This window comes from Phalacrocorax carbo, chromosome Z (genome assembly GCF_963921805.1).
Source record: "Phalacrocorax carbo chromosome Z, bPhaCar2.1, whole genome shotgun sequence".
In the NCBI taxonomy this organism is placed as follows: domain Eukaryota; kingdom Metazoa; phylum Chordata; class Aves; order Suliformes; family Phalacrocoracidae; genus Phalacrocorax; species Phalacrocorax carbo.
In genome coordinates this window covers 56230409-56474367 of record NC_087548.1, presented here as the reverse complement: position 1 = coordinate 56474367, position 243959 = coordinate 56230409, and the positions used below count along the sequence as shown (strand labels likewise).

The following is a 243959-nucleotide window of genomic DNA, read 5'->3' as shown; positions in this document are numbered from 1 at the left end:
ATCACCATGCAGCCACTCACTCACTCCCCCCACCACTCTGGGATGGGGGAGAGAATCAGAAGAGCAAAAGGAAAAAAAAAAAAACAAACCAAAACTTGTGGGTTGAGATAAGAACAGTTTAATAATTAAAATAAAATAATAACTATAATAATTATTATTATGATAATAAAAATTATGATAATATAATAAAAAGGAAAAGGGAAAAAGGGAAAAAAAGATAAACAGAAACTATACAACCGCTCACCACCCACCAACCGACGCTGCCCGTCCCCGAGCCGCGATTGCTGCCCCCTCCCCCAGCCAGCTCCCCCAGTTAACATACTGGGCATGACGTTACATGCTATGGAATATCCCTTTGGCCAGTTTGAATCTGCTCTCTTGGCTGTGCCCCCTCCCCTCCCCGCTTCTTGTGCCCCTGGCAGAGCATGGGAAGCTAGAAAAGGCCTTGACTAGTAAAAAGCACTAACTAGCAACAACCGAAACATCGGTGTGTTATCAACATTGTTTTCATACTAAGTCCAAAGCACAGCACTATGCCAGCTGCAGTGAAGAAAATTAACTCTATCCCAGCTAAAACCATGACACTGTGCATTGCTGATTTTTCTGAGCTGATCCAAAGTCACTCAAAGGGAACTGAAAGAAGTCTTATCAAGAATGAATGTTTAAGTTGCTGCAGCCAAGATATGTGTCAATGTAATCTCTAACCACTAAATCTGCTTGAGTGAGGTATGAGTAGAGTTTTTAATATGCACTGCATGTCACTTAGATTCCTGTAGTCTGGTAAACTGCTCCAAAAGTATCTCAAAGTATTTATTTTCTGCTGTTACTTTGAGTGGAATTTGGTCAACTGAATGAGGAAAAGTTTAGAGGGAATGTCATGGCATTGGGAGGTTTTATGATGCTGTGAATTGATTTGAACAACATAGAATGAAGAAGAAAATGTTCCAAACTGAAAGACTGTGATTTAGCTTAGCCGATGAAAGTTGCCTTTCTTTATAAAAAGACAAATATCTTCATTTTATACTCTATTTTCAAGAGAAATTGATGTTCTCTCTTTTATAATTGTCAATAATGCATTTTTTCAGCAGATAGAAATTTTTATTGAGTTAGATGACAAAATGAAAAATATATGTTTTGGTCAGTAGACCCTGGCTAGACATCAGGTATCACCAAGCCGCTCTATCACTCCCCTCCTCAGAAGGACAGGGCAGGGGGAGAAAATAAGATGGAAAAAAAGCCCCTTATGGGTCAGATAAAGGCAGTTCAATAAAAGCAAATGCAAAGGCCATGTGTGGAAGCAAAAGCAAAACAAAGATTTTATTCTCTACTTCCCATCAGCAGATGATGTCCATCTACTCCCTGGGAAGCAGGGTTTCAGTATGCTTACTTGTTGCTCTGGAAGTCAAACATCATAAATAACAAATGCCCCACCTTCCTCCTCCTCTTAGTTTTTACTGCTGTGTGGGCATCATATGGTATGGAATCTCCCTTTTGTCAGTTTGGGCCAGCTGTCCTGGCTATATCAGGATCTCAGGATCTTGCCCACCCCCAGCCGATTGCTGACGGGGGCAAATGTTGGACAGGCAGCCTTGATGCTGTGCGAGCACTGCTCAGCAGTAGCCAAAACACTGGTGTATCAACACCTTTCTAGGTACCAATACAAAGCATAGCATTATAAGGGCTCCTATGGGAAAAATTAACTTCATCTCAGCCAGACCCAATATATATGTATTGCAGCAGATCATATAACTTCACAGTTGTGGTGAGATGAAATACAGAACTTGTTACATCAACAACACTTATATTAGATGGCTTTCTTCTTTTTTGTTGTTTTGGGGAGAATGAAACCTGAAACTTACTCTAGCAGTTACTCTGTAGTGCTGTGATTGGAAGGAATGCATAATTTGTATTTCCAGATCTTCCCATATATACCACCAGAATAATGTCTCAGCAGTCTGGAATCATTATTTTAGAGCTCTCCAGTATCTCTATCAGGTCAGAATCCCATTCTATAGCCCATTTTATGTGTATGGAAATGAGACATCAAAAGTGTAAGTCTTGTCCCGCTATTACACAATCAGGATGTGTCAGACTTCTGATGAACTGAAACTCTTGACTTCCAGAATCTTGTTTTAATTGCAGTATCTTTTGTTCAGTTTTTTGTTCTTCTTTCACATAGTCAGATGTGATTTAAAAAAGCAAATTAATTTCTTTAGCTCTAACACACAACAAAAAAGCAAAAAACGCAAACATCTATTTTTGTCCCAGTTCAGTGTGTAACAGCTGTCAATGAAGCTGTCTCTTCCTATAAGCTGTATTAGTGTGTAAAATTCCAGGAGAATATCAAGCCCCTTAAATATGTTTTCAATTTTTATCCAAATGGAATTGTTCTGTGAATTCATTGTATAAAATATTCCAGTAAAACATAGGAATCATTCTTTAGACAGTGACCCATGCTTGGAAATCTTGTACTAGCAAGTAAGTCAGAAATGGAACAATTTATTCTATGTAATGAGAGGAAGTAGCTACTTGGTCATAGTGACACCTATAGCAAAACTAGAGTAGTTAGAAGTTTTAAAGCTTGATTTGGTTCTTTCACATCTACATTACGTGTTATAAATCCATCGTTTATTTTAGAAGGAAAAATTTCATAGTAACAATGCCAGATTATTATGGGAGTACTTTACCTGCATTAATTAAGGTTAGTCTGTTTTATATAGATAAATTCAGATTGATTGGTGTTCCAGTGTGTTATAACTATATATCATGTAATTTACCACACTGGATTAGGCAGCAACAGTGAGAAGATAATTTTTAAAACCCCAGTGTAGAAATGTACAAGGTAAGATAAAAAGAAGCCTGTAACACTCTTGTATAATACTGTGTTCTCCTTGGTGGTCAGAAGATGAGGACATGTAAGCCCAGATTTGTTGCCTTTATGGATTTACTCATATACTGATAAACTCAGATCCAGGTACAAAATAAAGGGCATTGGAATTCACTGTTAGTTAAACAGAGATCCCCAGATCTATGACATAAGTCTATAATGCATTTTTATGCTATAAACATAAATACTGTAAACATAAATACTATAGCTGCAAGTGTGTAAAGCATAATACATCAACACAGCTGAACTGATATGAAATCTGTCTGCTGATTGAGTTTCATTATGTTAGAGACAGTCATGAAGAGTAGTTTAGATATGCATGCAACTGACTGTAACTCTGATTTTCATGCAAATACAGTCAGCTGTCATTACATGTACGTAGATGTCTGCTTTTGTCAGCTCTGTGTGCCTCAATCTCTGAGCCTGTAATCATGGAGATCCACTGGCACTTAGAAAAAAAAAAAAACAGATTTCATTACAGAATCTCACTCACATCCTCTACAGCAGTGAACTGCTGGAAGCCTGTGGACTCTGTTGTAGCTCCATGAGCAATTGTCCATTGCAAATACTAAAGACCAGTTCTAAAAAAATTTCTACAGAGAAGTTCAATGCACTGGGAAAGGCAGCAGTTTTCAGAAACTTCAGTGTCATTTCAGCTAAAATGTCAATTTGTAAATTAGAATTCATTTGTCTCAGTGTAGTTTTAATGCACAATAAATATTATTTAATTTTAGAAAAGCACTGTATTTTATGGGTTTTCTGCCTTTTTCTTACTGCAGGGATAAAAGCTTAGTAAAAGGGACAAGTGGGAAGTTGGACATCTTTCTTTAAAAAAATAAGTCAATATAGCAAATTCATCAGGAAGACCACAGATGAAAAAACTCCTTTCAGGAGGCATGGGTAATTAAAATACAGAGTTGTGCTATAAACTTTGGTGTTCAAGCCTGATCTGCAGTGCTGTCATCTTTAAAACTTGATCAAAGATTCTACTTGCCACAAAGAACAGGAGAAAAGTAAGCATACTTAAAGTGGTGTAGAAGCTTTAGCAAGGTAAATAGGAAACTAGAAACTGAATTCAGCTGAACTTTCAGTCCCAGGAGGAATCAGAGTAAACATAAGCTTCAGTAACATTCTCTTTGACATGCAAACTAAATATCTTAATTATTGGGACTATTTTGGCATAGAACACCACAGATATATAGCTCTCATTTAAATAATTTAGTGGAATATCATAATGCTTATTTTAGTAGACTACTACATGTTCTACTTCAGTTAGAACATGCTGAATACTTTTCAAAAAATTATTTACTAATATTTGGCCAAAAAAATTGTTGGTGTGAATTTTGCCAGAGGCTGCCAGGATTGTGTTATTTGAAGATGCTTGGTTTTTTATTCCAGCATCCACCAACACTGTATTTCTCAGCAACTACTGTAAATGGAACCCAAGATCAAGAGCAAAAGTCCAGTTTTAAATGAAGCCAAAAATACCCCGGGTTCATCACTGAATCAAGTATAGCCTAGACATTTCAGATAGCAGGTTTGCGAAGTGTCCACTGTGCTTTGAAAATCAGAACCTAACAAACAATGCCATATATGCTTCTCTTCTTTTCATTGGCTTTTGTCAAATCTACAGGTGTTGCTATTCATTGTAAGTCCAAAGCCACTAGTATTACAAGAAGATATTCATTAACATTTATCTGAAAAACATGACTGACAAAGTGAACTTCCATGATTATGGAGTTAGTAGGAAATCTTATTCCTGGTGGTAGGGAACACTACTCACAACAGACCTTTCTTGGCATAACCACAATACCAATAGTAAGCCATACTCAAAAAAAAGCTCGGGGTCCATGCCAGTTTTGGCTGGGATAGAGTTGATCATAGTAGCTAGTATGGGGCGATGTTTTGGATCTGTGCTGAAGTCAGTGCTGGTAATACAGGGATGTTTTAGTTATTGCTAGCCGTGCTACCACAGAGTTAAGGCCTTTTCTGCTTCTCACACCACCCCAACAGTGAGAAGGCTGGGGGTACACAAACAGTTGGGAAGGACAGGGCCAGGACAGCTGACCCCAGCTGACCAAAGGGATATTCCATACCATATGACGTCATGCTTAGCATATAAAGCTGGGGGAAGAAGAAGGAAGGGGGGGACACACTCAGAGTTATGGTGTTTGTCTTCCCAAGTAACCGTTACACTTGATGGAGCCCTGCTTTCCTGGAGATGGCTGAACACCTGCCTGCCCATGGGAAGCAGTGAGTGAATTCCTTGTTTTGCCTTGCTTGCTTGTGCAACTTTTGCTTTACCTATTAAACTCTCTTTATCTCAACCCATAAGTCTTCTAACTTCTACTCTTTCGGTTCTCTACCCCATTCCACTGGGGGAGCAAGCTGCTGTGCAGTGCTTAATTGCTGGCTAGCATTAAACCATGATAGGGTGAAGGACTCAGTTTACATGTGCTGATATCACTATCACTGAATTGAAATTAAATTAGTGTTCAATATTCCTCTGGGCTACTTTTTGCTAGTAAATACGAGGATAAGAAACATGAGCAGAAGTGTTCTGTTAACAAATCTCAAAAGCCTTCTACCTTACCAAGGTTTTTCATGACCAGCCAGCACAGCTCAGAAGATTTTTAGGAGCCGGTGATTTGGAGATAATTTTTTTATGCAACAGATACCCATAAAGTGCTATCGCATGCAAAATTGGATGCGTGTATCTAGCAGGCATTTGGGAGTTGAATTGCAGTGTGTTGGGCTGTATTTATTGTTTCATTAATGTCAGTGTTGACTACGGCCTCAATCCTGCTTACACCGTCTTTAAAGAATGTCCATTAGACAAGGATGAATTATCCTCACCATCACTGAATGTAATAGCAAAAGTCACCTATTCATTTTCACTGAAACAGCAGAGTAGAGTGGTTGCAAGCACTAATTACCTGCAAGCTAAAAGTTAGCTCTACTGAAATTGAGAACAGCATTTTTCCTGGTTTCTTACTGAGAACTTTCCTTCCCCCCACATCTCCCATTACACATATGTGATCTCAGATCTGCCGTTAGCCATTTCAACTACAATTGCACTGCACTGTGATTAAATGCACAGCTTTGAAAAAGCCTGGCTGCTGCTTTTAACCAGAATTGTGTAGGAGTAAGTTTTAGAAAAGCACAGCAAACACCGGTTTCAGAATCAAATCATTTGAGTTGAATCAACAGGCGAACAAGGCAAATGTGACAGGACAGACAGTTTGGCTTTACCACTGCTGCAGTGGAAGGCCTTGCTTTTAAACAACAGGGATGGTGGTGCAAATTGAGTGGAAGCAAGTTCTGTTTACAGAGTATGTGCTATCATTTCAGATTTAATTGAAAAGTCTTGATGGCTGGAAGGTTATTTGATTAACAATAAGGTAATTGTTCCCACACACAGAGACAGAACTTTACAGCTGAATTCTAAACATTTGGAGAACCTGAACTTTTAGAAATTAAAGAGAACATTCTTGGAATACCTCTTTCAGCCTATTCCTCTACGCTAATAGTATCTAGATACTGTGCTACAACTACCTCATTAGATACACTGGCTCACCGGAGACTGAAGTCTCAGCATTGGCATCTTATGAGACCAGAGCTGTCTGCAGAGGACCGCCACCTCCTGATAATGTGCCGTCACATGCAAAAATTGTGAATTCCTTGTGAAGACAGTTGTATTTTGTGTAGGATTGAACACTGGGGCTCACTGTCAGTAGGAACTGTGATTTAGCAGGTGGCAAAGCACCTAAAAATTTCTGCTGTTCTCTTCATCTACCTATCAAACTCCTACAGTGCTGCTGCCTTATCACCTAAGCAGTGTTTTAGATTATGCGATTTTTCCATCTACCTTTCTGTATTGTTACTTTGAAGGTTTGTTTGCGTTTTTAAAAAAGATACCATGCCATAGTCAAAACACCCATATTTTTGTGTTTCTTATGTAATCAGGACTGCTTCAGTCACACATAAGCCACTACACTAATACCAGTAGGAACCATATCCCCTATAGAAGTTGTAATAAACTTTTATTTTCTTCAGTCAGATTAACCAAATCCCAAATAGGTGTAAATCTTCCACCTGATGATCTCACAGGAGTGTTTCAGATTACACTGGCAGGTCTAGGACAGCAGTGAAAACTGGAACTTTTATTGGGCCAGATGCCAAGATACCACTTTTATTCACTCAGGATTCTTTTCCTTTGATTGCACATAATAATTTTCCTCTTATTTGTTTTTAGCATGCTGACCTTGTATTTCTATAACATGAGTTTCAGGTTTCAGGGAGACTCCAGTTGCAAGAGACCTAAAATAAAAGCTTCATCCAAGTACTTTTGAAATATCTTTAAAAGTTTCTATTGCCTTCAGTTATCAGTGTTACAGACACTAACTTTTTCCAAGGCTCTGGGTCACAACTACTTAAATGCAAGCTCAAATTTAGCTCCATGGGGCACAGAGGTCAGCTCCAGTTCATTAATAACCAGTCTGGGTTCACAGAACTTTTAATGCATACAAATGAGGAAACACCCTAGCACTACATTTCATCAGAATACATGTCTCTTTGGGTTTTTTAAGTTAAGCAGAGCAAACTATAAAGTAGGAGGAATGCTGTATCATCAGAAGAAATGATCTTTAGGCAACTACTACGAAAACTAACACGCAACCTCCACCTTGCCCTCACACCTCTGCAAAGAATGATAAAATTTATTACCCTTGTACAGCATTCAGACACCCCTACGCTTAGAAACACAGTGCCTTGAGAAAGTACAGGAATTATCTAGCTGGATGAGAGTAAAACAGGTCTATGTCTTTGCTAGATTCACACTTGTGTTCAGCCATAATCAGTAGTCTCAGGTTTGCAACTTACCACTTTCTCCCAAGACACTGCTATTGTTAGAAAACTTTTCCAGTGAGTTGTCAGTACTTTTCCAACTGGGAATGGGGCATTTAGCAGTCATTTCAAGTTTCATTAGGAAGTGACTGACACACATGTATTATTTTTTTGTTTTAGTGATGTAAAATGCAATGCAACAATGCCTTAGAGTAGGGAAAGCACACATGCTCTTTCATTTCTGGACAATAGCTGTCTCTGGTCCACTGTGTCTGTACAATGAAAAGTCATGTGATGCTGGACTTCAGCATAAGTTCTGTGATTTAGATTAACTCATTTTAATTTTCTTTCCTATGTCATATTATGCAGCCAGTATAATCAGCTGTAAAACAGACAGTATAGGTGCAAATCCATGCACATGTGTCTTTACTAAAGAAAGAACATATATGTATTCGTCTGGATGAGATTCAGAATAAAATTATGACATGGACAATAAAATATTCCCCAAACCACTGGAGGACAAATGGTAGAATTCCATTAAATGCAAAGCAGGGAAGAAAATCAAATTAGTTATGTTATTATAGTTGACTCAATACTTCTATCAACTATTTTCATTTACATGGCCCTCTGTTTTCCCAGAGGGCAGCTATGAGAGACAGTTTCAGGAAGTACAGTTATTTGCGTGATTAGCATTTTCACATGTCTTGTAGCAATAGCATCTTAATGTCTTCATCACAGACTATATTCAAAAAGAGCTATCCTCTGGACCTCACAGGCTATGACCCATGTGCAACATTGTTAGGGCAATAAGAAAGGTTTGAAGGTTTGCATGCCTTTTGAATGAAGACACCATGCCATAGCCCAAAGACCTAAACTTTTGTTTTACTTATCATGACTAGACATTTATGGTATTATCTGAGCAGATGTGTAAAAAAACTGCTGCATTTATGTGACTACAAATTTATGCAAGTACCTGCAACTTTCTGTAACCTAATTACGTACTACAGAGTTCTTGCCTCCAGAAGCAAAGATACATATATAATACATTTTGAAGTAGAGATTTCATAATAGGAAAACCAGAATCCTGTCTGTTACAAAGGCACACTTTGCTCAGGCTTGACTGATGACAGGTTCAAATTCTAAGAAGAAATATTCCCACAAACCTTTTCCCTCATGGGGGAAAGTTGGTGCAGCAGGAATGGGACACTGAAAGATATTTTCTGATGCGTCTGTCGCTATGGATTAGCCCACACCACAACAGGTAAAAGACAGTGCTGGAAAGACTATCCACTGTCATGGATCACAATCCATGGAAGCAAATGGAATGTTCCTACCTGAAGAATTAATTGCTGTCCATTTTATGAGAAATAGGGCACTGCCTATGTTAGGAATAAATCTACCAATACCAGCATTTTCAGGAGAATGATTTCAAGAGACAGAAAAGCTTGTCTTCTATATTTTCTGTGCTAGTCCCCCTTTACTCTGAAAAAGATAGGTTCTTTAAGCTAGGAAGGTCTGTTTCTTGGGGTTTCTCCTACGTCATAATTCTATACTCTAAACGAGCAGCAACTGTCAGGGCTGTGATTCATTACAGTTTCCTCAGGACAAAGCACAGCTGCAAAAAACCTGAATTCAGAGATCTGACAAAACTGGACCACTGGCAGAACGATCTGTTGAGAAGGGTCTCAAAACTCCAGGTAAAACACCCTGAATGATCTAGAGTGTCTACCTGGACTTCTCCAAGGCCTTTGATATGGTCCCCCATAGTCTCCTCCTGGAGAAATTAATCCGGTATGGCCTAGACAAGTGGTCTGTGCAGTGGGTGGGGAACTGGCTGACAGGCTGCACCCAAAAGGTGGTGGTAAATAGCTCCTTTCCAAGTGGCAACCTGTCACAGGTGGGGTCCCCCAGAGATCAATATTGGGCCCAATGTTATTCAACATCTTTATAAGTGATCTGGATACCAGCATCAAGTGTAGCCTGATGAAGTTTGCAGATGACACCAAATTGAGTGGGGAAGTAGACATTCCAGAAGGGAGAGCTGCTCTGCAGGGAGATCTGGATAGGCTGGAAGAGTGGGCCAGCAAGAACCTTATGAAGTTCAACAAGGACAACTGTAAGGTCTTGCACCTGGGAAAACATAATCCAGGAGTTCAGCACAGACTGGGATCCACCTGGCTGGAGAGCAGCTCTGTGGAAAGGGTCCTGGGGGTCCTGGTGGACAGGAAGCTCAACATGAGCGAACAGTGTGCTGCTGCGGCCAAGAGGGCCAACAGGATGTTGGGTTGCATCAAAAAGGGCATTGCCAGCAGATATAAAGAAGTCATTATCCCACTCAGCACTTGTCAGGCCACACCTGGAGTCCTGTGTACAGTTCTGGTCCCCCCTATACAAAAAGGATGTGGACAGGCTGGGAGGAGTCCAGAGAAGGGCCACCAAGATGACCAAAGGACTGGGAAGCCTGCCATATGAGGATAGGCTGGGAGAATTAGGTTAGTTCAGCCTTGAGAAAAGGAGGTTTAGAGGGGATCTCGTTACAATGTACCAGTACTTAAGGGGTAGCTACATAGAAGATGGAGACTCCCTTTTTACATGGAGTCACATGGAGAGGACAAAGGGGAATGGACACAAGTTGCTCTTGGGGAGATTCCAATTGGACATGAGAGGAATGTTTTTCACAGTGAGGACAGTCAACCATTGGAATAATCTCCCCAGGGAGGTGGTTGACTCGGCCATGTTGGACAACTTCAAGAGTCATCTGGACAGGGCGCTGGGCCATTTTGTCTAGACTGTGCATTTCCTAGAAAGATTGGAGTAGATGATCCCTGAGGTCCCTTCCAACCTGTGATTCTATGTGATTTGGTGTGATTTGTGAACACAAGTGACGGAAGAGTTTAAATTACAGCACGAGCCTTGGGTGAATGCTCTCACGGAATCACAGACTGGCTGAGGTTGGAAGGAACCTCTGGAGGTCACCTAGTCCCACACCCCTGCTCAAGCAGGGCCACCTAGAGCTGGGTGCCCAGGACCGTGTCCAGATGGCTTTTGAAGATCTCCAAGGAGAAAGACTGCACCACCTCTCTGGGCAACCTGTGCCAGTGCTCCATCACCCTCACCGTAAACAAGCACTTCCTGATGTTCAGATGGAAGCTGCTGTGTTTCAGGCTGTGCCCCTTGACTCTTGTCCTGTCATTGGGAACCACTGAAGAGCAGCTGGCGCCACCTTCTTCACACCCTCCCTTGAGATACTTGGACACATTGATAAGATCCCCTGAGTCTTCTCCTCTCCAGGCTGAACAGCCCTGTCTCTCTCAGCCTTTCCTCCCTTGAGAAATACCACAGTCCCTTAATCACCTTAGTGGCCCTTTGCTGGACTCTCTTCAGTATGTACATATCTCCCTTGGACTGGGGGGCCAGAACTGGACCCAGCACTCCAGATGTGACCTCACCCGAGTGCTGAGTAGAGAGGAAGGATCCCCTCCCTTGACTTGCTGGCAGCGCTCCTCCTAATGCAGCCCAAAATATTTTTTTTGCAGCAAAGACACAATGCCGTTTCAACTTGGTGTCCACCCGGACTCCAGGTCCTTTTCCACAAAGCTGATTTTGTGCTCGTCAGCCCAGCATGTACTGGTGCATAGGGCTGTTCCTTCCCAGGTCTTTGCGCTTCCATTTGGTTGACCTTTGCGAGGTTCCTGTCAGCCCATTTCTCCAGCCCGTTGAGGTCACTCTGGATGGCAGCACAAGCCTTTGGCATGTAAGCCACTCCTCCTGGATTTGTATCATCTGCAAATTTGCTGAGGGTACGTTCTGCCCCATCATCCAGATCGTTGATGAAGATGACCACAACAGCAGTGATTCTGGAACCCTTACTGACCCCAGGACCACAACTATGGTTACTGGTCTCCAACTGTACTTCGTGCCAGTGATCACCACCCTCTGTACCTGGCCAGTTTTCAGTCCACCTCACTGTTCATCTAGCCAATACTTCATCAGCTTCAGGTGAGGACCTGTTGGGAGACAGTGTCAAAAGCCTTACTGAAACCAGGGTAGACAATATTCCCTGAATCTACCAAGCCAGTCATTTCATTGTAGAAGGTTATCAGGTTGGCCCGATACGTCCTCTGATGTATCAGTGGTGTACCTGGTCCCATGGGATCTGATGAGATGCATCCCTGAGGGTCCTGAGGGAATAGCAGATGTAGTTGCTGCGCCACTGTCCATCATATTTGAAAAGTGACAGCAGTCAGGTGAAGTCCCCATTAAACTGAGAAGAGGGGGGAAACACACCTGCTTTCAAAATGGGTAAAAAGGAGAACCGTGGGAATTACTGACCAGTCAGCCTCACCTCCATGCCTAGTAAGGTCATGGAACAGATCCTCCAGGAAGCTATGTCAAAACATATGCAAGGCATGGGGGAGATCAGAGACAGCCAGCATGGCTTCACCAAGGGCAAATCGTGATTGACTCATCTGGTGGCCTTCTACGATGGCGTGGCTGCATTGGTGGACAAGGGAAGAGCAATTCAAGGAATAAGGGATTGGCTGAATGGCCGCATCCAAAGGGTTGCTGTCAATGGCTCAAGGCCCAAAAGGAGCGGTGTCCCTCAGGGGTCTGTATTAGGACTGGTACTGTCCACTGTTTTTATCAATGACACAGACAGTGGGATTAAGTGCAACCTCAGCAAGCCTGCGGATGACACCAAGCTGAGTGGTGCAGTTGACAAGGCTTGCGGGAAGGGATGCCACCCAGACGGATGCTGTCAGGCTTGAGAAGTGGGCCCATGTGACCCTCCTGAACTTCAACAAAGCCAAGTGCAAGTCCTGCACCCGTGTCAGAGCAATCGCCGGTGTCGGTACAGGCTGGAAATGAATGGATTAAGAGCAGCCCTGCAGAGGAGGACTTGAGGATGCCAGTGGATGAAAAACTAGATATGAGCCAGAAAGCCAATCATATCCTGGGCTGCGTAAAAAGAAGCGTGGCAGGCAGGTCAAGGGAGATGAGTCTCCTCCTCTACTTCACTCTTGTGAGACCCCGTCTGGAGTACAGCATCCAGTTCTGCAGTTCCCAGCACAAGAAAGAGACAGACCTGTTCAAGTGGGACCAGAGGAGGGCCCTGAAAATGATCTCCCGTGAAGAAGGCTGCGAGTGTTGGGGTTGTTCAGCCTGGAGGAGAGAAGGCTCTGGGGTGACTTTTCAATTCTTAAAGGGGGTTTATAAGACAGCCAGGCAGAGGTCACAGGCACCCTCTCGGGGCTGCTTATATACAGCTTCCTGCAGTCTGTGCTGGCCACAGGGACCACTGGCACCGCCTCACTCTCACCCGCGTCTCTTGCAAGACCAGTCACCCGCCGGCCAGTCCCTCCACACACACGGTCCGGGGCTGTCAGGAGCCCAGAAAGCCCCGCAGATCCTTGGAGATCTCACAAGCCTTGTGCTCTTCGAGGCATGTGGCAACACCTACTACTGCCGCTGCTGCTGCCACTGCTGCTAGCATTGGCTTTCCGTGGTTTGAACTGGCCATGGGAGCTGTTGATCCTTTAAACTCTTTAGAGCAGATCTACTTCAGGCTTGACCTCCAAGTGGATCTCAACAATGAATTAGTTGCAGCATGGTGTTCTGGGTGACGGGATGGCAAAAGGTCAGTGCAAGCAGGAATATCAGTGTCAGATGTTCAGGCACAGGTGATTGGCGCACCCTTTATAAGGTGCTGATTTATCAAAATACCATGTGGAAGAAAGGGATGAACTTTTCTAATCTGAGATGGGAGAAGCAAAGATAGACAAATACTTTTGAGAAGCAGATGTAGACATCTAGGGAGACAGCCAGTTCCTACTGTCTGAACAGCTTATATAATTCACATGAAAAGCCTTCTTAAACAAACAAGCAAACAAGCAAACAAACAAACAGAAAGCGCTAGTGCTGATTTTTCATTTTTAACCTCTTCAGGTCAAGAGCAAGCTCTTTCCACGGTGCACCTTACAAGGTTTCCTGCTCCCAAACATTTAGATCGATATGTACCTGTTCTGCTGGAGAAGTACTGTGCAGCATAACCAGAGCAGCATGTTACACAGAACTTCAGGTAGCTGTTTCACAACAGACAGTAGTCAGAGGGACACCTACTGTCCACGGCAGAGAAACTCGCCACCCCACTGCGTAGCTAAGTTTGCTGTGATAACGTTACTGCACCACAGAATCATAGAATCATAGAATGGTTTAGGTTGGAAGGGACCTTTAGGGGTCATCTATTCCAACCCCCCTGCAGTGAGCAGGGACATCTTCAGCTAGATCACGTTGCTCAGAGCCCCGTGCAACCTGACCTTGAACGTTTCCAGGTATGGGGTACCTACCACCTCTCTGGGCAACCTGTGCCGGGGTTTCACCACCCTCACAGTAAAAAATTTTTTTCCTTATACCCAGTCTGAATCTACCCTCCTTTAGTTTAAAACCATTACCCCTTGTCCTGTCACAACAGGCCTTGCTAAGGAGAGTGCCCCCACCTTTCCTATGGTCCCCCTTTAAATACTGGAGGGCCGCAATAAGGTCTCCCCAAAGCCTTCTCTTCTCCAGGCTGAGCAACCCCAACTCTCTCAGCCTGTCCTTGTAGGAGAGGTGCTCCAGCCCTCGGATCATTTTTGTGGCCCTCCTCTGGACCCGCTCCAACAGCTCCATGTCCTTCCTGTGCTGAGGGCTCCAGAGCTGGACGCAGCACTGCAGGTGGGGTCTCACCAGAGCGGAGTAGAGGGACAGAATCACCTCCCGCTACCTGCTGGCCACGCTTCTTCAGATGCAGCCCAGGACACGCTTGGCTTTCTGGGCTGCAAGTGCACATTGCCGCCTCATGTCCAGCTTTTCAACCACCAGTATCCCCAAGTCCTTCTCTGCAGGGCTGCTCTCAATCTCTTCATCCTCCAGTCTGACAACCTTCTGGCGTGTCAACTGCACCGCTCAACTTGGTGTCACCTGCAAACTTGCTGAGGGTGCACTCGATCCCACTGCCTACGTCATTGATGAAGACATTGAATAGTACCAGTCCCTGACTAAAAGGAGTCTTTGTGTAATCAGTGAGGCTTTCTGTTAGAGTGATGTCTCCTTCAGGAGGGCAGTGGAGGGAAGGCTCCCCTGGAGGCAGTTCGAACACCAGGTTGTGCTGCTTTCAAGCCGGCTCACAGTCCAGCATGTCTTAAGTGATTGCCCTAACCGCTTGTTACTGGGCCAAAGTAAGGACAGGAAGAGTTTCCTCTTTCCTCCACGTCTGAAATAAAATCTGCTTCTGAAAGATTAGTCATGTGGGTCTACCTCCAGAGGAGACGTGGCCCTGATTCCAGGTACACAATGGAACCTCTCTGCATTTCTCCCTCTCCCCTTCAGCAGGTTCAACAAGTTGTCTTAGGCCCAGAGAAGAGGAAGATCTAAGGGACAGTGAGTCTTAACCTGTCTTGAGCTCTGGGCAGCTGCTCACGCAGATTACTGGCTTCTGGCCACTCCCTGCTGTCAGGCAGCAACAAGAATGAGACTTACCCAAAAGGGGCAGAAGCCTGGAGCTGAGGGTGACAGCAAGGCAGATGAGGGGCAGTGTCCTCATTGACAAGAAGTCATCGGTGGACAAGTGGAGGTCAAGTCAGCAAGTGAGGATCAGGTCTGGAGGCACTAACCGGGGTCAGACACACTCCAGTGATGATGAGCAAGCCAGCATGATGAGGCAAGTCCAAGGTCAACCCAGAAAACCAAACCAGCAGTTCAGGGTCCATGTCAGAGTCAGGGAGGTATGAAGCCAGGCACAGACATCGTGGCAACACAGCTGCACTCGTGCGTTCACACACAGCAGTCAAGACTAAATCAGATCTGCCTGCGTCCCATGGCCAGGAGTGTGACTGAAAAATGAGGGGATAGGGCTAGGGGAAGGATTTGCCTGTGACGCAGGACCTGGAGGTTGTGGAGGGCTCTGAGTTTGGCTTACACTTGTACGACCATGTCAGAGTGCATCCGCACTGGTGTAAAACTGCCTTCCTCCTCCCGAGTCCTGGTGCACCTCTGAAATCATAGGCCCCTCCTGGTGGTCGGTGGGGCTCCTTGGGTACCCCACTTTTTCTTCTGCTTCTTTCAGCTACTCCCTCGTGAACGGCTACCACAGCTAGCACGAAGACAAAGATTTCTGAGTGGCACAGAGGAGTATATGCCCGCACAAGGCTCATTCTCATCCTCCTTTTGTCTCTTGATGAGAATTTTGCCATCTGCGATCAGTGCCGTTTTCCCCAAGGCCTTGCAGAGACGGACCTCTCTCCTGTACACTGACTGCAGCATGTGCTGTTAAGACACGCAGGCTGGGATCTTGATTAAGCCATTTCTTTCATCAGAAAGCATTTATGGGCTGTGGTTTTTCCACAAATAAAATGACCTCCCCTGGAGGCTGTGGCTCCAGCATAAGACTGAAAGTGTCTTCTAACGTTCTGCCTTAAAGGCCACCTTACACTGTAAAGTGGAAATGGTCAGAATTGCACAATGCAGCCAGGGTGCGCCGTTCGTTGCCTTTGTCCATGAACTCTTGGACTGCTGTGTCTTTCCTCCCTTTGGCTTTACAAGCTCAGGCACAGAAGCCAGCATGTGACTGAGGTGTCATATCTGGGGGTAGACACACAGCTCCCCTCCTGCGGCCACTGAGCTTGTCTTGCAATGTTGCGGGGCTATCTGTTGGTCACAGTAGTCCAGACTACTTCCATCGGTAATCTCCAGCTCTACCGTTACTTGCAAGGCTACACAAGGGACTCCCTGGGTTTGATATAGAATTTGATAATTGCGCATTTTGGCTGCGCAGGCATTTTTGACAGGGGTTCGTTTCTCCATAAAATCCATAAACTTCAGATGAACTCCTCACAGTGGAAACATCCCTCAGGAGCCTGAGCTGTGTTTGGCTGGCCTTCCTTTTGTTTGGTGGGGTTGGGCTGTCCCTTGTAAGCTTTTCACTGCTGTTCCCATTGCTATTGCTCGTGCTGCTCCTGTGGGACGTGTCAAGTTCAGCTTTACCAGCGATTGTCTTTGAAGCCTATTGCTGTGACTGCAAATAAACCACTTTGGCCCCAGCATAGCCTTCAGAGCAGTCCTAGGAGAGGAATAGCCTGTAATGTACTATGTGTAAACTTTTCTTGACAAAGGGAGGGGGGAGGGTCTCTTTGGCGGGCAGGGAAGGAGGGTAGGGCGAGGTCCATAGTTGCTCAGTTCATCTGCAAGAAAACAGTGTTCAGTGCTGCTGATTTTAAAAAAACGGACTAGTGTCTTGGAACACACCCGTTCTAAAGGAAACCTTTAGTGGAGATGAGGCCTCTGAAGATCTGTTCTCTGTGACTTGGCCTTATTTTCTTCCCATGCCAAGTGGCCGGCGAACTTCCGTCAAACAGCCTAACGCAACTACTTCACTAGAGGTCTGTGAACACAGCAAAGCTACTGCAGTACATTTAGAAATGTGACGTAACGATAATTCAGAAATTCAGAATGGTGTTCTTACATACCTGTGGAAGGAAAAAGACCAGCTGGACCAAAAAAAGTGCTATACAATGAAACTAGAAGACCCTCTGTTGTGAACCCACCGCGTATTACAGTCTGGCACTGCAAACCTCCTTTCAGCACACTGGGCATCAGAGAAAGAGAAACTTTTTCAAAATCATTTGCAGCTGAAAAATTAATCGAGGAGAGTTAAGCTAAGCACTGTCTGGCCGTTTGTCTGCTAGCTAAACTGACCTATGTCTTTCTGCCCAATAGCTCAGAACCATGAATTTGAATCAATAGTCAGATCTTGCAGGAAGTCAGCTGAGAAACGTTTTGTTTTACCGTTGTCTTAGCACTGCCAAGTCATCAGATTTACTCTCTGATTTGACAATAGTTTAGATATTTACCCGCTTAAACTGGCACTCTTTTCTAGCTCACCCTAGCTGTAGTATGGCTATTTCTGTGTGTCCAGAGCATCGTACCTTTCTAACGTGCTGAAAAACAGGAAATCAATTGTTTCACAGGTTTATCGTGAGGCTGACATAAACCTGCCTCCAGCAAGGAGCTAGCTACACAGAGCAACTTTGTCTCAGACGAGCAAAGTGGGTCTCAGAACCTTGAATGTGACCAAACCCCCATGGCAACACATCTGACTTGGCCGTTTCTGAGCCAGGTACCTTGGCAGACTGGATTAAAGGCGTGGTTACTTGCACCTGCAGCCCTGTACCTTCTCACATCTTTTATGGAAGGAAGGAAGGAAGGAAGAACATTTGCTACCTTTCCTTGAAGCAACCACAATCTTCTCATAAGCAGGCAGGGAGAGAGGGTGCTAGGGAACATGCTTTCCAAGCATGCTTTGCGTGCTGCTTGTGTAATGAACTGTCAAGAACCTGACTGGTTCCACTTTGCAGCATCAGCCTCTAGTGCACGGCAAAAACACATCCTCCCAGCTTACTTTCTTCAGTGTAGCTCATAATATCGCATTATTACACATTATGCATTACATTGCACTTCATTCAGCACGTGACTAAACGAGAAGTGCTTCCAATCAGCAACTCTTCATGAAAAAAGAACACCTGAAATAACAAAATAAAAGGAAAGTGATATATACAGGGTGGGAAACAAGGAAGACAGACATAAGAGCTCACTGCTGCAAAAGAGTTCAGAGGTATTTGTAAATGAACAGTTCCAAACTATTCAAAAATATGTGCTTATTTTTTTATGTTAATGACATATCCATATACACACCTTCTTTATAACTATTTTTTTTGCTAAGATATGCACGCTTTCTCTGTGGAAGGGTTTCATAGGCTTTCAAAAACCGAAGAAACCTCTTTGCTCATTTATTCTGGTCTCCTATACAGCCCAGGCCAGAGAACTCCCCTCAGTAAGCCATCGGCAGCAGGACCTATTGTGTCCTCCTGCTTAAGTGCCATTCTTCACCTCTGTTACATGCGGTTGCATTGGTCCCGCTTCTACACAACTGGTTTCTCACTAAAACCCTATCAAAACTTTCTGCATTTCTGAATGTGAATTTATCACATAGAGACGTGGCAAAAATGTTCAAAGAAAAAAGTAACAGCCGCAGACCTTCATTTACCTGAGGCTTCATTCTGCCACTTCTCACAACAAGTTGGTTGTAATTCAACAAATAGCTCCCCTGGAGTCACTAGAACTGTTGAAAGCAGGGGTTATTAATCCATATGCATATGGCAATACCCAGAGTCTAGCTACTGTTTAAATAGTCTGTGGCTTTTTCGTACCTTGAGGATCTCCTACGTGATGTTTCAGACCTCAGATCTTGAAGAAGGCCAGTCAGAGTCTTGCATAAAACCTGTTATCCGGCAATGGATACACAGCATCATCTAGCCAGGTGCAGACTGTTTGCCATGGTTTACTATTACCCCTGCCAGAGCTTTGAACAACCTAACCTCTTGCTAGGGTACTTACCTGTACTGCAAGAAGCTATGGATTATCTATATGAGCGGTTCAACTTGCGGCCTAAATGGACCGGTAGCCTGTACCTAAATGGAGTGGTTAAGTACAGCCTCAACCTGGAAGGCTGTTGAGACAAAGAAAGGCAATAACTCTGCAACTATGAGATAACACACATGTATTGTTTTAGTCTGAGCTGTGTAGTCCTCTGGATTCCTTGGGACTCCGTGCACGGACATGTGAACCTGCTGAGGTTCAACAAAGCCAAGTGCAAGGCCCTGCACCTGGGCCAGGGCAACCCCCGGTATCACTACAGGCTGGGGGATGAAGAGATTGAGAGCAGCCCCGCAGAGATAAGGGGTAATGGTTTTAAACAAAAGGAGGGTAGATTCAGACTGCATGTAAGGAAGAAACTTTCTTCTCTTCAGAATGTTTTTGCACCTGGGCTTCTCCTTGAGTACAAACCCAGCAGAGGCTCTCCTGCTGTACCCTGGTAGCTAATGAAGAAACAGCAACGCACAGTGAAACGTAAGAAGAAGATTTACCTGTTGAGGCTCCAGGAAGCTCATGCACTAGAGCTATGACTCCAAGGAGCAACAGAGAGAAGTTCCCCAAAATTCAGACTTTGACCACAACATCTCATTTTCACACGAATTGACCCAGAAAGTATTCCATTTTCTAGTCAGATCTGGTTATCTAATTGCAGCCAAATGCAGCACTGACAGCTAACTCGCCTACACAGGAAGCTTGTGTTTTCTCTTGCTCTGAATATATCCGATTGGTCTGCTCACCGCTTGCAGAGGAAGTGTTTATATAGCTTAAGTGAGGGTCATCAGCACTTTTGTCCAAAATACAAAAGGAGAAGAAGGTCCCCTAGCAGTTTTGCATCTTACACTTGCTTGGAAGTAAGTGTGATATTACAGACTCTAGACTGCAGGTAGCAAACGAGACTGAATGAAGCTGATTAGAAACATCTGTTTGCATGCCGATACCTTCTGGCAATGAGCAGGACAGAAGCCGCAAAGGAGGAGCATAGAATTTGGACGGGGTTTGGTAGTTTTTTTGCCTGATTGTGGTACTGGATTTCCTTTTCTGCTTGGATGCTCCCGTTCCTACTTTGAATAAATATTTATAGTTTCTCTCTCGTTACAAGAAAAAAAGCTGGATAGGATGTGGCACATATCCATGATTGTTCATATTGATACTGCGGACAGACCTGCAAGCTGTACAGTCTTTTATGGAAAACAGGAAATACTGTGAGACACTGAGGAATGAGAGACAGATGTTGTTTAAGCCACCTGTACTCTGGCACAAAACATGCAGTGCAGTTCCTATTTTAGCGTGAATACCGTTGAAAAGGATAAGCCAAGTCAATTTTGCAGTACTGCTGTGTTTTGACACAACTGTGCAGAGTGTAAAACATCCAGCAGCGACAACACGCTGGATCACACAACTGTACTCCAGCTTTCCTCAAATGATTACCACTTTACATAGTGTCTCTTAACACATTCATTTTGGAAGAATGGAAGATTGTCTTCTAAAATTTAACTTTCTGTTTCTCCTTCTAGAGCACTGACACACATGCTACATACATTCCAAGTGATTCATTTCACTCCGTCTATGATAATATGTTATTTCCTACTACTTTTGCAAAAAGCTTTTCTTACAATCATCACGATGAGTCAAAGACTGCTGCTGCAGGCAACTTGGAGCAGCAAGCAGCCAGCGCTTTTGTGTTTCGTCCTCTGAATGAAAATGCCACTGCTTTTAAATATCAAACCCCTCATTTTCGCATTCAGAAAGTCCTCAGTGAGGCAAAATCCTAGTCTCAGGTTCTACTGTTGAATGGTGAAAGCTTTCTATTTCAATTTTTTCCCTATCTTTTCCCTAGGGAAGGCAAACTAGGACTTCTACAGTCTTCATCATCTACAGGTTTTTACTTCAAATATGCATACAGAATATTCAATTCTGCAACTGCAATTCAGATTTGATATTCCTAAGATCACTTCCTATATGTGACGGTGTGATTGCTAGCACAACCTGCTCTAGTCAAGAGCTCCTTTACCAGTTGCTGCCACGGGAGCCCGCATGGATCTTCAAGGATCACCTAAGGACTATAGTTGTTATTTCGGTTGTTTATCTATCTATCTATCTATCTATCTATCTATCTATCTATCTATCTATCTATCTATCTATCTATCTATTTATTTATTTATTCATTTATTTATTTATAGTCATTGCAGATGGTGGGAGAGACACTGATTTCTTCAGGACTGCCCGAAAACTGAAGTGGAAAAAGAGTGACCGATTCCTTTGCTCTGCACTTTCTAGTTGTATTACTCCTGCCTGGGGTAGGAATGTCTGGTAGTGGTCACTTTGATCTGGCAGGCTGGAGATTTTGCTCGAAGGTGTGAGACTGATTTAGAAACTTCTTGCATTAAAATCTTGCATAAAAAAAATCTACCTTCATCTGCTCTGCTAGCCTGCTTCTCACTGAGGTTCGTACAAACCCTTTCATGAGCGTAAAGAAGGATGTTTCACATGGCTAAGTCTCAGCCAGTGAGTTTCTTATTACCTTCTTTCTGTATCTATTACAAATCAGCTCGATGCAATACCCATCTACCCCCAAAATATGGACTGCTCAAAACCCCAGCATGACTTGAACTCATGTAACAATCAGGTTCCTCCTGCCGTTTAAAGGTCTTACTTCCACAAGAGACAAAGAAAAGAGTGAGGCTGTGGAGCTCTCTCATGAGAGCAATAGGCTGTTCCTGTTGGCACTGTAATGTGGTTCTGCTATTAGCACAAGCAAAAACATCAGGCTCGGTAGGAGATGGCTGCCTAACCCCCTTGAGGTTCATGAGCCTTCACGAAGTCTTCATGTCTTGACATAGATCTTGTCTGTCTTGACCACTCTCTGTGCATTGCTTTATGTTCTGACTATGCTGTGCGACGGGGCCTGGGATTGCTGGTTCTGTGCCTCTTATCCCCAAAGTGATGTTTAAGCTCCTGTGCTAATTTGAATTGTGCAAGTCTAGAGCTACTGCGAAAACTAACGGTGAAGAGCCTCCCTAAAGGCCTACTCTCTGTCACATTCTGCAGGTCTGTTAGGAAAAGCAGGTTAAGGAGAGCTAGTTTGTGAGTAGAAAATTAACCTTTCCCCTCCTGTCTTTTGGGGTGACAGGAGATAACTGTGATTATTGCCTGAGGAAGAGAAAGTCTTTAGGCCACAAGCAGTCAGACTGAGGGAAACTTGGAGCTTCTCCAAGCAGCTTGTAAACTGCTCTTTCTCCAAGACCAGACCTTTGGCCTAGTAGAGATGGTCTCACTGACACAGCCTGGGGATGCAGGATCTGGTCCCTCCCTGGTGCTAAGCACTCTGTGTTTCCTGCGTGGGGCCGTCTCATACTAGTACTGTAAGGTCACCGTTTTCCTCTCGGACTCATACTGCCATCACATCCCTACCTGCTGTCCTTGTGCATCACCTGCGAGAAAAAGTTCTTAAAGGCAAATATTCCATGGAAAACCTTCTTTTAGCTCATGGTGAGACACTTGTGCCGTGAAAGGGAGTGTGAGATGGGCTACATACCCTGTTGAGCTCATGCTGCTGCAGAGGAGATAGGTTGATTTTTGCTACATCCAGGTGGACACCACGTGCTTTTTTTAATACTGAAACATCTGATGTGTAACTCACGTGGGCATAACAAACACTGTTCTACTCACCGTGTTGAGAGAAACGTGGTCCTTTTAACCAGGTAGTTGAAAGTAACCTGGCTTTGAGACTTTCATCAGACAGAGAAACCCTGTTTCTTCCCTTTGTTTTCCCTTACAAATTGATGGTGTCTACTCCGTAGCTGCTGTGACAGGAGACTTGCAAAAGAGCAACACAGGCACCAGGCCGTGCATGGCTCTGTGACACAAAGTATATTCGCTGCTTGACATTTAATCAAGCAGTTGGCAGCTGCCAGCGTTGCCTCATGGCTGATCACAGTGATTGGACACACTACTGGCAGTAAAAAAGGTTCAGAGGTCTGCATTTCGGGCTGCTATCAACAGTATGACCCAGGACAAACCATGTGTGAAAATCTCTTGTATGTATCGTTTCCAGTTAGTAACTTCCGGAAAAGGAATACGTTATTTCAAGTGTGCAAATTATAGCTAGGAAATTGTGCCTCACCTCCACTACTGCTAATGCATTCTGAATGTAGGAGCCTGTAATTTCCATATATCGGAGCATCGAGCAAATGTCTGTGAGTCAAGAAATGCCTTTAATGATAGACTTTGCAGTAAGGAGCCCAGACCTGGCAGGAGCTCATGGCTCAGGAGGCCTCATTCCTTCTGCTTCAGGCACCACATCAAACTCCTCTCTCCAAAATCCAGCTATGCTTCTCTCTAAAGCCAGACCAGCACCCTGTCTCTATGTCTCCTGTGGGCAGGCACTACTAGAACCTCCCTGCTCCAGTGGTTAGAAATCTTCCTTAATTTCTAGCCTAAACTTCACTCGTGGCAAGACCGTACTCATTTTTTTTACGCCAACGCTGTGCTTTAGCTCAAAAAGTTCCTCACCCATCATGGCATTTTCTAGGCTGATGTTTTTACAGAAAGTAACCAGATACATTCAAGCCTTCTCTTAACTAGGAGAAACAACCAGGCTTTTTCCTCCTTTCTGAAGAACTGCCATTCTGCCCAGAATCCTGACGCCAGCACTGGGCAAAACAGGACGTATTAGAAAGTGTCTAAGACCAGGTCTGCTTCCAGCAGTCTGTGAGTTGAGGTTTCTGAGCCTCATGCGTGCCTTTGAATAGTCTAACTGCTTTTTCCTTCGTCGACTTTGTCTAATCTCATGTGTTAGCATCCATGATACTTTGGGGTCCGTGAGTGGCATGAAGAAACAGCCAAGTCTCCCGTTTTGAACTTGGAATAAGCTGGTGCCGTTCAGCGGGCCACAGTTTTAGCATTCAAAGATACGCTGAAGTATCATATCCTTTTCCTTTTCCCTATAACCATGATGATCCCACCTGTGTAGATTTCTGCTGCATTCCCAGGAGACTCTCAGTTACGTTGCTTCTAGGCTGAAGGCTCCCAGTTTCTGCATGGTGGTTCTGTGAATGGACTGCACACATGCTTTCTCCCTGAAGTCGTTCCCGGTTTATGGCTGAAAGATGGTCTTTCCGAGATGGAGAGACTGGAATACACTGTGTTCTAAAAGAACGCTTGTACAGTGGTGTGAAGGCACTGTCTCCAGCAGCTTCTAGAGCCTGTTCATTTCTTGACCTTTGTTTATAAGGCAGGCTCCTCATCCCCCAGTTACCATCACAGCCTTTATCTGCAGCAGGGCCGGTATGAATTCATCCTCCTGTATCCTGAGAGGAACAGAACTGGAAGCAGATCCGGTGAGCGAGGTGCGGCCCTGATTACCATTGACCCCTTTCCCAGATACTTTAACATACACATTCTACTTCTCCTTTTGCCCGTTCCATAACTGCGTGTCCTTGGTCGATCGTCACCATCGTGGAACGGTAAGTATACTCAACTACTTTTCTTTCTCAGATCGTTCAAGTCCTGGTGCATTTTGCACTTCTCCCTCACTACCACATTCGGCTATGTCTTCAACTGTCCTTTCATGAAAAAACTCTCAAAATGTAGCACACTGTTAAAAACAAATTTCTCTTCTTTCCTCCCTGTCTTGTTTTTCCTATTATTTGGCAGGAGGAGGGGAGGAGGGAGTGTTAGCTGAATTCAGCATGAATTCACAAATAATTACTGTCATCTTGAAAGTAGAGTTTGCCCAATAAAACTTGAATTCAAAGCAAGTAATTGCCCCTTTCTTTTACTAGCGACTGTAAAAATTTCAGTTTGCTTTTGACATAAAAAAAAGGAAAAAATGGTTGGTAAGGTATGGGCTTAGAAATACCCCTTGCAGCCTAACCAAATGCTTCTTCTTATGACATTCCCAAAGTTTCACTGTACGTGTAGGGCTATTTACACTATTTTTGCTCTCCTGAGCAGTGCGTGTATGTAAATCTGCTTTTGTGAAGCAGGTGTGTCTGGAAGCGAGGATCATTACTCAGTTAATGGCATTGTCTTCCATGTTGGAGCTTAACCTGAAATCACCCAGCGTGAAGATACGAATCGTGGATCTGTGTATTTCATGAGATACTTCCTGATTTGAAATCTGCCAGGATGCTGTGTACAAAAATGGCTTTTACAGACAGTAAAGTGCCAAAGAAGTATTTGTGATTTTGGAATGTGATGCAACTCTCCTTTCCCACACCTAAGCCACTTTCTTCTATAATCCATCCCTGCCTGACAAAGCACTTTGCTCTTCCTTATCTCACCCTCACTTTGGTTGACTTCACCTTCTACCCTGCAGCAAAACTTCCTGGCTTTCAGCTCTCCCTTCCTTATTTGACTGTCAGCCCTAGGGCTTCTCCCCTCCTCTTCAAAATGACATCCTCTCTCAAGACTTCATGGGTTTTTATAGAAAAGCACAGGCCAAAGTCCACTCCAGGGCAGTATCAAAAGAGCCCATACATGCCAGATAATTTCAGCTGGACTAGACCAGCCTATGCCAGCTGAAATGGATTGCTGTCTTGATTGATAGCAGAGCAAACAGGAGCTACTGCCTGAAATGTTTCAGGCACTGAATTTGACTATGGACTCAGAGTAGCACCCTGATTCCCATATTCAGACTCGGGAGCTCAGATTTCACACAGACCAAGGCTTAAGACGAGAGAAGAAAAATTCCTACTACCGCGTAAAATAGCAGACATGCACACAGGCAAGCGAAAGGCATGTGTTTGTCTGTGATTATCCCTACTCAGAAAAAAAGACACAGGCAGGTGGAGAACAGGGGAGATTAGGTGTGACCAAAGAGAGAAACTGTGAGCATTTGACAGTGAGGTTCTTTCTAATTGAGGGCCCCACAGTCCACTCCTGCAGTCTGGAACAACTTTGGGAGGGTGGGAAGGACCCCCATGTACAGTATGGGGAGTGATGCCAAGCCATAAAGAAGTTTAAGTCCATCCTGTCTTTTTGCTTGAAAATCATCTCTCCCGCAGATGTCTTTAACGTTTCTGTCAGGAAATTCCTTTTCTCTGAATTTGTACTAGCATAGTTCACTTCTGTATAGGTAAGAAACAGGAAGAAAAAGGGAGCATCTGTGAGGTCTGGGTGAGAGAGGGAGGCCAAAAGGCACAAATAGTCAGCACATGGGGCCTCAAGGGAATCTGCTCTCTCTGCCTGTCTGTGTATCTTCTTTCCCAGCGTTTAGTTGCCTGAGATGTTATGGTCTGACGTATCCATTTGCACCTACACTGTGAAGGATAGATACAATGGATTGTACAATGGATATGCTGCACTTCTCACTGACAGCATCTTCCTTGAAGGGTGGGACAGCTGTCCCAGACAGTCTCTCTCCTATAATGACTGCAGGATTGCCCACACCTCCCAACACCCAAACATAATCACCTCTGTGCGATGATATGCTCTGGAAAATGTAACAGCTAAGACCTTTCTCACCTCTTTGGAAATACCTGTATTGCTTGGGCAGAGCAGGAATGATCTCTAGTGCTTAACTGTGCAAGCAACACCACCTTAACTTGAGATGCTGTAGACTGCCCTAGTTACTTGGTCTTATGCAAACAGAGGTATTCCCTTCCTGGCTGCCAGCTCCTATACCTGTACTGCACCAGACCACTTCATAGGCTGAGCTTGTTAAGCTGTTTTTGTCTTTGCCCTGCTGCGCCAATCTGGTGTTTTTAAAAAACCATTCTTTCGCATTGATTCTTTCCTTCAGCCGCATAAGTTCCCAAATTCAGTCTTTCATGCCATGGCACAAACAACTGTGCACACATCTGAAGCAAGGGGGAGAAAACAGGAGCAGGAACAACACTGAGAAGATTACAAGATTGGAAGCCCTTAAGTAGAAACTGCCATATGATCTCTCTGATACTTGCTCCTTATGCAGTATGCAGTCTAGCAGCAAAACAAAACTCCCCAGGGGATACAGGTCTGTAGCTTTTGACTGATGCATCTGATGGCTGTAGAAGTACAATCGGGGAAGAGAGCCTCAACTAGCAGGAACTTCATTGACCAGCATGACATACCACCTCTTCTGCTTCAGCAGACAAAGCAGGATCAGCTCCAGGAATGAGAATCATTACACAGACTAGGTTTGCAGCCCTGGAAGGTCCCAGCAGCATTTGAAACTGGAAAAGGAGCCACAGGTCTCAGCAGATAGGGCATATTCCAATTTCCCTCCTTGGACAGAGCCTCCAAAAGCCAAACTCTGCTATGTTACTCAGTTTGCTGTCTAGGTGGTGTGCTTCTCTAACTTCTGCATCATTGTTGTGTCTTCAAATGCAACTGCTCAGAGGAGGATGAGAGGAGACCCATGGAAGAAAAGAGACAGACAGACTCTTCTGTCTGTCTACAGACAGTCTGCTTCTGTACAAAGCAGACACAGGATTGTCTCTGCACCTCTCTTGTCTAATCACTGATGGTACTCGGTATCATTCTGCCTCCAGGCCATACGCTAAATCACAGCACAGTATTCATGAGTAGAGTTCCATCCTGCAGGAGCCCTGTGGAGTTAATATTAAACAGTTGCCTGGGGCCTCTGTCCCAGCACACACAGACTGAGCAGGGACTGAAAGTGGGAATCAGCAAAAATCTCTAGCTCAATGCCTATGAAAGGCTGTGAAGGCATATGAAGGCTGCTAGGATCTGTAGTTGGAGAAGCCATGGCAAGACATCACTGTGAAACACTGGCAGAGTCTGAACAGCATATCCACCATTTAAAGCATGCAGAGTGCAAAATCCACCAAGCAGACAGGAGGAAAATATGCCCTTATAGGCATTTATGCTTTCTCCTCTGATCTTTGATTATTTGTCTATACTGTGCAAGTGACGCACAATTGCAAAACCACTGTGAAGCAGAAGAGGCAAGCTGGGGCAAAGGAGTGTGCCACAGGCTTGCTAGAAGAAGGTCCTTTCAAATGAGTGATCTTAAATGAGCTACAGATTAGCTAATCTGAAAGTAGGCTGAAAAACAGAAAGTAGCCTGCTTCTCACCTGGAGGTATTAGTTGTACTGGTTATCTGGTATACTGGTTACTATCCTTATCCATATAAATAAGCTCCACTTTTATTCTTCTTGTAACATGGATGTGGAATGAACAGAATGAGCGTAGGAAAAATTAGTCAAATTCAGTGCCTGAAACATTTCAGGCAGTAGCTCCTGTTTGCTCTGCTATCAATCAAGACAGCAATCCATTTCAGCTGGCATAGGCTGGTCTAGTCCAGCTGAAATTATCTGGCATGTATGGGCTCTTTTGATACTGCCCTGGAGTGGACTTTGGCCTGTGCTTTTCTATAAAAACCCATGAAGTCTTGAGAGAGGATGTCATTTTGAAGAGGAGGGGAGAAGCCCTAGGGCTGACAGTCAAATAAGGAAGGGAGAGCTGAAAGCCAGGAAGTTTTGCTGCAGGGTAGAAGGTGAAGTCAACCAAAGTGAGGGTGAGATAAGGAAGAGCAAAGTGCTTTGTCAGGCAGGGATGGATTATAGAAGAAAGTGGCTTAGGTGTGGGAAAGGAGAGTTGCATCACATTCCAAAATCACAAATACTTCTTTGGCACTTTACTGTCTGTAAAAGCCATTTTTGTACACAGCATCCTGGCAGATTTCAAATCAGGAAGTATCTCATGAAATACACAGATCCACGATTCGTATCTTCACGCTGGGTGATTTCAGGTTAAGCTCCAACATGGAAGACAATGCCATTAACTGAGTAATGATCCTCGCTTCCAGACACACCTGCTTCACAAAAGCAGATTTACATACACGCACTGCTCAGGAGAGCAAAAATAGTGTAAATAGCCCTACACGTACAGTGAAACTTTGGGAATGTCATAAGAAGAAGCATTTGGTTAGGCTGCAAGGGGTATTTCTAAGCCCATACCTTACCAACCATTTTTTCCTTTTTTTTATGTCAAAAGCAAACTGAAATTTTTACAGTCGCTAGTAAAAGAAAGGGGCAATTACTTGCTTTGAATTCAAGTTTTATTGGGCAAACTCTACTTTCAAGATGACAGTAATTATTTGTGAATTCATGCTGAATTCAGCTAACACTCCCTCCTCCCCTCCTCCTGCCAAATAATAGGAAAAACAAGACAGGGAGGAAAGAAGAGAAATTTGTTTTTAACAGTGTGCTACATTTTGAGAGTTTTTTCATGAAAGGACAGTTGAAGACATAGCCGAATGTGGTAGTGAGGGAGAAGTGCAAAATGCACCAGGACTTGAACGATCTGAGAAAGAAAAGTAGTTGAGTATACTTACCGTTCCACGATGGTGACGATCGACCAAGGACACGCAGTTATGGAACGGGCAAAAGGAGAAGTAGAATGTGTATGTTAAAGTATCTGGGAAAGGGGTCAATGGTAATCAGGGCCGCACCTCGCTCACCGGATCTGCTTCCAGTTCTGTTCCTCTCAGGATACAGGAGGATGAATTCATACCGGCCCTGCTGCAGATAAAGGCTGTGATGGTAACTGGGGGATGAGGAGCCTGCCTTATAAACAAAGGTCAAGAAATGAACAGGCTCTAGAAGCTGCTGGAGACAGTGCCTTCACACCACTGTACAAGCGTTCTTTTAGAACACAGTGTATTCCAGTCTCTCCATCTCGGAAAGACCATCTTTCAGCCATAAACCGGGAACGACTTCAGGGAGAAAGCATGTGTGCAGTCCATTCACAGAACCACCATGCAGAAACTGGGAGCCTTCAGCCTAGAAGCAACGTAACTGAGAGTCTCCTGGGAATGCAGCAGAAATCTACACAGGTGGGATCATCATGGTTATAGGGAAAAGGAAAAGGATATGATACTTCAGCGTATCTTTGAATGCTAAAACTGTGGCCCGCTGAACGGCACCAGCTTATTCCAAGTTCAAAACGGGAGACTTGGCTGTTTCTTCATGCCACTCACGGACCCCAAAGTATCATGGATGCTAACACATGAGATTAGACAAAGTCGACGAAGGAAAAAGCAGTTAGACTATTCAAAGGCACGCATGAGGCTCAGAAACCTCAACTCACAGACTGCTGGAAGCAGACCTGGTCTTAGACACTTTCTAATACGTCCTGTTTTGCCCAGTGCTGGCGTCAGGATTCTGGGCAGAATGGCAGTTCTTCAGAAAGGAGGAAAAAGCCTGGTTGTTTCTCCTAGTTAAGAGAAGGCTTGAATGTATCTGGTTACTTTCTGTAAAAACATCAGCCTAGAAAATGCCATGATGGGTGAGGAACTTTTTGAGCTAAAGCACAGCGTTGGCGTAAAAAAAATGAGTACGGTCTTGCCACGAGTGAAGTTTAGGCTAGAAATTAAGGAAGATTTCTAACCACTGGAGCAGGGAGGTTCTAGTAGTGCCTGCCCACAGGAGACATAGAGACAGGGTGCTGGTCTGGCTTTAGAGAGAAGCATAGCTGGATTTTGGAGAGAGGAGTTTGATGTGGTGCCTGAAGCAGAAGGAATGAGGCCTCCTGAGCCATGAGCTCCTGCCAGGTCTGGGCTCCTTACTGCAAAGTCTATCATTAAAGGCATTTCTTGACTCACAGACATTTGCTCGATGCTCCGATATATGGAAATTACAGGCTCCTACATTCAGAATGCATTAGCAGTAGTGGAGGTGAGGCACAATTTCCTAGCTATAATTTGCACACTTGAAATAACGTATTCCTTTTCCGGAAGTTACTAACTGGAAACGATACATACAAGAGATTTTCACACATGGTTTGTCCTGGGTCATACTGTTGATAGCAGCCCGAAATGCAGACCTCTGAACCTTTTTTACTGCCAGTAGTGTGTCCAATCACTGTGATCAGCCATGAGGCAACGCTGGCAGCTGCCAACTGCTTGATTAAATGTCAAGCAGCGAATATACTTTGTGTCACAGAGCCATGCACGGCCTGGTGCCTGTGTTGCTCTTTTGCAAGTCTCCTGTCACAGCAGCTACGGAGTAGACACCATCAATTTGTAAGGGAAAACAAAGGGAAGAAACAGGGTTTCTCTGTCTGATGAAAGTCTCAAAGCCAGGTTACTTTCAACTACCTGGTTAAAAGGACCACGTTTCTCTCAACACGGTGAGTAGAACAGTGTTTGTTATGCCCACGTGAGTTACACATCAGATGTTTCAGTATTAAAAAAAGCACGTGGTGTCCACCTGGATGTAGCAAAAATCAACCTATCTCCTCTGCAGCAGCATGAGCTCAACAGGGTATGTAGCCCATCTCACACTCCCTTTCACAGCACAAGTGTCTCACCATGAGCTAAAAGAAGGTTTTCCATGGAATATTTGCCTTTAAGAACTTTTTCTCGCAGGTGATGCACAAGGACAGCAGGTAGGGATGTGATGGCAGTATGAGTCCGAGAGGAAAACGGTGACCTTACAGTACTAGTATGAGACGGCCCCACGCAGGAAACACAGAGTGCTTAGCACCAGGGAGGGACCAGATCCTGCATCCCCAGGCTGTGTCAGTGAGACCATCTCTACTAGGCCAAAGGTCTGGTCTTGGAGAAAGAGCAGTTTACAAGCTGCTTGGAGAAGCTCCAAGTTTCCCTCAGTCTGACTGCTTGTGGCCTAAAGACTTTCTCTTCCTCAGGCAATAATCACAGTTATCTCCTGTCACCCCAAAAGACAGGAGGGGAAAGGTTAATTTTCTACTCACAAACTAGCTCTCCTTAACCTGCTTTTCCTAACAGACCTGCAGAATGTGACAGAGAGTAGGCCTTTAGGGAGGCTCTTCACCGTTAGTTTTCGCAGTAGCTCTAGACTTGCACAATTCAAATTAGCACAGGAGCTTAAACATCACTTTGGGGATAAGAGGCACAGAACCAGCAATCCCAGGCCCCGTCGCACAGCATAGTCAGAACATAAAGCAATACACAGAGAGTGGTCAAGACAGACAAGATCTATGTCAAGACATGAAGACTTCGTGAAGGCTCATGAACCTCAAGGGGGTTAGGCAGCCATCTCCTACCGAGCCTGATGTTTTTGCTTGTGCTAATAGCAGAACCACATTACAGTGCCAACAGGAACAGCCTATTGCTCTCATGAGAGAGCTCCACAGCCTCACTCTTTTCTTTGTCTCTTGTGGAAGTAAGACCTTTAAACGGCAGGAGGAACCTGATTGTTACATGAGTTCAAGTCATGCTGGGGTTTTGAGCAGTCCATATTTTGGGGGTAGATGGGTATTGCATCGAGCTGATTTGTAATAGATACAGAAAGAAGGTAATAAGAAACTCACTGGCTGAGACTTAGCCATGTGAAACATCCTTCTTTACGCTCATGAAAGGGTTTGTACGAACCTCAGTGAGAAGCAGGCTAGCAGAGCAGATGAAGGTAGATTTTTTTTATGCAAGATTTTAATGCAAGAAGTTTCTAAATCAGTCTCACACCTTCGAGCAAAATCTCCAGCCTGCCAGATCAAAGTGACCACTACCAGACATTCCTACCCCAGGCAGGAGTAATACAACTAGAAAGTGCAGAGCAAAGGAATCGGTCACTCTTTTTCCACTTCAGTTTTCGGGCAGTCCTGAAGAAATCAGTGTCTCTCCCACCATCTGCAATGACTATAAATAAATAAATGAATAAATAAATAAATAGATAGATAGATAGATAGATAGATAGATAGATAGATAGATAGATAGATAGATAGATAGATAGATAGATAAACAACCGAAATAACAACTATAGTCCTTAGGTGATCCTTGAAGATCCATGCGGGCTCCCGTGGCAGCAACTGGTAAAGGAGCTCTTGACTAGAGCAGGTTGTGCTAGCAATCACACCGTCACATATAGGAAGTGATCTTAGGAATATCAAATCTGAATTGCAGTTGCAGAATTGAATATTCTGTATGCATATTTGAAGTAAAAACCTGTAGATGATGAAGACTGTAGAAGTCCTAGTTTGCCTTCCCTAGGGAAAAGATAGGGAAAAAATTGAAATAGAAAGCTTTCACCATTCAACAGTAGAACCTGAGACTAGGATTTTGCCTCACTGAGGACTTTCTGAATGCGAAAATGAGGGGTTTGATATTTAAAAGCAGTGGCATTTTCATTCAGAGGACGAAACACAAAAGCGCTGGCTGCTTGCTGCTCCAAGTTGCCTGCAGCAGCAGTCTTTGACTCATCGTGATGATTGTAAGAAAAGCTTTTTGCAAAAGTAGTAGGAAATAACATATTATCATAGACGGAGTGAAATGAATCACTTGGAATGTATGTAGCATGTGTGTCAGTGCTCTAGAAGGAGAAACAGAAAGTTAAATTTTAGAAGACAATCTTCCATTCTTCCAAAATGAATGTGTTAAGAGACACTATGTAAAGTGGTAATCATTTGAGGAAAGCTGGAGTACAGTTGTGTGATCCAGCGTGTTGTCGCTGCTGGATGTTTTACACTCTGCACAGTTGTGTCAAAACACAGCAGTACTGCAAAATTGACTTGGCTTATCCTTTTCAACGGTATTCACGCTAAAATAGGAACTGCACTGCATGTTTTGTGCCAGAGTACAGGTGGCTTAAACAACATCTGTCTCTCATTCCTCAGTGTCTCACAGTATTTCCTGTTTTCCATAAAAGACTGTACAGCTTGCAGGTCTGTCCGCAGTATCAATATGAACAATCATGGATATGTGCCACATCCTATCCAGCTTTTTTTCTTGTAACGAGAGAGAAACTATAAATATTTATTCAAAGTAGGAACGGGAGCATCCAAGCAGAAAAGGAAATCCAGTACCACAATCAGGCAAAAAAACTACCAAACCCCGTCCAAATTCTATGCTCCTCCTTTGCGGCTTCTGTCCTGCTCATTGCCAGAAGGTATCGGCATGCAAACAGATGTTTCTAATCAGCTTCATTCAGTCTCGTTTGCTACCTGCAGTCTAGAGTCTGTAATATCACACTTACTTCCAAGCAAGTGTAAGATGCAAAACTGCTAGGGGACCTTCTTCTCCTTTTGTATTTTGGACAAAAGTGCTGATGACCCTCACTTAAGCTATATAAACACTTCCTCTGCAAGCGGTGAGCAGACCAATCGGATATATTCAGAGCAAGAGAAAACACAAGCTTCCTGTGTAGGCGAGTTAGCTGTCAGTGCTGCATTTGGCTGCAATTAGATAACCAGATCTGACTAGAAAATGGAATACTTTCTGGGTCAATTCGTGTGAAAATGAGATGTTGTGGTCAAAGTCTGAATTTTGGGGAACTTCTCTCTGTTGCTCCTTGGAGTCATAGCTCTAGTGCATGAGCTTCCTGGAGCCTCAACAGGTAAATCTTCTTCTTACGTTTCACTGTGCGTTGCTGTTTCTTCATTAGCTACCAGGGTACAGCAGGAGAGCCTCTGCTGGGTTTGTACTCAAGGAGAAGCCCAGGTGCAAAAACATTCTGAAGAGAAGAAAGTTTCTTCCTTACATGCAGTCTGAATCTACCCTCCTTTTGTTTAAAACCATTACCCCTTATCTCTGCGGGGCTGCTCTCAATCTCTTCATCCCCCAGCCTGTAGTGATACCGGGGGTTGCCCTGGCCCAGGTGCAGGGCCTTGCACTTGGCTTTGTTGAACCTCAGCAGGTTCACATGTCCGTGCACGGAGTCCCAAGGAATCCAGAGGACTACACAGCTCAGACTAAAACAATACATGTGTGTTATCTCATAGTTGCAGAGTTATTGCCTTTCTTTGTCTCAACAGCCTTCCAGGTTGAGGCTGTACTTAACCACTCCATTTAGGTACAGGCTACCGGTCCATTTAGGCCGCAAGTTGAACCGCTCATATAGATAATCCATAGCTTCTTGCAGTACAGGTAAGTACCCTAGCAAGAGGTTAGGTTGTTCAAAGCTCTGGCAGGGGTAATAGTAAACCATGGCAAACAGTCTGCACCTGGCTAGATGATGCTGTGTATCCATTGCCGGATAACAGGTTTTATGCAAGACTCTGACTGGCCTTCTTCAAGATCTGAGGTCTGAAACATCACGTAGGAGATCCTCAAGGTACGAAAAAGCCACAGACTATTTAAACAGTAGCTAGACTCTGGGTATTGCCATATGCATATGGATTAATAACCCCTGCTTTCAACAGTTCTAGTGACTCCAGGGGAGCTATTTGTTGAATTACAACCAACTTGTTGTGAGAAGTGGCAGAATGAAGCCTCAGGTAAATGAAGGTCTGCGGCTGTTACTTTTTTCTTTGAACATTTTTGCCACGTCTCTATGTGATAAATTCACATTCAGAAATGCAGAAAGTTTTGATAGGGTTTTAGTGAGAAACCAGTTGTGTAGAAGCGGGACCAATGCAACCGCATGTAACAGAGGTGAAGAATGGCACTTAAGCAGGAGGACACAATAGGTCCTGCTGCCGATGGCTTACTGAGGGGAGTTCTCTGGCCTGGGCTGTATAGGAGACCAGAATAAATGAGCAAAGAGGTTTCTTCGGTTTTTGAAAGCCTATGAAACCCTTCCACAGAGAAAGCGTGCATATCTTAGCAAAAAAAATAGTTATAAAGAAGGTGTGTATATGGATATGTCATTAACATAAAAAAATAAGCACATATTTTTGAATAGTTTGGAACTGTTCATTTACAAATACCTCTGAACTCTTTTGCAGCAGTGAGCTCTTATGTCTGTCTTCCTTGTTTCCCACCCTGTATATATCACTTTCCTTTTATTTTGTTATTTCAGGTGTTCTTTTTTCATGAAGAGTTGCTGATTGGAAGCACTTCTCGTTTAGTCACGTGCTGAATGAAGTGCAATGTAATGCATAATGTGTAATAATGCGATATTATGAGCTACACTGAAGAAAGTAAGCTGGGAGGATGTGTTTTTGCCGTGCACTAGAGGCTGATGCTGCAAAGTGGAACCAGTCAGGTTCTTGACAGTTCATTACACAAGCAGCACGCAAAGCATGCTTGGAAAGCATGTTCCCTAGCACCCTCTCTCCCTGCCTGCTTATGAGAAGATTGTGGTTGCTTCAAGGAAAGGTAGCAAATGTTCTTCCTTCCTTCCTTCCTTCCATAAAAGATGTGAGAAGGTACAGGGCTGCAGGTGCAAGTAACCACGCCTTTAATCCAGTCTGCCAAGGTACCTGGCTCAGAAACGGCCAAGTCAGATGTGTTGCCATGGGGGTTTGGTCACATTCAAGGTTCTGAGACCCACTTTGCTCGTCTGAGACAAAGTTGCTCTGTGTAGCTAGCTCCTTGCTGGAGGCAGGTTTATGTCAGCCTCACGATAAACCTGTGAAACAATTGATTTCCTGTTTTTCAGCACGTTAGAAAGGTACGATGCTCTGGACACACAGAAATAGCCATACTACAGCTAGGGTGAGCTAGAAAAGAGTGCCAGTTTAAGCGGGTAAATATCTAAACTATTGTCAAATCAGAGAGTAAATCTGATGACTTGGCAGTGCTAAGACAACGGTAAAACAAAACGTTTCTCAGCTGACTTCCTGCAAGATCTGACTATTGATTCAAATTCATGGTTCTGAGCTATTGGGCAGAAAGACATAGGTCAGTTTAGCTAGCAGACAAACGGCCAGACAGTGCTTAGCTTAACTCTCCTCGATTAATTTTTCAGCTGCAAATGATTTTGAAAAAGTTTCTCTTTCTCTGATGCCCAGTGTGCTGAAAGGAGGTTTGCAGTGCCAGACTGTAATACGCGGTGGGTTCACAACAGAGGGTCTTCTAGTTTCATTGTATAGCACTTTTTTTGGTCCAGCTGGTCTTTTTCCTTCCACAGGTATGTAAGAACACCATTCTGAATTTCTGAATTATCGTTACGTCACATTTCTAAATGTACTGCAGTAGCTTTGCTGTGTTCACAGACCTCTAGTGAAGTAGTTGCGTTAGGCTGTTTGACGGAAGTTCGCCGGCCACTTGGCATGGGAAGAAAATAAGGCCAAGTCACAGAGAACAGATCTTCAGAGGCCTCATCTCCACTAAAGGTTTCCTTTAGAACGGGTGTGTTCCAAGACACTAGTCCGTTTTTTTAAAATCAGCAGCACTGAACACTGTTTTCTTGCAGATGAACTGAGCAACTATGGACCTCGCCCTACCCTCCTTCCCTGCCCGCCAAAGAGACCCTCCCCCCTCCCTTTGTCAAGAAAAGTTTACACATAGTACATTACAGGCTATTCCTCTCCTAGGACTGCTCTGAAGGCTATGCTGGGGCCAAAGTGGTTTATTTGCAGTCACAGCAATAGGCTTCAAAGACAATCGCTGGTAAAGCTGAACTTGACACGTCCCACAGGAGCAGCACGAGCAATAGCAATGGGAACAGCAGTGAAAAGCTTACAAGGGACAGCCCAACCCCACCAAACAAAAGGAAGGCCAGCCAAACACAGCTCAGGCTCCTGAGGGATGTTTCCACTGTGAGGAGTTCATCTGAAGTTTATGGATTTTATGGAGAAACGAACCCCTGTCAAAAATGCCTGCGCAGCCAAAATGCGCAATTATCAAATTCTATATCAAACCCAGGGAGTCCCTTGTGTAGCCTTGCAAGTAACGGTAGAGCTGGAGATTACCGATGGAAGTAGTCTGGACTACTGTGACCAACAGATAGCCCCGCAACATTGCAAGACAAGCTCAGTGGCCGCAGGAGGGGAGCTGTGTGTCTACCCCCAGATATGACACCTCAGTCACATGCTGGCTTCTGTGCCTGAGCTTGTAAAGCCAAAGGGAGGAAAGACACAGCAGTCCAAGAGTTCATGGACAAAGGCAACGAACGGCGCACCCTGGCTGCATTGTGCAATTCTGACCATTTCCACTTTACAGTGTAAGGTGGCCTTTAAGGCAGAACGTTAGAAGACACTTTCAGTCTTATGCTGGAGCCACAGCCTCCAGGGGAGGTCATTTTATTTGTGGAAAAACCACAGCCCATAAATGCTTTCTGATGAAAGAAATGGCTTAATCAAGATCCCAGCCTGCGTGTCTTAACAGCACATGCTGCAGTCAGTGTACAGGAGAGAGGTCCGTCTCTGCAAGGCCTTGGGGAAAACGGCACTGATCGCAGATGGCAAAATTCTCATCAAGAGACAAAAGGAGGATGAGAATGAGCCTTGTGCGGGCATATACTCCTCTGTGCCACTCAGAAATCTTTGTCTTCGTGCTAGCTGTGGTAGCCGTTCACGAGGGAGTAGCTGAAAGAAGCAGAAGAAAAAGTGGGGTACCCAAGGAGCCCCACCGACCACCAGGAGGGGCCTATGATTTCAGAGGTGCACCAGGACTCGGGAGGAGGAAGGCAGTTTTACACCAGTGCGGATGCACTCTGACATGGTCGTACAAGTGTAAGCCAAACTCAGAGCCCTCCACAACCTCCAGGTCCTGCGTCACAGGCAAATCCTTCCCCTAGCCCTATCCCCTCATTTTTCAGTCACACTCCTGGCCATGGGACGCAGGCAGATCTGATTTAGTCTTGACTGCTGTGTGTGAACGCACGAGTGCAGCTGTGTTGCCACGATGTCTGTGCCTGGCTTCATACCTCCCTGACTCTGACATGGACCCTGAACTGCTGGTTTGGTTTTCTGGGTTGACCTTGGACTTGCCTCATCATGCTGGCTTGCTCATCATCACTGGAGTGTGTCTGACCCCGGTTAGTGCCTCCAGACCTGATCCTCACTTGCTGACTTGACCTCCACTTGTCCACCGATGACTTCTTGTCAATGAGGACACTGCCCCTCATCTGCCTTGCTGTCACCCTCAGCTCCAGGCTTCTGCCCCTTTTGGGTAAGTCTCATTCTTGTTGCTGCCTGACAGCAGGGAGTGGCCAGAAGCCAGTAATCTGCGTGAGCAGCTGCCCAGAGCTCAAGACAGGTTAAGACTCACTGTCCCTTAGATCTTCCTCTTCTCTGGGCCTAAGACAACTTGTTGAACCTGCTGAAGGGGAGAGGGAGAAATGCAGAGAGGTTCCATTGTGTACCTGGAATCAGGGCCACGTCTCCTCTGGAGGTAGACCCACATGACTAATCTTTCAGAAGCAGATTTTATTTCAGACGTGGAGGAAAGAGGAAACTCTTCCTGTCCTTACTTTGGCCCAGTAACAAGCGGTTAGGGCAATCACTTAAGACATGCTGGACTGTGAGCCGGCTTGAAAGCAGCACAACCTGGTGTTCGAACTGCCTCCAGGGGAGCCTTCCCTCCACTGCCCTCCTGAAGGAGACATCACTCTAACAGAAAGCCTCACTGATTACACAAAGACTCCTTTTAGTCAGGGACTGGTACTATTCAATGTCTTCATCAATGACGTAGGCAGTGGGATCGAGTGCACCCTCAGCAAGTTTGCAGGTGACACCAAGTTGAGCGGTGCAGTTGACACGCCAGAAGGTTGTCAGACTGGAGGATGAAGAGATTGAGAGCAGCCCTGCAGAGAAGGACTTGGGGATACTGGTGGTTGAAAAGCTGGACATGAGGCGGCAATGTGCACTTGCAGCCCAGAAAGCCAAGCGTGTCCTGGGCTGCATCTGAAGAAGCGTGGCCAGCAGGTAGCGGGAGGTGATTCTGTCCCTCTACTCCGCTCTGGTGAGACCCCACCTGCAGTGCTGCGTCCAGCTCTGGAGCCCTCAGCACAGGAAGGACATGGAGCTGTTGGAGCGGGTCCAGAGGAGGGCCACAAAAATGATCCGAGGGCTGGAGCACCTCTCCTACAAGGACAGGCTGAGAGAGTTGGGGTTGCTCAGCCTGGAGAAGAGAAGGCTTTGGGGAGACCTTATTGCGGCCCTCCAGTATTTAAAGGGGGACCATAGGAAAGGTGGGGGCACTCTCCTTAGCAAGGCCTGTTGTGACAGGACAAGGGGTAATGGTTTTAAACTAAAGGAGGGTAGATTCAGACTGGGTATAAGGAAAAAAATTTTTTACTGTGAGGGTGGTGAAACCCCGGCACAGGTTGCCCAGAGAGGTGGTAGGTACCCCATACCTGGAAACGTTCAAGGTCAGGTTGCACGGGGCTCTGAGCAACGTGATCTAGCTGAAGATGTCCCTGCTCACTGCAGGGGGGTTGGAATAGATGACCCCTAAAGGTCCCTTCCAACCTAAACCATTCTATGATTCTATGATTCTGTGGTGCAGTAACGTTATCACAGCAAACTTAGCTACGCAGTGGGGTGGCGAGTTTCTCTGCCGTGGACAGTAGGTGTCCCTCTGACTACTGTCTGTTGTGAAACAGCTACCTGAAGTTCTGTGTAACATGCTGCTCTGGTTATGCTGCACAGTACTTCTCCAGCAGAACAGGTACATATCGATCTAAATGTTTGGGAGCAGGAAACCTTGTAAGGTGCACCGTGGAAAGAGCTTGCTCTTGACCTGAAGAGGTTAAAAATGAAAAATCAGCACTAGCGCTTTCTGTTTGTTTGTTTGCTTGTTTGCTTGTTTGTTTAAGAAGGCTTTTCATGTGAATTATATAAGCTGTTCAGACAGTAGGAACTGGCTGTCTCCCTAGATGTCTACATCTGCTTCTCAAAAGTATTTGTCTATCTTTGCTTCTCCCATCTCAGATTAGAAAAGTTCATCCCTTTCTTCCACATGGTATTTTGATAAATCAGCACCTTATAAAGGGTGCGCCAATCACCTGTGCCTGAACATCTGACACTGATATTCCTGCTTGCACTGACCTTTTGCCATCCCGTCACCCAGAACACCATGCTGCAACTAATTCATTGTTGAGATCCACTTGGAGGTCAAGCCTGAAGTAGATCTGCTCTAAAGAGTTTAAAGGATCAACAGCTCCCATGGCCAGTTCAAACCACGGAAAGCCAATGCTAGCAGCAGTGGCAGCAGCAGCGGCAGTAGTAGGTGTTGCCACATGCCTCGAAGAGCACAAGGCTTGTGAGATCTCCAAGGATCTGCGGGGCTTTCTGGGCTCCTGACAGCCCCGGACCGTGTGTGTGGAGGGACTGGCCGGCGGGTGACTGGTCTTGCAAGAGACGCGGGTGAGAGTGAGGCGGTGCCAGTGGTCCCTGTGGCCAGCACAGACTACAGGAAGCTGTATATAAGCAGCCCCGAGAGGGTGCCTGTGACCTCTGCCTGGCTGTCTTATAAACCCCCTTTAAGAATTGAAAAGTCACCCCAGAGCCTTCTCTCCTCCAGGCTGAACAACCCCAACACTCGCAGCCTTCTTCACGGGAGATCATTTTCAGGGCCCTCCTCTGGTCCCACTTGAACAGGTCTGTCTCTTTCTTGTGCTGGGAACTGCAGAACTGGATGCTGTACTCCAGACGGGGTCTCACAAGAGTGAAGTAGAGGAGGAGACTCATCTCCCTTGACCTGCCTGCCACGCTTCTTTTTACGCAGCCCAGGATATGATTGGCTTTCTGGCTCATATCTAGTTTTTCATCCACTGGCATCCTCAAGTCCTCCTCTGCAGGGCTGCTCTTAATCCATTCATTTCCAGCCTGTACCGACACCGGCGATTGCTCTGACACGGGTGCAGGACTTGCACTTGGCTTTGTTGAAGTTCAGGAGGGTCACATGGGCCCACTTCTCAAGCCTGACAGCATCCGTCTGGGTGGCATCCCTTCCCGCAAGCCTTGTCAACTGCACCACTCAGCTTGGTGTCATCCGCAGGCTTGCTGAGGTTGCACTTAATCCCACTGTCTGTGTCATTGATAAAAACAGTGGACAGTACCAGTCCTAATACAGACCCCTGAGGGACACCGCTCCTTTTGGGCCTTGAGCCATTGACAGCAACCCTTTGGATGCGGCCATTCAGCCAATCCCTTATTCCTTGAATTGCTCTTCCCTTGTCCACCAATGCAGCCACGCCATCGTAGAAGGCCACCAGATGAGTCAATCACGATTTGCCCTTGGTGAAGCCATGCTGGCTGTCTCTGATCTCCCCCATGCCTTGCATATGTTTTGACATAGCTTCCTGGAGGATCTGTTCCATGACCTTACTAGGCATGGAGGTGAGGCTGACTGGTCAGTAATTCCCACGGTTCTCCTTTTTACCCATTTTGAAAGCAGGTGTGTTTCCCCCCTCTTCTCAGTTTAATGGGGACTTCACCTGACTGCTGTCACTTTTCAAATATGATGGACAGTGGCGCAGCAACTACATCTGCTATTCCCTCAGGACCCTCAGGGATGCATCTCATCAGATCCCATGGGACCAGGTACACCACTGATACATCAGAGGACGTATCGGGCCAACCTGATAACCTTCTACAATGAAATGACTGGCTTGGTAGATTCAGGGAATATTGTCTACCCTGGTTTCAGTAAGGCTTTTGACACTGTCTCCCAACAGGTCCTCACCTGAAGCTGATGAAGTATTGGCTAGATGAACAGTGAGGTGGACTGAAAACTGGCCAGGTACAGAGGGTGGTGATCACTGGCACGAAGTACAGTTGGAGACCAGTAACCATAGTTGTGGTCCTGGGGTCAGTAAGGGTTCCAGAATCACTGCTGTTGTGGTCATCTTCATCAACGATCTGGATGATGGGGCAGAACGTACCCTCAGCAAATTTGCAGATGATACAAATCCAGGAGGAGTGGCTTACATGCCAAAGGCTTGTGCTGCCATCCAGAGTGACCTCAACGGGCTGGAGAAATGGGCTGACAGGAACCTCGCAAAGGTCAACCAAATGGAAGCGCAAAGACCTGGGAAGGAACAGCCCTATGCACCAGTACATGCTGGGCTGACGAGCACAAAATCAGCTTTGCGGAAAAGGACCTGGAGTCCGGGTGGACACCAAGTTGAAACGGCATTGTGTCTTTGCTGCAAAAAAAATATTTTGGGCTGCATTAGGAGGAGCGCTGCCAGCAAGTCAAGGGAGGGGATCCTTCCTCTCTACTCAGCACTCGGGTGAGGTCACATCTGGAGTGCTGGGTCCAGTTCTGGCCCCCCAGTCCAAGGGAGATATGTACATACTGAAGAGAGTCCAGCAAAGGGCCACTAAGGTGATTAAGGGACTGTGGTATTTCTCAAGGGAGGAAAGGCTGAGAGAGACAGGGCTGTTCAGCCTGGAGAGGAGAAGACTCAGGGGATCTTATCAATGTGTCCAAGTATCTCAAGGGAGGGTGTGAAGAAGGTGGCGCCAGCTGCTCTTCAGTGGTTCCCAATGACAGGACAAGAGTCAAGGGGCACAGCCTGAAACACAGCAGCTTCCATCTGAACATCAGGAAGTGCTTGTTTACGGTGAGGGTGATGGAGCACTGGCACAGGTTGCCCAGAGAGGTGGTGCAGTCTTTCTCCTTGGAGATCTTCAAAAGCCATCTGGACACGGTCCTGGGCACCCAGCTCTAGGTGGCCCTGCTTGAGCAGGGGTGTGGGACTAGGTGACCTCCAGAGGTTCCTTCCAACCTCAGCCAGTCTGTGATTCCGTGAGAGCCTTCACCCAAGGCTCGTGCTGTAATTTAAACTCTTCTGTCACTTGTGTTCATCCCTTCTTGGCAAGTCTCTCCTTCCCTGCATGTTGTGCATGACTGACAACAATTTCTGCAGCTTCTTTCCACTGAGTTTTTCTTTCACCGTTAACTGTGGCATTCAGCCTCAGATCATTATTCCTGCCTCACATTCGGAACAGGCTCCATACCTCTTATTTGATTGTGTGAAGAAATTCAATAGAGTTGTCAGAAAACAATTTCTTTGTTTTTGTCACAAAACTAATAAGTGATTGACAGTTAATCTGAAAGATGGCTAATATCTTTTTGCATTCCATAGTTAAAGCGATATCACTTTATTACTGGACACTTCCAGTTGTCTTTGTTGTCTATCATCCCAACTGGCTGACCATTCTTTGACGCCTTAGAAATTAATTTGCATTAGAAGGAGAAGTTTATAGGTGAACCAGGTGTATCCACTGCAGTCCTAATTACTACAAATAATGAGAATAAGCGCTCTTTGTCACAAGATTAACATGTTGCCTAAGGGATTTTTTTTCTCACAACTTCCGCATCTGCTCAACCAGCATCAAGTTCTGTGCCTGAAAGTGCACAGCATTTCTGCACAGTGTAGCTGCTATTCCTGTTTCTTCTCTTCTCTGCAGTTTACTAGGCAAGTACTGCCCCAGGCACTGCCTTTGGAATCATGGAAACACCCTGCTGCATGCTGTGTGTTTGATCATGCCTCACCAGGGGCCCATCATCTTTGATGACCTCTTCAGGTAAAGAGCCATATGCCTACTATTTAGAACTTTATGTCTCCTACTTAGAAGTGCTCAGCTTTAAACAAGTTTGCAATTGTTGGCAGATCTGCTGATGAATGTTATACTACAGTGTTCCAGTTGCAAGCTCTTCGAAGGACCCTGTCTACATTTGTTCAGCACCTAACACAGCACACCTATCAGCAGAGTCTATAGGTATTACTATAACCTGAAAAGTAAATCATTAAAGTAAATAACGACCACAGGGCTTTTAAGAAAAACAGTTTTGCCCCTAGGGATTCTGTCAGCCAATATGATGAACAATGTAAGAGACAATGGTTTGGGGTGGAACAGTGGGAAGACATACCTGGAGAGGAAACCAGTGTGGGAAAATAAAGTGTGAGGGTTGAGTAAAGGCAGTATTGCCCAGGATAAACAAGTTCTTCCGTTGACAAGAAAGAAGGGATGAAGAAGGGAGGTGGATCATGTTGCCAATTCCAGATGTTCAAAATCATGAGTTCTGGGCTTCTTTCATGAAGTTGCAAGGTATTTAAACCAATGGACATGATGGATCTCTTGCCAGATGTTTATGCCAAACAACCAGCACATTTGCAGCTTTTCCTTCTTTCCCACCATTAAAGCTGTGATTCTCATCTAACACATGCACATTAAAAATGGAGCTCTTAGGACTGTGAAAACCTAGGGATCTGTGCATTTTAGAAGACCTGTCAGAACTTGGCATTGTTACCACATGAACTTTGTCTTTTTCCAGTATATGCAGATACATTGACGAAGATTGGAAAGAACGAGCACAAGAACAAACGACAGTCTGGCATGCTGGCTATAGAGCTGGGTGAAAGTACAAAGGTTTCTAATATGCTCATGGTATTTCACAGATTCTGCTTCAATACAGAAATACACAAAGAACAACTTTCTTGTGAGCCAACACAGGGAAGATGTACCAGAGAAGACATATTCTCCCAGACCACGGCCAAGGCCGCCTTCGTCAGTATCACTTCTAGTTGGTCACATTGCACCATGTACTTCAGTACTAAAGCCAATAGAGCAGACAAGTTACTTGTACTAGTTCTTGGTAATAACTACTATTTTTTATACAGTTCTTGTATTAGTTACTGTTGCAGTAGCTGCTACAAGCCTGTCTCTAGCCATCTCTTCTTGGCTTGGCCACCCATCCCTTCTCAGCCCACATACACAGCCCTTTTTCTCCAGATTTATTTCATCACACAGCTGGAGAACAGAGTGAAATACAGGAGGCCAGAAGGCAGCTATTCAGGGCACCACATGGCAAAGGTGAAGCAGTGGGCAGAGGAGCGACTCCACAAACCCAGCAGTACAGGCACTGGTTGCTGCCCCAACCTTGCCCATCACAACTCTTTTCCAAGGCTCTCAAGCATGAGCTCAGAAGCCATCAGAGGATTAAAAAGAGCAAGGACATTTCTGCAAATGGGAGAGGTGCCCAACTGAAAAACGCCAGGAATGAGGCACTTTGCTGCCTAATGCTGCAACCTTCCCGCTTCCTCCCTGGCCACCAGCTCCCAGAGGCAGGAACAAGCCCAGCTGCTTAGGGAAATGGATCGGGCTGCCGCTGGGAACCCCTTCCTTCAAACACAGACAAGAGTTTCAAAGGGAACCACCTCCAGCAGGAACATAATCTGCTTCTGCTCTGGATGAACTGGCTGAGTTTGGCAGACCCAGCTTCTCCTGTCCCTCCAGGACAGGATAAAAGAGCAGCTTGTGATGCTGTTCCAGCATCTATAAAGGAAGAAAAGGACTTCCAAGCAGGCAGCAATTGCCATAAGACCAAGACCAAGACTCTTGTCCCTTGCCTTTCTTCTGAGGAGAGCTCTGGTGAAGCTAATGACTCCCTATCCCTTGGCTTTCCAAAGAAGCTCTGGAAAATTGTTGAAAGCCTCCAGATTTAGTCCATTTGGTGGGTTGATGATGGAATTTGTATTGCAATTGATGCAGGAAGTGCTGGCAAGGAAAGGACCTTGAAGAGTTTTTCAAACTGAGACCATGAAAAGTTTAATTTGTCAGCCAAACCTGTATGGATTCAGCAAAGTGCAATGTGACTCTGAAATGTCTTACTTGCTTGATGAATTTCTCACAGAAGAAGCAGCAGCTTCTGCTCAGAGTAAGGTACAACAGCTCTCCTGCACATGAACTGACCCTCAGAAAATTCTGGGAGGAAAGCTTGACATTAAAATAAAATAAGTGCTGGCAATGGAGAAGATGAGGATGCGTGCTGGTTTTGGCTGGGATAGAGTTAATTCTCTTCATAGTAGCTAGTATGGGGCTATGTTTTGGATTTGTGCTGAAAACAGTGCAGATGTTTTCGTTGTTGCTGAGCAGGGCTTACACAGCGTCAAAGCCTTCTCTGCTTCTCACACCACCCCACCAACAAGTAGGCTGGGGGTGCACAAGAAGGTGGGAGGGGATTCATCTGGGACAGCTGGCCACGACTGACCAAAAGGATATTCTACACCATATGACATCATGCTCAGCAATAAAAAGCTGCAGAAAGAAGAAAGAAGGGGCGGACATTCGAAGTCACAGTGTTTTGTCTTCCCAAGCAACCATTACACATGATGGTGCCCTGGTCGCCTGCAGATGGCTGAACACCTGCCTGCCAATGGGGAGTAGTGAATTAATTCCTTGTTTTGATTTGCTTGTGCCACAGCTTTTGCTTTACTGTCTTTATCTCAATCCACAAGTTTTCTCACCTTTACACTTCCAATTCTCTCCCCCATCCCACTATGGGGAGAGTGTGCAAGCAGCTGTATGGCCCTTAGTTGCTGGCTGGGGTTAAACCACGATACCAGGAAGCTTCAGGCGGGGTTAGGAGAAATTACTTCAGTGTGCAGCTGATGAGGATGCAAACACAAAACCTGTGAAAGATAAAACAAGGCAGACAATAAATTCTTCTACCTAGACAAAAAATAGTGCTAACATCCTGCTGATGAAATAGCACTAAGTGCATTCATCTAGCCTGCTGCCTTCTCCCTCTCTAACTAAACTTCAGTAGCTACGATTGACAATCCCTGTGTTCCTAATCAAATGGCTATTTGCCCCTCCCTCCTTTCCTGTACCTTTCTGTCCTTTTGGGAACATACAACACACTTAAAGGCACTCTGTGATAAAAAATTGAAAATTGACCACAGTGCAAGACTGCATACTGAATACTTCTTTTAAACAGGCTCTGGGGCCCTGACAGTGAACAAGCAAATGAAAACCTAGCTTTCGGAGGACTCCTTGTAGGTCTTTTGTTGATTCTACATATGTTTCTAATACACTGTGATACAACACCTGGAAGGAGATATGGTAAGAAGTTTGCCCAAAGTCCCCAGTCACCTGTAGCCATGCTTCAACATGGGCTAATAACAATAGCTATTCATTTTGTCATGCATGGCATGTGTGCAGGCTTCATCTGTATCATGGTGTGCTGAGTACACTAATGTGGATAGTGCTGCATTTGCCCACAGAGAGTGGAGGTCATGTAGAATGTGTCTGCAGTGTCTCTAGCAAGATCTTTCAGATGACCTTTGGGAACTTAGAGCTATGTCAGGCTCTCTGTGAACACAGAGACATCCAGCAAGGTATCCCTGAAGCTTCTGAGCTCCTTGGATGCAGGTGCCAGCTGATCATCCCCAGTGGTTAAACCTGCAAAAAGCTAGTTGCCTACATTCAACTGGCTGCATACAGTTGTTGTAACCCAGAATACTGTAAGAGAAGGGCAAGAGCACAAAAGATCATGCTATACAGAACACAAGAACAAGCTGAGTCCCAGAAAAAGCCCAGGTGGTGTGCTGGCAAGTAGGAATCCTAGCTTTAGGAAGGGAAGTAAATCTGGACATAAATGCAGGCTCTATAGCAGACTACAGATCCTCTCCCACACTTTGTCTGGCATTTAGGGGAGGAGTGCTTAGATTCTCAGGCTGTGTTCTCCCTAGATGACCTAAGCTGTGCAGCACGATCACAATCATTACAATGTCTCTTAGGAGTCCACCAGCCTCTCCTCTTCACAGAGCCAAAAAGGACAAAAGAGCTCTCTCTAGGGAACATTCATCTTCCTCTTGGCAGGAAAAGAAAGGTTGCCCCTTTTTTTCTGTGCTAGCAGATACTAAGATGGGGCAGAACCCTTGAAAGGTAGTTAATGAGTCTAGGAATAATTTGGCTCCCTTGCCATCTACATCTTTTATTAGCTTACACATACTCCTGCATATGGTCTAAGCTCTGTCTCATAACCTCAGAGTCTTGCACTTTAGACTCAGTCTCATAAGGTACGCTCCCATGTAGTGTCATACGAGTCACCTGGGTACACAAGGGTAAAGGAGGGGGTTCTGTTGCTGTATGGAAACCCTTGCTCTGCAAACTGAATGTGCAGTGAGCATATTCAGGGGTCTCACTGATGACCCTGAGGGGCATGAAAGCCACTTTATTGCCATCCTGTTTGGACATTTGATGCAGCCTGTGCCAGCTTTATAAGCAGGTGGTGCAGTTCCTTTGGAGGGTCAAATAGCCCCCACCCTGGTGACCAAAGGCCTCGATGTACTGGAGCTCCTGAGATGCTCTGTCACTCCCTGTTGTGCTGTTGTTGCTTGTGCATGGACACACCACAGTGGGGCCCCTTCTAGCCTGAGCAAATGCGGGGCTGTACTGCAGCTGGCTCTGAACACTGCAGCTCCCCTGGCTGGGATGGACCATTACTAGGACATGGCTAGGAGGCAAAGATTTGTCCTGTGCCTATTTTAACTGCATGCTTGGGCTGTGCTTGGTCTTCTCCACCATCTAGCCTGAGATGTGCAGAATAACACAGACCACTGAGAAAGGAAGGCCTTCCCTTACATCTACCATATATGAAAGGGAAGAGTAGCAATACAGAGCCCAAAGCTTTATCAAGTGAGGGGTTATACTGACTTTCCCTCCTGTCCACACAGACCCTCAGGGTTTCTGTCACAGGCAAGGAGGTAGGAGAGCCAAACAGTTTAGCTGAGATCACAAAGCAGTACACTCTCTTGCCCTGAGGTAAGCTAGGCCTTTTATCTCCTTCATTGTGTTAGAACTGAGCAAATTGTGAGAGGACAAGACAAGTCTTATGAAAAAAATATTTCCTCTTTTCTTCTTTCTCTTTATATATATTCCCCAGGCTGGTTTGGATCACAATACAGCACAAAGTATTAAGAGAGGTCTTTCTTTTCCACAGAATCATAGAATCATTAAGGTTGGAAAAGACCTCTAAGATCACCAAGTCCAACCATCAACCCAACTCCCCCATGCCTCCTAAACCATGTCCCAAAGTGCCATGTCTACACGTTTTTTGAACACCTCCAGGGATGGTTACTCCACCACCTCTCAGGGCAGCCTGTTCTAATGCCTGACCACTCTCTCAGTAAAGAAATATTTCTTAATATCCAATCTAAACCTCTCCTGATGCAACTTGAAGCTGTTTCCTCTCGTCCTATCACAAGTTACGGGGGAGAAAAGACTGACAACCACCTCAAAACAGCCTTGTTCCAAGTAGCTGTAAGGAATGATAAGGTCTCCCCTCAGACTCTTCTTCTCCAGACTAAACAACCCCAGTTCCCTCAGCCATTCCTCATAAGACATGTTATCCAGACCCTTCACCAGCTTCGTTGCTCTTCTTTGGACACACTCCAGCACCATAATGTCTTTCTTGTAGTGAGGGGCCCAAAACTGAACACAGTATTTGAGGTGCGGCCTCACCAGTGCCGAGTACAGGGGCACGATCACTTCCCTACTCCTGCTGGCCACACTATTCCTGATACAATGCAGGATGCTGTTGGTCTTCTTGGCCACCTGGGCACACTGCTGGCTCATGTTCAGCTGGCTGTCAACGAACACCCCCAGGTCCTTTTTGGTCAAGCAGCTTTCTAGCCACTCTTCCCCAAGCCTCTAGCATCCCATGGGGTTGTTGTGAGCCAAATGCAGGACCTGGCACTTGGCCTTCTTAAACCTCATCCAACTGGCCTCAGCCACTGAATGTCCAGATCCCTCTGCAGTGCCTTCCTACCATCAAGCAGATCAGCACTCCCCACCCAACTTGGTGTCATCTGCAGACTTACTGAGAGGGCATTCAATCCCTTCATCCAGATCATTGATAAAGATATTAAGCAAGACTGGCCCCAAAACTGTGTCCTGGGGAACAACAGTTGTGACAGGGCACCAATTGGATTTAGCTCCGTTCACCACAACTCTCTGGGCTCGGCCATCCAGCCAGTTTTTTACCCAGTGAAGAGCACACCTGTCTAAGCCATGAGCCTAGACCTTCTCTAGGAGTATGCTGTGGGAGACAGTGTCAAAGGCTTTACTGAAGTCCAGGTAGACAACATCCACAGCCTTTCCCTCATCCACTACGCGGGTCACCTGGTCATAGAAGGAGATGAGGTTCATCAGGCAGGACCTGCCTTTCATGAAGCCATGCTGGCTGGGCCTGATCCCCTGGTTGTCCTGCAGATGCCTGGAGCTCACTCAAGATCCACCACTCCATAATCTTCCCCAGTACCCAGGTCAGGCTGACTGGCATGTAGTTCCCTGGATCCTCCTTCTGGCCCTTCCTGCAGATGGGCGTCACATCGGCAAGTCTCCAGTCATCTGGGACCACCCCTGTTAACCAGGACTGCTGATAAATGATGGAGAGTGGCTTGGCAAGCTCTTCCACCAGCTCCCTCAGTACTCTAGCACTATTTTCTAGTTATCCTTAATGAACAATCCTCTGTGCTGAACCAACACCAGCAGGATGCTTTGACCACCTTGGTGTGGCATGGAGGAGATCAGGTGAGAATTCAACACCTATCACTCAGAAAATGCTGCATCACGTTGCAGCACTTTCAGGGGAAAGGAATAAGGGAAGTTGTGGATATCGTGGTAGTGAAATTAATCATTACTGAGGCTTGGATATGATCCAAGACCTAAGTCTTTTTTCTCTTTTGTTAGGAACTCTTTAATGTGTAAGTGAAAACTGTCATTCAACCTGCACACTGTGGAAAGTAACCATCTAGAAAGTATACTAAGTATTCCTTGGAACTTGGTAAATACGCTTTATGGCGAGGTGTTATTACTGGAGGCAATGTTGACAACATCTAAAAAGAGAGGAAGCTTAATGTATCAGACAATGCTAACCCTTGCGTTGGGAAATCTGGCATGCTATCACATAAACAATTAAGCAAACCCAGAGAAGCTGGTAATCTGTGCTGTAACATGGTCAGTAAGGTCCAAAATCTCACATCAATGCTGCCAGAATTCTGGCCTACAACTTGGTCCGTATCCTTAGGACCAATATGACACAGTACACTCTCAAACTGAAGAACTGGAAAACTTAATAATCAGATATGAAAAAGCTATTATATACCAAAACCAAGTGATTATTGCTAGCAAACATGATAGTCGCAGGGTTGTCAGAATCACAACAGAAATTGAACAAACTGCTGGATGTCATTGGTGTGACATTTTGTCACGGTTTTGGCTGGGATAGAGTTAATTTTCTTCACTGTAGCTGTTATTGTGTGTTTTGGATTTAGTATGAGAATAATGTTGACAACATAATAGCTACAAAAATGCAGCTGAATTATTCCCTTGTGCTGTCCCTCTGGATTTAAAGCCGGTGCTAACAACATAGTGATCATGCATGTGCTGCAAACTAGAGAAACCTGCTGGTGTCAGTTCAGACATTGATAGTTGTACTCCGTACTCCCCTTAACAATAAACTGCATTTGTGCTTTCTCAGGTAAAGAGGAAAATGTAGCAAATACAGGTACATTCTCCAGTGTGGTAGTGAAAATGAGGAAGGCGAATGTCATGTCCTGCAGCTTAATTCTAACATTAATTCCATAATTCATAAGATACTGTCTTCCATGGGGTGTGAAGGTAAGCAGTCCCAGCCCTGCCCCTTGAAGAGAATTGGAAGGTAAACTGCTTGTACTATCCAAAAATACCATTCAGAGGGAAGAAAACATATGAGAAAAAAGGTGGCTGTTATGCAGTCACCATTTCCTTGAAGATCTCTCTGAGAGCCAGGTACTAAAGAGCTTACAGGAGAGAAAAGGATCAATGAGGAAAAATGCAAGTGCAAAAAGGTCCTGCCATGGATGTCTTCAGACAAGTATGTGGTTCCAAGTATGTGGTTGCTCTTCCACACAAAGGTTCTGTGTTGAAACTCTGCAATACTTAAGGGACAGAAAAAGGGAGGAGTGATTCAGGATTGAGCCTCACACTCTGTTCTCCAGAACCAACAGCTTTGAGAACAACAGTAGTGTTGAGGCCACATTTAATTCATACCTTTGCTATGTAGGTTGGAGGGTAAAAAGGATAACTTATAGGTGTAGACAGCAGAGTCATTAAGGGGCATCTCCACATCCCATTGAAAGAAGCAAAGAGAAACACTGAAGCTAGTGAAGAAGGGCAAAGGAATTCCCTGGATAAAATTTGGCACGTACCCATGTCACTTACTCATAGCCATGCCACAGATACCAGGAGCATTAAAAAGAGTGACATAAGGGTGACACGAGTCTAGGAAATTATTGTTAGAAATCAAGTGGATGAGCTACCAATGCCAAGCATGTGCTGCAATTTGTCAGTTGGCTGAATTTCCTATTCAGGACTCATAATAACTGCTTTTAACTCACAAGCATTGAGAAGATAAAATTGCCTCCATCTCATGTCTGTGCTTCCTGCTTTCACAGTCCCATGCAAAAGCTGGGTTAAATCACCTATTAGGCTGTGAAGCAAGAGGAAGTGTAGCTGGGAGTTTGGGAGTGTGACTCTTCCTCTGCTGCTCCCCAGAACTAGACTTTCTGTCCTTGAAAGAGAAACAGGCGAACAAGCCATCTTGTAATAACCAGATTTTATTTTAATTCCAACAAATAACCCTCTTTTCTGGGCTACTGTACAAATGCACACACTGCATGTGGCAGAATGCAGGGTAACAGAGGTGAGCTTGACACCTCTGCTCTGTCAGCAGGTGTCTGGTGAGCCTGCAACAACCAAGGGGCTGCTCTCACTCCTGCTAGCTTGGAGACTTTGGACCTTTCAGTCAGCCTCAGAGAGGCAGGTACTGAGAGCAAGCAAGATTTATCTCTCTGGAATGGGCCAGTCTGGCAGTGCTCAGGCAGTAAACAACAGAAAAATAGATATTATTGACACTTGTTATACATTTAGGATAGCTTAAGATGAGCTAAAAGAAGAGCTCTCTCCATTTAAAGACAAATTACTTGCTCTGCTCATGATAGGATTCCTGTTCAGGTGTCTCAATAACAGCAGTAGAATAAAATTGAGTAGAAGCCCATCTGTTTCTAGAGATGGCAACAGGTCATTTCAGCCAAAGAGACTATTAAAGTCTATCCAATCAGTCCTTCACTCTTGTGATGGCATTCTCAAGGGACAATATTACTCTTTTTCACAGCATACCTTGTCCTGTGATAACAAGATCTCCAAAAATTTATCTGAAGCTCCAAAAATGTCCAATGTTGATAGTTCCATTACTTTGACAAAGGAGAACTCTCTGCTGGAGACAAAATTGATTTGTGCCAACATCAGAGGTTCTCTAGAGATGAGTGAAAGCACTGGAAGACTTTCCCCTGAAATTACACTAGACTAGACTAGACTAGACTAGAATAGTTCAATTGGAAGGGACCTACAATGATCATCTAGTCCAACTGCCTGACCACTTCAGGCTGAGCAAAAGTTAAAGCATATTATTAAAGGCATTGTTGAAATGCCTCTTAAACACTGACAGGCATGGGGTATCAACCACCTCTGCAGAAAATCTGTTCCAGTGTTTGATCACCATCTCGGTAAAGAAGTGTTTCCAAATGTCAAGTTCAAACCTCCTCTGACACAGCTTTCAACCTTACCCATGTATCCTGCCACTGGATAACAGGGAGAAGAGACTCGCACTTCCTTCTTCATTCCCCTCTTTATAGCCTGAAAGGCCACAATAAGGTCTTCCCAGAGCCTCCTCTTCTCCAGGCTGAACAACCCCATCACTCTCAGCCTTTCTTCATAGAAGAGGTGCTCCAGCCCTCTGATCACATTTGTGGCCCTCCTCTGGACCTGCTCTAACAGGTCCATGCCTTTCTTGTACTGAGGATCCCAGAGCTGGATGCAGGACTCCACGTGCGGTCTCAGGAGAACAAAACAGAGGGGCAGAATCACCTCCCACTACCTGCTGGCCATGCTTCTTTTTATGCAGCCCAGGATACCATTGGCTTTCTGGACTGCAAGCGCACACTGCCGGCTCATATCTAATTTTTCATCCACCTGTATCCTCAAGTCCTTCTCAGCAGGCTGCTCTCAATCCATTTGTCTCCCAGGCTGTATTGATATTGGGGATTGCTCCACTCCAGGTGTAGGACCTTCTACTTTTTCCATGTGAACTTCATGACGTTCACATGAGCCCACTCAAGCCTGCCAAGGTCCCTCTAGACAGCATCCCTTACATCAAGTGTATCAGCTGTGCCACTCAGCTTGGTGTCATCCACAAACCTGCTGAGGCTGCAATCACTCCCACTGTCTATGTCAGTGGTGAAGATATCAAATAATACTGGTCCCAGTACGGACTCTTAACTGGTTTTACTTACTGGTTTTCACTTAGGCATTGAGCCATTGACTGTAACTCTGTGGACATGGCCACACAGCCAGTTTCCTATCAGGCCATCCATCAAGTCCATACCTCTCCAATTTAGAGGCAAGAGTGTTGTGTAGGACCATGCCAAAACCTTTACAGAAGTCCAGGTAGATGACATCTGTATCTCTTTCCTTGTCCACTGATGCAGTCACTCCATTGTTAAAAGCCAGATGAGTCAGGCGTGATTTGCCCTTGGCAAAGCCATGTTGGTTGTCACCTCCTTGTCTTCCATATGATTCATGTGCTGGTTTTAGCTGGGATAGAGTTAATTCTCGTCACTCTAGTTGGTATAGTGCTGATGGCACACTGATGCTTTAGTTGCTGTTCAGTAGCGGCTCAGTGTTGCTAAGCAGCGCTTATAGTAGTTGGGGACCTTACCAGCTTCCCATGGTCTGTCACACACATGAGAAGCTGGGAGGGGCGGGGCCACAGCCAAGACAGCTGACCCAAACTGGCCAATGGGATATTCCATACCATATGATGTCATGACCAGTATATTAACTGGGGGAGTTGGCATGGAGCGGTGAGCGGTTGTGGCTCAGGGTCTAGCGGCATTGGTCCAGCGGGTGGTGAGCGGTTGCCCTTTGTTACCCATGCTGTATGCATTGGTACAGAGGCACTTCAGTTGGGCTATCAACTGTTTCACCTCTTTAGATGAACACACCCTAATTCCTTTGAGGCATTTCACAGGTGTTTCCCTGTTGGTTCCTAATACATCAGCAGCCCCTTGCTCTTCTCTGTTGCTCAAAACTCATGCCCTGCTAAACCTAGTTTAAAAGCTTATGACTAGCCATCTTGTTGGTGAAGACCCTCTTACCTCACACGGTCAACTGAATCCCATCAGCTCGCAACATACCCAGCTTCCCAAAGGTACACCCACAATCATAGAAAACAAAACCTTGAGTATGGCACCAGCCACACAGCCAGGCATTCACCTTCCCATTCACTGTCTTCTCCTTCCTGAACCCCTTTCTCTCACTGGGAGAATAGAGGAGAACACCACCTATGCCCCAGATCCCTTAACGTTGCTGTGAGGGAGATATGGTCCCCCACCTTTTTTGATTGTTTTAAGTTGCCTTGTGCAGTATCATTAGACTATACATGGAATGGTAGGAGCAGATGCAGATGCCTGCAGTTTCTTGATAGCCCATCATCTGGTGTGACTGACCAGGTTTGTTTCTGGTTATTGTCTTCAATAATGCTAATTGCTCAGATTTTATGACTCTCTGTGTTTTTCACCCTCCCTTTCCTTATCATGCCAATTTTGCAAGGTCCTTAATCAGATAATCTTACTGAAAAAAACCCAAACATTCTCACATTCCACGTATCCTCACCAATTAATGTGACTAACCATGTTTGTTCTCATCACTGCTTCTCTTACCATTTGTCAGTCAGGTTTCTGTCTCTGTATGTTCTTATTTATGGCTTCTTTGACAAGATACCCTTAAAGGAAGACTCTTTCCTTCCACATACCCTTCCACAGCCTCAGCGTTCTTCCTATATATTTCACTTCCCATATTTGCCCCATCTACCTATCAATAAAAGCAGCAAAGCAGTATGATTAAAAAGTTATTTTTCTGAAGAGCAGCAGATAGAATTACTCCATACAAAATGGGATTAGACGAATGAAGGATTGAGAGAATGCCTCATAACAATGTACTGCCCTGTTAGCAGTAAAATCATGCCTGTAAATGAGATAATTTTGTCTTATAATCACTTTGTGATTCAGAAAGGCCTATAAGCCACCTTCTTATGATTTCTTGAAAAAATGTTCAAAATGAGAGCTTTCCCTTGTTTTTCCTATTAGTAATTCAGGTTGTATGTAGTTTCAAAGACATGGTCTTGTCTGGACAAGACAAATTTGTCATACTATTTAGCAGATGTGTGGCCCGGATATCATAGAGGCATGCTGACTGATTTTACGTAACTACACCCTTATTTCAAAAAACAAAACAATCAACCTGTTTCAGGTCAATATGAAGAAAGAGGAAAAAACCTACACAAACCTATTAATTATCTGTATATTGTATTCATGTCAACTTTAAAATACTTGTCTGCAAGTACAACTAAGTGCTAATATTTCCCAAGAACTCCTCAACTTTAACACACATTCATAAGCCTGTTAAAAAGGATTATATCCATTATAATGAGCTGAATTATATTTTAATCCTCAAACTCAAGCTAAGGGTGTTCCAGGCCTGCTCAATATTTGAGAATACAATGAGAAGTGGGAGAGAATGTGTCAATCATATAGCAATTGTACCTTACTCTGCTTCATCCTTTGAAAGGAAGTAGGTCCAACTTCCACTTCCAAGACAAGTCTGTTGTCTACAAAGGCAGAGCATGGTCCATGCAGAGCAGCCAGCTTTGAGATGGTGGGGAGAAGAGCAAGAGGCAAGTGCCACTGTAATAGCATGTGGGATTAAGGTTGTGTGTTGCTTTGATGTATTTATCTGAGGGGCAAGCCATGCTTTGGGAAAGGTTCTCAAGAAAGCACGGACAGCTCTAGTATGGCTGACTTCCTAGGCTCCCAACTCTCTTTGCACTGTCACCAAACCCTGTGTTCCCACTGTACTTGTGCATGAGCCTACTGGTCAAGATGGCTTGTGTGAGGCAGCCTTTCCACTCACCTGTTGAGGCAGAAACCACTCTTACTGTGCTTTGAGACCACTAATCCAAAGAGCTTTGAATCTTGACCTCAGCATGGTCTTTCTGCTGGTTTAAGCTGCCCTGTGGGCAACTGATTGTTTTGGACCCTGTAGGTCAACACAGAGTGACAGCACAGTGTGCACGCTGCTGCAGCACGGTGTAGATGTCAGTATTATGCCAAGGCAGTGCATCCACTCCAGCCTTCAACTTAGGTCACACCCGCTACTGCATTTCCTCTTCTTACCAGTATAGTTCCTTCAGAAAGGTGAAGTTTGACAGGAAGGATGGTTCACCCCTCTAAGACCCTTTTATCTGAAGCAGAGACAGTGATGGATGGGAAAAGCTGTAAAATCTTCTCAAAAGGGTTTTGACTTTGAATGCACAGCAGAGAACAGTCACAGCCACTTTAGCCATTTTGCCTTTATGAGTGGTGATCTGCTTTATCACTTCATGGTTACTGATGAACAATTATTACGTCAGTGCTTCTGCTGTTCCTAGGCTCTGACAAGGGCAGTGTTCAAGCTCATTCCCCATCCTGAGGTGAAGTTTAACCAGAGGGAGATGGTGTGTGTTGAGGCACCATCAAATTTGAGACATGGGCTATGAGTTCTGCCACCAAGATGCCACATGTCTATAGGCAAATCCCTGCACTCTTCCATGCCTTTGCTTCCCAACTTCCTCTTTCTTTTGCATATTTACAAGATTTTCAGGGCTATGAACATGTTTGTACAGCACCTAACACAATAGGGTGTTGCAGTTGACTGAGTTTTCTCTAGGCTGTCACACTGCACATGCAAAAGAACCCATAGCGTTTGACATTCCTTTATTGCTGAATTCTACCATTTAGGGTATTTTCCTATTGCACCATTATGTTTGCACCATCAAAGTCACTCTGAATGTGAAAGTGTTTCCCCTTTTTCTGTGTTCAGATATTGGTAAAGTTCATTAAGGGTGTCACAATGATAGTGAGGTAAGAGGTAACAAGTATGTCCTGCAGGAACTGTCAACAATACAGCCAGTTCTTGGCATGCACAGGCAAAGCCCTTCTCATTTCATATACATACCTTGCTTCCGTTCGTGTACAAATAAGCAGGTAATTGCCCTTACTCTTCAGTATGATACGTGCTCAGCTTCACGATTTTTCTCCTCCGCTCACTGAGCTTTGCCTAGCGTGACATGTTTGCAACCCAAATGGAAGCTACAGCAGGGTATAGAAATGACTATTTGAGACAGGGAGCCCAGCAACAGTGCAACTTCAAGGCAAGTAAATGCTGGGATGGAGTATAAAGAAGGAGAATATAGAGCTGTCATGGTTCAGACCCAGTCAGCAACTAAACACCACAGAGCTGCTCGCTCACTTCCCCAACTTGTCAATCCCAACTTGTGGGTTGAGATAAGAACAGTTTAATAATTCAAATAAAATAACTGTAATAATAATTATTATTATAGTAATACCAATAATGGTAATATAATAAAAAGGAAAAGGGAAAAAGGGAAAAAAACCCAGAAACACAAACAATACAACCGCTCACCACCCACCGACGCTGCCGGCCCCTGAGCCGCGATTGCTGCCTCCCTCCCCCAGCCAGCTCCCCCCACTTAACATACTGGGCATGAAATTACATGCTATGGAATATCCCTCTGGCCAGTTTGAATCTGCTCTCTTGGCTGTGCCCCCTCCCCTCCCCGCTTCTTGTGCCCCTGGCAGAGCATGGGAAGCTAGAAAAGGCCTTGACTAGCACAAGCACTATGCCACAACAACCAAAACGGTGTGTTATCAACATTGTTTTCATATTAAGTCCAAAGCACAGCACTATGCCAGCTGCAGTGAAGAAAATTAACTCTGTCCCAGCTAAAACCATGACAAGGGCCCACCTTAAATCTCTGATTTCTGCATGCAGTCTTAGGAAAACATTATTTTACAGCAGGAACAGAGGAGCTGAATATATTTTCATGTATTAAAAATGCCAATGTACCTTTCCTGAAAGATGTGTTGTATCTTCTGCCTTTTGCATTTCTCATTCTTCAATAAGGTTAGCAATATCTTAGTGGCGGCTTCAACAAGACTCGCTCTAGCCTGTGTATATCCCATCATTAGCCAGATGCTAAACAAGTGACTCCTACAGGAGGCCTCTGATCAGCAACTCCTACAGAGGAAACTTTGATCTGGCCGAACTGGCCTCCAACTCATACATGGCAACTTAGGCTACTCCTGCAGCAAGCGCCGGACAGCTGCAGACGTGGAAACTCCAGCAGTTATGAAGTTAGCACCAGTGGAAATACCTTGTATGCCACCTGTACTGTTGCACTCAACAATGAGAGTTTTAAGTCCTCTTGATTTCATGTGTCTTTCTCAACTCCCTAAAAGACAAATTAATGTTTGCAGGAAGTTGGATATGCATCTTCTCTGTAAGAAATTGTAGAGAAACATGGTTATTTGCCTGTGGAGTAAATAAAACACATTTTTAAAATGCATATCAGCTTTCTGTTGTAGTTTTAAAAAATCTGACACAACTCCCTGCTGAATTAGTATTTTCAGCTAACTACCATCTTGTCAGTCTTACTTGCAGCAGATCTTTTCTGTATGTCCCTCTCAAAATCAAGCAATTCAGCAGCACTGAGGGGGACAAAACAGACACAATGAAGGATTCAAGGTAAAAGCATCCCATTGCAACATCTGGCTTACACATAGCCTTAAACACCACTTCAGCTTTTACCAGTTTTTAAGAGAAGCCTTGGGCACAGTGGAGCTTGAACTTGTTCAATTTTTAATGAAACAATATACCTAATGTCACTGTTTTCAACACTGGACCATAGTAAGAACCCTGAGAATCATACCATACAACTGATTCTGGCAGATCGTTTGGAGATATGAAAATCTGGGCTCAAATTTTGTGTTGTTTTTTAGGCAGAATTAGTTATGAGGTTGGAAGAAACAAGCACTCCTGGTCTGCAAAAGAGCTTGCATAAGTGCCAGATGTTCTTGTAGTGATTGTTCTGACTCAAATCAGTGAGGTCTGAATTCACCTGAAGTGAAAAGAGGTCTACAATACTGAGTGTAGTAGCTTTCTGATCATCGTAGTATTTCAAGTTTCTAAACTTTAAAACAAAAGTCACAACAACAACAAAAAAAACTTGCCACGACTTTTCTCTGGATCAGTTTGATGTGAACTATTGAGGAGTGTAACTCTAGATACCCATCAGTAGGTTTCTGTTTAGAACAATTAGTTAAGATACCAGTTGCTTTAAACCTTAGAAAGCAAAAACCTTGTCTTTCAGTACCTGAAGACCTTAAGCAGATCTGAAGAAGACTTTCCATACACTACCAAAACTTGACTGTTTTTCAAATGTACCTGAAGGTATTACCTCTTCTTGTCCCACTTGAGTTAAAAGACACTTGGACAAAAAATCTGGACCTAGCTCTTGTAATGGTATTATCTTGCAAATGCTTGACTTAAATTTAGAACAAACAGGAAAATGGAACTCCTCAGCTCCTTAAGTAAATGAAATGCAATGCACCAGAACTGTCAGGTTACCTGTCTGCAAGACTGCCGACAGAGAAACAGCCTTCCTGAACTTCCAGATAGTCTGTAGTCTGGAGTGCATGTTAGATTAATGGTTGACGTAGCTTCACACTGGAGAAGTATCTTTTCTTTGCTCATTTCTGGAAAACAATCCAGGTGCAAAAAAAGTTAGGAAAACTGTCTTAGTTGAAGGACTGATGGTATTTTCACACCATTTCCTGTAGTATAAAATAATCTAGAATTCATACCTGCAAAGTTCTGGAGGGCTCACAAAAAAGGAATTCTGTGCCACAATGCAGTCTTATGTAGTATCTTTAGCATGGGAGTAGCTTTAAAACAACTTCCTCCCAGGAAGTGAGTGAAAAATGAATCATCATAAAGCTATACTGGCTGTGTTTATCGTTTTCTGCCATCTGTGTATTGCCAGGAGCTTCATGCAGGCAGCATGTGCTTGCTGTATAGCAGCAATATGAAAGAGGAGTGGACACCTTGGGATGGTGAAGCAGAGGGTGTGGCAGGCAACCTCAGACCCTTGCGTTCCACGGGATGACAAAATAGGAGCTGCTGAAGTTGCTTCCTGATTTGGGGCTGGAAACACGAGGGTTTTAGCTGTGTGGAGTTTAGGCAAGCAAATCTAGAAAGGCTTTGAATCGCCTTATGTAATTGCTGGGACGTACGAATCCCGTGAGAGGTACGCTACAAGCCCCAGAGGCGCTAGCCCTCTGGGGAGCCACGGTCACCTTTTCCCACACTAGGTGAAAACCTCAACCAAATTACATGAAGGAGAGAAAAGGGTGGCACAGGGGGGGAACGCTGGCAAAGGCGTGATTTGCGGAAACCTTTCCCACACACAGCAGGGCACCGGCAGACGCGGCTTGCCCCCGCACCAGGGGCGACCTGTATGAACCGTTCCTGACGCCTTCCAAGCTGAGGGCGCTCCCTGGTCTGCGGGACACGTGCCGTAAGGGCCGGCTCCGTCCGGATACACCTCACCGCCCGGCGACGGCGGAGAAAGCGCCGCTGCCCGCGCCCGCAGCCGTCCCGGTCGGGCGGTGCGGCGCCGCCATCTCCTGGGCCGCCGCTGCGCAGTGTCCACGCTCCACCGGCTCCGAACGCAGCCCCAGCAATCGCCCGGCCGTCCAGTCGATCGCCGCCCCGGCCCGCTCCGCCGGCGGCCGCCCCCGCGGGGAGCACCGTGCCGCCGCGCTGGGCGCGGGACGGGGCTCGCGCGGGGGCGGAGGCCTCACACGCCGCAAAGGCGAAGGGCGCGCGGAGGCGCCCGTGCCCAGCGGATCGCAGAGGGAAGGCGAGGCAGGGCGAGGATGGCTTCGGGCCCTGCGCGCAGCGCCTGCTCGGGGCGGGCTGAGGCCGCTGGGGCCCGGCCGGTACCGCCGCGGGCCTCCCTCCCCGGCCCGGCCACCGGGCGGCGGGGACACCGCCACAATAACGGGCGGCTGCCTGCGGCGCCGGTGTGCTCTCTGCGGGTCGTCGCGCACTGCGGCAGTGCTGTTGCGAGGGGGCTCGACCCCGCGGACAGCGAGCGGCCTTAGGGAGGCGGCGGGCCGCCGGCGGCGCGCTGAGCACTGCCGGCCGCCGGGCTGCTGGGGCTGGGCCGGGGCGGAGGGAGGAAGCAGGCGGGGAGACTTCCTCCTCCTCCTCCGGAACAAGCCGGGCGGCGGAGGTAGCTTCTCCCCAGCAGCAGCCGGCACAACTCGGCACCGACCCCCGCTGCCCGGCGGAGGGCTGCGCCTCACGTCGCCCATGCCCCCTACGTGCCCCCGCCGGCGCTGAGCGCTCCCCCGTCCCCGCGGCGGGGCTGCTCTTGGGAGGGCGGGCGCCGCCGGCTGGCCGGAGCCGGGAGCGATGCCGGTCTCTGCCCGCTCGGCGTCCCGCGGGGCGCAGTCCGACGCCTGCTTCCTCGCCCCCGCCCGCCGGCGGGACCGTGGCGCCGCTCCGCGCGGCGAGGAGAGCGGCGGCGAGCGGCCCAGGCCTCTCCGCCAGGCCGGCGACGCGGGCCGGCGCGGCAGATGGGTGGCTTCTTCCGCCGCCCCCTTCCTGCCTTCTTTCTCCTCCTCCTCCCCTCCGCCGCCCCCCGCCTCCTCCGCTGCTTCCGAGGCCGCCGCCTCCCCCTCCCACTCGGCTGCCTGTCTCCTCCCGACGGCCCCCCGGACCCGGGCTCGCTCCCGCTCCGGCTTCCCCGGACTCGCCATGAGCGGCGGCGCCGCTCGCTTACCGCCGCCCCCCGCCCTCTGCCCGCCGCTGCCGCCCCTCCATGGGCCAAGCCTGCCGGAGCCGGGAGCGCGCAGCCAGGGCCGGGGTAGCCCCGCTGGCCACGGCGCACCCCGCGCCGCCCCGGGCGTCAGAGGCCCGCCGCCAGGTGAGCGGGAAGGGGGCCCCGGGCGAGGGGGAGTAGCTCCGGGCGTCCCACCCCCGCCCGGCAGGGCAGCGGGCCCAGGGGGCCTCGAAGTTGTCCTCCGCAGCTCCCGGAGTCGCGGCGGCCCCGGGGGGTCCGTCCCCGGGCGGGGGGCGGGCGGCGGGACGGGACGGAGGGAAAACTCCCGCCGGTCACAGCAGAGCGAGGCAAGTCGCAGCGGCCGCCCGCAGTTCGTGTGGCGGCCGGCCAGCCCGGGGTGGTCGGGGGGTGCCCGGGGGCTCCTGCGCGTCGGTGGCCGGCGCGGCCGTGGCTTTTTCCCCGCCGGTCGGGATGCGGCGTTGTGAAGCGCTGGCGGCCCGCGGTGCTGGGGCTGGGGGTGTCGCCTCCGGTCGTCGTGCCGCTGCCAGCGCTTCCCCGCCCTGCGCTCCCGTCTGTCGGCCGCCGGCGCAGCCGGAGGGGTTGCGCTGCGCTGGGCGTCGGTGGCCGTGTCTCATGCGAGGCTTTGGTGTGCCCTCGGCAGCGCCGGGGCCTGGCCGGCCCTGCCCGCGCTCCCGCTTCCCCACAGCGGCCGCCGGCCTGCGGCGTGCCGTGGGGCTCCGCGGGGCGCCCGCTGTGCCAGCGCTCCCGAAGGGGGGTGGGGGTGTGTCCCTGTCCCTAAATCCGCGCTACGCGGCTGCCAGCAGGCTGTCGGTATCTGTAAAATGAGCGGTGTACAGGTCACCTCAAGTTCCTGCGCATAGCTCCGAAATGCTTTGAAAGTCAGGCTGCCTCTGTGGGAACCCCAGCTGAGTGCCTTCGGGGCTCTCAACAGCTGCCCCTTAAACGTGTTCTTGAGTTCCCTGTTAGAAACAGCCAGCAGCAGGGTCTCGCTTTGGAACGGGCGTTGGGCATGCGGTTCACTTGTCCCGGAGCTACGATGTTTTCAGGACTGAGGGCCCAACATCTGGGTTGATGTGCTTGCTGTCAAACACCAGAGCTGCTTCCAAGACTGCAGTGGAGTTTCCCACATGCTTAAATTTAAACGAGTGTCTGTGTGGTTTCAGGACTGGGGCCTTAGATGTTCTCCTAAGCTGTTGTTTGTGAATGGCAGCAAGAATTAAACTGTTTATGTATATACAAAGTTAGTAATTAGAAAGTGGTATGGGAGAATGGCAGAAAACAAGACATCATTCTTTGGGCCTGGAGGGTGAAGAAATGAGATCTGTAATTAGACTTCTTTTAGAATGTATTTTTAGTGGTGCTCAACTTGGATGATTTACAGGAGTCTGCAGTATGAGTGTTTATACTGATGGAAATCTTGCTCTGAAATGAAGTAGATTTTATAGATAAGTTTCTCTTCAGATTTGTGGTTCACAGCATATTAAAGAATTACCATGCAGAAAGTTGAGGAAGAACTTGAATTTTTACCTTTGAATTGTATTACATAGCTCAAAAATAGCTTTTCCTACATGCTTAGGCCACAGAACACATGGGGAATATCCGTCTCTCCTGTTTAGCTATTTGGGCCTTCTAAATAAAATATATAGGAGACAAATATTCCTCCAATATAGGTGATCTGGTAATGGAGGTTTTGTCTGATAAAACTGTATGTCAACTTTTTGTTTTAAAACTGCTTGGACATTCTTGGTGTAGATGATAACCTTATTTTAAAGCCTAATCTCAAAACCTCTCCTAACCTTCCCACGCTCTTATTATTAGATTAGACAAATTGACCTAGTATGTTGCTATTGGGAGATAAAAGCTTTTGTATTTCCCATGATTTGGAAAATCTTGGTGGAGAGAAAAACTATAACCCTTGTCATATAATGAATTCATCACAGGCCTCGTGTACAAAGACCTTACTGTTGCATTAGGGAATGTTGAGCTTTTTCTTCCCCAAAAAGGGAAGGGGCTTTTTGGGTTTGTCCTGAGTTTTTGGTGTTCACTAGCACAGATCCTGTGCTCAAAAGTTCTGTGCTTAATGGTAACTTGAATAATCAGAACCAGTTTGCTTAAAAGAGCCCTTGCAGGTGCCCAAGTTAAATGATTAAATTTTACAATATACTTAAGTCACAGTAGCAGGTTAATGTTTGTTAGTCGTGATCTCAAAAATACATAAAATGTTTTCATGTAATATGATCTCCGATTCATCTTCTAATTTTGAGATAACGTCGTAATTTACAGACAAATCCAGGAGGTTTCTAGATTAGGGATGAGAAATGTATTTTTTTTTCTCTCTGAAGGGAAAGACTGTTACTCTGACTTTGTGAAAGTCTACCTGTATCATTCAGATATTTGCCACCAGAGGAAAAAATGATACACCAAACTCTGGCATCAGGGCTGAATTTGGATTGTTTTGCTGAGCATCTTCTTAGTTGTTCTCTTGAAAGCAGTAGTCTCAGATTGGCAGTCCTAATATATTAACATTTGATAAAAAACTGTATTGTGATCTGGTCTTCAAACATTAGGGGATAGTGAAATTACTGTAGTTTACAAGCAAGTTTGAGAGATTGTTTACTGGTTTCCCCAACAGAAAAATGTTTAGTGATGACTGGTTCTTCTTTTCTATTGTTGTTTCTTTTGTATTTTCCTCACAAACAGTGTGCATCAACAGAAGGGAAAGTCTCTATGCATGGTAGTCAAATTGGTGAAAGAATATTGGACTAGAAAATGCTGCACTGAAGAGCTGATTCTTTGTTTCGTTCAGGAAATTGATCCTGATCTTAAGAGGCACTTCACCTTCCATAAAGTACTTGGCCTCCACTGGGGTACATGCATCCTCTCAGTGAAAAAGAGAAGCCCATCTAGAGGCAAGGTTGTCAGCTAGGAAGAGAAAAGTGTGTCTCTAGTGGAAATTCGTAGAGCTTTTCAGCTTCACTTCTTTGATAAGGTCTGTATTAACATTTTCATGCTTTGCAGCCTTTGGAAAGGAAAGATGGCTTTTGGAAGTTGCAGTGACTAAAGATACTGCTGTGATGTCTATAGCTAGTGAAAGCAACTTCTTCTCATCTATGTTATGCATATCAGTTTTTTGGATGTCATCTGGTAAACATTGCTAAATTTAGTTAATATTGCCTGCCCTTCTTATGTTGCAAAGTCTTTAGTTAGAATAACTTAAAACCTAAAATTATTGTTTAAGATGCACATGAGGCTAAGTTATCTAGGCAGATAACTAGGCACCTGCTAGGTCTTTCAGTTTGGAGAAGCTGAAACTGCTGATCAAAGGATTAATGCTAGTTTTAAAGAATGCATAACTACAGAATGTGAGGGGATGGACTTGCTTGTAAAGATAGTCCTAGTGTGTTGATTAAGTGCAGTAGAAAGCTGTTAGAACTCATAGTGATTCTGCCTAATGCTGTATATGCTAAACAGTTGTAATATAAGTACCAAAACTCCTTGTATGTTCATATCAGCACATGTAAGCTTTTGTGCCTTTAGCAGTTGTGCATAGTTGTACCATCTCTGTGTGGTATGTGTGGCTTTGTTCTCAAACTGGAACGCAGTTACTGTGGCTTTACAGTGAGTGTCATATGCATGTCGATTTTGGCATGCCTGGAAATAGATGTGAGTTCTCTGATTTATGTTACAGAGATGCTTTATGGCTTTATAACTGTGTAAAATAAAGCAATATGGAATGATAATATCTTAGTAAGACCATGTGAAACACATTCCATCTGTGGATGGTTTTGAAGAGTTGCAACTGATTTTGATAGATTAAAAACAAGCAAACAAACCCCCCCCAAACTAGAAACTAGTATTGTAGCGCCTTTATTTGAATTTGGTTGAAGTGTGATGTTCCGAAGGGAAGAAGTGGGCTTGGTGGTACTTCTTGGTTAGAATTACGACAGTGTTGTAAACCTATTACTGTGCATCTTTGTTGGGTAGAACTAATTTGTCTTGAACACTATATTGTAATTATTTTTAGTATCTCAGAATGATTTATTATAATGTTGGTGTGTTGGTTTTGCTAATTTTGAATTATAAAGGAAGATATAAGGCCCTTTTTTTTTAACATAAAGTAGTTGTATTCTGAGTAGATTCTAGTAATCCTGGAATTAATGTTAGCAGACATACATTGAATGTTTATGTCAAGAAGTTACTTATAACAGAAATGAGTTGCGTATTTATGGGATTAATTTGGGAAATAAACACAAATGTACTTCCTTAACAATTATTTTCAGATAATGTACATTCATTTTAAGTTATTCTCTGACTACTCTGTCACTTTAGTTTTTATTTCACTTTGACTTCCTTTGGTAAATTAAAATGTAGTGCTTACTTGAACCAGAAATGGTAATTTTATGACCTGAAATGGCTCTATGCCATGAAAGTACTGGATGAAGTTATTTTGGACATATGTTTTTGAAGTGCCAGCACCAACCCGCTCAAGTGAATGCTAGCAAATGTTGATATTCCCCTCCCGACATAAGTATATAAAGATAGTCTGAGACTAAGATAAATGTATTTTAAGGAAAATTATTAAAATAAAATTCATATGCAGATCTCTTAATAGTAGTTCTTGCTGTACAAACAACTTTATCCTTACTTGTGCAGGCATATCTCAAATGCAAAATGTACAGGAGCACGGGAATGAAAAATTCAAAATTGTCTCTACAGTACAAATTTCAGTTTCATAATCAGAAAAAGACCAGAGGTAAACATCTTATTTTGAAATGCATGTTCTCCTTTGCAATGTCTGTTTATGAAATAATCTAAATTATCCTTTTGGTCTAATCCATCAGGGTACTGATTATTGTCAGTATCTGTTGATTTGAGCTGGATGACCTACTGGAACTGATCCTTCAGCTGTCAGAAGGACTGTGAGTTTGGGAGGTTACACAGAAAAAACTAATACAGAGCTGCAATATAGCTGGCAATTGATTTGGTTTGTAAACTCACCTGTCTTTTGTTAGCTACTGCCTTGCCTAAAGTTGTTGGTTGCCTAGAAAATGGGGGAGAGATTAATTTGCATTAAGAGGGGAGGTGTTAGATGTGAGTGATTTTTCTGCTGGTGTCACTCCACAGGCATTAGTGAAGATGGCATGGATTTGCAGCTGAGAAACAATTTAGGTCTGATGTCTTGTACAGTTTTTGGTTAGAGTCTGTCTGTTTTTGAAACTGATGGTCTCATCTCAGTTAAAGTAACTAATAACAGATAATTGATGATTCAGTGTGCAGTACAGTCTCAGTTCAAAGAAGAGAAATGTAATGAAAAATTACACGTATTAGCTTGGTCTATATCCTAACACTTCCCTCCTACATCTGCACGATTTTTCTGTATTTAATGACAAAGCTACAACATTTGCATTTTCATATCCATCTAAAGTTGGCATCCCAGGCACATTACATGTGTTATTTGAACCTTGAGCTATTTCTTTCCAAGATGAAATTACTACAGAGAAAAGTTAGGCAGCGGGGCAGATTTTACACTCTCACTGCTTCACCAGTGCTTTCAGACAGATGTAGAAATTGAAAAGTCAACACTCTTCTCAACATAGTTTGAGAAGTATGTTTGCCTGATCACAAAAAGGTTAAAATGAGAAATTGCTTTAAAGAATATTAATACACATGATTGTAAATATTGTAAATCCTTAGTAATGTTGTGCTCAGTTAAAAAATAAAGTTAGGGGTTTTTTTTCTTCCCTTTTTATATTTAGTTTTACTGCTTATACAACCTTTTTTTTTTACCCACAAATTAGCTTGGCAAAATGAAATCCACACATGCACAGAATCTCATTGACTCGTGGATTTTTTCCAGAGAAAGATTGGCTTTAAATCTTTTTCAACCAATGTCATTGGAGCTTTTTTTCTTAGTTCTTGCACCTCAGGTATTTTAAGTGGCCTCTCATATGGTGTCTGCTTCGTGTCAGAAGGTCAGATGGAGATGTATCGTCTAAACGTAAGATTTACCAGTGTTAATGTTATACAAGATGAGGGTGGGATAGCAAGAAGGTAGAGCACCAAAATGTCAGAGAGCATCTTACGAAGTTCGCAGTGGGAGCTCCCTTTGCATGAATCTTCTCATATGATGGTGCTGCTTTCTCCTACCTTTGTTTTTTCTGGGTTTTGTTTATTTTGTTGTGGGGTGGTTTGGTGCTGGATTTTTTTTAACACCTCTGGTTGCATTCTTCTATGCTTGTTCTAAACTATTTTTTTCTTCTTTGTGTATGCAAAATACAGTAGATGCTTGGTTGTTAGAATTCCATGAATGAGGAGAAGATTCTCCATTCCTGAGGGGAAAAATACTATTGTTTTTGTGCTCCAGTGGCTTAAAATAAAACTTCCTTCTGGAAGTTACTTGATGTGTAATGTAGAGCAAAGAATACATACTTCACTTTATTCAGGGAAAGATGCAGGCAATTGTTTTTGAAATAGTAAGTTCTAGGTATTTTCAGAAGTATTTTGAGCAAGCACAGTGTACAGTGTTTCTGTTTTCTGAGCTTCTCAGATGCACACACATGCTCCCAGTGTTGATTCTTAAAACACTCTTCCCTAGATCTAACTGGAGGGCCTGTCATCCCTGCTCTAAGCTCCTGGGTTGCTGTTCTCAGTATGACTGGCATCATGTTTAGGTTGAGCCTCTGCATCCTGCCTCTCATGCAAGGCCTTTGCAGCCATGATGTATGAAAGAGTAATATCTGTGATCAGTCTCTTGGTGGTAAAGTGTCTCAAGACATTTCTCTAATTTCTCTTGAAATGACTGGGGTACTGCATCCACACAAATAATCTATGTTGCTTGCTGCATTGTCCAGTTGGTGTGGTTTTCATGGACATGAGCTGTCATAATAACCAGCCTTTAGTGAAACACTGTAATATTTCAGAGCTTGTAACTCTAAGCATTTTGGCTCCGTCACCAGCTTCTGGGGCAATCCCAAATGACAAATTATAATTTTAAAAGGAGACATTCTCCATCACTTTAATTACAACAACAACAACAACAAAAAAAAATCAGAGGAGCTTACTTAAGTCCTTCACTGAATTTCTGTTCTTTTGTATAATGTACACAACTGTATCACAAAGGTATTCAGCCAGTATCAAAAAGAACAATACTTAAACTGTTCAAGGGTGTTTATGATTGTTTTCTATATCCCTTATGAAAAAAGGAATTGCACTTTTTCCTGTAATGCTACTGATTTGTGCTCCAGGGCACATTTTTTTGGAAGGAGGGCAGGAGGAATATTGTTATTTATGTTATGTATTTTCTGCCAGTCTCTACAGCGAGGAGTAAAGTGTGAATTCTGTGAATCTTATTAAAATACTGTATACCTAGAAAATTGCCTATTAGGAAGACTACCCTTAAATAGTTTAAAAATTGCTAAAAGCCATACACAGTATTTGTTCACATGACTTCTATTTATAGGAGAGCCTGGGGAGTGGTTATTAAACCAAAAAATATGGCTGGCAAAGTTAACTGTGTATATAGAACAGTTGGGTCTGTTGGAGAATACATGGAACAGCATGAGTGCTGTATGATTGAAGCTGCACAAAGGAACTGCAACATACAGTTTGAGAACATTTGCTGCGTGTTTTTTCAGCACAGCTGAAAGTTATTCCTTCTTTATCTTTTGCTGCTTTGCACCTGGCATATGTTCAGGTTCCAAAGTGAAAACATTAGAGATTTACATTTACTATCTGCTTGGGTTCTTGCTCTGTAAGGATTTGTGTTTTAGGCACATGGATACTTCTGCTTTCATTAAGAACATGTGCAAATATTTGCAGGATCTGAATTGTGGTTGGTTTTTTTCCCTGCCTACAGGTCGACATTTTAAAGTGATTTTTATTCCCCTTGAAAACGTGTTTATCTGTCTATTTTTAGGGTGTGCAGGCAGGCTTTCTGTATAGATCTTCTCCATGGCATCATTTTTTTCCTGTTTGTAAGTTGATATGGCAGCAAGCCAAGCAGGAATAAGCAGTAGCTTTTGGAAAGAATTTTTGTGCAGATTTAGTTGTAGGTTATTGAGTCCTTTGGCTCAGAAACCCAGGAGTCTATGATCCTTTTGGTTTGTGTGTGTGTTTGAGCAAGATTACATAAAGCTTTTATGATATGATATGAAAATTGCTTTTGCAGATGATTTTGGAGGTTGGATGCAGTTCAGACTTATGAGCAGTTTCAGAAATTTCTTATGATTTTTTGGAGATTTGGAAGTGATGGCTTTTAGCCACTGGTATGAGAAGTCTGTTGAAACTTAATAAATCTGTGACTGTGCTTGTAAATAAGTAAAGCAACAAACCTTGGTATATGCTGCAGTGGCATATTTCAAGCAACTGGGAATAAAGATAAATTTGATGTCATTCTTCATAGGTGTCTCTTGAGTTGGACTGAAAAAGTGAGGGAGGCACACCCAGAAAAATACTCCCTTTTTCATTAAAACTTAATTTTATTTTTAAAACATTAAAAAAAAAACATTTTAAAAATTGTAAAAACCATTAAAATGCAGGGGGAGGGGAGGAGGGGACAGGACAGGACATGAATCTTACTGATCTCGCTTTTATGTGGTGAGATACAAAATCTACTAATAATGAAGACTTTGAGCACGGAGGAGAAACAACTTAAAGGAGTTGTTGCATTTTTGGCTGCTTTATTTTTTTAAAAGGGCATAATGAACATGAGGGATTAGGGGAGATTTATGAAAGTGGTAAATGTGGTAAAATGATATGACGATGGTGACTAGGATGGTATCACATTACAAACTTGAAGAAAACCCCTCCTATTATTGAAGAATATAACTCTGTGGTGGAATAGTGGTCATCTAGCTAGTTCACAGGTTACACCATACTGTGGGGACCAGTCCGTGTGCTGGGGAGCATGTGTACTATTCAAAGGGACCTTGACAGGCTGGAGAATTGGGACCTCGTGGCATTCCACAAAGGCCAATGCAAAGTATTGCGCTGGGGCAGAATAACTGTGTGGAAAAGGTCAGGCTGGGGGCTCAATGGGTGGGGAGTAGCTCTGCTGAAAATGCCGTTACTGACTTAGTGGGGTGAGCTTGCTTGAGGACACAAAGATGATGTAGGGGCTGGAGCATGTGACCTATGAGGAGAGGTGGAGAGAAATAGGGCTGCAGAGTGTGGTGAAGAGAGGCTCAGGGGAGATCTCAATGCTGTCTGTCCTTCTCTCAGTGGAGGATGCACAAAAGATAGACCCAGACTCTTACATGCTGGTAGGGCAGGAGGCTGGGAATAAGGCTCAGGCTGGATTACATGAATTTCTGACCAGACATGAGGAAGAATTTTTTTCACCATGCACTGGAGCAGAGAGCTGGAAACAGGGAATTTACGACGTTAGCCAGACAAGGCGCTGGACAGCCTGCTTTAAATTGGTCTGATCTGAGCAGGGGGATTGGATTAAGTAACCTTCAGCAGCCTCTCTCAACCTGAATAACTCTGTATGACACTGTAGTGACCATGTTACCCTTGGCTTGGGGGATGCTTGCTTCAGGCACTGTAAATAGAGAAGTAGCAGTCATTTGGGACTGTTTTAGTTGCAGATGGTCAGATGTGATGGTGAGAACTCTATTTCTTAGGCATACAAGTGTAGTCTCTATCTTGCAAGAGTTTTTTTTTCAACCTTGGTTTTTGTACTATGGTCATCTTAACACACTTCCTCCCCACATACCCAAAACTACTTTTTGCCATGGATACTTTGTGTATAAATGCCTTTGGGTAAAGCATCAATAGCTGTTTGTATTTAAAGAAGTGCTGAAAGCAGAGCTACATTTCTGCCTCTCTTCACACCTTCTTCCTAACTTATTTGCTTGCTGGTTTAGGTATAAGCAGTGTCTCTTCTTCTGACAAAGGTGTGCACTTCAGTTCCTATTTTGTTCAGTCTTAGAGGTGTAGGGGATGTTGAGTCTTGTCTTTGCTGTCATACTTGGTACACTTTCTCAGAAAGTACCAGATAGATTGAGATATGTATTGCTCAGTAATGGGAGGGATATTTTTTTTCAAGCTTGTAGGGTGTGTGCATAAAATATGTACAATTAAAGAAAAACAAAATATATTCACTGATTTATCTTTTTTCTGTTAGTCTTTATCTAACCGATAGTTATGTGTAATGAGTCTACTAGAGCATAAATCTTCTATAGTATTTTTAGAGAAAAATGGTACAAACAAGAATTCAGTCAGTAACACAAAATATGAGCATAACAGAAAGTAGGCAGAGATTTTAAAAATGTGGTATAGGACCTCCTCAGGTTGCCTTCCCATGTAAATGTGAAGTTGGCATTCTATGTAAAACTGTCATGCTTGTTCTTTTAGTCCTGTTCTGTGTAAATAGCTTCTGAGTTGAGGGAGGTTTTTCATTTCTTAAAAAGAATGGTAAGAAATCATTGGTTAAGTAGCAGCTAGATTAGTCTGCCCACTGAAGAAAACTCTTATGAAGGGAGCTGCTGATGTTCTGTTTGGCTTACTGACCCATGGACCTAGGTAGCTGCTGGGCAGTTAGCCAGTGATTTGCTTCCAAACAGCTGCAGTCTGTGGTCTCTCTTACAGGGACACAGGAAAGAATGGAGGGACTAGGGAAGCCAAAGGAATTTCAGGGAACAGGAGTTATAAAGATTTGGAGAATCTGGATTACTGCAGGGAGGGAACATAAAAATATAGAACAAAAATCCATGAAAAGAAGTTTTTGTTAATACTGCTGCCTAAGTAACTGCAGATTTCTTTTGAGGATCACTCTTAAAACATCTATGTCATAAAACAGAATTTTGAAAGTAAATGAGTTGCCCATATTGTTATGGACTTTTAAAATGTGAATTAACTGAAGTATCATCTGTATCTCTCGCTAACCAGCTGCAAAGAGGCTGTGTGGCAAAGCAGGTAGCAAGGTCAAAAGAGGATACCAGAACTTTCTGGAGTTCCTGAGTCTCTGGTTAGGTTGGGACAAAAATGGCCTTAAAGTGTTTTAAAGCAAAGACTTGTGCCATTTGTTTTATCATTCTTTAACGTTATGTTTCTATGTTAGGACAAGTGTTTTATTTTTCATTTTTTGGATGCTGCATTTTCTCTTTGGGACTCATGTCTCAAAGAGAGAAATGTTTCTAGTAGCTTAGTTCTCCTTACCTTTGTGTTTCTCCCTTTTCTGCTTTTTTCCCCTCAAGTTTAATAGCAACAAGAAGAGGACTAGCAAAGTTAAGTCTAATAGTCTGCATCAGAAGGTAAGCCATAGGAAGTCATTCTGTCATTGTACAAGTCTGTAGGAGGGCTTTGTTTTCAGGGCACCATGGCTAGTTTTGGAGGCCTTTTATGCCACTAGGGATTTTCCAATTAAGGTGGATTGTCCAGCAAAGAGATATCAAAATGACGGCCTACTGAACTATTCTTAATTTCATCTTCTGAAAATCTTGTAGCTATACAGTTTAGAGAAGAAATGATGGGTAAGGTTTACTGCACCTCTGTAGAGTGAGGGCCTAGAATAACCGCTAAAGATTTTATGATATCTGTAGGCAGCAATAAGTGAAAATACGTAACTACTTTTTAGTACAGTTGGGATGACTGTTGTTGAATGCCTATGTACTGACATGCTTTGATATTTATTATCCAGTATTTTTGGAGTTATTGCTTAGGGTTTGTCTGTGCTAGAAAGCTATGCTATGCTAACTTAATCAGTATAGCTAAAGTGACAGATGGTCGTCTTTGACATGGAAGTGACTTTGAATTGCTCATTCTGGGAGTTTGTCCTGTTCTGAGAAACAGGGTAAGTCATTGGTAAGAACAATCTGATGTGATAACCCCATTGGTTTTGGGTTATAGACAGATTCCACCTGGAGAATCACTGCTTACCGATACACTGGCCTGTTTGGTAGACCACCAGCTCACAGATGCTTGAAATTCAAAGTTCCTAACAGTTTGATATTGAAAAGAAATTTCCAGCCATGTTGGGGACCCATGTGCACTTTTTGGACTTCTTAAGCTTCCTTGTCCTGGCAGTTCATGTGATGAAATCAAGAGGTGATTTTATGCCTTTATCTTGATTTGCCTAACTTTCATTGTCTTGATTTTGTTGTTCCTTGTGTTAAAAAAACTTTGAGCTCTTCAGCTCATTTGATAAGTCATGCTGGAGCTTCCTTGATTCATCTCATGGCTTTCTAGTCTTTTTCCTCGCTTTTGCTACCCCTCAACCCAATTAAGCTTGTCCTTTTCAAGGCTATTGCTGAAGGAACAGGTTTCAAAGTGTAATGAAAATACTTTGGTGGGCTGAATCGCACTTCTTGCAGATTATTGTCTTCAGCATTCTTGTGGCCACTGGAGCTGTTTATTTTATCATAGGAGCAGTGGCATCAAAATGTTACCATGTAATCATGTAGCCTCAGGAGAGGGCAAAACTAGGGCATGTGGATATCTCTGTTCTCCAGGGCTGTCCAGAGGTCTCAATGGAAAATACATTTAGCAGGCTGAGGTTGAAAAAACACCTCTGGGAGACATGTTTCTGGGATGTGAAAGTGATTCTGAGCTCTGGTAAACAAAATGCTGTCTTGCTCCAACTGCTTGGATTCACTGTGAGGATTTTGTATGAAAACTTGCAAAACTGGGCTTAGAACTTTGTTTGTATGGTGTTAACAAGGAAGGCTGTTGCATGTGAAGCAAACTGCTGCTGTTAAGAATTTATGACTCACAAAAAGAAGGGGAAGTGGATCTCAGTTGGTGTACATATTTGAAAAAGAAATGTGGGATCTCTGGTTATGTCTGAACTCCTGGAGTTTTGCTCTGGATATAGCATACTTTGTGTTGCAAAAACCGGGGTATTGAGAGCTTAAATTCTAAGTTTACTCACTAGGCAAAGCAGATATTACTGTCCAAGAAACTATTGTGAAACAGAGAGGATGCAGGTAGGTTTTCAGGAGCGGATTTCCTCTACTCTCTCCAGAAGTGTAGGCATAATTCTCATCATCAATCACGGACACCAATTTTCAACTTTGCAAATCAAGTATTGTGAAAACAGAATTGATCTGTGATCTTTTGGTCTGTGCTTGTTGATTTCACTGTTCATGCCTATGTTAAAGGAGGCATATGTGCTCTTGTACTGTGAGGTCTGTATTTAGAAAGGGGGAGGTAAGACACCTCATTACCATAGACTTTGAAAAGTCCAGTCGCTGATCTTCATTACTCTAGAGAGTCTACTAGAAGGCTTCCTCTGGCTTTTGTAGATGACCCAGAGGCTGTTAAAGTAAGAGCAGCCCTGAGAAAAGGGTGGTGTGCTGAAATAAAGATGGATGCCTCACAAGCAACAAGGTCATTGTTCATTCAAAGTCTGCTTTAAATATACATTTACATTTCTATTCAATATTCTCTATTTTCCCACTTGCTATTATTACTGCTATTAGCATAGTGATGCTGTCAAAGAAAGGTTGAGAGTTCAAAACATGCACAAGTGGTGATAAATCCAGTGTCTTAGGTTCTAGCTCTCTTGCCTTGTATATTTTCAGTTGTTTGTTTGCTGCCAGAGACAAACACCCTGTGCATGTGGGAATGCTCACAGGCAGACACATGAACTTACATACCTTAATATCTAAAACAGTCACCTCTGTATCTCTTAAAAAGATCTACAGTTTAGCGGTGGTCATATTCCTCGACTTCTGATTGCCTTAGTGCATTACTTAAGGTATAAAAAGAGGTACTGCTGAGGAGGAAACTGGCTCTACAGCATGCCAGTTTGTGTGTTGAATGCGTTGTAAATTTTACACGGTTCTTTTGTGAAACTGTCTACAGCATATAACTTTACTAGCTCATGGCTTGCTAGTGGGGCTAGCTGACCTGAGTACTTAGATTCTTCTCTTCCAGTTCTGCACACTACTTCATGCGATCTTGGCTTCAACTAAAATATGCCTAAAAGTAAACTAGACAGTACATATGTTTTTAAATCTGTATATATACATAGTGCATAAATCTGAGAGCCCTCTCTTCTGGATTGGATAGAGGTACGCCTTCATTAAAAGCAAAAGTGGTAATGTGTTCAGTTGTATAAAGATACTAGTAATAGCAGTCCCCATCAGAAGGAGTTAGTAATTTAAAATTACCACATAGACTGGGTGTAACTGCAGTAACTTGCCCTCTTTCTCAGAATTTTCATGTATCTAACAGAGTTTGAGCTCAAATAGGTATTTTGGCTGTTAAGCTGCTAGATGAATAACTGAAAACTGCTGAGCTATGTGGATGTTACAGGTAGTGGCTGACGTGCATCTGTGTTGCTGCTTTTGCTTTCAGATGTTACCATGAGTATCAGTTGGAGCACAAGGAGCTATGGTAATAGGAGTGTTTGGGAGAGCTGGGTCTTGTTTACTTGAGAAAGGTAAGAGTGTGATGGGATTGTGGGAACTCCTGATGTAACAGAGTGAGAGTGGGTGATAACTAGCAAGGTAAGACTACCAGGAAATGAGATACCTTATGAAGTTCAAAGAAAAAAATATCAGAAGTTGAGAATTGGCAACTACAGAGAAGGAAACACTAATAAATCCATTGGAAAGACAAGTGAGCTGATTACTTCTGTAGCCTGTTACTGCTCCATGGGGACATGAAGAATATTCCAGAGTGCAGTTCTCTTGCACAGAACATAAAGAATTAGAAACTATGGAAACTAAAATGAAATCCTGTGGAGAAATAAGGTTATGTTGTGGTGAGTTAATTTTGGTTGACAATAGGTGCCTACCAAGCCACTCTATCACTCACCTTCCTCAACTGGACAGGGGAGATAAAACATGAGAAAAGGCTCATGCGTTGAGATAAGGACAGGGAGATCACTCAACAATTATGGTCACAGGCAAAACAGGCTTGGCTTGGGGAAATTAGTTTAATCCATTGCTAATCAAAAGTCAGAGTGGGATAATGTGAAATAAAAACTTAAAACACCCTCCCTCGCACCCCTGCCTTTTACCTGGGCTGAACTTCACTCTGGACTTTTCTACCTCCTCCCCTTCCAGCAGCACAGTGGGGCAGGGAATGCGGGGTTGTGGTCAGATCATTACGTGTTATCTCTGCTGTTCCTTCCTCCTCATGCTCATCCCCTGCTCCATCATGGTGTCTCACCCACAGGAGACAGTCCTCCAAGAACTTCTCCAACATGAGTCCTTCCCACAGGCTGCAGTTCTTCACAAACTGCTCCAGCATGGGACCTTTCCACAGGGTACCGTCCTTCAGGGATGGACTGCTCTAGCGTGGGTCTCCTGTGGGGCCACAGGACCTGCCAGAAGACACGCACCATGTGGGCCCCTCTCCACAGGGCAACAGGTGCTGCCCAAAACCTGCTGCAGTGCAGACACTCCACAGGGTCACAGCCTCCTTCAGGCATCCACCTGCTGTGGCATGGGGTCCTCCACAGGCTGCAGGTGCATATCTGCCCCACCGTTAACCTTCATGGGCTGCAGAGGGATAGCCTACCTCACCATGGTCTTCACCATAGGCTGCAGGGGAATCTCTTCTCTGGTGCCTGGAGGACCTCCTCCCCTCCTTCTTCACTGACCTTGTTGTCTGCAGAGTTGTTTCTTTCACATTTTCTCACTTCTCAGCTGCTGTTGTGCAGCAGCTTTTACTAGTTCTTAGATATGTTATCACAGAGGTGCTACCACTGTCACTGATTGGCTCAGCTTTGGTCAGTGGCAGGTCCGTCTTGGAGCTGGCTGGTATGGGCTGTGCTGTATGTAGGGGAAGCTTCTGGCATCTTCTCACAGAAGCCATCCCAGTAGCCCCCAGCTACCAAAACCTTGCATTTACATACACAATACAACATGGCCTGGAATAAAGAGGTCTGGAATTATTCACATAAGCACATACAGATAGATCTCTCCTTTGAATACACAAGGAATTTAAGCTTGTAATTTTGTCACAATGCCAAGCCAGGTGCTTGAAGAAGGAAACACTACTAGGTTGCATAGGGCGCCCTGGGGCGAGATGTGGTTTATGAAGAGCTGGGTGAAAAATCTAATGTAGGTGAGCAGAGTGAACTCAGCACTTTGTTGCTGTTGTTACTGCTGTTCTGTGTGTGATTCCTGACTTAAGCAGTTTGCTGCCTAGAAAAGTTCTACAGCTGGAAAGGGTAATGTAGTTGACCCTAAAGGCAGTTTTTTCTGTGTTCCTTGTCCGAAAGCTTGCATCTAAAATTGAAAATGAGCTGCACAGCAGCCATTATTTTGAATAAAGAAATGTGTATATACAGAAGAATCTAGATAAAGGCTATGAATCTACTGATGTTCTCTAGATTATTCACTAGTCAGAAATCTTAGGATACTGTATATACTTGTAAGTTTGCCATGGGTGAAAAGTCTGGAATTGTAAAGAAAATAAAATTATCAAATTCAAAATGAAATGCTAAACCAGAACCTTTTGATGTAGAGAGAGATTGATATATTATGTCTCTTGCCTAGCTTTTGGGGGATTTCAGATTTTTAACTTTACCCAGAAGGCTTCCGGAAGGTTGTGGGGGTTTTGTGGTGGTGTTGTTTTTGTTGGTATTTTTTTTCCCCACACAGCAGAGAGAAAGCTGCTGCAGGATTAATGAAGATCCAGAAATAATCGAGCCGTATAAATGGAACGTAAACAGTAGTTTCATACTGACCTGTGATTTGCAGTAAAATATACTCTTCAGTGACCTGCTGCTCTGTCAGTTGATAAAATTGCTGCACTTCGCCTATTTTTTTTTGTAAATGCAGTGCCTAGATTTTTGTGTGTTTTTTTGCAAGAATCTTCTAAGTGGATTACATCTGTCTAATATCTGTCTGTGGCCAAATGTCCATGGCTCTGATGCTTAGAATGAACTTCAGAAAGCAGTCACATCCATCACAAGGACAGAGGGAGCTTTGTTATGAATTCTCATGTAAGGGCAAAGGTCAGCAAGGTTGTCGGCAGGAACAGAGTGTGATAAACTTTGCTCATCAGTGAAACCATGTCTCTGGAAGAGTGCATGGTGTTTATGAGTAAGGAGGAAAGGGAAATGGCTTCTGCCCTTGTGCTTATAAGGAAGCATACCTTTCCAAGTAGCATTTGGTTTGTATACCAAGAAGAAATGATTAAGAACTTCTGTACTTGTGAGGATCAGTTGGTGTTGCTCTAGGTGACCCATCTTGTATTTTGTACTGTGGTGAAAATTGGCCCATTATGAGCCTTTCCAAAGTCATGCAGATCCTGTGGCTTATCCAAGACATCAGTAATGTTTGAAGAACATTTTATGAAATATGTTTGAAGGGATCAGTTTTTCACAGGAGTGAGTGGCTGTAGGACTCTTAGGTAGGTGGTCCCTCTAGGAAGTTTTTACCGTGATGATGCACAGTCTTTTCAGAGTAACGAACACCATCTGCATCCATTGCTAGCAGTGTTTCAATATTGAGCAGTCTCTTTCTTTGTACTGAGCATGAGGCAGTGGGACCTTTGTGGCAAAATGGGAGGAAAGTGAAATCAGGACATGCTGCAAAAGCTGGTTTGGGTTTGGATTTTTTTTTTTGAGTTTTTGACTGACATTGGTGGCAAAAAGGCAGATAAGGACAGCTTTGGCCTTTTCAGAGTTCATAAAGCATTTGCTTAGTGTGTGTGTGTTTTCTCTAGCTCTTGTCATGAAGCTCTGAATCAGGCATCCACCCCTTTATTAGCTGTCTAGAAACAGTATAAGGAATGTCCTAAAAACTAATGGCGTTTCTGTCACTGAAAAGCATGAATAAAAATCCTCAACACTGGGCTTATTAAAGAGCGGGCATTACTTTATTTGGTGCTGGGTGCACGGGGGATCTCTCCACCTAGCATACACACCTACTATAATTCCTTTTTGACATTTATACATGAAAGTTAACACACCATGCCTATCTAATACATAATAATTGAACTGAATAAGTATCCTCTCTTCTGTCGGCCTGTATTTCCTTTGCTTAAATTTAAAGCTACAGTATGCATTAATTCACTGTGCAGACTCAAAAGGAGTGGGGGGGGGTATTGTGGTTCAGCCTGAGTCAGCAACTAAACGCGTTGCAGCCGCTCGCTCACTCCCCCCACCCCTGTGGGATGGGGGAGAGAGTCAGAAGAGCAAAAGCAAAAACAAACTTGTGGGTTGAGGTAAGAACAGTTTAATAATTCAAATAAAATAATAATTATAATTATTATAGTAATAACAATAATGATAATATAATAAAAAGGAAAAGGGGAAAAAAACAGAAACGCGATATAACCGCTCACCATCCACCAACCAACGCTGCCAGTCTCTGAGCCGCGATTGCTGCCTCCCTCCCCCAGCCAGCTCCCCCCAGTTAACATACTGGGCATGACGTTACATGCTATGGAATATCCCTTTGGCCAGTTTGAGTCTGCGCTCCTGGCTGTGCCCCCCTCCCCTCCCGGCTTCTTGTGCACCCAGCAGAGCATGGGAAGCTGCAAAAGTCCTTGACTAGCACAAGCACTATGCCACAACAACTAAAACATCGGTGTGTTATCAACATTGTTTTCATATTAAGTCCAAAGCACAGCACTATGCCAGCTGCAGTGAAGAAAATTAACTCTGTCCCAGCTAAAACCATGATGGGTGGGTAGTCCTTTGGTCAGTGGTCACAATCTCCCCTTGCTGGAATTACCTTTCCCCCAGTTACTGTGACTCTGGCTGGTGTCATTGTTTCATGGTTGTGGCATCCCTCTATCTTCCCTGGTGGCAGATGTTTCTTTCTGTTATCTGTCCTTGAAGTTTCTCAGCTCGTGAATTGAATTCCTTTCACAGGTTGGCTCATTGACTTGTTTGTATCTCTCAGGCTGTGGGTTTATGTTAATAATGGCTCAAGCTGCAAGTTTAACTCTTTAGTAATTTACAACATTTCTAAGGGCATGACTTCATGCACCCTTAAGCTGCAGCTGGAATAGCAGGAGAAGCTGCCCATTATCACCTGGCTTCTGATCACTTCAGTCCTAAGTTGGATGAATGAGCTGCTGCAATTTAGCACTAGCATTAGGTGTTAATGGAGGTAAATCACTTGTTCAGGTTCACTGGATGGTCTTACAGATGCGTATCTACAGTATGTCGGAGGGTTGGAAGTGTTTCCCTCAGTGGCAGTGCTGCCCTAACATGGGATCAAGAAATGAAAGCAAAGAGGTTGCAACCACTTCTTTTCAATCTGCATCGTAATTTCTAGGTGATGTTTGTTTCCACCTCTCTTCATCTGTTGTACCTGTTGGGTAGATTGCTAGGAGCACCAAGTAACAGGGCTGCTAGCTACTACAATGTTGAATATAGAGGGTTTTTATTTTTTTTCAATAATGTGAAATATTATTTGCTGTAACTAGTAAACTATTTTGGTAGTCCTTAGGGGGCTATTAGGATATACATATTAAATTTCAGACAGACCCACACAGTAAAGAAGTGCTTTGTAAAAGTAAATAAATAGTGATGGCATAGATTTATTTATATATTTGGCTGTTAAAAAAATCCCCCATGTGGAGATAATGATAGAGGTAGCATTAATGATGAAGGAACATATACTTGGGAACTTGGGAGCAGGGGTAAAAAGAGAACAACTTGGTATTTCAGGAACAAAAGTGTTCATTTTCTGTTGCATGCAGCTCTACAATAATGCAAAGTGAATGAAAAAATTCACAGATGCAATGGCCTCAATGTGCAGATATTTCTTCAAACTTTACCTTCATTTATGTGATTCAGTTAGTTCATGAATCAAAAAGAACGGCTTGGTTTCCACTCTGCACCTGCAGAGTAATCCTCACTATTCAGGAGACTGAAGTTAGAGGTCTCTCATTTTGAGGGTAGTGATCCTTGCCGCTTAACCCCCAATGCTATTGGAAAGCACAAGCTTTCAGGCTCTTGGATGTCAACCTCAGCTGCTGAATTTAATTCTTACCAGGCTCTGCTGTATGGTTTGCTCATGTAGCCCCAGTGCTTTCCTCCTGTGCTTTACAGTACTAGTACATGTTTGGTGCTTTTTGCCTCACGTTTGATACTCACAGGCAAATATGATGTACACTGTGTTCAAGGAATATGATGAATATTAGATGGCTTTTTGTTTCTCATCAGGTAAAAAGCAGAAAACCTGAATTGCCCTTATCACCCAAAAGCATGTTATCATTTCACAGAAGTGTATTAACACTGTCCTACAGAACTAAACATGTGAATACACCTTTTTTTTCCCAGATGAAGTGTTCATTAAAAACACTTTAGCATCACAGTTGTTTTCAACTTAGAGTTCATTCTCATAAGCTTTGTAGTATGGTTGCCAGTATTGGACAGAAACAATTTCCTCTAAAAACTGGGAGAGTTTCCCATCATAAGATGCTGCTTCTGTTACAAAAATAATGTAGAAAACATTGGCAGTTAGACAAGTGAGGATCTGTGTCTAGAAATCCAGAGCATAGCTTAGTCATTTGACTCTAGGAAAACTAACATTAAATGGCTTATTGAAGCAGGCTGCTGATAGTACTTGAGTTATAAAATCTGGATTGTGCTTTTCTCTCTCAAAGTAGCTCTTGCGAGGAGATCTAGACATAGGGCTATTAGGAGCATTAAGCAAGGTTTTCCAGTCTTTCTGATGGCTTCTGAGAGACTGCTTGTGTGGAGAGCACTTACTTTAGTTGCTGCCCTGTGTTGCGTTCTTGTTAAAGGATACTTTGAACTTTTAACATCCCACTACTGGCAAAAGTAGGACTCCTTTAACATTAGACAGTCCCTGGGTTGGGCTTGTGCCTGGGAGGTGTTATCTCCAGTTCCTTTTTTCTTAATGTTTAGTCTTGGCCACCCATACCCTTGTTTATTTCCTTGGTACTCAGATCCTAACTCCTAACAATGCTCACCTACATTCCAACTCATCTTACCATACATCACCTCTGGGTGAGGAGGAGAAAGAGAAACAAAGACATAATTTCCAGAGGATGGATGTAATATTTTGTTTACTGATTTCTTCTCTCAACTTTTCCAGCCCTAACCTTATCTGCTGTTTTTCCCTCTAGTTTCAGTTTCCAGGTACCTGAGCACAGAAGGGTCTGTTGTTTGCTAAGTGTTAGGCAATCTAAAGAAACTTCAGACTTTCCTCAGTCCTTGTATCCTGCTAGAAGTCAACATCTGACCTTTGGTCATGTTCCAGGAGAATCATAGGCTTTGTAACTGGCTTCTGAACGAGGAAATAACATGCCATGCTTTACTGTTTCATGGGGCAGAATCTTTTTACTTATATTGTTTTAAGTTGTGCTTGGAGAGGCTGTATTTTGCAAAGTGCTACAAATGGATAGTGTAAAAACAAAAACTGGTAATCAAGCAGAGACTAATTTCGGAGTGGGGAGAAAGTGTCATGTGGATTATACCTGACCTGGTGCCAGGAGGCTTCTTTTACCCTGTTCAGGCACTTACCAGTCTGTAATAGGACTGCTAGGGTTGTGGAAAACTGCTTGTGTCCAGTAAGTCACACAATGTCTGTTGATGGGCTCTCTACGCTGAGAGGGACTGCTGTCGATCACACTGGTGGTGTCCTGTTCTGTCTTGCAGCTTTACTGAGGCCACACAAAAATACTGAAGTGCCATCCAAAATCTGGAACCTATCTACAGCTGGTCTTAAAAGTCTGGAGGGTTGTTTGAGGAAGTTGAACAGTGGTTTTGGAAGAAATTGTATTGTCAGATACAGGTTAGTCCTAGGTCAGTCTACGCTGCACCCAGTTGCTACTCATGGCTACTCATCAGTAGATGCTTAAGAATGGGGTTTGAGTGAGGCAAACTTCCTATCATATTACCCAAGCTTCAGGAAGTCCTGGCCAGGGACTTTCTAAGATGGAAGTTGTATCAGGCACATGGTGTTCAGTGGACTGGACTTTTTTTGAGGCACAGTGAGTAACTTTTCTTTGTCTGCCTTCTCTGTGGCACTCATACTCACCCAGTCATCTAACTTCTAAGCTTAAGAGTCCAGGTCTGTATGTTGTCTTCACCCTGCCCCCACTGCTCTATCACTGTTCTGTGACTCTAATTACAGGCTCTGGAGAATGGAGTTTTCAAGGTACTAGCAAACCCTGAGTGTACATCATTTTCAGTCTTGTTCTGTAGTCCTTTTCTGTGAATTCTGAATGTTCATGCAAAGAGATTGTTTACATTTAAGGGGAGGAAGCAAAAGGAAGCTTTTGGTCCACAAGTGTATTTGGGATTGTTTTTCTCCTTGTGTAGGTTCTTTTGTAGTTATTGGCACTGACTTTCATCTGTCACTTTGTTTGCCCTTCACTTGCTATTGTTAAATCCTGTCATAACTCTGTTATATCTGTCTTCCATTTGTCTCCAGGTTGTGTCTGTTATTGATCTGAATAGACTAGAAAATGAGGATTGCTTTGAAACTTAAGGCCTTGTCTAGTATTGCAGACAGTGCTAGACAGATGAGGGTAAGCATCCTTAGTTGAACAGTTCTGCCCACACTTCATCCAGCATGTTTGTATGTCTGTGTCGAACTGGCTGGGTCATGTCTCCCACGTTTGCTTTACTAGCAGTGTGCTACTCTGCCTGCTCCTGAACAGAGCCTGTCCTGAGGATGTTCTGGAAATGTGGAGGCAGTACCCTGGCAAGGGGGACAGAGGCCTGTGGCAGAGGTAGCTTCCTGTGACTCACTCATGATTCTGTCTTCTTGCTCCCCTTTTTATCTCCTTGAAGGTATTTTTTGGCCCTCTCCCTACTTCTCATTATGAAATTACCTAAACCATTTTTCCTCTTTAAAATGGTAAGCAACTGGATTTCTGTTCAACAGCCTAGATTTTAGTTGCTCTGCAAAATTAGCAAGCTTTTATGGTAACCCCTCACTACTACTTCGACACAATTCATGAATCTAGTGATCCCTCCTTCCTCTGCTTTCTGGGAATGTGTCCACTCCACATTCCACTGCTGGGATTGCTCCTTCTCCGTATCATTCTTAGAGAGATCCTAGTAAATAATGTTGCTGTCAAGCCAGAGTGTACAAGGCTGTAATTTCACTAGAGTTGGATGGAGATTGGAATATCTTAAAATGCCCGCACAAATCTTGTGGCTTGGTGTGAGGATTGCTTCCAGCTGTTTGCTGTGTTCCAATTTTAGCTTGTGTTTTTGCACCTGCTTGGGAAGTTTGGGTTCTGTCTCTTAGCTAAAGCAACTTAGTGCTTCCTTGAAATTAGCAATACCAAAAAGTATGCCTCAAGTCTGCTTTGCTTGTCTTTTAAACGGAGAACAAAAGAATCCTTTCCATACAGTAATTATCCTGAGAGCTCTTGAATAAGGTTTAAGCAATGCCATTAAGGAAAAGTCTCCTGAGTGTAGCTGAATGTCGTAGTGGCACACTATGGGTAGCCTCCCTGCTCTAAGGACTTTGTTTTTCGGAGGCCAATTAAACTATGCTCTGACAATGTTCTTTGTGAATATATTGATTCTCTTTAAGGCAGTGTCACAAAAGAAGGATGGGCTGAACCCTTGTGGGCTTTTGCAGTAGTGGAAATGCTGGAGACGGAACTCACGTCTTGCATCTGCAGTTGAGCTGGTGGGAAGCAAAAAGGCAAAAAAGGATTCACCGTGGGGAGCTGCTGTACTTGTCAATGTCACAACCATGTGCTTCATGTTTCTCAAATAAGCTTTCACTGGTGTTCTGAGCTTTCTGATACATGATGCCTGCTTGCTTTCCAACTTGAGATGAGTGAATATTTGAGTCTGATAGTTGGGGAAGCTGAAGTGCCCTGTCTGGATAGCACTGATACTTTCTATTGAAAAGAAGTCCTCAGTGAAATTATCATTAGCATGCTTACTGGCCTAGGTTACTTAATGTAATCAGTCTTATATTATTTGGCAATATGCCTCAGATAGGCAGTAATACCCAGGCAGAAAGGAGGATGAGTGAAATAAAATCTAAAAATAATTTTAAAAAGGCACTGCAGTGAGAGAAATTGACATTTTGGTACTTGTGTTGGATGGGATAGCAAATCTAGTCTTAGTAGCAAAGAATTCTGGCACATTTGGGGTTAAGAGAGAAAGAAAACTGAACATTTACAGCAATATGTGTGGTACTGACCCACTGCATGCTTTAAGGGTGAGCTTCCAAAAATGTTCAAGAAACTCCTGTGCTGTGGTTTAGCTTTTGCTATAGCCATACAAACATAGGATAGCTTCTCTGTTTCTTGGTTCTGGGTAAGAAAAGATTGTTGCATGAACACAGTTCAGCTCCTCAGTGTTAAGGCAGTTGCCTGACAATATTTTTTCCACTGCTGTTTGTCTCCTGTGAGCAACATCAGCAGCTTCTTATCCCTGTAAAGTCTTAACTTTTGAAACATCTTGTGTAACTTATAAAACTGCAGGTTTACATGAAAATGCAGAAATATTGTGATGTGTGATTATCCCAGAAATTGTTATAATTAATTATAATCTTTGTTATATATTATTTAACAATATAATTGTTATAATTTTATCTCATACCAGATGCACTTTGTGCTCTTTCCAGTTCCTCCTGCATCAAATCTCCTTCTGGGTAATTTATTCTAGAAGTTTTGCAAAGTTGCCCACCTTAACTTAGGTAATGTTCCTTGACCTTTTAGATTTCTGCTGATTCTACTGTCTTTCCTGTAGTTCTCAGAGACATTTTTCCCTGTCTAATCACTGACTTCCATACCGTTATCTCTGAGATATGTTTCCATCATAAATTTCACCAGCAGACTAATTTTACTTATGTTTATGCCTTTCATGTAACTAAACTCTGTCCCGACTTCTGACTTTTCAGTTTTTCTCTTTGAAACTTGTTTATTCTTCCTGCCCAAGGACATATGGGGTGTCACATATCGTATAAGTCAAGTCAGCATTGTTAGTATTTGTATGGACTACAAAACCGTTCATGCAGTTAGATTATTTGTGCTGTCTGTTCTGTTAATGCTATTCAAAACCATGTTAAAAACCAGAAAAGCTTTAGCTGCTGTCTTAGTTTTGGTTTTAATGCAATACTTTCATAACGGCAGCTCTTGTATGTGTATTCTTGTTTCAGTATTCGAATATAATACTCTTACAAGGTGCTCAGTATTAAGAATTTGCCTGCAAGGTTATCTTGTAAGGGATGCAAGCAGCAATGACATCACCAGGAAACCCGGGGGGAGTAAGTGCAGAGGTAGTCTGGTTAGATTGTCAGTACTTGCCCCTGCCTTCCCAGAGAGTGCGGAAGTGCTGGACCATTAACTGTCCATGCACAGGAGAGGGATGAGGCAGAAAAATTGTGCTTGTTGCTTGTCTGTCAGCGGTAGGCTGTGGCTGGCTAAGTATCACTGTCATGATCTCAGAACCTGCCTGACAGTGATGATGAGGATAACAGTTTAGGGGTGATAGGTGATGTGGTGTCACCAGTACAGCTGACACTCTGTATTGCAAGACTGGGACTAGTCCTCTGTGCATGAAGTGCTTTGGCCCTTTTCTTCTGGCTTAATTGATTGGTGTGCAGTTTTATAGATTTTGCTGCCTTTGAAGTGTCCAACCTTAATAAATGACTCTTGTACTACTTCAGTGAAAACGTAACTCTGAGAAGGCAATGCTGTAGCAGTTGGACTAGGTGGTGGTTTTGGTGGATAGGGCCCTTTGCTTTCTCTGAACTAGGTATGCTTGTTTTGGTTCATAAGCTTGAGAGCCTAAGTATGAAACACATTGTGAGCCTTCACGAAACAGCAGGATGTTTTGCATTCTCTTTGCCTTCTGTGAGAACTCAAACTGTGATTTCAGTGAGACTGCAAAGTTCTCTAGGGAATGAAGTTTTGAGCAAAGTGTTGTGTATTGAAATGTGTTACTTGAGTCTGGACAACAGGGCCAGAGGTTGCCAGTAATGAGATGCAGCTTTGCAGAAGGTGTTGTCATTATAAAAGCATTTGTTCTTGTGGTGACTATCACTGCTGAAGAAACCCTAAGGAATTTAGGAACAGCTTTTTGGTGGAGAATTCAGAAAGAGACTGTAAGAAACAAGGAAGTTCAAAGGCAAGTTAAAAGAGTGGTAAAAGGGAGAGGTAAAAGGGTCCATTTGAAATTTTTCATTTCAAAACATGTTTCTTCCTTACCAGTTAAGAATCGTTAGTCAATTTCAGGGGTGTAGTTAAACTCCTGTTACACATTCATAGAAAATGAACTGAAAGTACCTAGTGTAATTTTATGTTAGATTTCATAATTATCCCTTAAAGAAGTAGCTGAATGCTTTGTTAATTACGCTTTTCCTTAAACTACTACTAGGTTTTTTTCCTAAATTGTGCATTTTATTAGGTCTTTCTTATGCCTGTTATTCTGTCCTCTGTGAATGTTGCTTAAGAATTTATGTACCTTTTAATTATTTAATTTATTTTAAAATTTTAATTTATTCACCACAAGTTACATATAGTGTAACTGTCTGTGTAGTCAGTGTTTCTTAAACAGAATACTTCAGGGATCTGTTCTTGTGACAGTTCCCTTGAAGTCATAAAACAGTTGTCAGTTAAAGCAGAGACTGTAACACATGATGGTGCCTAATCTTTGAAGTGCTTCAAGATAGAAGATGCAGAATATCTGGGTTCTTGACACATAAAGCTCATTACTACAGTGTTACATACAGTATCCTCTGCACATTAGTCTGTAGTTGCTGCCTAAGACAAATCTTTTTTTTTATGATTCACAAAAGTTATTCCTTATTTCTTTTAAGATTTATATCAGATTTGACTATTATTTCATATTTTTCCCATGCCTTGCCAATTTTATTACATGTACAGTTTTAGTCCAGAAAGGGTTTTTTGTTTATCAGAGCTATTTTTTTAGCTATTATTTTTGTGGCGGCAGGAACATTCTGATAGCAATCTAAAGATGTTTTGGAGCTAAAAGCTTCATTTCTGGTCTGTCATACAAAGCAGTGGACTGCTTGTATTTCATTCTTCTATGGTATATAATCTTTTTGTCCCCAATCTCTATGCTGATATTTTGACAGATCTCATTAGAGAGTTACCTATCGTTTGAAAGTAGACGGTCACCTCCTGATCATTTTGAAAACTTTCAGACTCCACGGGCACATTGTATGGACACCTTTAAGAAAAGCATCCTGTACTGCCTTTCCTTCCTTGTTATATATATCTTCTTAAAACCATTTCATTACAAATCTGTAGCATCTCACCTGTTGAAACTGGTAGTGGGTGGGAGGATTAGTATGAGAATTTTTACTTTCCAAGGGAAAGTTTGATGAGGTTATGAGAATCTTCACATGTGCCCACACAGGTGTTTTGCTTCTGACTTGCCTGCTGGCCACTGGGCACATAGTCTGTATAGCTTTTAAGTTTGACTGTGTAAAAACTAGTGAAGCAGCGTTGATTTCTTAATTTCCTGGGTTGAATTATTCATACCACCTAGCCCTGCAGAGCATTATGGTTAGAAAGATGCACAGATTTTGACAGAAGGACAAGACCTTCCTGTAGCCATTAGGTAAGATTCTCTTTCCAATCTTGGGTTTAGAAACACAATTAGCTGCCTAGCAGGTACTTATGAAGGTTTTACTCTCTTCTATTCTTCTGTTCTGTTAGCTGGTCATTACAGATTTCAGCTGCTTCAGGATGTTCAATTGCTAACTTTTCAGAAGAAAACTTAGGGGAGGTTGAAATCCACATCACTTTGCTGAGGCCTCCTTTGTGCAGCGGAATTTATGCGTTGTCCTGATTCTGCAGAATGAAACTTTTGCTCAGTTTTTGTCTAAAAAGCAAGAAACTCAGGGTGTATTTGAACTACAATATTTGGAGTTAACCTGGGATAAATCAGCTGAGATACATTTTTTTCCCCACCCTCTGTGAAAGGTGAAACCAGTGAGCTAATACTTCGGACAATTGTTTAAAAGTATTGATTATTTCAGTTGGACATAAAATTGATTGTATATGATTTTTTCTTATTGTGTCCAGATGAACACCATGCCCTCCCTCCCTTTTGTTTTTGTCAAATAAGTAGGTTTTGTTCTGAAAGATTTGTTGTGTTTAGTGAGAATGTTAGTATCGGGTTGAACAGGTTCCTTTCTTTTCCTTTCCCTTCTGTTTATCAATTTTCTGTACCTCCCTTGCTAACAGACCTCTTGAGCTGGGACTGTGTATGTGTAAAGATGGCCTCTGAAAGAAGGTAAGCACTAGAAGTTTTCAGTTGTTTTTCAAAAAGTCATGCATCTGACATTGTATCCTCTTGGGAAAAGACAAACAATAAAATCTGTAAGAACGTTGCTAGAAAATATAGAGGTTGATTAGTCTCCTGGACGCACACTTAGGCTTGGACACACATGCGCTTGCTTCCTTCCTGCCTCATCCACCCCCACCCTGGAGGAATAAATGGGAAACAGGTTTGTCATTTGGTCTCAATTTGCTTGGCAGCTGATCAGCTTTTAAATTAGCAGGTGTGAAAAATGTTAAAAAGGCAGAGAATTTCCCATGTGCCTTAAGAGTGCCTTTTAAATGTGCAGAGTGTAGAGGAGTATAGGCTGTCCAGTTCTTCACAGCTACGAAGCAGAACTACTGTGGAAGAAACATACCTCACAGTCTGCTTTGTCCTCTGGAATCCAGAGTACCCAGCTTTGCCACACACAGATACATGTTTAGAATGGTCTTTTTGTTAAAAAAAAAAACAAAACACAACAAAACAACAACAACAACCAAACACAAAATTCCATATTTCTGTGTTTCTTTGTGCTTCCAAAACAAGGCAGTCCAAATACTTCAGCCTTTTGCTTAAAGCTGATGCGATGGCTAAGCATCTGAATACCTCTGTAAGAAATTAGCAGGAACAGAGAAAACCTGATGCAACTGATCTCGTTTCTCAGTCTTCATGCTGGCAAACAGAGATAAATAAAAATGGAACATTAACTTGTGAGTGACTCAGCATTTCCAGTGCTAACATAACTGTTCTGGGCTTGGCACTCTGTAGAGTTAATATTTTGAGTAAACCAGGTGAGCCAATGGTTAGAGAAAAGTGCAGGCTGCAGTCCCCACTCTGTGGAAGTTGAGGATTTGTGCACAAGGAGTCTTAATTAGCTGTTCCATTGGAAGGCTGTCTCCAGGCCAGAAATGCATTTTTTATAACCTCGGGTCTAGTTTAACCCATGCCTTTCAAAGGTATTTTGTGGTCTCTTCTGGCAGCCGTAACAGATAATGAAAAAAGAAATCTGCTCAGAGCATCTGGTGAGTAAGTTTGGCAGGAGACTTTCTCCAGGCCTTACTAAAATGCAGTGGGTATATTCTCACTTCTTCTTAGTTTGATCTATGCCATTGTTTCACCTGTTAGGAAGCAAGAACAGGAGCATTTTGATAAATGGGCTGAAGTCTGCCTCGATTCTCTGTAGCACCCGTAAGTAACTGTTCAGTAGATTACAGAGGATGGTCAGAGAACAGATGTCAGAGGTCATCTGTTGAATTTCTTGTTCCTTCTTCCTTGGCTTTCAAGGATGTTCAGGTGACAAGCGCACTGTTGACTCTGGTGGGTATTGTAAGCAGAAGCAGATCAGCCTGGCTGTAGAAGTGTCATGCCTTTCCTCAAGAGCACTGAAGTTCCCAAACCATTGTAGGAAGATAAGTAGTTTGATCTGGGATTGAATTTGACTAAGTAGAATTTAACACGGAATTTGGGAAGTTGTTGCTTTTCTTTTGGCATGTGCTGGCTGTGGCTGTAAAAGAGGGAGATTTTATCTGTTACCTCTATTTGTGTGGGAGCAAAAGACCCTAAGTCTTTGGGCCAGATCCCTCTTCCTCAGTCTTTCATTTCAATGAGTAGCAACTAGTGGGTGGTTCCAGAGAAGCTTAGGAGCAAAAGAAACAGTGAAGGATCCTCTCTTGGTCTGTGCTTCCAGCTTTTGGCAACTAGTAGTGGATGGTGATCTCATGGTCTACAATCGCTTCTGATCTGCAGCTGTCATTGGCATCCTATGGCAGAAAGCTCCACAGCTGAGAGGGGGATTGTGTAGGAAAATTGACTTACCTGTACTACTTAACAATGCTGACAGTTCTCCTGAGAGAATTAGTGAATAATTCCTCTCTACTTATTTTCATCACATAAATGTTTTTAGGCTTAAGTGTAGTGTCCCTTAGTTACCGCTTCTCTAAGCTGAAATGTACTGGTCTTTTTATAATCTTTTCATGTCCTGATCATTCTTGCTGCAAGTCTCTGTGCTGTCTACCAGGTTTGAGTCATAACCCAGTTTATGCCTTTGACTCTTGCTGCTCTGCATCTGGCTCCTTGACAAATTCAGTTCTCTTGTAATCTTCACACCTCATTCCCTGAAGGTTGCTTAAGGAGAGAGTTATATTAATGTGTAACTGTAGTGTGTCGTGAGCATGTTCCTGCTACCAGCTTACTGTCACCGAACCTTTCAAGCCTTTCTCTGGCATTCTCTTGGTAGATGAACTGTTAAAGACACTTAGTAATGTGGTAATCTATGTAAACCTCAGCTAGCCTAGCCTCAGGTAGTAGACTTTGTGTAGCTTGATGTCTATCATAGGTATGCTGCACTAACAACCAGGTGAATATCTTATATGTGCAGGTGCTTATCCTTATACCTCGATATTTAACTTTATTAACTTTGCAGTTTTTTCATGTAGGGGTGATTCAGAAAGCATACTAATTCTGGAAAGGTTGCACAATTGGGTTCTCTGTGTTTCTTCATTTCCCTGTCAAATATATTGTCATTTGGAAGGTACAAAGACTTTCTTGACTGCAAGCAAAATTCACCCTGAACTCAAAATCTCTTTGAATTCTTACTTCATTTTTTCTTGTAATAAATAAAGGCCAGATTAAGTTCTCTGTCACTCATGCATGACCTCACAACAAAGTTTTGTCAGTCTGAACTAGCAAACATTATGTGCAAGAAATAGCACTTGAGTCCCTGCTCTGAGCAGTGTTAATGCTTAATCTTTTTACTCCTTTTAGAACATGATATCTTCTACTAATTTCCACCGGAAAACCTGGACTTTTAAGCTTGTGAGAAGCAGAATCTTTGATGCAGGAGCCCACCAATATATATAATTATTTTTTTAAGAGAACCATTTTTAATGCAGAAAACTTAATTTGCTTGTTTCCAGTAGTTGCTAGTCTTTATGTTGGATCACTATATTGAATTACACTTTTTTTTCAGACAAGAACACAGATACTAAGTGGTGTTGTAAGGAATTTCCGTAATACAAATAAATTGTGCCACAGGTTTTATGTCTCTGCAGGAAGAGTATTTGGATATGTAAATTCCTTGTTTACATTGATTACATCTTTGGCATTACATCTCAGTTTATTCTGCAGTCAGTTATATAGTGTCCTCCACTTGGTAACTGTAGTGCTCTTAAAACTTCACAGAAATCAGCAAGCTGAAAAAAGGGAACATTTTGTGGAAGGCCTTTATAAGGTTTCCAAGTTCTGATGAACAGTAGTTGTTCAAGCTTGTAGCCTCTCCTATTTCTGTCACATATGCACCAGAATTAATAGATTGTGCATGCTTAAAATTGTGGATTCAGAACTTTTACTACAACCCAATAAGGTCAGCAAATTTCTCCCAAATTATGTGGCCTTTTTTTTTTTTTTAGAAGGAAAAAGGAAGTAAGGCATAGTTATTACTAGTTCTTGCACTGAACTTTGCTAAGGCTAAAATGACAAATTAGAAACATTTTGTAAATTCATGGCTTTTGATTGTCTGAATGTGTGTAGCTGGGGAACTGTTCTTTGACTGTACATTTCTTTCCCTCCTGTATACTTACCTCCTACTGAAGATCAAAATGCTTTTTTATATTTCGATGTGACTGTATACTGGGAATGCTGCAAATATGCATTGAAAGAAAGAACTGCTGGATTTTCTTCCTTATTTTCTAAATAAGCAGACAGCACTGTGGTTTCGGAGTAGTTTCATTTTCTACTGCTTCAATATATTCTCACCCTAAAGCAAGTGGGACAGCATGTTATGTTCTTGCATCCTCGTTTGTAGATTATGTGCTATTTTGAGAAGTGGCGAAAACAGCTGGAATTTAGAGGAAAATGTAATTGTATTACTATCAGTTGAGACAACTCTGGTTGTGGGATTGAGCACAAACTGAAACACAGGAGGTTCCTTCTGAACACCAGTAGGCTCTGGGAGTGACTGAGCTTTGGCACAGATTTCCCAAGGAGATTGTAGAGTCTCCCACCTTGGAGATGTTCACAAGCCATTTGGACATCGTACTGGGCAGCCTGCTCAAGCCAGGGGGGTTGGACAGGATTGCCTACAGAGATTCCTTCCCCTTCCAGCCTCCAATATTCTGTGGTTCTGTGATTCTTCAGTCTTTTTCACAAAGACTTGTTTCCATTGTAATCAGCAATTGTAGTGGGTTATTTCTTCCACATTAAAAGGACTGTCAACATTTTGCTCTGAAGTATGAAATACGAAGTTGCTACCTCCAAAAATGTTATCTTTCTTCGAGAAGTGCTTTCTCTTCTAATACTTGGAGGTGATTTTTAAGGCATGTCAAAGGAAAAACAGATTTTAAGCTAACTTTGGAAGGTGAAAATCAAATATTGTTAAGTTTCAGTTGAAGGCTGTAGTTGAAGATCAGTTTATGTAGAGCATCCCAACTCCTGCTTTGTAGTTGGAAACCCTCTTGCAGAAAACACCTTCTGCTGCCCAATTATAATGGCAGATGTGGAAGGTATCTTCCCAAAATAAGCTCTTTGAAAGATAGGGGAAAACTGAAGAAAATATATTTTTCTGTTAAAGCATTTGTACCTTGGTGATATATTTGGTTACAAATTTAAACTTTTAATATTTTTTTTTTCAGAATGTCCACTGCTGTTCTAATTTGGAATTTAAATAAAAATTGACAGCTTTTCACAGACAGAAATACTGCTTTCTGACTGTCTCTTGTAACATATCAGATTACCTTTATAAGAGAAGGTTAGAGGTATGCTTTCATTTGAATGGCTGGGTTTGTCATCCTGTTAATAATTTATTCTGTTGCTGAAGAGCATAATCCCTCTAAAGCTTTGTCAGTAGGCAATTTTTAACTGTCTGGAAAAACTCCCATTCCATGGAGAGAAAGGGAGTGGTGCAAGATTTCCTACAATAAGACTGAGTGCTACTTGTCTAGGGACAACAGAAATTGTCCCTAGCTTTTAACTGGCTCAAATAAAGCTTGCTTTATCACAGAGCATCTTGCTTTTTTATGACAGTCTTTCTGAAAGCAAGGGGATAGGCTTGCTTTCCTGTTCTGGGTTTTCAAGAACTTGGTGTCATCTGGGTCTGAAGTTTTGCAAGGTTCAGATTAAGAGGTTTTAAAGCTCTTTAGTTTTAGGGGCAGTAAAAAGTAGCTTTTAGGAAAGAAGAAAAAGAAACAAGTTCTTTGAAAAACGAGGTATTTCTAATGAACCTGTAAAGTGAAAATGCATATTGTGCCTCTGGAATGGCAAATAGGTGAGGTGGTCTAACCAAGGCACACATTCAGATGTGTCAGCAGCGTAAATTGCTGATCATTGAGGAGAATATGTTCATTTGTTCTTTAATTCAGTGCTGAGGTGGCACTTTACCTTGCAAGATATTTCTCCCTTCAGTATGAAAGAAGAGCTGCTAGAAAAAGAAACTCATGCCATTCCAGAGAAACATACAAGACAAAAAGATCTGTTGGGCCACTTTTTAATTACTGTCTATTATCTTCAGAAAAATTAACCACATCAGACCTTGCAACATCTACAAAGGTCATAGGGATCATAACAAATTCACCTTGGTTAGTGAAGAAGGTGTTACTGAATAAGGTACACACCTTTTATGTGCTGTGGAAGTCCACTGGTCACTTCAGGCCTGGCTTTTTTGTGTGTTGCTGCCAACAAAATTGTTTTCTGGAGGCCTTGTGTTTGGTAACTGGCCGTTGCAGCTGCTCTGACTCTGAAAACTCTTCAGAAGACATAAGGAAAACACAGGGGAGAGTTTTGTGTGTGTCATTGGTGAACTTTAGCTTCTTTGTGATACATCTAACTTCTTGATATTGTTTGGTTTATGTAATAAAATGTTAGGAAAGTTTGGTAAGCCTTGAGTTTGTGTGAGAAGTAATCTAAAGCATTTTATTCTCTTTAGAACACAAAGGTTCATGTTTTGCAACAGCTTTGATGTTTTATATCCAACTGCTTGCTTCCTACAGTAGACACTGTGCTGTGATTCTGAAAAGCAGACTGAAATGGTTCTTAATTCTGTTGTGCTGGTATTTTCTCTGACCTCTCACTCTAACAACATGCTACCAAAATTCTGCACCAACAGTTTAGCAATATTAATTGCTTTTTGGCTAAACTGGAGCTCCAGCTGGCCAGGAATGCAGTGCCAGAGCTTGGCTGAGAGCTCTCAAAGGTTGGCCCCCCGATGTTTTCCTGCGCGCCAGCACAGCACATACATGGGTATGTGATTTGCTTGTAACAGTTAATGTTTCTAATGGCCAGTGACCTCCTTTACATGGTAGATCCACTAACAGGTTTGTCAAGCCATAGAATTTCCAGCAGCCTGCTGCAGGGTTGTACACTGCAGCTGCTGTGCAGTGACTCACTAATGCTATAGTATAGCAGCTTTAAAAAGACAGTGCTGCAGATGGAACGCTGTGTGTCCTATTCTATTTAAAAGGATTTAAAGTCAGATCAAATTTTTGTACAACATTATTGCTCCTTACCAATACAGCCTCTACTTGTTCCGATGGCAGAGTATGTGTCTTGTATTGGACAATGTTACTCTAATAACTGAAGCGCTCAGGAAGTGTTAGTGAATGTGAAAAACACCAGTCCGGGTCACATTACTTAAGAGATATTTCTGATACTGTTCTGTGTGAGGGAAAAGCCTTTTCTAATACTCTAAAACTTTGCTGGAGTGAAATCAACTCTGTCCAAACAACCTAGGAGGCTGCCAGTCTAGCTTTAGGATGTGAGCACAGAAATTCTTAGTGTTACCCCAAAGGTAAATGTACTTCTGCTGCTGGAATGTTTTTGTGAACTTCATTGTGTGGGATATTTTTTTCTTAAGGGGGGGAAGTAAATAAGGGTAGGAGTTAAAAGTGCATTACCCTCCATGCAGAAATTCCCCCTCCCATTATAAAAACAACTTGTCCTCTAAATTCAATCAGAAACTTTTCTTTTCCTTTGACCTACACTCCTGTCCCCAGATGTCCTCACCCTCTAACTGGTCAGGTAGTGTTCCTAACATATTTCACCAGAGTTTCCCTTTTATTTTATATATGTTTCTATTACCACACTTTGGAATTTTATCTGTGTGGTTTTTCCCCCATTCCCGTACTTTTGCTCCTAGTTCTGAGGCATGCAGAGGCAGGGATGACAAAAGGGGCATACTTCGACGGTAGTTAATGTGTCCATGAGGAGGTTTGGTTTTATGGAGGATTTAATTACTGTGGAGATTGTGAGTAGGTGAGGAGCCTCAAGGTAGTGCTTCAGGTGGCCCCAGAGACACAGCCTGGGAGTGTTGTGATCCAGACTCTTGGAGAACCTGGCTGGCAGTCCACCAAGGAGCAGGGTATTGCTGTGTTGGGAGACCAAGGGAACTCACTGAAGCATTGTCAAAACCAAACAGTTTTGACTAATTGGCAGATTCCAATTTAAATAGTGCTGAAAGAGAATTTTTCCAAATCTGTTTTACCTCTGACTCTCAAATCATGCTTTGTGTTTCCTTGTCTTTAATGCTCTTCTGCGTTCGACGTGCCCAAATGGCTGACCTCAGTAACTGACTTCCAGTGTCCCTCTAATAATATGTGGGGGCTTTCTTTCTGTGTCAGCTGTGGTATTTTGCAACTTTTAAAGCCTTTGAATTTCTTGTTGAAATCCTCTTTTTATCTTTTTTTTTTTTTTTTTTAAAGCGTAGTGGTGTTTATCTAGCAGAAAACAGGAAAAATGATTTTAGTTGTCACTGAAATCTTAGCTGAGTGAGCTCTTCTGAGGCAGGTAAGCATCCCATGGGTTTATGTCGAGTACTGGGGTGGCACAGGGTTATGTATTGTTCTTGTTAATTAGAAGCCTTGCTTTTTATTAACAGGTTGCTCTATGGGGAAAAACACATTTAAAAGAAAAACCTATTGAGATTTTAAAACACTGAGCTATATCAGAAGTCTTTTTTTCAATTTGTCTAAAAGTTAAATATGCTAGACAGTAGTAGTTGTGTAGTTCAAAATACTGTTGATTTTTCTTTGGAGACCATACCAACTAAAAACTAGGAGAGGTCAAGTGCATGTTTATTGTTGCACTCTGCTTGTACAGGCAGTTCTCACTCATTACAGGGCAGGTAAGTGAGCAACCTCCCCAGGGGGCTACTGGGCAGGTTGTAGACCTGGTGGTAAGCTCTGATACTTTTTTATTAAGAGGCTTTAAATACTCTCAGAGTGCCAGTAAAGCAACTTCTGTTACTTTAGGCGTGTGCAGGGCAGGAGAAAATTGAATGACTGACCCGTTGTCCAGAATTAGTTAAAGCTGTGAGTGAATTCCTTCACTCACAATGTCTGCTGGCCAAAAGCAGGCATTCGCTCCTCTAAAAGCAGGTTGAAAACCAAAGCATAGCAAGGTGGTGTTAAAGCTCTGCATGGTATACCATGAAAAGATACAAACCTTGCAATACCAGCAAATACAGATTCTGTGAAATGTGGGAGGCACTGACTTAGAAGTTATAATGCAATGTTGGGGAGTCTCCTTTTTTAAAAACATATTTATGCATGACAAGTTTACTTCTAGGATCATGCAAGTCTCATGAAACATTTATAGCCTCCCCCTCACCTTGGCTGGAGAATGTATGTCTTCTCTCCCAGTGAGCTGGATCTTTAATGAGCTGTGAAAAGAAACAACAGCACAGTATTCCTCATTTCTGAAAGAAGTAGACTGCATTGGACTGAGTGGAATAAATCCTCTTGGAAGCTATTTCTAGGTACATGAAGAGGACCTGATTGTCTTCTGTGATTAAATGATTAGATCTATGGATGATGAGAGAGTAGAGGCTGTCATCTGCCTTGACTCTTAGTAAAGCTATTGCTGTGGTCTCCCGTGGCATCGTTGCATCCAAGTTGGGATGGTAAGGTCTGGATGGGTGGAGAAACTACTAGATGAGTGAAAAGCTGGCTAGGTGTTTGAGCTCTGAAAGTAGTGGTTAGTGGGTAATATTTACTACTGGCCTCCAGATAACGATATCACAGGGGTCTATCCTGGGATCTGTTTAATGTCTTTACATCTCTTTGTCCTGTCTATCCTGGGATCTGTTTAATGTCTTTACATCTCTTTGTCCTGGCTGTTGATAATGCAGCTCATCAAGTCTATGAATGACTCCAGTCTGGGTTTCCAGCTCATACACTTGAGGTAAGGGCTGCCATCCAGAGCAATCTAGACAGGTTAAAAGAGCGAACCAACAGGCATGTTGTAAAATTCAACAATGACAAACGCAGCAGGACATGCTATTTCCTGACAGGCTGAGCCTGTCAGGCTTGGAGGTAGCTCTGTCAACAAGCTCTTGGAGGTCCTGGGAGACAGTAGGCTACACATGGACAAGGAGTGCACTCAGGAAGTGAAGAAGGCTAACAGCATCCTGGGCCATATTAACAGGAACATAGCAAGCAAATCAAGTGAAATGATTCCTCTTTACCTGGCACTCATTAGACTGCATCTGAAATACTGCATCAGCTTTTGACCCCCCACTATGCGGAAGAATGCTGAAAAACTGGACCAAGCTCAGGAGAGGACTGTGAAGCGCTGCAGAATCTGGAGTGCTTGCCTCAAGGACAGGGATTGGGTAGTTTCTGTTTCTTGTACGAGTTCTTCCTCTTTCTCCTCCTCTCCTCATGATGGTCCTGCTTCTTCATCGTCTCTTTCTGCCTGGTGACTAGCAATAGAGTGAGGACTGCAGGAGCAAGTGTTGACTGTTCACAGTCACCTTTCTATTTTTATTTTCAGAAACATGCTCAAAAAGAACTCATTTGCTCCATGATTTCATCAAATTTCATCAAATTTCATCAAATTTCATCAAATTGTGGCTGACCATCCTGCAGTTGTCTAAACTGTTCTTCTGGCTTTTTTTTGTTGGTTGGTTTGTTTAGATTTGGTTTTTGTTAAGATTGGTGCAACATTCACTTTTTCCTAGTCATGAGGGACCTCCCCGATCTCCATGATACTTCAAATGTGAGAGATAGCAGCCTGATCATGGCATTGCCCATCTCTTACAGTACCTTTGGATCTGATCCCATGGACTTGTATGGATCAAGTTCAGCTAAGCATTTCTGGATGAAGTCATCATCAGCTGATGATCCTTGAGCCCTGTCTGTAAGAACAGACACTGGAAGGCCTTCCTGGTGAAAAACAAAGGCAAAGAAGACACTGAGTACCTCTGCCTTGTCTGTTGTCACTAAATCACTTTCTCCATTCAGGAACTCCCATGTTTTCCTGTTCAGTTTTTTACTGTTAAGGTAGCAGCAGAAGCTCTTCTTGTTACCTTATGATGCTTGCAGGTCTTACTTCTAGCTGAGCTTTGCCTTTCCTGATACCATTCCTGCATGTCCAGGAGTATTTCTAAATTCCTCCTTTGTAGCCTAATCTTGCTTTCACTTCCTGTATGCTGCCTTTTTGCAGTGGAATTTCACCATGAGTTCCTTCCTTGGCTTGGGCTAATCTGCAGAAACATCTGCTTGATTTCCTGAGGACTTGACAGGACTGTTCCTGTGCTTGGAGAATGTCTTTAAAGATCTGTGAGCTTTCTTGTGATCCTTTACCTTTCATTGCAGCTTTCACACCTACCACACACCAAGTCTGCTTTTCTGAAGTCCATGGCCTATACTCTACTACTTTCCTTCCCCTCTGCCCTCAGGATCTTAAACTCCCATATGTCACGGTCACTACCACTACTAGTGACTTTTATATCCTTAATCGGTACTTCCCTTCTAGTGAATAGCAGATGTGCTTAGCTGTGTGCACAATCCCAGGTTAGCCTAACCAGTACCTGTATGAAGGAGATATTCTTTCGAGAAATCTTCTTGCCAGTATGTGTCTCATGTGCTCTGCTGCCTTTCCAGCAGATGTCAAGGAGATTAAAATACTTCATAAGAATCAGGGCTGTGATCAAGAGCAATCCTCAACCTGTTTAAGGTAGTTCATCTACTTGGGAGGTCTGTAAGAAAGCCATTTCTGCCATGATGCCACCCTTACTGGCCCCCTTTCTGATGTGGACCCACAAGCTCTCCCGCAGCAATTGTCCCCTGAAGGAGCTCCATATATCCAAAACTGCTTTTTTGCATAAGGGCACACTGTCACCTTCATCTTCCTTGTCTGTATTTCCTGAAGAGCATCTGTCTGTCCATCACAGCTCAGTCATTCCTGTTGTGTCTTAGTTATTCCAGTCAGTTGTGTAGTGACTGCATGCAGAGCTCTTGTTCCTCCTGTCTGTTCCCAGGCCATATGTGCTTGTGCATGCACTCTTCAGGCCAGGTGCCCCTTGAGCCTGTAATGTTGCTCCTGAAGTGCCTCTTGTCCTGTCAGTCTTGAGTTCTTTACTTTCTACTGCTGTCCCCTTATTCTTCACTTAACTGTAGGACAAAATCTCCCTTTCCAATTGGAGCTGATGTGAGTTAAAAAGTAATTTAACTGGGAAAAAAAGAGAGATATTACCTTCACAGATGTTGCTGTGCAAAGAATTAAGTAGAAAGCATAATAATGCTGTGTCCGTTCACACCAGCTACCTTCTGCCTTTTGCATCCACTGATACCTCCCTTGCCAAAATCTTGCTGTGTTGGTTTATTTTTTTGTGTCCACTTGTTGTTTTGGTGTTTGGCTTTTTTTAAGACTGTTCAAGAAAAAGAGGAGAGGAAAAACATTTAGTTAATAAACTCAAATCTTAAAATAGAATTAATAGTTTCATGAAACCTGTTAAAAGCTCTTCCTGTTACTAGTACTGTAGTTAAAAATTGCTGCTGCCACTATATTCTCATCCATGGCATAATTTATTACTTCGTGGTGAAAATATACTGCAGGCAATAGAACATGACATCCCTGGCCGGAGCTTGAGGAAATACTACTCTCTGGTTTCTTTGCTTCTTTTTTAATTTAAAAATATTATTTCATTTTGACTGGTAAGAGCCCATGTTGTAGAGGTTTTGTGGATTTGGCTGGTGTTTCCAGTTCCTACAGCTATGTTTTGTTTGTATAATAATTGCTGGATTATTAATTCAATAATGTGATTTAATTTATTTCTATTATATGTACACGGTGTTGAAATTTTACTTGAATGTTTACTGTTAACTAACAGTAAAAATTATGTCAAGAGAATATCTTGGGGGTTTATTTTATACTCATTTGAATACATTTTAATGCTCCCCTATAAACATACAAACCCAGAAACAGACTGCATGCACAAACAGCTTGTCATAGCCGGAAAAAAATGAAGCTGTAACTTCAGCAACTTCACTTTGCCTGTCTGTGCTCCCAACTGATTTCAGTGAGACTAATAGTATAGCTTAGTCTTCCTGGGCTGGGTCTCCTGCCATGTGAGTATGTGCACATTTCATATTATTTTTCATTCGGTTCAGCTCTTGCTTGCAGACATTGTGCAATGATCCCAGGGATTCAAGCAGGTGATAAAGAGGAAGTCTATATTTGTGAATTACTTTACAAGAGGGTTTTTTTGAGAGAAGCCTATTCAACAGATATTTACTGTACAGTTGTAGGTAGCTCTGCATTTAGTTCTGGTTTTGCTTGCTAGCTTCTACAGTTTTGGAAAAGTGCAGGCAGACCTGATGTACTCTAAGTGGTCAAGGTATTCTGTGTACTCTTAGAGTCAAGACCGCGGACGCATAGCTGGAGCAGGACTATCAATGAGACTTCGTTTTGTAGAGAGCTGTAGGGGTGTTGTATGAAAGAGTTTAGCTAGTATGAGTTTACTGGTATGATGAGGAAACCAAGTTCCCAGCACTGAGGCAGTTTATATTGGCAAAAGCATATTCTGTCAGTAAAAACTGCCTCAGACTCATATATAAAAACTGTCTTTAACCTAGGTTTGTTTTTGAAACAAAGCATTGTATATGATGTTTTTGAAAAAATATGTTCATGTTTATACATGGTACCTTGTCCTTTTAAAGCTGATGGTAAAATAATAAAGTTGTAATTTGTGTCAGACTGTGTTGTGTTCAGGCAGCTCCCCAAGTTTTACAAACTATCAAACAGGCAGGTACAGTTACACACATTTAAAGAAAGAAAAAAAAGTGAGCTCACTGCAGCCCGTTTAGGATTTCAGTTCACTTGTTTTGTAGCTGAAGGCACTTTGCCTTCTGCCTAACATATGATAAACCCATCCGGTATAAACCATAACACTCCTAGTATGTATCTTGGCTTCATTGTAATGCCAAATGAACAGCGCTGGGAAGCATTTGCAGGCAAACTCTGTGCTACACATGTTTCGTGAATGAAGGATTTGTGGCTGCTTGATTTTCTGTCCCTTCTTTCTAAGAAAAAGGAAGCAATGTGACTGTTCTAATTACATCGAGGGACAGTTCTGCACTGGGAAATTTGTTAGTCAGTTCCTTTAGGTCAATTCCTTTTAGACTTAAAATCAAAGTGGATGTAGTCTTTAGGAGACAGATAAAAATCTTTATACTGAACATACTTTCGATACTTAAAAAATAAACAGTAGTTGAAGTTATTCTTCTCATGGTACCTCTCTGTATAGTAGGTTGGTAAAGGGTGGGGTGGAGGGGGAAATGTTTTTCCCATACCAACTGTGGTCGAAGTTGCCCCAGTTAAAACAATCTCATTTACAGTTGAGCTTGGTAATGTTAAGCCGCTTTTCAGGTGATTCCCCTTCTGGTCAGTTGGTGACTGCTTAGCATAGTTAAATGATGTCTGGGAAGACTATGAATGCTCAGAGAGGGAGCATTCATAGAGTGGGAGGAGTCACCAGGCAGGTCTGTTGGAGGCTGGTGAAGGAAGGTAGCAGCAAGGTCTAGGACTTTCAGTGCAAATTTTTGATAATGGATCACTCACCATTGTACGCATCCCAGGTTGCTTGTGCTGATGGCCGTAAGAGGAGGTGTGAGGCAGCAAAGAAGGGCTCACCAAGTGTCTGGTGCCTGGACTTGGGTGTATGCACTGGTTCATAGTCATAAGTGTATCTGAGAGGTGGCTGATAACTGGAAAATTTCTCAAATATCAGGCATCTACACGTTAAACATTTGAGCCATTTAATCATTTAAATGTTGTAACAGGATGATTTTTAATAATCGACCTGTAGCCACTTAAAAGTAGTTACATCGTGGTCTCAGTTGCTCCACTCAGAGGTCTTTTGTTATGTGGTTGTGCTTCCAGCACCTGCCCGACACCAGTAACAAATCAATTTGCTTTACGTTTCAGAGAAACAATCCAGTTAGGTTTTGCAGCTTCATACCTTGTGTTTCCACTTAGCATATGTTTATGCCAGAGTGCCTTCCATCTTGCTGCTTTTGAATTCACAAAGATTGTGAGTGAGGTTATGGCAAGCTCAGCCAAACTCAGTCTGAGGCAGAGGGCATGGCTAGGCTGCAAGGAGACAAACACATCCCGTGCGAAGGAGCAGGGACGGCGGGCGGGTGCTGAGGCCCCTCGCCTGGGTCCTGCACCCTGCACTTAACCAAGGGTGAAACCCAGCAGCCGTGCAGGGCTATGAGACGTGCTGGGCACAAAGGACACGGGGAACTGAGCTTACTCCATAGCAAATGGCTTTTTTCCGTGGTGGAACTGAGGAATGCTACTCCGTTGGTTGAAATGAAGATTTATATTATCATTGCTAAATTACAAATTACAGAACAGAGAATAGTGTATCAAAATATACAAACTAATGGAGAAACACATTAGTGCTGATATGTAATTGAAGAGTAAAAAATAGGGGAATAAAACTGGAAGATTCCTTGTGCGCATCTGACAATAAATACCAATTTATGCACACTTTCCTTCCATCTTAAGTGGGAGGCAAAAAAAGGCTCAGACAAAACCCTTAGACCACCACACAAAAAGGTCTTCACATACAAACAATGTTAGATTGGTTTTAATTAATTCAAATTCCCAAGTAGGATACCTACTTCAGTTCTGGTTTTCGGTTTAACTTTGAAGCATTCATCTAAAGAAAACTTGAATTTTACTAGTTAATAACTAGGACATATACAAGTGAAAATAGCTTTTGTACTGTATCTGCTGAATTTTGTGGAAAGGAGGGTAACTTACAGTCACACTTAAGCAATATATGTAGCTAGCATTTTATTGGCTTCTTATGTTCTGTGTTTTAGTCTTTTGGAAAATTGCCCTTTTTTTTACTCGGTAAGATTACTTTTTCATAATTGGTGCTGGGCTCCTGTTGAATGGGAACATAATGAAATTAAATTTAGACAACAAGCTTGTTAAAATAGTCTTAAAAGGCAGACATATTTTTACATGTCAGTGTACAGAGAATAAAACAGCTTAGGAAAATCAGGAAGATAACAACAAAAATATTTGGGGGGGTTGTGAATTTAACAGTTTTTTCTTTATATATAGTATTTGTAGAACTGGTGATTTAGTATTTACTTGCACTTTGCCATCTTTTCCTGATCTGTAAAAATTATACTGTTTTTTCCTATAATTTGCAATACGTTTCCTGACTTTGAATGAGTAAGCTATTAAACTTAGAGAAGGTGATCTGTTTTCAACTGAAAAAGGAAGAAAAGGCTTCAGCTTTTGAAAGAACACCCTAAACAATTCTGACTTCATTTGGTTAGCCAAGAACTTCCTCCAGAGGCTTGACTGATCCTAAAACTTCAGGACTAATGTATGCCCTTTGAAATATTCAATTACTATTTTTTTTTAATTCTAGGCAACTTAGGCTTCAATTTCAAGTGCATATAAAAATAGATTTGAATGTGTTTAAACTCAGTGTCTTGATTTAAATTTATGTCTCTTTATCTGCTAGTTTGTGACGGTCAGAGACTCTTCCTTGGATCAAGGATTGGAATCAAGGTTGTGCGTGCAATCTTTATTTTGGTCCATCTTGATTTTTCTTGGGCAGTGTATTACTATGGAATTTCATTGTCCTGCATTTTTCTTCCTTTGTTATGAAAGTGTTTGGAATGGAGATGCTCTCTTGAGAACGCCTGAATATTCTTATCTTCTAAAATACTGGGAAGTTGAACATCCAGTCCAAAAAGTGGGGCTGTGTGGCTGTTTGAGCCTCAGAAGGCCTCCAGATAGAAGAATCTTTCTGCATGCTGTGAATTAATGAGAACCTGCCTGTCTGCTGCACACTTTACGGAACCAAAAGGGACCTTACCTTTAGCCTTGATGTTATCCACCCTACTGATTTTGATCTTGTTAATGTTAGGCCATTTGATTACAAATTTTTAACTTAGCTGGATAGGTGCAACTCAGCTTGTGCTGCTTGAATAGCGATTTGGCAGAAAAGTAAATTAACTTTCTGATGGTTATTAACTGCAGTGATTTCAGAATCATCTAAGCCACTTAATTCCAAATAACTAAGCAGTAAGTAAAAGCAAGTAACAGTGTTCCTTTATCACACGCCAAATTTTGAGTTTTGCATGTCTTTACGTGCTTAAATTGATAGCGTGTTTAAGACTGGAGCTAATCAAATTAATCAGACCTAATTTTTTTAATGTGTTGCTTCCAAAAAAAAATACTCTCTTTTGCTGAGAACCTTAAGAATCTTTGTTAAGAACTTCAGGTGAGTTTTAGAAGATGCAGGGATTATCAGAAGGGAAGATTTGAACAAAGTTCAAATTTGTTATGAAAAGCAGGGGACCCAGAATGGTTGGACAAATTAATGAGGGGTGGATCCATCACTGTTCATTAATCAACACCATCCATGTGCAACCTTTAGATCAGGGATCCCAGAACTACTGGTCATGGTGAGCTGATAGGCTGTGCCAAGAGGAGAAATGAAATGTTCCTTTCTGTGCCCACTGCAGACAGATTTGTTATTGACCAGCACTGTGACAAGATTTGGGTTTAGACAAGCCATCGCTAAGCTTGAGTATTTGTTGTTAGGTAGCAAGCTTCCAGAGTGCCCTTACTAGAGTTATGTCTAACAAAGACAAAATAAATTTAAACATTAAATATTTTAGTTTCTCTATTTGCTTCAGTTTACAAAATAAACCCACTCTGTGGCTGACAAGTTTATAATCTGGGTGTTGGATATGTATCAAAAGAGTGCCTCTAATAAACTTGGTAAGACTTGGTAGCCTATGGAAGCCAGAAAGATAGGCCAAAGACTTTCTATATTTTTAAAAGAGAAAGAGGCAACAGCATGCAATAATAGTTACTCTTGTACCCATACCGAAAAGTTGCCTTATTGCTATTCAATAGGACAGGGCTGGCCTGGGGTGGGAGTGGGGGGTTGCTGACACTGAAGAAGCAGCCTACTTAACCCTAAGAAGCCTATTTTGCCTCCATCCTAGGGCATACAGTTATGGCATGTATCCGGAGAGGTTTCTGTCTGCTAGTATTGCTGGAGAACGTAAAGTGAATTATCTGCTCTCAAGACAAAGGAAGAAATGGTATGATGAGCAGTAGGACATGGTGGTTTGGTGGCATGTGTATTAAATGTTGTCCACCTGCCTTTTCCAACAGATACAGTGAGGTATGATGGGAAAACAATTTCATGTAATTTTTATTTTTATTTTGAAATTGAATTAGAAGTTGAAGGTTCTAGAAATAAGAGTGCTGTTACTTGAAAAGGGACTTATTTGTGTAGATAAAGCATGTGTTTAATTCTCTGATAGCTGAGCTGGTCAGAGTGCAATAGTTCTCTGAAAAACGGAAGATAGCCTTCAGTTTTTCAGAGCTTTTTTCCCAAAAACATCTTAGATGGAATTTTTCCAGCGCAACATTTGGGAAGACTTCAGAAGAAATATTCTGCTATCTCCAGGGTCCAGGACAGACAGGGATGCATTTTGGCTGGCTAGGTAAGTTTCTCAGACTATTTTTTCATGAGAAGTTTTCTAGTTATGTAACATGCTTTTGGAATTTGAAGCTTGGCAGAGGCCTGGACTCTTGTGCCAGTGTTCTGGCTTACCATCCCCATGGAAGTCCACTTCAATTAGAGTGAAAAAGAGCCTTTAAAAATGAAAATCATAAAAAAAGAAATCAGAATTCAGAAATGCTGGAAATTGAAAGCAACAAACATGGTGCTTTCTGTGTATCTGCTTGCTGGCTGATTTACTTGTAGTTTTAACTACAGGTTATGACTAGTAACTGTGTCCTGTATTTGCACTGGAGATAAAATTAGGGACTTTATATACCATTGATGTCCTTCCTCCTCAGAACAGACAGTGTGGAAGGTTTTGCAAATGAGCATAGTGTGGACAAGAGCAAATGGGTTCTAGATGGTGACAGGGGCTGGGAGCTGTGGAGGTGCCTAGGCAAATGTAGTTAGAGGGAGCAGCTGGGAGAGGAATACCAGGGTGGAATGAAGTGATAGTGCATATTAGTTTTAAAAGCCAGAGACGGAAGAAAGAGTCAGAAGAAACTGTAGCATTTGCCCATGAGCAGCATAACAAATTAGCACAGAATTGCTGGGCTGTAAATCTTGAAGTGATTTTCTTACTGAATGGTACTCCAAAAAAGCAGAACCTTGTTCAGCTGTGTAAATATCACATTTGCCTCTCATTTTCTCAGAATCTGTGCCTTATTGATTACAATGATACTGCTGCTTGTGATAAAAGAAGTTGAGGTTCCTCAGAAAGTTTCTATCTTTTTGAAAACCTTATCAGATTGAGACATGATATACCCAGAAAAGGGAGGAAAACTGTGGTGTTGTGGAATTAAAATCTCTATGACCATGTACATGCAGCACTGGGAAAAAAGAGGTGTGCTGTCAACACTTTCTTCTTTCCCTTCCAAGTAACCTGGGTATTATCATCATAACCTGATTTGTTCAGGGAACAAAAATATTACTAAATATTTTCTTTAGTTTTTAAAAAAGTTGATGTGGTGCCTCTGGCTGCTAATGATGTTACTCTGCAGGTATAAGAAGAAAAAGACATAAATAAAATGCTGAACGTTAACATGGTTCTGTCTTGGAAACAAGACTGGGACAAATGCTTACTAATTGGAGCAAGACCAAGAAAGACAGGAAGAGAGAAAGTTGTTTCATGGCCCATCAAATATAAATTCACTTCTTCATATATCTGGGCAAGTCACTCCTACTGATCATTAATGCAAATTGCAATAGTAAGCACTTACCAGCTGCAGGGAGATTGGGGTTGTGGAAAGCTCATACACAGTAAGAAAAGTATTTCTTCACTCTGGCTTCTCCGGCTTCTCTCTGAGACCAATCTTAACTGTTTTCAGGTTTTCCCATTTTAGCAGATAAGCTGTCTTTAAAGAGAGCTTGGGCTTTCCCTCGAAACAATTTCCTAGAGATGGCTTGATCATACAGTTTTAACCATGCTTTCAGAACTGATCATGTTTCAAACAGTTATTTGCAAGGTCAGTTCCTGAATAGGCAGTGCCTCACAGTTACCTTTTGCTTTATGGCTAGATTGAACATGCAGTGAAAATTTAAATTTAAAAACAGGCAGATTTAAAATTTTGGTTCCAGGATTTCACTGACATTGTTTCTTGATGAAAGTAGGAAACTGGAAAAGTTTATCATAAATGCATGCTCTGGATTGCAGTTTCCTATCTGTGTTAAAGGCTGCATGAGTCAGGCAGCCCTAGCAACATTTTTACCACTGAAGCTTCCTCTTCTCCAGGCTAGGGTGTGTGGGAGCTTTAAGGCTTTTATTTAAAAAGAAAAAAAGAAAAAAAATCTTTGTGCAAACTAATGCTGGGTTTGCTGTTTGGTGTGTGATGCCATAAAGAAATAGGAGGGAGGCAACAAGGTATGGTTTAGAGTATAGCATTTAAAGTGGTGTTTCTGTGCTTGTTTTTTGTTGTAATGATGACAACAAGTTTGTGTTGTAATGGTGGCAATAAATTTAAGCCAAAGAAAGCACTTTATTCATTGCACCTGAAAAGAAGTTGCTAGACAGTCTGCATAAGCAGTCTTAAGAAAATCAGTTTAACAGTCTAGTTACAAATAGAGAAAAAAATGGTTTGAAATTTCAGATAGCTTTTGAAAAGTAACTTATATTCAGGAGGCTCAGAAACTCAAGACAGCTGAATCTTCATTAACATAAAGTCCTATAAGGTTGGGAATACAACATTGTTAAGGGTATCTGTGTGCTCTTACCTGCTCACACCGGGCTTTTAATGTAGTTGTGCTGGGTAGTTGCCTGCATCTCTTGCTTCAGCTTCCACACAGCTGATGATAAAAAGAGAATCCCATGACGAGATTAAAATATGTTTTTTTCTTAAAATGCTTTGTGGCTTGCTTTGTTCTATTATTTGTTTTAGGTTTGATTTACTTTCAGAAAAAGTCAGCCTTGAATGATTGAAATACTTGTTTTCTTTCCTTCTGTACATGTTTGCATATGGTTTTAAGTATGTTTGAGTATCTTTTGGGCTTGTGGTACTGCTGTTAGCCTCCTTCTGTAAGGTGGAAGGAACAGGAAGAAAGTGTCCTCCTTTCTAGTAGATACTGAACTTCCTGGAGTAGAGGCTTTATCTGAAAATGCGCTGATACGTTTAGGCTCCTGGATAGTATTTTCTGTGGTAGGTCTCACCCTACTATATATCTGTATAAATGAATATTACGCTTCACTCTGAATGGTCTCAAATGTATATATGCTGGGCGAGAGCATCCTCTACTAGAATGTACTTGTGCAGGAGCATGCCTGATGAAATGGCCACCAGGGAACACCAAGGGGACTGCGTAACTAAACTCCAAGCAAAGCTGCCACAGGGGCCGAGCACCATTCAGAATGTGTTGGCAATAGTGTCAGTCTCTTGCAGAGTTCTAATGTAGAATATGAGGTTTCTTTTAGTTTGTTAATAAATTATTAATTCCTTTTGATCTGTAGCAGAGATAATTCCAGCGTAGAAGCTGTAAATCTTAGTGTGCAGCAGAGGAGAGGAGAATGCAAAATAAAACATTGGTTGTCTTTAATCTCTGTGTCTTAGAAGTACCAACCTTTGTGTCTCAAGTTATCAATTTTGAGTAGATAAGTCTCATAAGAGTCCTGTAATACAGCAGCTAGGGGGAAGTATGTTTTTGTGCTCTAGCAGCAGAGGTAGTATGTTTCAAGCTTCAATTTAAGTTGATGTCAGTTCTTCAGAAAATAACCTCAGAATGATTTTGTTCCAAGTGATCTAAGGAGAACGATTGCTCAGACAGGAGGAACTAATTTTTGTGTTGTTTGGTTCAAGTACCTGACTGCCAAGGCCAGTGGGTGTTCCTCTTCTGAATTTGTAGATGTTGTCCCCAGCAGCATGGATATAATCTGCAGAATATATAGGTAGATCACCCCTGAAGAAACATGAACTGGTTGTGGGAATAAGCAGGGTTTTGGTAAATTGTTCCCTTCGCCAAACGAAGTTTGGCATATGTGTTAGGCAGTATTTCTGTATGTTCAGGGAGCAGTTGAGATGGTTCAGATTTATGTATCTTTTATCAGTAATCCCACAGACAATTTTATTTCTTGGCTTTCTTTTGCAAATAACCTTTTTAAAAGGGTAAAATGGAGGACCCTGGGAGTTACTGACCAGTTAGCCTAACCTCCATGCCTGGTAAGATCATGGAACAGATCCTTCTGGAAGCTACGTTGAATCATATGGAAGGCAATGAGGTGATTAGAGACAGCCAACATGGCTTCACCAAAAGCAAATCATGCCTGACTCATTTGGTGGGCTTCTATGATGGAGTGATTGCATTAGTGGACAAGGGAAGAGCTACAAAAGTTATCTACCTGGACTTCTGTAAAGCTTTTGGCACAGTCCCACACAACATTCTTGCCTCTAAATTGGAGAGACATGGATTCGGTGGATGGCCTGTTAGATAGATAAGGAACTGGCTGGGTGGCCATGTTCAAAGAGTTACAGTCAATGGCTCAATGCCTGTGTGGAAAACATTAACACTCAAGGGTCCATACTGGGACCAATACTATTTAATACTGTTTTGGGCCTATAATTAAATAGCTTATTTGACACAAACAGTGATTTTACCTTACTGCTATATGTAGGTAGTTTTTCTTTGATTGTGTCTAACTAATAGGAACGAGTCTTAACAACCTGCTAATGGATTTAGTTGACGCTTTGCTGTGTAGTTTTCATCAGTTACACTTCATCTCTTGACATTTTGAGTACTAAGAGTACCAGTAGAATAGTACTGTGTTTATGGGTGTAATAGTGTTTTGCATTAACCTGATTTCCTGAAGGCTTATTGCTGCTGTAAAATTTTTCCCTGGATGACTTCTTGCTGAACTGCTCCTTGAATAAGCAGGAAGAACTGATCCCCAGAGCAAAGCACACAGCTGTCAGTAACCTTATGGAAAACTTTCCTTGCTTTTGTATGGGTGCTGTAAAGATATGATAATACAAACTTTAAAATACTAGTTTTGCACTTGCCTGAAATCAGAGATAGAATTTCAGTAACATTTGAGGTGAAAAAACCTAGCAGTAAGGACTTGCTTCTGATGTGTTTCGACTAGTGTTTTTTTTTTCAAATAATGAAGTTGAATGTTGAAGAATGTTCCAAAAGTTTGTTTCTCATGTACAATAATTTCATTTTTGTAGGGGTTTTTACAGTGCATGCAGACAGAATTTATAAAAGTAAACATGAATTCTGTAACACCTTTGATTTCAAGAACTCTTTAAACATTGGAAGGGATGTTAATTTTATTTGAAGCCTGACTGAATCTGATTATTTGCCCTAGGCATGCTTGTTAGTACAGTTTATGCGTATAAATCTTGTATGGAAATTATTTTAATAATTTGGCAGTAAAACTTTATATGCTTATTGAAATACTTTGCTTTTCCAGTAATACTGTATTGTTAGTTGAGGAAAAATCGAAACACAGTACTGGATATCTGACTAGGGTAAATGGGGAAGCTTGTGGCTGATGTGTTGGATCCCTCGGGCACTTTAGTGTGGAAGTGACTCAGATTCCCACACAGATATGTGCTTAACTTAAAAATATACAAATCCTTCCAAAATTTGGACCTTGCAGGGTGAAGCTGGACGGCTGCCAAAGCAGTGGCCTCTCCCTGTGCGTCTCTGCTACGAAGGGGATGAAGCAGTGTGGTTGAGCCTGTGCATTACCAGTCCATCTGAAGTGTAGTTGTTCCCCCTCTTCACTAGAAGACGGAGCTGCTAAAGTTAACACAGAAGGAGGAAGGCAATAGCTAGGCCACAGTGGTTTCCTCTATGGGGTGAGGGGGCCATTATTATAAGCTTGTTTGCAAGCACAGGAGAAAAGTACGTAGGTGGGGTTATATTCAGACCGCTACTCTGAGGGCCATTTTGTGGACAGTTCCTGGAATAAGCAGTCCAGTTTGTATTTGTAAATTTAAGTTATTACATTTAAATCAAATGTTCTTTTTCTGAAGTAAAAGTATTTATGCAGACTTGTGGAGACACAGCAGAAACCTCAGATAAAAAGGTCTTTCTTCAGCAGTGGTTTATAGATGAGCTGTGTTCATGAAGCATGGAGGCCTGCCTCAGTATTCAGGCCTTTTGCTATATTGAAGTAACTTTGGTTCTTTTTTAAGCTCTGGCATTAAAATATATCAGACTTTAAGTTTTTAAAACATGAAGCCTCTCCTTTAGGTTCCTCTCCTTTTCTCCTAAAATGTCAGAGAGGTGTCATTCAGTGAGAAGTATGACTGGAAGGTAGGTTTAACTTACATGGAATACACATGGGCCCAGATTTCATTGTGAGCTTACAGTAGTGTCATTTTCATTGCATTTCTTGGTGATTATTAAGCATGCAGTCTGTTTTCGCGACAGCTGCAGGAAAAGGAAGAGCTGAGGGAACTTTCTTGCAGACTCTTGCAGACCATGCTTTCTGATGTTTACAAAAGTAAGTTTTCACTGGGAGTGCGGAATTGAGGACAGCATCCCTCAGCTGGGTGTTGTAGTGGGGGAAAGGGACTGGCAGGTTTACCAATGAGGCTGCCTGGCGCTGGGGGGTGGAAGGGAAGACCTACAGTGTCTGCAGTTGAACAAGAGCATGGATTTCTCTGCAAGTACAGGAGGCTGGAGGAAAGGAAGAGAAGAAGTTCAGGAGGCATTTTACTTTTTTTTTCTTCTCTAGTGACTTTAGGCTGCTTCCTGGCTAGGATGCCATCCCAAGTTTTATCACAGCCTCTTAGATATGTGTACTCTAAACTCAGGAGTTGCTTAAAAGTTACCAATGGTGTTCCACACCACACAACGGAAAAATGTTAGCACTTCCAATCATGTAGCAAATTCTTTCCACAACAGAATTTAAAGCAAATGCAAACCTCTGGGAAACACATGGAATTTCAGTTTGTTGGAGTCTATAAAAAGAAAAGTAGAGGAAAAGAGGGAAGAATGTCAATCTTAATATACATTATATGCAGCTAGCGTAGCTGCAACCCCCAGGCAAGATGCAGTATGTTTCTTCCTTATGGTCAGATTTGTATGCATAGCAAAAAAACCCACCAAAATCCAAAAAACAACCAATCAGTAAGTGCTATAACACAGTTAATTTGCAGCTACCTCTTACTTGACCAGCCTAAGTAGCTGTATTATTTCTTGAACTCACCTCTAACTTTTTTGTTGTAATAGCAAAATATTCTGTTACATGTTACTTCTTCACTGCAGTTTGAAAGGCTCTTGAATTAGAACATCTAAAATCTAAATAGCGTGTCACAAAGGAGTATTGTTGACTAGCAGATGACAGACATCTGCAGAAGTGGTTTCCATTACTTTTTTGGGGTGTTGAGGCTCCTAGATCACAAGTAATTCAACATCTTTATTCTCTTCATTGCATCTTTTAAAGTAGCCTGGCCATCCATGGCTGTGTCTCACCAGAATATATATACTCCACTCAGCTCACAGGCTTCTTAAAGGGAGCAGTTGATTAAGAGTCTAAACTCTTAATAGCTTGAGTTCAGACTTTAATTGTTTCCACTCATTTGCTACTTTGCAAAATCTAACACTTACCCCAGAACTCTTCTGGTTCATGCCAGTTAGGTTCAACAGCACCACTCCAGATAAAGTGAGTTTAATAGCACAGATGGCATATACCAATATTTTCATAATCAGACTGGTGCTGTGGAAGGGAGGCAATGAGTGTACTAATCCATATCATTCATTTAATCAATGAGATACTTCCAGTAGCTCTGAAATTACTGACTTAAAAGGATTGTACTACTGTCTCTTTTTCCCTTGGACTAGCATTGTGTGAGTTTGGATTTTTTAACATTGGCAGGCATGAAGCATGAAGCAAGCAATTCAAACCTGATGTTGATTCTCTTTTTATTACAATGCACAAGTTCGGTAGAAACCATGATATTCTGGAGATTCTTTTTGGTGTTCTGTTTAATATGTGGTGTTAGAGGGAAAGTAATCCCTTTCCTGTGGTTGCTGGGGAGCTCAGCACTCTTTCTTGTTTTCTTATTTCTTATTAGCAAAGAACTGATGTCTTTCCCCAAGTTCAAGACTTAATGTTAAACAGGGTATCTCACTTTGATTTGAAAAAGGGGCTGCATTTAGGAGGTAAAAGGGAAACTCAAGTTTCTGCTTAAGTCTCTGAGACTTTGTGTGTCCGTATTACATACAGGTATGTGTACACACACATACAAGCACATGTTATGTGTGCATCACTTGAAGGGCATTACACTGTACCTGTCCCGATACTGGTAATGCTGAGGGGGTGGCTGATCTGATGTTTTGTGGATGCCTATTGTCTCTTGGAGGTGTCTCAGCATAAATTGAGGCTACACTTCCCTCACCTAGGTATTAGAAGCTGTGGGTCTGAGTAAACAAGTCAACTGTTACAAAGTGCCCAGTTACTTGCACAGCATGGAGACTGCTTTGGATCACAGGAGGGAGTTCGTTCAGGCTGGCATGTTGCTTGAGATGATGATGGGCATTAGATCTCACAGCTGCATCTCCTGAACACTGCAGCAAGGAAATGCTTTGGGAAGGTGTTGTGGGCAGCAGCCTACGTGCCACATTCTGTTGCTTACATTGAAGTCTTACTGGCATTTTTCCCCACTCTGTCAGCTCTATAGTAGAGATAATGCTTCAGTCAGAATTAAAGCCGTGCTTATAATAGCCCTAGGACCTGCTAGCCCTAAGGTGCAACTAGTCTTGAGTTGGCCTGAAATTCAGTCTAAATTTGGGGCTATGAAGGTAGCTTAACCGAGTTTCTAGCTACTCCGTGCAGTCAGGGCACTATAAATTGGCTTATAGTTCCTTGAAGTCCTCCAGCATCATTTCCATGTTAAACCAGACTTGAAAACTGTTTGGTGATGTAGACACAAAAGTTGCTGACATCTTTGGGATTCTGACTCTGTTGATCTTTATAGGATTTCTTGGCAGCATAACTCAGTATTATAGATAGCACTGTTGTGGTGCAGAGCCTTTAGCTGGTAATCCTCTTGTAAGTGCCCCAGGATCTGTTACCTCTACTGGCCCCATTCAAGGGACTTGCATTATCAGTGCTGTCTTTGAAAGAAACCATTTTCCAAGGCTGCTTTTGGTGAGGCTGTTGGTGAGACCAGCTAGTTAATTGGTGCAAAGCAGCCGGGATGTCTGCAAAATCTTTACTTTTGAAAGTTAAGGGATTGTGTCTTGTATCTTGCTATTGTACTGTAGGGTATTGGTAAGTAGTTGACCAGAAATGAAACAAGTACGGTGTGAAGACCATGAAAGGCACTGTTTTAAAGAAAAAAAAAAAGGAAAAAAAAAAAAAGGCGTTTTCATATCTAACTGTGTGTGGTTGTCTGCGACTGTGTTTATAGAACAGTTGAGTATGACTGAAGCATGTAGATAAAACCCGAGCAAGCTTTTTTCTTGGTAATGTAGGTATCATTAGAATTGAAGCTATGGCAACGTGAAACCTGAGGGGCAGCCCAGGTGTCCTACATTGTATTTACTAACTGAAAGCTGTACTATTGCAGCTGTGTTGCTGCTGCTGGTATCTGTTATAGCTACAACAAAGGCAACTTGTAATTGTGATTGTGTGTGTGATTGCTGTTCTTGTAAATCCTATAGCGTAGCATGTAATGCAAGGTCCACATTTATGAGTTCAATTTGGTAGAAAAGAAGTTTTAGGTGATGTTGAGGTTAGATGTAGGCTCTGCAGCACCTCTGGAAATTTGTTTCTTTATCCAAATACAGAGATGCCCAAAACATGTTTATATGTATTTGTTGTAATTTGGCAGAACTGAACTATTTTAATTATTTGCTGCGTGTCTTTTTTTATCTTAGACTAATCCAAAAGGTAATATTTTACTTTAGTTCTGGCTCTGGGGTAATGGGCAGAAATCCTTAACGCTGTGTTCTCTTTGGGGTTTTTAACTTGCCTTTGAGCTTGAATTGACTCCAAATTTCAAGAAAGCATATGGAGTGTTCCTAGTGAAAACACTTGTTTTGCATGAGTCTAAATCAAACGGGAAGGGAACTTTGCATGCTTTGAGCAGCTTAAAACTGGTCATTTTTTTCCCTTCCCTCCCTGAAACTTCACCTGTAGAGTGATTTCTTCTTTGCTCTCCCTTCCTCAAAAATACCCAGTATCGGCAGGGTCTTGCTGCTCTTCAAGCCAGTACAGCCAGAGTCAATGACTCCTATGGCAAAATAACCCTTTTTTCCCCCCTGAATTGATAAGTCAGAAAGAAGCTAATTTTATAAAGCTCTGTTTGGGGGAAAATAATTTTTTTTTCAAAATAATAATTGTCCAAAAATCAGCTTGCTTCTTCCCCTCCCCCCCCAATTGTCAGTTCTGCCTAAAGAGACTGGTTAGCCAGCTACCAGCTAACTCACTACAAACCCTTGAACTTGTGTCTTTAACATATCTTAGCCAGTCTTTACACCTGCATTGATAAAAGTTTCACCAAGAAACCTAACTGGCATTCCTTATGTAATTTGATGACAAAAGTCTTGATTGTGTCTTAGACTTTATCTTACTGATAAATTTTTAGAGTGGAAGTAATGTTTTGTCCAAAATTTTCAGTTTGAGGTTAAATGATTATTTTTTAAAATTTATATTTCTGCCCTCAAGGAAAAGAACTAAATCAGTTTCATGGTTTTTTGCCTGTCTTGTTGGTTGTGTTACAATCAGAAAAGCCCCTCAAGCTGATTGTGTTGGTTTTTCTTCTCAGTGCATTATTTCTTAAACTTTATTGATGACATTAAGGTAACTCTGGCTTCTCAGAATTTCAGGGTAGTGCAGAAGTGCAGGTGAATTTTCAGGAGTCAGTTTTGTTGTGTCATGATCTCCAGCTAAAAATAAAAAGTTTAAACAATAACAACAACAACAAAATAGTGGTTTTGCTTCATCCTGATCTCCAAAAATTCAAACAAATGCATAATGGATAATGTGTCAGTTTAATGGTACTGTAGATGTTGGGTGTGGTTATTTGCTGTGTTAACACGGACGTGCTAGAGGAGTGAACTGAGATGTGTGTTGTCATCTTGGTATCTACAGTAAAGTATGCGGAGGAGCTCTGACTTTTATAACACACTCTCTCTTTCCCACCCCCCCCGGTGTCTTTCTGATATTTGTTTCTTGAACAACAATAGTAAATAAGGGGGGTTGGGGAGCTATTTTCCTTTGTTTTCTAAACCTAACAGCTCTGAATAAGAATCAGTTTCCATCTTGGGGATATTTTGCCTATAGAATCTCTGTCAGCTTGCCAGTTCTGCAGTGATTTGTAGAGACAGAGGAAACAAGGCAATCAAAGTTTGTATTTGTAGTATTACAGCCTGGGAGTATGAGATGGCATTCTATATAAACTATATACGTTATATTTTAACCTGCAAGTCTACCTATTTTCCAGAGTTCTTGAGCCTTCTTTTACAAAGCCTCTCTATTGCTGTTGCTAACTATTTATGCTTACCCAGTCAAATAATTTCAGTCTTGTGGTAATGTGTTACTGTCTTGTCCTTTCGCTATTCCCTTGAACAAAGACTTAACTTTGATGTTTTCACATGGGCTGTATATTGCCCAGAGACTCCACTCTGTCAAAGAACATGTTTATCTCTGCAGTTCTCTAAGTAGCAAGTAACAAAGCTTTGGAGACAGTTTCGCTCAGGAATCACATTTACTGTATTTCTCAGGATTCTTATGTAACTAAGGACCCTTACTCATGTATAAACAGACCTTAGTTGTTCATCTGCTCCTGATGCCTATTCTTTAATGAGGTTTGTAACTACCTTCCTAGTCACTGTATGTGATGTTGTAACTGAATGATGGATTGTAGAAATCCATAATAAGTAGTACAACGTATGTGTATATGCATATGTAAAATGAATATATATATTTGGGTATGTATGTACATGTACTTTTTATACACCTATTGTATATACATGCATGTAAATGTATGTGAATGTATATGCACACATGCAGAATATGGTTGGGGATATGTATGTAGATAAACATACAGTAGTAATAGTAGGTGCAAGTGAATTCCTGAAACAAAAGACTTTACTTTGTTGTAAACATTGTTTAACATCTTTTCAAGCTTCTGATTAAAAATAAAGGGAGGAGGGGTGGCATTAGTTCTGTCCAGTTTTAGTAACTGAGTATGTTATGGCTGGTCCATTTGCTAGCAAACATGCATCTGTAAACAAAACAGCAAAGACTCCTTTGCAGACCAAGCAAGAAGGGATTTCGTTTTCCTCAAACTGAATTTTAAATTTTTTTCAGTAAGCAGAATTGTCAGTGCTAAATGTCAGGTTTCCTATTGAGAACATCGAAGACCAGACTCTCAAAGCCAGTCTTGCTAAGGGGAGAGGGGTAAAAATCAATAGTAGTGACAGGCGAGCTGTGAGAATCTCTCGTCACTGCCACTGCATAATGATGTTAGGGACCCCAGAGGAATGTGCTGCTGCTGCTGTCTGGAGCTTCCTGTCTGCTGTGGAGCAGTTTTTAACGCAGTGATGCCAAACCTTCTGCAGCTGCCCTGTCTTCTGCAACAAAACCTCTTCACAGAACATGTGGCTAAAAGGAAGTTCATTGTAATTTTCTACTGTTGTCTGTGCATACTGCATAATTTAGTTCTGCTGTAAAGACCTGCAGTGTTTTTAGTGTCAGTTTTCCTATTTATCTTCACTTGTAAAATGGCATGATTAGCGTGATTATTTTTGAGTGGCATTAAGGGGAAGCTCAAAATAGTTATGCTTAGTATTGTGCTGCCCACTGTGAAAAAAGTACACAATATTTGGCTATATGATGAGTGAAGTAAATATAGGGAAGTTGCTGTAAGCTGATTCTGTTTTCACAAGTTTGAGATAAATTTGCTAGGGTTTTTTTTTCTTGTGCAAAGGCCTAAAGCAAAGTAAGACACTGTTGCTCTGTGCCCATTTTCATTTTATGTGCCAAACCTTTATACCAAACGTCTTCCAGAAATGTTGTCCTCTAATGTCTGAGTGATAAAGGGTACTAGTCTTTCATATCCCACTATCCTTTAATTCTGTAATATTTTGAATATTCTGACTGCAAGAGTGAACAATTCTAAATAGTGGCTGCTTATAAATAATGGAATATGCTCTAGAAATAATAGAATATTGTTATAAATAATAGTATAGCAAACTGTATTCCTCATGTGTGTATATATACATATACACTTTCATATATGTCTGTATATATGCATAGGTACATACAACTATGCGTGTGTGTATATATATATATAGACATACATATGTTTTACATATACACATACATTGTATTATTTATTATGGATTTCCACAGTCCATTATTCATCTAATAGAAACCTCTACTAAAATATCTAAAAGCTCTTTTTTTGGATACTTTTGCTTGAATTGACCCTATAGCCAGCTTGAAATTTCTACAAAATGAGATTGGCCCTTCAGAAGGAAACTTAAATAAATGTGTGAGTGTGTGAGGGTATAATGTTTTTCTCTCTTACCATAGAATCAGAGAATGTCCTGAGTTGGAAGGGTCCCACAAGGATCATCGAGTCTAACTCCTGTCCCTGCATTGGACAACCCCAAAATTCACACCATGTGTCTGAGAGTGTTGTCCAAATGCTTCCTGAATATTGTCAGGCTTGTGTGTTTTTTTCCCCCAACATCGATTGCATTCAATTTCTTTTATACTTTTCTTCACAAGTATATTTTCTGTAAATTTAAAACCAGAATGTTCTGAGATGTTTACAGGATTACTGCAGAAGACAGGTGTTCAAGGGAAACCCCAAATATAATGAAATCTGAAATAATATTTGTCAACTTGCAGTTCTGGGTTACACTGCAGAACTACAGGCATATTCGAAGAAGGGACGCGTGGAGGTACATGGCATTCATGTATACTGTCCCATGTCTGCCTCACTGACAGGATTTCAGTTCATCGCTGGGACTGGAGACTTGAGACATAATTGGTCCAAACAATTAGGAAGTTTATTCGTTAGTGAACACACTATTACAAAATTGGAAGAGCAGTAAAATAGTCAATGGTAGGCCATCAAATCAATTTGCCATTATATTATAATGCATATAATTATGCTCATCTATATAGCTGCTAATTATAGATCTAAAGCCAGATGAATCACGTCTATGACTATTGAATTACAATTCTATAAGCATTGAGATGTCTGTCACGTTCACTAGCACTCCCCCACATCAAGTCTTAGAGACTTCGCATGTTGGTGTAAAAATGAAAGTAAACTACATCCTCAGTATGTCAGCCAAATATGCCTATGGGACTGTTTGAGACCAGTCGTTTTAAGAAAGTTACGTAGCATATGTAGTAAAATATGCTTCTGGTGAACTTTTGTAAGGTACCATTGTGCATTCTTACATGTTAAAAACTGATTTAAGAATTGTTTGGTTTAAAAGCAACTCAGGTACGGAAAAGAAGGAAATCTTAAGGATATCGCATTTAGGGATGAAAGTTTTAGTAGTACCTTTCAGGAAAAAGGAAGTCAAATGCTCTACTCCTTTTAATAAGGTCAGGGTATATTGGAATTTTCTTGTGGCTTAAATTTGATTTGATGGAGACTTTTGTTTTGGAAAAAGAATGTTTAAGTGGCTGAGAACTTATTTAGCAGTTTGTCTGATTGAAATGTGTCCCAATAGCATGTACAACTTCAAACTTTTGGGGAGCAAAAATGGACACTATTAGCTGTTCTGTGGAACTTGGAAACCCCAGGACTACGTGCAGCTGTGATATGAATTGTTCCCCAGTAGCTGTGGTAAAGCCTGCTAGTCTGCAGGTGCTGTGAATCAAGCCTAAAATTATGTCAGTTGGCTCAAGCTCATGAATGAACAACATCCAGATGCTAAGTGCTGGATAGGCTTCAACATGTTCTTGCTGACTGCTGGGGTAGTGCCTGTGCAGTACAGTACTGCTTCTTCCATACTTTGTACTACAGCTGAGGTAAGAAGGGAAGTCTGCCACAGTCAACTTCAGTGGAATTCACATGGCATAATGATAGCAGTAGCAATTGTGGTTGAAATGAGAGGCAGGCTATTCCTTGGAGTTCAGCGGCATATTTTTCAGAACATCCAGCCTGGTTAAAGAGTGCGCGTGTGTGAGTGCGTGTGCATATGCAAAGGAGCGAAGGGAAGGAAACTGATTTTCCCTCTCTCCCATTCTTTACTTTCTGTTTTAGAATTTGGGGGGAGTATGCAATTTCAGTGCAGTAACAAACTTTCCTTCCCCCCTTCTCCACCCACAATACAGAGGGATAGGGGGGCATGCACTCATTGGCCACGATTTTTGCTTACAGCTGGCTGCCTGCTTAAGCGCTCAGCTGTTCTTTGATCAGTTCTGTCCAGGTCCAAAACAAGACATGGACTGTGAAGCTTTATGACACACTTCTTGTATGGAATTTATTGTAAAATGTTACAGAATAAGACTAATAACATTTCAAAATTATAACAGAAGGACCACAAGAAAGTTCTGGAGAGAAGTTCTAGGTAGACCTTCTGTAAGGAAAATCATGAAATGGTATAGCTTTACAAATGAGACTTTTTTTCCCCTCCTTTTTAAAAAACTGTTTTCCACAGTATTTGCAGGAAGAAGTCATCCTAGGGAATCATAAATTCAACAGTAGCAGTTACCCCTCTCCTGTACTTCCTGAGTAAGGAGACAGGACATTAAGTAAATCTCTGTAGTGTAAGTAAGGGTTCTGCAAATCTGTTTGAGAATCTGTATGAAAATAATGAACCTTTAGTTTGTCTCCCTCCTTGGACAGAAGTCTCAGGACTGGTGTATGCCTTTGAAGAGGTGTGCTGACATAAAGAAACCTCTGGAAAGAGCTTAAGCAGGCAGAAATTCCACTACAAACAAAAATGATATACTTAAAACTTTTCTGCTTTGACCTTGGATTTTTTCCACTCACTCTTAACATATCACTGGAAAGACACTGCTGTTTTGTGGCTGCCCAGGGTGCTGAAAATTTTCGGTGGTAAATGATATGGGACAGGACTACACTGCCTAAACATGAAGCATGTAGCTTCTTCTTACTTATATGTGTGCATACGTACGTTACTGCATATGTTTGTTTTGCATTGATGAATTAGTTTGGATTTCATTCTGTTTAAATGTTTAGAAAAAACATGCAAAGACATTGTTGGCACACTGTGCAGAATGTCTCTCTGACGCTTATTCCATTTTCAGAATTAAATGCATGACTTGTCAGATGTAGCTGTTTGGCAACTATATCTCTCTTCTGTGTGTGGAAAAAGAGTGTTTGCTAAATTTGTCATTATTTTTAGCGATCGCAGTAATTGGGTGATCATTTTAATGATTTTTTTCTCTTCTCCCCCCCCCCCCCCCCCCCCCGTTTCTTTTGTAGGTAGCATTGGTACATCCTTTCAATGCCACTCAATCCATCAAGATCACATGTGTAATGATGACAGTGACAAGGTGAGACTTACATAAATGTTTCCTTGACAAGATGCATATGCAATGGGGCTTTTTATGTATTGCTTTTATTCTACAAAGATTGTTTGTTTTGCAGGTATAGCAGTGAGTTTTCAGAGTTATACTTTGAAGAGTCTCTGGCATATTAAAACATTTATTTTACTCAAGAAAATATTTTAGTCACTTAAGAAAAAAATTGTCTTTAGTACTGCCGTTTTCTTTTTGCTTGTATGCCTTTGCTATTTTAAACATTTGTGATTTGCCATATGGACACCCTCAGTTAATGAAGAATAGCAATGGTTCTGCTGATTTTTCTGTAAGGTAGGATGTCTTCTTGCTTCTGACTGCAGAGGTTAGAGCCTTGCTGAGTGTTCAAAGTTGTTTTGCAGTAGCTGTATTTTCCTGTTTGGAGTTGGGATCTTAAGGTTTTACAGATAGGGAGCTTCTGTTCAGTGCTGCACCCTTAAAATGCCAGCCTGCCTAGTACTGTGCAAGCGTTTTCTTAACCTTTTTTTGACACGTTCTCAGATTAGCTTGCTTTGAGTGAGTAGAGTGCTGCATGGTAACCGTTCAGTGGTGCGTGGATCAGTAGTGTAAGTGTGGCAGACAGAAGGGAAGAGTTTTGACATTGAACTGCTTGTGAGACTTGCTGTTCCTGTTATTGTTGATGGTTTGACCTGAAGCTTTACTGTCCTTAAGTAATGCAAATTGATTAACATTAGTTCAACATGTAACATGCCTTACATTGTTTGCAGGTATGACACTTTATAGTAAACTAATGCTTTTAGCTTGACATGCCTGGAAAAGGGCATATACTCATCAAATTTTGAATGATGTTTCTTGGGAAGTGGAACGCGACCTGCACGGCAGTGCCTTAATAAGTGCACAAATCCTTGTGTTTTGAAATTCTAGACTAAGTTAATTTTATAGTTGTTCCAGCTTATCCCAGAGCTAGATTTATTTTCAGTGGAAGTTTCTTCTACTGCTCTACTGCCTTGTTTTCTTTTTTCCCCTCTCACTCTTTTTTTCTCTTAATTTAAAAAAAAATAATTTTACTTTTCAGTACCATCCTAGATTTGGGGCCTGGTGCAACCTGTATTTGTCAAACATGCTATCTTTAATATGGCAAAATTATTTTAAGTTTCCAGTTGATTAACTGGTTAATTATTTTCAGTAGTGTTCACTGCTTTTTTTTTTTTTTTTTTGGTGTGTGTGGTCCTTGTGCACTCTGTTCCTGGAAGAAACGTGCACCAACTCAACATTGGCATTCCCCTTTAACATTCTTATTTTTCTGTCATTACATGGAAGGTCACCTCTGTGTTAGATTGATTGTTTTCCCTTAGTTTTATTGCATACTGCGGTAATGAAAACTTTCTAAGTTTTGTTGGAAATTCTGTCGTTAGGTGATTCACAGGTTTTGGGTGAGGGAGTGAAAAGAGGTGTGGCAGCTTACCTGGTTTGAATTTTAGAAGAGTGCATAGCCTTTTGAGTTGTTTGGCACGACACCTGCCTCCATATTAATTGAGAAACTGGGCCACAGCTTTACTTTTTTGTATACTTAAGAATGGTGGGAGAAAACAGTCTTTCTCGTTGGTATTGAGTCTGCACCAGATGCAAACTCCCAGCTGTGAAAGGTGATTGAAGTGAAACTAGTGTAAAAAGCAAAAAGAATGTGTTTTGGGTGGATTGCAAAGATGTGTTTTCCTTCAGATATAAGTTTTATTTGGTAGGAGCTTTGATTTTTCTGTGAGAATGCATGAAGCTGCTTGCCTTGCATTTTATTGGAAATTCTAGTTGATCCCTTGATTAAAATGACCCCTCGTTTGGTAAAACAGTGAACAATCTTCAGAACAGACATCTGTGCTCTCCTCAGATGTGCCACTGAACTCTGTGCTCGTTTTAAAAGGGAAGATACATCACTAAGCTCAGTTAGTGTCACTGGGGGGTATAGGCCGACTGGATGTCTGTTTTTTAATTTATTGTAGGGCTTCTGTGTATGGATATACTTTTTCTAATTGTAAGTAGTGCTTCTAAAAGCATCTGGTTACAATACTAGGGTACGATTGCAGTTCTCTACCAGTTTTTCCTTGTATTTCACATAAGCCTGTATTTTTGTGTCAGTTTTTGGAACTGCTTATTAGTTTCCAGTGTGAATTACTTAGGAAATGAGAGTTCCAATTTTTTCTGCCATTACTAAGAGACAGCACCTGTACATTTTGGGGGGGAATATCATTTAAAGATAAAATGCAGGATTTAATAGATCTATTAATCTAAAAAATTGTATTAATTGTTGGATTTTTTTTTTAGTCATTCTAGAAACTTTATGAAAACACGCCTTCAGAATAGTCTGATAAATCTTTGATTAGTCAATACATGTATTTCAGTGAAATAATTTACTGCTCTGTGCCTGACCATGTGTAAGCAGCTTTTGCATTACAGGACAGATGTAAAGGATAGTATTTAACTGGCAACCTGCATATATTTTACAGTAGGTTCTCCATAAGCCCAGCCTTCATTTCCTGGACAACAGCATAAGGAAAATTCTACACCACATAGGCTAAAGGGATCTTGCAATCTTAATGAAAACAATTCCCAGGCTTCCACCCCAGTTACTTGATTTTGTTGACTTGGCACATAAGAATCTTGAATTCATGTTCAGTGACATCAGCAGGAAACCAAAGTCTAAGATTTGTCATGTGTGGCCTCACTACATTAAGAAGGATGTATAATTGTTGAGCGCATTATTGGTAGTACTAAGAACCTGTTTGATTTCGTAGCACCAAAACTAGTACTATCAGCTTCTGTCTTACAAAAAAAATCTAGTATAGCGTAGGTACAGACTACATTTCCCATTTTACTTGGTGTTGCAAAATGATTGTAATTGAGATACCTCTCTAAATAATTGTTGCTTTGGGGGTTGGAGCATTTAAGCCCCAGTGTATGAGTAAGGCGACCCTTTTCTCATGTTTGTAATTTCTTTAATTTTTCTTTGAAGTATAACATGCTGTGTATTTTTAATACCTGTGATTTTTAAGTGAAATACTTAAAAGCTGGAATTGTCTTAAAATATTAAACAATAGAACTGAATAAAGTTCTTCATGGAGCATAGCAGAGAGATAGATGCAAGCCTGCAGTGCCTTTCAATGATATTCAGGTTATTTAGCTTTAAAGATATTTTTTGTCCTTGGGGTGGTATACTTTCATTAAAGGATGCTTGCTAATTTGAAAAGAAACTCCAAAGATGTAACTCTTAGCTACTCTTGGGATATCTCTTTTCAGAGATCTCATCAAGTTTCTATTCCTTAGTTCTCATGCAGTTAAAACTAAATTGACCACCCAGTAATAATGAAAAAAATCAAGGACCATGGGAGTAATCCAATGGAAATTTTTCACTAGCACTAAGGGGTTCAAAATTATTTAAAAATTAACCTTGCTTTATTCCTTTTTAACTTATTTTCATTTATTTTCTTTTCACAATATTACTCCTATTAGATTTGCTTTCTTATAGTATGTAAGGAACTTATCTTTGCTTGGTACTTATGACCCAAATACAAAATCACATGATTTGATTCACCATTTCTAACCTTTAAATTTTCCAGTTATAGTTAGTACGTCTTCTGTTTCTTTAGTAATTTCTTGTTCCTGAACTTGCTCGTTCGTCTGTCTTGATGGGCACCCAGTCCTCAGTCTATAGTCCAGAGGACTGTAAACTCTTTAAAAAGATGTTTTTCGTAAGGGGGAAAGTATTTTATAAGTTCTAATCCTAAAAAAAGAGGCAAAACCAAAACTATTTGTTTTCCTCTTTGGATGGTATAGAGTCAGTTAGGATAGGCCTAACAGACTCATCCATAGCTGAATTCAGAACAATTCAGGAGTTCAGATATCTTAAGGTCCATCATATATTAATAACTGATCTATAAAATAAGACTACATACACTTCTTGTGAGCAATGTGTAGAGGATAATACATAGAAAATTGGGAGTATTAGAAGGATTTTTTTGCCCCATCCAATTTCAAAACTGGAAAAAATTTTCCTGTCCAATTAGGATAGCACTAATTCATTCTTGGTGCGTCATCTGCCATCCCCCACCCCACCCCCACCTTAGTTTCTGCCTATTGTTGCTGAGCAGCTTCATGCCTTTTTCATTTTCATTTCACATCTGACAGCTGCAGGTGTATGATTTACTGGTTTTAAGCCACTTTCATGCCTAGCAAATTGTCTGCTTTAGAGTATTAGTTCTTTGTACCTACAGCAGATGGTTTATTTTGTTTTCTTGGATCAGATTTGGAGAAACTTCAGACTGAAGTACAGAGAATGGAGGTGAAAGGTGAAAATAGTTAGGGTAATGATATCTTATTTAAGGGGAATAGCTTGGGTAGATCAGTTCTCTTGATACCTCATTTGTTCCGTTTGCTGAGCAGCGCTGCATCAGCAGGGAGTCACCCTGTGGCACTTGCAGCGAAAGGCTCATCATGTTTCTGTGATCACATCAGCCCGTGACGTTGCTCCTGTAGGTTTTGGTGACTTTTTCTAGTCAGTCTCACTCCCCTCCCCCGCGTTATCAGGAAAGCAAATGAAAATCCACAGCCCAAGCGTACAAACTATTCAGATTCCATGTGGCCGTTGGTGAGAGGCTTGATGGCTTCTGTGACGTTTAGGTTTCGAGCGCGCAGTCCCCCGCGCCCGCGTCCCGGCGAGCGCCCCGCCGGCCGCAGCAGGACGTGCTCCCGAGGCGCAGCGGGGAGCCGCTGCTAGAGCGGGAATCCACCTGCCTGCCCGACGGTGCGGGCGCTGCCCTCGCTGCTGCGGCGGGAGCGGAGGACGGGGCCGCGCCGTGCTTCGGGCCCCGCCGCGGCGCAGCCGGGGGAGCGCGGGGCGGCGCGCGGAGCCACAATCCGAAACTACCCGGGGCCGCGCCTGCGTGCGGGGCTCCGACCCGGCCGCTGACGAGGGGGCGGGGCGCAGCTCTCGAGCTATTGCGCAGGCGCCGCAGGATGTCAGGTCGCCCCGCCGCCGCGAGCGCGTGGGTCGGTTGCCTCGCCTCCCCTTCCGGCCGTGGCGGTGACGTGCGCGGGCCGGCTTCCCTGCCGCCCCCAGGTGCAAACAAAGAACGCCCCGCGTCGCTGTCCGCGGGGCAGGGCTAGCTTCGGCACCGCCCTTCGTGGGGCTGGGCCGGTTGCAGAGTGACGTCACGGGCCCCCGGAGAGGGCGGGGTGCGCGGGGCGCCGCCGCGGGCCGGAGCATGGCAGGCGGCGTCGGTCGCGGGCAGCGGGAGCACGGGACGGCGGCGCGGACGCAGAACGAGCGGGGGGCACGGGGAAGACTCGCTCTGTGATGGGCGGAGGACGCCGAGCCGACGCTCCCGGAAGCGATCGCACGGGCAGGCGGTGTAGGCCGGGCCCGGGCGGCAGCGGTGGGGCCCCCGGCCGACACGACAGGAGGCGGCGCGGGAGGCTTGACCGTGACTGCGGGGCGCACGGAGGAGGCGGGGGTGCAGCCCCGCCGTGCCCCGCGACCGCAGGTACCGGCGTGGGGACGGCAGGTGGGGGCGGCGGGCCCCCTCGGGCGGGGCCTTACCAGCTCTGTTGGGCCGCCATTCGTAAACATCGAGGGCGAAGGAGACCGTGTGGCCTGGACGTGAGGGTGCCCCCGGGGAGACCGAGCGGCCCCGTGTGCCTGCATGGAAGCCATGCTTCCACGTTGGGCGGCCTGCACGGCGGACGAGAGCTCGGCGAAGTTAATCCGAGGGGAACAGGCATTTGATCTGTTAAAATTGCTTTATCTGCTTTGGCAGAAGGTAGAACTGGAATCTAAAAATCGTCTGACTTTCCAGGATTGAATGGCTCTGTCCTGTCCTCTAGAAGACAAGCGGGTTCAATGTGCTGCATGCCAGGAAGTAGCAAGTATTTCTGAAGCACCAGACAGCAGATTGTTCTCCCATTCTTCTAGTAAAGTGAAGTTTCTGGGTGTCTTTAATGTTTTCAAGTTAATTGAGGAAGAGCAACTGTTCAAGAAAGAGTTGATGTTAGGAAGTGTAGGTTTTAGGGCATTATGTTGGTGTTATTCAGAATATATGAGTTACTTCCTATTCCTGTATAACACGAAGGGGAATTTTGTAAACTTAGACTAGAACGATGCTTCTTGTTTCCTTAATAAGTTTGTTTTAAAACTTGTTATGTATTGAGGTGTTTTCTGGGGACATCAGTTTTAAGTTGTAGCTGTCTATAGCAAGTAATTTAGTTATTTCTTACACAGAAGTTCATTGAAGTGTAAGTTTTGAGAATGTTGATGAACGTATAACATTTGCATTTTGAAATGGATCTTTGAGGATAGTATTTGGAGCAAATATACATGTTCTGATAAGCTCTACAAATCTATAGTGAGGTAACTGGAAGAGTAAGATGAACACGACTGCTAATACTCTGCCTTTTTGAGTGTTGCTCACTACATGATTAAGTATTGCTGCTGACATGCTTGTTCTTAAATGCTGTTCACTGCGGCAACTACTTTGGTTTCAGTTGCCACATTTATGGTATTTCTCCATATCCTGGGGATTTTGCTGTTTGGCCCAACAGACATCGTAACTGCTTCACAGCACTACAAGAATGAAAAATACAAACATTTTTTCCATTCAAGGGGTGTTGCAGCAGCGATATTAGAGACTTACTGTTCTGAGAAAGAGGAGAAAAAAAGCTCCTTTTGGATATTTAGGTGTGTGGTAAGAGAAAGGAGAGTGTAGTCATTAGAGGATTAAGTATGAGACAGGAGAGCAACGAGGTGCCAGTGCAGATTTAATAGCTAGTGAAAGTTGATCATGTTGATTTTTCTTTATCACCAAATCTCTAGGAAAAAAAAACTATGTATACATAGAATAGCAACGTGAAGAAGGTTTCCAGGGAATTGTAATATGAGGAGACAGTACATGTTAAGAGTGGTAGTTGAGAGAAGTGGTATATAAATAAAAAAGGGCTTATAAATTAGGGATCTCAAGATTCTCCTTTGTGAAACTTATTTTGTCATTTCCCTGGTTTATGGAGCAGGTTAAACTTTATTTGATTTACATCTGGTTCTCCTTGATTTTTTTAAATAAAAGTATAATAAATACTAAATTGAAGTTGCAAGCTGATCAGCCCTTGCTTTGCACCTGTAGTGGTGTGGGAGTTGCAGTGTATAATTGTCTTTTCTTTTTCTGAAAGATATCGTTTTGGCTCAGAAGCTGACATCAGTGGCATCAGTGCTATTGTGATTTTTGAAGTTTATGTATCAGCTTGTCTAAATATATTTTTGAGTATGGTTTATTGACAAAATAGGAGAAAATTTGTATGATTTAAAGCAATGAAGTCAAGTTACTTTTCAACTCTACCAAGAAAGTCTTCAAGAAGTATATGGTTTCTATGCAAGCTTTTATTAGAGTATAAAAAATTGTGCAGTTAGGAAGACAAGTTACTTCTTCAGGGCTACCATTGAGCTGAAACTTAAATTGTAGTCTTATGTTTGTCCATGGAAACTACATGGGCTAAGTTGCTAGTGAACCTAATGGGAATTTGCACAGAGCAAGTCTTAGACTTCTAAAGGTTTTCTCATTTAATTTTTGTATGTAGCTGCACCCCCCCCATCCCTTGCCCCTGAGGGGTTTGAAGGGGTACAGGTAGGATATGAAATCTCTTTTTCCCTATTTTTAGTCAGAGAGTTGTTTTGACTATGGAGGACTGATTCTTGAAACTTCTGGAAAGATAGAGGTTTGACTTAACCAGTTCATGCAGAAATACAGCTTGTCATTTTCTTCTCTATGCAAGCATCTATATCAAGTTAAATAATCTAATAAACTGTATTTAAATTCTGTTGTGGGCAAAGCTTGTCAAGGTCTCTGATGTAACAGGATGATTTTAATGGTTTTTACTCTTTAGCTTCACTTGGGAATGGGTAGATTCCTCTTGCAAAGTTCTTGAAAGATCAAGAAAACAAACCCTTTTGGTGCCCTCTACTGATTTCTGTTTGTCAGAACATCAAAAGCTAGGGTGTTTTCATCTTCTAACAGCAGTAAAATGCTAACAGCAGCTGCTCTTTAAAAACAGTGAGAAGGGAAAAGAAAGGAAGCCCTTTTGCACCTTAAGCATTTTGCTAATTGCTGTCCAACCAGTTTGTCTGGATCGCAGTGGAACTGTTCCTCACCTGGTAGAAGAATAGTTAAGCAGGATAAATCTGCCTCACCTAGTGTTTTCTGTAGGTATTCCAGCTGTAAAAAAGACCGGTGCCTTTGCTCTTTCCCTCTCAGAAAATAGAGACTTTCTTTCATGTCCACAGTTTCTGTTTCTCGGTGAGCCCATTTCAGATTTGCTGCCGTAGAACTTTTTACCTCCTGGTTCACTTTAATAACATTGCTTTTCTTCTTTTCCACCAGAGCCTCATATAATAAAAAAGTGTGGTGCTTCATTTGAGTACCACCACATATGCTGTATTTTGCATGCTTTCAGTTTGAGTAGCCCTTTCATCTTGTCAGTCTTGCTATTTTGTTCCTATTCCTGGAATCTGTGAACAGCTCTGTCCTCAGCAAACTCAGCAATTGCATGAACTCAACCCTATCCTTTCTCCAGAGTCTCTTACCTTAGCCTTGTGGTCTGTCTTTGCCAACTCTGTTTCTGACAGAACTGCCCAAATTCTTCTTTCACATGGCAGTATGAGTAAATCATTGTGTGAGCGGGGATGAGAGCGTTCATGGCATGAGTTACAGTGCTGTTGAGCAGATGCTCTGTCTGGCAGTCTTCATGAAAGCTTTAGGAGATGGTCTTCTGGCTAAACAAATAAAAAATAACGTGCATAAGGAAGAGAATTTCTTATTTCTTCAGATGATCCGTGTTGGGATTGTGCTTTTAAAAAGCTGTAGTGTGCTGAATGTTTTTGATAAGCTGCGTTTTCAAAATCTGATACTTAAAAATCAATCTCTTTAAAAGATGTTGAAAGTATTTTGATGGCAAGTACTAAGGGAGGGGATTTTTGGTTTGGTGTCCTCTGTGTGTAAGTCTGTTGGGAAAGCATTGGAACTAAATATAGAATGAGGGAAATGAAGAGATTGGAGACAAAAGAGTAGGAACAGGTATTCGTTTTAAATAATGTTGTGGAAGGAACTTGTGAGGACGAATTTCCAAGTAGGTAAGTATGGAGCTGAAAAAAATATTCGGATGTGAACACAAAGCGCCTGGCAAGACCAATATGTATTTGGTGGTTTTGTGAATCTCTACTGATCATAGGTTACAGATCATATGTGAAATTTTCTTCCTGTTTATTCTCAGTTTCCTTACTGTATCAGAGAACAGCCAGAGCAGTCTTCCTCAAATTCAAATACAGAGACCTAGTACAGTGTTTGTATTCTCTGGTGCTGCTTCCAACATGTGTATGTGTCCTGGTTTCGGCTGGGGTAGAGTTAATTTTCCTTCTAGTAACTGGTACAGTGCTCTGTTTTGGATTTAGTATGAGAATAATATTAGTAACGCAGAATCACAGAACGGTAGGGGTTGGAAGGGACCTCTGGAGATCATCTTGTCCAACCCCCTGCTTGAGCAGGCACACCTAGAGCAGGGGCCACAGGAACGTGTCCAGGTGGGTTTTGAATGTCTCCAGGGAAAGAAACCCTACAACCTCTCTGGGCAGCCTCACAATAAAGGATTTTTTTTTCATGTTTAGCTGATGTTTTAGTTGTTGCTAAGTAGTACTTACACCAGTCAAGGACTTTCCAGCTTCCCATGTTCTGCCGGGTGCACAAGGAGCTGGGAGGGGAGAGGGCACAGCCGAGAGCTTTTTGGCCAAACTGGCCAAAGGGATATTCCACACCATGGGACATCATGCTCAGTCTATAAGCTGAGGGAAGTCAGCCGGGGGACAGCGATCACTGCTCAGGGTTGGGAGGGTCATCAGTCAGCGAGTGTTGACCAATTTTTTCATGCATTGCTTGCTGCTTTTATTATTATTATTACCACTATTTTACTTTATTTCAATTATTAAATGTTATTATCACAGTCCATGGGCTTTCTCACTTTTACTCTTCTGATTCTCTCCGCCATCCCACCAGGAACTGAGCGAGTGACTGGGTGGTGCTAAGTTGCTGGCTGGGGTTAAACCACAACAGTCCTTTTTGGCACCCAATGTGGCACACAAAGGGTTTGAGATAATAACAGATTAACTGGACCGTATTAAGGAATTTGTTAACAATTGCTGTTCACAATATTGATTCATCTGTTCTCGATATCAGTTTATCTGATCTGCACCATGATCTTGTTTTTGCTGTACATGTTAAAAATTGGTGTTGGTTTTTGCAGTTTACTGTGCTCTGCACTGATCAGTGTTGTGTTGCCTGGGAGATTTCTTACTAAAACACTGGCCTTAGCTTTATCTGGTATTTGGGCTTTGTACTGATGCTATTACTGTACTTCAGGTACTGCCTCATGGAGACAATTAGCAATTACACCTTTTCCTCTGGGATGCTTTTTATAGAGAAAATATAGAATGGCACCTTCGGCACCTTCTTCTATGTTGTTTCTTCCTTCATTATAATCACTTTTCAGTATCTTGAACATCCTTCGGTAGTTAAGATACTTCTATTGGTATTTCTCAGGAATTTTGTTTCGGTTTTGTCTAAGGTTAATAAACCATTTAAGAATATCCAGAGATCTGCCCCAGGCCTGGATAGTTATGAGTGGCAGGGTATGTGGGTCTTATGGGCAAATACCTAGAACAGTGGGCACCTCCACTGTTTTGGAACTTCACCCCTGAACAAGTACAGAATCCTGAAAAACTAGTAGAGTATTTGGAAGAAGTATGTTGTCACCCTGGCAACTCCAGAGACACACAGATCACTGAAACATGCTGGGGCCTGGCCCATGCCCACCGGGCCCTGTTCAACACTGTTCATTACCCCCAAGGGGAATAGAAGGTCTCTGGATCTGATGACAGTGTGACAGGTGTTGTGGCTACTCCACTCCAGTGACAGGCACTGCAGCTAAACCAGAGAACGAACCCATGCGAGTATCAGTCACCCCTGTATATAAGAAGAAATACACAAGAAAATCGACTCATTTAGTAAGGGATGAAGATGAAGCAGGGCCATCACAAGACAGGAGGAGGAATATGTGGAACCCATAAATGAGATGATAACCACCCAACCCCTATCTCTGATCGAGCTGCAAGATATGCAGAAGATTTTGGCCATTGTCCAGGTGACCATATTGTCACCTGGCTGCTCCAATGCTGGGATAACGGGACCTGGAATTAGAGGGTAGGGAAGCCACGCAGCTGGGATCCCTTTCTAGGGAAGGGGGCATTGACAAAGCAACTAGAAAAAGGGCACAAGCCATCAGCCTCTGGAGGTGACCCCTGTCAGGCATGAAGGAAAGGTGTCCCTTCAAGGAAGACATTATATGTCACCTACGCAAGTGGACCATCATGGAGAGAGATATCTAGTATCTAGGGAATTAGTGGTGCTGGAGGTGATTTGTGATGAACATCAAAGATCTAGATGAAGTCAAGTGCACATGACCCACATGGCAGAAGTTTGTACGGAGCACAGCATCATCATACGCAAACTCATTGGCAGCAGTGACCTGGAAAGACAGAGAGGTGGATGAATTGGCTGGCAAACTCCAGCAATATGAGGAAAGTCTGTCTTCCTACCTATGGGCTTGCATCTCAGCTGTGGAAAAACTGCCTGAAAAACTGTCCTGGGAGCTCCAGCAACTCAGAGGAGTATGTCCTACTCCTCACCCTTATGGACGAGTATCTCAGCCATTAGGATTAAGTGTCCCCCTTCTCAAGAGGGAGGTTAATAGTGGATACATACCGTGGGTCACCCTGTGGTTTTACCTGCGTGACCATGGGGTAGATGTGAGGAAGTGGGGTGGAAAATCTGCCTCTACCCTAGAGGCATGGGTACATGCGTTGCAAGGAAAAACAGTCACAAAAGAGCATTCTTCCAGGAAAATTGCTGTGTGAGTTTCCAGTGAGCAGTTCCCCAGCAGAGCAGAAGGCTTGATTTTACTTCCAATCCTAATAAAGGGATATTCCATACCATATGATGTCATGCTCAGTGGATGAAGGTGGGGGAAGAAGGAAGGGGGGACCTTCAGAGTGATGGTGTTTGTCTTCCCAAGTAACTGTCATGCATGATGGAGCCCTGCTGTCCTGGAGATGGCTGAACACCTGCCTGCCCATGGGAAGTAGTGATTGAATTCTGTTTTGCTTTGCTTGCATGTGCAGCTTTTGCTTTACCTATTAAAATGTTTTCATCTCAACCCACAAGTTTTGTCACTTTTATCCTGCCAATTGTCTCCCCCATCCCACCAGAGGGGAGCGGGCAACTGCCTGCGTGGTGCTTAGTTGCTGACAGGATGTATACATATATCTGTGGTTGAAATGAGACTTAACAGTTCATAGTTTTGATGGTGAGTATGTTCAGCGTAGGGCAGAGCTTGAGGCTATAGAAAAAAGTATGCATCTCACTGAATTTCTTGCATGCTTTAAATTCTAAAGTCTTTTTTCACCTGACTAAAAATGCAGGATGAAGTTTGAGAACTAAGTCAGCAAACCATGCTTATTTGAGTGCATTGGGGGGAGTGAAGCTTTTTTTCCTTCACATATCATCAGAAGTGTGACATGGTTTATTTGGGTCTTTTATTCTGACTTTGTGTAAGCGTAATCCTATTTCTAAAGTAAATTAAAAGATCTACACAAGTATAAGCTGTTTCTTGAAGCTGGGGACCTGCAATGTCTTCTCATATTCTTCTTTTAGGCTAACTTGGCAGAAAATACCAGTTCTGTCGTGGTCTTGCTGTCTTCCTCTCCTTAAGTTCTCTACCCATTACATCCCATTATAAGGATCATCTATATGTCTAGATTACTTCTGTTAGATGACAGGCTCCCAACATGTGTATTTTGTAGGGGCAGAGAAACCAGCTACTGTTCTAGCAGTTATTATGTTCACAGGACCTGTGGTGAGTCTATTGATTCAGAAATGAAGTTCTGCAGGCTACTGAGGGCAAAAGGTGTGTCCAAATACCAGCTAATGGAGAAAAATATTTTTTTTCCCAAAAGGTCTTTAAAACAATTCTATTAACTTATACATTAAATGGCCCATGTAGGCCTAAAACAAGTATTCTGCAATATATAGTACATAGCCTAAATATGATGAGCTTTAAAAAGAATCCTAGAATCATCAAGTCCAGCCATTAACCTGACACTACCAAGTCGACCACTAAACCATGTCCATAAGCAGCACATCTACATATCTAATAAATACCTCCAGGGATGGTGACCCCACCACCTCTCGAGGGGCGGGCTGTTCCAATGCTTGGTAACCCTTTCCGTGAAGAAATTTTTCTTAATATCCAATCTAAACCTCCCCTGGTGCAACTTGAGGCCTTTTCCTCTAGTCCTATCACAAGTTACTTGGGAGAAGAGACCAACAGGCACCTCACTACAGCCTCCTCTCAGGTAGTTGTAAAGAGCGGTAAGGTCTCCCCTCAGCCTCCTCTTCTCCAGACTAAACAACCCCAGTTCCCTCAGCCATTCCTGATAAGACTTGTGCTCCAGACCCTTCACCAGCTTCGTTGCTCTTCTTTGGACGCACTCCAGCACCATAATATCTTTCTTGTACTGAGGGGCCCAAAACTGAACACAGTATTCAGGGTGCGGCCTCACCAGTGCCGAGTACAGGGGCATGATCACTTCCCTGCTCCTGCTCGCCACACTATTCCTGATACAAGCCAGGATGCTGTTGGCCTTCTTGGCCACCAGGGCACGCTGCTGGCTCATGTTCAGCTGGCTGTCAACCAGCACTCCCAGGTCCTTTTTGGCCAGGCAGCTTTCCAGCCACTCCTCCCCAGGCCTATAGCATTGCATGGGATTGTTGTGAGCCAAGTGCAGGACCTGGCACTTGGTCTGTTGAACTTCATCCAGCTGACCTCCGTCCATCGATCCAGTCTGTCCAGGTCCCTCTGTAGGGCCTTCCTGCCCTCCTGCAGATCAACATTTCCACCCAGCTTGGTGTCATCTGGAAACTTACTGAAGGTGCACTTGATCCCTTCATCCGGATCATTGATAAAGATTCTGAACAAAACTAGCCTCAGGGCAGAGCCCTGGGGAACCCTCTTCATCACTGGCCACTGTCTGGATTTAGCTCCATCCACCACAACTCTCTGGGCTTGGCCATCCAGCCAGTTTTTTACTCAGCAAAGAGTACACCTGTCTAAGCCATGAGCAGCCAGTTTCTCCAGGAGCATGCTGTGGGAAATGGTGTCAAAGGCTTTACTAAAGTCCAGGTAAACAACTACTTAAATAGAATCCTAGATTCGTTCTATCATTAAAAATGGTTCTGCAGCGTATAAACACATTGTATTTTGCAGTGTAAATACATCCATTTTAACAGGAAATTGGTTAACAAGATGCCAACCATTACATTATGCTCAGTGGGCATACCATTGTGTTCAGCCATTTGTAGGTGATACAGGAGTTTACTTGTCATAAAGTGTATGAATGACAAAGTAAAGCCTTTTTTTTCAGCTCTGAAAATTGCCTTTAATGTGGGAAATGGTCTGGAAGAAGGAAAGCACAAATTAAGTCTCAGAAATTGGAAAAGCAGCGAACTGAAATACAGGGTGAGAGGACCCCTGACACTTTGGTGTTGGAGGCTGCTGTGATAGTTATATACTAGAACTGTTGCAGTTGTACTGTGCGCCATTTGGGATGTGCTTTCTTCTTCATTCTGTGGGATCTCCCCAGAGGAGATGGACATTGAAAAAGGTAGAACTTCCCATGCTTTATTCTCAGAATTAAATATCTCGTCCCTCTTTGAATTTTCAGGCCTGTGTTTAAATACTATTCTTCAAGTTTTATGACAACTTCTGGGGGTTCTTTTTGCACTAATACCAGTGTGTGTATATTGCAGTATATTGAAGAATGTTCTATGTTTACATGACAGTTTGGCGGTACCGATTAGGTAGGTTGTTTTGTGGATACATTGTGTAGTGTTTAAAATGGATTGAGAGTATTTGTTGAGGCTTCAATTTCTAGCAATATGGAGAGCCTGGAAGAATGTAGAGAGCAAACTGGTACATTCCAGAAGAGGTTAGATCCTGACTTTCCTCAGTTTCTGAGAATGCATAATACTGCATTATACACAGAAATTTTTAACCGTATGGTGTGCTGAGCAGAGACATATATCTTTTGCTAGCACAGCTCAGTGTTGTGATGACAAAGCCAATGAAGGCAGCCAGATGTGAATATTCACTACCACCACAGATGTTGAGGTATTATGCCAGTAGTCCCTTCTCCTAGGAATAAATTTCTAGTGCTGACTTGCCTCTGTGTCCATTGCAGTAAGGACATCAGTTACAATATTATAAGTAATGTTTATATCAGAGTAAACATTACGTCTTTGGGGGCTGAAGCTTGAGGAGGATTGATGTAAATAATCTATGTTAATTGCTGGTTAAAATGTACTCTTTTGTCAAAAAATTGGTTCATACCTCTGTAAATATTAGTTCCGGTGCTTAGGTAACAGTATGCCTCAGTTCAGTGTTCAGATATTCTTCAACATTTTGTCAACAAATATAGTCACTTACATTAATTCACCTGAATAAGAAGTTCCAGTCTTCAGTGCTGAAATGCTAGTTTGTCCATTTACATATATTATGTTGTGTTTCATATATGTGTGTGCGTGCATATGTGTGTTCAATGTTGGGGAAAAAAATCTTAAGTGGAAAGAGTGAGATTTGTTTTATAATTGCCTTAACTACCCTGTCTCTGTTGATGTACCTGTATGTTAGTTTCACATGCCTAAATGAAAAGTCAATAGTGAATACATACTGTACATTCAAACTATACATAGAGAAGACCAGTCTGACAACTTTGAGCTAGACTTCTCTTGAGACTCCTTGTCCCATCAGCTAAAAGAGCATGATTATTTTTAAATTGAAAACTTAATCTTTTTGAAATATGCCCGTATCTGAACACCTTGTCTTGATTTTACTACTTTCCTGTTGCCCTGGCATCATTTAAGTATATCAATTCCAGTGTATTTTCTTATATTTGAAGTAATTTCTTTACAGTAATGAACATATTTTAATGGCACACATGCAGAGTTTAATGTGTTTCGGTCTTGTATATAGGGAAATTATTCCTCTTTCGGTAGCTACAAATTTGTTATTTTAATTTAAAACTTCTGTTTTATTTACATACCAGATTAGGAGTTCAGGACTCTGTGTATGCTAAGAAGTTGATGTTGGCACCATCTCCTGAAATGACACTTCCTGTATTGTGTTAGGTGGTGTTGATGTCAAAACACGGACCATTTAACTCAGATCTTGGTAGGCAATTTGGAGATGAACTGGTAAGAAATGATAAACTGAAAATACGTAAAATAGTGTTATTGCACACTAGTACTATTTGTTGCACAATTTTTAAACTTTCCAGAGAGATACTGAATGTATTTAACAGGCTTTGCCTACTACTGTAGTACGTTAACTGCAGGAAACATATGCACAAACAGCACTAGTTGTTTTCTTTTTATTATCACCCACACCATTGGCAAAGGTCAGTTCAAAATTGAGACCATAAATTGGGATTTTGAAGTAAAATTGATATTTTTCCAACAACTGTGTTCTTTAATAGAGAGGGAGGTATAGCTGAGTTTTTTCCCCTTACTGAAGTTTAGCTGGTGTTTTGGATTATGAGAAATAAGAATCCCTATTTAGAAAAAAACACCTTGATGTGATATAAAAATAAATATTTACTATCTTTTTTGAGTTTAGCAGCATTGAAATTGTTTTGATTAATTTCTCTGTAAAACAGTTGTAAAATCTTTTCATATTTCAAAGAATTCTTGTTTGCATGCAGCAAGTACTGCAAGCAATAGCAAATACTAATAAAATTCAGCTTGAAGAACTTTGAGATGGCTGTGTGATTCTTTGATTCTCAAACCTGCTTCAGTATTAGAAGAAGAGATGCTTCAGATGTGATACATGGGTTGCACTGTCCATTTTGTATGAGCAGTAGAACGTGAAAATAGTGGAGTCCTACTAAACACAATTCTCTTATTTTCTTTTTGCTCTTGAGAGAGGGCTGCAGTGTACCAAACAGGATGCTAAGTTATTTACTTTTTTCAAATGTTTTTGTGCATTTTAACTTCACATGTAGCAAAGAAATATTCCAGGGTTTGGTATGAGAAGCAGACACTGAAGAATCAAATTCTTACAGCTGTTTGAATTATTTACTGTGTGAAACTTACCCAGTTTAGGCTTGGGGTGGATCCTAAACATCCAGTTAAATGGGAATTGCATTTCACAGAAGGAACTAATACAGAGAAAACCCTGGAAATGGCTGTCAGCCTGATGTCAAACAAACAACAAATTAAATATTCAGGTTATTAATATGTTTTGATCATAAGTAAAAAGAAGAGATGCATTTGGTGGCATGTATTCTATGCTATTGCTATGCAATTTGCTATTGCATGCCTCAGATCTTTTGCAGAAATACTTCACATGATAGATCCATTGTCGGTTCTGGTTGCTGAGGAAACCATTGACCATTGTGCTCACTGTCAGTAAATAATGAATTAATCTTAGTAACCCTGTGTGAATTATGGATGGCCCAGAAAGTTTACTGATGAGTGTTCGTGGTACAGTCTAATTGATACATACCATCATAGCTTTGAAACACAAAAAAACCCCAAATGGACTTGTATCCTCTTTACACCATATTTGGGACTGTTGCTTGCTCTTTACAAATTGTGTTCCTTTTACTAAATACTATGCACATTTTCAGTGTTTCACTACCAAAAGGTCTCTTTAGTTCACAGAAATTATTAAGAAACTTGATAAGTGTAAACCTGCTACAGCAAATTTTATACTCGTAGCCTGACATTTTTATATATATTATAGATTGGTTTCCATGTTAAGGTGGAGTTAGTTACTAGGGGTTTTTTCTTACCACATGTTGATACTTCAAAAGTACATTGGAAGCAGTCTTATAGGCTTTATTCCAGAATGATGTGCCTTGCTAACGAAGCTTCTGTTTCTAGGAATTGAAATACAGAATATACAAAATATTTTCTCTCTAATCCCACAGAGAGGGCGTCAGGAGGGGTTTTCTTCTGAACTACTTTTTTTTTCCTGTGCATTTTACTATAGCCGTAGGAACAGTAAGTCATGTGTAGTGTTTCTTGATCTCTATTTGTGGAATTTTCATCCCAAGTACTAGTTACATATTGATTTTCTTAATTCTTGGCAGTCGGTTTGGAAGTGCAGAGGGAAGTGGTATCCTATTGTAAATACTCAGATGTATCTGGCATTCAGTGGGGAAGCATATATGCTCACAGGGATATTCTGTTTCTCAAGGGTAGCTCTTAGAGCTCTACTCCAAAGTACTATTTGAATTGTGATTTGCTTTTTTCACAGGAGAATGCTTCTAAAAGCCCAGTGTTTAGCACAGAGTGAAAATCAGTTACTGCTTTCCTTTGTGCTGTTGCAGAACCACAGAATGGCTGAGTTTGGAAGGGACCTCTGGAGGTCAGCTGGTCCAACCCCCATGTGCAAGCAGGGCTGCCTAAAGCTAGTTACCCAGGACCATGTCCAGATGGCTTTTGAATACCTTCAAGGAAGCAGACTCCACATTCTCTCTGGGTAACCTGTGCCATTGCTCAGTCATCCTCACAGAGTAAAGATGTGTTTCCTCAGGTTCAAATGGAGCCTCCTGTGCTTCAGTTTGTGCCATTGCCCATTGTCCTGTCACTGGGCACCACTGAGAAGAACCTGGCTCTGTCATCTTTGGAGCTTCCCTTCAAGGATTTGTACGCATTGAAAAGATCCCTCTGAGCCTTCTCCAGGCTGAACAGTCCCAGCTCTCTCAGGTTTTCCTCATAAGAGAGATGCTTTAGTTGCTTAATCACGGCCGTTCATGGGACTCTCTCCAGTATGTCCATGTCTCTCTTGTATTGGGGAGCCCAGAACTGGACACAGTACTCCAGGTGCTATCTCTTAGGTCTTTTGGACCTACCCCAAGAATTGGTTCACTTTGGCCTTCCTTTCAGCCACCTGACTTGTTTGAGTCAGCTCTCAGATTTGGGAAGGACTGTATTTCTTTGCCCATTTTTCATTAGACCACCTTAGTGTTCCTTCATCAGGAAGTTGTCTTGTATATGCCCAGCCAGCCATGTTTCCAGTTGTCTCTTGGTGACAACTCTGAAAACAAAGCTTGGCTAGAAAGAAGTAGCTCTGAATATTAATAGTAGTGAAGTGTTTCAGTAAAATCTCAAGGGTAGTTGGAAAATACCTGATGCATTATTTAAAGCCACTGTCTTGAATGTTTGCATTCTAGGGTTTGTATTTGGTGCCTGGAAGATGCTGGGTGTGGACAGCAATATTAGAATTTTTGTTTTCTCACCATGTACCCACTTTACCTCCACTTTACCACTTTGTCGTACCAGATTAAGCTCATCAACAGTCATAAAATTTTCCAGTTCTTACCAGAGAAGTCGTGGTGTCTGTTCCAGATGTTCTCTTATTCATGAGAACAGGTAAAATGGTTGTGTGGTGGGTGGTGGCTTGAAGCAGAGGTTCTGAATCCTGCCTAACACTGCAGAATTTGAGCAAGGCGTGTTTTGTGCTCTAGCTGAACTGGCATACAGTTGGCAGAATGAAAAAGATCACAACATTAACCAGTGTGACTAAGCCAGCAAAATTCTTTGGTAAACCCAATTATACTGGCAAAAGATTCTTATTGCTGATGTTTATTCTGTCAGCTAAAGTTCCTCTAAAGAGCTTTTGCCAGTAAAAGCTGTGTGCCATTGCAGTTCGATTCTGCTGGCAAATCTTAATACATAGGCAAATCCTTTGTTATGCAGCTCTGTATACAACTAGATAATTTTTTTTTAAATTATTTTGTCTTGGAAAAAACACAGCAGTTAGGCCTGGAAACAGTCAGTCTTCCCATAAAATCTGTAAATGCTTGCCACTTGTGGCACAGGGTTCTTAATTTATTGCCCATATTTGCTTCTTTTTAGTAGCTCCTTTCTAGTTTTATTTAGAGCTGGAATTTTAAGAGTATTTTAACAGGAAATGTCAAGCTCTATGTATAAACCCCAAGAGCTTTTCATCTGACAGCTTACCAGTTAGTATGATCAAACTTTTTTCCTCCTGTTTCTTTTTTCCCCACTGTAATGAGCAAAACGTAGGTGTGGATCCCTTGGGGATGAGGCACAACACTCGGCAAGTGACAGCTTTATCTTCAGTGAAAGCGTAGCACTGCCATGGTGGGGTGCAGTGGAGCCCTGTTCAGGAGTGAAGCTCAAGGGAAAGCACTGCAAGGGTGGATAACAACACTTGTGCTGATTAATATATCATACATACTCAATGTCCTGTTTTGCTCATTAGTGAAATTGCTGATGTGGTGCGGGTGCTGTTGTCCGAGATCCGCAGCTCCACAGCTGGCTGCCATGATTGGCATCCATGCAAAAGTTAGGTGCGGATGGGGACAGAAAGTGAACTATCCCAGGTTATGACAACAAGATAAGATGTGCTCAGGAATCTCGGTACTTGGATGGGGGAGACAAACTATCTTGGTTTACCGTAACAGTCTTCTCTCACCCTTCACCCACCCTTTTCATTTTTGTAAAATATTCTTGGTTATGGCAAGGGGTGAGGAGGGGCTGTTGGTTTTTTCCATATTGTCTTTAGTTTTTACTGTTTTCAGAGGTAGTCTTCATCTTAGTCTTCCTGGACTATAGTATCATGAGTGGAAGAGTTGTGTAATTTCTGTAAAGGTATGTGGAAGGAGCAAGCATCAGCTTGTGTAAGTATGTCTGGTCAAGGACCTTTTCAGTGCCGAAAGGCGATAATAAGGAAAGGGGGAATAAATAGGGACATTCTGATATATGAACCTGACCAACAAAAAGTAAGGGAGGCAGTAACAAGGACCAAAACTGGTCAGCCACTAATTGATAAGGGTGTGTGGAATGTGGGAATGTTTATTTCAGGGAGATCATTTGAGCAAAGACTTTGTCAAATGAGATTATAAGGAGAAGGGGGAAGCCATAAACAAAAATAAATGGAGATACATACCTGCAGACAAAGTTAATGGAGACGAAGATAAGAAACAAACCTGGTCAGTCACACTAACTGATGGGCTGTCAGGAACCGCATGCAAACAAAGACTCTGTGACTGATAAGGTTGCAAACCTGAGAGTCCAGGATGTTGGAGGGGGTCAGTGGGACTGTGCCAGCTGAGGAGTCAATGTGCAGGGGAACAGAGCCAGGGTGAGACAAAATGGGGCCAGACAGAAGAGGGGCCAATCATGTGTAAACTGTGGCCAGCCTTTACACTTGTCTGGCCAAGCCCTGTGCCTGATCCCTGCAGTCTGTCTGATTTTATTAGATGTTTTCTTAACTCTCTCTCTGTGTAATCTCACTCTCTATCCTGTGTGTATGGGTGCTGCAGGGACTAAATTAGAGCAGCTTGAGTGGAGATTAGGCCAGCAACTGGACTTTTACGGGAGGTGTAGGGACCACCAGGTCTGTGGTGCCAGCAGTGGGAGTGAGTGGGGGTCTTGGTGTCAGGAGTTGGAGGGGCTGTAGCTCTCTAGATTCTCTTATTGGTTTCTTACAGACTTTATATCCGTAGTGCCAGCTACTGGGGGGACTGGTGTGAGTAGACTGGGTGCCAGCTACTGGAGTCAGACTATGATTGTGGGCACCCCTGGCTTATGTCAGTTACTGGAGTAAGTGGGGTCTAAGTACCACCTACTGAGGTGGGTGAGTGCTGCCAGCCCCTGCAGCAGTAATGGTGTGTCTCCCCAAAGCCAGCCCTTAGGGGGACCAGGGTGAGTGAGAGTCTTGGCATTGATGCAGGAGCAGGACCACAGGTCACAGTCCATGTGCCAGCTGCTGGAGGAGGCAAGTGTATCTTCCCCAAATCTGCTCTACATGGCAGGGGTGGGGTGTGTTTGTACTTGCTGGCCATCTTCAAGCTGGACCAGTTGGTGAGTGAGGGTCCTTGGGACCAGACTGGGGCATCAGGCAGGCAGAGGGTCTATTCTGGTATTTGGGGGGATCTGCAAGCACGGGGTGCCTCTGGGACAAGGTGTGTGTGCTGTGTGCCTGCAGTGAGCAGCAAGCTGAACCAGCTGGGTAGTTGAGCACTCATGGGTGAGGTAAGGGGGTCTGGTATTGAGGCAGGGGTGTTGGGTGAGGAAAGGTGCTGTGATGGTACATGGGATATCCATGAATATGAATATGCATGTGCTTGTGAACACGGTGAGTGTCACTTGTGCTGCACTAGTGACCTTCTGTCTCTGCCAGCCCACAAGGAGGTGACTTCACTGTCGATTCTTTTCTTTACATGAGTCCCATATGTGGGTGCTGTTGAAGGTGGTGCCTTGTCTGTGTGTCTGTATATGACCAGCCATGTCAATGCCCAGTGTGTATTATGTGTCTGGGATACATGCTCAGTTTTACTACTAGTTGAACCTGCAGGCTTGGTTACTACTGGCTGAACCTGCAAACAGGAAGGCAGCAGCTGTGAGCCTCAGCCTTGGATGGAGACACCACCCTGCTCCCTGGGAACACTGTGCTGCAGGAGGCATTTCTGGGCCCGGAGGAGGTGCCTGCTCCTCACATAACATCCCTTAAGTTTCTTTTCCTTGCTGTTCAGAGAGGAGGTTTGTTTCTTTTATTGCTTTGGCATCTGATGTTTATACTCACAGACTCCAGAATGCAGGCGATCAAGAGCTCTGTCACCATGGTGAAAAATCATGAGATGTGTTAACATAGTGATGACTTGACAATACACTGGAACAGCAAGTAGTATAAATAACTAGCCTTGTTATTTATTTTTAACTACAAATAGCTTTCTCCAAAGTAATTCCTTGGTTAGGCTAAAGATAGATAAAGGATCAAACCATATTTCTTACACAGTTGATACATATGTGAACTAAACATGGGAAGGAAATACTATTTTTGGAGTGCTCGGAGAAACAAAATGCTCTTTGAAAATGTGTTTGAGGGGACTGATAATTTTGGTATTAACCAGGTTGATAGCTTAGCTCTGGAAATGACATACTAGGCAGTGTTTCTGTGAAAGTGTTTTAAGCAAAATTTGCTTGCAGATCTAGGTAGTTGGCTTTTGTAAATTGTTGGCAGACTGCTGGCAAGGACTGGGGAAAACAGACCTAAGACTAATCTACCTCTCTAAAGTAATCTGCTTTGTCTTTGGTGCCTGGCAGCATATAGAGAAAGATGATGTAATTAATGCTTCACCTTCTGTGGCCTATGTTGTCCTTTGTTTGCCATCAGGTAAACCTAACTTTTTAATGCATTAAAGGTGGATGAAATGCGGTTGTAGGTAGGTAAGAACAGTCTTATAATAAGTACCCCGGTCACACACAGAGGCCAACAGATAAAACACTATTTCCTTGTTCATCATAATAATAATTATTAGTTACATTTTATCATTAACGTAAAAATTGAAAAGTAGAGAATGTTTTGATACAGTTTTCTGCTTCTCTTGTGGGCTTCGATTATAAATGCAGGAAAACTTCGTAGATTCCTAAAGCAAAGCTCTGCTTGCTTGGAAAATTACAGTTCTTATTTAATAGTGCCAAGGTATAATACCAGTGTGCTAGCATTAGTTTTTCAGAGATCTTTTTGATGAGGTGGTGGATGTCTGTCTCAGATTGTACATATGTTTCTTTACATCTTCCAAATAAATGGTTTTGTTATGAAGTGTGCTTCCTCAAAAAATTTCCACCTTTATTATTAATAACTTTTTAATGCAGAAACACCTGTGGGCATCATTGTACGCTTCTCAGGGATGATACAGGTAATTGATAAAAACAGTCCATTACATCACTCTACATGTACCTGTGTAGCCTGTCACATGCTACAAGACCTGAGGAAATGAAAGCTGAAAGTTTGATATAATTGGTTACTATAGTGGTTGTGGCTCTCAAAATATTTGAGTAGGTAATAAGTGTTACAGTTTATTGCATCGGTTACAGCGTATTACTGAGCTAACAGTCCATGAAAATGTTCTGTGTGAACTGCTTCTGAGTGATATTTTAGGTAAGATTTTGAAAATAATAGAGCATTACATGTTTACTGAAATGCAAATGTAGGATAGTTGTTGCATTTACTTCATCTGTTTATTTTATCATGGCTTTTTAAAAAGAGGTAGAAAAACCATCAGCGTCTTTTGTGTTTTGATAGCTTAAAAGGTGCTTGGAAATTCTAGACAAATACAGAAAATCCTACTAGTCTGTGAGCTAAGTATTATGCAGAGGTCTTTAACCGGAGAAATAATGTACAATAGTTCTGTAGAAATTCACTGCTGTTGTTCTTGCAGTAGAAATAAAACACATTTGGAAACAAGACTCCCATGTTCTTTGCAGCCTGATTTGTGCTCCCACTTCTCTGATCTGCAGACTACAGTAAAGTCCAGAGCTCTGTCCATAATACCCATCCTGGATTAGTTTATAATTGCATGTACATTTTTATCATTGTTAACTAAGCATGTGTTTATTACAGTATGTAACAGTTGAGTTTTCCTCAGTGGAGGTAGCACTTCTCTCTTCCCCCTTTACTAGATATTAACTTTTTGTCATAAAAGGTGTCAGAATATAATTTTTTTAAGACATTGGCTGATTTCCGTAGGAGATAGATGATGAGTTAACAGTTTTGCGAGGGACCGAGTAGTGAAGAGATGACACCTTTCATATTTCTTTGTTGTTGAGAGTAATGACGGATTAGGTGAAATGATTAGACATTGGAATAAAACACATTACCTAAGGCAGGTTGTGGTGCAGACACACCTGATGACAAAGAATCTCAACTACGTTGCACAGTGCACTTCCAAGAGCAACAGGTTAGTTAAATACAATTCCACACTGAACTGGCCTGGAAACTCTACCTGTAATGCCACATCCAAGTTAAACTTCTGTCTTTGCTGCTTTTTGGGGGTGAGATGGAAGAAGACCATAACACAAGACCCTCTGGGCCTCAATGACTCCATCCAGTTACATAAGTGACTTTTTTTTTTTGTCTTGGTTCTAGGGTCGTGGGGCATGGCTGTTCCAGAGCTTACTAAACCTGAGCTATGTAATGTGCTTTAAATGAGTTTAGTCCTTGCCTGTGAATATGCTACGGCATTTGGACACTACTGGTCTGTTCAGCCCAAGAATATACTATTATTGTAGGTATGATCAGAGTATTAATAATGTTGGAGTGTAAATCAGATCACTGTTGGAGTGTATAGATCCTTTGCAGGTAGGGTATGCAAAATGCTCAGTTTACTAGCCAATTCGGTGCCTATAGTTAAATTTGAAAATGCTTATAAGCTTTAATGTTTACCAGTTTATATAATGGGAAGAAATCATTGTCTTTTCAGTATGTATTCATGAAAAGGAAATCTGCAGCTGCAGATCTCCAGTCAGCCTAGTAGGTTTATGTAGTGTATACCCATCAGATTGTACTTACTGTGTAAAACCTTATAAGGAAAAGGCTATGCTTGAAAACACTCCTCAAGTATTAGATTACTTTTAAGATAAAGACCTTCATGGGCTGCAGGATCGATGTAGTTTGTTCCCTAAATTTGAGATTGAGTGTATGGAGTAGTTTCTTGTGGCACTTCCCAGGACCATTAAGTGAGACTATGCTGAGGGTTGGAGAAGAGAGTGATTTTTTTGCTATAGGCAGCAATTGTTTTGGTAACAATTTTCAATATTGGCAGCAATTGTTTTGGTTATAATTCCCTTCTGTGATGATTGATCATCTATGTGTGTGCAGTGTTTATCATTTGACTGGGAAAGGACAATGGAAAATAAGCACCTCAGAAAATATATAGTCTATCCCAAATGAAATGGAACAGCATTTAGATAGAACTACAGGAAACACATACAGAAGTATAACAAACAACTTTATATTTTGCTTTTAGTAGTACATTCCCTTTAAAGGATGTTTTACAAATGGGCATACTCTTTAATTGCCTTTGTTATCATTTCACTGTGAGAATTTATGGGGTACCCAGGTAGGAACAGAGCAAAACTGTGCTGGGGAAGTCTGTGAAGTGATGACTTTTAGGGAGGAGATTGTAGGTTTTAGTGTCTTGACATAAGTTCCTTTTTCTACTAGTAGCAATCTAATGCCTTTTTCCTGATATTGTTGCTTTTAAATATGAATTAATCTGTATGTGTGTTCATCATGCTCTTTTTGTTGAGTTAATATTTAAAATAAGGTAGTGCTTTTACCTTGTTAGTTAAAATCTAGATACAATGTTCTTGATAGCTGCCAGACATTCTATTATTGTTGCCTGTTGGACAGGAGAAAAATGGATAGCATAATGGCTGTAAAAAGCAGCAGTAGTCCCAGAGAATGTTTTAAATATTAGCAAGATGCAACTAGAGTGGTTTGGGGAATTGCAGAACCACCATAACTGTGGAAAGTATCATTCCACAAATAATGCTAAAGGAGAAGCCGCAGCCTGAGCATTCACACACCGCTCTGGGAGTCACACACACCACCTGAGATTTTAACTGCGAGGACAAGTGCCTTCACAGTGGGCAGCTCCACTGAGCCGACGGGTGCCCCTTTCAACTCCTTCCTCACATGCACTCACTTGCAGGTGCTTTCTCTCCTCTCAGGCTCGACCCTAGGTTTCCCTGAAGCAGGGTCTCGACACAACATACACCAGGTGAATTTATTGAGTGGTGGTGAACAGCTCGAGCTGGGTGCTTCTGGAGAGGGACCCCGAACAAAGAAATTCCTGCGCAATTATACGCTTGCAAAGTTCCCCTCCCCTCTCATGATGGTTTGGTCCAATAGCAATATTTGGGTGGGGGATCTGACTCCTTACTGGATCCTTTCTCTGTCTCCAGGTGGGACGTTCCCTTTCTTATCTTAACGGATGCAGCTTCTGCTGAGGGTTGTGGTTACCTTGCCTGTCTGGTTTGCACCAGTTTCAGGGCCTTCCTTCACGTAGCTAAGTAAAAGTTGAGTATATGATGAGCATATCTAGGTGACAGTTCACAGCTTGCAGCGTGAGGCTTTAGCAGGCCTTGCTACTAATGCGATGTATTGAATTCCATTTGAGCTGGAAAGTGACTTCTACAACAGCCCTCCCTATGTTTCTTTTTATTAAGCATTCATGCTTATTATATCAGACAATGGTCATTGATTAGCTAATGCTAATAAAGAGGATCCTAGGGGGTGGTCCAGTTTGTCCAATTCACTAAGTGTTGCATTAAGTTTGTTTTTGAGAACTTCAGCATCTATACCATTAAGTACCCCAAGTCCTACTCCTAATCCTGAGAGGATGCTAGTCATAACTCTTTTCAGTCATTTGGTAGGGGACAGAGTTAGTCCATGTAGCCAAGTTAGCCGCCCCACAGAGGATGTATTTAGGAATGGTGTACAGGTTGTTTTAATGGAGGAAACATTCACCTCTATTGCCAACTCTAGTAATTTTAATGACCATGAGGGATTAAACAATACTTGTTGCTGTCCTACGTTTTTGATAGCATCTCCAGTTTTGGATATTTATGGAGTCGGCTTCTTCATTTTTAGGGAATCGAAGTTGGTAGTGTAGTGGTTGGAGGGACAGTTTGAATACCAGCATAGTAGTTCCACAAGTTACATTGACATATACAATATTAACATTTAATCTAGGATTTTCCCACACACAACACTTGGAGTCTAGCATTAAATAGCAGTTGGTTTTATCAAAACGCTGTGATTTTTTTTTTTACTAGTCAGTTCTACCAAAATTAATTACCGAGTTGTATCTGTTTCAGAGCAGAAAACAAAGAGGCTGAAACAGCTACTCCCCAATCTTCAGATATCTGTTATTTGTCAGCTGATTGGCTATCCCTCACTAGTTTGACATCTGAGTGGTATATCCAATTTTCTTTCCCTGAAACTTCAACAACGAAGTAAGAACATAGGAAAACAGTATATGGCCCTTCCCATTTCAGTTCTAGCTTAGACTTTCCAGAAAATATCTTTACTAGAACTTTGTCTCCAGGTTGTATTTCATGTATTTCAGGTGGGGCCAGTTGCTACCACTGAGTATATTTTCTATGGTTTGCATACTTTCTATGGTTTCTGTGTACTTATACTGGGTCAATGGTTCATCTCCATCCAACAGGCTGGTCTCAGCTGGGGTGCAAGTCCCTGGTATGACCAAATGTCTCCCAAAGAGAACTTCTGCTGCTGTTAGTGCTGTGGGTTGTTGTGGGGCACATCTCTCAAATAATTTCTCAATATTCATGAAAAAACTGTAGGAGATTCTGCAAACCCATGTGGGAGATGCATCCAGGTTAATAATTGTCCTTTCATATAAAGGCAGACAAAAGTTGGCTGCCCTCATCTAAAGAGATACTAAAGAAGGAAGCAGCTAGATCAATCACAGTAAAACATCTTGCCCAGTGTGCTATTTATAAAAGTATGGTAGAGGGATCAGGCACTACTATAGGAGGAGTCACTACATGCTGATTAGCTACCTGTAGGTCTTGTATAAAATGGTATCCTGGGTCCCCATCTTCATCTCATCTGTTCTTTTTTTACCGTATTATGTGGTCACACACACACTTAGACTGGTGTTTAGCCCAAGGAATTAGTTCTGTTTGCTTTTGAATGATCTTACCAGCTTCTTGGGGAATTGGGTACTGTTTCACAGCCAGAGGGGGGTCTCTTCCCTTTGTTTTTATGTTTAAGGATTGAAGCCGAAACTAGTAATCCTACATCCATGCTAGTTTTATTCCACAGCTTTGTCAGTACATATTTCAATACTTCTGGTGGTTTTAGTTCATTATTTGAGCTTCCAGTTACTACAGTCATTCCCATGATTAGGAAATCTATCCCTTCAAGTGTCAGGTGTAATTCTGCATCTAGAGCCTGCAAGAGGTCTCTCCCTAACACACACACTGAGTCTTCCGTCAGTTCAGATCTCCCCCATACACTCTTGTTTCCTGTGGTTACTAATAGGGGTTTACTCAGATTCTGTTCTGTTTGTCCTGTGACTCCATGTACTAAAATTCTGTTGGTAGAATTCAAAAGGGATAATGTGGGTCCCTTATCTACCAAGAATTCAACTTCACAACCTTCAGCTTCACCTCTATGTCCCTGACGATCCAATTGAGTTACCCAAAAATTAAAAATTTCTAATCTTTCTGCTTCCCCTTCAAGATCCACAGGGTCTCTTCCCTCCAGTCATTGTGACTGTGAATCTTCCCAGGGCAATCCTTTCCAGTAACTGTTTCCTTCTCTTGTCCTTTCCTGCTGCTGGTGTGGGCATTCCCACTGTATATGGGCTAACTTCCTACAGTGATAACACTCCCTTCCAACATTCTTTCCCACTTACCTTCCTGTTCCCCTTTCTGCTTTCTGAGCTTCTGCTGATGGTCATGGCGATCTATCAAACATATATAGTTATATATAATGTTCCTATTCTGGGTTAAGCATAGGTGACCCATCCACCTTGGTAAAGACCAGTGAAAATTGTCGTTCTGGCAGGAATGGTGACACGTCATGATACTGAGCCCCAGTTCGTCCCTACTTACTCTTGCCCTCATTATCGCAAGCTCTTGTCACCCTTGGCAGCTCCAGGGGGGTCTTGCTTTCACCGTGGTTAGAGAGGAAAGGTCAGTTTCTTTATATATCATAATGTAACATACTTACAATCAAACATTAAGATTTTACAGTGGTTCTTGCTTCACTAGCAACCATATGCATAATGTCCATTGAAGAGAATAGTGCTAGGTTCAATAATTGACAATAATTTTCCTGCCGGGAGGTAGAGAGTCTGAGTTCTTTTAGTAGTTCATAGTTGCCCTGATATAATTTTCCATACGGACTTAGTGGAAAATCCTATAAATTTTATTATATTAACATTAGTAATTTCCTGCACTTGATCTTCTAGGTGTTGGTATTTAACTTCTTCTGCCGCTGCATCTGCCAAAGATATTAATTTACTTTCATACCTATCTGTGATGTTGACATCCAGGGCTTGGTCATCTTTAACAAATACCAGGTCTGGTTTATGTAGTTCATTCTCTCAGCAGCCGCTCTTGGAATACTACCCAGTCCTCCTTTTTCGCCTCTCCAGCCAGCAATTCACATAAGTGATTGTGCTTTTAAATCCTGGCATCCTGTACTGCTGGGCAGTGTCCAGTAATACATGTGCAGGACTTGTTATCCACTTGACAGCTTCAACAAGATTTAATTTGACTGTCCTGTCTACCCCTTGCTAGAAATTCTTTCATCGGGTAGATGTTGGCTCTCAACTGTAATGTGCTGAAGAGCTCTCTGGGAGAAATGTCCCTATAAAACTCTAACCAGTTGTTACTGATCTTATCCTTCTTGAAGTTGGAAATACCACGGCGCTGGGAAACCAACTTGGTCCAGTTTTTGAATTCCTGTTTGCAACAGTTACAGGGCCTTGGAAAGATGACTTTTGGAGCAGGTATCTCTCATTCTGAGACTGGTTCCTCACTGCCAGGCTCCTCGGATATCACTGTTACTCTTCGGCTCCCAGATAGATAGAACTTTTCCCTTATCCCCTCCTGCTGCAATCCATAGTTTTTCAAATTCTTTCTCAAGTCGCACATCTCTAGCCACCACTCATACTATCTCATCTGAAGACTGTAATTCTGTGTAACCTTTGGACCTGCACACTGGGAATCAATCCCAAGAGTCTGGTGATACCTAGGCCTCTATCGTGAGTGCTGGAATATAGGATGGCATGACATGCACTTCCTGGGAGATGTAGCCATTCCTTGATGGCTGCTTGAATTGCGAAGTCAGTGGTTTCCAGGTCCATAGTTTTCATATTAGCCTGGTCTGCCAAGTAGATCAGTCTTGGGATAGCATATCCTTTCAAGATGTCCACCTTCTGAAATGGCTTTAAAGCAGTATTCCCAACCCATTGTAACCAGTCCTTTACTACCTTATCTCTCTGGTTTGCATCCATTTCAAGTCCTTCCTTCATGTAGCTGAGTAAAAGCTCAGTATATGATGAGTGTATCCACGTGAAATTTCATAGCTTGTGGCCTAAGGCTTTAGCAAGCCTTGCTACTAATGCTATGTATTAGATTCCATTTGAGCTAGAATGTGACTTCTACAATAAACTATTGAACTAAATGACCAGTAATAACATAGATTGCAAAATTGTACTGGCTCGCTTGTTGAAAATGACATGAAAACAATTCTTAAATTATACAGGATATGTGTCTGTGATTAGCTCCTTGTACTTTCCCTCATGCTGGTATTACCTTGCTACATTCATCCTATGAGAATTGGTTTCTTAATAAAAACTGAGATAAACCACCAAGTCTTCTTTGAATTTTGGTTTGCGTTGGGTTTTTTTATAACATTTGTCTGCAAATAAGTTTGGCTTAGCTTCAGGTTACTTCTTTTTCAGCACATTAAAAAGATATAATTACATTTAAAAGCTATACTTACATGTAGTTCTAAAAATGATTTTATTTTTATTTTCATTTTAATGGGAAACACTTTTGAGTGAAAATACAGTTACTTAGTGCAGAGGGCAATTAGCAGTTATTATGGAGATTGAAATAGCTGTGTGAGTTAGTAATTTGGAGTGGTGATGAAGGCTAACAACTTAGCATTTTGCATTTCCACTGTCTTTGAAGTGGTGCATTCCACGTTCAAAGAATTGTTTTTCCAAAGAAGACTGCTTTCTACAGGACAGGGTATATTAATGTTAATACTTGGGAAAGGTACGAGGTTTAAATTAGGCCAGTAGCAGTGGGAGATCCCCAGCCAAAGGCAGGTAGAGAATGTAGCAGGACAGCAGTGCTTATTTTGTTATTTCAGTGGTTTATTTTCTGCCAGCTTTACTAAACCCGTTTTTTCCTTCCTGTTTGACTTCTCCTTTTGCACTCCCAAGACCCTAGCATACCTTATTTATCTGTATTTCTCTTAATAGACTCCAGTCATAATGATGTAAAAAATTCTCCTATCCTGAAAGCTCCAAGTTAGGCCACAAATTATCCTTCTCTCTGACTTGTTTTATCACAACAGTAAAACAGATTAAATAAGCAACTCTGAATAGCAGAACAAATGCAGCATAGTTTATTTAGGATTTGTTCTTTGGCAAGGTTATCTGAAATCTAACAAAATACATAACTTTCACAGAAGCTTTGCTCTCAAGGCACTTCTCAGGTATCTTCTTCCAGTTTTTTTTGTGTTGGGCTCCTGAGGACGGGCAGCCTTCTAAAAGAGTTACCCTTTGTCTGGATATCTACTTTCATGAACCTTCAGGTACATGTCTGTCTTTTTACCTGTTTTTCTGTATAAAATTCAAGTCCATTTGGTTAAGGAGTTCAAAAGAGATTGAGCAACAAGCAGATACGTTGTCAGCCTGTTTCCCTAAGGAAACCATGCTAATAGTTCTGACAGATGTAGAGTTAAAAGTGATCACCCCCATTTACTTTATATTTATGCTTTTGTTGTTTGTTTTTGGCCTTTTTCTGTTCCTTAATCATTACTAGTGACTGCTTGAGATAAAGTATAGTAGGGGAAGACTGCAGTTTTTGTTAAAGTATTTGAAAGCATGGGGCTGAAAAGGAGTGGAATTTAGTAAAATTGGCCAGAAGTCAAAAGAGAGAAAACCCACCTTTTTTCTCTTAAACACCTGGACGAAACTTTTAGGTGTTAAGAAAGAGTGTGCTCTCACTGGAAAGAACACTGGAAGATAAGCTATATGTCAATGGTAACCTACCAAGAAGCAACGGATAATGTTCAGAAAAAGAATTGTCCCTGTAAAGCTAAGAACCAGAAGAGGTCCATAATCTAGTCTACAAGTAAATCTGAAATAAGACCTCTAATGATCTGTGTAATACCATGCTCTGAGAGGAGCAGTTTAGGAACACAAAGCCATTGTAGACAAGTTCAGTTTTCTCTGCATCAGCCATGTGCAATTAAATGCAACTTTGGCATCATTTTGGTTCATTGGAATAACGCTATGGAAGAGTGAATTGGAAGTGGGTGGTGAGTGGACAAACTGGAGAGCAGCATAATACTACAATTTAGCTTGCACCAGGAGTGTTCTGTCAGACAACTGTATGTGGTGTTTGGACTCAAGGATGGATCCAGTGTGGTAGTTCATGTGTTGGTTTTTTGTATGTTCAGTCAGTGAGCTCTGGAGTAGAACTTGTATTTTTCTGTATTTTCAGTTGTTATACTTGTTAACAGCGTAACGTGTTATAATTTTGACAGAATAGTGGAGTGAAGGGGAGAGATGTTCATTGCATTTGCTGCTGGATTCAGGCACCTGTGGGAATTACTGAGAAGAATGACAGCTTTATTTAATGATTCAATAGCATGGATACACAATGAAGAGGAGAGGTAGTTACTTGTGTTCAGAACCAACAGGGAGAACGTTACTTGGAAGTGAATGGCCTTCATATCACTAGCACTGAAAACTAGGCACTATGTTGTCCTTGCAGAATTGTAGTGAAGTACACAGACTTAACTAGAGATTGATGATCAGGTTTTTTTCATGTTATGTGAAAGTACTTTTCAATTACCATTACTATACTATTCAGTAGAGTGCTGAAGCACCTCTGTGCAGAGCGGGCAGGGTTGAAGTGGGCTGCAGTACAGGGCAAATGTCTGATTAGCTATGTGAATACAGACCTGATGGGAAAGGGATGCAATGCAGAGTGCAAGCTCTATATGACATCTGCTTACTTACAAGTATGGATTCCAGTGTTGTAAAGACTGTGCTTACATATCTTTTCATGCTTCTGTAGCTTATAAATGCTAGGGCAGGAGGGATGTAAAATAGGTTATGCTTTATTTTCTTCATGTAATTCTCTTTGCTGATACGGTTCTGGTTTTGCATGGATGTTAGAATTTTTATTTTTCAATGCTGCTAAAAAGTAACTTAGTAGTAATTCTTTTAGGGGTTAGGGACCCATCACCAATCTGTGCTTTAAAGATAATAGATAGGGAGGTGCTTCATTTCATGGTGTTTTAGTGGAGTCTTCAATAAGTCCCCCCTAATGCTAGTTGCAAAACAATACTGAAGTATGGATTGTAATTCACTCATCTGGAGGTGGGTTTTGTTTTTGTTTTGTGTTTTGTTTGTTTTGGTTTTTTTTGCACTGGCATAGAGCGAAGACAGTCCTAGTCCCAAGCGACAACGCCTTTCCCATTCAGTCTTTGACTATTCAGCAGCATCACCAGCCCCATCACCGCCAATGCGACCATGGGAGATGACATCAAATAGGCAGCCTCCTTTGGCTCGACCCAACCAACACCACTTCTCAGGGGAACGATGCAACACACCTGCACGAAACAGGAGGAGGTAAGCCAGCTGTGTAGATTGGGGAATAATTTCTTACTCTTTGGATTTCAGCTCAAGGGATGTCTATTTCAGGCAGCACTGGCTAGATCACACATGGTAAATGTCTTAACATTTCCTTTGAGCTGTAAGTCATTATAGTTGTAACTGAAAAGTTACTGAAAGTAAGTCAGGTTGGTGCATCATCCCATAATTTGTGTGAATAGACAACACAGGCAAGAGTGCTCATTAACATTTTTTATTATGAGCCTGATTCTCTTTCACTTTGCACTGGAGCAATAAGCATTTAGAAAAATACAAGGAAAAATTTTTCTCACCAGGGTACTTTTAAAGATATTAAGAGTTATTGATGTGGTACCATTACTTTCACTGCAGTCACAATTATTTTCGTACATAAAAACAAACTAAATAAAAGATGAGGTATACTGTCTGGGGAGAGTGAAGAGGTTAGCACAGTGTCAAACCGTTGCTGAGGTCGGTGATTCACATGTGATAGAGTTAGAAGTTTGGATTGGCTTTAGCTTGTGGCTCATTAACCTCTCAAAGCAGAGGTTTTGGAAGAAGTTCCAGTGGTCATGGAAGAGTACAGATTGGGTGGCCAGGTTGAACTGGTGCCTGGATGGGTAGTAAAGGAAAGCGTGAAACCACAGACTATTCTAGTTCAACTAATTATCCAAACCAGAAGCTTTCATTGCCTCCCATTCTGCCTCAAAAATGCTGAGACATCTAGTGCAAATTAAAACACACTGTCCTTCTGTTTGCTTCTGAGAAATATTGTGGCTTGGTTTGTACTAAAATTGAAGTGTCTGTGTTTTTCCATGAATATAAAATATTAGACTTAAAAACATATAATTGCTTTTCTTCTGATTCCATGTATCAAATTTGTCAACTATGATCAGGCTGGGGTAGTTTTGAGGCAAGACACTTTAAAACATGCTAGTTTTCTGTGTTTGCTTCAAGTCCAGCAATCTGAAAGCTTTCAATCAGTGGCATTCAAATTCCAGAGCTCTCGAAAACAGTTTGTCAAACTTCAGAAAGAGGTTGAACTGTGAACTTGCAGTGCTTATTGTGAAGACAAAAGATTAGGCCTTTTGTACAGTTTGGTACAGGGATACTCTACAGGGGCGTTTGGTCCATGAAGCATTTTTGACCTTGAACTGAGATGCCTCGAATACGGTACATTTGGCCATTTTTGCTTGGTGTTCAGCCAGCTTATACAGATTTCCTTGCAATGTTCATTAACATCTCCTGCAGAGGAAATAGAGTGGTTACCAAGCTAAATGCCAGGTGGCTGCATCTAGACAGTTTTGATATGCTGTGGGATGAAGGAGAATAATGGGATATGTAGGAGATGAATGTGTGTCTGACATTCAGGTGCAGTCAGATGTTACCAAGGTAGTGGCCTATGGCTTGCAAGTAAACTGTGCTGCAAATGGAGAGACACCTCAGTGCAGAGACATCTTCAGTCTGACAGGAGTTGTTAGTTTGGCTGCAGTGTTGTGGACACAAAGTGTTACTCTTTCTAGGCCAACTCACCTGCTCATGGGTAATAACACCTGCTTTTGCTCTAATTAGGGACATTTGAATGTGTCAGTACTTTGTTTCCCTGCACTTGAGTAGGGGCATTTTTTAGCTTGGGTGCACTGTTGCATTTGAGCTGGCTCTAGGTCAATTCCAGAGTAGTACTGCTCCCAATCTTCTTCCTAGAATAGGATCATTAGGGAGAACAATGTATACATGTCTCCTATTTCGCAGGAGTCTTTTTGAGTCTTAAAGTGCTCTGGGGCCGTATCAGAACTAATAACCACTCTCGTGGATCAAAGGTTGATTCCTTAAGATCATTGTGAGTGCATCTGTTATTAATGCTTTAGATGAGGTTATGCATGTGCTTTTGAAGCCAATTTCCTGTTTCCCTGCTTTGTTTTCTCTCTTCCCATTGCAGAGTGGTCTCAGAGTTAATGAGGTTTTCAGATGAAGATAAGATGAAAGGTGCACTCCAATTGCAAATGGTCATTCAGCTCAAGGGAACAGACTAGGGCAAGTGCAAACAAAACCTCTGAAGTGTGTGTAGTGTGGACATCACTTTGACCCAACATCATCAGCATTAACTCTTTTGTCCTACCAGTTCACTCTTGTTGGTCAGCAGAGGCTGTGCTGGTTTTTTATTACCTGGATTTTTTCCATTATCTGGGTTACTATTTAGACTGTATCTCTTTGTACCAGGGATTTTGTACTGTGCCTAGCACAATAGTGCCCTAATTCACTGTGGTTTTTTTCAGATTCATTGTAAGCAAATAAAAACTGCATTTAGAAAGGTAGGCTTCTTGTATGAACTTGCAGAAAGATGTTATTTTTGTCCAGCTACTTATAATACAGATCAATTGTGAATGTAAGAGCATAATGCATGCTTATATGAAACAGAGGCCATTCCGATTTGTTTTTACCGGTCATTGTGAAATGGGGAGATCTGTATCATTGCTGTGCCTCACCTTTCATATGTGCTTCCTCTCCGCCTTGTCTTGAATGTAATTCTGAACTAATGGGATATAAGAATATGTTACTGCAATGAAATTGCCCTTGTTAGAAAATGTTAAGATCTGCAAATACTAACTCTGCATTTATGGATAACTTTTGATGGCTGTTCCTGCCTGACGGTAGGAATTCCTGCATTTTTTTTCACCACTTCCATCCTGTCTCTTTGTTTTAACTGGGCATTCACCATGTTTATACTATGCATGTAGAACCCGAGGAGGTTTTTTGTGGTTATTTTTTGAAGACTTCAAGCACAAGTTCATTACTGATGTTAAATAACAGTTTAGACCAATGTCTTGACAATTCTGAAGTCATTTCCAATAATTCAGGAAGCATGTAGAGCTATGTATCTGGATGCTCTGAATTTTGCTGAATGAAAAGTACAGTTTCTTTATAACTCTGCATGGGAGGAAAAAAAAAAAGGTTCTGCTTTTTCCAGAGACTGCTACTCCATTCATTTAAAAAAACAGTCCAGAAGTTTTGCCAGCCTTTGCTGGCTGTGCTTTCTTATAATTCTGGGTTCATAAAAAAGTAAAGCCAGACCATTTAACCAAAACAAGGGTCAGAGTAGTTTTATAAGAAGCTACCTTGCCTAAGTGCTGGTGGCAATTAGAGGATTTATGTACTACTTCTTATTGGAGCTTTCTTTTGTAACTTTCCTCTGTTCCTGCAGTTTTCCAAACAAAAATCCTCACATAGTATTCAGAGCATTTCTGTTTCATAGCAAGAAAAAGCAACTTTAAAGCAACCTTAGTACTCAAAAAAATAGAACATCTTTTGCATTAATAGTTCTGTGGTTAGAAATCGTATGTACCAGTTTTATCTAATGAGAATGTAACAGGAGTATCATTCTAGTTATACAGAGATGGAGAGTGTCACAAAAACTCTGGGAAAGGAGTCTGGAATTAAGTCAAATACACTAGTCAGACTGTAAATTTAGGTTCTCGGTGCTTAGAAGAAAACACGGCTTGTGTGTTCTGACATGGTAAACTGGAAAGATAAAGGCTATGCTTTGGGGGTTTTTTTGTTTCAAGGATGCTGTGTTACAATCTGGTGTAACTCTTCCTTTCTGACCTGTCATGAATTAGCATTTGTTTCAGTTCTAAAAAAGGCAATAATGGCATAATATCGCTGTAAAGTGGGGCAGAAAAACAGTGGCTTATGGCATCTGAATAGCTAGCTGGTAGTGTGCTCCCCCTCCCCCAGAGTATACCTGTTTCACACACCAGAATAGTCGGACTCAGCTTGAGGACTGTCTTGGGTTTGCCAACAGGTTTCAGATTTATTTGATCTTTATCAAATAAACCTGATAATAACAATGGGAATAGTGAAAGTGAAGAATCTTAAGTTCTCTTCCAAGCATTGCTGGAGAGGACGTGTTTTAATGGTCACAGAAACCCTTCTTGTCTTTCCTCTGCAGTTTGGTTCCTTCAGCCTGCTCCATAAGTGGGAAGCCATTTTGTCCCATTTAGCTTTAATTTGCTGATGCCCCTGGGAACTGTAATTTATGTGTTGTACTGAAAGTACTGGAAGATGGTTTTGTTCTTTCCTTTTCCAAATAAATGAAAAGTGACTTGATTAAAAACTTCTGTGTTTGTAACTTGTTACTCATTTTCTGAGTGTTGAACCTGAGGTGCCAGAATTACAGAAGTTGATATAAAAATACATAATCAAATGCTACATGTGTAGATCAGTTGCTCAAAAGAAGTGGATGCTCTGGTCTAAATCAATCTACACAACAGTTCATTACTCTGAAAGACTGCCACAATCACAATTTCCTGGGATATTCTGGAGAGAATTTTATGAGGCACTCAGTTACATAATGAACATGCAAGGGCTGAAAAATTAATTTGTTTCTTCAGAGGAGTCTACTGCTTTGTCTGCCATCACTAAGTAAGCAACCATTCTGTAGCCTGGTTAGAGCAAGGACCCTGGTGAAATCTGTGATCATGTAATTAAGGATTTTTACCTAGAATAAATGCATGGAAATCTCCTGAAGTTTGGTATCTTGACTTTTGAGCACTTGTCTTGGCAATGCAAGTGCCATTTCTTTAACAGGTTAATATTTACATTAGAGTTCTTCTCCTGATTTCCTTTACAGCATTAAGCTCTGCTCTATTAAGCACTTTTATGCTGAAAAAGGTGTCATCTCTAAGGCTTTTAGCAGTTTTGTGAGTAAGAAGTTTTATTCCAATCTAATAAACCTGTTCTAGTAAAATTTTCCATTATAAAAAAATCTATTTATACTTGGTACTCTTGTGGTTTTAATTATTAAGAAGCATTTGTGTCATTTATGTAATTTCTGGTTTTTTTAATGCATTTCCAGTCCTCCTGTTCGACGTCAGAGAACAAGGAGAGATCGTTTGTCTAGACATAATTCCATTAGCCAGGACGAAAACTATCACCATCTCTCCTATGGACAGCAGCAAGCAATAGAAGAGCCCCGAGCCTTTCACCCACCGAATGTATCTCCTCGTATGTTGCACCCAGCTGCTCACCCACCACAGCAGAATGCAGTGATGGTTGACATTCATGATCAGGTAGGAGCTTCAGAGTACAAGTGTTGAAGATGGGCTTTTTCTGGTTTGAGGCTGTGTTCCACTCCCATCCTGTCTGCCCGTCCCAAATTTTCAAGATCTCTCTCCTCCCCAAATTAGTTGGCAATGAAAGTCACAGAACACTAGATTCTGTTTTCCCTCTTACAGAGCATTTTTTCCTGTTGATTATTATTGGTATATGGAGCCCTGCAGTAGGCGGGGGTGGGGCGCGGGGAAACCCACACAAAAAGAAGGTCCAGGCTTTTAATAAAGAATGATAATTAACAATTTGTCAGTGCATGTGTTGGCATAGTTCTGTAGGCACCTGGCTCAATCCTTTGAAGTAGTTATTTTGCTTCTGAAGTTAATGTGGTAAAGATGTGATAACATAATTGAGGATATATTCTATTTCATGTGAAATACCTCTTCTTAGCTTAGGAATCTTTAAATAGTTAAAATACATTATTTAGAAGTGGAATTCACAGTGGCTATAATGAGTTGCCTACATGACAGCAGAACTCATGATACTATTGTTGCATAACCAAATTAGCCATCCAAGCCTAATCAACTCCTCCTTAAATTACATGAAAAAATGAGACGTGGTTGGTCCAGAAAGTAATTAATTCCTCTCTGTGACAACAGCTGGTATAGAGTTCTGTAACTGAGGGCCTCTGAAAGAAGTTGTCCTACTGAGGTAGCCTTTGTTGTTGTTGTTTGTTAAATCAGCAGGCTGCACTACAAGTGTGTTGGTTGCTACATAGTCGTGAACTGGGAAATAGAAATGCTTATGCAGATATCCACTTCTCAAAATGCATATGCACACAACGTCCGTTCTGAAAAAACTGTTTGCATTCAGTGCAGCTGCATACCACTGGTGTGTTGTATTACGTGTGCAGAGCACTTCTCAGTAGGGAAATATTTGCATTTTGGATACCCAAGTGCAAGGGTGGAAGCTAATGCCATTCTAGCCATCTCACAATCCTACATTTTAACGAACAATTTTACTGCTGCAGCATCTCAAAAATTCAAATCATGCTATTGCTTTGTGTTGCAAGATTACACCATGACAAGCCTGTATACACAGTTTTTCTGTCCTATTGCCTCTACCTTCCAAGCACCATCTGTGATCAGATGTCAGTGTTTTAAGACTCACTGAGGTCTTCCATGGTAATGTTTTATACTTCAGGGACATAACCATTTTGAGAGATCATTTGTTATTGTTACTCTGAGCAGTAAACATTTTGGAATCACACCCAGAATTACACTGTATGCCCAACTTTTGCACATGAGCTAGAACAAGAGCAAATTCAGTGTCTCTCCTGAGGCTGGTTCTGTCATTAGGGATACACAGGTTGAGATTTCAAGCTTTGTTCAGTGATCTGTGTTCTTTTTTGGCTTCTGTGTCTGACTGTACACTACCAGTTCAATAGGTTAGCTGTCTTTACTCATTCTCACTTTCCTAATGAGCTGTTCTTGCTTTTTCCACTTTAAGCAAGCAGGTTCCATTTTAGCAGATCAAGAAGGAAGAGGGAGCTTCCTTGAAATAATTACTTTTTATTAATCCACGTTCCCCTACACTTAAGCCTATTCCGTGTAATGGATGCTCTAATAATAGAGTATCAAGGATTTCTTGTTTAGTGGTTTTAAAAAAAAAAAACACCAACCCCGGGTGGTTTGTAGGTCCAGAATACCTCTGGATCTTAGTTTGATTGTTAAATTCTAGGGGATATCGCTAGCTAGAAAACTGGGTTATGAAGGTCTGTTTCCTGATATAAATCTGTATACTTGGAGGCTAGTGCCTCATAGTCATGTTTACTTTTTCTTTTCAGCTTTCCAGTTAGCTGTTCTGTTCTATCTGGTTAGGAGACTTAGCTTGAGTGTTGGTCTGAGCATGAGTCAAGAGATTGTCTCTTTGGAAGAAAGAAAATCTACACCATTTTCTTGTTCTTTAAAGATACACGTCTCTGAACGATTACTGAATCAGTCCCTTCAGAGTTGAAAAGATTCTTTAGCTACTTTTAGATTAGCTTTTTTGTGGGAGTTACTGCCGCCTTTTTCATGAGGACTAACCTTAGTGTGCGGGTGATTTAAGCTGAGAGATCTTTCTTGGCCTTGTCCAGAAACTGCTGATCAATAAGTAGTAGTCCTTTGAGAAGAATATTTTAATGAACAGGAATTACAAGAGTGTCTCCTTTTACACCTTCATTGTAAGTATGTTTTTTTCTGATATGTAAGTAGAAGATTATCTTACTCATTGTGCGGTACAACACTGTTAAGAGTTTACAGTAAGTGATTAAATTTTCTTTTCCTCTTGCTGCAGATCCATCAGGGCACAGTTCCTGTCTCATACACAGTGACAACAGTGGCTCCACATGGGATACCACTTTGCACAGGCCAGCACATCCCAGCCTGCAGCACGCAGCAGGTCCCAGGGTGCTCAGTGGTTTTCAGTGGGCAGCACCTTCCAGTATGCAGTGTGCCTCCCCCAGTAAGTGGGTCTCTGTAACTACATCAGCTTCAATTTAGACAGGAATGGCACCTTGGAGCTTCAGTGACTGGGTGGCTTTTATTGTTTTGGAAGTAGCGACTTTTTTTGCCTGTGGTCAGTTGCAGTGGCATAGCAATGTAGGCCTTAGAACTGGTAAGCATATGATACTTACCTGCTGTCTTTATAGAGTGTGACTGTTGAGTCTGGATGGTTTTTAACTCAAACTAAATGCTGGTTTATGTACTGACTTCTTATCAGCAGCTATTCTGCATACTTTCAGATAGTAAGAGGAAAGTTTCTAAGGCTTTTATTAGGCAGCTGACCCGGAAAAAATTCTTACTTAGCAGAAACCTTGTTCAGGTATGATATTGCAAAGTCAGTTTTCTTCTGAGAAGTAATAAGATCCCGAAAGATCACTAAAAGCTGAGAAGGGCTCTTCTGTCTCAAAATGCTCTCAAGAAATGAATCAAAATATTTCTTTATAATGATGTTGCTCTGTGCCTTTCTGGGAGTAAAATAAAGTGCCTTGACTGTCTAATTTGTCAGCCTTAAATTTGAAAGAATTTGAACTGTTTTCTCAGAAATTTTTATGTATCAGCTTGGAGATACTACTTTCAATGGCATAGCACTCTGATGCTACCATTTAGTGGAAGTTTCATTATTAAGTGCTGACAGGCACCAGAGCTGAAGAAGTGTACCCAAAGAAGTTTCAGCTGTACAGCTGAAGGTTGCAGAACATGCTAGAAGAGTCACAGCTTTTTTCCCCCTCCTTTTTTTAGTATAAATCTGTAATATTATACATAAAAACTATGTATAGTGTCCAGTAACTGTTTATAATATTGGTATAAGCACTGGTTTCTGCCAGCTGCGCATTTGCCAGCAGTGTGTGACTTACCTTTTCCTGTTGCACATTTTGTGGCCTGAGGGGCATGAACAAGCCTATGGCACTGAAACAAAACCCTTGATGCAACCACCGATTTCTTTAAGCTGCTTGTTGAAGAATGAGGATAATTTGCATTAATCCTGCCCAGGAGCCTTTTATCCCTGTGAGAGACAACAAGGTGTGTAGCATACTATTGGCCAGTCTGGAGTATTTGTGGGCAATATTTCCCCTTACCTTTCAAATTGGTGAAAATCTGTTACATGAGTCAGTGTGTATCCCTGAGGGAGGATGACAGACTACTACTTCTGTTTAGCGGCAGTGTTAGTGGAGCAAAGCAATCTCAGACTGGGTACCCAGAGATTGGAACAATATTTGCATAGTAAAAACAGCAAGGCAAGAAAGCAGTATCTACTAAGAAACAAAACAGAGAAAAAGCTAAAGCTATATCAGGGTTTAGGGAAACCCAAATAACAGATAGTAATAATCTTACCCTCTGCTTTGAACAGGTATATTATCTGTGCAATTCATAAAATGTTTTGTAATTCAACAATGAAGCTGTCCTTTAGATTATATGTAGGAGTAAAGCTCTAACCAGGTTGTTTGGACTGAATGTACAACAGTTAAGTGTGTTGAGAGAATGGATGTAGTACGAGTCAATATAAAGAATTAAGGTTGAATTTATGTAATGGCAGCAGTTGTGCTTTCTTCTATTGTGTCACAAATTGTGGAATAATGTAAGTAAGGAGGGGGCTCTGGAGGTTATCTGGTGATAACCTGCAAAGGGCAGTACGAGTTTCCAAGGATGGAGATTTCAACAGTTCTTCTAAGTCTCCACTACAGTGTTTGACTACCCTTGTGGCGAAGAGTTTGTTTTCTGTATCTGATTGAATTTTCTTTGCTGCAATGTGGTCCCATTGGTCCTTGTCCTTTCACTTTGCTCCTCAAGAAAGAATCAGGTTCAGCCTGTGAACTTTCCTGAAGACAGTTGTACAGTCTTTACTTAGTTTTCTGTTTTAAAGGCAGAACAAATCCAGTTCTGCAGCCTCTTCTTTCATGCAGTGTGCTCCAAGTTCCTTGTCACCATGTTGTCTTTTAGTGGACACATTTCAGTACATCAGTGGCTGTCTTTGGTACTGGGGACGCCAAAACTGCACACAGGACTTGAGATGTAGTTTCACAAGTTCCAAGTAGAGGGGTGGAATCACTTCACTGGACTGAAAAGTTATATTTTTAGTAAATCAGCCCAGCGTGCAGTAGGCTTTTTTGACTGCAGGAGTACACTGTGGCTCTTGTGTACTCCTATTTGATGTGTCCACCAGAACCCAGCTTTTTTTCTGCTCACCAACCAGTCAGTCTCAAAATGTCCTGCTCCATGGAGATATTCTCTCCCAGGGCCAGACTTTACATTTGTCTTTGAACTTCACATGGTTCCTGTCAACCAACTTCTTCAGCCTATAAAAGTACATCTGAGTGGTAGCCCTGGTCTTCAGCAGGTCAGCTTGCTTGCCAGCATCATCTGTGAAATTCCCAGTATCATTTTGTTACTTTCACAATATTTGTCTCTCTCACTGCATATGTAACTATAAAATAAACAAATGTCATTTATGACATACTTTCATCAATTTTATAACTTCTCGGAAGCATGTGTTCAAACAGCAGAAGTTTTCCAAAAGCCTGAATGAATAAACAGGTAGTTTTTATTTCTTTTTCAGCTGAACGATAATGCAGCTTCATTTGCTGTAACTTAAAAAGCACCATGGGCATAGCACAGATCATTCCAAACATATATTGGAGCAGTGATAATCTTTAGCATACTGAATCTTGGGATGAAACCTATTGTAATGTGTTCCCCACAGTACCTCCTGTTTTAAAGAACCCTGTGTGATGTTCTACCTGCAAATTTATCTTTAACTGTTTCAGAGAACAGTTTTCAATTTAGTAAAAGACAACAAAAATGCATTTGAACAATAGAAACACTTGCATGTTTTATTCCTTTTTTAGAAAAATGATGTAGTAGCTGAGGGTGAAGAACAATCAGCATTTAAGAAAAAATAGTAGTCAGATCAAATTAATCTGCTACTGTTTCAGTGCATTTAAAGATTTACATTTGGTCACGATCACAGTAAATTGAGGTGATGATTCCACTTCCACCACTGTAATCTGATCTTAAACTAGATGTGTACCATTTTATACCATTATAGTCACTATGCACAATATATGTTGTGTGACATGACTAAAAATAAAAAACAGTGAGAGGTCAGAACTGGGTCCTGTTTCTTCATAAGATTTGATAACAAGAGTCTGGTTAATTGCTTTTTTAATTGTCAAAAACATAACAGAAATGCCTGACATTCTGATGATGGATCAAAGAGAATACAGGTTTTCTTGCTTCTCCGTATCTAGAGTTGGAAGTAAAACTGAACACTTCCACAAGGTACATTCTTGTTCCCCTTCAGTGCTTTAGTGTTCAGACTTCAGTGCCCGAAGTTGCTTTTGTATCAGACATTTCAAAGAGGAGTGAAAAAGGGCTAGTTCCCACTGTAGCTGTCACTTAGGGAGCCACCTTCTGAGCATGAGGCTCCCCTCAAAGTGCAGAACTGATCAGAGCTTATGAATTATTCTTAGTGGGTGAGGCAACAGAGGTTTTAAATGCACAGTCTGATAGCTGGGAGACCCTCAACTTCATCTAGAGCTTAAAATGGTTGCAGGACCAATGCTTTGGCATGTTGATTTGGAGGTAATATGTGGGAAAAATAAAAATAACTAGGATAAATGTATCTGCTCATCACTTAAGTGTCCTTAATCCTGGAGTATTGAAAACTCTAACTCCCACTGACGTTGTGAGAAGTGAGAGCTATTTTACACCTAGCAGATGGCACACTAGGGTACTGTAGGGTTCTGTACTAATCACTGTTCCTGCTGTATTTGAATTAGTTACCGTTTTTGTGCATTTTGGAGGCTTTTCCAAGGAGGCAGAGAGAACTGTTTTGTTTTAGTGATATCTTTCCATAGGGCAAGTCCTGCCTGAACAACCTAGTGGCCTTCTACGGTGGAGTGACAAGTGAAGAGCTATGGATGTCATCTGTCTGGACTTCTGTAAGGCCTTTGACACGGTCCCCCACAGCATCCTTCTCTCTAAACTGGAGGGATAGGAATTTAATGGGAGGACTGTTTGGTGGATAAGGAACTGGCTGGATGGTTGCATCCAGAGGGTAGTGGTCAATGGCTCAATGTCCAGATGGAGACCAGTGATGAGTGGTGTCCCTCAGAGGTCCGTACTGGGACCAGGACTATTTAATATCTTCATCAATGACACAGACAGTGGGATCGAGTGCACCCTCAGCAAGTCTGCAGATGACACCAAGCTGAGTGGTGCAGCTGACACGCCAGAAGGATGGGATGTGATCCAAAGAGACCTGGGCCAGCTGGAGATGTGGGCCTGTGAGAATCTCATGAGGTGCAACAAGGCCCAAGTGCAAGGCCCTGCACCTGGGTCGGGGCCACCCCCACTATCAATACAGACTGGGGGGATGAATGGTTTGAGAGCAGCCCTGCGGAGAAGAACTTAGGGGTACTGGGGAATGAAAAGCTGGACATGAGCCAACAGTGTGTGTGCAGCCAGAAGGCCAACCATATCCTGGGCTGTATCTAAAGAAGCGTGGCCAGAAGGTTGTGGGAGGTGATTCTGTCCCTCTGCTCTGCCCTGGTGAGACCCCACCTGCAGTGCTGCGTCCAGCTCTGGAGCCCTCAGCACAGGAAGGACATGGAGCTGTTGGAGCGGGTCCAGAGGAGGGCCACAGAAATGATCTAAGGGCTGGAGCAGGCTGAGAGAGTTGGAGTTGCTCAGCCTGGAGAAGAGAAGGCCTTGGGGAGACCTTACCACAGCCTTTCAGTATTTAAAGGGGGACTATAGGAAAGATGGGGGCACTCCCTTTAGCAAGGCCTGTTGTGACAGGACAAGGGGTAATGGTTTTAAACTAAAGGAGGGTAGATTCAGACTGGGTATAAGGAAAAAAATTTTTTACTGTGAGGGTGGTGACACACTGGCACAGGTTGCCCAGAGAGGTGGTAGGTACCGCATACCTGGAAACGTTCAAGGTCAGGTTGCACGGGGCTCTGAGCAACGTGATCTAGCTAAAGATGTCCCTGCTCACTGCAGGGGGGTTGGAGTAGATGACCTCCAAAGGTCTCTTCCAACCCAAACCATTCTAGGAATGTATGATAATAAATATAGAGTGTTCTATAGGGACTGTTTATGCTAGAGACAAAAATATGTTGTTTTCATTTTATTTCAGATGCTTCAAGCGTGCTCAGTCCAGCACCTACCTGTACCATATGCAGCATTTCCACCCCTCATTTCTAGTGACCCATTCCTTTTGCATCCTCCTCATCTCTCTCCACACCACCCTCCTCACTTGCCTCCTCCAGGACAATTCGTTCCTTTCCAAGCACAGCAGTCACGGTCGGTAAGTAATGCTTCTTACCCACTCTCCACAGAACTGGTGGGGCTGAATGGGTGGATACTGCTGATACCTGATTGAGGAAACAAAGACTTTGTTTCAAGTAATAGGCTTTTGTACTTACGCTTCCTTAGCAAGCCTGTAACCACTTAATGTGATGAACAATTTTAAAGTTCACCGTGTTTCTCTTCAGATTTCACCAGCAGTTGACTGTGCTGTTTCTTCATAGGCCTTTACTTCTGTCAAAATGATGTATATTTGCTTCACCAACTATTCCTTCAAGTATTTCTTTCCCAGGAAGTAGAAGAGAATCCAGAGGAGGTTGTTTACTGCAGTAGTGGTCTTAGAGAAAAGCTTAGCAGAGAGAAAAGAAAGCACAGAATCTTACTTTCATTGCATGCTGCTTTTGTATTACTTTTCAGTTGATTTTTAAATGACCAGTGCTTTTCCTACAACATATTGACCTTAGGTCATCAGATATATTCTGCAGCCTACAGTCTCCCTTCTCCTTTTTCCCCCCCACCCTCCCACTTATGAAAGTTACTGATGCCTTCTGCTAAAGCAGACTTGGCTTAGCGGTAGGGACTATCCAAACATGGTAAAATGTGACCCTGTTTTGAATTTGGGGGAAATGAGATTTTCAGTTCTGGCCTACAGCTCTTACCTTGTTTGCCCCTCTGACTAGAACTTGCTACTACACAGAAATACAAAACAGCTTAATTGTTACTTACAAACACTGCTAAGACTTCTCCATGCCATGTCTTAGGTATGGGTAGGGTTGTAATTGCTTTGTTATGATGATGGGAGGACATCTGGGAAAATATGGTTTTCAGTGGTAATTTTTATAAGACTTCCCTTTAGAAAATCTTGGGTTTTAGCTTCGGTTGCTTGTTGAGGTTATTGACTAGGCTTGCCTGTCAGCTTTCAGGTCAGGCAAAAAGCCTGTATTGTAGTGGTTTAAGGATACCTTGTGTTTAAAGTTTGCTCTGCATAACAAGGAAACAGAATATTCCTTTGGTTCCAGAAGGTGGCTTTCTTAGCTGAATTTCTTGAAATGGTGAAATTCAGTGTCAGGACCAGGAAGGTATTAATGAAACAATGATAATTCCTCATGATTTCTTGAGTGCTTTTGGGCCTGACTGATGTAGTACAGTTGACTAGATTACAGTACTGAACTAGAAACTCATGCATCTGAACCCTCTGGACTGTGTGTTCTTAGCAGGACTGCTTGCATGACCCTCCTAGGGAAGCATCTGCTTGATTACTAAATATCATTAGCAGTTTAATCCACTGGAGTTGCCATGTTTCCTCTCCACTTTTCAGATTTTCTAGCACAATTTCAGTTCTCGTCTATGGTTGTTTATTTTTTTCTCTCGCATAGTTGTACAGTGAGAGCAGCCTGGCAAGAAGGAGAGCAAATATTTATCCTGAAAAATGCAAGACACATGAAATTACAGCCACTCCTATATTTGCTAGATCGCATAAATTCCTGGTCTATAAGCATGGCTAGCTGGAAAAGGTGAATTTATATCAAATGTGTAGTGTTGTCTTTGCTTTTTGGTAGAGTAATGACACAGGAATTGTTCACAGAGTTACTTGTGTGAAACTGAGTACAATTATAGCTGTAATTTTTTTTTATGCTATAAAAGTGACCACAGCAGCTCAGAATATACAGCTGGGATTGAAGTTCTTTACTGGGGGAAAATTGCATCTCTATTATTGCAACAAAGCCTATGTCTTTTGGGTTTTTTTAGCCACTTCAAAGGATAGAAAATGAAGTAGAACTGCTTGGAGAACATCTTCCTGTAGGAGGTTTTACATACCCTCCCTCAGCCCATCCACCAACATTGCCTCCCTCAGCTCCTCTACAGTTCTTAACCCATGATCCTTTACACCAGGAGGTGTCATTTGGTGTAGTAAGTATTGGTTTTTGTGCTACATTCTCATTCATGGTCGTTACTCTATAAAACATTTAGATGATTACTGATAATGTTATCTGCGAAGTGTCATAGCAGTTACTTCAGAAACGTTCCATGTTGCCATACAGGCCAGGACTTCTGCAGAAACTTAGTACAGTTTAGAAAAGCTGCTGTCACTTTTAGCTAGTTCTTCACTGTATGCTGAGTTTCCACAAGTCAGGAAAGCTGGAACGCTTTAAAAACAGTTCTCCAGTGTTTGCAATTTGCAGGCAAGCAACTATATAGAGTGCTTCCATAATTTAGACTGCGCCATGTTATAAAGACAGCCCAGCTTGCTTTAAGCCAGCTTTCTGGGGATCTACATGCAGTTCAACTGCAGCAGCACAAAACCAATTAAACATGGTGCAGGATAGTCTGTGCTGAATTTTGTGCTCTGTGGTGTGTCCCGTATTGGTGCTACCTTTAGGATCTTTGTGGTGCACTTCAGTCTGCAATGATATTAGTCCTGAGATGGTTTTGTTGTTGTCATTCTTCTGTGTGTTTTGGTTTTTTGTTTTTTTTTTTTTTAAAAAAACAACTCTCCTGCCTGTGTAATGATTGAAGAAATAACTAGAAATCAGGTATAGGCTCTGAATCTTTTTTAATGTTTGACCTGTGCATCAGCTTACCAGAAAGTTTGAGTCATACTATTATTTAAAATTTTAAATGAAAATGAAATTTTATGCCCTATGACTACAGAATGTACAGATAACTTCTTTTTAATTAGTCTCCTTGAAGCCACACAACCTAGTTAAATGCTTGCTGCAGTTTTTATAAAGATTCAAATAAGTCTCCGCTCTTTAAAAAAAATACTCAGCTCATTGTAAACTAAAGGTGTGCAGATTTTCAGTGAGGTTTTCAGTCACTGTGTGTCACTCTGGAGACAAAGACACTTAAAAACTTCCATAAACTGCTTGGGTTGTAGTAAATATACTTGTTAGATGAATTACAGTCTAATCTCAGACATTTTAGTTGGAGTGAGGCTTTCTTGATTTCCAAGTTCAGTCTTCAGAGTAGATAATGAAAATAATACCGTGTTTTTGCATATTATATAGCACTTGGCCTCCCTGATGCTTCAGTTCTGGGTTGTATTTCCCTGAGGAGTAGAACAGAGGTGTATTACAAGTAATCATATGATCTTCTATAAGGCAATACTAAATCTATAAAATTTTACTTACATTAAAATTATGATGGAATGACTACATTTCTGATTCTCTTTCATTCAGTGAACACAACAGTTCCTAATTTGTTCTTAGATTGCAGAATTCACAAAGCAGTGAAACTGATTTTTGCTGTGTCTAGTTTGACATCTTACTTTCAAGAAAAAGACCCTGGCTCTTTTGCATTGTGTTTATATTCATAAGTAGATTTTATGTATGACCATGGCTACCTATTAATGTTTCCATTGTAATGTTAGTGGGTTTTAGGTTAGTCATTGGTGGTGTTGGGCTTTTGTGTTTTCTTAAATTTCTATTATGGATGAAGAAAAACATGTTAGTGAAGACTTCGAGTGTTCTTTGTTTAAAAAAAAAAGTCTCAAGGCCTTCAAATATGAATTCATTAGTGGTACATGAATTTTAGTCTTAAAAAGTACTAAAAAAATGTTAGTGCTTTGAATATTTCTGAAAAATTTAGTTTGCATTTAGTTTGCAAAGTGGAAATTTTTTACCATGCATGTCCCCATTTTAGTAGGTAATGCAAGGAATTTTGAACAATTATAATGAAAACTTAAATATACAAGTAAAGAACTTACCATGCAAATGAAAAAGAAGTATGACAATAAAGCCCTGTTTTATCCATGGAAAGAATACATTGAAGCTTTAGGCTTGACTGTTTCTTCAGGCATTGTCCAGCTGCAGAAACTGTACTGATCAAACTCTACACGTACATTTGAATGGCTTTAACCCTTCTTTAACATGAATGTAAATATATACCACTACTTAGAAGTTTTTTTGAAAAAACGGGTTTTTAAATCTTTTTAAAAAAGATTTTTAAAGGCTTCTTTACTCAACCACTTGTGCACAAGCCTGCATAATAGCACCAGGCCTAAAGCCTGGACTTTCATATTTACAAGAGAGTCGGTAGTTCAAGTCCTGTTTCCCAAACCAGACTAAGCACACAAGAGCGTGCAATGATTTCTGTTGTGTTACTACTTTTTCACATAGAATGGTATGATTGTGTATTATTGATGATAATCGTTTCAAATTGAGGCTCAAGTTCTTTCAGATTTGAGCAGAGGCTGGATTTTTTTAACAATGCTTTCTTGAAAGTGGTTTTCAGTATTCAGATTTCATTTTATTTCATGATTAAGAAAACAAAATGTTGAATCACAGACTCACAGACTGGATGAGGTTGGAAGGGAGGTCATCTGGTCCAAACCCCCTGCTCAAGCAGGTCCACCTAAAGCCTGTTGCCCAGGACCATGTCCAGTCAGCTTTTGAATATCTCCAAGGATGGAGACTCCACAACCTCTCTGGGCAACCTGTGCCAGTGCTCAGTCACCCTCACGGTAAAGAAGTGTTTCCTGATGTTCAGACGGAGCCTCCTGTGTTTCAGTTTGTGCCCACTGCCTCTGGTGTTGTCACTGGGCACCACTGAAAAGAGCCTGGCTCCGTCTTCTTTGCACCCTCCCTTCAGGTATTTATATACATTGATAAATGCCCCTGAGCCTTCTCTTCTCCAGGCTGAACAGTCCCAGCTCTCTCAGCCTTTCCTCATATGTGAGATGCTCCAGTCCCATCTTAGTGGCCCTTCGTTGGACTCTCTCCAGTATGTCCATGTCTCTCTTGTACTGGGGACCCCAGAACTGGACACAAGTTCCAGTTCCACAAGTTCCATTTGAAGCTTATTTTCTTCTTTCTTGCAGCCTTACCCACCTTTTATGCCTCGAAGACTCACAGGGCGCAGCAGATACCGATCACAGCAGCCAATACCACCACACCCTTACCATCCCAGCCTATTACCTTATGTGCTGTAAGTTGAAAGTATATTTGCTTCCATGTAGGCTATTAAGAAGTCACATGACTTTCAATAAGAGTCTCACGACTTTTTGTCATTGGGCTCTACCAGACAACAGGCATAGTTCAGCTGTCCCAGATAGGAGGAGGACTTGCATTTCTGTGTAAATTTTTCTTCCTATTTTGAGTAACATACACCCTTGAGCAACTTAAAAATACAAGTGAACGATTTTGTCTGGTGTAGTTTTCTAGGCTTTTTGAGGCACAGTAGCCTCTTCTTTCTGAGGTCTTTGTAAAATCTTGAGATTCTAAGACTTGATTCTTGGATACTCTTACAGAGGCATGGTTACACTGTAGGATAAAGTCCTAGGAGTCTTCACTTACGGAATAAATTCGTTTGGTTTGGTTCTTAATTATGAAACACAAGGGTGTGAGCTTTCTGTGAAGTGTTACTCTTCATTGGCTGAACTGCTAATCTGTTAGAACTGTGGAACTTCCGTTCTGCCTCTGATTAGCTGTTCCTGGAAAGCATGTGGGACAACTAACATTTAGGAATTATCTGTAGTGTGCTATGATAGACCCTCTGTGAGGGAGTTTGGGTACATGACATGAGGTTTATTACTAGTCTGTGTTCTGTTTTGGAAATAAATATGAAATGTTTGGAAAACAAAGATTATTTTCTGGTGGCAAAGGTAACATTAACAAGGAAATAATGAAACATTGGCACCAGATCTGTAGTTTCTCCCTGTGCAGTTTCAGATGTGGCAAGAAAATGGCACCAGTGAAGTTGTTAAAGTTTGTATCTTACAGCCTGAGAGTGATGTCATAGCTTCTTGCCTGTCCGTAGAGGATACTGTGGCACAGTAATTCCTGATGACTTCAGTGGGATTTTAGTATATTTTAGTACTGTAAATTTGTGATTTCTGTGTCTGAGCATTAAATTTTGACCCATAGGACTATTTTGGGGGATAAAAACGCTTGTTAAATACAAAAGCAGAAAAACATCTCTCTCTTGCCTCTCTATCTGAAGAGAATCTGCTTTGACTGACATCACAGTATGTGAGAAAAGTGAGTTTGTGCTTGCCTTTAGTATGGAAGTTGGTCCAGTAGCATATCCTATTTATCTTCATTGTGTGTTTTAGAGCTACAAAAGTTTCAAGGCTTTTGTATTGAAGAGCTAAGTAAGCTTAGGATTCCTTATCTTTGTTGATATTTTATCCACTTAAAGAAATAAAACATATTTAAAACCAGAATGTTAACTCACTGTGAGTTTTAGCTCTCCATAATCTGTGATGATCGAGAGATTAGTTTTTTGAAATAATGCTGAGCCTCATTGGAAGTATTGGTTGAGACACACATGCAATTAAAAAGGCAGCACTCTCAGTATCAAAAAGTGGCAGAATTAGCTTTTTCATTTGACTCTTTCATTCCAAATGCCTATTCTTGACTCAAACTTAACATTTTTAGCTGTTCTGAGAACCTGTTGATTTGAGGGGGATCAAAAAGGTAAATGCACCTCTGCCAGATGTTTCTGTGCTTTCCTTCAGCAAGATGCTGAACTTTATCATTGTTTGCTCTCATGGTAGATCAATGCTCCCAGTGCCACCTACAGTTGGACCAGCTTTCAGCTTTGAGTTGGATGTGGAAGATGGAGAGGTAGAAAACTATGAGGTTGGTGTGCAAACTACAACTACCTTTAAAGAAGAGATGTTAGCACAAGCTATATATAAAATTTCATATTTTGCTTTTAATTCTGCTTTTTTCTTTAAAATAAATGCAATGACTGTGAAGACAGAATCCAGAAACCATCTTTTCAGATGTTTTTGTAATACTGAATATTAGAAGTGCTTCACTTTATTTTTTGTCTGTTGCTCTTTCCCAGAATCTACCCTTCCAGGCTAGTAATCATTAAATTGTTCAGATTTTATGTTCTACATGCTACTTTTCTCCTTTTGAATTTTAATTCATTTTAAATATCAAACAAGTGAAGCACTTTCAAAAGTACAGGATAAGTTACTCGTTTTATGTGTGTAACTTTGCAGAATAGCGTTAATACAGAATAGTGTTAATGTCATAGGATTAATCAACCTAAATGTAACGTTTATAAAGCTGTCATACTGCCTTTTCTTCTTGTTCCTCAGGAGGGTACAATAGTTCACATCTGTAAATGTAGAACCCTCTTTAATATCCTAGATAATTACAGAGCAGTCCCAGCTATTGTGTCTTTGCTGGTTCTGAGACCACTGATTCCATTCAACTTCTCTTCATAGAGCCATCATCAACCCTTACTTTTGCATCTTTTCACATGGGCTCCCCTTAAGAGCTCTGTGTAGCTGAATGTTTTCAGTTTAACAATTACAACTTCTGTAACAACTTCTGTGCTAGTTCAGAATAAGCATCACCTTATTTCTGAGAATTCGGGCCCTAGGTTTGACAGTATTAGAAATTTCTTTGTGATCAGTACAGTTTGTTGCTTTCACCAAGTCTTCTAACTTTTCTATGCCTTGCTTCTCCATCACGTTTATAGTGATATTTTTCCTAGGTCCCTTATGAAGGAGTCCAAGTTACATACATAACAGAATGCAAATTATTTATGAGAGGCTTTTAATTGCAATGCTTGGCTTACAGAAAGTGAACATAAAATGTAGCAAAAAACGTGTTTAAGGTTTGATGGTATGTATTTGTTTTCCAGATTCAGGATAAAATCTGTGTTTTCAATTCAGCTAGCCCAAGATGTGGAGCAGGAATCAGAACCTGTCTCATTAAATTCTTGGTTTCTCTCACAAGACCAAACCTGCATATTCTTAGGAAACAAATTTGTTGATGATGTAGTAGCACTATTAATTTCACAGTGGAGTGAGGGGATCCTTCAGAAGCAAAATACTTACCAAGTTGTGCATGCAGCCACAGGACTAATTGGAAGTTGGGTCCTGGAGGTTCTGAAATCCCAAGAAGAATGTCTTACATAATTAGAAAGATCATGGAATTCTGAAAGAATTCTCATGGGGGCTTGTGTTGTAGGGGAGAACTAAGGTTCTAAATATTTCTTAACCGAAGGGTGTTCTGTGCTGCCAGGTGGGGTAGTGAGGTGTAATGGCAGCCCCACCTTTAGTGGAACCAGAGCCCATTTGAGCACTGAATTTTTAAATGTCTGGTTTCAATGTTCTGCAGGCACTGCTGAATTTGGCAGAACGTCTGGGAGAGGCCAAACCACGAGGATTGACAAAGGCAGACATTGAACAGCTCCCATCCTACAGGTTCAATCCAAACAACCACCAGTCAGAACAGACATTGTAAGTATATTGGTCTCTTTCAAAGGTCCATAATTTCGGTGACTATATTTTCATTTAACTTCAAGCCTGAGCGAGACCAGAAGGGCTTTAAAAGCAGTCATGTCAGTAAACAGTTGAATTTTTTTTGTTTTTTCTTGGATTGCTTTCTAGATCAAATACTACTTATCCTTACTTTAAAACCCCTATTTAATCCCACATCATTTAGCTATGTTTCAATTTAGTTCCTCAGCATTTAAAAAACTAAAGAAGGGTGTTCTAGGTTTTGTTCAGCATACAGCCATTAAAGTGACATTGTCAACTTGGAATTTAGCCTGTGTTAAAATAGCTTCAAGTGTTGAAGTGTCAAGTGCTCTTGGTAGAGCTTGGTCAGTGGTTTAAGAGTGCATCTTCTTATATTTTAAACCCATTAACTTACTGCGTTTGAAAGATCTGCACAACCAAGTGGAAAGGGCAGTATAGATAAGAAGGTAGTTAAAGGGAATTAGTACCAAATGCTGTCTGATGTTTGAACCTTGGTGTAAGGGTTTTTCTCTGATACTCCAGCTTCAGTGTTCCTCAGTGTGACTTCCTAGTACCAGTAGGAAGTAAACTTTATAGATCATTATCTCTGCCCTTTTGAATTTTGATTAAACATCTGTTCTGTTGATTGGGTCTGTGAACTCCTGTGAGCAGCAGCACTTGCTTTGTGATTTGAAAGCACAGAAGAAAAGGAAAAAAAAAAAAACAGCAGCAATTCTCAGTTTACGGTGTCACACTACACATCTTCAGTCACAGATATAGATAACTGTAGCTACTCAAGGGGTAAAAGTGCTACCATGCTGCAGTCATACCTGTAAAGTTTTGTATGGAATAGGTATTTGTTGTTCTTACATAGCAGATACATTTGAACTTTGTTGTCTTTTTTAGGTGTGTGGTGTGCATGTGTGATTTTGAGTCAAGGCAGCTACTTAGAGTCTTACCCTGTAACCATGAGTTCCATGCCAAGTGTGTCGATAAATGGCTGAAGGTAAAAAAAAAAAAAATAAAAAAATCTTACCTTATAGAGAATTCATTATGTAGTTTGGGGGTAGGGGAGGTATTTTGCTGTTCTACTTCATCTTTTTTCACATTTCTAATACTTAAGCTAGAAATGCCAACACAGTGGAAGCACTGCCTATTTATGCTATTTTTCTAACAAATGATGAAGGAATGTTCTTTATTTAACATTTGGAACAAGGAAAAATGAATATGATGATAATTTTTTCATTGACAGATCTTACTGTGTTTTCCATTTGCACAAAACAACGAATTCAAGTATTCTGTGAAATTAAACAAGTCTTGAAAACAAAAAGTAACATAATAATATAGGAAGTATGAATTAGAGTTTCTGTGATGATGGTGGCTTTAGCTGTTCTACAAACATGCATAGCAAGAATGTTCCTTCCTGACTTTACTATTAACATCAGGTTCTGTGGGAAATAAGATCTATTATGTGTGTACATAATGTGTGTATGCATATATAAATATATACAGAAATGTAATATATATACAGAAAGAAATTACGGTTTTACAAAATTATTATATATCCTTCCAAGAGAATTTGAGCAGAAAAGAAAGGATCTAGAATCAGGGCAGCCCAGTAAGAGTACAGAGAAAACAGCAGCAGTACGGAACATGTGAAGAACAGGGAATACAAATAAATAGATGATCATACACACAGACATCTCTACAGCTGCAATAGCCAGATCTACTGCCACCAAGGTATTGATCCCAACCTCGCCTCACCTTTTTTTAGTATTTTATCCTATTCAGAGTTAGTCTAATCTGTGTGTAGTCTGTTGTGTAGAACACTTGAAACTGCAGTGATCCTATGTTAATACAGGATACAGTCCCTAGAGAATTATGGATGCTGTCTGTTGTTTTGGAAAAAGAAATTAAAACCCCTTGCCTTTACTGGTTCATAAAAGCAAGAAAATGCATATCTTAGGCATACACTAAAATATTTGGTGCAGAGAATGAAAAAATCAAGTTAATATTGACAGCATTCTTTTGGCTAACAAGATATCAAGAATAATGAGAAGGATTTTTAAAACTGGGATATGAAATTGCTCTTGGGTTACAGCACCCACAGCAGTCTAAGGCTTCTACAAAATCTAAGGCCAGTGTAAATATTTCCACAACAATGCTCATAACTTTTAGTAGAGTTGGTGTCCTTCAGTATCTTAATCCATATATATACTTGAGAGTCAGCAAGAGGATTGTAAACGCCTAGTTGTTTTATTGTCAGATTAAAAAGCCACACACACACATAATAATATCAATATATCTATGCTAGATGTATGCTGTTTTATCCAGTAACTGCAAATCAAAAGTAGATTATACCTAGTCAAGTGGTATTCTCTGGTGTCTCCCTACTCCTCTCACAGAGCATTCACACTAGATTTGTAGTCTTTTCACAGCATGAAACTTTAAGTCATTTGGGGTGTGGACAAAGTATCCAGGGATGGTATTCACTCCATTTTATGAAAAAAGAATTAAGGTAATTTGACACAGCCTGTGAGGCAGTGGATGCTATAGGTATATATAGGTTAAATTGATTATATAGATATTAAAAAAGATGGCTCTTTCCAGGCTATTAGTGCAAAAAAAATATACCTATGATTCATGGAGCCCCTGATCTGCAGATTGCTGGAAGTTAGAAGAATGTGTCAGGGGAATATCATGCATGCTTGTCCTGTTTGTATACTCTTTCTTACCAGACATTGGTCTTAAGAGTCAGACAACTATGTTGAATTAAGCTTTTTTGGGACTCAGTGTGGGCAGTTCTACAGTTAGATTTATTACTTTCAACTCATAATGAACTGACAATTTAATTCAAAACAGCAAAGTGAAACATGCAGATTTAGTTTAATCTTTATTTTCATAATCATAGATGTACTGTGGTAGTGGTGAAACAGCTTTTTTCTGATGTTCCTGTCTTAGCTTAGAAATTGTGTTTTCTAATAGGTCTTCAAGTGTGGTATCTTCTAAAGGTTGTCTTATCATACAAAGACTCTATAAGCATAAGAGTGTCAGCTATGTGGGGGAATGAGGTGAAAGAGATGCAATCTAAACCTAAAGGGAGTGCAGTTATACTCACTAAAACTGCCTGTATGATATCATCGTGTATTCTAGAGCTGGGTACAAAGTAAGCTAGGCAAGGTTAAAGCATCATAGTGTAGGATTGCTAAGGCAATATATTTATATCATATGTGTTTAGTTACACTGGTATTGAGTATGGAAATAAAGATTATTTTGCTTTGCAAAAATACAAATTACCTGTAACAGAAGCCTATTTTAGTCTCTGTCTAAACTTGGTTACAGTTAAGCAGCAAACATATGTAAGTGGGGATAATGGGAAGATATTTTGAGCTATAGTTTTCCTTCTGTCCATTCCTTTATGTATGTGACAACTTGTTTTATATGTTTATAGTATAATCATGTTCACATCCACTTAATTCACATCATCTAGCCAACATTATGTTGATAAATTCTGCAAGAGAAGGTAAAAATTGTACCTTTCAGTAATTTTAACTTTTTTGCACAAGGTAAAAAAAAAAAAGTTACCAGTTTGTCCCTGTGTTTTACTGATTTAATCATGTCTCCTTGAAGAAATTGTTTGCTATCTAGGAATATTTCTAGAAGTAGTTTTAGAACTGTGGAGTCAAGTTGATTCTTTTTAAGTATCAACATGTTCATTACTGAGATTTAAATAAGAGGTTAGTGATCCAATCTGATTATTTTTTTTTAAATGCTTATTCCACTGTCTGTTGGTGATGGAGCAAAAAAAAGGTATCTAAGAAAGTTTTGTGGCTTGTCTATCTATGCATTATAGGTTTGAACTGCCCTGTAGCATAACGCTATGTACAGTACCACCTTTTTAGGTAGTGTGACCAAATGAGAGGAAATATTCTTTTACACTGCCTTAGATTGCCCACTTTAAATTATACGTCCCTGAATAAGCAAGGTAAAAGACTTGTGAAAGAACTTGTATTACAGTGGAGGAAACAATTAATAAGAGGGAGGTTATCCTTTTGCTTTTCATAGTATTGTCGTCTCCCGTATTTCACAGTATTTGATTATTTCTTAATATCCTAAATCCTTTAGTCAAATATGAATACATGAGAAATCTGGTTTTTTGAAAAGTAAGAGTTAGTCATCATTCCAAAGGAAAGCTTGAAAACATTACCTGTCTTCACGATGAGGATTTAAAATAAGGTAACAAGGAAAGCTTTCCTTTATATTTAATGTTCTGGTAGGAAATGCTGTATTATAAATGAGAAAAGACAAGCCATAACTATAGTTTAACTTGGTTCTATTGGACTACCACCAAAGTAGTGCAGTGCTTTTTCAGAAGATCTAGGAACCCTACGGATTCATCACATCATCAGATTCATCACAATTCATTACATTACAGATTCATCACAACAATCCCATGCAATGCTATAGGCCTGGGGAGGAGTGGCTGGAGAGTTGCCTGGCCAAAAAGGACCTGGGGGTGTTGGCTGACAGCCGCCTGAACCTGAGCCAGCGGCATGCTCAGGTGGCCAAGAAGGCCAACAGCATCCTGGCTTGTATCAGGAATAGTGTGGCCAGCAGGAGCAGGGAAGTGATCATGCCCCTGTACTCGGCCCTGGTGAGGCCGCACCCTGAATACTGTGTTCAGTTTTGGGCCCCTCACTACATGAGAGACATTGAGGTCCTGAGGCAGATCCAAAGAAGGGCAACGAAGCTGGTGAAGGGTCTGGAGAACAAGTCTTATGAGGAGCACCTGAGTGAAGTGGGGTTGTTTAGTCTGGAGGAGACTGAGGGGAGACCTTATTGCTCTCTAGCTACTACCTGAGAGGAGGCTGTAGTGAGGTGCCTGTTGGTCTCTTCTCCCAAGTAACTTGTGATAGGACAAGAGGAAAAGGCCTCAAGCTGTGCCAGGGGAGGTTTAGGTTGGATATTAGGAAAAATTTCTTTACTGAAAGAGTGGTCAGGCATTGGAACAGCCTGCCTCAAGAGGTGGTGGAGTCACCATCCCTGGAGATGTTAAAAAAACGTGTGGATGTGGCACATCTGGACACAGTTTAGGAGGAATGGTAGTGTTGGGTTGACATTTGGACTTGAAGATCTTGGAGGTCTTTTCCAACATTAATCATTCTATTCTATTCTGTTGTGTCATTCTAAATGCAGTTTACTTTAGCTATAAATTTCTATAAAATATAAAAATATAAATCGGTTAGTTCATTGTGCAGCGCTCTCTTCTTACAGTATGAAAAGTAAGTTTGCCTAAAAGAGTGGCCAGTTAGAAGGTCAATATTACAATATTATGTCCACCTTACTCCTCTTTTAGCACCAGAGTCATGTTAAATGCCAGGAAGGTGGAATGAATTTCAGGAAAGGCACACGAATGCAACTAAATTTAAAACAGATATTCATATAGTATCCTGAAAAGTTATTTAAGTAGTTCTGCAGTGTCCATGAATATTTATTTTATCCTGGCACAGTGGATTTATTTTGGCAGTTTCTATCAGGAAGTGACTCCCACTGAATGTTCTGTTTCGTGCTACAAGTTGTAGATAATTATTATCTAAGCAAATATCTCTTGATTCATTAGTCCACTGAATTTTGAAGAGCATGTCTTTTTATTTTAAAAATTATGTTAGCTGAATTATGTCTACAATAATGCAAGGACAAATTAGTGACCAAGTGATGGCATTGTCCTCAAGTAATTTCAAAACTGCTAGTGAAAGAGCAATAAATTAATTCTGAATTCACTCTCCAAACCATGCTTTACAAAAACTATAAGCCTACGATATAAATTATAAAACAGTAATAACAGTAGTAATTGACAGAAAAAATATACCCTTATTTTAACTTGCATTACAAAATAATTCATTGGCATTCATTGTTTGGATTTTAAATTTGCGGCAATGATTTCTGAACTCTGGCCTGCAGAGTGACATTTCTTGATGCTCTCACTGATATTTTCATTGAAAAATTTGGGTACCTTAGAAAAACTTGGGGTTGACAGTGGTTGCTGGCAGTTTTGGTAACTATGAAATAGATAATTTGGGGTAGGGAAGAGTTGTCTTCACTCTGCCCTTTGCAAAGGAAATGTTTAATCACATATTTTACATATTTGTTTTGGGCTTTTTCTCATCATTTGCCAGAATGAAATTAGTCTTTATTTGAGAAGGGGAATAAGAAGGCAGAAATGTTTTCCCAGTAGTTTAAGGAATGTTACTTCTCATCTGTCTTATGGTTTTAAGGAAGCTATAAAAGTAAAAGAGTCACAGGACATATTTTCACTGAGTCCTTTACTGAAGGGCTAAATTTAGACCTGCTTGTGCATGTTGCTTGAATACCTGTTTTGTCAGGTTGTCTTCTCTCCCGCCCCAGCCTTTCTCTTCACTAAAACCCCTTCCCTTTTTGCCTCATCTGCTTTCAGCTTTGATCAAGCCTATCGGATGGGTTTCTCTGAGAATAATTGAATAGAGTGTGAAGAGATGTGTTCCCTGACTAGTAGAGCTTGTGACAACATGACACCCTCATATATGACATTTATTTGCAGCCAAGACATTCATTTGGTTTTGCTGGGTTTCTCTGCAGCACGCAGTACAGCTTCTTAGTTGCATCCCTCTGATTGCAATATACTACAACTATGAATCTGCATTAATAAAACCACCATCACTTAGATAAAGCCTAGTTTTGTTTTTGCTTTATCTTTAAAGATAAAAGGCATAATTTTTTAAAAACATAATTTTGAATTGGCGAACTCACCACACCACTCTAACATAACAAAACAAACTAAAAAAAGGCTTAAGCGCACTTTGTCTTCTCTTGTTTTGAGTACTCCTGAATTCCTTTTCAGTACTCGAGGTTGCTACCTTCAGCACTCAGTATGGTCACAGATGTTGTGTCATATGCACATTACCTTAACGATGTGTTTGTCAAGACCTTTGTCAACACCTGTCAAATCCTCTCTTGTTTCTGATTTTACAGGCAAATCGTACCTGCCCAATTTGTAGAGCTGATGCTTCGGAAGTGCATCGTGATTCAGAATGACCAACCTTAAGAGCACAAATCTGGTTTGGGTGTTCCTGGTCACATGTATATATGAACTATTTATTGAACTTACCCATGTGGCTTCCAGCCTACCCTTTACACGAAAGGGTCAATGGACCTTACTTTGCACTGTGTGACTTAATCAATTACAAAGCTTATAACTAGTCTTCACAGTTATGGGATTGTTATACTAACAGTGTGAATGGAACTCCAAAGATATTTTTTTTTTTTGCTTAATTTTGTGTGTGCACTAACATTCCCTGGTTTTTGTGTGATCATTCCGAGTGTTGCTGCAAGATTACTGTGGATGTGATCTTTTAGCATGTGCTTTTATATAAAAGAAAAAGGAGGGGAAAAAAAAGTGGTAGCTCCAAACAATATAGCAATCTACCTTATATAGAGCCTTCAGATACTGTGAGTGGGAATGAATGGTGTGAATGTGTTTGCTTGTGAGAGGGTGTGTGAAGTGTGCTTGTGAGTGAGTGTGCATGTGTGTTTGAGAACCTATATACCAGCATGTACTGAGAACGTGTGTGTGTAGTAATAATTATGCTGCAATGTATAATCTTGTGTGTTATTTAAACAGTACTAGTACTGTACACTGGTTCCTTTCCTTGTGTTTGCAGTTGCACACTGAATGCAATGGGTGCAGCAATTACAGATGTTTAGTATTTCCTCCCCAATGTACTAACAGGTATAAAGACCTTTCTACCTACTATTTAAGCAGCTGTTATGCTTCCCCTTCATTGGAGGCTTTAAATGTGTACCACTAAAGAGTGCATTGATTGTTCATACATGAGTAACCTTGGGGTTTTTAGCATATGTTATAAAGTCTCGGTTTTTAAATGGCTGATTTACAAGTTATTTTATTAATGTAAAGTTGCAATATCGCACAAATCATTTAGCAATATTAACATTTTCAGTTGCTAATATGAATGTCAATGCTTTCTGTTCTCCTTTTAAATTTTTCTAGCTGGGTTTGCCAGTTACGTGCTTCTTCCATGAAAGGAAGCAGGAAGGACACTGAGGGTCTTGTGCAACATCTCTTCACTTTTGACCATTGTACTTGCTTAAGAACATAATCTTTTAGCTGATAAACACTGGCTTTAATCACATACATTCTTTGTCATTTACAAGGGAGTTTGTATACAACTAAAATAACTTGTAAAATATTACAATTTTATTCCTGCAACTTCATGAATAAAATAAAATTTTTAGCATTTTCTCAGAGAAGTAGAACTTTTGATTTCTTTAATTGTATCACAGGAGAAAGGTGGTTTTTGATCACCAACTGTAGAATTCAGTTGCCCTGATGCTGCTTCTTGCCCTTTCTTATTTCATGATGACTGTAATATGAAGAAGGAACTCCCTTGCTTTTTGCAATCAAGCTCCCAGTGCGCTCCACTAAGGAGAAAACTGGAACGCCTTCCAGGACAGTGCTGTGAAATCGGAGGTGATAAACCGGTATTCAAGTGCTCTGAATAATGTTTTATTTGGGCTATTGAAAAAAAAAAAAGTTTCATTTATAACATTCAGACTGTTAGCATCTTCGATATGTTCTAGCAAAATATCTAGGTCTACGTATACCATAGTTATTCAAAGGATGCACTTTTGCAACAAAATTCTGCTCCTAAATTCAGTGTCGTTACTTTGGTTGCAGCAGCACGAGTGGCACAATTAGCAATATTGCTGCAACTTGCTGCCAGTCTCAGCTTTAAGTTTACTTTTTATAATTTCTGATGCTTTTGTATGCTGCTGTGCTTCAGTATCAGTTAAAATTTCAAACAGTGTTAGATGTTCTCCATGCTGATTTCTCTCTTTGAAGATTCTACAGACCAGTCACAGCTCTTGGTACAGATAAAATAAAAGCACAATTTTGCCCTATTTCAGATGCTCTTCCCTCTGTTCAGTTACACAGGTAGCTCTCAAAAAGAGTGAGTCTTTCCATACCTATCCATACTTAAGATCACTAAATAAATAAAAATGCTGTTACATCAACATCAGAATATTGGAATTTTTCCTCTCTTCCAGTGGAGTTAAAGAATAGGCTTTTCACAATAACACCTATTTTTTTAACAAATAAAATAATGTTATTTAAAAAGCATATGCCATATATGTCTTAGAAAACTTAGGCTCTTTTATATAGCTGCAGAAGAAAAAATTATGTTTGTACAGATTTAAACATAACCAACACTACTGTGCTCAGTATTCAGTTTGAAGCATGGAAAGAGGCCACACTTTCTAAGCTAGATGCAAATGAACAAGGCACTCTTCTGAAGCCAAGGGAAAGTAGTCGACTGTCTTTCTGGAATTGGAGAAATCTTGATGAGTAATGTCCCTTTTTCCCCAGTAAAACTCTGTGAGGCAGTGGGAGGTCTAGGAGATGGAGGGTCTAAGCTGTTTGTTGCACTGTTTTGGCTCATCTCTTCTGGAATGGTTCTTCCGTTTGCATGGGACTCTTGCAGATGTATGTGGACTTGCTTCCTGTGGTTAGTGTGTGTAAACAGCACACATGCGTGTGTTCTGAATCAGCTCAGACAAGCTACAACCAAGTCCTTTCTGTTGTGGCTGTCAAGGGAGGGGGATTCATGTTCAGCTGTTAACTGCCATGTGTTATGCACATTTGTGTATAATTCTGCAGCCTGCCATGGTGCCTGGCAGCACCTGAATTCAGCAAGACTTTTTTTATATTCCTTGCCTTTCTGCCATCACCTGGCTCATTCTTCTCAAAAAAAAAAAACAAAAACAAAAACCTAAACTGTCATACATTTGCTTTATCATATTGGCACTGCTGTGTGTTTTGCATAAACTGTCAATTTAATTTGACATTTTAGTGGATATCAAGGCCTACAGATAATTCCAATGTCTCACTTTGTGGCTTTCTGTACAAAAAACTTAAAGCCTTTTACTGTATGCCATTATGTACAGGCTCTTGAATGTGATTTCACAGCTGTTAACACATTGTGTAATACTTGGGATGAGATTTACCAACCCTTTAAGTTTAATAGTAGAAAACAAATTATTGACTGAGTTATCTTTGGGCCTGTGTAAAAACTGTGGGTTTTTTTCTTTGGTACATTGTTACCTCATTTTGCTACTTGTGTTTCAGATTTGCTAATGATTATGAAAGCATATGGGTTTTGTTGGAATCATATTTTGTGAAGTGTTTTCTTTGAATCATACTCTATTGTATCATTTAACACGTAGTTTTAAATGTATTATAAATATCTGTAACCAAATCATTTGAAGGCTTGATAAATTTTTAACAAAATTTGTACATTTTTTATGAGAGTTACTAGTAATGCTTTACTAGGTAGTGCAATGAATTTTTATTTTTAATCCCTGTGCCCAATTTTGGAGTTGAGAGAGTTGTTCAGTAATAAATGTATGATGTACACTTACACAATTTTGTCCTGTTCTTTCTTTCAATAAGAGGTGCATTGTTTCCTTTCATTATTTTGCATGTTTCTATGCATGATCATGCAACTCTAGATATTGGCAACAGATGCTTGTGTTGTAGTGCAGGATTGACTTTTTTCAATCTACTTTGAGAGATCATAAGAAAATTATAGGAAATGTATCATATTTCTGAAAGTGTAAAATAACTATAATTCATAGAACTTGAAGCCTTGCTAAAAGATCAGCTTTCTAAAGACGTTACTTAGTTAAGGAACATTTGCAGGGATGGAGTTGCTCCTTAGACATAGTATTTTCACTGTGTATCAGCTGAAGCTGTGTTACACTTTGCATCGCCCTAACAGTGGTAAAAAATGCATCCTGAGTTAAGGATGAAACTGAATCTTAAGGAGTTTGATTAACCAGGATCACAAGAAGCTGGTGGTGAAACAAACACCAAAACCAAGTTGTTCGGTTTTGTTTTTAATGACATGATGTATACCAAGTTGGCATGTAATGATTGAAAAGGTTTTCATTTACATAGGGTATTTAATAGCTTCATGAATAGCAGGTGTTCTTGCTACTCAAACATTTGAAGATCCATTGGTGCTTTGAGAACCCTTATTCAAATATTCATATACATGTCTTTTGGATTTATAATCCTGGATAACAATTAGTTCGCCCTCTTTCATACAGGAAATGTTAATTATTAATTACACTGTTGAAAATGGACAGTGCTGCCAGTGGTACTTGCAAAACTAAGGTACTGGGCTGCCCAGCTTCAGTGATGAAAGGGGAACTTAGAAGTACTGGTGACTGGCTTAGAGCCTGTACCAGCAGGGCTTCATGGTAGAGGTCATAGAACATCTCAAGTTGGAAGGGGCCTGTAAAGATCATTGAGTCCAACTCCCTGCTCCTCACAGGACTACGTAAAATTAAACCAGTCAAATTAACCCAGCCATGCCTTTTTGTGCATCTCCTCTGTAGGGTATGATTTATGCTTAGCACATACCGTGCCATGGAAGTATGGTTCTTGAATAGGAGAATCAGCAAATATGTGAATATCTTCCCATTCCTGGTAACATGAAATCTGGTAACATGAACTGGCTAAGACTGTCAAAAAACAATTTGCAAAGCCAGCAAAGAGGGTTATTGCAACTTCAGAGAGAAATTGTGTGTTGGAGTTGGAAGAGATCAATCATTGTCAAGGCAACATCTCCACTAGAAAAGATAGGTACCTGTGAGCTTGGAGACTTGCAAATCCACATTTGCTGGCACCCAAATACTTTGCAAAGCAGCTTCCAGGCATGTAGTGGTTTTGGCTGGGGTAGAGTTCATGTTCTTCACAGGGGCTAGCATCCCACTCCCTTCCTCAGCCTATAAAGTGGCTGTCTTTACTGATCCTGCTTTACCACTGCTTGTGAGTCTTCCAGCATTCTCAGTAATTAGCTGACAATTTATGTTACTAGTTTTTAGTAAATCATATCACTGCCTCCATATTCTGCATCCCATATGGTTTTTTGTGGTCCTTTTCTCCTGTCTTACTTACAACTACTGGCCACGCCAGCTTCTCTAGCTTGTGTGTCTGCTGTAACCCTCCATCCCCTACAGCTCCCACCATGGTGAACACAACCTCGTGACCTTCAACTGCGGTATCTCCTTGCATCAGATTAATAGTTTTCATGTCCACAGTGCTTATCAACTGATTTAGGAATGACGGTATGCTTAAGAACAGATGGAATTCCTTATTCTTTATGTAGTCTTATATATGCTAAAGATGACCTTGGCTTCTCAGGGGCAGTGGCATTGCTATAGCTTTTGTCCAATTCTGGCCTTTGCTAACCTTGGTACCTTTAGATTGCTTTATTTAACAGCCTAAGTGTCACTGAAATGGGGAATAAAATTCCTTAACACCAATGTAGTATTAAGAAGCAGGCATTCTTTATTACAGCGCCAGATGCACAGGGAATAATTCCTTCTAGTGTGCATCCCCACCGGAGTTCATTTTTGACATTTACATGTGACAGTTAACACACCATGCCTATCTAATACATAATCATCAACCTGACTAAACATCCGCTTCTTCCATTGGCCTGTATCTTCTGTGCTTAGATTTAAAGCTACAGTGTGATTTTAATTCACACTGCACGCTCAGGAGGAGTGGGGGCTAGTCCTTTCATCCCTTGATTGAGTCGGTGGTCGCAATCTCCCCTTCACAGAATTACCCTCTCCCCAGTTTCTGCTTCAGCGCCTTCTGGGCCAAGATATTCCCTTTTATCACTGCTGTCTTCACCTCTGGCTTTCCCTTATCTTCGCACCCTTCTTTGTGGCAGGATGTCTCCACTGTTAGTCTTTTAGGAGGTTCTCCTTAGAGAGGCATGCATTGCTAATACCCACTTATCTGGCTTAATCATTATTTACTACCTTGTTAAAATTCTCAGGTGTTAGTTTCTACTCCTAACTATGATCCTTTCTTAACGACTAACTCCTATGCTATTCCATTTCATCCAAGAAGAATATATATACATTTGAGGTAAGGTAAGGATCTTCCCTTATCAATTGCTGCATCCACAAAGCTCTGTGCTTTCTCAAATATGCAAACAGAATGTGAGTCATCAGTTCTAAAGTCTATGCTCTGCCTAACACAGTCTTATGTGCTGGCTTTTGCAGTGGATTGGACTGTGCCACTTACTATCTCTCACAGGGTAGTTTCCCTTCCTGAAAGAATTCATGTACCACCAGGCTTCTGGTACCTAAACCCAAATTTAACAGATTTTCATTTTGAAATGAAGAGCTGATGGACAACTTGGAGAGGTAAAGCACCACCATGGCACCATTGGAAGAGTCGCAGTTAACAGCTGTGCAGATGCCCAATGAGACAGCAGAGGCTGACGGCATGTTGTGTGTCAGAAAAGCAGTGTTACACTATCTGGTTGCATGTTGTGTTGACTTACTAGCACATAAACCTTTCCTCCAAGCTTCAAGTTAGCACACTTTATTTTAGATTTACTCCCAGCTAAAGACAGTCTCCTGGTAGCTCATTTTGCTGTAGCAATTTGACCCCAGGTATTTCAGCTATTGTGGTGGAAGAAGGTACCACGTTTGATAGACATGGTGAACCTTCTCACTGCAGCAAGAATTACAGGCAAGATTTGTGGTTACTTCATTCACCAAGCCCAGTAAGGCTGCCACTGGGAGGTCTGGCAATGAGACAGCAGGAACAAGTAGAGGATTTTTTTCCATACTGTTTCCAACATCTCCCCCATTTCTTGCAGCCATTTATCTCTCATCTTTATTTCCTTATTTCTTCTCACACTTCATACGTTACATTAACAGTTTGAGCACACAAACCCCAATAATTTCCCCACTGGTATATTCAGCTGCATCTGTACTTTTTTATTTTATGCACACAACAGTAACATAAGCAATTATAACTGTGCTTCAGCTAGCACAAGTAACTACCAGCTAGACTTCCCAAACCACTGATTTCCTGTTTTGCATCATTACCCTGCCTTTGTACTAAAATGAACTTCCTTAAGTGGTGACGCTGTGGCAGAAAACAATAAACCTCAGATAGCACCACTCACTGATATCAATGCATTCTGTAGTCACAGTAATGTCTGCTGGTGTGGCCTTGGGAAAGTATTGGGTCAGCAGTATTTCCCAAGATGTCAAACTGGATTGTCTGTATGATTTGGTAAATTATTTTGTATGTAGTAACATTGCTACTTGAATAGTTTTGCGAGAATGGTTCCCAACGGAAAACAGGATGTTTTTCTGTATTGGTGTTGCTTTTACATTTGCTGCTGCTGCTCTTATGTGTAAGAAGCTGGTAGGATCTGAGGAAAGCATCTTTTTGAGTGTATCCTCCTTCCTTTGGCTTAAAACACCTGCATCAAATCTATGGTGAGAACCAGTGAAACAGAAGGAGCTTCACGGGATATCTCCCAGGACATCTGTCATGGAGGAGTGTGCTGAGGGATACCTGAACCTAGTCAAATTGGGGTCCTGGGTGTTGTCATGAGCTCAGTTGGTGCTGGCAGGCCATGGGTTAAGTGTTGGAGGAAATGCAGTACAGTCATGTGCAAGAACTTAGAGGTGCTTTGCATCTCCGAGGGAACGTACACTGAGAAGTGAGGTGCCTGAAGCATGCAGACAGGCGGGCACCCAGAGGTTTGCAGAAAGGTGAAAAGTGTGTTCTAGCAGGGGGAACTTTCATACACAGAGAAGTTCTGGAAAGAGTGTGGGCAGCAATACATGAGTGCCCTACACCTGTTTGATTTTCTTAGAAACAGTCTGATACTGCAGCACTGAAAATACTGACTAGCCACGGAACTGCTGCGCCCTCTGGAGCATCATCTCTTGGAGACACATAGAGATCTGTCTTTGTGCAACCCAGCATTTCTAGTGGGAGTGAATGTGCTGCAGGTTAGCCAGCTGCCACTGCTGCATGAAAAGCATCCCGTCAAGAAAACAGGTATTCAAGCGGTTTTGAGTCATGTGGTGTAACAGATAGGAAGTGAGGTAAAAAAAAAAACACACTTGAACTGAGCTTGTCTGACATGCTCAGAAAAGCATGTCAGAATAAGAATAAGAATATGCAGCATTAGGGGAAAAAAAAACTGAGACTGAGCTCCTTTCAGGTACAGGGACTGATTAAATCTTTTAGACAGGACTGAGTTTGCAGTTGGACTTGACAATCTTAGAGCTCGTTTCCAACCTTAATGATTCTATGATTCTGTGACTCTATGAGTTTTTGTAGCCAGGAGAAATATATTAACCAAACCATGTTTATTAGGTTTTGGAGGATGTTTAGGGTTTTTTGGAGAGGGGGTTACAGGGAGATTGTAGGAGAGAAGTTGAGAGGAAGAAGAGAAGAAGCAATTCAGAGCTTATTTGACTACTAGGAGCCTAGGCCATCATGTAGTCTTTTTCAGTAATTGAAGATAAACTGTTCAGCTCAAGAGCTGAGGCCAAGAAGTGAAACAAAGTGTTCCTCAAAACAAGGAAGGGAAATAATTCTTCATGCAACAGACTAGTAATGAAAACATAACATGTTTGTGCAGCTTACCATCTTACAAAAAAAGACCCTTAACGGTTAGCTGTCATTGTTTTGCATAGTAATTAGAAAGTATTTATTTAAAAATTCATATAATCATCATGTTAATTGAGAGAGGTAATTATGTATACTGGTGCAGCTAGAACACGTGGCTTTGCAACATCTGAAGTATTAGTTCTCTTACAACTTGCTCTTGCTCTGCAATTTACTGACCTGCTGTTGGTCATAGGCCATATCCCTTTGTGTACATAGGGTTATTACCTCTTCTACAACATATGCTTCTTTTCCAACACAGAGAGCCATGAGCACTCTGAGCCTGTATGATTTCAAGATGTGAACCAGTTTGTCTGGCCTTATTGTCACCGAAATCAGGAATAAACCTCATAACGCCAATGTAGTGTTAAAAGGCAGGCATTCTTTATTTTGTGCGCCGGATGCATGGGGAATCGCTCCTCCTAAGATGTACACGCAGTCAGATCTCATTGTGCCAGATAAGTACATGCTTTATGTACATATTCATTAGTTTTCTGGTAAAAGTTATACATATTCATCATATGCAAATTTCATTTGCACATGCCTGTTGGTGTCTCCCCATGGTCGTTAGTGTTCTCTGGATGAAGGACATACTCTTCCTCACTGTGTCCGCTAGTTAACCCTTGCTTTCGCGCAAACTCAGTTCTGAGATTACATATGTACTATCCTTGAGGGATGGTCCGTTCTGGTTCAGTGTTTGCTCTGCAGTTCCTTATCTTTATGGTTCTGTACATCTGCTTTTCTTAAGGTCAAATGTCATCATAACTTTGTTTAGGTGCTTCTTGTCTTCAGGCCTTTCTGGCTCCCCCAAAGCAACAAGTTTCAGTCACCGTGCAGGCTGTTCCTGTTAAGGCTACCTCATTATCCTGGCTAAGTTTTCGCTTTGGGCCCCAGCATTTGTTGAGCTACACTAGATTGCATTAGTAACGCCCAACTATCTATCCCCTGAATCATTGCTACCTGAAAATGAGGCTTTAATCCTTAAAACACAGGTTTGGACCCTAAGCACTAAGAGTGAGGGTTTGGGACCTAAAAATTAGGGTTTGAGCCTTAAAAGAGGGGTTCTGACAGAAACATATTGTCTATTGTTTCATTCGCATTAATGATTAACTAATGACTAAAATACAGACCAAAGAATACACTGATTGTCCCCAGACTTAATTTTCAGTTGGATAGTATAGCTTGGTTGGTTAACTTCATCACCCTGGTTATATTATGACATTTTGCTATGTCATTTTCCTTCCAAAGAGCAAGGCCAAATTAAAAAAAATCATTTACTGCAAACTGCCCTTCATCCTCCTCTGTAGACCATGGCAGCTTGGGGCAGCATCAGCAGATTTAAGGAGACATATCAGGGAAAGGAGGTTGCAGAGCATGAAAGGAAATGATTGCCCTTCGTTTTTAAGACTTCAACTTGGGGAATGTTCAGTTAGCAACAAAAGGAGTAAATCAGTTGAGAACTACAAATGATACAGCATCAAAAAATAAAGATGTCAGTTTTGGTCTTGGATGATTGCTCACTCACATACTAAAATAATTCTATCACCAGACCATCTGTCTGTGTTATTAATGGGGTGTCTGTTTTAACAAATGAATGGTGTTAGCATAATATTTAGCAAGCTTGTGCAATGCACAGTCATTAACTGTACATTAACTGTACACAGAAGGATAGGAAATAATATAACTTTCATAGGGTTTGACATTTACTGACCAATATCAATATCATATGCTGAGGAAGTCACAGAAAACACAACATTAATATTCATTACAGTAATGTATTTGTAGGTCATCCAATTCTGCATACCCTCATTTTAGTGTAATCGCCTCAACAAGTTCCATCAATTTATTAATAGAAGAGCAAACCAAATAGAGAATTGATGCGTGACTTGAATTTACCCCAAGGGACTGGAGCAGAGGGAAGAGCCAGAAGCACAAGCCTTCAGGTTAACCAAAGGTCACTCTGAAAAGGTTAACTGCTGAATTCATCCTGAGGTAGCAGGTGGAAGTGCTATTTTGCAAGAACACCATGCCTGAAGTTAAAGGTATAATCTGTCCTAATCTGTTAAGAAAAGAACTGATGATTTGCTTTGGTAAGTCTTTCTCAGGATATCAGAAATTTGGAGCACAGACAAGATTTGTCATGCTTAATCATACTGATGAAGGAGCATATTCCTTGGGAATCCATGTGTACCAAAAACCTGTGGGCTGCCTGCTTTCCTGGGGATTGCCTCAGAAGTGGGGTTTTGCAGCTGATCTCTCCAAAGTGAGCCCATAATTTTGGTTCTGATAGATTTTGCAGAAACTGATGCCAAGGGCAATCTCAGCATCAAGTGTCATAAATCACAGTCCCTGAGCTTCAGAAACACAGCTGGGTCTGTTCCTGATACATGACAGCTTGGTTACTAGGACTTCTGCCCTCAGTTCATGGACTGTTAGGTAGATGGCTCTGTAGGAAAGGGGCAATGGAAAGACACACTTCCATTTTGATCTTACTTTAAGACCTGGAGAAAAAATAACCCAAAAGACAGCTGAGAAGACTGTACCCAGATATACCAAGTCTCTGTGGCACTATGTCCATTGGATGAGGCAAAATGCCTCAACCAGTGGAAGGCTTCTCACCTCCCTAGGAACAGCCCTGGATAGGCAGATGGTAGCAATTCAACAGCTAATGCTTTCTGGGGTGACAGAGGGGGCATTTCCTTCACCGCACTGTGCATCTGGCTGTGTCTCAGAGCTGAGGTTCCATAACACAAAACCTTCAACAGCAACGTGAGTTCTACATACTCCCACTCCTCCTCCTCCCCTTTGTCTTCCTCCCTCCCAACATGGTGTGCTGACCCCTCAGTAGTGGCCAGGGTCACAGGTTATTGCCAAGCTGAACCAATTTCCTGCCTTTTGTGGCAATGAGAGAACAGCTAAGCCCAATATCTCTGCCAAGTTCCTCTCCCTGTAAGTCTACAGCCATGCAGACAGCTCTGCCTTGCTGCCAGACAGTACTGCTGGTAGGCTGGGGAAAGCTTGGTGAGATTGTCATCCCTAAGATGCTTCTTAGAGACCTACATAATGTTTGTGAATGCTATTAATGTTGCAGAAAGTATTGAATATTTTACAGTCCTGCCAAAGCTCTGTGGCACAGCCGTGACATTAGGAAATACCGTTCCACCCCAGAGATATCACTGGTCCTGGCATTGCTATTAGGTCAATGAGACTGGGAGTGCTTTTCTCCTCAAATGGGGCTGTGCAGAGGGACAGCAGATGGACTGTATAAGGCACACTGCTCAAAAAGGGAGAGTATCTTGCTTGGCATCATCCTTTCTGCTCCACAGGTACCAATATCCATGGAAGCCAGACTCTGTGAGAAGGAAAGTGGTGTGTAGGAGGATATTTAATCTGAAAGGGCAGTTTCCATGTGAATTGTACATGGTGTTATTTCACTGACAGGGCATCTAAATTATAGCAGATTAAGATGTAGATGTAATGGTTTGTGTTCGAACAGAAGCAAGGCAGTTTACATCCTGGCCTTACTTGGTGAGACAGGGAACCGTTCCTCTGTATGGCTGACCTAGGTATATGCAGGTGTGGCTGCCATTATTACACCATCCTTTACAACATCTTACACCTCTGGTGGTAGGTAAATGGTACTTACCTACCTGCTACTATTTCTCTACTCTTCTCCCCAAAAGCTGCTCTGTGGGTTGTTATCTACCCACAAATTAGTGGGCCAATTTACATTTCCCTGGAAATTTTCTGGGGAGATGTATGATGTGCCTTTTGGGTAGCAACTTCAGCTGCTGTACTTTGGCCCCTGAAAGACAACCACCTGTTACTCAGGCAAGAAGCACCTGCTCTGCAATTGGCAGTGTTGAGCAAGTATACAAAGAACTGATAAACAGCAGAATACTAGGGATAAGCAAAGGGCAGAGGACTCAGAGAACACCTGTTCTTCAGATCTCAGTTCCCAATGAATGCACACAGATTTCAGTGCTACCTTTGCTGGGCTGTCCTAGGACAGTGTTGTTGATGCAACAGATGCATCAACAACCTGGTGGACAAGCAAAGCAGAAAAATAGAAAGTGAAATCAGAATGTTGTTATAAATAGAGGTAGATGGAAAAAGATAATCCAGAAGAAAAATTATCTCCTAATGATCTTCCCCCTACTGCTAGTTACAGGGTTGTCAGTAGCAAACAGAACACATCACAGAGAGAATCTGTGGCTGAAGCCCAATAATAATAAGAGAAAAGGAAGAGAAGAACAAAACCAAGTCAGTACAAGATAGGGAGAGAGGATACACGAAATGTATAGATAACAACATTAAACACAAATTCTACATTTCTTAGCCCTATGTGGCAATCCCTCTCCCAGCTGCATATCAGACTATGTGCTTACATTGAAACTTGCTTGCTTTTCCTAGCTGTCTTCTCCCAGTCAATCCACATGAAACCAGTCCTGCTTGATCTGAGCATCTCCATGCTGGATATCCAGCCTAGATCCTGTCTGGGACTTAGAACACCCTCTCCTCCCTGTGAAAGGAGTATCCCCTGAGCCATTGCAAGGCTGCATGGACCATGGTGTGGGTCAGTGTCATAAGCTAGCAGCCTTGGGAGAATGTGTCTTCATCTGGAACGCTATGTGTAGTACCTAACATGTTTCTTCAAATTTGCTTCAAAGTCCTATTTTTTCTTCCCTGTAAAAAAGCTAGCTGTTTCTTTTTATATTGCTGACATTGGAGGAGCAAGAGCACAGAGATTGCTTTGGTGAGCTAGACCTGCCCTGTGAAAGCATCTTCCCATAGGTAACTTTTTCTGTTTAGGAGGGACTATGGCTTTTGCAAACTCACAGCCTCCTTAACCCTTCTTACCTGGAAAGAGGCACAGCAGTGGGCTGTTCTAACCAATGATCAAGGAGAGCAGGGCATTTTCTTTCTCTATATAGGTACAGTGCTCTGTTTTTGCAGAGTGAACTACAAAAATCTCCTCCTTGATTTGAAAGTAATTGTCTTTGGCTGAACCACATACAAGATAGTTCTTCTAAGGATACTGTACAAATGTGGTGCTGTGTGGCTGGTCTCCTGAAAAGGGTGATTATACCTACTTTTAAAAAGCTTGATTATTTATGTAGCAGTAACAGCTAAATCCAAGCATTAAACAAACATACTACTCAAGGTACAGGTATATAATACCATGAGGCTCTTGCTGCTTTGTTGGCTCTGACGGCCACAGTCTTTGGTGGGTTTTGGTGTCTGAGGCTGAGACGGCCAGTCTTGAGAGTTCTTTGACAAGGGAAGCCAGAACTGATGCGAGTTGTCTGCTCTTTTCCTCAAGCTCTGCCGTGTCACTGGCATTTATACAGATTGTTCTGTAGGCCAAGACCAGCATCATCCAAACGTATGTCTCAAGGTTACAGTCCAGGGCCTTTGGTGTGCAGGATGACCCTGGCAAGAGCAGGGGTTGTTGCTGGGTAAGAAGGCTGCAGGGCTCCAGGCAGAGCACTGTGAAGGAAATATGTAGTGAGAGCCAGACACGTCCAGTTTGGGCTTGTGAAAACTGGATGTAGGCTCCCTCTGACCTGGGCTGGTGCCTGGGATGCTTCCTGGGGCAGATAGTGCAAGCTGGGGTGTGTGGAGGATCTCAGCTGAGGGTGCCAGGGCAGCTCTGGGGCTCTGATAGCTCCCTAGGACTGCTCTTCAGATCCCCACATGACAGGGTGGTGACATGGGGTGCCTCTTCAGATCACTCTGTGTCTCACTCCAGTTTGGTACTTTTACTGGTCACTGGATTAAAAAGTGAAATAAACCTGATGTCAGGAAAAAGAAATTTGGAAATAACTTTACTTTTCTTTTTTAGTAGTTGAGTGGGTTTGGCTGAGTCAGCTGTTGGTATCTTCATGTATATCGATATATATTAATTTCTTTGCTTACTCTAACATGATGCCTGTGATAATGTATAATGTTAGATTGCCCTACACTAAATTCTAAACTTTTCCCCCCCAACTTAAAATGCATGTGTGTCCTTGACCTCACTGCTTCCTTTTCAGCTTGCACAAGGGAAAGATGACCTGAACTTCTGGGGTCAGTTTCTGCAGGTCTTCCTTTAATATAAGAAAATAAAGACTAATTCTGTAAAGCTGCAAGCAAGTAAATTCAAGGGACACCTCTCTGTACTTCAAAACCCGAAGTGATCTTGCTTTCCTTGAACTACTGCAGCACAAAGGTTAATTGCAGTTCTATCTAAATTAAACTACTCAGGCAAAAGTGTATGTCTTACTTTAGAAGAGAAAATAATAATTCCAGTTGGAAGGGACCTACAACAATCATCAAGTCCAACTGCCTGACCACCTCTGGGCTGACCAAAAATTAAAGCATGCTATTAAGGACATTGTCCAAATGCCTCTTCAACACTGGCAGGCTTGGAGCATCAACCACCTCTCTAGGAAGCCTGTTGCAGTGTTTGACCACCTTCTCGGTAAAGAAGTGTTTCCTAATGTCAAGTCTGAACTTCCCTTGATGCAACTTTGAACTATTCCCAGGCATCCTGTCAATGGATCCCAGGAAGAAGAGATCAGCACCTCCCTCTCCACTTCCCCTCCTCAGGAAGCCATTGAGAGCAATGAGGTCGCCCCGAAGCCTGCTTTTCTCCAAACTAGACAAACCCAGAGTCCTCAGCTGCTCCTCATAGGACATGCCTTCCAGCCCTTCCACCAGCTTTGTTGCCCATCTCTGGACACACTCAGGTGCCTTAACTTCCTTCTTACACTGTGGGACCCAGAACTGCACACAACACTCAAGGTAAGGCCACACAAACGCTAAATACAGTGGGATAATCACCTTATTCAGTCGGCTGGTTATGCTGTATTTGATGCAGCTCAGGATGGTATTTGCCCCCCTTGGCTGCCAGGGCACAGCACTGACTCATATTGAGCTTAGTGTCAACCAGCACCCTGCAGATCCCTTTCTGCAGGGCTGCTCTCCAGCCACTCCTCTCCTGATTTATACTTATGTCCAACATTACTCCATCCCAAATGCAGAATCCAGCATTTGTTCTTGTTAAATATTATGACACTGATGATTGCTCAATGCTCCAATCTATCTAGAACACTCTGCAAGGCCTCTTGTCTCTTGAAAGAGTCAACAGCACCTCCCAGTGTAGAATCATCAGCAAACTTGCTAATGGTGCATTCAACTCCTGCCACCAGTTCATTGATAAAAATATCAAACAAGATTGGCCCTAGAACTGAGCCCTGAGGAGCACCACTGGTGACTGGTCACCAGCCAGAGGTAGCCCCCTTCACTACAGCCCCTTGAGCCCTGCTGTTCAGCCAGTTCTTCACCCAGTGCACCATGTACCTGCTCATCTCACAGCTGGACTAGTTGTCCAGAATGACGCTGTGAAGGACAGTATCAAAATCCTTACTAAAACCCAGAAAAACTACATCCACCTCCTTCCCTTCATTCCCTGGACAGGTGACATTATCATAGAAAGATATCAGATTAATTAAACAGGACTTTCCCTCTGTGAACCCATGTTGGCTGTGCCTGATGATTGCAATGTCCTTTACATGCCTTTCAACAGCACCCAGTATGACCTTCCCTATAATTCTTCCAGGTATTGAGGTTAGACTCTGTAGTTTCCTGGGTCTTCCCTTATGCCCTTGTTGTAAACTGGAATAACACCAATGAGCTTCCAGTCAGCGGGGACCTCCCCAGACTCCTAACACCTTTGGTAGATGATTGAGAGGGGTCCTGCTGTAACATCTGCTAGCTCTTTCAGTACTCTGGGATCAATCTCACCAGGCCCCATGCACTTACGAACACTCAACAGATAAAACCGGCCCTTTATAACTGCAGTACCCACAAATGCAAAGTCACTGTTCCCACAGCCATGGTCCTCCAATTCAGAGGACCGGACAGCCCAATGTCTACTGCCAATCCCAATGTCTACTGTCAGTATTAAACAGTGAGGCTTAAAAAGCATTGAATGCTTTTGCTTTTTCTTCATTCCTGTTTGACAGAGATATTTTACTTTTCTGTGGTTTAAAACATGTGTGTTGAAAGGGTTAACTCAGTAACACCACAAGGACATACAGTTTTCATAATGTCAGTCTGAAATAATTCTGACACTAATGCATTCACACAATGCTGCAGAAAGTATATGTCTGTGAGTATATTTTGCTAAAAATTAGCAAGAAATATATAGATCAATACACTTCTAATAGCCTAGAATAATTTTCTATATTTTAAAAGGAAACTGTGCGATCCAGCCACAAAAGAATTCCTACTTTCATTTACTTTGTTAATGAAAATGTTAAACCACAAAGAATATTCAGTGTCAGTAAAATTAGGAACTTCAAAATTGTATTTGTTTTTCAGGAAAATAAAACTTGAACATGAAAATTGAACTAATGTAGCACTACTAAGATACTTTCTAATCTACTGTAAAACTAGTTTACTTAAAATATACAGACACATGCAAAAGAATCCAGAAGGTTTGCTTGACCCTGATTAAAAATAGGGCTTCCATATACAATCCCTCTGCAAATGGCTAACCCTGAGGTAAACCAAAACAAAATAAACTCTGATTTCTGCCATAAAAATTTTTTCTCTTCTCAAGCCAGAAGGAAGCATGGCTTCTATTGAAAGCACCCAGTTTGATACAGGATTCTTGGCTTCAGCCTTATTTAACATTCACTCCTTGTGTGGCCGGGATTCAAAGCTGTTTAATGCCTACAGATGTTGTCTAACTGCCATTTCAAGTTGCAATATCTTTGCCAAAGTGGTGAATCAGGTTTGTTTTTTTTTGTAGGTGTTTGCAAAAAAAAAGTCCAGATCCTCACCAGAACCTGTAAACTGTACATGAAAACAGACTTCACTCCTCCCCTTCACCCCTAGACTCAAGTACAAAGACAGAGCCAGGTTTGTATTAGGAATTTTCTGTACAAAGAAATAGAGAACGCTATGGCTAAACCAAACCAGGTCTCTGTGTGTTGCATGCTGTCAGCTCCATACAGAAGTTTTGCAGGAATGAACCCCTAGCTTGCAGACGACTTATGCGATCCAAAGTCAAGAGAAGGACAGTGTTGTTTCACCTCAAAACTAACAGGTGAAGACTCAGCCCCATTCTGACCCCACCAGCCCACTGCACCCCTCCCGCTAGCTGGCTTTCACATTGAGATGGTGCTGAAGCAGGAAGAAGTCATAAGACTTTGTGTTTTCTTCTTGATTTAACTCTACTTCTCTCCACTGCCCATGCTGGAAGATAATTCTTCTTGGCCAAGAACTGCCCAAGGCATTCTCTGAGGCATTTAAGCCCTGTTTTGAAAGCTTAATGGGGTTCCCTCCAGAAAAATGAATGTGGGAGCTGCATGCAAAGAGCAAGTCCATCCTGCTCTTCTGACCTCTCACAACCACAGTGCAGCAGCACTCTTTCAGTGTTAGACAGTAAAGTACCGGGGTGAAAGTACGTCTGATTTTATCAGCACCTGACCACTCACTAGAGTTTATGCAAACATTTCAGTTTTATTGTAATTCTGTCCTCTAAAGTAAACAATTAAAAATGTTAAAAAGCCCAGAAAGTCTAGCTCAGTAAGTTAATTTGCAAAGTCACATGTGAAATGGGAAATAATGCCCTAGGTACTAATAACCTGCAAAGTCTAACACTGCAAGTCGTGAACCCCAGTAACGTCTTCACAAACTGATGAACTGTTGTTTGGATAGGTAGACTAGAAAGTGGATGGAAAATTGCCTGGACAGCTAGGCACTAAGTACCGTCATTAGATGTACAAAGTCCAGGTGGTGGCTGGGTTCTAGTCCCATTCCTCAGGGATCGATGCTGAGCCCAATGCTCTGTAAAGGTCTTATCAACAAACAGGGCAACAGGATGGAATACACCCTCAGCAAGTCTGCTGTGATTACAAACCAAGAGAGGGTGTAGCAGGGGATGAGGAATAACAGTGGCAGGCAGGGTCACTCTTCTGAGGGACTGTGACATGCTGCAGAAATGCACCAGCATGAACCTCACAAAGATCAAGACAGGCTTCTGGGCTTATCCAACCCATGAAGTAATGCTGCAACGATTAAGGCTGGGCACCAACAGGCTGGGGAATAGCTTTGCCAGGAAAGGAACCAGGGTGCCGGGCTGAGTATCTTGCAACAGTGGCCTTGTGGTGATGAAGACCAGCCACACAATTCCCTGGACAAGACACACATTGACTCCATTAAGCAAACCCTCCTGCAGAATCCACCAAGACAGTAATGGAGCTGAAGCCAGCATACCCAAAGAGACATGGAAGGAACTGGGCTTACTCAGCCTCCAGCAGAGAACTCACCACTGTCTACAACACCCTATGGGAGTAGGCAGAGATGACACCACAACTCTCCGTGGAAGGGCACAGTGAAACAACATGGCACAAGTTTTAATGAGGAAAGCGTTGATTTGACACTAGAAGTTTTCACTGCGCGGATGGTCAAACACTGGAAAAGGGTCCCAAGGAGGTTGTAAAATCCTCATCTTCACTCATTGTAAAGCAGGCACTAGTGCTTTCCAGTGTGTGTGGGTGAGAGCGAATAATCTCCAGATATCCCTAATGATCCTTATAATTCCATGCTAAAGTCGCATGGAGTCCATACAAGGCGCTTTTGGAGAAAATCTAAATCCCTGATTAACTCACCAGCTCTTTGGCATGGCCTGCTTTCAGTGGGACTGCCCTTGCTCCTCAGAGCTCCGCATCCTCACATGTTAATAAGTATACTGACTCTCAAACTTTCCACCAAAATGCTCATTTTTAAATATCTTCATATTTTTTCACTTTTTTTTTTTTTTTGGTCGTCAATATTCTGGGTTGTTTTTATTCACAGAAAAAAAAAAAAACCCAAGCAGACAAAACCAAAGCAAATCAAACAAAAAACAAACAAAAACCCCAAACAAACACACACCTTGGCTGAACATAGCTAAGAATTTTAGCCAAAGAAAGTAAGTAGTTTAAACTTTGTCAGAGTGTGAGCATTTTGTTTCAATTTCTATAAATGAGATGTTATACGGGACAAAAATCTAACCTAAAAATAGAAAGTGAAAAAACGTACCCTGAAGACGAATTGTTCTATTTTTGGATCACATTAAGTGTTTTGCTCAGCGATAAAACTGAGGCCATTCCTCATCGACGCATCTGAAATTTCACAAAACAGTGGATTCCAGCTCGGGTACCGGTCGAAGGCAGCTGCCCGCCCCTGCCGCTCCCACGGCGCTCCTCTTGCCGACGCTTCCCGCCCGGCACCGGCCGCTGAGGCGAGGGCTCGGCCCGCCGCTGCCGCCGTGGGGGCCGGCTGCGGCGTGGGGTGGCGCGGGCCCGCCCCGCTCCGCCGCCCGCCCTCTCGGACGGGCGAGAGACCGTGCGGGGCCGCCGGCAGCGTGCAACAGGCCACCCGCGGGCCACACACCTCCCGCCGCCTCCCGCGCGGCCACCGCCTGACGGGCGGAGCGCGGCATCCCCGACCGCTCCCCTCACGGAGCCCCCCGGCCCGCGCGCCGCCGCTGCCGCGGCCGCCTCACATCCGGCTCCGCGGCCGCCATGGCGCAGGAGGCGCAGGAGGCGCAGGGGGCCCCGGCCCCGGCCCCGGCCCCGGCCCCGGCGGCGCGGGTGTGCGCTGTCCATGCGGGGCGGCAGCTGGAGCTGTTCTGCGAGGACTGCGGGCGGTGTGTCTGCGCCCTCTGCCCGGCCCTGGGCCCGCACCGCGGGCACCGCGCTTGCCTCCTGCCCCACGCCGTCCGCCACAAGCAGGTGAGCGCCGCGGTCGGGCACCGGGCGATGTCGCCGGCGCATGCCTGCGCCTCCCGCGGAGCCCTCCCTGCCCGGGGAAGCCGAGCCTTGCTGCGGCTTTGCCGCGGCGGCGACTTCTGCGAGACCCGCTCCAGCGGGGCGGCGGGATGGGACTGGGGTATACCCAGGGGCTTGGGGGGGGGGGGGGGGCGCGGGGCACGGAGCTGCAGCAAAGATCTTCCTGACTTGGATGCGTGTCGTGCCGGGTTTTTTTTCTCGTTATAGGGGCTTGTGCAGCAGGAATTTATTTTCCCAGGGTGAGAAGGTGGCAGCTGTGAGCATTAGTGCAGTGGGCAGCAGTAGGCCAAGTATCTAAAGCCTTGCCTTGCTTGCTTTATGAACAGCTTGTGGAGTTCAGGTTTTGTTGTCGCATCAATTCTGTAGCTGTACTGGCTAGCAGAACAAAATTTCTGTACCAAAGTACAGAAAGTACACTTATACAAAGTACAAGTGCTTTTTAAATCCCACAGGGACAGGGGTCAGAGTGCTGTCACTGCACAGGGACGTGGTTCGTGCACGAGAGGGAGAGAGTTACCTGATCACACCCAGGCGCACATGTAACAGGAGTATAAATCAAGGGACAACGGGGAGGTGTGACGTTGACTGTTGCATCACACAGAGCATCATTTTCTCCTCACATCTTGTGTGGAGGATCAGAGGAGCTTGGTTCCCCTGGGGTACTTGTTTTCATTGCCAGGCTGGAAGCACCTTTGGCAGAAACATGGGTGCTACAGAGGAAGGGGAAAGGCCATTTCTGTTTATCCCCTTCCCCTGTCACTGCAGGTTGCTAGACTACAGTGAGTCCCCATGCACGCTGCATTCTCGGACAACTCCTGGGAGATGGGGAGCAGGGGTTCTTGTGGGTTAACCCTGGCAGGCAGCTAAGCACCACAGAGCTGCCTGCTCGCTCCCCCTCCCTTGCCCAGTGGGACAGGAGAAGAGGAAAGGAAGACTAAACAAAAAAAACCTCTTGGCTTGAGATAAAAATAGTTTAATAAGTGAAGGAGAAGTGAAAGAGGAGAGGAGAACAAGACAAAACAAGTGATGCAAAGGCAATCACTCACCACCTCCCACGGGCAGACCAGTGCCCAGCCAGTTCTGAACAAAGGATGGCTAACTCACCTAAACACCCTCCTCTCTGTTTTATTGCTGAGCATGAGGTTACATGGCATGGAATATCTCACTCGTTAGTTGGGGTCATCTTGCCTGCCTGTGTCCCCTCCCAGCCTCTTGTGTACTCACAGTATAGTCACATCTAAAACACAGCACCATATGAGCTGCTATGAAGAAAATTAACCTCATCCCAGCCACAACCAGCACAAGGGTTCTTCTGTAAGCTTATTTTTATTCATCGCTGTTTAGCTGTCCATTGAGCAGCCCCAGAAGGCTTTACAAGCTTGCCCAGTACTTCCTGTTTGTGCTTTGTTTTACTCTGGAGAGCCTGTCAGCAGGCTTGATGAGTTCCTGCATGCTGTAGTGCTAAGCCTGGGAGGCTTAAAAAGTAGTAACACACAGGGTTGATGTTCAGGGTATTCAGAGAGCTCCTTCCCACTCCATCTCTGGCATTTCAGAGTAGTGTTAGTAGGAAATTTCCTAGTTCCCACAGATCGCGAGCAGATGCACAGGTCCTGCTAATTTCCTCTGGCATTTTATTGCACTTCATGTTAGAGAGCAGTACAAGGGCAGAGGGCAGTGCCCTAGGCTGCAAGTAAACAGTAGCACAGGGGAAAGACCACTGGAGGTATCAGTGCAACACAGAGCACTGTGCCTGCTGGCTGCTGTGCTTTCATCTAAAGTATCCCTCTTGCAGCTGAGAACTCACTATGGTGTTTGCATTCTCTTCATGACACCAGGGCAATGTGTGGGTGCAGGTGTTGTACTGTGGCAATCTGATTTGAACCAGGGTAAAGTGCATAAAGCAACGAGTGGTGCTGGTTCCCTGAGGGTCCGTTGAGCACTAGTTGTTTGTCTCTGTGCCAAAATAGGAAGTGAGCAGGGTAGAAACTTCCGTCCCATGTGACACTCTGTCCCTAGGAAGTCTCTGCTGACATCTGTTGGCTTAGGGCTGCAGAGATTTCAGGCACAAACTATCAAAAGTAGGCTACAAGATGTATTTTGGCTTTTGCTGGGAGCAGCTATTCTGTGCAGCCCTTGTAATGTGGCATCAACCAGGCAGCGTGTGAGCATCTTCCTCAGTGCTTTTAGCAAATCCTAGCTGTGGATGTTAGGAAGAGATGAGAACCATTGTGTGAGGTCCATCAGCTGGTTCGTCCCTGAATCTAAGGTTGTATAAAATCATCTGGAAGGACATTCCCTGTTCTCCTGAATGCAAGACATGGGATCAGTGTGCTGTGCACTTGTTATGTGTCCTGTGAGCCTGACTGGAGCTAGGAGTCTCGTCTCTCAGAAACCCTTGCTGTTACAGTGTTTTCATTTGAGTCAGTTAAGGCATCCAGGCAATCCCTAAAGGAATGTTTCTGGAGTTGGTTCCTCAGGGTGAATGACATGGGTTGCCTGCCAGAGTTGCAGACACAGTGTCTCCACTGAAGCAGCTCTTTCCTTTACCTCTGTAAAGAAAGTAATGCTTAACCAGAAATGCTTGGGGCTGGCATAAGTATTTGCATATGATCGCTGTGGTGAGGGAGGGAGTGCCTGAGGTGATGTGTTTTGCTAGCAAAGAAGGAAGACTGGGTTTTGCTTTGTGGTCTTTGTCAGTCTTTGAGGAAGGGAATGAGGTCTAGGCTGCAGAATAAATTGAGGAAGGCTGATACCAAGTACAACTCCTGAATCTTCAGGTGGAGCAGAACTCTTCTGGTCCTTCAGGGACAAGACTGGAAAATTGTGGCTAGAATGGATGGCATAATATGAGTGTCTTGTTCCATCCAAGAACGTTTATCTGCTTGCATGAATGTGCCTGTGCCAAGGGACTTCCAGATGTGGAGTCCCTGTCTTTTCCTGGGAGTCCATTTTCTTCTGACTCTCTCATAATCAAATGAAAAATTGCATGTGTCTTCAAAGGAGGTGCATGTCAGAAATGACAAACTGAGCTAAGTGTTGCTTCATGGGCAACAGTTTGCAACTCTGCAGAGTTAAAAGGCAATGCAGACCTGGGGATGTTGCAGTGAGTTGATGTATGTTTGCATGCAGATGGTCTTGACTGGGTTCCAGGTGCAGAACAGGAGACTGAACAGCTACACCGCTAGAGCTGGCTTATCTGGTATTTACTGAGAGGCTCTGTTATAACACTAGTGCACTGAGAACATGGGGCTGAATTGTCAGGATCTTTCATGGTACTAATGACAAAAATGCATCACCAAGTGCACCAAGACTGTTCAGCCTGCTGGACAGAGGACAGATGGATTTCAGAGAGCTGTGGGTGAGAAACTGTGGGGCTAGACACAGCAGAACATTTACTGTGCTGTGTTGCTCAGTGCATCTCAGGGCACACCACAAGTATCACATATACTGTGATTACCAGCCAAGTTGACAGTATTTGTTTTTGCAGGCATTCAGCTTACGGCATCACCGCAGTGATAGTGGGGTATCTGTGATTGCTGTTTTGTACACTGGGAAGCATCCTGAACATTCGCTGGATTTTGACTTTACACAGGAGCCTCCCACTGATCCTCTGAATAAAAGTACTTGGTTAGCTGCCCTTCAGCTGCTAAATGCATGAGCATGTAGTCTTGAAATGCATGGTGCCATAGTTTTAAAAACAAAAATGTTTTTTTTAACCATAGGTTTCCCTGTTCTTATGAAGGTGGTACTAATTTGTACAGCTCTCAAAATCTTACCAGTATAGCCACCAGGACCAGGCAAAATGTTGAAATCCTTATTTTTCATCACTACTGGCCTTAATAAACCTCATAAACTGAGTGTTTCAGTAACATACTCCCCTATATGGAAAGTAAGCTGGATACTGATTTCTGGTTTTTACAGATGTTATTATGTTTTGTTTTGTTGCCCTATAGGAACTCATGGCATTGTGTTTGAAGGATCTAGAAGAGAGAAAAGATCAAGAAGTTGGTAACAGAAGGAGCATAGAGCAGGCTGCTAATGATCTGAAGGTAAAGTATGGTTTACTTCTCCACTGGATGGTAATTTTCCAGGGAGAGACATTTTGCTTTCTCTGTAGCTATTCAAAGACCCAGGAGCTACTGCTTCTCAGGAAAGGAGTGTATTACCTGTATCCATCACAACATATTACTGTCAAAGGGAGAGAAGAGGGGAAGGGTCTCCAAAGGCCTGGCTCTCACTCCTTAATTAGCCGAACATCTCTGGAAGAACGATGTTGAAATTTTTGTGCAGAGGAGTAGTAAATAGCCCCAGCAGCATGTGTTATTCTGGCTTCAGTAATGTATGTTGCCATGCACTGAACTGCATTATTGAATAGTCTGACTTGAGGGATGAGTAAACAAAAGAACAGGTCTATCGATTCTGTCTTAAGAATGGGAATGTATATGCTAAGGTCCACCTCATTTATAGAGCATGAAATGGTTTCTGCTCTAAGGAGCACCTCTGTTACAGAAATGTCAGTAAGAGCTAGAGGGAGCTCTGTAGAGGTCTGGGACTTTGCGGTTTGATGTCACTTCCTTTTGAAGGCTTTCTTTTCATAGCGGCTCTCTGTCCCTAGCATGCTTTAAAAGGGGGCAAAGTCCTGCTACTGAAGGACCAGGTCTTCTCCTTGGAGCAGTTAGTATCTGGCCCTGTTATATTCTAGTTGAAAACAGTGTTTTATGCGTAAATAAGCATCTTAGGATGTGCCCTCGAGTTTTTCCATCCAGGACATCAGCAGGTAAATCCTGGCTGCATTCCCTTAAGGGGTAAACACCCATTTCTCAAAAGATGCAGCAAATCAGTAAAATTCAACCAAATTTGACATGGAAAGCCTGGGAGAGAAAAACCTGAAATGTTTATGACCTGCTGAGTATGGGGGGAACACACTCTTCTGCTTAATCTGTAGGCACGTGCCATTGTGAGCAAACGGCAGCTGTCAGACAGAGTGACTGAGCTTCAGTTACTACTTCGGGAAGAGGAGAGTCTGGCAAAAAACTTAATCGATGAAAAGACTCAGCAAGCCTTGGAAGCGCATGATCAGCAGTTGGAGTCCTGTCAAGAAAAGCTTGCAGCCCTGGAGAACTTCTCACGTCGAATCAGACAAATACAACAGCATAGTGATCCTGTTCAGTTACTGGAGGTGGTATTGTATGGTCTCTTTCTACGTCTTATCCTTATAGTCCCTGGTAAATTGCTCTAGTGATCTCCTCTGTAGATTCTTCTGTATGTTAGCAGTATCTTTCTCACTGCTTTTTAATCTTTTTGTTGGTATTTGGGTGAACCAGTTTGGTTACACATTTTTGTGCTGTTAGGTGATCCTGCTATGGCATTGCTTTCAGGTCTGTATGAAATTCCGGTTAATTTTAAGCATATATGGAACAGGGTTAGGTGTGCCTCTTCATCTTGAAGACGAATTCTGTATTGGGTCTTCCATTGTGCAGTGTAATATGTAGGTCTGAGGAAGGGCAGCCCTCTTGGGAACCTTAGGAGGAAGTCTAAATTGTCTCATTTCTTTAATCACAAAGAGATCCTAATCACCCTGAGCAATAGCCATAATTTTACTGGAGTGGGCAGTGTTTTTGCCTAGAGATAAAATGTCAGTCTTTCATTCCTAATGATCTTCTCACCTTCCTTGGGAAGGGTGTGTTGCCATGTGCTTATGCCCTGAAACAAGCTAAAGGGTACCATTTTTCATGGGAAGGCCTGTGGTACATTTTTACATCCTGGCAACTTAGCAGACTTGAGAGTTTGCATTGTTGTGAGTGATATGGCCCTGGCATGGGAAGCTGCTTTTCATGGTTTTGGAGAAATTTTGGGGTGGGGAGCATGTTGGATTTTATTCTTTAGGTTGCTTTTGTAACTTAGTGGTTTATTTTTCCCATTGTTGGGATTTCCCACAAAGGGTTCTAGCCAGATTAAATTCATTTCCATCTTGGAGTGTCCTGGAGAGGCCTGTTTTAACCATGACTGCTGGGTTCTCCATCTCTGGGGTAGCCCCTGGCTCCACTGGCAGGAGGAGCTAATGGGCAGGCTAATGAGCTAATAGGCAGGCTGAACACTGCTGTAATGGCCCATATGTTTACCTAGCGATGGAGCTGTCCTTGCTCTATGCTGTGTGGGTGCTGGAGGGAAGAGTCCATTCATGTCACTGTCTCTACTAATTGGAGAATTTGGCTTTCTGCCCTCAGAAGTACACAGAAATCGAGAAGGAAATGCAGGAGCCCAGGCGCATATTAGAACAGTGGCATCCGATACCTCTCTCATTTGAGCACATACTTAACCATTATAAGCGCTTCATGACAGTTCTTCAGTCCATTCTACAGAAACCACTAGAAGCCCGGCTTAAAGAAGGTACCTGGGAGAGTGCTGTGAATTTTGCTTTCTTCTGCCCTCCTCTTAAATAAAGTGTGGTCTGTAAATAAAAGCAGGACTTTTTACCAAATCAGCTGGAGAAAATGGCAGCTTTTCAGGCATGGGTACTGTTCTCTGACAGCATTGGTGTAATGCTGCTATAGCAGTGGTGCTGTAGGAACATAAGTTTCTCTTCTGGCTCTGAAGATGGCCTTTTGTGCCTTAGAGTTCATCTGATGTATTTTTCCAGCTCTATCATTTATTTCAATACAGTTTACTTCTTCCTGCAGCGCTTGTCTTGCTTATATCACTAGACCATCACATCTTCACAACATAGCTGTTGTGAAGCTATGTTGTCCTTTCACTCACTGTTGGGTATAAGTGCTCTGGCAGGACATCTGATAGGCATGGAACATCAGGTGCCTGTAAAATTTGAAAGCTTTTTCTAGTTGATGTACCTGGTGATGTTTCTGTCTCAGGCAATCTGAAAATTATCTGGTTTTGTTACTTTAAAGGTGGGCTAATATGTTCTGCTTGGAGCTCCTTTTGTCTCTGAGCTGGTATTTCATCCTTAAGTGACCTCTGGCATAATTAAGGCAAGGAGTTTCCTAACGGGTCACAGAGCCACAAAACCAAATAACCATGGGGAAACTGTGCCACCTGTCACTTGTTGAGTTAAAGGTGAGCAGGGCAATATCGGCCATCACATTTAACCTAGCTACCTTTTAATAATCTGTTTTTGAGAGTTGCCACCAAGAATGGTGTAGCAGGGTGCTGGGGAAAATGATCAGACCAGATCTGAAAGGCCACTGCAGAGTGTGTGGAGAACTTCTAGGCAGTACCATGCAGGTGCTCTATAGCTGTCTTCAGTTGCCTGACTCTTCTCATCTGATAGAGGGGTGCTTTTTGAGAAATGGGATGTGCTTACTTGAGGTTGTGCTCAGTTGTGTAGTTCCTTGGCATCACTGGGATCCAGCATCACCATGCTAACCAAAGAGCGTAAGTTTTAAAAGCATACAGAGTGAGTAGCCCTTCCCCAGCAAAATAAACACAGTATGTCCCATGAAGTTGGAAAATGGAGTGTGACAGTATGATATTCCCCAGGACATGGGTGGAATTCACATCAAAAGGGCAAAACCTAAATACTCTGTCCAGGAAAATTGCCCATGGTGTTTTATTTTTAAAATCTTCTTGACAGTACAGCCGTGTTCTTCCACTGGTAGACTCCCTAAACTGTCCCTTTTCATCTCTGCCCAGACGGTTTCAGTAGCCTTAATGCCACTGCAAAGAAGGAGCCTGGAACAGTGTTGAAAACCATGTCTCCTGTTGATCGATTACTTTTCCTAAAACGTAAGTATGGTTGAACAAAAGTTAGAAGCACTCTGAACACTTATGGCTCAGTCACTGAAACAGTCAATGAATGTGTGCTGCCACTATCTTAAAACAGTATCTTTAAAGGGTTCTGATGTTTACCGTATTTTCAAGGAAGAAGTGCTTGGCACTGCCTGAAAGTCAATACCCTTTTCTGTACCTGTGGTTGGGAAAGAAATTTTACTTTCTGCCTGTGAAATCTTGATCCTTTGCTTTTTATCCAGTGTGTGAATCAGCTACTGGCTAATTTAGTTTTTGAAGAGTTCTGTTCTCCAGATCATTGTGGTCTGTCTTTAATTAGATGTCCATCATTTAATGTGTTATGGGTCAATCTACAGGTGATCCTTTCCTCTGGTGTTGGTAGGAAAGATGTACAGTGAATTGTTTTTCATCTTTCTGATGGGAAGCTCATGGACATTTCATATAGCCTCCAGCAGATGAGGGCTGTAGCTGTTTTTAATCTTAAAGCTGTAACATTCCCTATTACCATGGTACCAGGTTGCAAAGGCCTGTTGTAAGAGAAGCTCTGTTTTCTGGCCTGCATCCAGCCCAGTGGAGGCCATGACTGTGGCCAAGCGGACACTTGACTTTTGGCTCTTACAGTAGGGGGGACAAGGGACAGTACTGTGCTGATGGAGTGCATTACATGCTGCCCCTGCACCTATAGGTTGTTGTGTTCTAAGAGGGGTATTTTTCAGTGTTGTTACCTTGTCTTGTTTCTGTGCTCTCCTGAGTGACCTTCTAAGTCCAAACACTGCAACTTTTTCATTCCAAACAGATTATCTCAAGTGGAGATGAGCAAATAGGTGTTCCATTTGTAAATGCAGCAGCTGTTAAGAAATCAGGAATGCAATGAGTGAAGTCTGTCTTGGATGTGGTGTCATGGGTCTTTCCCACTTCTGTCATTTGTGTTCTGCAGGATCCAGATTGAGTCAGTCACTTCATAACTGGAACCTGTTAAGGTGCTAGGACATCCAGTCCACATCACTTAGCACTTGCTACTAAGAGAGCACTGCAGCAGCATTTGGCTGGTGGTGAACTAGGCTCCTGAGATTCATGAATGCCCATCTGTACCTGCTTCAGGCTGCATCTCAGTGGATTCATGGAGAAAGCACTGTATTTGCTTCATACGTGAGCAGTCACCCTGAGGGCTGAAAAGACACTTTCTCAGCTTTGTTAAAGCTAAATATGACAAACCACCTCCTTAAGGAAGATGTGCCAGTGGCTCATAGGCCAGTGAAATTGGCAAACCTTGGTCATAAATATTTGGACTTAAAGTCACTTAAAATTTTCATCACTTAGGAAAAGTGGAAGAATTGCAGTCCTCCAATAATCCAAACAACTCTAGCCATTCTGCATTATTTTTCTAGTCAAATTCACATTTATGCTTCCAAATACTAACATGGAGGTATTTGCTTGAGATTTAGTAGTTCTGCATTTTATGAAAATCTAGGTTTTCAGGTAAATTTGACTGACAGACATCACTACTTATATGCACAGCTTTTCAAGTGCTTACTGGAAAAAGCAGACACTGAAGCCAGGCCTTTTAAATCCTCCCTACTTCAAGTCTCTTTTGGTCTCTGTGTCACCTGTGTTCTCTACAAACTTAGCATCCCCATTGTTTACCTACTGGAAGTGACTTGGAAAAAAGGCTCATGACACTCAGTCATTCACAAGACAGAGTCCTGTAGCATGCTGTTTTACCTGCATGAATAATCCTCTTTCCTGTCCTGTCACCAACTGTGCACACTGACGTGACTTAGGACCTATTTAGACCATGAGTGACAATACCACCTTTTATGACCAAAGTGTAGTGGAGATCACAGCAATAAGATGTAGGGGTGAGATATACCCCTGTAGTAGTACGCTTCTGGAAGCTTTAACATTGTTTACAGGCATAATACCAAAATTAAAACCATACAAGCTTTCTTTTTGTTTAGCAAATGGTGATGATTCAGTTAATACTCACTGCATGTACAGTATTTGCTTTTCCATTTTTTTGCAGTATACGGGTGCAGAATGCAGTGGGCTCTCTAGCACCATGACATGCATTTCACACTTCAGCATCTTTCTCCATATGTCTTTGCCTCAAACAAAGCAACTGCTTCATTTCTGGTACCCAGGTCTGTGCAGTGATCCTACCCAGATGACGATGATCTATTAGTAAGGCTCTGCGTATAAAACAACTGAAAATGGTGCATCACTGGTTCCTGTATTTTAAGCATGGCTGGTGTTGGGAGCCACAGCAGGGCAAGGAGGAGATGAGGGGTCCAGCTGTACCTTATAGTCATAACGCATGTGTACCACTTTCTTTTCTGAAACACTACAGACAAGTATAGAGGGTAAGTCTTTGTTGCAATTAACTGTGTGGTGAATGGACCCTCACTTAATGTGAGATATCTGTGCTCCTTCACAGTGAATTTTGGGAGACCTTACTTAGCCTTCCCTGCTCATGGCAGGAAATTGTGGGAGAGTAACAGAGGACCAACAGAGTACGGAGTGGAGTTATTTATGCATTGCTCTGATGGCAGAAGGAAGGATTCCAGCCTGAGTGAAAACAACTTCTGGGCTTTAGACTATGGAATATGCCAGGTAGACCAGGCTAGTCATATTTAATTTATGGGAGAGGGTTCTATGTGAGAATATAGGAGAGGAAATGGCAACAAAGTCAAATGAACGTCAGATTAATTCAGTTGCAGAGACAGATTTCTGTCATACAGCAACCTGCTGCATAATTACCTTTCATTTATAAGATCAACACTGAAGAGCAAGGAAAATATTGAAGTTCTCGTTTGAATGGGTTTGTTGCCCCCAGTTTTGTCTTCATTTAGTACTATGCTGTCTGTAAAGCACGGTGAAAGACTGTACTCCATGAGATCACAGGTCCAAACATGTAGTTCAGATATGCAACACTGAAAAGAAATAAAAGCAGTCTGAATTTTAAAATATTACAAACACTTGTTTCTCTAATTTTAATTTAGGAAAGAATTTACTCACTTTGAAAAGCAGCTTCAGGATATTAAGTGCATTTGTCATCTGGCATTTAAAACATCTGAGCTTCAAAGTTTACCTAGACTAAGATTAAAATCATATTCAAGAAAAAAAAACAGCTACGAACTGAGTGAAATATGACTCAGCAAGTTCTCATTTTAAGTATGCTGCTGTTCAGTTCTCATCTAAATGTGTTGTTATACTTTGTTTACTTACAAGAAAAAATAGATGTGCTCATGATTTGGAATAGTTTTAGATACAAGTTAAGTGCGCACCTTATTGCCAGTACTCTATACAGTACTGTAATTCATGACCATATATGTTCTTTAATTCATGACCATATATGTTATTTTAGGTATCCAACTCTGACACTGGTTTTGTCAGCATTAACAGAGTGAAGGGAATTGTTTAAGAATGCAGATCCTGTTTTCAAAGGGAGTATCTGGGTTATTTCTAGAATCATGAAATCAGAACACACATGCTAACACAGTAAAATACTGAGATATAGTATGAAAACTTTAATGAGACATGCAGCAATTCAACATTGAAGTTGTAGGACAGTATCTTCAGAGAAAAATCTGGTCTTAAAAATCCTGTAGCTTTTTGGCCTGTCCTGTGTGTGTCATTTCAAACCTGTTTAATTTGATCATAGATATTTTCCTGGCTTTTTGATTTCCACTTGTGCAACAGCTGCTTCATGGTAAAAATATTATAAGCTGCTGCTGAATAAGGCAGTGGTTTCTGGGGTGTAGTTTCAGACTGTGATTTTTCTTCTCTAGATGTCAGGTTAGGCGACCTGCTATAAATTCTCTGGGAGCTGGTAAGTTGTTCCTTTGCAATGTACATGCTGCTGCTGCTAGAGCTGTGATGCCTCTATGAGAAGCAGACTTAGTGCATCTTGAAGTGGAATTTCAGTAGAATGGGATGTCACAAGCCAGTGCTCTCTAAGACCCTTAGGCTGCAATCCCACTAGAAGTCTCTGACATTCTGTATAAAGCAGAAGCTCTCAGTGTTTGTCCCCTATCTAGCTGTATTATCTTCCCATTTGTGAAGCATGCATATACTGACTTACATACTGACATGCATTAAAGCCTATGGAAATTAAAAGCATTGGTGCATAAAAATAGTGCAGTTATTTCTATTAAAAATGTGAGGTTTTTCCTTGCAAAATGGCAGATTCCAAGACACTGCCAGCTGTGGGCTTCTTTGTAGGTTTTTTTTAACCACTTGGACTTCAAGAGTCATGGTAAATGTAGTATGTTTATGGTTTTGATTACAGATGCAAGATCACCAACCTGGGAACTTGACAGCCTTCACCCAAGGCTGAAATTGTCTGATGACCGTCTTGTAGTAAGCTGTAACTGGAGGAGGGTATTTTATCCTTGTGGTCCCCAGAGATTTGATAAATTATGGCAAGTGCTAAGTAGAGATGCATTCCTCTCTGGGAGCCATTACTGGGAAGTTGATCTACTTCGTGCTGGAGCAGGATGGTGGATTGGCGCAGCCTACCCTTCCATTGGCAGGAAAGGAGACTCTGAAACCTGTCGACTGGGCTGGAATAGAGCATCTTGGTGCCTTAAGAAGTTTGACTTTGAATACTGGGCATTTCACAAGGGGGAGAGAATCCCCATCCTGATAGAAGATGACCCTGATCGCATTGGCATTTTTCTGGATTATGAAGCAGGAATCCTTTCATTCTACAACGTTACTGATGGTATGGCTCATTTGCACACCTTCCGCTGCAAGTTCACAGAACCAGTTTACCCAGCCTTGAGGCTCTGGGAAGGGTCCATTGGAATATGCAAACTAACATAAGGAATGAAGTAAAAATAAAGCCTACTATTTCGTGCTTTTTCTATGAGAGCCACTTCAGCAATTATCTACATGAATTAATCTATGTCACATGAACGCTGTGACTGTGACGCTTCTAGATGGTAACAGTTAAGTTCAAGAAAACGAACTGTAGTTTTTAATGTATACGCATTTTCGATGGGTGAAGGTGATCTGGCTTTTATAAATGATGTTGATATACCACCTGAAGTGCCATATATAGTTTTTGTACTTCTTTTCAACTTGCAAAATGGAAAAAGCCTGGTTGAGTAAAACTTATTACAGCTCTGATTTAAACCTGGATATTGCCATCCTTTTTTATGAACTCCCTCCCCTCATCTGCCTGGAGAGGCTGCAGTTGTATATGGTAATAGGTTTAATTTGGTTCAAGCTTCAAGTTCATATATTGCATAGTGTTATAGTTGACAAGGTCAGATTCAGATAATAAACGCACGAAGTGAATTAGTTCATAATTAAGTAGAATCTCAGAAAAATCAAAGACTAGGCACTGCTGTTGGGAAGGTCCCTTCAGGTAAAGCTGAAGTAGGAGGCTCTGTAGCAACACTTGATCTCCATTACCATCCTTGCACAATGCATTACTTGTGACAGGTTCTGAACTGGGCTTCTGCATCACTCTATTCTTCACACACACAGTAGAAGCATGAGAAGCAGTTGTGTACAACTCCCAGTAGAAGACGAAATATGTGAAGGACCCAGAGGTGCAATAAAAACACTAGGTCAGTGGGACACCTGTGCTTAATTTATTTTTGTGTCCTATTTGTAAAGGCTCTTTAACTGCTGCTGGATAAAGGTATGTTCACATAAAACTTGGAGCGACAGCTTGGAAGTTTCCATATAGGAACAATCCCCCCCCGCCCCCAAATACATTAATTAAAGTCCTGTAAATTTCTGGAGCCTGTTTACAGCAGCGTCTAGAAACAGCCCTGCTGGAGTGATGAACCACTGCTACTTGAAGCAGGTCAGGTAATCTTACGGGGTTCAAATACAAAAGGCCCTGGAATCATCACTGGTGCTGGCAAAGGCAAGGTCTGACCATAAGCTGAAACACAAACGCAATAGCTTGTTTTGTAAGATAAATTTATTTTCCCAAATTTGAAATTTTAAAAAAAATTTAACGAGTAGTTTTTTAATGTAAGGGAAGCATCATCAGAGCTCACATAACAGTCAAGCACATGATTCAAAGAATATCTCCTTTCCAGTTCGAAGATATGAATACGGTTTCCTCAGAGTCACAGAAGGGTAAACATTTTGAAAGTAAATAGCTCACAGGTACAGAAGCATCACCACTGAATTCAAGATACTTCAACTCATGACAAAGAGAGAGCAAGTTCCAAATAGCCACCACTAGTAAATGATTACACCATGGAAAAATGCAGGTAAGTTACACCAAAGCAGTTCTGTGCTCACCAAGCTAATTGCAGGATGCCTGTTCTGCAGCTGCTGCCATACGGCTCCTTCCTGGACAACGGGAAGAGCAGCAGGCTGATAGGCATGGGATTGCATTTCTTACTTGTAAGGTGAGAAGTGCCGATGCAAGAGCAGAGCACACAACAGGAGCAACATAGTGCTGCGCTCTAGCTAAGCAGCCAGCCTCAGCTGCCTGGAATACCAGTGTCGGGGGGAAAAATAACCAACCCAGTGTATTTGCTTGTTAGTACAGGAAGGGGGCTGCTCAATCTGCACCAACATTTGGCTTCACCATCTCCTGCGTCAGAGACCGCCCCCAGGTACAAACAGGTGTACTGAAATGCACTGAATTGATTTAAGGTTCCAGGCTTTACTCAGCCACAATAGATGCTTTTGACATTTTCTTGGTGCATACGTTTATTTCCACTGATCCATCTCAGATCTATTTTCCCTCCCTTAATCTGTCTGCTTGTCTTCTTGCCTTTCAGTTCAGAAAAAGTACAAAAAGGCTCTTTCTCTTTCCCCTTAAATGGGACCCTCCTACATAACCGATTTGCTTCCTTTCTTGGTACTGTCTCTTGAGAACCTAGCCTTCTCAAGTTTATTTTCCCCAGAATGCAGATTCCTGCAAGTCACTGCTTTTATCTTGAGATTTTTTTTTCTTAAGGCTTTCATCTTGAGAAAAACCCATCAGGTTGCATGTGTAGTTTTCTATTCAGTGTATGTAAATTTCCGCTTATCTGCATTCAACTCCAACTAGCATCCTGTTATCACAGGGGTAAGGAAAACAGCAGAAAAGAGGAACATCAAAAGATGTGGTTGTAGAAGTCACTTTCTGGCTCAAATGGAATCCAATACATTGCATTAGTAGCAAGGCTTGCTAAAGCCTCACGCTGCAAGCTGGGAACTGTCACCTAGATATGCTCATCTTATACTCAACTTTTACTTAGCTACGTGAAGGAAGGCCCTGAAACTGGTGCAAACCAGACAGGCAAGGTAACCACAACCCTCAGCAGAAGCTGCATCCGTTAAGATAAGAAAGGGAACGTCCCACCTGGAGACAGAGAAAGGATCCAGTAAGGAGTCAGATCCCCCACCCAAATATTGCTATTGGACCAAACCATCATGAGAGGGGAGGGGAACTTTGCAAGCGTATAATTGCGCAGGAATTTCTTTGTTCGGGGTCCCTCTCCAGAAGCACCCAGCTCGAGCTGTTCACCACCACTCAATAAATTCACCTGGTGTATGTTGTGTCGAGACCCTGCTTCAGGGAAACCTAGGGTCGAGCCTGAGAGGAGAGAAAGCACCCCAACAGTGAGTGTGTGTGAGCGAGCTCAGTCGAGCTGCCTGCTGCAAAGGGACTCTGGTCCTGACAGTTACAAGTCCCAGGTTGTGTGTGAATGCTCGGGCTGTGGCTTCTCCTTTAACATGATGTTAGAACTATGCAAAGTGTAGGCAAAATTATTGTGATTTAGTGTATTCTTACCAGAAAAGGGAAGCTGGAAAGCAGCAGACTGCGGTCTTAGATTTGGCAAAACTCCAGATTAATCTAGGTTAAGTGGAATGGAGAAAGGAAGAGCATGGTATTTTCTAGATACAATGCCATACCGTTTCTAATAAAATTGCTTTTCATCATTTATACCCAGTTGCTGCAGGAAATTAAGGCTCATCAGAACTTGAAAATTCTAACCTGCTTGGATCCTCATAATTGCACCCCTTTCTTCTAATCTACCATGATGCTATACATAAATATGTTGTGCAGTAGTGCAGCACTACTTCACGAAATATGGAATGGAGTGCTTTGGTTCAGCACTTCACTTTTTTGACATGATTTCCACTGCTTGTTCAGTGACGGTTTCATCTTCTTCAATATTTTTTTTAACCTTCTGGCCCACTAGATCGAAGATGGCTTCTGGGGGAAATCCCTTAGGCTCTCCCACCTTCACTGTCAGCATGTCAAGTGTCAGTACTGCACCTTCAGGAATTGTCACTTTCGCCACAACAGACTTTCCCAGCTACAGGGGAGAAAAAAATAAAAGTTTAACCCAAACACATTCCTAGACTCAGTATGCCCAAAAAGGCTAAGAAAAGTATTCTGCAATTACGTGGGAACAGATTGTGTGGAACAGCCCACCCCATTACTTCTTATTCCAAATGAAGGTTGAGTGAGCGTGCTGAATAGGCTGCTGCAAACATCCAGATCCTTTCAGAAATCAGGCAATGACTCACTGGAATTTTTCAGAATCAGAACGGAAAGAATCTGGTTAGACTGACTAGTACTCTAGCTTAGTGTAAAAGCAGCTTGTATACAGTCATAGATACCTATTAGTCCTATTACTGAGTACTTTGTACTTGGCATCACTGAGGCCACACCTCAAATGCTGTGTTCAGTTTTGGGCCCCTCGGTGTAAGAAGGACATCGAGGTGCTGGAGCGTGTCCAGATAAGGGCAACAAAGCTGATGAAGGGTCTGGAGAGCAGGTCTTACGAGGAGCAGCTGAGGGAGCTGGGATTGTTTAGCCTGGAGAGGAGGAGGCTGAGGGGAGACCTTGTCGCTCCCTACAACTACTCAAAAGGAGGTTGTAGTGAGGTGGGTGCTGGTCTCTTTTCCCAAGTAACCAGCAACAGGACAAGAGAAAACAGCCTCAAGTTACACCAGGGGAGGTTTAGATTGGATGTTAGGAAAAATTTCTCCACCGAAAGGGTTATCGAGCATTGGAACAGCCCGCCCCAGGAAGTGGTTGAGTCACCATCGCTGGAGGTATTTAGAAGATGTGTAGACATGGCGCTTAGGGACATGGTTTAGTGCTGGACTTGGTAATGTTAGGATAACTGTTGGACTGGGTGCTCTTAAGGGTCTTTTCTGACCTAAATGATTCTATGATTCTACTCAGTTAACCACTGGATAATATAAACAGAACTCCATTATGCTTAAAATTGGCAACATTATGCTTTGGTAAAAATAGTCACTGACTGCCAGAAATAGTAGTTTATGGAAAATGACAGGTCTACACTGTCATTTACAGTTATAGTGCCCTAAGCCTAAACACTGTGCATGCTGCTGCTTAGCAGCAGAAGTTTTTGAGTGTGGAGGTAGAAACACTGCTGCAATAAAAAAAATCAGCATATTTTTCTGATTTTAGAGTTATCAGCTATAGGTCTAATTGAGTTTCAACTATACATGAATAGACACAAAAGTTACCTTTTCATTGCAAGCCATTTCACAGGGCAAGAGTTGTTTGACTGGAGAACCCATTGCTTTCTCCACAGTACGGATGGCTTTCACTAACTCTGCGAGTTCATTTGGCTCCAGGGATGCTTGGTGGTCACTTCCTTTCCATGTCTTGTCGAGAGTCACATGACGTTCCACCACTTTAGCACCCATAGCAACAGCTGCCACTGAAATGGCTATGCCAGTTTCATGCCCCGAATAGCCAATGGGGATATCAGGAAAAGCTGACTGGTACGCCTTGAATCATGACATAGAGTTGGTCTGAATTACCAAGGTAGCAATTTCAAAGACAAAGCAAATTTAACAGTGATAACTGCAATAAAAACCATGGACAATTACTGTGCCACAAAACAAACGGTTGGTTATGCCAAGGATGAATTTTTTTAATATTGAAAAAGTCATAATGCATTACTGACTGTGTTGTTTTAAGAGTTTCACTAGGATTATCAATATTGACAAGGAAAAGGAGGTATGTTCTGTTGTACAGCTTCTCTTATGCTTTTAATTCAGTTGTACTCTTCAAGGTCTTCAAAGCCTACATCACTCTAAGTTACTGGAATAGAACAGCACTTTATTTTCATCCAAGAACCCAGTGGGCTGGTTAAACTCAACCTGTATCCAAAGCCGATTTCTTCAACCCTGTATTTTAAAATCTGAAGCAATCCTTTCAGCCATACATATGGGACAGTCACCCAGTACTAAAGGCAATTAAACACAGCCATGTCCTGTTCTACTAAAAAATAACATACTACGTGTGCATAAAGCTAGGCAAGTGCTTCAACACTGGCAAATTTGGGAAAGTTTTCTTGCATCGTTATCAGGAATAACCAAGTAATATTTTCAGCGAAGCAAACTATACAAAGGCCTAATTTAATTTTTCCATTGCTCTGATATTCACATGAAGGGATTTTAACAAGTTTCAGGTCTAGCTCCCTATTTAGAATTATGTTCTCAGTTCCATGCACCTTCTTAATGGTAATAGTCTACATCGTTTTTCTTTGCAATACAAAGCATGGGGTTACCCTAACAGGTTAACCATATGTCATAGTTTCCTCTGTTTAACTGTGAATATTCCAGTAATGTTTTTTATCATATTCCTCAAAGCTGAGTTCTCCTAAAAGAGGATCCAATGGGTATTTTTAATTCAACACTTGCATGAATTAGAGGAACATGATACATCTAACTTTCCAGAACCAAATTCCAGCATGGCTAAGACCTGGAAATACATTTCAATTAGAAGCCCTTCTCTGGTACCCTACCCACAGCACATATGGGTTATTCACTAACCGATATAACACGAAGATTGACATCCTCTGGCTGAAGTGGGTATGCACTGGTGCATTGCAGGAAGCAGAAGTTTGGATTGATGGGCTTCACAATCTGATAAACCTGATGCATTGTGTTCATCGACTGCATCCCACTGGATATCACCATTGGGCGACCTAGCCATTAGAAAATATGCACGTGTTTTGTCCTAGGTATGTACAAAAGCTACACAAGATCAAATTAAATTCCTGAAGTAAATTAACTCAGCAGAAAAAGAAGCTGGGTGAAACATTTTTTCTAAGTCTAAGGGTGATTTTCTTCTAAAGGTACTTCAGATTTTCTTCCAAAATCAGTTGGAGGAAAGATCTAATAACTGATCTACTGAGACATAGTGATGTTTACCAAGATGGCTCAAAAGAAAACGCTTACCCTTCTTTGCAGTCTTTTCCAAATATGGAAAATTGTTTGTATCTCCTGATCCTACTTTGAAAAATGGAACATCCAGTTCATGTAGAAATTCCACAGCCATCTACAAGGGAAAGAGATCACTGCATTTTAACACACCACTTCAGCCAGGAAATAAACAACCCTTCAAAATAGAAAAGCCAAAGCTAAAACAGGTCACACACACACGCACATTTTTATCCCCCCAAAATACACTGCACCTGAAATAACATTTCTATTTCATTTATTCATTTCATGTTATAGCAAATAATTCACTATTCTGAGTATATTAGTTTCTGACTTCCCTCCAGGTGAAGTACTATTGAAGTGCCTTATTTTATACTTCTATTACAAAAACAGATTTTCCACAGGTTTTTGACCAGGATCCATGTCTCAAGGTAGTCTCTTTGGTCTCACATCCGTAGCTGGTCAAGCCAGCTGTAGGTACAGCTGCTTAATACAGGTGAGCACCACTGCTCCCCTAACTTCAAGATCAGCTTGTGGGCCACAGCGTTCTTGCCTTTTTTATGGCCCTACCAGAGAGAGCAGCTACCTACAGAGGGGAACTTGCATGTTGAAGGAGAAATGTACTGCAGGCACACAGGCAGTCTTCCTGCCACATACTTCCTGCAGGTCAGAAATACTAAACCACAGAGTGGTTAAAACTACAGGTAGTTTTCCTGAATAGATCTGTCACTCTGAAAAGTTGTACGTTAAATAAGCACCTGAAAAAAAAGTAAGTGCCCAGAAAGATAAATCCAAAACGGATTTGCTTCTAGGAGGAATACTAGAAAATATGCCAAAGAAAAGACTATAAAACAGTTTATTCAAATGTAAATTATACTCTGCCTTCTTCTAAAAATGTGTGTGCTATATTGTAGACAATTCAGGAATTATTGGAGGCTCCAAGAAAATCAGTATTGCATCAGTAAGTGGCCTTTTAAAAATTAACACTTTTAAGGAAGAAAAGTCCCAAATTTATCCCAGGCAAGAGATACCTAAATCCTCCATTCACATCTTGGTGAAACAATGAAATAGTTAGCTAACTTCATCCCCCTTCAACTACCCACAAACACTTTACATTTCTTCAGTTCATTCCTCACTGCAGTCAAATCTACTTCGTGTCAGAGAAAGAGCGCTAACGTCCAAGAGAGAATCGCATGTTCTTCACCCTAAATTTTCTATTGTAATTATGATGCAGATTAAATTTCTTGTACCTAGGATGCGTAACATCTCTTTAATATAGTTTATTCACTAAGATGCATTGTGCATGAAGACAATGAATACACTAAATTAAAAAGCCACAGATCCAACCTGGGGAGAGAGCATAAAATTAAATATGACAGATAGACCTCATATCTAAGGCCACTCTTCACTAGCTAGATATCTCTTGAAAATCGGCAGCCTTTCTGTAAGAGGTTAAAGCAACAGGAAGTAATCTCTAATAAGTGGCAATATTAAAGGGAGTGGTTCAATGGGATCCTGTTTTGTCTCCAGTACACACTGGAACAGAGTACATAAAGGAATTCGTATTTACTTCACACATCACTTCATTTATTTCCTCAAATAGTTAAACACACAATTTAACCTCTTCAACTCAGCTGGAGTTCCAGAGATTATGTTCCATTTACAGAAGTTAATGTATCCTCAACAACTTATTATGTCAATTTATGCAATGTTTGCTGTAAGTTCCAAATCCATGTCTTGCAGAAATGCCACCAGAAATCTTAGGAGCTGTGTAATGTCATTACTGTTCAAAAAAGAAGGCACAAACACGTATCAGTATGGTTAATTAGGGGATGAGGCCACACACAAAGGAACACATAATCTTGAGAAAAAGAGGGATCCCAGAAGTAGAAACTGATCTTAGGTGCTGCATGTGAAAGGAGTTCTGCATTGCACTATAGCCTTTAGAGGCTGGAGGTTTTAACGCCAAAGAAAGAGTGTGATTTTTTCCTGCAAAGGTGTATGAGTCTTTAAGATCCCAGATATAGAAGTCCAAGACTACTGGATTTAATTACTTTCCTTAAAGAAGCAGGTGTTCAGCAGGTCTTCTAGACATGAAGGTAACAATAAAAGAAACATCAGAACACCCTCTTTTCACAGATCTATTTCTGAGTACATGGCATCAGGCTACTGCAATACATGCAGAACACTTTTTGTCTGTCAGACGCCCAAAGTGATTTTTTAATGGTATTTGGTGCTCCTACCATCTCAGCTGGGGCACAGCAATTCAAGGATTTTGGTCAATAGGACAGTAAGTTGATAGAAGCAGTGATAAAGGCCAGAGGACTAGAAAAGACAGCATAAAACGGTTGAAGGAATTGAAACTACTTAGCCCAGAGAATACAAAACAGAAAAGAGATGTGACAATGGTGTTCAAATAGACAGGAGATACAAGAGAACGATGAACTTCTATGTCAGATGAGGCAGGACTAAAAATTATGAGAAAGGACATTAAGCTGGTACATCAAGTATTCTCTCTGAAGGGAAGGAGTGTGAGACACTGAACAGATCATCTTAAAACATTAAATAAATCCCATCCTGGATAAGGCAGAAAGACAGGGACATTGCTGTGCTTGCCTTATGCAAGACTGGCTAGCTTATTTCTTGAGGGTCTCTTTCAGTTTGGTTCTCTGTATTTTCTAGGCCTCAAAGAAAAGTAAAACAATCTGTAATCTCTGATCTGTATTGAGGTTTAACTGCTACCTGATCCTTCCAGTTTACACTTTTCAATTGTACATTGCATTTGTTAATACTGTAACTAACATCATTTTGAGGTAGGCAATGCACAAGAGTTAAAGAAATATACGTCTTGTAAGGGGGAAGAGCAGCAGGTGAGCTTCATGGAGTTTACAAGCTGGTGACTTGACTATTTAAGAGCCCACTGTCAAAAACCAGTAAATGCTTCAAGAGTAACAGGGGAAGGTTGAGACCCTCTCCATGAAGTTAGTAAAAGAAAAAGGAATATAAGCATTTCTGCTGCTCAGAAACACCAACTGGGGTCTAGTAAACAGAAGGAAAAAAAAAAAAAAAGAGGGAAATAATAGGGATTAAGTTGAGAAAGGAATCTGGTTTAAATACAGAGGGGAGTTTGAAATGGTTGGAGCCAATATTACCGGACAACAGGATGTAGCAGACAGATGGCAGTCTTGATCTAAACTCTCAAAGCCTTGATTGTTTATGGAGTTCCGCTGAGGCCCTGCCTCTAATATGATTTACTGTGCGCAAATACCTCAGGATCCATGGCAGATCTTCCAAAATGTTCAGCCATCTATGCAACCACTGTACAGACACAAGTAAACTGCCTGAAGTACAATTACTCTAATTTCCTCATTTAGAAATTCAACATCCACACTCATTTAGTATTCTTTTTATGTAAAAACTTATCGCGCCTATGTTGTAACCAACAGACACAACAGCTGGACGCTGCCTCCTATTCCAGTATGGCTTACGTACCTCATCCATGCCAGAAGCTGTGAAGAAAATGCCAACTTCTTCCGCGTATTTCTTGAGCTCTCTATATTGGTCATGACTAAACTCCAAGTGGCGCTTGTGCTCCCCATAGGTCTTTCCCCAGGAGTGCTTAGAGGTATAGGGCCTTTCTAAAGCTTTCTTGTTGAATTTGTACTCCAGTTCACTCTTCTGGAACTTAGCACAGTCTGCTCCGCAGTCCTGCAAAACAAGCTATGCACACTGAGTGGAAGTGCAAGTGAAACTGCACTCATCCTAAGTTTGAATACAAGGACTGTGCAACTAGCGTGCCCATGTGCAGTGGAGTTTTCACGTTATCGTCACAGCAGTCACAGGAATGGTACGAACGTGAAGGGACAGAGGACCTGCACACGCACGTGCCGTTTTATTTCAAAATGCTTGTATAATTAGTAGAGCAGCAGTCTAGAAAGAAATCATACTAAAACTGCAAAACTGAACTGCCTCTTGCTATGTGTGCCACCTACCTGAAGAGCTGATTTCTGTGGCATTTTCCAAGCTCAGCTGTCACACGATAATTTTACAAGAAAACAAGCGACAGGATTGTGTAGAACAAGAACTATGAATCTGAAATTTGTTCGAACGACACAAACAGTGAAGTTAAGTTCTCACTATGCTATTTTGCATTTATACCACAGTCACGGGTCTGAACGCATTATGCACTGGCTCCGGCGATGATACCTACGTTAGAAAACAGCGTATACCCAATGTACGTAACACCAAATTTTAAAACGGCTCAGCATTACCTCAGAAAACCCAAATGCAGTCAAGTCAAACCGGAGAGCGTGCAGCAGTTACGCGATTCCCCCCCTATTAACAGTTTATGACACCACCGCAGGGGTGCCGCAAACCCCTCGGAGACCCGGCGCTCCGCCCGCGCCCGGCCGTACGCGCGCACGCGCGCGTGCCGCGAAGGAGGCAGGGGCTTCCCGGAGGCGAGTGCGATGTGGTCGCAGGCTGGGAGGCACCGACCGACGGCAACAAAGCAAGCACCCGCCTCCTTGGCCCTCACCGCGACCGCCGCCCGACAGACACTTGATTTTAAAATTTCCTCCTGTACATCACTCCACTCCTCCCGATGGGGTGCCACCGGCGCCCCCCGCCCGCAGCGCCCCTCGCGGGGGGAGCGTGAGGGCCCCCCGCCGGCCTCCCCGGCCCGCGCCGGCGCCCCGGGGCTCTCGCTCACCCGCACCTCGCTGCCTGCCCACCCGGCGGAGAAGGAAGCGCGGAGGGAGACCGCCCAGCCCTGCCCTCCGCGGCGCCCCGCCGGGCCGGCCCCGCCGCCGCCTCCGCGGACACCGCGCCCACCGGCGCCAGAGCAGCCCCGCGCGCACCTTGGCCATGCGGATCATGCGCTTGGCGATGGCCAGGTCGCCCTGGTGGTTCTGCCCGATCTCCGCGATGATGAAGCACGGCTGCTCGCCGCCAACGCGGCGCCCGGGGCAGAGCTCGAACTCCCGCGACATGGTGGCCGCCGCGCCACCGCCCGCGCGCGCGCCGCTGCGCCAACGCTCCCCGGCCCCCGGCGGCGCCACCGCCCAGGCCTGCGGCGGGCAGCCAATCCGCGCCGCGGTGGGCGGGCCCGGGCGCCACCACCTTCCCCATTGGGCACCTGCGCCCCCCCCGCCCACAGCGGGCGGGGCTGCTAGGGGGCGCCCGGCGCCGCCGCCCGCGTGGGTGGGAGGGAGCGGGCGGAGCGAGGGCGGCCACGCTGCGAGGGCCGCGCCCTGTGCCTGCGGGCCGCCCCCGGGGCCGCTTCCGTGTTCTGGGCGGGGGCGGGTCCCTGGGCCCGGGGATGGCGGAGCTCCCCGGCGGGGCGCCGGTGGCAGGCAGCGGCCGGCGGCTCCCGCCGCGCCGGCGCCTCGCTGCCGCGTCGCGGGGACCGCAGCTGCGTGCTCCGGAGCCCGGGAAGGGCTCGGCTGCCTCCCTGCCCTGGGCGGGGCCCGGCGGAGGCTCGTCGGCCCCGGGGGGGCTGCGCGACCACCTCCAGCCTCGACGAAGCAGCGTTTTATGTGGTGGTGGAGCAGAGTTTCCCGGGAAGGACAAACCAGCTCCGGGTGCCGTACATAAAAGACCCTTAATCATCGTTCACACAGGGAGGATTTGGTTTAGATAAAGCTTCCAGCGATACACCAGAATGGACCATGAAGTGTGCAGCGGTGTGTTTGAGCCAAGACATGGGCGGCCGGGCTGACGGCCCGCTTACACGTTGCATCCACCGGGTCTCAGCAAAGCCCCGCTCAGCTCGGCACGGGCGTAAATCGGTGTGCCAAAATGATGGCGCTTCGTTCATTTAATAGCTTCAAACAGAGTGGCAGGAACAAGTTAGGCATTACACCTGGCCACGTGGTTGCAAAAATTCCTGATAATTATTCAGTACACCCTTTCGGCTTCATGCTTTTTATAACAAGGTGAGTTTCTTATTTTATTACATGCCAAAAAAAAAAAAAAAGGGGGGGGGGGGGCCGGAAAGGTTATTTTCCTGATGGGAAATGTGTTGATTAAATTAACATGGTCTGGATTTGCATAGGTTACTGTGCTGGATTAATTGGATGGAAGTGCCCCTAGCAGAAGCTGCTTAATATATTTGCCCCCAAAGTAATTGCAGACTCTTCATCTAACCTGCTTGTTGTTTTCTTTCCTTACATAGAAGTGCACCTTGTGGAAACTAGGATTTCTGTTCAGTGAAAAACTTCAGGGCTTTACACATCTTGAAGGAGATACACAGTAAAAGTATTTAGATTTTTCAAACCAAATTATTTGAATGGATCAGAATGTTCTAGCTGACTGCGTTCTGATTTTGCCTTAAAATATCTGGATAAGCAAAGTAAGACTTTTTTTTTTAAGACAAAAGTAATTAAAAAGTGTAAAACAAATGTAAAATTCTAACAACAATCAAATGGGGGTTGTGGGTAAAAAAATTCTTAATTCCTTTTCCCTTGAAGCAAAATTGACTCAAAATAGGATGTATTGCTGTGCTTTCAACCAAACACCATTGTATAACAGAAAAAGATTGTAACAGCAGTGTTAAGCACATATCCCTTCTTCCCACTCAAACATTTGCTTTCCTCATGAACTACCTGCAGCTTAGCTGCGACGTTTTGCCCAAGATCACAGTTAACTTCTCCCAGAGCTTTAAGGATTGAGCTGCGGAACGAGCAGGTATGTTTATTCTGGCGCCGGGGGCGTGGGGGATCGCTCCTCCAAAGGCGCGCACGCCCCTTGTTTCAACATTCATCCTCTTACACTGTTTTTGCTACTGATTACATCATTATGGTAATGGTTTCCCGGAATTACTTTACATTTCTCCCCGCCCTTAATTCTTCTGCCTGCGCACGCGCGGAATCTTCTGGTGGTCTCTCTGGTGGTCGTGGTGATGAAGGCTCCGAGTCTTCCTCCCCTTGCCCTTTTCACCTTTCGTAGACTTCACCTGCAAAGCCGGTTCTGTCTGGTTTCACAGCTGGCCTCAGAACGTGTTTTTCCTTTTCACTTCCTCTTATCTCTTGTGCACACCAGGGGATTCCTTCGTCCTTCCGGGTTTCTGATTCCCATCTAACCTTAGCATGTTTGTGGGCGTTGTATAAGTCACGCACTCTTGCTGGCATGTTTCTAAGTCACATCAAATTACAATTAGAGGACTACGTTATCTTAAACTACAAAGCGCATTATACACCTATGTTTCTGAACACTCTGGCTCAGAATAAAGAAAATTGTAATGAAAATTTGTAGTTGTGAAATAAAAAGTTGGTTGTTAAGCTTCAGGAGCAAGTTTCTCTGTAAATGAAACCAGGTTCTGCAGGTCAGTTATACTAACGAAATAACCTAACGAGCAGTCTGTTTGCATTTATTGCATGTAGTGGTTTATTGGTCATAACCATTGGATAACTACAATGAAACTAAATAACTCCAATTAAAATAAAACAAGAACTATCTGTTTTAAGATGTTATCAGTTAGGAATTCAACCAAACCAAGCTATGCTGCATGCATGGACAGAGTCTACCCAGAGAACATTGTGATCTTAAAAAAGGTGATAAATTGTCCCCATTTATCCCTTCCTCCAATTTTTTCTTGGCTGAACATGATAAGACTGGAAAACATTGATTTGCTGGTTTACTTATATTATCACAGGGTTGTTTTTTTTCTTTTATACAAATATGTATCTGCTTGGAGAAATATGATGAGTTAACAGCTCTGAAGAAAGAAACACTCTGTCTTCAGAGGTATTCACATGGTATTCAGAGGTATTCCACACTCGTGTCATTCCTCCAGGGCATATATGGCTTACTTTCTGCCTTCCTCCAGTATCTCTTCCATACTTTGAAAAATTAAAAAAGCCATAGGCCTGGAAAAAAAAAAAAAACAACAACAACAAACCAAAACCAGCAACAAACAAATTGGAAAAATCTTTTGGACTTTAAACATAATTTGTAAACACTGAGGAGTAGCATTGCTGGCACCCATGGCAGATAGTCAAACATCAGCCACATCTCATAGAATCAGCTACATAAAATCACTTATCATGAGACTTTCCTTCTAGTGAACATTTGGAAGCTTATTAATGGTCCCTGTTGAGACTGTTGTGATATTCCCCTCTCTGATAACTAAAATGCAACATCCAGGTGGTGAATTAAGGACAGGGAAAGTAGGTAGTGGCGACCTGACACAAACTGCTGGAGAGCTGCATCACTAGGTGTTGGTGGAATAGGCTTCATCAAAAGAACCCAGCAGTTAAGAATGAATGTGCTGGATATAATGGAGTTGTGTAGATGATAACTAATTATCACCACCAGAAGCTGCTGACTGTTATGTAAGGAGCTCAAATTACTGGTTTTGCTATGCCAGTTCACCTAAGCAACCACAATCACTGAAGATAGGAGAGTCCTTACAGTCCTTTCTTTTGACTCTAGTCATTAATTCCTGAATCAACCAAAGAACACACACAGACTGAAAGCATCAGGCTCCCAGAATGGAAAGCAGATCACACCAGTGGATTTCTGATGATCAGAGTAAGGTCAAACTTGGAAATGAGACGGTGAGAATATGAGGAAGGTTTCCACATACTGGTGATATAAAATATAGGACTGCAGCGGTCTCAGGAGTTCTGCTGCTGCAAGTCCCAATGTTGTGGGAAAAAGAAAACAAGACAGAACACCCCACTCCTACTCTCAGAAAGTAGGAAAAGTGAAAAATTTGCATATTTTGGGCACATATTTTGGAAAGCTGTGTATTTCTGACTAAAGCATGTTCTGCATTTTTACATTTGGGATAATCTTTCTTTGCTTTCCCCTTGTATGTGATGGCAATGTATTAAATTTGTAGGACAACTTACTATCCCAGAGGAGACTAAACTGCAATGCCTTGCTAAGTCATACAGCCTGGTTTTTAAAATCTAGATTTCCCATGATAAAACTAGAGAAGTATATAACACATTTATTTGACCCGTCCTACACAAATGCAAGAATATATCAGAAATTTCACAAGAGATTGAAGAGAAGAGAGGGCCATCAGCACTATGGTAAGCAAATGGGTTAAAACACTTATTGAGGTGGAAAAAAAAGAATATTATTTTCTCCTTAAAAATACCTTAATGGGCAATAGGAGCAACATTAATTTAGCAGAGTTACATTTGTTGGTCAAATAAGCCAGGGTAAGGTTTGCTGTCTCCAAGGACCTGAATATATGTATCATAGCCTTGCATTTCAGTATTCTTCAAAACGCAGCATATTCAGGGATTTAGCCCAATTTCTCAGCACTCTTGAATCCATGCCTCATCCAGGCAATATGGACGAGCTGGGGAAATAAAAATAGTTTGCAAATACTTCTGTGTTCTGGCAAAGGCTGCTTCTGAGGGTATCTCACTCCAAAATCGTCTTCTGAGGGACATGCAGACATGCTTCTGACATTCCGGGCCTGTCTGTGAGGTTTTAATGGAACTGAAAATCAGTAAGTGCATTTATTATGATTTTATGGTATGTGTCTTTTTTTTTTTTTTTTTTGGTGGGGTGAATTGGGTCTTGAGGCCTCATCTACAGATAATGTTAGCACCATGTACTGTCCTCTGCACAACTGCAGTTATAGTAGTGCATTAAGTCTTTTTGCTGGTACTGGCTGTTCCCTGAGGAGAGACTGCACTAACAGTGATTACTTGAACACAAACACCACACTCTCAGCTGTGCAGTACTATGTGAGAGCCTAAGAAATTGCCTCAATTTCAAACCAGAAATGCCCTTGAGGAGCAGTATACTATGGTACATCAGTGCTGAAGTGACACACAGAATGGATGCTGTCTTTTAAATGTGCTGAGACATATAAATGATGGCAAGAAGAGGACACTGTATAAACAATATTTTTTTCCTTTGTCTGCTTAGGTATTGGGGACAATATAAAAAGCAGGACTGTGTGTATCCACACAAAACCAACCAGTTCTCTAGAAAAAGGTCAATTTGGACGCTATTTCATAGCCAGGGAAGTTTAATGATAACTAAACCTATATTAGCCTTTTCTACTGGTCAATTACATGGACTACAGACACGGATACAAATGCAGACGTAGCTTATTTAGGGGTCCTGAACCACAGTTACAGAAAGAGATCTGAGTAAAATACAGTCCCTACAAAAACTTTTACATTTTGTGTAATGGGTAATACATATTTTTCAGAGAGAGAATAAAAAGTTAAAAGTATGTTGCAGGTATTACTAATATGCCCCATTATGGGTCATAATAATATAATTTCAGGAATTATATAAGGTTGAAAGCCATACCATAATCTGTTGAATTTCAAGACTGTAAAAATCAACTAACCACTTACTAAAACACCTCACAGTCATTATTGGCTGTGCAAAACAACTTGTGAGTGTAACCTTAATACAGAATGCTTATAAATGCTGAGAACAATTATCATGAAGTTTCTCCCAAAAGTTACCTGATTGAAAGAGCAGTTAATTACGAAAATATTTAATTGTAATATTTGAAGCAAGTCTCTAACGTGCTACCTCTTGCTGACTTTTAGTTTATACTCTATTATATTGTGCTTGCCTATGAGACATTTCTCAACTAAACAATATGGCTTTCAGCCCAAAGCCCCAGATTGTTCCTTGAAGTTCATTAGGTACTCTAGGTTCTTCCTACACAAATGCTTAAACACCAGCTCCACAGAACAGACACACCCTTCTTTCTTGGGGGAAGTTCCTTGTTTAACCATCAGGTAAAGAAGCATGAAAAAAATTACTCCAGAACACAAATAATTAATCTCTGGAATAATTTTACAATGGCAGAATACCATTTTATCTATCATAGTCTAAAATGGCAGAAGATTGAGCCCCTCTGCTTTTCTTTATATTGTATTAAAGTGGTAGAATTGGAGGTAAGAGGATATGCAGCTATACATATGTAATTCTGATGTAAAGCACAAAAGCAAAAAAAAACCAAACAATAAACGTACAGAAATTGTGGAACAGTGAGAGAACTATTCCAGCTCAAGCAGTTTTATACTACCTACCACTTACTTCCTGATGGGGGTGTGGTGACACCAATCCCAAAACTGTGTTCTGTGAAACTGAATGATGTTTAAAACCCTGGTTCTGTTGGAGGTTTGTCTTTTATTTCAGTGAGACAGCCATCTCACACTGAGGGTTTTGTGGATATATTTGTGCACAATAATAAGAAGTATACTTTGAATAGAACAGAACAGAAGAGTCGCAGTTGGAAGGGACCTACAATGACCATCTAGTCCAATTCTAGGCTGGATATAATGAAGAAACTTTTTACAGTGAGCGTGGTGAAGTGCTGGAACAGGTTACTCGGAGAGGTAGTGGAGGCCCCATCCCTGGAGACATTCAAGGTCAGGTAGGATGGGGCTCTGAGCAACCTGATCTAGTTGAAGATGTCCCTGATCACTGCAGGGGCGTTGGACTAGATGACCTCTAAAGGTCCCTTCCAATTTAAACCATTCTATGATTCTGTGAATTGCCTGACCACTTCAGGGCTGATCAGAGTGTGATAGTTGTCACACCAATAGTTATCACACTAGCCAAATCGAATTTACATGCAGTAGTGCTTTACTCAGGAATGACAGAGCTTGAGAAAACAAGTGCATGTAGTTTACGCACTCAGACATAGACTTTTATATGGTCCTGGAGCTTGACTGGCATGACAAAAGACCTTTGAAGAGTCATTAAAAGTCCTTGAAGTGGGTAATGTGCTTGCAGCTTTGACACAGTTTGTAGGAAGAGAATTCCACGATGATCCAGTGATGAAGACCGTTTGCCAGCAGCAATTCTTTTCGAATACCAAGATCTAGTCCATTTAGAAAAGGTTTGAGTTTCTCAGTGGATTTTAAGTCTTTGCTCTCCTTCCCTTGGACAATATGCTGTGCAATGCAAGCAGGTGTTACTTTCCCTGGGCCACATCATTTGCCTTATCCTGGTGTTTGACTGCTTTTTTGTCCTCTTAGTTCTGTCTAAAGCAGCGTTCCCAGCTCTTAAGGTTGTAGTTCTTCAGTAACTAGAAGCTGACTGCCAGTGAGATATTGACAATCTTGTGGCCTTTGTTTTCTGCCTGTGCACATATTTCCAAGGTCTCTGGTATTATCCCACACATGAAGTCCACACCATAACAAAAGACACCTGGCACCAAGCTTCAGTTTGCGCTGCAAATTCACACAAGCTGACAACAAGCTTAACAGCCCACCAGTTCTGTGGCCTTGCAAGGCTGGTATTAGGTTTCTTACTAGCAGTGGCAGTATCATTTTTAGTGGGCCACCCAGACAACAGTTACAGGCAGCAACTTCTTACGGTTACAGCAAGAATTTGCTTTCTATAGGTTTTCTCTATTTCAGCACAGCACCTTAACTGAAGAGTCCACCCAAGTTCTGACTAGCCAAGACTACCACCATGTTTCCCTTTTGTTCTGTGCAACTTTCTCCTCTAAGTTTGAAACCAAGCCTGTGTATTTTGAATGAGTCTACTTGTGCTAGCAGTTCAGTGAATTGCAGTAATGGTTGGATTTATCCTGTCACGTCTTGCAGAGTTTAAATGTCTGTTTAAGTGACTTCCAGAGGGAAGAAGGGGGAGACAGAGACTGTATAAAGTATTTGGGGGGGGGGGGGGGAGAAGGAGGTAGATGGAATGGTGTGAGGAAGACAACTGTGACTGGCAACCAGCGAGTAAGGATAACAGAGGTGGGAAGGGATTCAGAAGGGAAAAGATATACGGAGAAACTAGGGAATAGTGAGAGAATAAAGAGTGGCACTGGCTGATATTGGGCCAGTGGATTGGCGAGAATGGGGTAAAGCCCAAGAGCTGAGGAGCCCAAGACGCTGTACTGAAAGGTGTGGGACAGGGGAGCTTACAGAAGAGAGAAATTAATGAGAAATGCTGCCAGAAACTGCAGCTGAGGACTGCAGTCATCAAACTCAGAGCGCCTTTCCCTAGTGGGGTGAGTAATATGAGAGAAATGGGACTATGAATAAGGAATTCTGCATGAGAAGAAAGCAGGAGAGACAGTGAAGGATACAGAACAGAAGATGTTAAGTATCTTCTTTTTCCTAAAAAGTCAGAGGTGAAGGGCTGTGATCCATTAGAATACATTCAAAATTGGTAAAGGTCTTGAATTTAACCAAAGAGCTGCCATCAGCCTATTTTCTCCCTTCTTCAGCACGACGGTCTCCTCTCCTTCAGTTATTTCCGGTGCTGAAGAAGCAGAGATCTACATGCTGCAACTCTGTGTGTATCACTGGGACACGCTGCTTTTTGGTTTGACAATGCTTATGATTAGGGCTGTGACACAGCACATGTTTAGGGCTATAAAAACCTCAGAAGGCAAAGGCTGCTAGTTTTAAGATTGTTTTTCAGTCATCATCTTTGCCTCTTTTAGCATACTTGCAGAACAGTCAGCAAAATATCCCCACAAAAGGAATCTTTCCCCAGGCTGTACCAAGTGTAGTGGAGGTGACTGTCCTAAAGTCTGTATACTCTGTGTTTTAGAAGATAGCAGGCTGACAGTGATCAAAGCTTTAGGGAAGAGAAAAGCTGGTCCCTAAATTGATTCAGTTCCAATTTGCCCCGTGTTTGCCTCCAAGTTGCGGGGCAATGCGGGACAAATCACTAAAACAAGCTTTTCACATATAATTGCCAGTTTGAATTCTTTACCTTATGGCTGGCTTATTTCAAGGCATTATGATTTAGTTTACAGAAGTACAATTGAATTCTTGCAGCTACAAATCAGTGACTAGTGTGCTGAACCAACACAATATATATAAAATACATGGTCTTTGGCATCTCTAAACTGGCATTGGGAATAAATAGACACTGTTCACTCTAATCTTGAGTGCTTCAGTTCTACTCTGTAGGTGCAGAGGAGGGAGGAGTGTACACTCTGTAAATTGAGGGCAGAGTGGGGATTGGAATAATTCTCTCTCACCTTGCTGAGAGGTGTGTAAAAGTAAATTATTACTTTAAAAGCTTCCACACTCTTGTAAAAGGCACAAGGGAGAGACATAGGACAGAAATTAATAAATCTTTTGTCAGAGTAGCTGTTGAAAAGTATGTGGGGCAGAAAGCCTGGGTTGACACACAAAACATTAAGAATAAACACAATACTTACTGTCAGGGTTCATGGGCCCATAGTACCAAGTCAGCAGTCCTGCCTCAGTGGTGCTGTAGGGTTGTCAGTCTACACCTCAGCCTCCTGGCCTGCCTGGTTGACTTTGCCGCTTGACTTCAGACCTGCCTCATCACTGCAATCTGTGGACGGAGGTCATAGGTGAACCCATTCCCACAGGTTTGTAGATTTTAGTCATTAGCTCTCACCAATTTGCATTCACTCTCATTGTAAGAGGCACATCTTGAATCTGGATCCCGTTGCTTGTCTCTGATAGATCAGAGGGCACAATGAACAACAGCTTCAGGTCCTGACATACAGTTCAGCTTCCAGCACCTTGGAAAGAAATCCTTGTGCACCATTGCTCTTGGAGGTGAAGGTCAATTGGGCCTGGTCTTTATGAACAGATGGTGTTAAATAATGGAATGAGCATGGAGAGAATAGACTTGCGATCATACTACCTACCTCAGAAAAGCACCTGGCATTCTTGAGCCAGTTGAAATCCGTACGATGGCTGGTGAAGATGAAATGGTCTGAGAAGCTTAAACTAGCTATATTTCTGTCCACCACTCAAAGAAACTTGTCAGTGTTGCAAGGAAGTAAAAAGCAGCATTCTATTAGATGTCACTTTAAAGATGTCATCTTTAGAGTGCAGTTTGGATTCCTCCTGTGTGGCCTTTCAAAATCCTAGTATTTTATGGGAAAAGTAACATACTTGGGTAGATAACTTGGAAAACAGAAAACAGGATGTATTTCCTGCTAGCAATACCTAGTAAATATACTTCCTCGGGAGGCCAGCATGCACAGTCCCTGCCAACGCTGTGCCAGATCCTGCTCTTGTCAGTGTTCAACCTGTGTTCCCAGCGGTGGGGCAGTACTGATCTGACACCCTGTAGCTCTAGCTGGTTTACCCCAGACTGCTGAGAAAGGGGGCTCATGAGAAAAGAGCCTCATTTTATTTTCCTTCTACCTGACCTTTTCTGCGTTCTTATGCTAGAACTTTACAGACAGCCCTAGCTGATAAATTGTTTCCTCAACACTTCAATACCTGTAGTGCACTGTGTTCTAGCAGCTGTATTTTATGACACCATGCATCTCACCATAACAACTGGTGTCTGAAAGCTCATGCTGTCATCTCTGCCTTGTACTTGCAAGACCAAACGTGGGAAGATGCAGTTCACAGAAAAGAAACACCATATCTAAATAATATGGAGGAACTGCTGAAAGTGGCAATGTAACTCAAGTGTAATTCTGTAAAAGCTCACAGCTCTGTTTCTACCCTTGGGTCCCTTGTGGAGAAAAGTTGCCTGTTCTACATGCTTATAGCCTACATGTGTGAGCTTAAAGAGGTGGTGAACAGTGCCTATGGAGGCACCTATGGGTACTTCAGAACTCATGCTGTCAGGTAAGTGGCAGGCTCTTCAAGGACAGCCTGCACGTACAGAACAAGAATGAGGCTTTTGTGGCCCTGATTTAGTATTTAGAAAGTTCAGGAAAGAAGAAAAATAAAGATATTTTAATAAGATTTTTGCCTGTATCCACTTACTGGGGGTCTCAGCCTGGTGGCTCACTGGTGGCTACCAGCCATGACATGCTGATGCTCATCAGTCATTCTGCCCTCTGGCTCAAATAGAAATTATTTTGAGTGAGAGAAAGCAAGAACGTGCTTGAAGACTGCTTTCTTTTCCGGAGGAAGGGGTCATTAATTGACTCTGTAATGATTCTAGGAGGTCAGAAAGAGGATGTAAGATTTAATGATGAGGGGTTTGCGTATACTTTTGAGCTTACATGTTTTGTTTACATGTGGCTGAAGCAGGCAGAGATGGCATGTAAAGCAGCTGCTCCTAGTGCGACACTAGCAGGTAGTGTCACTGGAGGAATAACAGAACAGGTCACTACCTCAAAGGCACCTCAGAGATGTGACATAGAAAACAATTCCTGGACTGAGGTAGTGCCTATGGGTTTGGTTTCCACATCTTGATGACCTGTGGAGGAGTAGTGTATCCCCTGGGGATTGTGCTGATGCAAGGAAATAGGTCTCTAACACTTGCAAGTATGGTGATGGAAGGAAAGACAACTGGACTCTGCCAAAATAAGCATTCCCATGGATGCTGCTGCCTTGATCACTATGGGAAAAAAGTCAAGTTAATTTCTATTGTGACAAGGCAGCTGAATGGGTGCTTCCTATATGTTCAGATGGTACATTAACACTCAGACAGGGAAAGTGGTGCAATACCTCACCTTCCATATTGAATTCAGCTATAAACCTGTTGTTTTGTTTTCCATAGGAAAACATCCTGAGTGTGTATGGCTCTAAAAATGAATTTCAAGTATCAACTTTCAGAAAAGGAAGTGAGCAAATTCATGAACATGTGATATTACCGAATACCTGCACTTGAATTTTGTTGCATGGAGTGTGCTTAGTTGGAGACCACAAGGAGGTCCCTGCTGTATGGAGACATTGTTTATGCAGATGAAAGATGGCCTCAGAAATATTTTATCAGTCCAAATACCTTCTGACTACACCAGAAAGGAGGGAAATGTGAAAATTCTGTCAGATTGTTCAGAAGTTCTTGAGTACTCAGTTTCCCATACAGTCAAACTACCTTTCAAAGTTCTTCTAAAAATTGCACTTGATTTGGAAAGGTAAAAAGAAATATCCCTATCAATAAAGAATGGCTTTTCACTTGTACCAAAACCTTCTTCACTTGACTTCCTTACCTTGCAACAGTCTGCAGTAAGTTGTGATTTCCTCTCAGAGCGTACTTTAGCAATTTATTTCAAGTGGCTGTCATTCATTTT

At 42.2% G+C, this 243959-nt stretch overlaps 4 protein-coding genes across 6 annotated transcripts; 2 read left to right on the top strand and 2 right to left on the bottom strand.

Annotated features, from left to right (window-relative positions):
- Positions 1-55360: 55360 nt before the first annotated feature.
- LOC135310676 (proline-rich protein 2-like) lies at positions 55361-63298 on the bottom strand. The gene is made up of 2 exons (XM_064439552.1): positions 61101-63298; positions 55361-59971 (listed from the first exon to the last, which is right to left on the bottom strand). Exon 1 carries the CDS (start codon positions 63296-63298, stop codon positions 62078-62080), a length of 1221 nt encoding a protein of 406 aa, XP_064295622.1. The 3' UTR covers positions 55361-59971; positions 61101-62077.
- RNF38 (ring finger protein 38) lies at positions 63219-190550 on the top strand. 3 transcript variants are annotated; one of them, XM_064439509.1, is made up of 12 exons: positions 63220-63465; positions 125195-125265; positions 159429-159622; positions 164478-164691; positions 167009-167176; positions 172355-172525; positions 174274-174435; positions 177344-177450; positions 179021-179105; positions 180606-180727; positions 181634-181733; positions 187736-190550. In XM_064439509.1, exons 1-12 carry the CDS (start codon positions 63297-63299, stop codon positions 187796-187798), a joined length of 1626 nt encoding a protein of 541 aa, XP_064295579.1. In that variant the 5' UTR covers positions 63220-63296; the 3' UTR covers positions 187799-190550. The 3 variants fall into 3 exon arrangements, with proteins under 3 accessions (XP_064295580.1, XP_064295579.1, XP_064295582.1); XM_064439510.1 differs by lacking the exon at positions 167009-167176 and having other exon boundaries at positions 63219-63465; XM_064439512.1 differs by lacking the exons at positions 63220-63465; positions 125195-125265 and adding an exon at positions 130356-130784.
- A 17005-nt stretch (positions 190551-207555) lies between these two features.
- TRIM14 (tripartite motif containing 14) lies at positions 207556-220987 on the top strand. The gene is made up of 6 exons (XM_064439513.1): positions 207556-208057; positions 212068-212163; positions 213060-213293; positions 214342-214504; positions 215762-215854; positions 220146-220987. The coding sequence occupies exons 1-6, from the start codon at positions 207848-207850 to the stop codon at positions 220679-220681; spliced, it is 1332 nt and encodes a 443-aa protein (XP_064295583.1). The 5' UTR covers positions 207556-207847; the 3' UTR covers positions 220682-220987.
- Positions 220988-221777: 790 nt separating this feature from the next.
- Positions 221778-232094, bottom strand: NANS (N-acetylneuraminate synthase). Its single transcript, XM_064439514.1, has 6 exons — positions 231892-232094; positions 230525-230740; positions 227051-227150; positions 226643-226797; positions 225326-225592; positions 221778-224139 (listed from the first exon to the last, which is right to left on the bottom strand). The coding sequence occupies exons 1-6, from the start codon at positions 232021-232023 to the stop codon at positions 223939-223941; spliced, it is 1071 nt and encodes a 356-aa protein (XP_064295584.1). The 5' UTR covers positions 232024-232094; the 3' UTR covers positions 221778-223938.
- Between the last annotated feature and the right edge of the window lie 11865 nt (positions 232095-243959).

Excerpts from the sequence above, each read along its gene's own strand:
- TRIM14 (XM_064439513.1), top strand. The coding sequence starts at position 207,848 with ATGGCGCAGGAGGCGCAGGAGGCGCAGGGGGCCCCGGCCCCGGCCCCG. Across the intron at positions 212,164-213,059 it reads AGGCTGCTAATGATCTGAAG|GCACGTGCCATTGTGAGCAA; the intron begins GTAAAGTATGGT and ends CTTAATCTGTAG. Across the intron at positions 214,505-215,761 it reads AGAAGCCCGGCTTAAAGAAG|ACGGTTTCAGTAGCCTTAAT; the intron begins GTACCTGGGAGA and ends ATCTCTGCCCAG.
- LOC135310676 (XM_064439552.1), bottom strand. The coding sequence starts at position 63,298 with ATGGCGAGTCCGGGGAAGCCGGAGCGGGAGCGAGCCCGGGTCCGGGGG.
- RNF38 (XM_064439509.1), top strand. The coding sequence starts at position 63,297 with ATGAGCGGCGGCGCCGCTCGCTTACCGCCGCCCCCCGCCCTCTGCCCG. Across the intron at positions 63,466-125,194 it reads CGTCAGAGGCCCGCCGCCAG|GTAGCATTGGTACATCCTTT; the intron begins GTGAGCGGGAAG and ends TTTCTTTTGTAG. Across the intron at positions 167,177-172,354 it reads TATGCAGTGTGCCTCCCCCA|ATGCTTCAAGCGTGCTCAGT; the intron begins GTAAGTGGGTCT and ends ATTTTATTTCAG.
- NANS (XM_064439514.1), bottom strand. The coding sequence starts at position 232,023 with ATGTCGCGGGAGTTCGAGCTCTGCCCCGGGCGCCGCGTTGGCGGCGAG. Across the intron at positions 227,151-230,524 it reads CAGCTTCTGGCATGGATGAG|ATGGCTGTGGAATTTCTACA; the intron begins GTACGTAAGCCA and ends TTTCCCTTGTAG. Across the intron at positions 224,140-225,325 it reads AAATGGCTTGCAATGAAAAG|CTGGGAAAGTCTGTTGTGGC; the intron begins GTAACTTTTGTG and ends TCTCCCCTGTAG.